At 44.4% G+C, this 288,358-nt stretch overlaps 3 protein-coding genes across 5 annotated transcripts; all 3 read right to left on the bottom strand.

Annotated features, from left to right (window-relative positions):
- Positions 1–8,252: 8,252 nt before the first annotated feature.
- LOC109899175 (fibulin-7-like) lies at positions 8,253–43,823 on the bottom strand. The gene is made up of 8 exons (XM_020494232.2): positions 43,451–43,823; positions 37,317–37,479; positions 24,993–25,169; positions 17,903–18,028; positions 14,137–14,274; positions 12,520–12,657; positions 9,993–10,131; positions 8,253–8,724 (listed from the first exon to the last, which is right to left on the bottom strand). The coding sequence occupies exons 1-8, from the start codon at positions 43,526–43,528 to the stop codon at positions 8,352–8,354; spliced, it is 1,332 nt and encodes a 443-aa protein (XP_020349821.1). The 5' UTR covers positions 43,529–43,823; the 3' UTR covers positions 8,253–8,351.
- Positions 43,824–70,223: 26,400 nt separating this feature from the next.
- LOC109900099 (integrin alpha-9) lies at positions 70,224–227,564 on the bottom strand. Its single transcript, XM_031835194.1, has 28 exons — positions 226,942–227,564; positions 223,487–223,614; positions 212,374–212,480; positions 200,258–200,381; positions 190,937–191,004; positions 185,711–185,840; positions 185,461–185,546; positions 183,535–183,597; positions 181,280–181,417; positions 178,442–178,547; positions 175,291–175,385; positions 173,414–173,504; positions 171,152–171,197; positions 168,716–168,870; positions 160,149–160,309; positions 129,713–129,865; positions 120,941–121,017; positions 119,910–120,057; positions 105,012–105,098; positions 100,663–100,742; positions 95,931–96,014; positions 92,465–92,573; positions 91,967–92,074; positions 85,017–85,142; positions 84,239–84,358; positions 82,540–82,635; positions 76,862–76,981; positions 70,224–71,552 (listed from the first exon to the last, which is right to left on the bottom strand). Exons 1-28 carry the CDS (start codon positions 227,127–227,129, stop codon positions 71,451–71,453), a joined length of 3,096 nt encoding a protein of 1,031 aa, XP_031691054.1. The 5' UTR covers positions 227,130–227,564; the 3' UTR covers positions 70,224–71,450.
- Positions 227,565–231,878: 4,314 nt separating this feature from the next.
- Positions 231,879–282,043, bottom strand: LOC109898975 (golgin subfamily A member 4-like). 3 transcript variants are annotated; one of them, XM_031835193.1, is made up of 23 exons: positions 281,844–282,043; positions 275,298–275,357; positions 274,566–274,934; positions 273,878–273,925; positions 273,686–273,742; positions 272,112–272,210; positions 271,462–271,585; positions 270,941–271,119; positions 267,069–267,131; positions 265,980–266,127; positions 265,707–265,885; positions 264,321–264,419; positions 262,630–262,746; positions 258,475–262,472; positions 258,153–258,274; positions 253,748–253,878; positions 252,010–252,099; positions 249,176–249,265; positions 245,665–245,740; positions 239,952–240,049; positions 235,679–235,765; positions 233,929–234,060; positions 232,508–232,652 (listed from the first exon to the last, which is right to left on the bottom strand). In XM_031835193.1, exons 1-22 carry the CDS (start codon positions 281,922–281,924, stop codon positions 233,938–233,940), a joined length of 6,438 nt encoding a protein of 2,145 aa, XP_031691053.1. In that variant the 5' UTR covers positions 281,925–282,043; the 3' UTR covers positions 232,508–232,652; positions 233,929–233,937. The 3 variants fall into 3 exon arrangements, with proteins under 3 accessions (XP_020349606.2, XP_031691053.1, XP_031691052.1); XM_031835192.1 differs by having other exon boundaries at positions 270,941–271,116; positions 281,844–282,036; XM_020494017.2 differs by lacking the exon at positions 233,929–234,060 and having other exon boundaries at positions 231,879–232,652; positions 281,844–282,036.
- Between the last annotated feature and the right edge of the window lie 6,315 nt (positions 282,044–288,358).

Below are 288,358 nucleotides of genomic sequence, written 5' to 3'. Positions count from 1 at the left end.
GGTGGTGGGTTTTCAAGTCCTGTGGGCGCGCTCCAACTCAATCTTCCTGTGGTCTATCTTCAGTTTCTCCAAGATCATTTCCCTCACTTTGTCCTCAGACTCCGTCCAGGTCTCATGTGGAGATTCTGCAATACAGTCTACAATAAGGTTTTTTGCCTTGATTGTCCCTCGAGACAATCTGATTTCTCTGTAATTGTTATCATGGATTCACATACAGAACTAATGTCCTCTGTCAGTGACTTCCAGATTGTTGTATCTTGCCTGTTTAAACTCATTGAGCTGATCCTGGGAGAACAGCAAACTGTTATTCAGGTACTGGACCACTCTGGTCAGGTTGTCCATTCTTTTATTAGTTGAATCCACCAGTATTTGGACAAAACACTTGACGCTATTTTCTTGATGTTGTAACAACTGCTTGTAGAACTCTTTTCGTTCATTTGAAAGAACCTTCCCCTGTGATAGAGAGACACCCCTGTCCTCAACAGTACTCCCACCAGCTTTGGTCTTTGTCATGGCAATGTAGGCTACACTGTTACTCCCCACAATTCAAGACAGGTCAGGTCACAGAAGATGGAAACAGCAACAAACAGTAGGATTCCAGACAGCTACAAGCCTGGGACAATCCGCGGTTCCAGCCACAAGGGCTAACTGGGACGCGGGATACAAAATCAAAAGATACTAACCAAACTTTTCCAATACATTTTTTCAGACACTTTCAAAACTTTCCAAACCAACAAACCAACAAACCGAGCACGGCGTCATTTCAAAATGTAAACATACAGTTGAAGTCGGAAGTTTAAATACACTTAGGTTGGAGTCATTAAAACTAGATTTTCAACCACTCCACAAATTTCTTGTTAACAAACTATAGTTTTGGCAAGTCGGTTAGGACATCTACTTCGTGCATGACACAAGTAATTTTTCCAACTATTATTTACAGACATTATTCCACTGTATCACAATTCCAGTGGGTCAGAAGTTTACATACACTAACTTGACTGTGCCTTTAAACAGCTTGGAAATTCCATAAAATTATGTCATGGCTTTAGAAGCTTCTGTTAGGCTAATTGACATCATTTGAGTCAATTGGAGGTGTACCTGTAGATGTATTTCAAGGCCTACATTCAAACGCAGTGCCTCTTTGCTTAACATCATGGGAAAATCAAACTAAATCAGCCAAGACCTCAGAAAAAAATTGTAGACCTCCACAAGTCTGGTTCATCCTTGGGAGCAATTTCAAAAGCCTGAAGGTACCACATTCATCTGTACAAACAATAGTATGCAGGTATAAACACCATGGAACCACGCAGCCACCATACTTCTAGAGAGGAAAGAACTTTGGTGTGAATCAATCCCAGAACAACAGCAAAGGACCTTGTGAAGATGTTGGAGCAAACCGGTATAAAAGTATGTTTATCCACAGTAAAACGAGTCCTATATCGACATAACCTGAAAGTCTGCTCAGCAAGGAAGAAGCCACTGCTCCAAAACCGCCATAATAAAGACAGACTACGGTTTGCAACTGCACATGGGGACAAAAATCTTACTTTTTGGAGAAATGTCCTCTGGTCTGATGAAATAGAACTGTTTTGCCATAATGAACATCGTTACGTTTGGAGGAAAAGGGGGAGGCTTGCAAGCCGAAGAACACCATCCCAACCGTGAAGCACGGGGTGGCAGCATCATGTTGTGTGGGTGCTTTGCTGCAGGAGGGACTGGTGCACTTCACAAAATAGATGGCATCATGGGGGGGACAATTATGTGGATATATTGAAGCAACATCTCAAGACATCAGTCAGGAAGTTAAAGCTTTGTGACAAATGGGTCTTCCAAATGGACAATGACCCCAAGCATACTTCCAAAGTTGTGGCAAAATGGCTTAAGGACAACAAAGTCAAGATATTGGAGTGGCCATCACAAAGCCCTGACCTCAATCCTGCATACCATTTGTGGGCAGAATTAAAAAAGGTGTGTGTGAGCAAGGAGGCCTACAAACCTGACTCAGTTACACCAGCTCTGTCAGGAGGAATGGGCCAAAATTCACCCAAATTATTGCGGGAAGCTTGTGGAAGGCTACCCAAAACGTTTCACCCAAGTTAAACAATTTAAAGGCAATGCTACCAAATACTAATTGAGTGTATGTAAACTTCTGACCCACTGAGAATGTGATGAAATAAATAAAAGCTGAAACAAATCATTCTCTCTACTATTATTCTGACATTTCACAATCTTAAAATAAAGTGGTGATCCTAACCGACCTAAGACAGGGAATTTTTACTAGGATTAAATGTCAGGAATTGTGAAAAACTGAATTTAAATGTATCTGGCTAAGGTGTATGCAAACTTCTGAATTCGACTGTAGCATTCAAATTCCCACTAGCAGTTAGTGGTAGAGGGAAAATGGTATTGAACAAGGTAAAAGTACTGCCCATTGCTTTTGTAATAGAAGGGGGTGGCGCTTGGGGGCTGTGTGTGGCTGTGCATTTGAGTGAGAAAGACACAGAGGAGAACCAACCAGTAAAATCAAAGCCCCCTTCATTGTTGACGCATTGTGCCGACAACATCAAAGAGTCATTCCAGACTCTGAAGTCAGGAGGAATTGGAGAGTTCGGTGTTACCCAGACTAGACAGTACTCTGCTCTCTAACTGTCTCCAGCAATATCACCCTCCTCTGAACTTCTACAAAACATGTGTGCATCATCAAATAGGCCAAGCATACAGCTTCAAACGAGGACAGTAAGCTGAGTGCAGGAGGCATGTTACTAATGATAAGTATTGAGTCGGCCATTAAAGAGCATTGTCATTTTGAGGCAGGGGTGTAGTGAGTACACGGTCAGGGCATGTCTTTCTCTTCTCTCTATCTCTCTCTCCTCCACCCCTTCACTGGAGGAGTGGAGTAGCGGAGACAGACGGAGAGTAAGAAAGACAAGAGAGAAAGCACATGTGGTGAACATTACGCCCTTTCTCTCTCTCTAGTCTCTCTCTAGTCTCTCTCTATCGCTCTCTCTCTCTCTAGTCTCTCTCTCTCTCTAGTCTCTCTCTCTCTCGTCTCTCTCTCTATCGCTCTCTCTAGTCTCTCTCTCTCTCTCTCTAGTCTCTCTCTCTCTGTCTGTCTCTCTCACTCTCTCTCTCTAGTCTCTCTCTCTCTAGTCTCTCTCTCTCTCTCTCTCTATCGCTCTCTCTCTCTAGTCTCTCTCTCTCTAGTCTCTCTCTCTCTCTCTATCGCTCTCTCTCTCTAGTCTCTCTCTCTCTCTCTATCGCTCTCCTCTCTCTAGTCTCTCTCTCTCTCTCTATCGCTCTCTCTCTATCGCTCTCTCTCTCTATCGCTCTCTCTCTCTCTAGTCTCTTTCTCTCTATCGCTCTCTCTCTAGTCTCTCTCTCTCTCGCTCTCTCTCTCTCTAGTCTCTCTCTCTCTCTCTAGTCTCTCTCTCTCTGTCTCTCTCTCGCTCTCTCTCTAGTCTCTCGCTCTCTTTCTAGTCTCTCTCTCTCTATCGCTCTCTCTCTAGTCTCTCTCTCTATCGCTCTCTCTCTCTATCGCTCTCTCTCTCTATCGCTCTCTCTCTCTAGTCTCTCTCTCTCTCTCGTCCTCTCTCTCTCTCTCTCTAGTCTCTCTCTCTCTATCGCTCTCTCTCTCTCTAGTCTCTCTCTCTCTATCGCTCTCTCTCTCTCTATCGATCTCTCTCTCTCTAGTTTCTCTCTCTATCGCTCTCTCTCTAGTCTCTCTCTCTCTCTCTCTAGTCTCTCTCTATCGCTCTCTCTCTCTAGTCTCTCTCTCTCTCTCTCTAGTCTCTCTCTCTATCGCTCTCTCTCTAGTCTCTCTCTCTATCGCTCTCTCTCTCTCTAGTCTCTTTCTCTCTATCGCTCTCTCTCTCTAGTCTCTCTCTCTCTATCGCTCTCTCTCTCTAGTCTCTCTCTCTCTGTCTCTCTCTCGCTCTCTCTCTAGTCTCTCGCTCTCTTCTAGTCTCTCTCTCTATCGCTCTCTCTCTATCGCTCTCTCTCTATCGCTCTCTCTCTATCGCTCTCTCTCTATCGCTCTCTCTCTATCGCTCTCTCTCTCTAGTCCTCGCTCTCTCTCTAGTCTCTCTCTCTCTCTCTAGTCTCTCTCTCTATCGCTCTCTCTCTAGTCTCTCTCTCTCTCTCTAGTCTCTCTCTCTCTCTATCGCTCTCTCTCTCTCTAGTCTCTCTCTCTATCGCTCTCTCTCTCTAGTCTCTCTCTCTATCGCTCTCGGACAAACAAATCATTGAAAAACACACTGAAGTATATCTTTAATTTCCATATGGCTTTTACTCCAGTCAAAACTAAGTGAAAGCTCTGACGTGACATTCATTTGGTTCTAACATTGACCAACAGTCCAGTATGTGCAGGCTTTGACCTTCATTCTGGTTTGTGATTTCAAAGGACTTTCCTGATAAACATGCTTTTTTTCTGATCAATTCTTCTTTAGACCTGAACATAGATCACTTGATCGTCCTAACTGATGTGTTTTGGATAGGGACATGGGTGTAAATCAGATCAAACTAACTGATGTGTTTTGGATAGGGGCATGGGTGTAAATCAGGTCAAACTAACTGATGTGTTTTGGATAGGGACACAGGGTGTAAATCAGGTCAAACTAAGTGATGTGCTTTGGATAGTGACACAGGGTGTATATCAGGTCAAACTAACTGATGTGTTTTGGATAGGGACACAGGGTGTAAATCAGGTCAAACTAATTGATGTGTTTTGGATAGGGACATGGGTGTAAATCAGGTCAAACTAACTGATGTGTTTTGGATAGGGACACAGGGTGTAAATCAGGTCATACTAACTGATGTGTTTTGGATAGGGACACAGGGTGTATATCAGGTCAAACTAACTGATGTGTTTTGGATAGGGACACAGGGTGTAAATCGGGTCAAACTAACTGATGTGTTTTGGATAGGGACATGGGTGTAAATCAGGTCAAACTAACTGATGTGTTTTGGATAGGGACATGGGTGTAAATCAGGTCAAACTAACTGATGTGTTTTGATAGGGACACAGGGTTTAAATCAGGTCAAACTAACTAATGTGTTTTGGATAGGGACATGGGTGTAAATCAGGTCAAACTAACTGATGTGTTTTGGATAGGGACACAGGGTGTATATCAGGTCAAACTAACTGATGTGTTTTGGATAGGGACACAGGGTGTAAATCAGGCCAAACTAACTGATGTGTTTTTATAGGGACACAGGGTTTAAATCAGGTCAAACTAACTAATGTGTTTTGGATAGGGGCATGGGTGTAAATCAGGTCAAACTAAATGATGTGTTTTGGATAGGGACACAGGGTGTATATCAGGTCAAACTAACTGATGTGTTTTTATAGGGACACAGGGTTTAAATCAGGTCAAACTAACTAATGTGTTTTGGATAGGGGCATGGGTGTAAATCAGGTCAAACTAAATGATGTGTTTTGGATAGGGACACAGGGTGTATATCAGGTCAAACTAACTGATGTGTTTTGGATAGGGACATGGGTGTAAATCAGGTCAAACTAACTGATGTGTTTTGGATAGGGACACAGTTTGTAAATCAGGTCAAACTAACTGATGTGTTTTGGATAAGGACACAGGGTGTAAATCAGGTCAAACTAACTGATGTGTTTTGGATAGGGGCATGGGTGTAAATCAGGTCAAACTAACTGATGTGTTTTGGATAGGGACACAGGGTGTAAATCAGGTCAAACTAACTGATGTGTTTTGGATAGGGACACAGGGTGTAAATCAGGTCAAACTAACTGATGTGTTTTGGATAGGGACACAGGGTGTAAATCAGGTCAAACTAACTGATGTGTTTTGGATAGGGACACAGGGTGTAAATCAGGTCAAACTAACTGATTTGTTGGGTGTAAATTAGGTCAAAGTAGTAGTGAAGGACAGTCTTTATTTCAGGAGAAATAGTTATGTGCGATAATAAAGACTCCTTAAAACATCAGATATTGTACACTGCATTGGCAAGGCTGCCAAATCACTGTAGTTACCCTGTAATAGCCCAATATGATACTAGAAATACGTCCAAGTACAATGCTATTGTTAAAAACGAAATCCAAACCGCCTTAAGTTGTTCTTAGAGTTTTGGTCCTATAATCACAAAGCGAGCCAGTAAAAACAGGTGTACCTGATATAAGGTAACATCGCACTGCATTGAATCACTGACTGTGTCAAAATAAACAACAACAACAACATATTCTGATAAATCAGGGCCATGTGAGTGCTTCATGGTTTAAAGGGTCTACGTCCCAAATGGCACCCCATTCTCTACATAGTGCACTAAAAAGTAGTTTATTTAATAGTGAATAGGGTGCCACTTTGGACGCATACTGTGATATTTTCAGCCGTTTTGATAAACAGCTTTAAAGGAACAGTGGGCCTTTAAACTGATCTACACAATGTCATTGCATATATACGAGCAAAGCCTTCGGTCACCATTGCAACCTCATTACCATTCCATTACCACTCTGTTAGTTTGCTTTACAAATGTTTACTCACTCACTCATTCAGTAATTAACTCACTCAATACACCATTCATTAATTTCAGTTCCATCCTCACTCATATACTTCATAATCGACGTCAGTCCAAACCATTCTGTCCTCCCGCTCTGTCGTTTCCTTCCAACTTCTCCCTCTCTCGCTCCGTCCTCCTCCCTCTCTCTGTCCTCCTCCCTCTCTCCTCCCTTCTCTCTCCATCCTCCTCCCTCTCTCCGTCCTCCTCCCTCTCTCCGTCCTTCTCCCTCTCTCCTTCTCTCTCTGCCCTCCTCCCTCTCTCCGTCCTTCTCCCTCTCTCCACCCTCCTCCCTCTCTCCGTCCTTCTCCCTCTCTCCACCCTCCTCCCTCTCTCCGTCCTCCTCCCTCTCTCCGTCCTCCTCCCTCCCTCCTCCCTCTCTCCGTCCTCCTCCCTCCCTCCTCCTCCTTTTCTCCATTCTTCTCCCTCTCTCCGTCCTCCTCCCTCTTCTCCTCCCTCTCTCCGTCCTCCTCCTTTTCTCCATTCTTCTCCCTCTCTCCGTCCTCCTCCCTCTCCTCCTCCTCTCTCCGTCCTTCTCCCTCTCTCCACCCTCCTCCCTCTCTCCACCCTCCTCCCTCTCTCCGTCCTCCTCCCTCCCTCCTCCTCCTTTTCTCCATTCTTCTCCCTCTCTCCGTCCTCCTCCCTCTCTCCGTCATCCTCCCTCTCTCCGTCCTTCTCCCTCTCTCCTTCTCTCTCCGCCCTCCTCCCTCTCTCCGTCCTTCTCCCTCTGCCCTCCTCCCTCTCTCCGTCCTTCTCCCTCTCTCCGTCCTCCTCCCTCTCTCCGTCCTCCTCCCTCTCTCTCCGTCCTTCTCCCTCTCTCCTTCTCTCTCCGCCCTCCTCCCTCTCTCCGCCCTCCTCCCTCTCTCCGTCCTTCTCCCTCTCTCCGTCCTCCTCCCTCTCTCCGTCCTCCTCCCTCTCTCCGTCCTCCTCCCTCCCTCCTCCCTCTCTCCTCCCTCCCTCCTCCCTCTCTCCTCCCTCCCTCCTCCCTCTCTCCGTCCCTCCTCCCTCTCTCCGTCCTCCTCCCTCTCTCCGTCCTCCTCCCTCCCTCCTCCTCCTTTTCTCCATTCTTCTCCCTCTCTCCGTCCTCCTCCCTCTCTCCGTCCTCCTCCCTCCCTCCTCCTCCTTTTCTCCATTCTTCTCCCTCTCTCCGTCCTCCTCCCTCTCCTCCTCCCTCTCTCCTTCTCTCTCGTCCTTCTCCCTCTCTCCACCCTCCTCCCTCTCTCCGTCCTCCTCCCTCCCTCCTCCTCCTTTTCTCCATTCTTCTCCCTCTCTCCGTCCTCCTCCCTCCCTCCTCCTCCTTTTCTCCGCCCTCCTCCCTCTCTCCGTCCTCCTCCCTCCCTCCTCCTCCTTTTCTCCATTCTTCTCCCTCTCCGTCCTCCTCCCTCTCCTCCTCCCTCTCTCCGTCCTCCTCCCTCCCTCCTCCTCCTTTTCTCCATTCTTCTCCCTCTCTCCGTCCTCCTCCCTCTCCTCCTCCCTCTCTCCGTCCTCCTCATTTTATCCATTCTTCTCCCTCTCTCCGTCCTCCTCCCTCTCCTCCTCCCTCTCTCCGTCCTTCTCCCTCTCTCCTTCTCTCTCCGCCCTCCTCCCTCTCTCCGTCCTTCTCCCTCTCTCCACCCTCCTCCCTCTCTCTGTCCTCCTCCCTCTCTCCGTCCTCCTCCCTCCCTCCTCCTTTTCTCCACCCTTCTCCCTCTCTCCGTCCTCCTCCCTCTCTCCATCCTCCTCCCTCTCCTCCTCCTTTTCTCCATTCTTCTCCCTCTCCTCCTTCTTCGTTCCTCTTCTCCCTTCCTCCCTCTGTCCCTTTCACTCGTTCCTCTGTCCGTCCATCCTCCTCAGAAGTTATACGCTGATACCAGAATATGCACCTTCGCCACATGCTTAGCCTGGAAGGTGCGATCACTATACTCTGACATGTCCACATCAACACTGATATCCTGTGGTCCTCTTAACCTCTGAACTAGGATCAGTTCACCCGTCTGGCGGTCCGACCTTTGCATCACAAACATCCCGCGGCTGTTGCCCCCGACAATGCCGAATCTCAGGCTATCGGGGCCGGGGCGGCCGGGGGCGGCTGCGGTTGCCATGCGGAACAGGGTTGCCGGGGTCTGGAGGTTGGAGGGGAGGGAGAGGTAGTGGAAGGAGACCGTCTTAGGAGCCAGGTGACAGGAACGACTCTCCACAGGGCAGGGGTTCCTCTCACACTGACTGTGAGGGAGAAGAGAGGAGATGTTGAGACCAAGTTTAACCTCTTGACGCTTACTGTGGAAAGATCCATACACATTATAACATTGTGATTAAAGTATTGTTACACAAGTCAGTCTCCTTGGGAAAATAAACAAGGATTTAATTTTCCCTCCCTCCCTACACTCTTAGATCAAAGACTTCCAAAAGGGTTCTTCAGCTGTTCCCCATAGGAGAACCCTTTTGGTTCCAGGTAGAACACTTTTGGGTTCCAGATATATAGAACCCTACATGGAACCCAAAAGTGTTCTTCAAAGGATGATCCTATGGGGACAGCCAAAGAACCCTTTTATGTTCTAGATAGCACCTTTTGTTTGAAGACTGTAGGCTTGTGAATTAGAGTGAAATGGAGAAACCTTGACAACAGTATTTCTCTGTCTCTGTGTACTTATTCACCCTGCCTCTCCCGCTTGCTCTCTCCCTCTCTTTCTCTCTCTCCTCCACTGGCAGTCCTGCAGTCTTTCAGCACAGTGATGGTTCAGTAGGAGTGGACAGAGCTACATTTCATACCTTTATTGCCTTTAAATGAGGCAATTTGTGAGGAGTTGGCAAACACTATCTAAGACTGAGGCCAAGGCATCTTGGAAAGGATGGTGGTTGTGGTCATATAGCCAGGAGGCCAAGACACAGAACCCTGAACTAGAACAGCTGCTAGTGGGATGCTAGAAGACAACGCTAGAGATTCTACATTTATTCTGGAGAGTTTGAGACTGCTTCAAATAAGGTGGAAACATGAAGATGTCATTTTCACTTATTTTGGACTCTAGTGACATGAACAGACAAATGCGTACAGCAGACAGATCAATCACATGATCACACACACAATCTGGTACCATCGTTTCCAGACAGAGGACAATTCATTCCTTTCCCCCTTAGTACTGAGTCAAGTCTCCAGCGTCCCTGGTCAAAATGTTTGAAATGAAAGATGAGATGTTTCAGTCATGATTCATCCTGATGAAGAAACAATATTGTTTGAGAGAGTTTTTTACTTGCATACTTTGTTTGTCCTGCTGGTTTTATGAGCATTTCTATGAGTTCTTGTATCATTTTAAGGGACTTGCCCGTCAATGACTCCAAGAGTTGGTATGTTTGTTTTCCTAAGACGTATAGCAATAACTCTGTAGGAGAGGCTTGTTTTGTTTTATATATCTGAAGATACACACACACACACACACATACATACGCGCACACACACACACACGCACCAGGCGGTGTCTATCTGAACTACTTACAAGGGAGACGTCTTGACGTAGCTGATGTTGCCGTGTGATCGGGGACACTCTGGGCTCACACACTGGAACCCTCCTCCAGTGTTGATACATGTTGTTCCTCTACTGCAGTTGTGCTGCTGGGTCAGACACTCATCCACATCTGGAGGGCAACATGAGGGGGAGGGAGAGACAGAGAGGGTGGATGGGAGGTAGGGGAGAGAAGAGAGAGAGAGAGAGAATAAATGAAACAGAAAAATAAAGAGTGAAACATTAGTAGTTCAGTTTAGTCTCTCAAACGGCTTGTCTCGCATCCTGGACCAAGACATTCCTTCTGTTCTGCTGCGAAGTGGTGAGGTCATCTGTTCCACTGGCCAGCAGAGAAAATAACGATTCTTAAGCTTACAGGGCAGATGAAACAGGCCTGGGGAGTAAAGCCTATGGCCAGGCCAGAGAGAGGGACATGGGACACCTCCATATAAATACATACAGCCATCTGCCTCGTCTTTCGCTCTTGCTCTCCTTCTTTTTCTCCCCTTCTTTCCAAACACCTTCACCCATCGCTAAGCTGAACCATGATGTTTGTTTATCCCTCTATTCTCTCCACCCTTCATTCCCTCCCTCTCCCCTTCTCTAATTTGTTCCACTGGCCAGAAGTAGAGCAGGGTAAGAAACGACGACGACGACGACGACGGGGGGGGGGGGGGGGGCAGGCAGAAGAAACTGGATTGAGGTCTACGGTCAGGGCAGAGGCTGGAGGACGGACACCTCTACAGAAATATCTTCCTCTACCATGATCGGCCTTCCTTTCCAAAGAACTCCATAGCTAAACCAACCATGATGTTTGTTTATCCCTTCATCCCTCCATTCCCTCATCTCCATTCTCCATTCCCTCATCTCCATTCTCCATTCCCTCATCTCCATTCTCCATTCCCTCATCTCCATTCTCCATTCCCTCATCTCCATTCTCCATTCCCTCATCTCCATTCTCCCTTCTCTCATCTCCATTCTCCATTCCCTCATCTCCATTCTCCATTCCCTCATCTCCATTCTCCCTTCCCTCATCTCCATTCTCCATTCCCTCATCTCCATTCTCCCTTCCCTCATCTCCATTCTCCCTTCCCTCATCTCCATTCTCCCTTCCCTCATCTCCATTCTCCCTTCCCTCATCTCCATTCTCCATTCCCTCATCTCCATTCTCCCTTCCCTCATCTCCATTCTCCATTCCCTCATCTCCATTCTCCCTTCCCTCATCTCCATTCTCCATTCCCTCATCTCCATTCTCCCTTCCCTCATCTCCATTCTCCATTCCCTCATCTCCATTCTCCATTCCCTCATCTCCATTCTCCATTCCCTCATCTCCATTCTCCATTCTCTCATTGCACCTTTATTTATGTTCTGGAAGCTCCATTGGTGTTCTGATGGGTTTAGTCATATAAATCACTGCTATCCCTGTAGCTCCAGAAGGGTAAGCCCCACAACCCTATCAGACCCATTATACAGCACCTTAGCCAGGACCCAGGCTGTGTCTGAAAGCATTACTAGCTGTCAAATCCTTGCTTCCTCCGTCCTCCAGACACACAGATTTGACAGCTAGAAATGTTTTCAGCCAACCCCAGTGTGGCGCTCCCTGCCTGTAGCGTTGTAGTTCTAAGCCCAGCTCTAAAGTCCCTTGCATAGCTCCAAGATCAAGACCATGGAAATGAATGGGCCATTGTCCTCTATCCCTTCCTACCCTCCTTCCATCACCCCTACCCTCCCTACTGCCCTCTATCCCTCCATCCCCTTCTACCCTCCATCCCCCCTCCATGCCCTCCTACCCTCCATCACCCCTACCCTCCCTACCGCCCTCTATCCCCTTCTACCCTCCATCTCTCCAATCGCCCTCCACCCCTCCCTCCTACCCTCCCTTCATCCCTCCTACCCTCCATCACCCCTACCCTCCCTACCGCCCTCTATCCCCTTCTACCCTCCATCGGGGCGGCAGGGTAGCCTAGTGGTTAGAGCGTTGGACTAGTAACCGAAAGGTTGCAAGTTCGAATCCCCGAGCTGACAAGGTACAAATCTGTCGTTCTGCCCCTGAACAGGGCAGTTAACCCACTGTTCCTAGGCCGTCATTGAAAATAAGAATTTGTTCTTAACTGACTTGCCTAGTAAAATAAAGGTAAAATTAAAAAATTAAAAATTAAAATCTCTATCGCCCTCCACCCCTCTCTCCTACCCTCCCTTCATCCCTCCTACCATCCATCCATCTCTCCTACCCTCCATCCATCGCTCCTACCCTCCCAACATCCATCTCTCCCTTCCTCCATCCTTCTTTCCATCCCTCCTACCCCCCCCCCCCCTCCATCCATCCCTCCATTCCTCCCTACATCACTCTTATCCTCCATCTCTCCTACCCTCCATCCCTCCCACCTACCCTCCATCCATCCCTTCTACCATCCCTCCGACCCTTCCTCCTACCATCCCTCCTACCCTACCCCAATCCCTCCTACCCTCCCTCCTACACTCCCTCCTACCCTCCATCTCCTCCTACCCTCCTGTCACTCACCCTCACAGCTCCTACCATCAGGCAGCAGCTTATAGTGGCTGGGGCAGGAGCAGTGGTAGGAGCCTGGTATGTTGACACACTCGTACACACACAGCTTGCCCCCCTGGTCCAGCCGGTACACCTCACACTCATTTACATCTGGGAGGAGAGAGAGAGGGGGGGGACATGCACATCAGTCACATGATCAGACATGTGGGGGTAAAAACAACAGGGTGGAAAGGAGGAGAAAGAGAGAGAAAAGAGAGTCATATAATTAAAATGTTAGAGCACTATAGAGAGATACAGTAGCTAGAAGGATTTGGGGTAAAGGGCATCTGTGCTGTCTGGCTGTCCGGGAGGGGGGTAAGAAGGGATGGTAAGAGTTGTTGAATGCCTAATTGAGAGTCATCTAATCTATCCAATCCCAACTAGTGTTTAGTGGGTAGGTGCTATGGGTTGTTTCTGTATAAGGCCAGTCTTACCCTGGCAGAGTTTTCTGAGGTACCACTCATATGAAACAGACGCTTTGCATCATTATGTAGGATGGTTAGATTTTGGCAAGTTCTATCAAAGACCCTAGATACACAGCTAATCGATATGGACACATTTTGGCAAGTGGACACCAAAGTGGAGCACGAAATGATTGACACCCTTGATAAAGATGAGCAAACATGACTATAAAATAAATAATTCAAATACTGGGCTATATTGTATGCTCAATTTTTTTTTTTACATTCTATTATTTTATACTAATACAATTGCTCCGGGAAGAAAAGTATACATTTATTTCCCTTTTTATCTATTTTTTACCTTTCAATACCTCACCTTTTTCTAATATATTTTGTAAGTTGGAGAACACATTGGGAGGGATCTTAGCCCATTCCTTCATACAGAATCCTTCCAGATCCTTGATATCCTTCGCCTGCCCTCTTCAATTCAAACCACATGTTTTCAATAGGTCTCAATTCCGGAGACTGACATGGCCACTGCAAAATTTAGATTCCGTGGCCAATTAACAATTTCTTTGTCGATTTTGATGTGTGCTTGGGGTTATTGTCTTGCTGAAAAATCTCCAGCTTTTTGAAAGGTATTGAAAAGAGGGGTGTCAAATCATTTTGACCCCTGCTTTTTTAAGGAGAAAAAAAGTATTGTTAAATAAAATATATTTATCTGAGCAATTGTATAAGTGTAAAATAATATAATTTCCCAATTTTTTTGAGCATACAATATAGATCAGTATTTTAATTATTCATTTTATACAGTCAGTTTTGTAATCGGAGCCCCACAGGCCCTTTCCACCTTGGCTTAGCGTGGTTAAACCAGACTGAACACTTAGCTTGGTTAAACCAGACTGAACACCTAGCTTGGTTAAACCAGACTGAACGCTTAGCTTGGTTAAACCAGACTGAACGCTTAGCTTGGCTAAACCAGACTGAACGCTTAGCATAGTTAAACCAGACTGAGCGCTTAGCTTGGATAAACCAGATTGAAAGCTTAGCGTAGTTAAACCAGGCTGAACGCTTAGCTTGGCTAAACCAGACTGAACGCTACACACACTATAACCAACCAGGCTCAACCAAGTATCCTGGGTAAGGTGGGAACTCACTTCATCCAACACTAAAGCATCTCATATCTCACCCTGGCAGATGCTGTTGTCAGATGTCCCACTCATGTGAAAGCCAGCATCACAGCTGCAGTGTTGGGCGCGGTCCACTTTGGCACAGCGGGGACGTCTGCTGAACGCCGGGTCATTCATGACGCTCCACTCGGGTGGAGCTGAACACGAGAGAGGGAGAGGGAAGAGCTTAAACTTCACCCGGTGGCCCAGGGAGGGCCTCGAGGGCCCTTGCACCACTGGACAGCATAAACACGCACATAAAGCACAAACAACACCACCATGCAGACGTACTGTACATGACAATACATGGACAAACAACACAGACGAGGACATAGACGTATAAACACAACACAGACCAACAGCACAACACAGACCAACAACACAACACAGACCCAACAGCACAACACAGACCAACAACACAACACAGACCAACAACAACACACAGGCCAACAGCACAACACAGACCAACAACACAACACAACAACAAAACACAGACCATCAACATAACACAGACTAACACGCAACACAGACTAACACAAAATAGACAACACAGACTAACAACACAACACAGACTATCAACACAACATCAAATCAAATATTATTGGTCACATACACATATTTAGCAGATGTTATTGGTCACATACACATGGTTAGCAGATGTTATTGGTCCCATACACATGGTTAGCAGATGTTATTGGTCCCATACACATGGTTAGCAGATGTTATTGGTCCCATACACATGGTTAGCAGATGTTATTGGTCCCATACACATGGTTAGCAGATGTTATAGGTCCCATACACATGGTTAGCAGATGTTATTGGTCCCATACACATGGTTAGCAGATGTTATTGGTCCCATACACATGGTTAGCAGATGTTATTGGTCACATACACATGGTTAGCAGATGTTATTGGTCACATACACATGGTTAACAGATGTTATTGGTCACATACACATGGTTAGCAGATGTTATTGGTCACATACACATGGTTAGCAGATGTTATTGGTCACATACACATGGTTAGCAGATGTTATTGGTCACATACACATGGTTAGCAGATGTTATTGGTCACATACACATGGTTAGCAGATGCTATTGGTCACATACACATTGTTAGCAGATGTTATTGGTCACATGGTTAGCAGATGTTATTGTGAGTGTAGGGAAATTACAGTGACAGTGGCAGAGTGGCTAGATGTAATAGATAGTGAAGGATACAGTATACAGTATATACATATAAGATGAGTAATGCGAGATATGTAAACATTCTTAAAGTGGCGTTATTAAATTGACTAGTGTTCCATTTATTAAAGAGGCCAGTGATATCAATATAAAATGAGTAATGCGAGATATGTAAACATTCTTAAAGTGACGTTATTAAATTGACTAGTGTTCCATTTATTAAAGTGGCTAAACCAGACTGGGAGTACAGGAGGGGGCTGAGAACGCACCCTTGTGGGGCCCCTGTGTTGAGGGTCAGCGGAATGGAGATGTTGTTTCCTACCTTCACCCCTGGGGGCGGCCCGTCAGGAAGTCCAGGACCCAGTTGCACAGGGCGGGGTCAAGACCCAGGGTCTCGAGCTTAATGATGAGTTTGGAGGGTACTATGGTGTTGAATGCTGAGCTCTAGTCAATGAACAGCATCCTTACATAGGTATTCCTCTTGTTCAGATGGGATAGGGTAGTGTGCAGTGTGATGGCGATTGCATCGTCTGTGGTCCTTTTGGGGCGGTAAGCAAATTGGAGTGGTCTAGGGTGACAGGTAGGGTGGAGGTGATATGATCCTTGACTAGTCTCTCAAAGCACTTCATGATGACAGAAGTGAGTGCTCAGGGCGATAGTCATTTAGTTCAGTGACCTTAGCTTTCTTGGGAACAGGAACAATGGTGGCAATCTTGAAGCATGTGGGGAGAGCAGACTGGGATTGGAATTGATTGAATAAGCTCTGTGGACGCAGCTAGGGATGCCGTCTATGCCGGTAGCCTTACGAGGGTGAACACGTTTAAATGCTTTACTCACGTCGGCCACGAAGAAGGCGAGCCCACAGACTTTGTTAAGCGGGCCACATCGGTGGCACTGTATTGTCATCAAAGAAGTTGTTTAATTTGTCTGGAAGCAAGACGTCGATGTCCGCGACGAGGCTGGTTTTCTTTTTGTAATCCGTGATTGTCTGTAGACCCTGCCACAGACGTCTTGTGTTTGAGTTGTTACATTGCAACTCCACTTTGTCTCTATACTGACACTTTGCTTGTTTGATTGCTTACGGAGGGAATAACTACACTGTTTTGTATTCAGCCATATTTACAGTCACCTTGCCATGATTAAATGCGGTGGTACGTGTTTTCAGTTTTGCACAAATGCTGCCATCAATCCATGGTTTCTGTTTAGGGAAAGTTTTAACAGTCACAGTGGGTACAACATTTCCTATACACTTCCTTATAAACTCGCTTACAGAGTCAGCATAAACGTCAATGTTATTCTCTGAGGCTACCCGGAACATATCCCAGTCCACGTGATCGAAGCAATCTTGAAGTGTGGAATCCGATTGGTCAGACCAGCGTTGGATAACCTAAGCACGGGCGCTTCCTACTTTCTGCCTATAGGAGGGGAGCAACAAGATGGAGTCATAGTCAGATTTGCCAAAGGGAGGGTGGGGGAGGGCATTGTATGCAACGCGTAAGTTAGAGTAGCAATGGTTGACCGTGTTACTCGCTCATGTACTGCAATCGATATGTTGATAGAATTTAGGTAGCCTTGTTCTCAAATTAGCATTGTTAAAATCCCCAGCTACAATAAATACAGCCTCAGGATATATGGTTTGGATAAAGTCCAGTGAAGTTCCTTGATGGCTGTCTAGGTATCCGCTTGCGGGGGGATATACACGGCTGTGACAGTAACAGAGGAGAGTTCTCTTGGGAGATAATACGGTCGGCATTTGATTGTGAGGAATTCTAGGTCAAGGTGAACAAAAGGACTTGAGTTTTTGTATGTTGTTACAATTACACCATGAGTCGTTAATCATGAAACATACAATCCCGCCCTTTTCTTACTGGAGAGATGTTTGTTCCTGTTGGTGCGATGCACTGAAAATTCTGTTGGCTGTACGGACTCTGACAGCATGTCCCCAGCTAGCCATGTCTCGGTGAAACAGAGTATGTTACAATCCCGGATACCTCTTTGGAAAGCAACTCTAGCCCTGATTTTGTTGACTTTGTTAACTAGGGACTGGACATTAGCGAGTAATATATTCGGAAGAGGTAGGTGGTGTGCGCGCATCCGAAGCCTCACTAGAAGACCGTTCCGGCAACCTCTCCTCCGACTCCGTTGTTTTGGGTTGGCGTCTGGAATAAATTAAAATGCCCTGGGAGGTGCAGACAAAGGATCTGCTTTGGGAAAGTCGTATTCCTGGTCGTTGTGCTGGTAAGTTGACATCTCTCTGATATCCAATAGTTCTTCCCAGCTGTATGTAATAGCACTTAAGGTTTTCTGATCTAACAATGTAAGAAATAATACATTAAAAATTAAATACTGCAGTTTTCTAAGGACTAGAAGCGAAGCTGCCATGTCTATTGGCGCCATCTTGCGTAAACACAGACTACCAACGCAACACAGACTACCAACGCAACACAGACTAACAACGCAACACAGACTAACACAAAACAGACTACCAACAGATATCCACTAATACAAATAATAAGTGAGATAGTAACGAATAGCAATGTCATGCAGTTGTCGCTAGTTCCTATGTGTTCTGGTAGGGTATCAGGTGTATGGTACTGCTGACCTGTCTGTGTCTGGTGCTGACAGTTGGATCCATTCCAGCTCTGTGAACAGGTGCACCTGTACTGGTTTACTCCCTCTACACAGGTCCCTCCGTTCTGGCATGGGTTACTGGAGCACACACTCACATCTATGGACAAAAGGGAGAGCTGAAAGAATGAAAGATGTCCCTGAACAAGATGCAGTAGCATTTCCTGGCATGTGGAAACCCAATAACCATTCTAGTGTTCTATTTAACTCTGTGGTTGAAACTGCTGAAAATACATACTTTGTCCCAGTGTCAGTTCTCTGCTTGTCTTAGACCCATCTATGAGCTGTACAGTTGAAGTTGGAAGCTTACATACACTTAGGTTGGAGTCATTAAAACTAGTTCCACAAATTTCTTGTTAACAAACTATAGTTTTGGCAAGTCGGTTAGGACATCTACTTTATGCATGACACAAGTAATTTTTCCAACTATTATTTACAGACATTATTCCACTGTATCACAACTCCAGTGGGTCAGAAGTTTACATACACTAACTTGACTGTGCCTTTAAACAGCTTGGAAATTCCATAAAATTATGTCATGGCTTTAGAAGCTTCTTATAGGCTAATTGACATAATTTGAATCAATTGGAGGTGTACCTGTGGATGTACTTCAAGGCCTACATTCAAACTCAGTGCCTCTTTGCTTGAAATCATGGAAAGATCAAAATAAATCAGCCAAGACCTCAGAAGGAAAATTGTAGACATCCACAAGTCTGGTTCATCCTCAGAAGCAATTTCCAAATGCCTGAAGGTACCACGTTCATCTGTAGAAACATTAGTACTCCAACTATAAACACCATGGGACCACGCAGCCATCATAGAGCTCCGGAAGGAGACGCATTCTGTCTCCTAGAGATTAACGTACTTTGGTGCGAAAAGTGCAAATCAATCCCAGAACAACAGCAAAGGACCTTGTGAAGATGCTGGAGAAAACAGGTACAAAAGTATCTATATCCACAGTAAAACGAGTCCTATATCAACATAACCTGAAAGGCCGCTCAGCAAGGAAGAAGCCACTGCTCCAAAACCGCCATATTAAAGACAGACTACAGTTTGCAACTGCACATGGGGACAAAGATCATACTTTTTGGAGAAATGTCCTCTGGTCTGATGAAACAAAAATAGCTGTTTGGCCATAATGACCATAGTTATGTTTGGAGGAAAAAGGGGGAGGCTTGCAAGCCGAAGAACACCATCCCAACCGTTAAGCATGGGGGTGGCAGCATCATGTTGTGGGGGCGCTTTGCTGCTGGATGTACTGGTGCACTTCACAAAATAGATGGCATGATGAGGAGGAAAATGATGTGGATATATTGAAGCAACATCTCAAGACTTCACTCAAGAAGTTAAAGCTTGGTCCCAAATTAGTCTTCCAAATGAACAATGACCCCAAGCGTACTTCCAAAGTTGTGGCAAAATGGAAGGACAACAAAGTCAAGATATTGGAGTGGCCATCACAAAGCCCTGACCTTGCAAGCAAGGAGGCATACAAACCTGACTCAGTTACACCAGCTCTGTCAGGAGGAATGGGCCAAAATTCACTCAACTTATTGTGAGAAGCTTGTGGAAGGCTACCTGAAATGTTTGACCCAAGTTAAACAATTTAAAGGCAATGCTACCAAATACTAATTGAGTGTATGTAAACTGCTGACCCACTGGGAATGTGATGAAAGAAATAAAAGCTGAAATAAATCATTCTCTCTACTATTATTCTGACATTTCACATTCTTTAATGACCCTAACTGACCTGAAACAGGGAATTTTGACTAGGACTAAATTTCAGGAATTGTGAAAAACGGAGTTTAAATGTATTTGGCTAAGGTGTATGTAAACGTACGACTTCAACTGTATATCTGCTCTCTGTCCAGGGGAGGGGTGATACATTATACAGCAGAATCAGACCAGAATAACCTGGCACCATCATTTACGGACGGAGGACAATTCATTCCTTTCCCGGTCAATACTTCCCTTCAAGTCTCCAGCCTCTCGGTTTAAAGTGCTTTCAATAAGAGATGAAATGCTTCCCTCCTGATTTATACTGTATAAAGAAGTGGTATAGTTTGAGCTAAATTGACTTGCAGGGATGGATGGTGATTATGTGAGCATGGTGAATAAAGTTCTCCAGAGATGGTTGGAGTGGCTTTTTTAACATTATGGTTTTAATGGTTTTAACACTATAATTTTAAGAGACACATGCCTTCCACTGACTCGGTTCATGTCATTGCTTATAACAAGTGAAAAACTATCTAGAAGAGATGTGTACTGTTTTATAAACATGAAGAAAAGGTTACTCCTCTAGTTTGGAAACTTAATCCATTACAACAAGAATGTCTCTTCAAGTGCAAAGTGGACAAAGTTAGAAGAAAGCTGTCTTTCTCTTGAGAGTAGTGGCTCTATCAGGGGATTAAGAATAACACACACACACCCTACTCTACCCCCCACCCTGTATCCAGCGCCACCTCTCTCTGGATTGGTGGAATACCTGGAGCAGGACTACTGAGGTCTGCCAAATTATTCTACTGCTGGAGGAAGAATAACTCAAACACACAGGGTGACCTTGTCTGACCTGGAGCGGCCAGCTAAAAGGGAGAAGGCAGCCGACCGGCCAGCTAAAAGGGAGAAGGCAGCCGACCGGCCAGCTAAAAGGGAGAAGGCAGCCGACCGGACATCTAAAAGGGAGAAGGCAGCCGACCGGACATCTAAAAGGGAGAAGGCAGCCGACCGGCCAGCTAAAAGGGAGAAGGCGGCCGACCGGCCAGCTAAAAGGGAGAAGGCGGCCGAAGGGCCAGCTAAAAGGGAGAAGGCGGCCGACCGGACATCTAAAAGGGAGAAGGCGGCCGACCGGACATCTAAAAGGGAGAAGGCGGCAGACCGGCCATCTAAAAGGGAGAAGGCGGCAGACCGGCCATCTAAAAGGGAGAAGGCGGCCGACCGGACATCTAAAAGGGAGAAGGCGGCCGACCGGACATCTAAAAGGGAGAAGGCGGCCGACCGGACATCTAAAAGGGAGAAGGCGGCCGACCGGACATCTAAAAGGGAGAAGGCGGCCGACCTGACATCTAAAAGAGAGAAGGCGGCCGACCTGATATCTAAAATGTAGAAGGCAGCCGACCGGCCAGCTAAAAGGGAGAAGGCAGCCGACCGGCCAGCTAAAAGGGAGAAGGAGACCGACCTGACATCTAAAAGGGAGAAGGCAGCCGACCGGACATCTAAAAGGGAGAAGGCAGCCGACCGGACATCTAAAAGGGAGAAGGCGGCCGACCGGACATCTAAAAGGGAGAAGGCGGCCGACCGGACATCTAAAAGGGAGAAGGCGGCCGACCGGACATCTAAAAGGGAGAAGGCGGCCGACCTGACATCTAAAAGAGAGAAGGCGGCCGACCTGATATCTAAAATGTAGAAGGCAGCCGACCGGCCAGCTAAAAGGGAGAAGGCAGCCGACCGGCCAGCTAAAAGGGAGAAGGAGACCGACCTGACATCTAAAAGGGAGAAGGCAGCCGACCGGACATCTAAAAGGGAGAAGGCAGCCGACCGGACATCTAAAAGGGAGAAGGCGGCCGACCGGACATCTAAAAGGGAGAAGGCGGCCGACCGGACATCTAAAAGAGAGAAGGCGGCCGACCGGACATCTAAAAGGGAGAAGGCGGCCGACCGGACATCTAAAAGGGAGAAGTCGGCCGACCGGACATCTAAAAGGGAGAAGGCGGCCGACCGGACATCTAAAAGGGAGAAGGCGGCCGACCGGACATCTAAAAGGGAGAAGGCTGCCGACCGGACATCTAAAAGGGAGAAGGCGGCCGACCGGACATCTAAAAGGGAGAAGGCGGCCGACCGGCCAACTAAAAGGGAGAAGGCGGCCGACCGGACATCTAAAAGGGAGAAGGCGGCCGACCGGACATCTAAAAGGGAGAAGGCGGCCGACCGGACATCTAAAAGGGAGAAGGCGGCCGACCGGACATCTAAAAGGGAGAAGGCGGCCGACCGGACATCTAAAAGGGAGAAGGCTGCCGACCGGACATCTAAAAGGGAGAAGGCGGCCGACCGGACATCTAAAAGGGAGAAGGCGGCCGACCGGCCAACTAAAAGGGAGAAGGCGGCCGACCGGACATCTAAAAGGGAGAAGGCTGCCGACCGGACATCTAAAAGGGAGAAGGCGGCCGACCGGACATCTAAAAGGGAGAAGGCGGCCGACCGGCCAACTAAAAGGGAGAAGGCGGCCGACCGGCCATCTAAAAGGGAGAAGGCGGCCGACCGGACAGCTAAGAGGGAGAAGGTGGTCGACTGGCCAGCTACGAGGGAGAAGGCGGCCGACTGGCCAGCTAAGAGGGAGGAGGGGGCCGGCTGGCCAGCTAAGAGGGAGAAGGCGGCCGGCTGGCCAGCTAAGAGGGGTTACTAGTCCTCCCACAAACAGACAAGTGGAGCAGAAGAAAAGTTCCATTCTTCAGTCTGGAGCTCAGATCCCTCCCTGAATGAAACCATTAAATGTCTCAGTGGACTCAGAAAACACCTGTACAGTACTAGACCACATTTCAGAGCAGGGCACATTCTCCTTCCCCTCTACATGCTGCTGCTATTCCAACATAATAACCACTACATCCTAAATAGCACCATATTCCCTAGTGCAATACTTTAAACTAGGGCCCATAATTTGTGCACTACATTGTGACTATGATGTAATTTGGGACACACCCCAGGACTGGCAGCAGGGCTACTGTAAAATAACCCCTTCTTGTGTTTCTGTTTCTCCCTACAGTCTCTTTGTTTTGGGGTTCCAGGAAGCAGAGGCTAAGGCCATGCATGCTGTCATTACAGCACCACGGCCCATGGTCTGATAGCATGCAGCTATGTTAAGCATGCTATTGATGGCTCACATCTCTGTCCGGCCATCGCTACAGGCAGAAGCCCAGACATTCCAAGGCTGTGTAACAAATGGCATCCTTTTCACTGTGCACTCCTTTTGACCAGGGTATAGGGCTCTGGTCAAAAGTAGTGCACTAAATAGGGTGTAATTTGAAACATATCCCAAGTGGTTCAGTCAGTTCAGTCAGAGTGTTCTCAGGTCTCTATGTAAAGTGGTTCAGTCAGTTCAGTCAGAGTGTTCTCAGGGCTCTATGTAAAGTGGTTCAGTCAGTTCAGTCAGAGTGTTCTCAGGTCTCTATGTAGTTGGTCTATACATCACTACCTGTCCTGTGGTCTGGTGGCCCCTGGGGAAGGCAAATTAGCACCATGGAGGAGCCCAAAATACAGTAAGCTCTCAGAAGCAAAGACCTCCCACTCTCCCTCCCTAGTCCAAAATACAGTAAGCCCTCAGAAGCAAATACCTCCCACTCTCCCTCCCTAGTCCAAAATACAGTAAGCTCTCAGAAGCAAAGACCTCCCACTCTCCCTCCCTAGTCCACAATACAGTTAGTCCACAGAGCTAAAGACCTCCCTCTCTCCCTCCCTAGTCCAAAATACAGTTAGTCCACAGAGCTAAAGATCTCCCTCTCTCCCTCTAGTCCAAAATACAGTTAGTCCACAGAGCTAAAGACCTCCCTCTCCCCCCCTAGTCCAAAATACAGTTAGTCCACAGAGCTAAAGACCTCCCTCTCTCCCTCCCTAGTCCAAAATACAGTTAGACCACAGAGCTAAAGACCTCCCTCTCTCCCTCCCTAGTCCAAAATACAGTTAGTCCACAGAGCTAAAGACCTCCCTCTCTCCCTCCCTAGTCCCAAATACAGTTAGTCAACAGAGCTAAAGACCTCCCTCTCTCCCTCTAGTCCAAAATACAGTTAGTCCACAGAGCTAAAGACCTCCCTCTCTCTCCCTCTAGGCCAAAATGCAGTTAGTCCACAGACCTAAAGACCCAGATACTCTGCCCTCCTATACTTCTCTCTCACCCTCTCTTTCTTTCTCTCTCCCTCTCTCTCTCACTCACCCTCTCTCGCTCTCACCCTCTCTTTCACTCCTCCTCTCTCTCTCCTTCCTCTCTCTCTCTTTCTCTCACCCACTCGCTACCCCTCTCTCTCTCTACCCCTCTGCCTCTACCTCTCCCTCAACCTCTGTCTCCCTCTGCCTCTCCCTCTCTTTCTCTCACCCGCTCTCTCCTCTTCTTCATTCTTCCTCTCCTTCCCTCTCTCTTCCGCCGTCATCAATCTTTACATGTCTACAGGACCCTCCGTCTGAAGAGACTACTGTAGATTCTAGAATAACAATGGGTTGGTGTTGCAAATGGCAGCTTTCTGTCCAGTAGTGTTCTTTCTACAGAGTAACAAACTAAACATGCCCTAATGAACACGACCCAGGTTAAGTGTGCATTGTCACATTGCATTTACCCAACAGTGAGTGTTTGTGTAGCCGCTGCAGCCGCTCTGACCACAGTTTTAAAATCTTCACAGGCCAAATTGTGAAGAACAGGATGGGAGTTTACAGTCATAGTGATGTCTGTAGTAAAAGCTAAGAATTTACAGGTGAATGGATGGATCTCTACTGTGCAAACACATACTGTGAAAACACAGCCCCAATACATTAAAGCACTCTGATATAACGTCAGCATGTAGTTAACATTTTTCCCTGTTACTGTACCTTCCCTCCTTACACTTTACGAACACCCTTTCTCCATCTCTCCCTCACCATCTCTCTCTCCCCAGCTCCCTCTCTCCCACTCTGTCCCCCTATCTCTGCTCTCTGTCGCCCTGTAATACCCGTAAATTCCTGTGCATTGTGAGGACAGAGGCCATGGCAGCAGCAGTATTGAAATAACAACCGTGTGAGACCTTTACAGTGACTGGCTGCTCTATAACTAAAGTCCTTTTAAAGAGAAACGTGTGTGTAGGAGACAGCAAAACAACACACTGACAAAAGGTTGTGTTGGTGGAAACTGCAATCTAAAGAGTGAGATGGGCTCTGGTATCAGGTGGACAGACACATTGAAACATTTAGTTACTGGCCAAATAGAGGTATGGTGGAGCAGTGTGTGCCGGTCCATCTCTTCATGATTTCCTCAGCCCAGCATTACCTAAAGTGATGTGTGTTTGTCTATATTATCTGTTTGGACAGACAGACAAACAGTACTGTACCTTTACCTTTACAGATGGTGTTGACACCGCTCCAACTCCCGTTCTCCTGACACACACGTGTCTCGGGGCCCACCAGGTGGTAACCATGGGAACAGGTAAAATGGACCTCATGACCGATGAAATAGTTGGAGCCAAACTTCCTCCCGTGGACAGGGGCTTCCAGGGAGGGGCAAACGGACGGAGCTGGGGGAGAGAGGGGAGGGAGGGAGGGAGGGAAGGAAAGAAAGAAAGAAGAGGAAGGGAGGGGCAGGGAGAGAGAGAAGGAGAGAGAGGATTGTCACATGTATGCATAAGGAGTCGTGCACCCAGCATACTGTGGTATTTAGTGTCTGTGGACATACACAGACACTAAATGCCTCATTTCATCCAACAATACCAGCACTATAACAAATAAAACTTCAAATAGTTATGAAAAAATTTGCATTTTATTGAGACAAACTACTACAAATAATGGCATCAATAATACAAAGGCAGCACACAATTGTCCAGAATTAACAGCCAAGGTGTTAATGTAATAACATCAGTATGTGCTGCTTTTCTAAATCTATTCAAATAAAGATGTTTGCCTTCTAGTACAGTATAGCCTACGAGTTACTCAAATAAAGATGTTTGCCTTCTAGTACAGTATAGCCTACGAGTTACTCAAATAAAGATGTTTGACTTCTAGTACAGTATAGCCTACGAGTTATTCAAATAAAGATGTTTGACTTCTAGTACAGTATAGCCTATGAGTTATTCAAATAAAGATGTTTGACTTCTAGTACAGTATAGCCTACGAGTTATTCAAATAAAGATGTTTGACTTCTAGTACAGTATAGCCTACGAGTTATTCAAATAAAGATGTTTGACTTCTAGTACAGTATAGCCTACGAGTTATTCAAATAAAGATGTTTGACTTCTAGTACAGTATAGCCTACGAGTTATTCAAATAAAGATGTTTGACTTCTAGTACAGTATAGCCTACGAGTTATTCAAATAAAGATGTTTGACTTCTAGTACAGTACAGCCATCACTGGTATGGCAACTAATCGGCCACCAACCTCAAGGCACTACAGAGGGTAGTGCGTACGGCCCGTACGGCCAAGCTTCCTGCCATCCAGGACCTCTATATCAGGCGGTGTCATAGCAAGGCCCTAAAAATGGTCAAAGACTCCAGCCACCCTAGTCATAGACTGTTTTCTCTGCTACCGCATGGCAAGCGGTACTGGAGTGCCAAGTCTAGGTCCAAAAGGCTTCTTAACAGCTTCTACCCCAAAGCCATAAGACTCCTGAACAGTTAATCAACCGGCTACCCAGACCCCTCTTTTACGCTGCTGCTATGCATAGTCACTTTAACTCTGCTTACAGTGCCTTGCAAAAGTATTCATCCCCCTTGGCGTTTCTGCTATTTCGTTGCATTATAACCTGTAATTGAAATACATTTTTGGGGGGATTTCATGTAATGGACATACACCAAATAGTCCAAATTGGTGAAGTGAAATGAAAAAAAGAACTTGTTTCAAGAAATTGTAAAAAATAAAAACAGAAAAGTGGTGCGTGCATACAGTATGTATTCACCCCCTCTGCTAAGATCTGGTGCAACCAATTACCTTCAGAAGTCACAGAATTAGTTCAATAAAGTCCACCTTTGTGCAATCTAAGTGTCACATGATCTCAGTATATATACACCTGTTCCGAAAGGCCCCAGAGTCTGCAACACCACTAAGCAAGGGGCACCACCAAGCAAGTGGTACCGTGATAACCAAGAAGCTCTCCAAACAGGTCAGGGACAAAGTTGTGGAGAAGTACATATAAGGGTTGGGTTATAAAAAGATACTGAAACTTTGAACATCCCATGGAGCACCATTAAATCCATTATTAAAAAATTGAAAGAATATGGCACCACAACAAACCTGTCAAGAGAGGGCCACCCACCAAAACTCACAGACCAGGCAAGGAGGGCATTAATCAGAGGCAACAAAGAGACCAAAGAAAACTCTGAAGGAGCTGCAAAGCTCCACAGCTGAGATTGGAGTATCTGTCCATAGGACCACTTTAACCCGTACACTCCACATAGCTGGGCTTTATGGAAGAGTGGCCAGAAAAAAGCCATTGCTTAAAGGAAAAAATAAGCAAACACGTTTGGTGTTCATCAAAAGGCATGTGGGAGACTCCCCAAACATATGGAAGAAGGTACTCTGGTCAGATGAGACTAAAATTGAGCTTTTTGGCCATCAAAGAAAACGCTATGTCTGGAGCAAACACAACACCTCTCATCACCCCGAGAACACCACAGTGAAGCATGGTGGTGGCAGCATCATGCTGTAGGGATGTTTTTAATCGACAGGGACTGGGGAAACTGGTCAGAATCGAAGGAATGATGAATGGCGCTAAATACACATAAATTCTTGAGGGAAACCTGTTTCAGTCTTCCAGAGATTTGAGACTGGGACGGAGATTCCCCTTCCAGTAGGACAATGACCCTAAGCATACTGCTAAAGCAACACTGGAGTGGTTTAAGGGGAAACATTTAGATATCTTGGAACGGCCTAGTCAAAGCCCAGACCTCAATCCAATTGAGAATCTGTGGTATGACTTAAAGATTGCTGTACACCAGCGTTACCCATCCAACTTGAAGGAGCTGAAGCAGTTTTGTCTTGAAGATTAGAAAACAAATCCCTGTGGCAAGCTTATAGAGACATTCCCCTAGAGACTTGCAGCTGTATTTGCTGCAAAATGTGTCTCTACATAGTACTGACTTTGGGGAGGTGAATAGTTTTCAGTTTTTTTGTGTAGTTCCTTGTTTTGTTTCACAAGAAAAACTATTTTGCATCTTCAAAGTGGTATGTTGTGGCATGTGGCATGTGGCATGTTGTGTAAATCAAATGATACAATCTCCCCCAAAATCTAATCTAATTCCAGGTTATAAGGCAACGAAATTGGAAAAATGCCAAAGGGGGTGAAAACTTTCGCAAGCCACTGCACATGTACATATTACCTCAATTACATCAACTAACCGGTGCCCCCACACTGACTCTGTACCGGTACCCCCTGTATATAGTCTCCACATTGACTCTGTACCGGTACCCCCTGTATATAGCCTCCACATTGACTCTGTACCGGTACCCCCTGTATATAGCCTCCACATTGACTCTGTACCGGTACCCCCTGTATATAGCCTCCACATTGACTCTGTACCGGTACCCCCTGTATATAGCCTCCACATTGACTCTGTACCGGTACCCCCTGTATATAGCCTCCACACTGACTCTGTACCAGTACCCCCTGTATATAGCCTCCACATTGACTCTGTACCAGTACCCCCTGTATATAGCCTCCACATTGACTCTGTACCGGTACCCCCTGTATATAGCCTCCACACTGACTCTGTACCAGTACCCCCTGTATATAGCCTCCACATTGACTCTGTACCAGTACCCCCTGTATATAGCCTCCACACTGACTCTGTACCAGTACCCCCTGTATATAGCCTCCACACGGACTCTGTACCGGTACCCCCTGTATATAGCCTCCACATTGACTCTGTACCGGTACCCCCTGTATATAGCCTCCACACTGACTCTGTACCGGTACCACCTGTATATAGCCTCCACATTGACTCTGTACCGGTACCCCCTGTATATAGCCTCCACACTGACTCTGTACCGGTACCCCCTGTATATAGCCTCCACACTGACTCTGTACCGGTACCCCCGTGTATATAGCCTCCACACTGACTCTGTACCAGTACCCCCTGTATATAGCCTCCACATTGACTCTGTACCGTTACCCCCTGTATATAGCCTCCACATTGACTCTGTACCGTTACCCCCTGTATATAGCCTCCACATTGACTCTGTACCGTTACCCCCTGTATATAGCCTCCACATTGACTCTGTACCGTTACCCCCTGTATATAGCCTCCACATTGACTCTGTACCGTTACCCCCTGTATATAGCCTCCACATTGACTCTGTACCGTTACCCCCTGTATATAGCCTCCACATTGACTCTGTACCGTTACCCCCCCTGTATATAGCCTCCACATTGACTCTGTACCGGTACCCCCTGTATATAGCCTCCACATTGACTCTGTACCGGTACCCCCTGTATATAGCCTCCACATTGACTCTGTACCGGTACCCCCTGTATATAGCCTCCACATTGACTCTGTACCGGTACCCCCTGTATATAGCCTCCACATTGACTCTGTACCGGTACCCCCTGTATATAGCCTCCACATTGACTCTGTACCGTACCCCCTGTATATAGCCTCCACATTGACTCTGTACCGGTACCCCCTGTATATAGCCTCCACATTGACTCTGTACCGGTACCCCCTGTTATAAGCCTCCACATTGACTCTGTACCGGTACCCCCCTGTATATAGCCTCCACATTGACTCTGTACCGGTACCCCCTGTATATAGCCTCCAACATGACTCTGTACCAGTACCCCCTGTATATAGCCTCCACATTGACTCTGTACCAGTACCCCCTGTATATAGCCTCCACCATTGACTCTGTACCGTACCCCCTGTATATAGCCTCCACACTGACTCTGTACCAGTACCCCCCTGTATATAGCCTCCCACATTGACTCTGCTACCAGTACCCCCTTGTATATAGCCTCCACACTGGACTCTGTACCAGTACCCCCTGTATATAGCCTCCACACTGACTCTGTACCGGTACCCCCTGTATATAGCCTCCACATTGACTCTGTACCGGTACCCCCTGTATATAGCCTCCACACTGACTCTGTACCGGTACCACCTGTATATAGCCTCCACATTGACTCTGTACCGGTACCCCCTGTATATAGCCTCCACACTGACTCTGTACCGGTACCCCCTGTATATAGCCTCCACACTGACTCTGTACCGGTACCCCCGTGTATATAGCCTCCACACTGACTCTGTACCAGTACCCCCTGTATATAGCCTCCACATTGACTCTGTACCGTTACCCCCTGTATATAGCCTCCACATTGACTCTGTACCGTTACCCCCTGTATATAGCCTCCACATTGACTCTGTACCGTTACCCCCCTGTATATAGCCTCCACATTGACTCTGTACCGTTACCCCCTGTATATAGCCTCCACATTGACTCTGTACCGTTACCCCCTGTATATAGCCTCCACATTGACTCTGTACCGTTACCCCCTGTATATAGCCTCCACATTGACTCTGTACCGTTACCCCCTGTATATAGCCTCCACATTGACTCTGTACCGTTACCCCTGTATATAGCCTCCACACTGACTCTGTACCGGTACCCCCGTGTATATAGCCTCCACACTGACTCTGTACCAGTACCCCCTGTATATAGCCTCCACATTGACTCTGTACCGTTACCCCCTGTATATAGCCTCCACATTGACTCTGTACCGTTACCCCCTGTATATAGCCTCCACATTGACTCTGTACCGTTACCCCCTGTATATAGCCTCCACATTGACTCTGTACCGTTACCCCCCTGTATATAGCCTCCACATTGACTCTGTACCGTTACCCCCTGTATATAGCCTCCACATTGACTCTGTACCGGTACCCCCTGTATATAGCCTCCACATTGACTCTGTACCGTTACCCCCTGTATATAGCCTCCACATTGACTCTGTACCGTTACCCCCTGTATATAGCCTCCACATTGACTCTGTACCGTTACCCCCTGTATATAGCCTCCACATTGACTCTGTACCGTTACCCCCTGTATATAGCCTCCACATTGACTCTGTACCGGTACCCCCTGTATATAGCCTCCACATTGACTCTGTACCGGTACCCCCTGTATATAGCCTCCACATTGACTCTGTACCGTTACCCCCTGTATATAGCCTCCACACTGACTCTGTACCGTTACCCCCTGTATATAGCCTCCACATTGACTCTGTACCGGTACCCCCTGTATATAGCCTCCACATTGACTCTGTACCGGTACTACCTGTATATAGCCTCCACATTGACTCTGTACCTTTACCCCCTGTATATAGCCTCCACATTGACTCTGTACCGGTACCCCCTGTATATAGCCTCCACATTGACTCTGTACCTGTACCCCCTGTATATAGCCTCCACATTGACTCTGTACCGGTACCCCCTGTATATAGCCTCCACATTGACTCTGTACCTGTACCCCCTGTATATAGCCTCCACATTGACTCTGTACCGGTACCCCCTGTATATAGCCTCCACATTGACTCTGTACCGGTATCCCCTGTATATAGCCTCCACATTGACTCTGTACCGGTACCCCCTGTATATAGCCTCGTTATTTTACTGCTGCTGTTTCATTATTTGTTACTTTTATTTTCTATTTTCTTTTTCTTTTTACCAAATAGTTATTTTTATTTCTTTTTCTTAACTTCTTAAAGCATTGTTGGTTAAGGGTTTGTAAGTAAGCATTTCACTGTAAGGTCTAAACCTGTTGTTATCGGCACATGTGACAAATACAATTTGATAAGTTATTAAAATAAAGATGTTTGACTAGTACAGTACAGCCTATGAGCTTAAAGTAAAGTCATTTCAAGAGAGGAAGAGAGTGAGAGAAAGCGAAATAAACAATAATTTTTTTTACAGTAAACGTTAAAATAATAGTTTTTAACTTTTGTTTATTATCTATTTCACTTGCTTTGACAATGTAAACATATGTTCCCATGACAACAAAACAAAATATTTTATTGAGCGAGAGAAACATACAGTCAGACAGTCTCCTCAGTCTAGCGCTGATGAATAACTAATTTCACCAGTTTTCACAATAGAACAGAACAGAATAGAACAGTATAGTATATACTTAAATAGAACAGAATAGCATAGTATAGTATATACTTAAATATAACAGAATAGAACAGTATAGTATATACTTAAATATAACAGAATAGAACAGTATAGTATATACTTAAATAGAACAGAATAGAACAGTATAGTATATACTTAAATATAACAGAATAGAACAGTATAGTATATACTTAAATAGAACAGAATAGCATAGTATAGTATATACTTAAATATAACAGAATAGAACAGGATAGTATATACTTGAATATAACAGAATAGAACAGGATAGTATATACTTAAATATAACAGAATAGAACAGTATAGTATATACTTAAATAGAACAGAATAGCATAGTATAGTATATACTTAAATATAACAGAATAGAACAGGATAGTATATACTTAAATATAACAGAATAGAACAGTATAGTATATACTTAAATAGAACAGAATAGAACAGTACAGTATATACTTGAATATAACAGCACAGTATATACTTAAGTAGAACAGAACAGCATAGTATATACTTGAATATAACAGCACAGTATATACTTAAGTAGAACAGAAAAGAACAGTATATACTTAAATATAACAGAATAGAACAGGATAGTATAAACTTAAATAGAACAGAATAGAACAGGATAGTATATACTTAAATAGAACAGAATAGAACAGGATAGTATATACTTAAATAGAACAGAATAGAACAGGATAGTATATACTTAAATAGAACAGGATAGTATATACTTAAATAGAACAGAATAGAATAGTATAGTATATACTTAAATAGAACAGAATAGCATAGTATAGTATATACTTAAATATAACAGAATAGAACAGGATAGTATATACTTGAATATAACAGAATAGAACAGGATAGTATATACTTAAATATAACAGAATAGAACAGTATAGTATATACTTAAATAGAACAGAATAGCATAGTATAGTATATACTTAAATATAACAGAATAGAACAGGATAGTATATACTTAAATATAACAGAATAGAACAGTATAGTATATACTTAAATAGAACAGAATAGAACAGTACAGTATATACTTGAATATAACAGCACAGTATATACTTAAGTAGAACAGAACAGCATAGTATATACTTGAATATAACAGCACAGTATATACTTAAGTAGAACAGAAAAGAACAGTATGTACTTAAATATAACAGAATAGAACAGGATAGTATAAACTTAAATAGAACAGAATAGAACAGGATAGTATATACTTAAATAGAACAGAATAGAACAGGATAGTATATACTTAAATAGAACAGAATAGAACAGGATAGTATATACTTAAATAGAACAGGATAGTATATACTTAAATAGAACAGAATAGAATAGTATAGTATATACTTAAATAGAACAGAATAGCATAGTATAGTATATACTTAAATATAACAGAATAGAACAGGATAGTATATACTTGAATATAACAGAATAGAACAGGATAGTATATACTTAAATATAACAGAATAGAACAGTATAGTATATACTTAAATAGAACAGAATAGCATAGTATAGTATATACTTAAATATAACAGAATAGAACAGGATAGTATATACTTGAATATAACAGAATAGAACAGGATAGTATATACTTAAATATAACAGAATAGAACAGTATAGTATATACTTAAATAGAACAGAATAGCATAGTATAGTATATACTTAAATATAACAGAATAGAACAGGAGAGTATATACTTAAATAGAACAGAATAGAACAGGATAGTATATACTTAAATAGAACAGAATAGAACAGGATAGTATATACTTAAATAGAACAGGATAGTATATACTTAAATAGAACAGAATAGAATAGTATAGTATATACTTAAATAGAACAGAATAGAATAGTATAGTATATACTTAAATAGAACAGGATAGTATATACTTAAATAGAACAGAATAGAATAGTATATACTTAAATAGAACAGAATAGAATAGTATAGTATATACTTAAATAGAACAGAATAGAATAGTATAGTATATACTTAAATAGAACAGAATAGAATAGAATAGTATATACTTAAATAGAACAGAATAGAATAGTATATACTTAAATAGAACAGAATAGAATAGTATATACTTAAATAGAACAGAATAGAACAGTATATACTTAAATAGAACAGAATAGTATATACTTAAATAGAACAGAATAGTATATACTTAAATAGAACAGAATAGAACAGTATATACTTAAATAGAACAGAATAGTATATACTTAAATAGAACAGAATAGTATATACTTAAATAGAACAGAATAGAATAGTATAGTATATACTTAAATAGAACAGGATAGTATATACTTAAATAGAACAGAATAGAATAGTATATACTTAAATAGAACAGAATAGAATAGTATAGTATATACTTAAATAGAACAGAATAGAATAGTATAGTATATACATAAATAGAACAGAATAGAATAGTATATACTTAAATAGAACAGAATAGAATAGTATATACTTAAATAGAACAGAATAGAACAGTATATACTTAAATAGAACAGAATAGTATATACTTAAATAGAACAGAATAGTATATACTTAAATAGAACAGAATAGTATATACTTAAATAAAACAGGATAGAACAGGATAGTATATACTTAAATAAAACAGGATAGAACAGGATAGTATATACTTAAATAGAACAGAATAGAACAGCATAGTATATACTTAAATAGAACAGGATAGTATATACTTAAATAGAACAGGATAGAACAGGATAGTATATACTTAAATAGAACAGAATAGAACAGGATAGTATATACTTAAATAGAACAGGATAGTATATACTTAAATAGAACAGAATAGAATAGTATAGTATATACTTAAATAGAACAGAATAGCATAGTATAGTATATACTTAAATATAACAGAATAGAACAGGATAGTATATACTTGAATATAACAGAATAGAACAGGATAGTATATACTTAAATATAACAGAATAGAACAGTATAGTATATACTTAAATAGAACAGAATAGCATAGTATAGTATATACTTAAATATAACAGAATAGAACAGGATAGTATATACTTAAATATAACAGAATAGAACAGTATAGTATATACTTAAATAGAACAGAATAGAACAGTACAGTATATACTTGAATATAACAGCACAGTATATACTTAAGTAGAACAGAACAGCATAGTATATACTTGAATATAACAGCACAGTATATACTTAAGTAGAACAGAAAAGAACAGTATATACTTAAATATAACAGAATAGAACAGGATAGTATAAACTTAAATAGAACAGAATAGAACAGGAGAGTATATACTTAAATAGAACAGAATAGAACAGGATAGTATATACTTAAATAGAACAGAATAGAACAGGATAGTATATACTTAAATAGAACAGGATAGTATATACTTAAATAGAACAGAATAGAATAGTATAGTATATACTTAAATAGAACAGAATAGAATAGTATAGTATATACTTAAATAGAACAGGATAGTATATACTTAAATAGAACAGAATAGAATAGTATATACTTAAATAGAACAGAATAGAATAGTATAGTATATACTTAAATAGAACAGAATAGAATAGAATAGTATATACTTAAATAGAACAGAATAGAATAGTATATACTTAAATAGAACAGAATAGAACAGTATATACTTAAATAGAACAGAATAGTATATACTTAAATAGAACAGAATAGTATATACTTAAATAGAACAGAATAGAACAGTATATACTTAAATAGAACAGAATAGTATATACTTAAATAGAACAGAATAGTATATACTTAAATAGAACAGAATAGAATAGTATAGTATATACTTAAATAGAACAGGATAGTATATACTTAAATAGAACAGAATAGAATAGTATATACTTAAATAGAACAGAATAGAATAGTATAGTATATACTTAAATAGAACAGAATAGAATAGTATAGTATATACATAAATAGAACAGAATAGAATAGTATATACTTAAATAGAACAGAATAGAATAGTATATACTTAAATAGAACAGAATAGAACAGTATATACTTAAATAGAACAGAATAGTATATACTTAAATAGAACAGAATAGTATATACTTAAATAGAACAGAATAGTATATACTTAAATAAAACAGGATAGAACAGGATAGTATATACTTAAATAAAACAGGATAGAACAGGATAGTATATACTTAAATAGAACAGAATAGAACAGCATAGTATATACTTAAATAGAACAGGATAGTATATACTTAAATAGAACAGGATAGAACAGGATAGTATATACTTAAATAGAACAGGATAGTATATACTTAAATAAAACAGGATAGAACAGGATAGTATATACTTAAATAGAACAGGATAGTATATACTTAAATAGAACAGGATAGAACAGCATAGTATATACTTAAATAGAACAGGATAGTATATACTTAAATAAAACAGGATAGAACAGGATAGTATATACTTAAATAGAACAGGATAGAACAGGATAGTATATACTTAAATAGAACAGAATAGAACAGCATAGTATATACTTAAATAGAACAGGATAGTATATACTTAAATAGAACAGGATAGTATATACTTAAATAAAACAGGATAGAACAGGATAGTATATACTTAAATAAAACAGGATAGAACAGCATAGTATATACTTAAATAGAACAGGATAGTATATACTTAAATAAAACAGGATAGAACAGCATAGTATATACTTAAATAGAACAGGATAGTATATACTTAAATAGAACAGGATAGTATATACTTAAATAAAACAGGATAGAACAGCATAGTATATACTTAAATAGAACAGGATAGAACTGGCTCTGAAAGAAGCACCTGATGATAGCCTAACTAGTTGTCTGGAGAAAAAAAGTTAAACCAAAGGGACGAGGTAGTAAACTGGACAAACACAGAACCACCATAAGATCAACGCATCCCAATGCACTTCCTGAGGTTTATGTGCTAAAGGGCCAAAAGCAGGTCAAAGAGAGTTCAGATGCCCTTTAGTGGTATGTAGAAGCTTGGGTTTCATTGGTAAACTTGAACTTTAACATTTGTCTCCTTGTTTTGTTGATTTATTTATCACAACACCAGGAAGGGGGAGATTTGGATTGTATAAATGCACATTACCATGTAGTAAACAATACCATCATTTCCCAAAAACCCAATGATTGTAGACCATACACTACGATCTAGGCTTTAACACTCCTCCCCTTCCCCTCTGGTTAGAATGTTATGTCTCCACAGTAGAGAGGAGAACATTCAGACACTCTTGAAGACAATGGAAGTGGACCAGGCCAGGAGGTCTTTCTCTCTAACCAAGGTGCTTCAATAGAGACGAAAAGTGAAGAAATTGAAGGTCAATCGAAGTAGATTTCAGGTTTCAATATTAAAGAAGCATTTCCAAAATCTCCTTCAATTAACTCCAGTTTTCTCCTCTATTGATTAATCTTGTTTAGAGACAGCGACAAGAACACCTAGACTGGTCCCAGATCTCTACATGGCTATAGAAGACCTTCATGTCAGGTGCGGCAGAGTGGTGGAGAATGGTTATTCTCTCTGTCTACTCACCAGCCGACTGATCGGCCTGCGGTAGCTTGGACACAGAGTTCTGTAGGGTTGCCAGTTTGGACTTCATGATGCGTAGTCCCTCTGTGAATCTCATCTCCTGTCCCTTCAGAAACTTCTCCATCTGACGGAGAACACCAACCAACTGGTGTTTGTCCATGCAGTTCTGGAGACAGAGACGTACAGTACATATGTTAATATAGCAGAACAGAAAAGTTTACAACTGTCCATACAGTTCTGTAAAACAAATAAATATATTACTGGTCAAACATGAAAACAACATACCATTTACAGTTGAAGTCAGAAGTTTACATACACCTTAGCCAAATACATTTAACCTCAGTTTTTCACAATTTTCACAATTACTTCCCACAATAAGTTGAGTGAATTTTGGCCCATTCCTCCTGACAGAGCTGGTGTAACTGAGTCAGGTTTGTAGGCCTCCTTGCTCGCACATACTTTTCAGTTCTGCCCACAATTTTTTACATAGGATTGAGGTCAGGGCTTTGTGATGGCCACTTCAATATCTTGACTTTGTTGTCCTTAAGCTGTTTTGCCACAACTTTGGAAGTATGCTTGGGGTCATTGTCCATTTGGAAGACCCATTTGTGATCAAGCTTTAACTTCCTGACTGATGTCTTGAGATGTTGCTTCAATATATCCACATAATTTTCCTCCTCATGATGCAATCTATTTTGTGAAGTGCACCAGTCCCTCCTGCAGCAAAGCACCCCCGCAACATGATGCTGCCACCCCCGTGCTTCATGGTTGGGATGGTGTTCTTCGGCTTGCAAGCCTCCCCCTTTTCCTCCAAGCATAACAATGGTCATTATGGCAAAACAGTTCTATTTTTGTTTCATCAGACCAGAGGACATTTCTCCAAAAAGTACAATCTTTGCCCCCATGTGCTGTTGCAAACCATAGTCTGGCTTTTTTATGGTGGTTTTGGAGAAGTGGCTTCTTCGTTGCTGAGTGGCCTTTCAGGTTAAGTCGATATAGGACTTGTTTTACTGTGGATATAGATACATTTGTACCTGTTTCCTCCAGGATCTTCACAAGATCCTTTGCTGTTGATCTGGGATTGATTTGCTCTTTTCGCACCAAAGTATGTTCATTTCTAGGAGACAGAACGCGTCTCCTTCCTGAGCAGTATGACGACTGCGTGGTCCGTTGGCGTTTATACCTGCATACTATTGTTTGTACAGATGAACGTGGTACCTTCAGGCATTTCGAAATTGCTCTCAAGGATGAACCAGACTTGTGGAGGCCTACAATTTTTTTCTGAGGTCTTGGCTGATTTCTTTTGATTTTGATGTCAAGCAAAGAGTCTCTGAGTTTGAAGGTAGGCCTTGAAATACCTCCACAGGTACACCTCCAATTGACTCAAATGATGTCAATTAGCCCATCAGAAGCTTCTAAAGCCATGTCATTTTCTGGAACTTTCCAAGCTGTTTAAAGGCACAGTCAACTTAGTGTATGTAAACTTCTGACCCACTGGAATTGTGATACAGTGAATTATAACTGAAATAATCTGTCTGTAAACAATTGTTGGAAAAATAACTTGTGTCATATACAAAGTAGATGTCCTAAACGACATGCAAAAACTATAGTTTGTTAACAAGAAATTTGTGGAGTGGTTGAAAAATGAGTTTCAATGACTCCAACCTAAGTGTATGTAAACTTCCAACTTCAAGTGTATATGTAAATCAAGAAGCACTTACCAGTTGTACATACCGGTAACCAGGAAATGAGAAACTAGGGAATGTTGGCTTTCAGTTTACCAAGCCACAACTTATTTCTAAGTCACACATAACTGGTCAAATAACAGTCAGCCATGTTTAATATCCATTTAATGGGAAGCATATAAATAAACCATGATTTGCAATATGACAGTATAACTACATAATTAAAATGAGAATAACAACTTCCAATAAAATCCACAGTACATGTAATCATCATAAAATGTGAGTAGAGGCAGGTATGATTTAACAAGCAAAGGACAGCTGTGGTACTTAATGACATCACCCGATCAACGCCAAGTCTCCATCCCAAGTGGCACCCTATTCCCTATGTAATGGATTTTGACCAGAGCACTAACTTTGACCAGAGCACTATGGGCCTTGGTCTAAAGTAGCCAACTATATAGGGAATAGGTTGCCATTTGGGACACACACACCATATTGAACTTTAGAATGTCTGGTGGTGGGTGGGTTCTGTGGTGGCTGTAGTTACAAATGTTGACATTCCGCCAGTGTTCCCTAGCATTTTCATCAACCGTTACCAAAACAAATCACAATCCAATTCCACAGCTGCACAGGTGTCTGCGTTTCCAACAAGACCAGTAACATGTTCTGAATATCATTGTATTGTTATTATTATATGATGTGGCCACCTGGTTATGAATTCAGAGTTAAAAACAAATCCACAGCTGCAAGGTTCTGAACTCCCAACAAGACCAATGTAAAAACATGAACGTAATAATGACTGTTTTATTGTTATACTGTGGCATGCCATCAGGTTATGGAAGATGCAGAAGTCATGATATTGTTTATTAATATTCAGAAGTCATGATATTGTTTATTAATATTCAGAAGTCATGATATTGTTCATTAATATTCAGAAGTCATGATATTGTTTATTAATATTCAGAAGTCATGATATTGTTCATTAATATTCAGAAGTCATGTTATGTTTGATTAATATTCAGAATTCACACCCTGGATTCATCCCATACAGTCAGTATCCCATGTTAACCCTTCTAGCCTCCGCTGTCTCCGCTAGCCCTCCAGCCCTGGTACTCACCTGAAGGAACATGTTAGTAGATGCCATGCTTCTCTCTCTCTCTCTCCTCTCTCATCCCTTCTCCCTTCTCCACTTTTTTTCTTCTTCTCCAGTGGCAGACCATACAGCAGCTGGACCAAAGCTGTTTGGCAGATGTCTATCAGTCAGACCTCTGTCCAGAACCTTGGCCCTCTGTATATTTTGTATGGCAAGAGAGACACAGGTTGTTTCCCAAATTACACCCTATCCCTATATAGTGAGCTACTTTTGACCAGAATCCATACAAAGTTATGCACTATATAGGTAATTGGGTGCCATTTGGGACACAGCCACAGACTCCTTGGATAAGAATGACTGAATGGACCAGCTTTGTATTCCGTTTCAGCACATAGCCTGGATGCAATGAGCCTATGAACAGTGAGCTATTTGAGAGCAGGCTACTTACTGACAGATAAGCCCATTCCAAAGGCTCAGAGAACAGTGAAATGGCAGTTTGCTAATCCTTTTCAATAATAATAACAAGTCTGTAGAAAAGCATAATGTCAGGTGAAGGCATACCTTACATACTTGAAATGACACTTACCTAACCTTAACTGATCACATGTGTTTCTGCCCTTGAGGCAGAGCTGCCCTTAGAACAAGATGGAATAAAGAAAACTCCAATCTGCATCCAATTTCTAAGGGTTCTCAGAGGTGGACTGCCCAAGAGTCCTATACTTCAATCCCCTCCTCTTATTTTCTTTGACATCTCTTCCCCCATTGGCTGAAGGGGAATGCCAACAGCTGACACAGTAGTGGACTCATATTCATCCTAGCAACACACACACACAACCCCCACACAGATACACACACACGTACACAACCCACATACATACACACTCCACACACAAATCCACACATAACCACACAGCACACTCACACATACCCACACAACACACACACACAACAATGTGAACAGTGGACTCATATCCAAATGGATTGTTTTAGACTCCTGGCCAAAGATGCCAAAATGAATCCAAGAGTCAGTGCTCATGGCTTCCCTCTTATAAACTTTCAATGGGTAATTTACCACACTCAATGGGACATTTGTGTCATCCTGTAAGCACAGTCCTTCCTCATTTCTGATGAGGACATTGATAATAATAATAGGCGACATGCTCAAATCATGGCTGAACCTGGAAACAGAACATGTGTAACAGTTTAGCTTCCGTCCCTCTCCTCGCCCCTACCTTGGCTCAAACCATCGACAACAGTCACCCTCGAAGCATCCGTTACCCATCACGCCACAAAAGCCGCAGCCCTTGCAGAGCAAGGGGAACAACTACTTCAAGGTCTCAGAGTGAGTAGCAAGGGGAACAACTACTTCAAGGTCTCAGAGTGAGTAGCAAGGGGAACAACTACTTCAAGGTCTCAGAGTGAGTAACAAGGGGAACAACTACTTCAAGGTCTCAGAGTGAGTAACAAGGGGAACAACTACTTCAAGGTCTGAGTGAGTAACAAGGGGAACAACTACTTCAAGGTCTCAGAGTGAGTAGCAAGGGGAACAACTACTTTAAGGTCTCAGAGTGAGTAACAAGGGGAACAACTACTTCAAGGTCTCAGAGTGAGTAGCAAGGGGAACAACTACGTCAAGGTCTCAGAGTGAGTAGCAAGGGGAACAACTACTTCAAGGTCTCAGAGTGAGTAGCAAGGGGAACAACTACGTCAAGGTCTCAGAGTGAGTAGCAAGGGGAACAACTACTTCAAGGTCTCAGAGTGAGTAGCAAGGGGAACAACTACTTCAAGGTCTCAGAGTGAGTAGCAAGGGGAACAACTACTTCAAGGTCTCAGAGTGAGTATCAAGGGGAACAACTACTTCAAGGTCTCAGAGTGAGTAGCAAGGGGAACAACTACTTCAAGGTCTCAGAGTGAGTAACAAGGGGAACAACTACTTCAAGGTCTCAGAGTGAGTAACAAGGGGAACAACTACTTCAAGGTCTCAGAGTGAGTAACAAGGGGAACAACTACTTCAAGGTCTCAGAGTGAGTAACAAGGGGAACAACTACTTCAAGGTCTCAGAGTGAGTAGCAAGGGGAACAACTACTTCAAGGTCTCAGAGAGAGTAACAAGGGGAACAACTACTTCAAGGTCTCAGAGTGAGTAGCAAGGGGAACAACTACTTCAAGGTCTCAGAGTGAGTAGCAAGGGGAACAACTACTTCAAGGTCTCAGAGTGAGTAGCAAGGGGAACAACTACTTCAAGGTCTCAGAGTGAGTGAAGTCACCGATTGAAACACTATAAGTGCACACCACCGCTAACTAGCTAGCCATTTCACATCGGTTACACATGGATAGCAATCCCAAGTTATGGGTTGTTTTGTCTGAGGCAGAACATGAAGAACTAAGTTTACAGTCAACAAAACACTTGCAACACATATTTATACAGGCCTGGGTGTGTTAATGTAGCCTACTTTTCTGACCCTAACATATAGAGTTGTGATGAGTATGGAAGTCCAGAGAGCACATATGAATACAAATAAAAAAGACCCTTGTTGTGTTAAGAACCACAAATTATTTTTCTCTCTTGATCACGACATTATCAAAAGTTGTGTTGTCGAGATAATGCTGTGTCATAGGTAAGGCTCATTGCAGGGAGCCTAATTCACTAGCTAGCTAGTTCGCTCACAAGACTAACCAAGTTAGCTGCGTTGTTGCTTGCATGTGATTGGCTGTGGTCTTGGGAGTTGCACCGCCTGGGAGAGAGGACTGCATGTCAGGCATCGTTCAGTGCTGAGCAGTATTTGTCTGTAATAAAGCATTTTTATCTATGCATAGTCACTGTACCTCCCGCACATTGACTAGGCACCAGTACCCATTGTATATAGCCTCGTTATTGTTATTTTATTGTGTTACTTTGTATTAGATGTTTTACTTTAGTTTATTAAGTCATTGTTACTTAGCTCTATTTCTTGAACTGCATCGCTGGTTAAGGGCTTGTACGTAAGCATTTCACTGTAAGGTCTACACTTGTTGTATTCGGAGCATGTGACAAATAAAATGTGGTTTTCTTTTTTTGTGGGGAAAAATGTATTCTGATTGTCTGGACCTGGCTCCCAAGGGGTCGGACTATGCACCCCCCCCTCCCAAGCACTTAATGTATTCATTTTAATTGACTGATTTCCTTCTATAAACTGTAACTCAGTAAACTCTTTGAAATTGTTGCATTTTGCGTTTTAATTTTGTTCAGTATAATTTGTGCAACACTTTTCCACCTAAATATTCTCCAACATTATTAATCTCTAAACATGTTATAAGCATGTAGCCTAATGTTACCATGCACTTGTCCACAGATGATAATGTGTTAAGTAGGCTACTAACCTGTCCGCCACCATGACAAGTTTGGATAGTTGTCACACATAGCAAAAGCAAACTGCTGCGCAGCACTGATAGTGCCATAACTTTAAATCCAACTGAATTGATGTTGGATGATGTCCGAGTTTTTCTCCAAATAGTGGAATTTAGTCAGGTGTTTAAATAATAGAAAACCAACTAAATCCACTCCGATTTCCGACGCTCCTCTGCAGAGTTTGCTCAACTGAACTGGCAGTTGGTGGACTCAGGATGGAAGACCCTGCTCGTCAGAAGCGCGTTGTGGTGCAGAGCGACCTTTGGGATGCGGTGCCGTGCGCTTTTAGATGGGCTATGATGATAGTGAACCTGCATCTACTACCTAACCCTAATTGACGACTCCTCGACTTTGAAAAGCAATTAAATAGATAATGTAAGAATAACCCCTCCCACCGCTCGACAACACATTTGCGTCACTCTCTCCAATGTTCTGTCCTTCTCATAGGCTGTGACGCGATCCCCAGACTCAGACGGCAGAATAGAGCAGGCAACTATCTTTGAGTTCATGGGGTGGAACAAAACTATTGCTATGGGAGTTCTTATGACTGGGGAGCTATTATTATACAGGGACAGCGATCAATTCAAAACAAGTCATTGCAGAAGTTGATTAGTGAGTTTGTAAACTTTATTTGCGCGTAAAGGGGGTGCTTTGCCATTTAGCCTTAGGATGGAATTATTTTCATTAGGCCAAATCAACTCCCCATTATTAATATATGCTGTAATGCCTTTGTCCCGTTACATTAATTCCTAGGAAAACATCAAGGGAGTGGAGCATGTATACGCCAAACATAAACATATTACTGCGCAATAACGCATTCATAGCCTAATAATGCATTCAGCTAAATTATTGTTTTGTTATACCCCAGAAACCTAGCAAACTGGTTTGGTTGAACAGCATAATATTTAGTCTAGAAGCTGCATGAAACTACTCGAATCTGTTTATGGTCAAATTCACTTTTGAGTTTGGTTGAAGCGACACTCGCTGGTGGTACCTAGAACAACCATTCTAGTGCGCGAATATACCTACATTGACGCACCGCCTTCTCCCACCAGCCCCTCTCACCTCTCTCAATTGAATTGAATTTAATTGAATTTCATTGACCTTTAAGTCTAAATATCGATTTATCTTAGACGTTATATTTTCTTCTTCCTTGGTTATTCTCTACAGACCTGTTTCAGTTGAGATATGCACCTGTTTCAGTTGAGATTATGCACCTGTTTCAGTTGAGATTATGCACTTACAACTCCAATTGTTGTTTACTAATGGGAGTCTCAAAATGTGTGTGAATCGTGCAGTCCCAAGCCAGAATACCATATTAAATATCCTCTCTCTTTCCCAGCACCACTCCCCTTCCAGTAGCTCCAGTTCTGACAGCTATGACTCCTCCCTGAAGAGACCAGAGAGAGACAGGCCCAAGAACAAGAAGAACCAAAATAGGCCACACCGTGGTGACTACAATGGCCAGTCAGCTCAGGTAAATATTTCTCAGGTAAATATTATTTTCTAACATTTATACACATTACAATTCATAAGCATTTAGAACATTTATAATACAAAAAATGTATGAGCATTCAAATCAAATCAAAATCAAATCAAATGTTGTATATAGCCATTCATACATCAGCTGATATCTCAAAGTGCTGTACAGAAACCCAGCCTAAAACCCCAAACAGCAAGCAATGCAGGTGTAGAAGCACGGTGGCTAGGAAAAACTCCCTAGAAAGGCCAAAACCTAGGAAGAACCCTAGAGAGGAACCAGACTATGAGGGGTGGCCAGTCCTCTTCTGGCTGTGCCGGGTGGAGATTATAACAGAACATGGCCAAGATGTTCAAATGTTCATAAATGTCCAGCATGGTCAAATAATAATAATCACAGTAGTTGTCGAGGGTGCAGCAAGTCAGCACCTCAGGAGTAAATGTCAGTTGGCTTTTCATAGCCGATCATTAAGAGTATCTCTACCACTCCTGCTGTCTCTAGAGAGTTGAAAACAGCAGGTCTGGGACAGGTAGCACGTCCGGTGAACATGTCAGGGTTCCACAGCCGCAGGCAGAACAGTTTAAACTGGTGCAGCAGCACGGCCATGTGGACTGGGGACAGCAAGGAGTCATCATGCCAGGTAGTCCTGAGACATGGTCCTAGTGCTCAGGTCCTCCGAGAGAGAGAAAGAGAGAATTAGAGAGAGCATACTTAAATTCACACAGGACACCAGATAAGACAGGAGAAGTACTCCAGATATAACAAACTAACCCCGACACATAAACTACTGCAGCATAAATACTGGAGGCTGAGACAGGAGGGGTTAGGGAACACTGTGGCCCCATCCGATGATACCCCCGGACAGGGCCAAACAGGAAGGATATAACCCCATCCACTTTGCCAAAGCACAGCCCCCACACCACTAGAGGGATATCTTCAACCACCAACTTACCATCCTGAGAGAAGGCCGATTACAGCCCACAAATATCTCCGCCATGGCACAACCCAAGGGGGGGCGCCAACCCAGACAGGAAGATCACATCAGTGACTCAACCCACTCAAGTGACGCACCCCTCCTAGGGACGGCATGAAAGAGCACCAGAGCCAGTGACTCAGACCCTGTAATAGGGTTAGAGGCAGAGAATCCCAGTGGAGAGAGGGGAACCGGCCAGGCAGAGACCGGCCAGGCAGAGATTAAAAGTTCATAATCATTTACATCTATTATATTACAAGTATTTATAGGCATTTGCAGTACCTTCAGAAAGTATTCATACCCCTTGACTTATTCCACATTTTTTGGTGTTACATACTTAATTGAACATAAATTCAAAAGCAGCAGCTACTCTTCCTGGGGTCCATCAAAATGAATGCAGTTTATACAATTTTTAAAACATAACAATACATTGACATATTTCACAACACGCTGTGTGCCCTCAGGCCCCTACTCCACCACATATCTACAGTACTAAATCTATGTGTATGTAGAGTGCGTATGTTATTGTGTGTGTGTGTGTGTGTCTGTGCCAATGTTTGTGCTGCTTCACAGTCCCCGCTGGTGTTTTTTAAATTTGTTTTTAAATCTAATTTTACTGCTTGCATGAGTTACTTGATGTGGAATAGAGTTCCATGTAGTCATGGCTCTATGTAGTACTGTGTGCCTCCCATAGTCTGTTCTGGACTTGGGGACTGTGAAGAGACCTCTTTGTGGCTGACATGTTTAGTGTTGCATCGTCCACATACATAGAAACTCTGGCTTTACTCAAAATGTTAAAAAGCAAGGGGCCTGTCACTCCCTGACCTTAGAGATCCTTTTTTTTTGTTGGTTAGGTCAGGGTGTGACTTTCTTTGTTTTTGGCCGTGTGTGGTTCCCAATCAGAGGCAGCTGTCTATCGTTGTCTCTGATTGGGGATCACATATAAGTTGTCCTTTTCCTTTTGGGTTTTGTGGGATCTTGTTTTCTGTATAGTGTCTGTATCTGACAGAACTGTGCGCTTTTGTTTTCACTTTTGTTATTTTGCTTGAGAGTAAAAAAAATCATAATCATGAACACTTTCCACGCTGCGCTTTGGTCCACTCCTCCGCAGCAGACTTTGATTGATAATGTTAAAGCTGCACTGAAGTCTAACAAGATAGCCCCCACAATCATTTTATCATAAATTTCTCTCAGCCAATCATCAGTTATTTGTGTAAGTGCTGTGCTTGTTGAGTGTCCTTCCCTATAAGCATGCTGAAATTCTGTTGTCAATTTGGTTACTGTGAAATAGCATCTGGTCAAATACAATTTTTTCCAGAAGTTTACTATGGGTTGGTAACAGGCTGATTGGTCGGCTATTTGAGCCAGTGTAACCGAAGTGAAATGGCTAGCTAGTTAGCGGTGGTGCGCGCTAATAGCGTTTCAATCGGTGATGTCACTCACTCTGAGAACTGGAAGTAGTTGTTCCCCTTGCTCTGCAAGGGCTTTTGTGGAGCGAGGGGTAACGATGCTTCGATCGTGCTTGATGTCGATGTGTGCAGAGAGTCCCTGGTTCAAGCACAGGTAGGGGCGAGGAGAGGGACAGAAGCTAAACTGTTACACCAGTAAAGGGGGCTTTACTATTCTTGGGTAGCGGAATGACTAGCTTCCCTCCAGGCCTGAGGGCACACACTCTCTAGTAGGCTTAAATTGAATATGTGGCAAATAGGAGTGGCATTATTGTCTGCTATTATCCTCAGTAATTTTCCATCCAGATTGTCAGACCCCGGTGGCTTGTCATTGTTGATAGACAACAATAATTTTTTCACCTCTTCCACACTGACTTTACAGAATTCAAAAGTACACTTCTTGTCTTTCATTATTTGGTCCGATATACTTGGATGTGTAGTGTCAGCGTTTGTTGCTGGCATGTCATCCCTAAGTTTGCTTATCTTACCAATGAAAAGTCATTAAAGTAGTTTGCAATATCAGTGGGCTTTGTGATGAGCCATCTGATTCAATGAATGAAGCCAAGTTGGCTTTTTGTAATTTGTAATTTTTTTGTAATTTAATGTAATTTAAGGTGCCCCAAAGCTTTTTACTATCATTCTTTATGTCATTTAACTTTGTTTCATAGTGTAGTTTATTTTTATTAAGTTTAGTCACATGATTTCTTAATTTGCAGTACGTTTGCCAATCAGTTGGACTTAATTGCCTACATTTGCCCCATCCCTCTCAACCATACAATTTTTCAATTCCTCGTCAATCCAAGGGGATTTAACAGTTTTTACAGTCATTTTCTTAATGGGTGTATGCTTATTAGTAACTGAAATATGTAGGTTCATAAATGCAAATATTCTTTACATCATCAACATATGAATCACTACAAAACCTATTGTATGACCTCTTATACACTATATTAAACCCAGCCTTTGGAACTTTGGTTTACCTAGATATGCCTTTTATATTGTGATCACTACATCCTATGGATTTGGATACTGCTTTAAAGAAAATATCTGCAGCGTTAGTAAAGATGTGATCAAGATGTGATTAAGTTAGATGGGGAGCGGTGGTGAACAGCAATCTTCAAGTCTTTCCACATATTCTCAATGGGATTCAAGTCCACTCACAGACTTTTACATTCTTGTTCTTAAGCCATTCCAGCGTCGCTTTGGCTGTATGCTTGGGGTCATTGTCCTGTTGGAACGTAAATATTAATGGGTATTGTGTGTAGATAGGTGAGAAAAATGAATCTATTTAATACATTTTGAATTCAGGCTGTAGCACAACAAAATGTGGAATAAGTCCAGGGGTATGCATGGTTAGTTTTAGCAGAATGTACACAAACCATAAGAAAAACCTTTTCAATAATAACATTACTGTCTCTTCTGACTGACCCAGCATGGGTGTGATCCTTCAACCGGTGGCCATGGCAACCCACAGAGGTCAGAGAGGTCAGCAGGCCAACACAGGAGTGGTAGCGGTGACTATGACAAGTACAGCGACTACAGCGAAGACAAGTATAACTATTATGACGAGGAGGAGATGTGGCAGGTGAAAGACTCTACTTCTCCCAGCCAAGGCCTGGGCAGGGTACACAGTTCCAAGGACCAGATGAAGAGAGGTGGCATGAAGGTCATGTAGAAACAACAACAGTGTATGTATGGACTGTATGGATTTCGTGTTGAAGGGTCTTGTCGAATGGTATTCAAGTTTGTCGAGGTTAACAGTCTAGTGGCTATAGTAGTGTAAAGTGTGTGTCCATTTTGGATTTTCATATCACCTCTGACAAATGTGTTTTTTATTTTATTGCAGCTTACATAAATGTTTTACAAAGATCTATGTATTAGATCCTATTGTTCTGACTTTTAATGGTTGTTGTGGTCAGTGGTGGGGGGGGCAAGATGATGAGGAGTGGGAGGAAGGGGGTGGGGCAACATGCTCAACAAGAAGCAGATGCAGCAGATGATAGGCAACAAAAACTGGGGGCGTGGTCATGGGAGAGGAGGGGCCAAGCAGGCCAGGAAGGGGATGAAGCATGTAAGGAACAAAGATGGCTTCCTAAAATGGCTTCGTAAGCTTTTTTCCAATGAATCTTTCCTTGATTTCTTGCATCCTTTCTCCTCACCTCCTAGAATGTACCAGACCAATCAATTTTGTCTGTTTGGTGACCTTTCCAATAGGAAAGAAATTAAGGTTTTTAAGGTTTTTAAGGTTTTCAGAAGAAACGTCAGGGAAAAGATTCCCTTTGGTTGTCTTATCCAATAGGAGGGACAGAGGAAGGGTCCTGGGTGTTTTCAGGAGAAGCATCCCATCATGACCAATGAGTTCATCAACCAATACACACTGGAGCACAACAGGAGATACATCTGTAAATACTTCCTGGAGGGACGATGCATCAAGGTAAGACAAGTCAAGTCAGCACCTCTGCGATGAATGTAACAACAGAAATGTAAAAAAACAGAAATGTAGATTACACTACCTAAGGTCTACAAGTAAAATGCATTATGATGCACTCATAATTCATTAAGCCTTGTCACAAGTATCTATGAACTGCTTATATTGTGTTAGTATCATGACAGTGCAGATTAAATCAATTCACTTTTAATGCTGTTATTTCGATTTGCTTTTAAAAACAGTCTTGTATTCCATCTCCCACACCTCATACTCACCCTCAAACTGTCTTTTCTGTTTCCTCAGGAGGACCCGTGTAAGTTCAAACTCGAGCTGGTTACACTAGACAAGAAGAAGGAGCTGTGTATGTGTAAATTATACCTCCAAGGATACTGCAGTAAAGGGGACAATTGCATTTACATGTACAATAGCCTTCAACATGGATCACCAGCAAATATTCTGGATTTGTCTATGGGTGGAATGAATTCCATTTCATTAAATTCATTCATGAAGTAAACATAAGCAATGGATTGGAATTCTACTTCCAATTTACTTCCTGAAATTACTGGATTGAAATGGACCCAAACCCTGGAATGAACACATCACTCCGCCTCTTGAAGGTTTACACGTATCTGATCATGATGAAAGGAGATTCATTTGTTGACTTCCCTCATGTCTTTAGTCATGATGACTCAAGGGGTCAGTAGATGGCCATCAAATATATGGACTAGGTTAAAGATGGAAATGTCTTTATAAACCACTTTATAAACCACTGTGTAATATGTGTTTAATAGTATGTGAGATAAGTAGGTGATGTCCTTCATAGATATGCAATGTAGCATGTGTAATAATATTAGAATAAGAAAAACTTTGTCTACACAATGTGGAAATTTGTCTTTGGGTTCAGCACATAAAAACAGACAATTGTAATACACGTACTCCTGCATACGTGTCCTTGTCCTTGACTTGTGGGTGTATGTGAATATCCCTGGAAGTTCTTTCAAGTATTATCAGGGAGACAACTGTACATTCTCCTACGATCCTTTGAATGTCATGACCAAAGACCTGTTTGATAAGGTAAGAAAAAGTTGATCAGAAACTTCACAAACTGAAATAATCTCGGTCTAAACGTTCTGCATCTACATGTAGGGGATGTGCCTGGATAGAAACTGTGACATAACAGCAGCATCAGTAGTCAGTAGTCTAAACAGTAGTTAACAAGTCACTAGGTCTCTACCCACAGCCACAAAGTGAAAGTATTTATTTTGCATCAGATTGTCATCAGATTGTATCAGATTGGTTCATTATGGGCTGGTTTCACAGACGGGGCTGAGATTAAGCCAGGAGTAGGCCTTATTAGGACATTTAAGTAGCTTTTATAAACGTGGCTTAAATTTGGCTTAGTCGGAGACTATGGAGTCCTAGAGTAATTTAAGTAAGTCTAAATGAGAACACCTGGGATAAGCCTGATTAGGTTAAGTATGAGCACATGCTGTTGGTCTAATGGTGCTCATAAAAACCCGGAATGGAATAGAAAACACAGTTACTGGTGTGAATCTTGAGACAAAACAATGGCAGAGGCAAAAATAATTTGTTTAAAAAAACTACAGTGAGTATGAAAAAATGCTACTAAAAACATTTTGTCAAACAATCCAGTTATTGAAAGTAAAAACCATACTGCTGCTACTGAGCAGACAAAAAGGAGTGGTTGGGCTGCAATTTGCAGTGAATTCAATGCAAATGAAAATGTAACCACAAGAAGAGCACAACAACTTCAGGTGAGATATCTTCATTTATCAGTATTTCACATTTCTCATATTCATGTGACATCACTTATATTGAATGATATCTGCCCTTATAGACTCTGTGGAAGAACCTTAAACTGTCTTTAAAAGAGAGAATGCAGAGATCAGAAGAGAGGCATTTACTGCTGGCACCAAAAAAAGACAAGACTGATGAATTGAGAGAGAGGGGGGGGGGGGGGGTACTGTCACGTCTGCTCCCGCTCTTCCGTGCTTCTGCACCTGCATTGCTTGCTGTTTGGGGTTTTAGGCTGGGTTTCTGTACAGCACTTTGAGATATCAACTGATGTAAGAAGGGCTATATAAATCCATTTGATTTGATTCCTTCCCCCTGGCGCTTGAGGGCGCCAGGTTGTCCTGCATAACGCACTCCTGCCATCCATCACGCACAGCTGCCTTCCCTCATCACGGACATCAGCGTTATTGGACTCACCTGGACTCACTTATCACCTGTTCATTTCCTCCCCTATATTTGTCTGTTCCCCGCTGCAGCATTGTTTTTGTCTGTGTTATTAGTTTGTTGACGCTGTTCCTGTCTCGTTCTATGTCCGTCTTTATTAAATGTTTTACTCCCCGTACCTGCTTCGTTTCTCCAGCGTCAGTTCATGTGACAGAGAAGATCCTGCCACCACCTTTCAGCAGAGAACAAAAAAGATGACCATGCATGAAAAATTAGCCAGAGAATTTCATGAGCATGAAATAAAATATCTGAAGGAAGAACAGGCTGAATTGGATATGAAGTTGGAAGAGAGGTGTGATCCCAAAAATATACAGTAATGAGACAATTGTGATTACCAGCCATGGTTTACAATATATGTAAAAAAAATTATGATTTGTCATTTGGATATTCATGAGTGAGAATTTTAATCACAAAGTACATTTTAAACCAGCCTTGGTTTAGTCACTCATTACATTTTGAAGCACACTATTTAAATTTTGTACAGAACAAAATTATCAAAGCTAAATATTAGCCATAATGAATACATTTCATATTTAAATTTATCTTATCTAGTTGAAGTGCTGCAATGTGAAAGCATCTCTGTGTGCAAGTCCTTGTTGGTCATTGCCTGCCTCAGCTATGGGCACATCTGCTTGATCCTGATCTTCCATTGGAGGACAGCAATGGTGCTTCAGGTAGTTGTGCAGCACAGCTGTAGCAATGCTCACCATGTAGCATCTTCTTGGCTTGAAACGAAGTGTATTGCATGAACACTGGAATCGATTTGTCCTTACTCCAAACATATGCTTGACCATCGCTCTCGTGCAGCTATGAGCTCTGTCGTATCTTTGCTGCTCAGCTGTCGTGGGATTTATGTATGGCGTGAATAAAAAGTTACTCTGAACATATCCACTGTCACCAAGTTGTAGTCCACTATGTTGTCCTCTCTGAAACTGAGCACACAATGAAGAGTTGAGAAAAATCCTTGAATCATGAGTTGCAAGTTTCCAAAGGGCAACAACGTTTAAAAACTCTAAATTAGGAGTGCATACACCCTGAACATTGGAGAACCAGTTCTTACGGTTCCTGTACTCCTCAGCATCAGGAGTTGGTGGACACTTGATGGGAACATGACATCCATCTATACAGGCAATCACTCCTGGAAAGTGCTCATATTCATAGATTTGCGAGACTCCTCAGTTCACCAATGGCCCTGCAGACCTTGAACTATTCTACACACAGTTGCTTCACTGGCACCACACAAATCACCAGTTTCACGATGAAAGATTCCAAATGCCAAAAACCTCAAAGTGACCAGAACTTGGAGAGAATTGGGTAAAGGCCTTCCTCTTTGAGACAGAGAGGAAAGTCTAGGCTCAAGCAAAGATATTATCTCCAATGCATTTCCTTTGTACTGTACATACGAAAGCGGTCTCAAAGCTATTTCATCAAAGTAATTTAATGGATTACTCCTATCCACAAGTACTCGTCTGGCTGGCCTCTTGTCTTCATTTAGATATTCCAAATAGTCCATGCTCCCTCACAAACAGCATTAAGCAGAAATTAAACCTGCTCTTTGAAGGATTCATTTCAGCTACAATTTAGTCTGATCCTCCCTCTTGCAATCGGCTTTGTTTAGAACAGGCTAAGTCTACAACTATTTTAAGATAACTCAATGCGACTTATACAGACTTAAGACAGTTCAAACAGGAACTTTAGTCTGGGACTAGGCTTAAGCCTTGTCTGTGAAACCGGCCCTTTGTGTCCTACGAATCGTCTTCAGATCATTAACACGGAGGAAGAGATTGCCTATGAAGATGAGATGGCATTGGAGGACTTGAGGAAACAGGGGATCGCCCCCTGCCTAAACCCCCTCCTGGGGTGGGGCCGCTGCCCACACCGGGCCCTGGTGGTCCTGGGTCTGGAGGTCCTAACCCTGGTCCTTGCCCTGGACCCTCCAGCCCACAGGAGGGATGAAGCGGTGGGAAGAATTCTGGGGGTAAGAAGATCCCTCTCTGTTTGAGATTGTGGTTATGCCTACGGTGGACTCACAAGATGGCTCAAAGGTAACTACTTTTACCTGACGGGCTCATGTATTCTTCAATATAATGGAAAGGTTTCTGTTAGCTATAAATAACATAACGATTTATGATTCTCTATAATATATAACGTTATATTGTATCTCATATATATATTATATATACAGTGAGGGGGAAAAGTATTTGATCCCCTGCTGATTTTGTACGTTTGCCCACTGACAAAGAAATGATCCGTCTATAATTTTAATGGTAGGTTTATTTTAACAGTGAGAGACAGAATAACAGCAAAAAAATCCTGAAAAACGCATGTCAAAAATGTTATAAATTGATTTGCATTTTAATGAGGGAAATAAGTATTTGACCTCTCTGCAGAACATGACTTAGTACTTGGTGGCAAAACCCTTGTTGGCAATCACAGAGGTCAGATGTTTCTTGTAGTTGGCCACCAGGTTTGCACACCTCTCAGGAGGGATTTTGTCCCACTCCTCTTTGCAGATCTTCTACAAGTCATTAAGGTTTTGAGGCTGACGTTTGGCAACTCGAACCTTCAGCTCCCTCCACAGATTTTCTATGGGATTAAGGTCTGCAGACTGGCTAGGCCACTCCAGGACCTTAATGCGCTTCTTCTTGAGCCACTCCTTTGTTGCCTTGGCTGTGTGTTTTGGGTTATTGTCATGCTGGAATACCCACCCACGACCCATTTTCAATGCCCTGGCTGAGGGAAGGAGGTTCTCACCCAAGGTTTGACGGTACATGGCTCCGTCCATTGTCCCTTTGATGCGGTGAAGTTGTCCTGTCCCCTTAGCAGAAAAACACCCTCAAAGCATAATGTTTCCACCTCCATGTTTGACGGTGGGGATGGTGTTCTTGGGGTCATAGGCAGCATTCCTCCTCCTCCAAACACGGTGAGTTGAGTTGATGGCAAAGAGCTCCATTTTGGTCTCATCTGACCACAACACATTCACACAGTTGTCAGCCACCAATTGTGCAAGTTCTCCCACTTAAAAAGATGAGAGAGGCCTGTAATTTTCATCATAGGTACACTTCAACTATGACAGACAAAATGAGAAAAAAAATCCAGAAAATCCCATTGTATGATTTTTTTATGAATTTATTTGCAAATTATGGTGGAAAATAAGTATTTGTTCACCTACAAACAAGCAAGAGTTCTGGCTCTCACAGACCTGTAACTTCTTCTTTAAGAGGCTCCTCTGTCCTCCACTTGTTACCTGTATTAATGGCACCTGTTTGAACTTATCAGTATAAAAGACACCTGTCCACAACCTCAAACAGTCACACTCCAAACTCCACTATTGCCAAGACCCAAAGAGCTGTCAAAGGACACCAGGAACAAAATTGTAGGCCTGCACCAGGCTGGGAAGACTGAATCTGCAATAGGTAAGCAGCTTGGTTTGAAGAAATCAACTGTGGGAGCAATTATTAGGAAATGGAAGACATACATGATCACTGATAATCTCCCTCGATCTGGGGCTCCACGCAAGATCTCACCCAGTGGGGTCAAAATGATCACAAGAACAGTGAGCAAAAATCCCAGAACCACATGGGGGGACCTAGTGAATGACCTGCAGAGAGCTGGGACCAAAGTAACAAAGCCTACCATCAGTAACACACTACGCCGCCAGGGACTCAAATCCTGCAGTGCCAGACGTGTCCCCCTGCTTAAGCCAGTACATGTCCAGGCCCATCTGAAGTTTGCAAGAGAGCATTTGGATGATCCAGAAGAAGATTGGGAGAATGTCAGATGAAACCAAAATATAACTTTTTGGGAAAAACTCAACTCGTCGTGTTTGGAGGACAAAGAATGCTGAGTTGCATCCAAAGAACACCATACCTACTGTGAAGCATGAGGGTGGATAAATCATGCTTTGGGGCTGTTTTTCTGCAAAGGGACCAGGACGACTGATCCGTGTAAAGGAAAGAATGAATGGGGCCATGTTTCGTGAGATTTTGAGTGAAAACCTTTGGAGGGAGTTGAAAGTCCGTGTTGCCCAGCAACAGCCCCAAAACATCACTGCTCTAGAGGAGATCTGCATGGAGGAATGGGCCAAAATACCAGCAACAGTGTGTGAAAACCTTGTGAAGACTTACATAAAATATTTGACCTCTGTCATTGCCAACAAAGGGTATATAACAAAGTATTGAGATACACTTTTTTTATTGACCAAATACTTATTCTCCACCATAACCATAATAAATTCATTAAAAAACCTACAGTGTGATTTTCTGGATTTTTTTCTTCTAATTTTGTCTGTCATAGTTGAAGTGTACTTATGATGAAAATTACAGGCCTTGCACAATTGGTGGCTGACTAAATACCTTTTTGCCCCACTATATATGTGCTTTCTTGAGCAGGGAGACCTCGCGGGCACTGCAGGATTTCAGGCCTTCATGGCATAGTGTGTTACCAATTGTTTTCTTGGTGACGATGGTCCCAGCTGCCTTGAGATCATTGACAAGATCCTCCCGTGTAGTTCTGGGCTGATTCCTCAACGTTCTCATGATCATTGCAACTCCACGAGGTGAGATCTTGCATGGAGCCCCAGGCCGAGGGAGATAAACAGTTCTTTTGTGTTTCTTCCATTTGCGAATAATCGCACCAATTGTTGTCACTTTCTCACCAAGCTGCTTGGCGATGGTCTTGTAGCCCATTCCAGCCTTGTGTAGGTCTACAATCTTGTCCCTGACATCCTTGGAGAGCTCTTTGGTCTTGGCCATGGTGGAGAGTTTGGAATCTGATTGATTGATTGCTTCTGTGGACAGGTGTCTTTTATACAGGTAACAACCTGAGATTAGGAGCACTCCCTTTAAGAGTATGCTCCTAATCTCAGCTCGTTACCTGTATAAAAGACACCTGGGAGCCAGAAATCTTTCTGATTGAGAGGGGGTCAAATACTTATTTTCCTCATTAAAATGCAAATCAATTTCTAACATTTTTGACATATGTTTTTCTGGATTGTTTTGTTGTTATTCTGTTATTCTGACTGATCATTTCTTTGTCAGTGGGCAAACGTACAAAATCAGCAGGGCATCAAATACCTTTTTCCCTCACTGTATACTGTATATTTGGATACATTATACTATTTAAATGTCTTTTTTTTTATCCCTGGAATTAATAATGCACATTTTTTGCATTGCAGTGGGTCCAACTTCAATTCTCAGTCCAGGGGACAGTTTCAAGGTGAGGAGTTCGGTGGAGGGGGTCCCAATGACAACATGCAGCAGAGTGGACCCAACGGCACACCCCCTGTCCTCCCTATGGGGTCTCCCCCTGGCTCCATGGGGGGGGTCTCTCTCCTCCCTATCCATTCTACACTGAGCCACCAATGCAGGAACAGCAGAGCCCCCCTGGACAGTAACACCAACCACCCCATGGGTTCCCATGCCACCACCTCCAGGTATCAACTAGCTTGTTCCCAATGCAATCACCTCTAGGTATCAACTAGCTTGTTCAAATCAAATCAAATCAAATTTTATTTGTCACATACACATGGTTAGCAGATGTTAATGCGAGTGTAGCGAAATGCTTGTGCTTCTAGTTCCGACAATGCAGTAATAACCAACAAGTAATCTAACTAACAATTCCAAAACTACTGTCTTATACACACAAGTGTAAGGGGATAAAGAATATGTACATAAAGATATATGAATGAGTGATGGTACAGAGCGGCATAGGCAAGATACAGTAGATGGTATCGAGTACAGTATATACATATGAGATGAGTATGTAAACAAAGTGGCATAGTTAAAGTGGCTAGTGATACATGTATTACATAAAGATGCAGTAGATGATATAGAGTACAGTATATACGTATACATATGAGATGAATAATGTAGGGTATGTAAACATTATATTAGGTAGCATTGTTTAAAGTGGCTAGTGATATATTTTACATTTCCCATCAATTCCCATTATTAAAGTGGCTGGAGTTGAGTCAGTGTATTGGCAGCAGCCACTCAATGTTAATGGTGGCTGTTTTAACAGTCTGATGGCCTTGAGATAGAAGCTGTTTTTCAGTCTCTCGGTCCCAGCTTTGATGCACCTGTACTGACCTCGCCTTCTGGATGATAGCGGAGTGAACAGGCAGTGGCTCGGGTGGTTGTTGTCCTTGATGATCTTTATGGCCTTCCTGTAACATCGGGTGGTGTAGGTGTCCTGGAGGGCAGGTAGTTTGCCCCCAGTGATGCATTGTGCAGACCTCACTACCCTCTGGAGAGCCTTACGGTTGTGGGCGGAGCAGTTGCCGTACCAGGCGGTGATACAGCCCGCCAGGATGCTCTCGATTGTGCATCTGTAGAAGTTTGTGAGTGCTTTTGGTGACAAGCCGAATTTCTTCAGCCTCCTGAGGTTGAAGAGGTGCTGCTGCGCCTTCTTCACGATGCTGTCTGTGTGGGTGGACCAATTCAGTTTGTCTGTGATGTGTATGCCGAGGAACTTAAAACTTGCTACCCTCTCCACTACTGTTCCATCGATGTGGATAGGGGGGTGTTCCATCTGCTGTTTCCTGAAGTCCACAATCATCTCCTTAGTTTTGTTGACGTTGAGTGTGAGGTTATTTTCCTGACACCACACTCCGAGGGCCCTCACCTCCTCCCTGTAGGCCGTCTCGTCGTTGTTGGTAATCAAGCCTACCACTGTTGTGTCGTCCGCAAACTTGATGATTGAGTTGGAGGCGTGCGTGGCCATGCAGTCGTGGGTGAACAGGGAGTACAGGAGAGGGCTCAGAACGCACCCTTGTGGGGCCCCAGTGTTGAGGATCAGCGGGGTGGAGATGTTGTTGCCTACCCTCACCACCTGGGGGCGGCCCGTCAGGAAGTCCAGTACCCAGTTGCACAGGGCGGGGTCGAGACCCAGGGTCTCGAGCTTGATGACGAGCTTGGAGGGTACTATGGTGTTAAATGCCGAGCTGTAGTCGATGAACAGCATTCTCACATAGGTATTCCTCTTGTCCAGGTGGGTTAGATTGCATCGTCTGTGGACCTATTTGGGTGGTAAGCAAATTGGAGTGGGTCTAGGGTGTCAGGTAGGGTGGAGGTGATATGGTCCTTGACTAGTCTCTCAAAGCACTTCATGATGACGGAAGTGAGTGCTACGGGGCGGTAGTCGTTTAGCTCAGTTACCTTAGCTTTCTTGGGAACAGGAACAATGGTGGCCCTCTTGAAGCATGTGGGAACAGCAGACTGGGATAGGGATTGATTGAATATGTCCGTAAACACACCAGCCAGCTGGTCTGCGCATGCTCTGAGGGCGCGGCTGGGGATGCCGTCTGGGCCTGCCGCCTTGCGAGGGTTAACACGTTTAAATGTTTTACTCACCTCGGCTGCAGTGAAGGAGAGGCGGCATGATTTGGTTGCAGGCCGTGTCAGCCCATGCCACCACCTCCAGGTATCAACTAGCTTGTTCCCCATGCCTCCACCTCCAGGTATCAACTAGCTTGTTCCCCATGCCACCATCTCCAGGTATCAACTAGCTTGTTCCCCATGCCACCACCTCCAGGCAAGTACTAGCTTGTTCCTCATGCCTCCACCTCCAGGTAAGTACTAGCTGGTTCCCAATGCTACCAACCCAAGTAGAACTAGCTTGTTCCCCATGCCACCACCTCCAGGTATCAACTAGCTTGTTCCCAATGCCACCACCTCCAGGTAAGTACTAGCTTGTTCCCCATGCCACCACCTCCAGGTAAGTACTACCTTGTTCCCCATGCCACCACCTCCAGGTAAATACTAGCTTGTTCCCCATGCCTCCACTTCCAGGTATCAACTAGCTTGTTCCCCATGCCTCCACCTCCAGGTATCAACTAGCTTGTCCCCCATGCCGCCACCTCCAGGTATCAACTAGCTTGTTCCCCATGCCTCCACCTCCAGGTATCAACTAGCTTGTTCCCCATGCCACCATCTCCAGGTAAGTACTAGCTTGTTCCCCATGCCACCACCTCCAGGTATCAACTAGCTTGTTCCCCATGCTACCACCTCCAGGTAAGTACTAGCTTGTTCCCCATGCCACCACCTCCAGGTAAGTACTAGTTTGTTCCCCATGCCACCATCTCCAGGCATCAACTAGCTTGTTCCCCATGTCACCACCTCCAGGTAAGTACTAGCTTGTTCCCCATGCTACCACCTCCAGGTATTTACTAGCTTGTTCCCCATGCCTCCACCTCCAGGTATTTACTAGCTTGTTCCCAATGCCACCACCTCCAGGTAAGTACTAGCTTGTTCCCAATGCCACCACCTCCAGGTATCAACTAGCTTGTTCCCCATGCCACCACCTCCAGGTATCAATTAGCTTGTTCCCCATGCCTCCACCTCCAGGTATCTACTACCTTGTTCCCCATGCCACCATCTCCAGGTATCTACTACCTTGTTCCCCATGCCTCCACCTCCAGGTATCAACTAGCTTGTTCCCCATGCCTCCACCTCCAGGTATCAACTAGCTTGTTCCCCATGCCTCCACCTCCAGGTATCAACTAGCTTGTTCCCCATGCCTCCACCTCCAGGTATCAACTAGCTTGTTCCACATGCCTCCACCTCCAGGTATCAACTAGCTTGTTGCCCATGCCACCATCTCCAGGTAAGTACTAGCTACTAGCTTTCTTCTCTTCATATTAGGTTCTCTCAATGCATCTGTAGAGGATGATTAATTAAAACCTCTTATATGCTGTTTATTCCTGCCTCCAGGTCCACCACCAACCTTCCTGAGTCACCGATCCAATATAAACCGTTCCCTCAGTTCCCAGACCCGATGCAGATGCTACTGAACATGAACACGCCTTTACAAGCCGAGGGAACCAATCCATGGGAACCTTCTTCAGGAAGTAGGCTCAGGCCATGGGCCACAGAGGTTGGTATTAAAATGATACATGGATACATTTATTTTATAACAGCCAACAGGGATTTAACAATGCACAGTATGTGGGTTTTCAGTCTAAATGCTCCTAGCAATCACCATATTATACTCTGTTGTATTCTGTGTTCGCTTTCCAGTTTTCTATTCAGTTCTTTCAATGTGTTAGCAGATGTTGATTCATTAAAACCTCTCATTCTCTGTTTATTCCTCCCTCTTATCTCCCCAACTCCTCTCTCTAGTAGGGGCTAAGCCCTTCAGTCAGAACACCTCCCAACAGCAGGGGTGCGCAGACTCCCAGATGCTGTCTCCGATACAGGGCAAATTATCTTTGAAGTCTGTGTGCCATCACAGGTTCTCAAATGTATTTTTCTGAGGGCTCATGTTCAAATTCAACTGGATGTTGCAGTCCTTCCAGCTCTTCTCTTAACACTTTAAAGTGCTGGATCACCACAGAGGAGTGATTTGAAAAGCCAGAGTATGCATTCACATCTAGACTGGAGGTGAACTGCTCTGGTCCCTCCGGCCCCCTCTAGCTGAGTGATCTGCTCTGGTCCCTCCGGCCCGCTCTAGCTGAGTGAACTGTTCTGGTCCCACGGCCCCCTTTAGTTGAGTGAAATGTTCTGGTCCCTCCGGCCCCCTCTAGCTGAGTGAACTGTTCTGGACCCCCTACCCCCCTAGCTGGGTGAACTGTTCTGGTCCCTCTGGCCCCCTCTAGCTGAGTGAACTGTTCTGGTCTCTCTGGCCCCCTCTAGCTGAGTGAACTGCTCTGGTCCCTCCGGCCCCCTCTAGCTGAGTGATCTGCTCTGGTCCCTCCAGCCCGCTCTAGCTGAGTGAACTGCTCTGGTCCCTCCGGCCCCCTTTAGTTGAGTGAACTGTTCTGGTCACTCTGGCCCCCTCTAGCTGAGTGAACTGTTCTGGTCCCTCCAGCCCGTTCTAGCTGAGTGAACTGCTCTGGTCCCTCCGGCCCCCTTTAGTTGAGTGAACTGTTCTGGTCACTCTGGCCCCCTCTAGCTGAGTGAACTGTTCTGGTCCCTCTGGCCCCCTCTAGCTGAGTGAACTGTTCTGGTCTCTCTGGCCCCCTCTAGCTGAGTGAACTTTTCTGGGGTCTCTGGCCCCCTCTAGCTGAGTGAACTGTTCTGGTCCCTCTGGCCCCCTCTAGCTGAGTGAACTGTTCTGGTCTCTCTGGCCCCCTCTAGCTGAGTGAACTGTTCTGGGGTCTCCGGCCCCCTCTAGCTAGGTGAACTGTTCTGGGGCCTCCGGACCCCTCTAGCTGAGTGAACTTTTCTGGGGACTCTGGCCCCCTCTAGCTGAGTGAACTGTTCTGGTCCCCCCTACCCCCTCTAGCTGAGTGAACTGTTCTGGTCCCTCTGGCCCCCTCTTGCTGAGTGAACTGTTCTGGTCCCTCTGGCCCCCTCTAGCTGAGTGAACTGTTCTGGTCCCCCCTACCCCCTCTAGCTGAGTGAACTGTTCTGGGGTCTCTGGCCCCCTCTAGCTGAGTGAACTGTTCTGGTCCCCCCTACCCCCTCTAGCTGAGTGAACTGTTCTGGGCACTCCGGCCCCCTCTAGCTGAGTGAACTGTTCTGGTCTCTCTGGCCCCCTCTAGCTGAGTGAACTGTTCTGGTCCCTCTGGCCCCCTCTAGCTGGGTGAATTTCTCTGGCACCGCCTACCCCCTCTAGCTGAGTGTACTGTTCTGGTCCCTCTGGCCCCCTCTAGCTGAGTGAACTGTTCTGGTCCCTCTGGCCCCCTCTAGCTGAGTGAACTGTTCTGGTCCCCCCTACCCCCTCTAGCTGAGTGAACTGTTCTGGGGTCTCTGGCCCCCTCTAGCTGAGTGAACTGTTCTGGTCCCCCCTACCCCCTCTAGCTGAGTGAACTGTTCTGGGCACTCCGGCCCCCTCTAGCTGAGTGAACTGTTCTGGTCTCTCTGGCCCCCTCTAGCTGAGTGAACTGTTCTGGTCCCTCTGGCCCCCTCTAGCTGGGTGAATTGCTCTGGCACCGCCTACCCCCTCTAGCTGGGTGAATTGCTCTGGTCCCTCCGGGCCCCCTGTAGCTGAGTGAACTGCTCTGGTCCCCCCTACCCCCTCTAGCTGAGTGAACTGCTCTGGGGTCTCCGGCCCCCTCTAGCTGCGTGAACTGTTCTTGTTATTCTGGCCCCCTCTAGCTGAGTGAACTGTTCTGGTCTCCCCTACCCCCTTTAGCTGGGTGAACTGTTCTGGTCCCTTTTGCCCCCTCTAGCTGAGTGAACTGTTCAGGTCCCTCCGGCCCCCTCTAGCTGAGTGAACTGTTCTGATCCCCCCTACCCCCTCTAGCTGGGTGAACTGTTCTGGTCCCCCCTACCCCCTCTAGCTGAGTGAACTGTTCTGGTCTCTCTGGCCCCCTCTAGCTGAGTGAACTGTTCTGGTCCCTCTGGCCCCCTCTAGCTGACTGAACTGTTCTGATCCCCCCTACCCCCCCTACCTGGGTGAACTGTTCTGGTCACTCTGGCCCCCTCTAGCTGAGTGAACTGTTCTGGTCTCCCCTACCCCCTCTAGCTGGGTGAACTGTTCTGGTCCCTCTGGCCCCCTCTAGCTGAGTGAACTGTTCAGGTCTCTCCGGCCCCCTCTAGCTGAGTGAACTGTTCTGATCCCCCCTACCCCCTCTAGCTGGGTGAACTGTTCTGGTCCCCCCTACCCCCTCTAGCTGAGTGAACTGTTCTGGGGTCTCCGGCCCCCTCTAGCTGAGTGAACTCTTCTGGGGTCTCCGGCCCCCTCTAGCTGAGTGAACTGTTCTGGTCCCTCTGGCCCGCTCTAGCTGACTGAACTGTTCTGGTCCTTCCGGCCCCCTCTAGCTGAGTGAACTGTTCAGGTCCTTCCGGCCCCCTCTAGCTGAGTGAACTGTTCTGATCCCCCCTACTCCCTCTAGCTGGGTGAACTGTTCTGGTCCCCCCTACCCCCTCTAGCTGAGTGAACTGTTCTGGGGTCTCCGGCCCCTCTAGCTGAGTGAGCTGTTCTGGTCCCTCTAGACCCCTCTAGCTGAGTGAACTGTTCTGGTCCCCCCTGCCCCCTCTAGCTGAGTGAACTGCTCTGGTCCCCTCTACCCCCTCTAGCTGAGTGAACTGCTCTGGTCCCCCCTACCCCCTCTAGCTGAGTGAACTGCTCTGGTCCCTGCGGTCCCTCTGCCACATCACACAGCAGGACCAGGTGGGCTGCGATGGGGGCTACCACCTTCTCTACAGCAACTGTCTTTATCAGACCAGTCTGGTCCAGGAGAGATGCCATACCTGGACACTGGTCTTGGACCCTGTCAAGGTACTGCAGGAGTGATGGTCAGGAGGTTAGTAATGTTATATGAAGCTAGATTTACAAATGAGACAGATTGCCCATCATGTTGATTTGTTTCTATTTGCAGCAGTTTAAACAAAATAATAACTAGGTCTCCTTACAAACATCTTCAAAGTAAGCATTTCATTTTCTTAACAAGAGAACAATGAAAGCATTCTGGTTCAGCTCTGCTAACTTGCATCATGTAGCAATACTACTTTATTAAAATCCTGGCATTTTAAAAATAAATTAAATATTGAATTTACCTGTGAGGATAACAGCTCTATCTGCAACTGTGTTGCAGCATGTTGCTGTAGTCTGGTTGTCTCAACTCACATTAATTATTTACAGGTAACTGAGTGAAGAGCCATGTGCTTGATGTGCTGATGTATCAGCTGACGTTTCCCACTTCTCATTTTGACTGTGTGAGAAAAGACTGCTAGCAGTCTGCCAGCAGATCTTACCAAACAGCACAAAAAAGCAATTCGCTGCAGCAATGTCAAAGTGGGAGAACATTTCTTGATTAAAGAAAAAGAGAAAACCACAGTTTTAATTTCAACTTTATCAAACAGATAAATATAAAGCTTAAACATCAAACATATAGACAGTAGTTTATCTAATACAACATCCTAATGTGTGATTATAGGTGAAACAACATAGAAATACAAAACTAAACCATCACAGTTAAAATACAACCCAACATGTAAAGTGTTTACCTCTCTGCTAATATGATTAGATAACTAAATCAGGTGCAGAGGAGACGGTGAATGTGTACAGTATTTGCCATGCCAGTGAAAGGAAGGAGTGACATTAAAATATAGGGTGTATTTCTAACAAATCAACCAATCAAAGATCAATGCAGCATGATTGAGATAGACCTAAGCCATCATAGTGAGCACAGTAAAGTGTTTTAGCCTTTTAGTCGGGTAACAGAGCACTGCACAAACTGGCTTTCAAAAGCTATACTTAATTTCGGGCTCTATTCAATCTGCGGAAGTTCGGCCTTCCCGCATTACGGCCCGTTTATACTAGCAAGTAGCATCGCGCAGTGGAAAACCGGAAGCCATTAACTTTCAATGGAATGAAGTGGAATGGGCGGGAGGACCGCTGAGTGATGGGAGCATGGGCGAGGGAGCTTGGGAAAGACAAACTTTATTCAAATCCTCTGCGAAATCGCAACGCGAGTGACCAATCAAAGCTCACCATAGCTTCCACTCCTACTGGATTGGCTGACAATGGCTGTTGATACGTACCACTACATAGACGCTTGCAAGCTTGTTAGAACGCACACGAGTGCGATGGTAGCGTGGCTAGGCAAGTGACCCTTGTGTAGTATAAAGCCTCTGTTAGTTGAAACTGCATTCATGGTAAACACTGCATATATTGACTTAATCAGAAATGACCTTTACATTTCTATGGCGCAAACTGTAACGCTTCAGCGACACAGACTGAATGAGCCCTAGTTAGAGCCATGCTGAGACACTTTTATCTAATTTCATCACCATCACACAAAGGCCCCTCTGAACATCCGAAAACCGTTTATATATATATATATGTGCCAATTATCTTTTAATACCCATCACATGCTTAATTTGGGATTGCACATTCATAAACTCTTCAACTCTTTCATAAGCGCACAATCTGTCAGTCTAAAAAGACAAACTGCCTTCAAAAAGTATTCACACACCCTGACTTTCTGTTGTGTTACAAAGTGAGATTAAAAATGGATTTGTCTTTTTTTGGTCAACAACACACAACAATCTGTAATTCCAAAGTGGAAAAATTATATAATTTATTTTTATGGAAATAAAACTAATATATCTTGATTCGATAACTATTCAACCATATGAGTCAATAAATGTTAGAATCACCTTTGGCAGCGATTACAGCTGTGAGTCTTTTGGGGTAAATCTCAGAGTTTTGCACACCTGGATTGTACAATATTTTCCCATTATTCTTTTAAAAATTCTTCAAGCTCAGTCAAGTTCGTTGTTGATCATTGCTAGACAGCCAAGTATTGCCATAGATGTTCAAGCTGATTTAAGTCATAACTAGGCCACTCAGGAACATTGAATGTTGTCTTGGTAAGCAACTCCAGTGTATATTTGGCCTTGTGTTTTCGGTTATTGTCTTGCGGTCTGTTGGAACGCAGACTGAACCCGGTTTTCCTCTAGTGTTTTGACTGTGCTTAGTTCTATTACGTTTATTTTTATCAAAAAAAAAACCTCCCTGGTCCTTGTCGATGACAAGCATACCCATAACACGATGCAACCACCACTATGCTTGAAAATATGAAGAGTGGTACTCAGTGATATGCTGTGTTGGATTTGCCCCAAACATAACGCTTTGTAATCAGGACCAAAAAAACATTTTTTTTGCAGTATTACTTGAATGCATTATTGCAAACAGGATAGATGTTTTTCTTCTGTACGAGCGTCCTTCTTTTCTCTATCATGCAGGTTAGTATTGTGGTGTGACTACAATGTTGTTGATCCATCCTCAGTTTCCTCCTATCACAGCCATTAAACTCTGTAACTGTTTTAAAGTCACCATTGTCCTCATAGTGAAATCTTTAAGTGGTTTCCTTCCTCTCCTGCAACTGAGTTAGGAAGGACGCCTGCATCTTTGTAGTGACTGGGTGTATTGATACACCATCCAAAGTGTAATTAATAACTTCTCCATGCTCAAAGGGATATTACATGTCTGCTTTTATTTTTACCCATCTACCAATTGGTGCCCTTCTTTGCAAGGCATTGGAAAACCTCCCTGGTCTTTGTGGTTGAATCGGAGTTTGAAATTCACTGCTCGACTGAGGGACCTTACAGGTAATTGTATGTGTGGGATACAGAGATGAGGTTGACATTCAAAAATCATGTTAAACACTTATTACACACAGAGTGAGTCCATGCAACTTATTATGTGACTTGTTAAGCACATTTGTACTCCTGAACTTATTTAGGCCATAACAAAAGGGTATAATACTTATTGATGCAAGACATTTCAGCTTTTCATTTTTAATTCATTTGTAAAAATGTATTAAGACTAAATTCCACTGTGACATTATGGGGTATTGTGTATCGATAAGTGACACAAAATCTACATTTGATCTATTTTAAATTCAGGCAACAAAATTTGGGAAAAGATCAAGGGGTGTGAATACTTTCTGAAGGCACTGTATCTCACAGCCAAACACATCTCACTTGTTCGTCAATTACATAATTCCATGTAAGGAACGTTTTGGATTAAATTGGGTTTACTCCTATTATCAGATAACACAGATTCACTGTCTGAGAAAGAGACACTGGGGTTTACAGGGCTATGGGTCTCTTACAACTGATTAATGGACCATTTCTCAAGGATACAATCCCAGATTGTAGCTCTCGTTATATACCAGTACCACTCATCCCTCAGCTGTATATCCCAGACAAATGAATCCCAGATTGTAACTTTAAATGGTAGTATTCTAGACTGTTCAGTCAGATCGGTTCTTATTCTTTACAGTACATGTTGACTTCAAAACAAGTTGTACCCATAAGTCTTATAGAGCTAGTAGTCTGTGCATGATGGAGTAGAGTGACGCACAGTCCCTACCTTAACAATAGTGAAATGGAACAATTTAGATCCAGGCTATGTTCACCTGGCCACAAAGAGTAAACCATCTTATAAGGTTCAGTACTAGCCTGGTCCCAGATCTGTTTATATTGCTCTAGCCTGGTCACAGATCTGTTTATATTGCTCTAGCATGGTCCCAGATCTGTTTGTGCTGTATAGCCAACTCCTATTTGGTCACTGTCATGTTTGGCTTTATAATCACTACATTGAGAATCATAAAAAATTGTTTACTGAAATTGAAAACCTTTTTGAAAGAGGCTAAGCTTGTGATTGATCATCTGCATACCTGAGCAATAGTTACTTGCCAAAACAGCTTTTGACACTTGATTCTCATAGAATATAGCCTATATTGCACTTTTTCTTTATACATTTCTAGTAGTTTCCACAGATTGTGTATTTTTACACACACCCCACCATTGTAAAATGTCAACCAAACTGTTCTAACTAGCATCTAATGCTTGGCCCTATACCATTACATTACAATGTAACTACAATTTTGTTACTACCGTTATTGCTGTTTAGTTACATAGGTATAACCGCAATTTAAAGGTACAATGTTAGCTTTTCTACTCATCTCTGCCCCTAGTTCATATGATAGGATACATTTAAAACATTTTGTTGGAAAAGACCATGATTTGTGAAATGTTCCAGACTATCACCGTATTCATGGTTCTTCTCAGCTTAATTGCGACAACTAGAATGCGTTATTGAGCTAAAAATGATTGTTAGTGGATAGATAGCTTAAACAGATATACTATCTCCACGGCCTAACTCTGAGTACATTCATTACTGTCAGTCTGAAAACACCACAAATGAAGTGTAAATGATAATCTCTAGCTACAGTTGATGATGTCATGGTGTTGATGATGTCATGGTGTGGATGATGTGTGTTTCCTCTCTACTGCATAAAGCACTTTGAGGGCCTGGAAAAGCGTTAACTTATACAGTGCATTCCGAAAGAATTCAGACGCCTACTTTTGTTTGTTCCTCATCCATCTACACACAATACCCTATAATGACAAAGCATTTTTGCAAATGTATTTACAATAAAACTGAAATATCACATTTACATAAGTATTCAGACCTTTTACACAGAACTTTTTTGAAGAACCTTCGGCAGTGATTACAGTCTCAAGTCTTCTTGGGTATGATGTTACAAGCAAGGCACAACTGTATTTGGAAAGTTTCTCCCGTTCTTCTCTGCAGATCCTCTCAAGCTCTGTCATGTTGAATGGGAAGTGTCGCTGCACAGCTTTTTCTGATCTCTCCAGAGATTTTTGATCAGGTTCAAGTTCGGGCTGGGCCACTCAGGGACATTCAGAAGGTTTTCATCAAGAATCTCTCTGTACTTTGCTCTGTTCATCTTTCCCCTCGATCCTAACTAATCTCCCAGTCCCTGCCGCTGATAAACATCTGTACAGCATGATGCTGCCACCCCCATGCTTCACTGTAGGGATGGTGCCAGGTTTCGTCCAGACGTGACGCTTGGCATTCAGGCCAGAGTGTTCAATCTTGATTTCATCAGACCAGAGAATCTTGTTTCTCATGGTCAGAGTCTTTAGGTGCCTTTTGGCAAACTGTCATGCCCCTTTTACTGAAGAGTGGCTTCCGTCTGGCCACTCTACCGTAAATTCCTGATTGGAGTGCTGCAGAGATGTTTGTCCTTCTGGAAGGTTGTCCCATCTCCACAAAGGAACTCTAGAGCTCTGTCAGAGTGACTATCGGGTACTTGGTCACCTCCCTGACCAAGGCCCTTCTCTCCCGATTGCTCAGTTTGGCCAGGTGGCCGGCTCTAGGAAGGGTCTTGGTGGTTCCAAACTTCTTCCATTTAAGAATGATGGAAGCCACTGTGTTCCTGGGGGCCTTCAATGCTGCAGAAATGTTTTGGTACCTTTCCCCAGATCTGTGCCTCGACACAATCCTGTCTCGGAGCTCTACGGACAATTCCTTCGACCTCATGGCTTGGTTTTTGCTCTGATATGTTCTGTCAACTGTGGGACCTTATATAGACAGGTGTGGGCCTTCCCAAATCATGTCCAATCAATTTAATTTACCACAGCTGGACGCCAATAAAGTTGTAGAAACATCTCAAGGATGATCAATGGAAACAGGATGCACCTGAGCTCAATTTTGAGTCTCATAGCAAAGGGTCTGAATAATTATGTAAATAAGGTATTTCTGTTTTTTATTTTTAATACATTTGAAAACATTTCTAAAAACTTGTTTTTGCTTTGTCATTATGGGATATTATGTGTAGATTGCTGAAGATTTTATTTAATCAATTTTGGAATAAGGCTGTAATGCAACAAAATGTGGAAAAAGTCAAGAGGTCTGACTACTTTCCGAATGCACTGTATAATCAATTAAACATTTCATAGGGCTCTTTTGCTTGGTTATCAGCATTTCTTCATGACAGTGACAACTTCGATGTGTGACAAAAAATATATCTCTGTTTATGGTGAATGGAAGGTCTACACACAGAAATATAATTTTGACTTGAATGGGAATGTCTGCTCCTGTAATTGTATTTCTGTGGACCTTCATAGGACTTGCTTGGCTGGTTGCCCATATAGCTATCTATCTATCGAAAGGACAGGGAGATGTGTGAGATATTAAAGAGATATTTGTGAGCAGGAAACAGTACAGAATTAAAAAGACACAATCTTTCACACTCCAGAAAATCTACGTCTCACGATACTGGATAATATACAAATGATCATAACATAACATGCTGTATCTTTGCCCTGGAAACTAAAGGAAAGACGCTGAAATATAGCATCAACTCGGACATCAGTGCTTTAAAAAAAAACATAGATATTCTTACATTAGACTTCAAAAACTCCAACCAACCATTTCACAAAGCCCCAATTTAATACAATATGGCTATAATATGTATAAAAATAAATGTTCACTACTATTAAAACAGAGCCCTGAGGGGTTTTGCTGTCCCGTCCGATAATATCCGCGTCATTGCCACATCCTGTCCAAGGACGTCTATCTCCTTGGGTGTATTCAGTGACGTGAAACACTTAAAACATTGCAGATAGAAATAGAATGTTTAGAGCTAACGCATCATGTCTGTTCTGCACAATATATTTATATCTGAATGTTCTGGAACATTACAGCATCCTGAACAGGCCAGTTGTTTCTTTAACAGTTCAATTTTGTTTATTTCCGTTGGCAGGAAGTTTCCTCCATAGGGTCTAATTGAATTCTATTGCGAGTGTTGTATTAATTTGACACCAAACGAAATAAAACAGACAAACATGAATGTAATCCTTGGGTTTGTTCAATAAGAAACACTCATTTCCAATTTCCGTTGCACTGAATTAGCGTCTTAATGAATCTGACCCGAGCGAGCGACACCAACCTCCACCTCAGATTTCTGCCTGTTAGTTCCCTCGATCCCCAGTCTCCCACGCACAAAAAAAAGTCTCCCTCCAAAAAATCCAGAGACCATTTATTTATCTTCCAGATATGGAAAATTGAAGGGCTCTTATTCCTGATTGGCTGGCTGTGGTGAAAGCCCTCAGCTCATTGGATCCTCCATTGACCCAATCCCCACACCCTGTGCTCTCATTGTCTTCTCTTTCCCTCAGTGGTTCTTTTCCACCCAATCCCAGCTCTCGTCAGCTCTGTCCTTCCTGTTTTTCTCGGCCTCGATGATCTCCCGGTAGCGCCGGCGGAAGAAACCCATCTGGGAGAGGGGAATGAGAAAAGGAGGAGAGAAGCGGATGAGAAGGAGAGGGGGAGAGAAGAAAAACACTTGCTGTTAGCTCCAGTTCAGTGGTTAATGAGGTGAACCTATGACCAGATGTTAGACCTGTTAAGATTGATAGTCTATAACCTCTGCTCATATGGGCCTCAATGGTCAACAGTTGCTTAAATCTCAGGTGCAATGGTTAGTGAGTGAGATGGACCTTTGACCCCTGTCAGCTGTTCTTAGGGTCAGTGGCTTCATATATATTTTTTAAATGTACTATATAGGACAGTGAGACTGAGGGTTTGCTAGCAGTGGGTCAGATTCGAACCCTCGCTTGGACTGGTGCATGTATTCCTAAGGCTGTAACTTAGACCACTAGACCATCCATAGCAACGCAGTCAGGTGTTCTAAGGGCCAATGGGAAGGAGCAGTGGTCAGTGAGATGGACCTACGGCTAGATGTTTGACCTGTTAAGATTTACTAGCCTCTATTATACTGGCCATCAGGCAGAAACCACCAGGTTAGAGCCATGTGGAATTAAGGTTTCCCTGGCTGGAGAAGCTGCTCTGGGCTCTGCTTATGTGGAATGAAGGTTTCCCTGGCTGGAGAAGCTGTTGAGGCCCTTTGTTCCATTAGGAGCTCAAAGTGAGCTTCCAGGCTCTGCTCTTGTGGTGACACTAGTTGTGATGTCTTTGTTGTGCGCCAAGTTTAAAATGTTGTTTTATGTCGTTTCCACTATTCTAAATGTTTTATTTGATGATGAAGTGATGGTTGTGTGGTATTGTGATGGTATTGTGGTATTGTCACGGTTGCATAGTATTGTCACGGTTGGGTGGTATTGTGATGGTATTGTGGTATTGTCACGGTTGCATGGTATTGTCACGGTTGCGTGGTATTGTCACGGTTGGGTGGTATTGTCACGGTTGGGTGGTATTGTAACGGTTGGGTGGTATTGTCACGGTTGTGTGGTATTGTCACGGTTGGGTGGTATTGTCACGGTTGGGTGGTATTGTAACGGTTGGGTGGTATTGTCACGGTTGGGTGGTATTGTCACGGTTGGGTGGTATTGTCACGGTTGGGTGGTATTGTCACGGTTGGGTGGTATTGTAACGGTTGGGTGGTATTGTCACGGTTGCATGGCATTGTAGTGGTTGGGTGGTATTGTCATGGTTGGGTGGTATTGTAACGGTTGGGTGGTATTGTAACGGTTGGGTGGTATTGTCACGGTTGCATGGCATTGTAGTGGTTGGGTGGTATTGTCATGGTTGGGTGGGATTGTAACGGTTGGGTGGTATTGTAACAGTTGCGTGGTATTGTAACGGTTGCGTGGTATTGTCACGGTTGGGTGGTATTGTCACGGTTGGGTGGTATTGTCACGGTTGGGTGGTATTGTCACGGTTGGGTGGCATTGTAACGGTTGCGTGGTATTGTCACGGTTGCGTGGTATTGTCACGGTTGGGTGGGATTGTCACGGTTGCGTGGGATTGTCACGGTTGGGTGGTATTGTAACGGTTGCATGGTATTGTGGTATTGTCACGGTTGGGTGGTATTGTCACGGTTGGGTGGTATTGTCACGGTTGTGTGGTATTGTGATGGTATTGTGGTATTGTCACGGTTGGGTGGTATTGTCACGGTTGCGTGGTATTGTAACGGTTGGGTGGTATTGTGATGGTATTGTGGTATTGTCATGGTTGGGTGGTATTGTCACGGTTGGGTGGTATTGTAATGGTTGGGTGGTATTGTCACGGTTGGGTGGTATTGTCACGGTTGGGTGGTATTGTCACGGTTGGGTGGTATTGTCACGGTTGGGTGGTATTGTAACAGTTGGGTGGTATTGTCACGGTTGCGTGGTATTGTAACGGTTGCGTGGTATTGTAACGGTTGCGTGGTATTGTCACGGTTGGGTGGTATTGTCACGGTTGGGTGGTATTGTAACGGTTGGGTGGTATTGTCACGGTTGGGTGGTATTGTAACGGTTGTGTGGTATTGTCACGGTTGCGTGGTATTGTAACGGTTGTGTGGTATTGTAACGGTTGTGTGGTATTGTAACGGTTGCGTGGTATTGTAACGGTTGGGTGGTATTGTGATGGTTGGGTGGTATTGTCACGGTTGGGTGGTATTGTCACGGTTGGGTGGTATTGTAACGGTTGTGTGGTATTGTCACGGTTGCGTGGTATTGTCACGGTTGCGTGGTATTGTCACGGTTGTGAGTAGGCGCCTTTGAACCGGGTACGGTAGTAGGGGCCTTTGAACCGGGTACGGTAGTAGGGGCCTTTGAACCGGGTACGGTAGTAGGGGCCTTTGAACCGGGTACGGTAGTAGGGGCCTTTGAACCGGGTACGGTAGTAGGGGCCTTTGAACCGGGTACGGATGTAGGCGCCTTTGAACCGGGTACGGTAGTAGGCGCCAGGCGCAACAGTGTGTCAAGAACTGCAATGCAGCTGGGCTTTTCATGCTCAACAGTTTCCTGTGTGTATCAAGAATGGTCCACTACCCAAAGAACATCCAGTCAACTTGACACAACTGTGGGAAGCATTGTGCAAACATCCCTTTGGAATGCTTTCGACACCTTGTAGAGTCCTGGCCCCGACGAATTTTGGTTGTTCCGAACTCAATAGTAGGAAGGTGTTCCTACGGTTCTGTACACTCAGTGGATAGTTTGTATAAGGAAAATATAGAAATTCAGTAAACATCAGCTAGATAGACAGATGAATAGATACACACCATGGATCTGTTGATGTCTATCTAAACATAGAGATAACGCTACTGTGAGAAAACACTAAGGGTCAGCTCAGCGAAAAGACAACAAAAGAGATATCTCTCTCTTTCTGATTCAGACAGGTTGTGTCCCAAATGGCACCCTATTCCCAACATTGTGCACTACTTCTGATTAGAGCCCTCAGAGTCCTGGTAAAAAGTAACACACTATATATGGAATAGGGTGCCATTTGAGACACAGCCTATTTTTTTCCCCATAGGAATTTCCTCAAAGAGGAAATAGTGGACATGTGCATCTCTTGTACGTGGGGTTTACTTTGGCAGAGTGCAAGGACTTGGAGAAAGGGAGGGCTGGTGTTACAAACACACACAGTATATTCCAGGAGCAACATTTCAGGGTTTAGTCGTGCTATTCCCAGTGGGAGGAGCAAACGAGGGAAAGAAAAATTGTTGTGGGAAGAGAAGGAAAGGGGTCTGGTCTGTATAGAGAAGGAAAGGGGTCTGGTCTGTATAGAGAAGGAAAGGGGTCTGGTCTGTATAGAGAAGGAAAGGGGTCTGGTCTGTATAGAGAAGGAAAGGGGTCTAGACATCAATTGGGGGCCATATCCCCTCCAAGATCTTTCTTTCATGTGTGTGGTATGGTGTGTGTGGTATGCATGGTCGGTGTACATTTTTGTGACAGACAGACACACAGACACAGACAGACAGAGACACACAGACACACACACACACACACACAGACACTCTAATCCAAGAGAAGCAGAATTTCACAACTGGACCGTGTGAACCAATCCCTGGGACCTGGAAAATGTAGCACTGATAAATGCGTGATGGCTGAAGTGTGTCCATTGTGACTGCTGATGATAAATCAGTCATACTTTATTTGCGAGTGCTGTGTTTCTTTAGAACTGTAGCACTGTCACAGACTAAACAATAGGTTCAGAGATGCTCAATATAAATTGCCCAATGTGACTAGTTGTTTACAAGTTAATGCGTTAGCTTGGGGCAAACACGTTCCTCTGACAATACGCCAAACGTCATTGGACGATCGTGGTGTCATTACACATTACCACAAAACTGTTGGGTTCTGAGAATATGAAATATAGTTATTCATGTCACTGAGGGAGAGAGGGTAATGTATAACGTTTACATTATGTCAAGATATGTTATTGTTAGCCATCAGGGATCCTCTGGGATGAGAAGAGACACAGTCTGGTACCAGTCACCATGACAGCTTTGAGTTGGGGAGGAATGAGCACTTTAGGGTGAGAGGTCAGGTCATCTGAAGTGAGGAAGAACAGATATCACTAAGGTTCTGTCTAGCAACAGAGACCCATTGGTTGTTCAGATGTGTAGGAGGAGACTTAGCAGAGGAGAAGGGTTAAATATCAGCTGGTGTAAATATGTTTTTTTGTCAGTTCAGCTGTTCAGCCCTCTGGTCTAACGAACAGTTAGAGGAGAGGTGTTCTAGGTTATAGTCCAATGACCAGTTACAGTAGAGTGGAGTTGTTCTAGGCTATAGTCTAATGACCAGTTACAGTAGAGGGGAGGTGTTCTAGGTTATAGTCTAATGACCAGTTAGAGTGGAGGTGTTCTAGGTTATAGTCTAATGACCAGTTACAGTAGAGGGGAGGTGTTCTAGGTTATAGTCTAATGACCAGTTAGAGGGGAGGTGTTCTAGGTTATAGTCTAATGACCAGTTACAGTAGAGGGGAGGTGTTCTAGGTTATAGTCTAATGACCAGTTAGAGGGGAGGTGTTCTAGGTTATAGTCTAATGACCAGTTACAGTAGAGGGGAGGTGTTCTAGGTTATAGTCTAATGACCAGTTACAGTAGAGGGGAGTTGTTCTAGGTTATAGTCTAATGACCAGTTACAGTAGAGGGGAGGTGTTCTAGGTTATAGACTAATGACCAGTTACAGTAGAGGGGAGGTGTTCTAGGCTATAGTCTAATGACCAGTTACAGTAGAGGGGAGATGTTCTAGGTTATAGTCTAATGACCAGTTAGAGGGGAGGTGTTCTAGGTTATAGTCTAATGACAAGTTACAGTAGAGGGGAGGTGTTCTAGGTTATAGTCTAATGACCAGTTAGAGGGGAGGTGTTCTAGGTTATAGTCTAATGACCAGTTACAGTAGAGGGGAGGTGTTCTAGGTTATAGTCTAATGACCAGTTACAGTAGAGGGGAGGTGTTCTAGGCTATAGTCTAATGACCAGTTACAGTAGAGGGGAGATGTTCTAGGTTATAGTCTAATGACCAGTTAGAGGGGAGGTGTTCTAGGTTATAGTCTAATGACAAGTTACAGTAGAGGGGAGGTGTTCTAGGTTATAGTCTAATGACCAGTTACAGTAGAGGGGAGATGTTCTAGGTTATAGTCTAATGACCAGTAGAGGGGAGGTGTTCTAGGTTATAGTCTAATGACCGGTTAGAGGGGAGGTGTTCTAGGCTATAGTCTACCAACAATATGAGGAACAAAAACATGGACCTCCCAATAACAAGGAAATTACATGGTATAGTCCACACTTTTGGCTGTGTGTGTATGTGTGTGTGTGTGTGTGACAGAGAGAGAGTGTGTGTGTGTGTGTTACCTTCCAGAGCAGCACAGCCAGCAGTAGGAAGATGAGTATTCCCACCAGCAGGCTGATGGCAATGATCCAACCAACAACATATCCTCTAGGCTCCTGGCTGTGGAGCGCCTCGAACACCAGCTGAAACACAATGGCACTACAGTCAAACGTAGCCTCAAACACAGAAACACTTAGAGACACACAGCCGTGAAACGGCCCCTTGCCTCGTGGCTGTGGTGCACCTGGAACACCAGCTAAAAGAACAAGATTACAGTCATCAAACACAAATATTTATACCAACACATTTAAAAGTCTATATTTCTGAGATATCAATCAAACGTTTTTCTAAAGCCCCTTTTACATCAGCCGATGTCACAAAGTGCTATACAGAAACTCAGGGTTCTGTATAGCTGCAGGCAGAACAGTTGAAACTGGAGCAGCAGCACGACCAGGTGGACTGGGGACAGCAAGGAGTCATCAGGCCAGGTAGTTCTGAGGCATGGTCCTAGAGTATTACGCATACTTACTACTATCCTAAATTACCAGAGCAATGCAGTTGTGAAAGACTGGAAATTCAAGGTAACAGCTGGAACACACGATTCCATTGGATACAGAGACATTCACACAGATTCCCATCTAGGATTACATTCAAACAGTTTGATACAGACTCAGAAAAAAAAGTCTCACATTTGATACAGACACACTCAAACCATGTCAGTGAGGGAAACAGAACAGAGCACAGGATTTATATGACCTCAACGTCCTGAACACTCACACACACGAAGATCAGCAAGGACCTCAGCCCCCCGAGCCACGGACTGTTCACCCCATTACCATCTAGAAGGTAGAGAAAGTACAGGTGCATCAAAACTAGGACCGAGAGATTGAGAAACGGCTACCATCTCCAGCCCGAGAAACGGCTACCATCTCCAGACCGAGGAACGGCTACCATCTCCAGACCGAGGAACGGCTACCATCTCCAGACCGAGGAACGGCTACCATCTCCAGACCGAGGAACGGCTACCATCTCCAGACCGAGGAACGGCTACCATCTGAAGACCGAGGAACGGCTACCATCTCCAGACCGAGGGACGGCTACCATCTCCAGACCGAGGAACGGCTACCATCTCCAGACCGAGGAACGGCTACCATCTCCAGACCGAGGAACGGCTACCATCTCCAGACCGAGGAACGGCTACCATCTCCAGACCGAGGAACGGCTACCATCTCCAGACCGAGGAACGGCTACCATCTCCAGACCGAGGAACGGCTACCATCTCCAGACCGAGGAACGGCTACCATCTCCAGACCGAGGAACGGCTACCATCTCCAGACTGAGAAACGGCAACTATTTCCAGACTGGTAATCAGGTTCTATCTCCAGGCTGGAAAAACAGCTTTGATCTATGTCTGTTAACCATACACATTTGAAATGTATAGTTCTTTCATTGTACATGTGAACACATTTCAAAACACAAATTAAATCAATCCAACCATTGCAACATCATTCTAATCATATATGGTCACAGATAATATTGACAGTGTAAATGAAATGGCCTACCTCCCTACTCTTCTACATTTGCACACACTGTACATAGATTTTTATTTTCTATTGTGTTATTGACTGTACGTTTGTTTATGTGTAATTCTGTGTTGTTGTTTTTGTCGCACTGCTTTGCTTTATCTTGGCCAGGTCGCAGTTGTAAATGAGAACTTGATCTCAACTGGCCTACCTGGTTAAATAAAGGATAAGCTAAGTGCTGTAAGATAAGCTAAGTACTATAAGTACTGTAAGATAAGCAAAGTACTGTAAGATAAGCAAAGTATTGTAAGATAAGAAAAGTACTGTAAGCTAAACACTAAGATGAGCTAAGTAATGTAAGTACTATAAGTACTGTGAGATAAGATAAGTACTGTAAGCTAAGCACTGTAAGTACTGTACAATAAGCTAAGTATCGTAAGCTAAGCTAAGCTAATTACTGTAAATAGGTACTGTAAGTAATTAAGATAAGATAAGCTAAGTACTGTAAGCTAAGCTAAGTAAGGGGTGGCAGGTAGCCTAGTGGTTAGAGCGTTGGACTAGTAACCCAAAGGTTGGTGGATCGAATCCCGAGCTGACCGGGATTCTGCCCCTGAACAAGGCAGTTAACCCACTGCTCCTAGGACATCATTGTAAATAAGAATTTGTTCTTAACTGACTTGCCTAGTTAAATAAAGGTAAAATATATCTTTTTTAAGTACTGTAAGTACTTTCAATTCTGATGCAGGTCTGTCTGGGTTTGTGACAGATCTGGGTTCAAATACTATTTGAAATATAAGAAAATAAAAAATAAATACTTGATCTGTGCTTGATTGAGCTTGCCTGGCTCAATAGAAGTGTAACGGCGTTCTTCGTTTGTCGAAAGAGAGGACCGAAATGCAGCGTGGTGGTTACTCATGTCTTTAATGAAAATAAGTGCGATACATGAAAATAACTATATAATACAAAACAACAAACGGAACGTGAAACTATATACAGCCTATCTGGTGAACACTACACAGAGACAGGAACAATCACCCACGAAATACAAAGCGAAACCCAGGCTACCTAAATACGGTTCCCAATCAGAGACAACGAGAATCACCTGACTCTGATTGAGAACCGCCTCAGGCAGCCAAACCTATGCAACACCCCTACTCAGCCGTAATCCCAATAATACAAAAAAATACAATACGCACCACAACATATAAACCCATGTCACACCCTGGCCTGACCAAACATATAACGAAAACACAAAATACAATGACCAAGGCGTGACAAGAAGAGTCCCAAAACTGCAAAGCCTGCCCATCTGACAGTTTAGGCAGGCTAGAGCAAACTCTCAAAGTATTGAAGCATCTCAAATATTCTTATTTGTACTCAGGTCTGTAGGTCAGGGCTGTAGGTCAAGGTCAGGGCTGTAGGTCAAGGTCTGGGTTGTAGGTCAGGGTCTGGGTTGTAGGTCAGGGTCTGAGCTGTAGGTCAGGGTCTGGGTTGTAGGTCAGGGTCTGGGTTGTAGGTCAGGGTCTGGGTTGTAGGTCAGGGTCTGAGCTGTAGGTCAGGGTCTGGGTTGTAGGTCAGGGTCTGGGTTGTAGGTCAGGGTCTGGGCTGTAGGTCAGGGTCTGGGCTGTAGGTCAGGGTCTGGGCTGTAGGTCAGGGTCTGGGCTGTAGGTCAGGGTCTGGGTTGTAGGTCAGGGTCTGGGTTGTAGGTCAGGGTCTGGGTTGTAGGTCAGGGTCTGGGCTGTGGGTCTGGGTTGTAGGTCAGGGTCTGGGTTGTAGGTCAGGGTCTGGGTTGTAGGTCAGGGTCTGGGCTGTAGGTCAGGGTCTGGGCTGTAGGTCAGGGTCTGGGCTGTGGGTAAGGGTCTGGGTTGTAGGTCAGGGTCTGAGCTGTAGGTCAGGGTCTGGGTTGTAGGTCAGGGTCTGGGCTGTAGGTCAGGGTCTGGGCTGTAGGTCAGGGTCTGGGCTGTGGGTCTGGGCTGTAGGTCAGGGTCTGGGCTGTGGGTCTGGGTCTGGGCTGTAGGTCAGGGTCTGGGCTGTAGGTCAGGGTCTGGGCTGTGGGTCTGGGTTGTAGGTCAGGGTCTGGGCTGTGGGTCTGGGTTGTAGGTCAGGGTCTGGGCTGTGGGTCTGGGTTGTAGTTCAGGGTCTGGGCTGTGGGTCTGGGTTGTAGGTCAGGGTCTGGGTTGTAGGTCAGGGTCTGGGCTGTGGGTCTGCGTTGTAGGTCAGGGCCTGGGCTGTGGGTCTGGGTTGTAGGTCAGGGTCTGGGCTGTGGGTCTGGGTTGTAGGTCTGGGTCTGGGCTGTGGGTCTGGATTGTAGGTCAGGGTCTGGGCTGTGGGTCTGGGTTGTAGGTCAGGGTCTGGGCTGTAGGTCAGGGTCTGGGCTGTGGGTCTGGGTTGTAGGTCAGGGTCTGGGCTGTGGGTCTGGGTTGTAGGTCAGGGTCTGGGCTGTGGGTCTGGGTTGTAGGTCAGGGTCTGGGTTGTAGGTCAGGGTCTGGGCTGTGGGTCTGCGTTGTAGGTCAGGGCCTGGGCTGTGGGTCTGGGTTGTAGGTCAGGGTCTGGGCTGTGGGTCTGGGTTGTAGGTCTGGGTCTGGGCTGTGGGTCTGGATTGTAGGTCAGGGTCTGGGCTGTGGGTCTGGGTTGTAGGTCAGGGTCTGGGTTGTAGGTCAGGGTCTGGGTTGTAGGTCTGGGTTGTAGGTCAGGGTCTGGGCTGTGGGTCTGTGTTGTAGGTCAGGGTCTGGGCTGTGGGTCTGGGTTGTAGGTCAGGGTCTGGGCTGTGGGTCTGGGTTGTAGGTCAGGGTCTGGGTTGTAGGTCAGGGTCTGGGCTGTGGGTCTAGGTTGTAGATCAGGGTCTGGGCTGTGGGTCTGGGTTGTAGGTCTGGGTCTGGGCTGTGGGTCTGGGTTGTAGGTCAGGGTCTGGGCTGTGGGTCTGGGTCTGGGTTGTAGGTCAGGGTCTGGGCTGGAAATCCTTCCTCCTAAGACATCAGGCACCCACAATAACACAGCATTCCAATATGGTGCATAGCAAAAAGGAATATGGAAGAATTACACCTCTTCAAACTGTAACATGTGAAGTTAAGAGTATGTGCGTGTGTGCATTGGAAGCATACAATATGTTACATTCTGATCCGTTGTCTGACTGACTGACTCCAGCTCAGTTTGTGCTGAGCTGTCAATATTGAACAAATGTTTACGGGTACTAAAACGTAAGGAACCATTTCAATCGAGTCAATGAGCTCATAACTCATAGAGTAGATTATTTTTATTCTCCTATCCTTTACCACATTTACCGGGGCCTGTTTGCATGACATGGAGGATAAACTATATCTCATCAGCTGTTGATAAGTAGCAGGCTGGGAATTGAAAGAGAGCCTCGTCACAAACCAAGGCACCAATGGACCACAAAGCTTTCTCTAGGGACTTCAGAGCTGCTGAGGGACCAGGGCTACTGAATTCACTAAAATCTCTAATGGTTTGTGGTAGTGAACTGACCAGACGGGGGGGTGGGGAGGTGTTGCTATGGAAAATTAAAGTGGTCACTAAGTGCTGGGAGAGCAGTTGTGAATGGACACATTCACAGTATCGTCTGATTTAGCGGCTGAAGCTAGCCAAGCTCTTCTTGTGGCCTGGGGGTCGAGCAGCGAGCTGGGGGCCTAGAGGTCAGGATACGCAGCAGCGCGGTGGGGCCTAAGTCAGGAGATGGAGCTGCGAGCTAGGGTCTTGGAGGTCATCACCGTAATCAGCTAAAAGCATTGAGGATAAGGGGAAGCAGAGTGCTCATCAATTCATTCCACTGCTCCACAGGCACATCTAATCACTCCACACAGAGGCTTGCCCTGTGTGTGTGTGTATGTGTGTGTGTGTGATACCCTGCTGTCTCTGAGGAGAACTTGTCCTTGAGGACCACAGCTGAGGACCCCCAAATACAACCCTGCCTCACCCCCAATGACATCCAGGTTGATCTGGCGTCCTCCCTCCAGCTGCTCCCCGGGCTTCAATTTCCACTAGATTCAGCTTCTAGATTCACCCCTCAGGGCTGGCCGAGGAACATCACAGCAATAAACTGGCTGTTAGAATGTCTCACAGACATGATGTGTCTACTGCATGCCGAACCTGACCCAACACACTGATTGACTCATATATTCAGCGCTTTGCAAGAGTAAATCTATCAAGAGTGATATACTTACTGAAGTGTCTTCTGATAGCCCCTGCGGTACCTCTATGGCCCTCCCGTCCACTCTCACATTACCCCTAGTCACGAACTGGATCAGCGATGAGCTGTCCTGTAGGTAGGTGTGTGTGTGTGAGAGAGAGAGGGGGGGGGGGGGGGATTCACACTTCCTTCAGATCCATATTATAATAAACATTATTAGCCTAAGTAAAACATAAAAATACTAAACATGTAACAACCAGGTAACAACCAGGTAACAACCATGTAACAACCATGTAACAATGCAACCGTTCAAAAGTTTGGGGTCACTTAGAGATTTCCTTGTTTTCCATGAGAACATGCACGCAATTAGTTGCGAAATGAATAGGAAATATAGTCAAGACGTTGACAAGGTTATAAATTATGTTTTTTAATCTAAATAATAATTGTGTCCTTCAAACTTTACTTTCGTCAAAGAATCCTCAATTTGCAGCAATTACAGGCATGCAGACCTTTGGCATTCTAGTTGTCAATTTGTTGAGGTAATCGAAGAGATTTCACTCCAAGCTTCCTGAAGCACCTCCCACAAGTTGGATTGGCTTGATGGGCACTTCTTACGTACCATACGGTCAAGCTGCTCCCACAACAGCTCAATAGGGTTGAGATCCGGTGATTGTCCTGGCCACTCCATTATAGACAGAATACCAGCTGACTGCTTTTTCCCTGAATAGTTCTTGCATAGTTTGGAGCTGTGCTTTGGGTCATTGTCCTGTTGTAGGAGGAAATTGGCTTCAATTTCCGTCCACAGGGTATGGTGTTGCAAAATGGAGTGATAGCCTTCCTTCTTCAAGATCCCTTTTACCCTGTACAAATCTTCCACATTACCATCAACAAAGCACCCCCAGACCATCACATTGCCTCCACCATGCTTGACAGATGGCGTCAAGCACTCCTCCAGCATCTTCATTTCTTCTGGGTCTCACAAATGTTCATCTTTGTGATCCGAACAACTCAAACTTAGATTTGTCTGTCCATAATATTTTTTTTTCCAATCTTCCTCTGTCCAGTCTCTGTGTCCTTTTGCCCATCTTAATCTTTTCTTTTTATTGGCCAGTCTGAATATGGCTTTTTCTTTACAACTCTGCCTAGAAGGCCAGCATCCTGGAGTCGCCTCTTCACTGTTGACAATGAGACTGGTGTTTTGTGGGTACTATTTAATGAAGCTGCCAGTTGAGGACTTGTGAGGTGTCGGTTTCTCAAACTAGACACTACTGTACTTGTCCTCTTGTTCAGTTGTGCACTGGGGCATCCCACTCCTCTTTCTATTCTGGTTACAGTTTGCGCTGTTTTGTGAAGGGAGTAGTACACAGCATTGTACAAGCTATTCAGTTTATTGCCAATTTCTCGCATGGAATAGCCTTCATTTCTCAGAACAAGAATAGACTGACGAGTTTCAGAAGAAAGTTTTGTTTCTGGCCATTTTGAGCCTGTAATCGAACCCACAAATGCTCCAGATACTGAACTAGTTTGATTGCTTATTTAATCAGGACAACAGTTTTGAGCTGTGCTAACATAATTGCAAAAGGGTTTTCTAATGATCAATTGGCCTTTTAAAATAATCAACTTGGATTAGCTAACACAACGTGCCATTTGAACACAGAAGTGCTGATTATGGGCAAACTTTTGAACGGTAGTGTATCTAACAACTATGTAATAACTAATATCCATGTACTTACCCTCTTCAGTATCTCTGTGTTTAGTAGAAGTTTCACATGTATACTGACAACTTCCTCTTTGGACTGGGAGCCCAGAGTACATGAGATGGTTAAACATGCTCTCCCTGGCCGGTCACAGTCCTGTTAGAGAGAAGGAGGAGAGAGAGGAGGAATAGAGAGAGAGAAGGAAGAGAGAGAGAGAGAGAAGGAAGAGAAAGAAGAGAGAGAGAGAAGGAAGAGAAAGAAAGAGAGAGAGAGAATGAAGAGAAAGAAGAGAGAGAGAGAAGGAAGAGAAAGGAGAGAGAGAGAGAAGGAAGAGAAAGGAAAGAGAGAGAGAAGGAAGAGAAAGGAAAGAGAGAGAGAGAGAGAGAGAGAGAGAAGGAAGAGAGAGAGAGAGAGAAGGAAGAGAAAGAAGAGAGAGAGAGAGTAAAAGAGAAAGAAAGAGAGAAAAAGAGAGAAAAAGAGAAAGAGAGAGAAAAAGAGAAAAAGAGAAAGAGAGAGAGAGAGAAGGAAGAGAGAGAGAGAGAAGGAAGACAGAGAGAGATGAACAGATGCTACACAACACACACATGATACATCACCAAGGGAAACACTTTCAGTGAACCTTAAAGTCCACTGACTGGGACAGTCCAGGTGTGTGTGTGTTCATGGGTGCATGTACACGCCTCTCTCTCTCTGTGCCTGTGCTGTGTGTGTGTTCATGGGTGTGTGTGTATAGACCCTCTCTCTCTCTGTGCCTGTGCTGTGTGTGTTCATGGGTGTATGAGTGTATAGACCCTCTCGCTCTATGTTTATTCACCAGGACCCTGCGTCCAGACTTGGTGAAGAAGGCAAAGATGGTGTGGAAGATACTCTCTCTGTCCTGGGAGATGGAACAGGGCTGGGGGTTCCTATGAGGGGTGCAGTTCCCTTGCCCCCCCGCCACCTGGGGAGACAGAGGAAGATGAGAAAGGGCAGGGAGGATGGGAAGAGGTGGATGGGAGGAGGAAAAATACATCTCAGGAATGTTCAACAACACATTCTACAGGTGAGTAGAGGACTCTCCTGAGAGAGACCAGTCATGTTACTTTTAAGACCCACTCAGAATTTTTTACGTTTCACAATGATTTTTTAATTTTTTTTACTTGTTTTAAGCAGGGGCACAACTTTCACTCGGGACAACACGTCGCCCCTATATTCTGAAATTGCATTTTTGTCCCTCACAGTTTTATCATTGGAATGTGATACAAAACAAGGCAATAATGTTTTTTAGGACCATGCTGACGCCTCCGAGCCATCGGGTAGGATGTTTAGAGTGTTTATATATACACAATACCAGTCAAAAGTTTGGACACATCTACTCATTCAAGGGTTTTTCTTTATTTACTATTTTCTACATTGTAGAATAATAGTGAAGACACCAAAACTATGACATGACACATTTGAAATCATGTAGTAACCAAACATGTGTTAAACAATTCATCTTTTATATTTGACAACAACAAATATTTTAAATTTGATTGCTTTGTGGCTTCAATCCACACCCTGAGAAAGTTAGGGCTGCGTTCCAAATTGTACACTATTCCCTATATTGGGCACTACTTTTGCCTGTGTGTGTTTGTGTGTGTGTGTGTGAGAGAGAGAGACCAAGAGAAAGAGAGCGAGAGAGAGTGTGTGAGAGAGAATGATAGTTGACCCTCATAACAACTGCACCCTGCTATTAGCAGAAAATGAAAATGGTCATTTCTGACATCATTGTGTAGCCCACCACTTGGTACCAGGTTGTTACCAATTACTGTTTAACTCCTTTATATCCATTGTTAACAGATTCCAAGTGAATACCATACAAATAGGGAATAGGCTGCCATTTGGGATACAGACTTGTTCTGTGTTAACACAGACTGTAGTCTCCCTGTCCAATAGGGTAAGGAGAGGTCATTTCACACGGAGGTTCTCTTCTTCTTCTGTAGTAGGTCAGAGTAACAGACAAGATGAACACAGAGACTGGTAAGTATAATCTGAAAGGAGCTAGTTGTTTTACACTGACATTAACACATGATAGGATGACATTAACACATGTTAGGATGACATTAACACATGTTAGGATGACATTAACACATGTTAGGATGACATTAACACATGTTAGGATGACATTAATACATGTTAGGATGAAATTAACACATGTTAGTGACATTAACACGTGTTAGTGACATTAACACATGTTAGGATGACATTAACACATGTTAGTGACATTAACACGTTAGTGACATTAACACGTTAGTGACATTAACACGTTAGTGACATTAACACATGTTAGGATGACATTAACACATGTTAGGATGACATTAACACACGTTAGTGACATTAACACATGTTAGGATGACATTAACACATGTTAGGATTACATTAACACATGTTAGGATTACATTAACACATGTTAGTGACATTAACACATGTTAGGATGACATTAACACATGTTAGTGACATTAACACGTTAGTGACATTAACACGTTAGTGACATTAACACGTTAGTGACATTAACACGTGTTAGGATGACATTAACACGTTAGTGACATTAACACGTTAGTGACATTAACACATGTTAGGATGACATTAACACACGTTAGGATGACATTAACACGTTAGTGACATTAACACGTTAGGAGGACATTAACACATGTTAGGATGACATTAACACGTGTTAGTGACATTAACACATGTTAGGATGACATTAACACATGTTAGTGACATTAACACGTTAGTGACATTAACACGTTAGTGACATTAACACGTTAGTGACATTAACACGTTAGTGACATTAACACATGTTAGGATGACATTAACACACGTTAGGATGACATTAACACGTTAGTGACATTAACACGTTAGGAGGACATTAACACATGTTAGGATGACATTAACACGTGTTAGTGACATTAACACATGTTAGGATGACATTAACACATGTTAGTGACATTAACACATGTTAGTGACATTAACACGTTAGTGACATTAACACGTTAGTGACATTAACACATGTTAGGATGACATTAACACATGTTAGGATGACATTAACACGTTAGTGACATTAACACGTTAGTGACATTAACACATGTTAGGATGACATTAACACATGTTAGGATGACATTAACACATGTTAGGATGACATTAACACATGTTAGGATGACATTAACACATGTTAGGATGACATTAACACATGTTAGGATGACATTAATACATGTTAGGATGACATTAACACATGTTAGGATGACATTAACACATGTTAGTGACATTAATACATGTTAGGATGACATTAACACGTTAGTGACATTAACACATGTTAGGATGACATTAACACATGTTAGTGACATTAACACGTTAGTGACATTAACACATGTTAGGATGGCATTAACACATGTTAGGATCATGTTAGGATGACATTAACACATGTTAGGATCATGTTAGGATGACATTAACACATGTTAGGATGACATTTACACATGTTAGGATTACATTAACACATGTTAGTGACATTAACACGTTAGTGACATTAACACATTAGGATGACATTAACACATTAGTGACATTAACACATTAGGATGACATTAACACGTTAGTGACATTAACACATGTTAGGATGACATTAACACATGTTAGGATGACATTAACACGTTAGTGACATTAACACATGTTAGGATGACATTAACACATGTTAGGATGACATTAACACGTTAGTGACATTAACACATGTTAGGATGACATTAACACGTTAGTGACATTAACACATGTTAGGATGACATTAACACACATTAGTGACATTAACACATGTTAGGATGACATTAACACATGTTAGGATGACATTAACACGTTAGTGACATTAACACATGTTAGGATGACATTAACACATGTTAGGGTGACATTAACACATGTTAGGATGACATTAACACATGTTAGGATGACATTAACACATGTTACGATGACATTAACACATGTTACGATGACATGAATACATGTTAGGATGACATTAACACGTTAGTGACATTAATACATGTTAGGATGACATTAACACGTTAGTGACATTAACACATGTTAGGATGACATTAACACATGTTAGGATCATGGTAGGATGACATTAACACATGTTAGGATGACATTAACACGTTAGGATGACATTAACACGTTAGTGACATTAACACATTTTAGGATGACATTAACACATGTTAGGATGACATTAACACGTTAGTGACATTAACACATGTTAGGATGACATTAACACATGTTAGGATGACATTAACACGTTAGTGACATTAACACATGTTAGGATGACATTAACACATGTTAGTGACATTAACACGTTAGTGACATTAACACGTTAGTGACATTAACACGTTAGGGACATTAACACATTTTAGGGACATTAACACGTTAGGGTGACATTAACACGTTAGGGTGACATTAACACGTTAGGGTGACATTAACACGTTAGTGACATTAACACATGTTAGGATGACATTAACACACGTTAGTGACATTAACACACGTTAGGATGACATTAACACACGTTAGTGACATTAACACACGTTAGTGACATTAACACATGTTAGTGACATTAACACGTTAGTGACATTAACACATGTTAAGATGACATTAACACATGTTAGGATGACATTAACACATGTTAGGATGACATTAACACATGTTACGATGACATTAATACATGTTAGGATGACATTAACACATGTTAGGATGACATTAACACATGTTAGTGACATTAATACATGTTAGGATGACATTAACACGTTAGTGACATTAACACGTTAGTGACATTAACACATGTTAGGATGACATTAACACATGTTAGGATGACATTAACACGTTAGTGACATTAACACATGTTAGGATGACATTAACACATGTTAGGATTACATTAACACATGTTAGTGACATTAACACATGTTAGGATGACATTAACACATGTTAGTGACATTAACACGTTAGTGACATTAACACGTTAGTGACATTAACACGTTAGTGACATTAACACGTTAGTGACATTAACACGTTAGTGACATTAACACATGTTAGGATGACATTAACACGTTAGTGACATTAACACATGTTAGGATGACATTAACACACGTTAGGATGACATTAACACATGTTAGGATGACATTAACACATGTTAGGATGACATTAACACGTTAGTGACATTAACACGTTAGGAGGACATTAACACATGTTAGGATGACATTAACACATGTTAGGATGACATTAACACATGTTAGGATGACATTAACACATGTTAGGATGACATTAATACATGTTAGGATGACATTAACACATGTTAGGATGACATTAACACATGTTAGTGACATTAATACATGTTAGGATGACATTAACACGTTAGTGACATTAACACATGTTAGGATGACATTAACACATGTTAGTGACATTAACACGTTAGTGACATTAACACATGTTAGGATGGCATTAACACATGTTAGGATCATGTTAGGATGACATTAACACATGTTAGGATCATGTTAGGATGACATTAACACATGTTAGGATCATGTTAGGATGACATTAACACATGTTAGGATCATGTTAGGATGACATTAACACATGTTAGGATGACATTAACACATGTTAGGATGACATTAACACATGTTAGTGACATTAATACATGTTAGGATGACATTAACACGTTAGTGACATTAACACATGTTAGGATGACATTAACACATGTTAGGATCATGTTAGGATGACATTAACACATGTTAGGATGACATTAACACATGTTAGGATGACGTTAGGATCATGTTAGGATGACATTAACACGTTAGTGACATTAACACGTTAGTGACATTAACACATTTTAGGATGACATTAACACATGTTAGGATGACATTAACACATTAGTGACATTAACACATGTTAGGATGACATTAACACGTGACATTAACACACGTTAGTGACATTAACACATGTTAGGATGACATTAACACATTAGTGACATTAACATGTTAGTGACATTAACACATGTTAGGATGACATTAACACGTTAGTGACATTAACACACGTTAGTGACATTAACACATGTTAGGATGACATTAACACATGTTAGTGACATTAACACATGTTAGGATGACATTAACACATGTTAGGATGACATTAACACATGTTAGGATGACATTAACACGTTAGTGACATTAACACATGTTAGGGACATTAACACATGTTAGGGACATTAACACATGTTAGGGACATTAACACATGTTAGGGACATTAACACATGTTAGGGTGACATTAACACATGTTAGGGTGACATTAACACGTTAGTGACATTAACACATGTTAGGATGACATTAACATGTTAGGATGACATTAACACATGTTAGGATGACATTAACACATGTTAGGATGACATTAACACATGTTAGTGACATTAACACACGTTAGGATGACATTAACACACGTTAGGATGACATTAACACACGTTAGGATGACATTAATACACGTTAGGATGACATTAATACATGTTAGGATGACATTAATACATGTTAGGATGACATTAATACATGTTAGGATGACATTAATACATGTCAGGATGACATTAATACATGTTAGGATGACATTAATACATGTTAGGATGACATTAATACATGTTAGGATGAATGTAAGGTCATGACTGGAATTCAAGGAAATTGCAATATGGAAATATTTCCCCCACATTTATTTAATGCCGGCTCATGTTTATCATGTGTGTTCATCTTGTCTGTTACTCTGACCTACTACAGAAGAAGAAGAGAACCTCAGTGTGAAATGACCTCTCCTTACCCTATAGGACAGGGAGACTACAGTCAGACAGTGTTAACACAGAACAAGTCTGTATCCCAAATGGCACCCTATTCCCTGTTTAGTGCACTCCTTTTGACCAGGGCCCCAGTTTCATATCTCAGTGACTCCAGATCTACGTTGGGGATGTAAAAGAATAGTAGCATGCTCTGCAGGTGCCCCAGTCCCCCAGTCGTTCCGTGTAAACCTCTCTGATCCCTCCAAGTAATTCCAGATGTGGAGATGCAGGGTGGGATACGGTCCGATGTCCCTACAGTCTCTGCTCTCTGCTCCAATCCTCCCATTCAAACAGTCAACACAATTATAAGGTTGGAGCTCCCCCTTATCTACCTATATGAAAGGAGCGGTGCAGGGGTTATGAAAACAAAGCACCCACTGGGGGTACCTAAATGAGAAACTGTTGTTGTGAAACTAAATGGTCGCCCAGCCAGTAGTAGCTGTATCAACACTTCTTTCCCATTTATCAAAAAAAAATCATCAAATAGTGCCTCGCACTGTTCTAACGTGTCCTGTGTTCCATGAGCAGAGACATAGATAAACAAGAAGGCCATTTTAACAGTATTAAAGTGTTTGCCAACATGGATCCACAGCACTCAGCTATGAAGGAAAACTTCAGTTGGATAAAGGCAACAAAGAATGTGGATGTGTGTAGGTGGATAAACCCCTAAACAACGCCAGAGGTACTGACGTTTGGGCGAATGGGTGGATAGACTGCTGTGCTATCTTTGGTCTCCCCTCAGAGCCTGGTTCCTGTCTAGATATCTTCCTTCTAGGATGTTTTTCCTGTCTCTTTGAGGTCTAGGCCTGGTTAATGTAAAAGCACCTGCTGATAACTGCTGATGTAAAAAGGACCTTATAAATGAATCGGATTGTTTGAATTTGATGTATAAACTGCTGTTGGAAGGTTCCCACCTGTGTGTCCATGATGTGGAACATGTCGGCCCCATTGCCAGCCAGTCGGTTTGGGATCCTGATGTCCACTATGGAGCCAGGTAACCTGCTGGGGCCGTTGTTGATCACCTGGAAGACGATGAAAGAAATATTAGGGAGAGAAAGATGGTGAAGGGTAGAGAGAAATAGAAGGTCAGGGGTAAGAGAGGTAGAGGATTGAGGTAAGAGAGAATGTGGGGGGGTAGAAAGAAAGAAAGGTGGATGAGAGACAGGGATAGAGAGAGAGTAGTGTGAGAGAGCGAAAGAGAGGGCAAAAGAGAGAGAGTAGTGAGAGAGAGTAGTGTGAGAGAGCGAAAGAGAGAGAGTAGTGAGAGAGAGCGATAGAGAGATATGTTTACAAGGAGCCAAAATAATATGCTGCATGTTTTGACGAGGTAGATGAGGTAGAGCTACTGGTACAGCCATATCAATATAATTGACTTGAATGGGGATTCCCGGATGTACAGGTGTCACCAGTACCTGAAAGGTGAAGTTTAGAGGCTGGAAGTTACACTCCATGTCCTCCAGCTGGATGAAGCGAGAGGCATCGATGGAGTTCCCATACAGAAAGGATGTTGGAGTCACTAAACTGTAGACAGATAGAAAGTGATATGGTATTGCGCAGCCCCAACAGATTCATGCCAAGATCATTATTTACGGATATCAAATCAAATGTATAACATGTTTTTGTAGGTCTGTATGTTTTATAGATCAATGTACTGTTAGAGAGAGACTGGTTAAAGATGGTGTGTCCCCAGATGTTTTCTTCAAGTCCTGTGGTAGAGGAAAGCTGTCATGTTCTGTGAGAATAGTAGTCTGACGACTCACACTCATTTCTTCCACTGCTCTATCAATCGCTACATACTTTAGTCTAAGCCATCAATGAAGTCGTTTTTGGTGAGTAGGGGCACGAGGGGCGTTGTACAAAACAAAGTCATCAGCGAATGGATTGTCTCTAACTAATCAATTAGAGTATCAAAGCCAATGACGAAGGAAAGATCTAGGATCTGATAACACACCTCAGCTACAGCTCTACTCTGCTGTCTGATAATGTAGCCCAGCTCTGTCTGGTGTCTTTCATCTTTCAAGAGGATTAGAACAGAGGTGGAGAGACCAGGCGGGGGAGAGACCAGGCAGGGCGAGTCCAAGCAGGGAGAGACCAGGCAGGGTGAGTCCAACCAGGGAGAGACCAGACAGGGAGAGACCAAGCAATGAGAGACCAAGCAATGAGAGACCAAGCAAGGAGAGACCAAGCAAGGAGAGACCAAGCAAGGAGAGACCAAGCAAGGAGAGACCAAGCAAGGAGAGACCAAGCAGGGAGAGACCAGGCGGGGGAGAGACCAGGCAGGGCGAGTCCAAGCAGGGAGAGACCAGGCGGGGGAGAGACCAGGCAGGGCGAGTCCAAGCAGGGAGAGACCAGGCAGGGCGAGTCCAAGTAGGGAGAGACCAGGCAGGGCGAGTCCAAGCAGGGAGAGACCAGGCAGGGCGAGTCCAAGTAGGGAGAGACCAGGCAGGGCGAGTCCAAGCAGGGAGAGACCAGGCAGGGAGAGACCAAGCAGGGAGAGACCAGGTGGGGGAGAGACCAGGCAGGGCGAGTCCAAGCAGGGAGAGACCAGGCGGGGGAGAGACCAGGCAGGGCGAGTCCAAGCAGGGAGAGACCAGGCAGGGCGAGTCCAAGTAGGGAGAGACCAGGCAGGGCGAGGCCAAGCAGGGAGAGACCAGGCAGGGAGAGACCAAGCAATGAGAGACCAAGCAGGGAGAGTCCAAGCAGGGAGAGACCAGGCAGGGCGAGTCCAAGTAGGGAGAGACCAGGCAGGGCGAGTCCAAGCAGGGAGAGACCAGGCAGGGAGAGACCAAGCAGGGAGAGACCAGGCGGGGGAGAGACCAGGCAGGGCGAGTCCAAGCAGGGAGAGACCAGGCAGGGCGAGTCCAAGTAGGGAGAGACCAGGCAGGGCGAGTCCAAGCAGGGAGAGACCAGGCAGGGAGAGACCAAGCAGGGAGAGACCAGGCGGGGGAGAGACCAGGCAGGGCGAGTCCAAGCAGGGAGAGACCAGGCGGGGGAGAGACCAGGCAGGGCGAGTCCAAGCAGGGAGAGACCAGGCAGGGCGAGTCCAAGTAGGGAGAGACCAGGCAGGGCGAGGCCAAGCAGGGAGAGACCAGGCAGGGCGAGGCCAAGCAGGGAGAGACCAGGCAGGGAGAGACCAAGCAATGAGAGACCAAGCAGGGAGAGTCCAAGCAGGGAGAGACCAGGCAGGGAGAGACCAGGCAGGGAGAGACCAGGCAGGGAGAGACCAGGCAGGGAGAGACCAGACAGGGCGAGTCCAAGCAGGGAGAGATCAGGCAAGGAGAGACCAAGCAGGGAAAGACCAAGCAGAGAGAGACCAAGCAGAGAGAGACCAAGCAGGGAGAGACCAAGCAGGGAGAGACCAAGCAGGGCGAGACCAGGCAGGGAGAGACCAAGCAGGGAGAGACCAGGCAGGGAGAGACCAGGCAGGGAGAGACCAAGCATGGAGAGACCAAGCAGGGAGAGACCAAGCAAGGAGAGACCAAGCAAGGAGAGACCAAGCAAGAAGAGACAAAGCAAGGAGAGACAAAGCAAGGAGAGACAAAGCAAGGAGAGACAAAGCAGGGAGAGTCCAAGCAGGGAGAGACCAAGCAGGGAGAGACCAAGCAGGGAGAGACCAAGCAGGGAGAGACCAGGCAGGGAAAGACCAGGCAGGGAAAGACCAGGCAGGACGAGTCCAAGCAGGGAGAGACCAGGCAGGGCGAGTCCAAGCAGGGAGAGACCAAGCAAGGAGAGTCCAAGCAGGGAGAGTCCAAGCAAGGAGAGACCAGGCAGGGAGAGACCAAGCAAGGAGAGTCCAAGCAAGGAGAGTCCAAGCAGGGAGAGTCAAAAGCAGGGAGAGTCCAAAGCAGGGAGAGTCCAAGCAGGGAGAGACCAAGCAAGGAGAGTCCAAGCAGGGAGAGTCCAAGCAAGGAGAGACCAAGCAGGGAGAGACCAAGCAAGGAGAGACCAGGCAGGGAGAGACCAAGCAAGGAGAGACCAAGCAGGGAGAGTCCAAGCAGGGAGAGTCCAAGCAGGGAGAGTCCAAGCAGGGAGAGTCCAAGCAAGGAGAGACCAAGCAGGGAGAGTCCAAGCAGGGAGAGTCCAAGCAGGGAGAGTCCAAGCAGGGAGAGTCCAAAGCAGGGAGAGTCCAAAGCAGGGAGAGACCAAAGCAGGGAGATACCAAGCAAGGAGAGACCAAGCAAGGAGAGACCAAGCAAGAAGAGACAAAGCAAGGAGAGACAAAGCAAGGAGAGACAAAGCAAGGAGAGACAAAGCAGGGAGAGTCCAAGCAGGGAGAGACCAAGCAAGGAGAGACAAAGCAGGGAGAGTCCAAGCAGGGAGAGTCCAGGCAGACTCATAAACTACCAGAGACACTGAGCGTTAGTTTTGAGTTTCATCTTAATGCGACAGTTTGTATTAATCATGATACAGCTCAAATAAAAAGAGACTGTCTATCAGTTTGATTCTAGCCAACCATCTTAGCATCCTGTCCATGCTGATGGATAATGTATATTTGAATAATACATGGTGTTGTCTAGTGACTTCATCTGATAGCATACGTTCAGAGACTTTACCAATACATTATGGGGATTGGGTGTGTTTGGCCTAACTCTAGGAAATGGTTTACAGCATGTCTACAGTACGTGTGTATTACAGCATGTCTACAGTACGTGTGTATTACAGCATGTCTACAGTACGTGTGTATTACAGCACGTCTACAGTACGTGTGTATTACAGCATGTCTACAGTACGTGTGTATTGCAGCATGTCTACAGTACGTGTGTATTGCAGCATGTCTACAGTACGTGTGTATTACAGCATGTCTACAGTACGTGTGTATTACAGCATGTCTACAGTACGTGTGTATTGCAGACAAAGTAAAGATGTTTATCCTCTTACCCAGTGATAGCTGTGTCCACCTCATGGACCAGTGGGATAGACAGATCCAACTTGTTGTCCAACAGCCTATGCTCAGGGTTGGCACTACAATGAGAAAACAATTGGAGACAATTAACAAATAGTCCATATAGTAGATAATAACACATTAACTATGCCAATTTACAGAATAGTGATTTAAGTACGAAACTTTGTCTTCTCTACAGCAAACTGAAAGAGAAAGTTCAATCTTAAATTCTTCTGTCTAAAGAAAAATGTCATCATTTTTCCACTGCTAACTTCCATACAAATCTGGCTGCTTGGAATTCCCAATTATGTGACAGGAGACCCCTCCCAGCAGTCTAATGTGACGGCAGACCCCTCCCAGCAGTCTAATGTGACGGCAGACCCCTCCCAGCAGTCTAATGTGACGGCAGACCCCTCCCAGCAGTCTAATGTGACGGCAGACCCCTCCCAGCAGTCTAATGTGACGGCAGACCCCTCCCAGCAGTCTGTGACGGCAGACCCCTCCAAGCAGTCTAATGTGACGGCAGACCCCTCCCAGCAGTCTAATGTGACGGCAGACCCCTCCCAGCAGTCTGTGACGGCAGACCCCTGCCAGCAGTCTAATGTGACGGCAGACCCCTCCCAGCAGTCTGTGACGGCAGACCCCTCCAAGCAGTCTAATGTGACGGCAGACCCCTCCCAGCAGTCTAATGTGACGGCAGACCCCTCCCAGCAGTCTGTGACGGCAGACCCCTGCCAGCAGTCTAATGTGACGGCAGACCCCTCCCAGCAGTCTGTGACGGCAGACCTCTCCCAGCAGTCTAATGTGAAGGCAGACCCCTCCAAGCAGTCTAATGTGACGGCAGACCCCTCCCAGCAGTCTAATGTGACGGCAGACCTCTCCCAGCAGTCTAATGTGACGGCAGACCCCTCCCAGCAGTCTAATGTGACGGCAGACCCCTCCCAGCAGTCTAATGTGACGCAGACCCCTCCCAGCAGTCTATGACGGCAGACACCTCCCAGCAGTCTATTGTGACGGCAGACCCCTCCCAGCAGTCTGTGACGGCAGACCCCTCCCAGCAGTCTAATGTGACGGCAGACCCCTCCCAGCAGTCTAATGTGACGGCAGACCCCTCCCAGCAGTCTAATGTGACGGCAGACCCCTCCCAGCAGTCTAATGTGACGGCAGACCCCTCCCAGCAGTCTAATGTGACGGCAGACCCCTCCCAGCAGTCTAATGTGACGGCAGACCCCTCCCAGCAGTCTAATGTGACGGCAGACCCCTCCCAGCAGTCTAATGTGACGGCAGACCCCTCCCAGCAGTCTAATGTGACGGCAGACCCCTCCCAGCAGTCTAATGTGACGGCAGACCCCTCCCAGCAGTCTAATGTGACGGCAGACCCCTCCCAGCAGTCTAATGTGACGGCAGACCCCTCCCAGCAGTCTAATGTGACGGCAGACCCCTCTCAGCAGTCTAATGTGATGGCAGACCCCTCCCAGCAGTCTGTGACGGCAGACCCCTCCCAGCAGTCTAATGTGATGGCAGACCCCTCCAAGCAGTCTGTGACGGCAGACCCCTGCCAGCAGTCTAATGTGACGGCAGACCCCTCCCAGCAGTCTGTGACGGCAGACCCCTCCAAGCAGTCTAATGTGACGGCAGACCCCTACCAGCAGTCTGTGACGGCAGACCCCTCCCAGCAGTCTGTGACGGCAGACCTGTCCCAGCAGTCTAATGTGATGGCAGACCCCTCCAAGCAGTCTAATGTGACGGCAGACCCCTCCAAGCAGTCTAATGTGACGGCAGACCCCTACCAGCAGTCTGTGACGGCAGACCCCTGCCAGCAGTCTGTGACGGCAGACCTGTCCCAGCAGTCTAATGTGATGGCAGACCCCTCCAAGCAGTCTAATGTGATGGCAGACCCCTCCAAGCAGTCTGTGACGGCAGACCCCTGCCAGCAGTCTAATGTGACGGCAGACCCCTCCCAGCAGTCTGTGACGGCAGACCCCTCCAAGCAGTCTAATGTGACGGCAGACCCCTACCAGCAGTCTGTGACGGCAGACCCCTCCCAGCAGTCTGTGACGGCATACCTGTCCCAGCAGTCTAATGTGATGGCAGACCCCTCCAAGCAGTCTAAAGTGACGGCAGACCCCTCCCAGCAGTCTAATGTGATGGCAGACCCCTCCCAGCAGTCTAATGTGACGGCAGACCCCTCCCAGCAGTCTAATGTGACGGCAGACCCCTCTCAGCAGTCTAATGTGATGGCAGACCCCTCCCAGCAGTCTGTGACGGCAGACCCCTCCCAGCAGTCTAATGTGATGGCAGACCCCTCCAAGCAGTCTGTGACGGCAGACCCCTGCCAGCAGTCTAATGTGACGGCAGACCCCTCCCAGCAGTCTGTGACGGCAGACCCCTCCAAGCAGTCTAATGTGACGGCAGACCCCTACCAGCAGTCTGTGACGGCAGACCCCTCCCAGCAGTCTGTGACGGCAGACCTGTCCCAGCAGTCTAATGTGATGGCAGACCCCTCCAAGCAGTCTAATGTGACGGCAGACCCCTCCAAGCAGTCTAATGTGACGGCAGACCCCTACCAGCAGTCTGTGACGGCAGACCCCTGCCAGCAGTCTGTGACGGCAGACCTGTCCCAGCAGTCTAATGTGATGGCAGACCCCTCCAAGCAGTCTAATGTGATGGCAGACCCCTCCAAGCAGTCTGTGACGGCAGACCCCTGCCAGCAGTCTAATGTGACGGCAGACCCCTCCCAGCAGTCTGTGACGGCAGACCCCTCCAAGCAGTCTAATGTGACGGCAGACCCCTACCAGCAGTCTGTGACGGCAGACCCCTCCCAGCAGTCTGTGACGGCATACCTGTCCCAGCAGTCTAATGTGATGGCAGACCCCTCCAAGCAGTCTAAAGTGACGGCAGACCCCTCCCAGCAGTCTAATGTGATGGCAGACCCCTCCCAGCAGTCTAATGTGATGGCAGACCCCTCCCAGCAGTCTAATGTGATGGCAGACCCCTCCCAGCAGTCTAATGTGACGCAGACCCCTCCCAGCAGTCTGTGACGGCAGACCTCTCCCAGCAGTCTAATGTGATGGCAGACCCCTCCCAGCAGTCTAATGTGACGGCAGACCCCTCCCAGCAGTCTGTGACGGAAGACCCCTCCCAGCAGTCTAATGTGACGGCAGACCCCTCCCAGCAGTCTAATGTGACGGCAGACCCCTCCCAGCAGTCTAATGTGACAGCAGACCCCTCCAAGCAGTCTAATGTGACAGCAGACCCCTCCAAGCAGTCTGTTATGGCAGACCCCTCCCAGCAGTCTAATACCCCGACTACACCGCTCGTGTCGCGTACGCGACATTTAGAAATCTATATTATTAAATTATTGCACCCACACTGCTCGTGCGCACCAACGAGCGTCTGATTTGCCCAGGGCTAAAATAGAAGTCAGTTCTATTTGTGACACAGATCGCGCTGCAAGTCCTGCCTCTCCCATATCCTCATTGGTTTATAGAAGCAGGTACCCATGTGTCATCTCCTCATTGGTTATACCCACGTGGGTGATTGAAAGACGAACTGTGTTGTCGGTCGTCGTGGTAATGATATAAAGTTTAGACTCCAATCACCATATAAGTTCAAAGAAGAAAAAGCCTGGAAGGAGGAGAGATGACTAGAAACAATTCGGTTGACCATTTTATGTGTGGATTAATTGTCAGAGTAGAGGACCTTGTGCAGAACAAACTAGCTAGCCACAGCAAGCTAACTAAATAGGGCAAATTAGGTAGCAAGTGCAAGCTGGCTAGCTAAATTGCCATAAATGTTTAATGCTTTTCGACCTGTCCCCAAATTAAGGTCATTGGTTCAGAGTTTGTTTTGATATTTTAACCTGCATGTCGTGATCGCGTTTGGTGTGAGGGGAAAAAATATATTTATGCACGATGGCACACGCGCAGCCGGTTTGGGTTCCGTGTAATGTGACGGCAGATACCTCCCAGCAGTCTAATGTGACGGAGGGCCCCCTCCCAGTCGTGTGTGACGGAGGCCCCCTCCCAGTCGTGTGTGACGGAGGGCCCCCTCCCAGTCGTGTGTGACGGCGGGCCCCTCCCAGTCTTGTGTGACGGCGGCCCCCTCCCAGTCGTGTGTGACGGAGGCCCCCTCCCAGTCTTGTGTGACGGAGGGCCCCCTCCCAGTCTTGTGTGACGGAGGGCCCCCTCCCAGTCTTGTGTGACGGAGGGCCTCCTCCCAGTCTTGTGTGACAACACCCCCCTCGCAGTCGTGTGTGAAAACAGCCCCCTCCTAGTCTTGTGTGACAACAGCCCCCTCCCAGTCTTGTGTGACAGAAGTTGTAGCCTACTGCCTGACTGCCAAACTAACTGCTCTCTGCTCAGTGGCAAACATACAAGACATGCACTTCCAGTGGTTAGACAATGATGTCAGTTGTGTACATACAGTGTGTAGGTCCAAGGCAAATGCAATTTAACACGATAATGTGAGCAAACAGAATCGACTTCCACTCGACTGAGTACCTGACATGATTAGAAAGGGTACCAATCAAACCTGTAATTGTGTCTGTGTGGAGGACTTTTAATCAAAGTACCTAACACGATTAGCAAAGCGTACAAATTAAAGGTAGATATTTTACCAGTCTATGTAGTGTGTATACATCTTCTCATTACCAACAAATGGTCTGGGTTTAGGCTTACCTTGCACTAAAACATTCCCTTGTATTACATTTATAACATCACAACGTACCTTTTTGCATGAACTAAAAACTGCAATGTCTCATTTTCCCCTGAAAGCCGACTCGTGTCGAAGATCACTGCAAGATGATACTGAGGAAAGACAAGGAAAGAGGAGGAGTGTTGGGGAAAGACGAGTGTTGGGGAAAGCTTTTAGTTAAATAACATGATGTACATCAAGTAGCCGACAAAATCATTTGTTTGCTTTTCAGGCTCTCCAGGGTATATTGGCAGTCAGTCAGGCAAGCAGGCAGTCAGTGGGTACCGTACTGTAGGCTACTCCATCCTGTTTTCCTCTATACAGACTATTCACATCATGGCCCATTAACTGCAGTCAATACCAGAAGGGTATAGTACGCCATCCTGTTGCATTTGAGGTTATAAATAGATTCTACATGGTTGGTATGGAAAGACATTTATGTCTGAACTACACACTGACTGTAAAACATTTATAAATAAATATTCTGTGATCATGTTTAAGACAGTTGCCTTAATCTGTGCTCTTGATAAAGTAAATGTTATGCATGGGTAACAATGAAAACTAGACATTGAATGGTATGGTTGGTATTAGAAGACTTGAGTGTAAAAAACATAGGAACACAATATATTTCCATGACAGACTGACCAGGTGAATCCAGGTGAAACTATGACCCCTTATTAATGTCACCTGTTAAATCCACTTCAATCAGTGTAGATGGAGGGGAGGAGACAGGTTAAAGAAGGATTTTTAAGCCAATTGAAACATGGATTGTGTATAGCAGATCCTTTGTTCAGACCACCACCCAGGACAGTGGATCTAATTCCAGAAGCCGACAACATCGCCGCAGAAGGGGCAGACGGTGTGGCCTCCTGGTCAGGCTCCGTTGACGTGCACACCGCCCACCGCTTCTGAGTATACTACTCACCAATGTCCAGTCCCTTGACAACAAGGTAGACGAATTATAGCAAGGGTTGCTTTCCAGAGAGACATCAGAGACTGTAGAATTCTCTGTTTCACGTAAACATGGCTCTCTCGGGATACATTGTAGGATTCGGGTCAGCAACCGGGCTTCTTCATGCGTCGCGCCAACAGAGATAAACACCTCTCTGGGAAGAAGGGTGGGGGTGTATGCTTCATGAGTACCAACTCATGGTGTACTCACAACAACATACAGGAACTCAAGTCCTTCTGCCCTCCCGACCTAGAATTATTTACAATCAAATGCCGGCCATATTACCTCCAAGATAATTTATGTCAGTTATTTTCACAGCTGTGTGTATACCCCCTCAAGCAGACACCACGACGGCCCTCAAAGAACTTCACTGGACACTGGACTATGTAAACTGGAAATATTGTACTGTAGCTGGGGACAAAGCTACCTAAATTTTATCAGCATATTGAGTGCAGCATTAACACGGGCAATATTTATTTATTTAATTTGTATTTATTCTTTCTTTAACTAGGCACTTCAGTTAAGAACAAATTCTTATTTAAAATGATGGCCTAGGAACAGCAGGTTAACTGCCTTGTACACTCAATCACTGCTACTCTAACTTCCGCGATGCATACAAGGCCCTCCCTCGCCCTCCCTTTGGCAAATCCGACCATGACTCCATCTTGCTCCTACCGTCTTCTTGGCAGAAACTCAAACAGGACGTACCCGTGACTAGAACCATTCAACGCTGGTTTGACCAATCGGAATCTACACTTCAAGATTGTTTTGATCACATGGACTCGGAAACATTCCGAGCATCAATCTATACGCTGACTCCGTGAGTAAGTTTAAAAGGAAGTGCATTGGAGATGTGACTATTAAAACCTACCCTAACCAGAAACTGTGGATGGATTGCGGAATTCGCGCAAAACTGAAAGTGCGAACCACCGCATTTAACCATGGAAAGAGGACTGGGAATATGGCCGAATATAAACAGTGTAGTTATTCCCTCTGCAAGGCAATCAAACAAGCGAAACGTCAGTATAGGGACAAAGTGGAGTCGCATTCCAACGGCTCAGACACGAGACATTTGTGGCAGGGTCTACAGGAAATCAAGGACTATAAAAAGAAAACCAGCCACGTTAAGGACACCGACATCTACTTCCAGATAAACTAAACACCTTCGTTGCCCGCTTTGAGGATAATACAGTGCCACCACGGCGGGCTGCAAACAAGGACTGCACCCCCCCCCCCCCCTCTCCTTCTCCATGGCCGATGTGAGTAAGACATTTAAACTTGTTAACCCTTGCCAGGCTGCTATCCCAGACGGCATCCCTAGCCGCGTCCTCAGAGCATACGCATACCAGCTGGCTGGTGTGTTTACGGACATATTCAATCGCTCCCTATCCCAGTCCGCTGTCCCCAAAGGCTTCAAGATGGGCACCATTGTTCCTGTACCCAAGAAGGTAAAGATAATTTAACTAAATGACTACCGCCCTGTAGCACTCACTTCTGTCATCATGAAGTGCTTTGAGAGACTAGTCAAGGATCATATCACCTCCACCGCCCCCAGGTGGTAAAGGTAGGAAACAACATCTCCACTTCGCTGACCCTCAACGCTGGGGCCCCACAAGGGTGAGTGCTCAACCCCCTCCTGTACTCCCTGTTCACCCATGACTGCGTGGCCATGCACGCCTCCAACTCAATCATCAAGTTTGCAGAAGACACAACAGTAGTGGGCTTGATTACCATCAATGACGAGAGAGCCTACAGGGAGGAGGTGAGGGCACTCGTAGTGTGGTGTCTGGAAAACAACCACTCAACGTCAACAAAACAAAAGGAGATGATCGTGGGCTTCAGGAAACAGCAGAGCGAGCACCCCCCTATCCACATCGAAGGGACAGTAGTGGAGAAGATTGAACGTTTTAAGTACCTCGGTGTACACATTACGGACAAACTGAACCTCAGGAGGCTGAAGAAATTTGGCTTGTCGCCTAAAACCCTGCAAACATTTACAGATGCACAATCGAGAGCATCCTGTCGGGCTGGTACGGCAACTGCACCACCCTCAACCGTAAGGCTGTCCAGAGGGTGGTGTGGTCTGCACAACGCATCACCAGGGGCAAACTACCTGCCCTCCAAGACACCTACAGCACTACACACCTACATGTCACAGGAAGGCCAAAAAGATCATTAAGGACAACAACCATCTGAGTCACTGCCTGTTCACCCCGCCACCATCCAGAAGGCGAGTTCAGTACAGGTGCATCAAAGATGGGACCGAGAGACTGAAAAACAGCTTCTATCTCAAGGCCATCAGACTGCTAAACAGCAATCACTAACTCAGAGAGGCTGCTGCCTACATAGAGACTCATATCACTGAACACTGTAATAAATGGATCACTAGTCACTTTAAACAATGCCACTTTAATAATGTTAACATTACTCATCTCATATGTATATACTGTACCTTATACCATCAACTGCACCATGCCTATGCTGCACATCCATATATGTACATATTCTCATTCACCCCTTTAGATCTGTGTGTATAAGGCAGTTGTTGGGGAATTGTTAGATTACTTCTTAGATATTACTGCACTGTCGGAACTAGAAGCACAAGCATTTCAATAAACTCGCATTAACATCTGCTATGCATGTGCATGTGACCAATAAAATGTGAATTGATGTGTGCCATTCAGAGGGTGAATAAGCAAGACAAAATATTTAAGTGCCTTTGAACGGGATATGGTAGTAGGTGGCACGAGCACTGGTTTGAGAGTGCCAAGAACTGCAACGCTGCTGGGTTTTTCACACTCAAAAGTTTCCTGTGTGTATCAAGAATGCGCCACCACCCAAAGGACATCCAGCCAACTTAACACAACTGTTGGAAATATTGGAGTCAACATGGGCCAGCTGTGGAGCGCTTTCGACACCTTGTAGAGTCCATGTCCCGAAGAGTTGAGGCTGTTCTGAGGGGAAAAGGGGGTGTGACTCAATATAAGGAAGGTGTTCCTTATCTTTTGTCAACTCCGTGTTAATGTAGAAACAACAAAACATGTAATATATTTATAAGGATTCTGCCATGACCGTTAGGAGCCATACCTTAGTCAGATACTTATAAACATTCTGCCATGACCGTTAGGAGCCATACCTTAGTCAGATACTTATAAACATTCTGCCATGACCGTTAGGAGCCATACCATAGTCAGATACTTATAAACATTCTGCCATGACCGTTAGGAGCCATTCCTTAGTCAGATATTTATAAACATTCTGCCATGACCGTTAGGAGCCATACTTTAGTCAGATATTTATAAACATTCTGCCATGACCGGTAGGAGCCATACCTTAGTCAGATATTTAGAAACATTCTGCCATGACCGTTAGGATCCATACCGTAGTCAGATATTTAGAAACATTCTGCCATAACCGGTAGGAGCCATACCTTAGTCTTTGCTCTCATGAAGGGAAATCCCACGCTGCATTGGAGGAAGTCTAAAGCAACAAGACCACAGGAAATGCCCTTCTCTTCCTTGAATAGAGAAACAAACATGGAGGAAGGGATGGGGGAGAGAGAGAGAGAGACAGAGGGATGGGGGAGAGCGAGCGTGAGAGAGAGAGAGAGAGAGAGAAGGGAGGGAGGGACGGGGAAACAGTGAGAACCAAGGTGGAGGCAGCACAGAGAAAATATGATCACAGTGAAATACTCACTTCACAATATATAACTGTGCCTGTGAGGAATTAACTTGTTGGAGGGGAAACACAAACACACACAGAGACAGAGAGACAGAGAGAGAGAGAGAGAGAGAGAGAACAATGGTGGAAGCAGTGAGAGGGGATCCAAGAGAAATGTAATAATGAACATTGCTGATAGAGTATGTTATCACAATACAGTGTATACAGTTTACTGACTAGAGAAGGAAAATGTCATATTTACATCATGATGACCCAGTTTAAATCTTGTTCACAACGCAGGTACTACTACTACTACTAATAATAATAATAGTAATAACACTACATGTATTCTATATAGCGCTTTTCATTACAAGTAGAATCTCAAAGACACAAAAAAACAAAAAAACAATTGAACAAAACCAATGTACAGTAGGGAGGGATGTGGCAGTTCTTGGGCGATGGTCTTTAGATGATGGAATAATATACAATGACTTCCATGAATCAGAAAGGAAAACACTACAGCACAAAAATAAAGATCTCTGTAGGACAGGATAGTAATAGGGAGGACAACCTCTATGTCCAGTGAACACTGTGTGCCAAATGGTGCGTGTGTCTGTAGGACAGGATAGTAATAGGGAGGACAACCTCTATGTCCAGTGAACACTGTGTGCCAAATGGTGTGTGTGTCTGTAGGACAGGATAGTAATAGGGAGGACAACCTCTATGTCCAGTGAACACTGTGTGCCAAATGGTGTGTGTGTCTGTAGGACAGGATAGTAATAGGGAGGACAACCTCTATGTCCAGTGAACACACTGTCCCAAATGGTGTGTGTGTAAACACTAACCCTGAGAGGAGGAAGAAACCAAACAGTTTGTGTTCACTAAGGGGCTGCTGTTTCTGTGTGTGTGTGTACAGGGCGGGACAATGTGTGTGTGTGTGTGTGTGTGTGTGTGGGGGGGGTGATGTGTGTGTGTGTGTGGAGACATCACATATACAGTTGAAGTTGGAAACTTTCATACACTTAGGTTGGAGTCATTAAAACCCATTTTTCAACCACTCCACAAATGTCTTGTTAACAAACTATAGTTTTGGCAAGTCGGTTAGGACATCGACTTTGTGCATGACACAAGTAATTTTTCCAACAATTGTTTACAGACAGATTATTTCACTTATAATTCACTGTATCACAATTCCAGTGGGTCAGAAGTTTACATACACTAAGTTGACAGTGCCTTTAAACAGCTTTAGAAGCTTCTGATTGACATCATTTGATTCAATTGGAGATTCAAGGCCTACGTTCAAACTCAGTGTCTCTTCGCTTGGCATCATGGGCAAATCAGAATAAATCAGCCAAGACCTCAGAAAAAAAATTGTCGAACCTCCACAAGTCTGGTTCATCCTTGGGAGCAATTCTGAAACGCATGAAGGTACCACGTTCATCTGTACAAACAATAGTATTGTCATGACGTTGCCCTCTTTGGGTACAGTGAGCACCATCCCCCGCTCTCTGCTCCTACAACCAGACTGCTGTGGTCAGAGAGAGGTCGTAAATTCCTGAGGAGAGAATCTCCTCATGGCCACACAGAGTGAATTTTCATAGAGGACAAAGGAATGTCTTCCACCTCACAGAACTTGAGGTCCGAACAACATTTATGTTCTGGAGAAAAAAAAAGTAAAAAAGTAAAAAGTTAAGAAAGTATAAAAGATCAGTTAAGTATCCAGCTACGAACTGGTCCGTTTGTTACAATTTGGTGAGGCTCATGGGAGACGGTGCGGCCACATTACCATAACGCTGTTTATATAATAGCCTCAGATATGAGGTTTACATCGAATTGTTGTACAAGATGAATGAGTGAGGATGATACTGTTTGTAAAATTGTGTAATGTGATTTTGGACTGTTTAATCAAGGAAACTCCAATTCCCTTTTGACTTTAACTAAATCAGAGGACCGCCCATGAGCCCAGTTAGGGTCGGACATCCTGGGACAGGCCCTTACTTTGTTTGTTTGTGTGTGTGTGGACTTCTGTGATTGTTTAGTTAGTTAATAAATACATGTTTTAAGACAATTGATGTATGGATGACTGATAGTGAAGACTGTGTTTGTGCAGATAACCAACAATTTTCAACGTTTGGAATGAGACTAACGTGAGGTGAAATAAATCATTCATTAATCAGAAGACGATTGATCAGATATGGAAATATCTGAAAGGTTATATTAGGAAATTATAACTTTGCAATCTGAATATTTTCCTTGGTGCCCCGACTTCCTAGTTAATTACAGTTACATGATTAATCAGTTTGATCATGTAATACTAATTACAGAGGATCTTTGATAAAAACTAAGTCTTCAATTTAATGATAGTAAAGACACAACAGTATGCAAGTATAAACACCATGGGACCACGCAGCCGTCATACCGCTCAGGAAGGAGACACGTTCTGTTTCCTAGAGATGAACGTACTTTGGTGCGTAAAGTGCAAATCAATCCCAGAACAACAGCAAAGGACCTTGTGCTGATGCTGAAGGAAACAGGTTCAAAAGTATCTATATCCACAGTAAAACGAGTCCTATAATCGACATAACCTATAAGGCCACTAAGCAAGGAAGAAGCCACTGCTCCAAAAGCGCCATTAAAAAGCCAGACTACGGTTTGCAATTGTACATGGGGACAAAGATCATACTTTTTGGAGAAATGTCTTCTGGTCTGATGAAACAAAATGTAACTGTTTGGCCATGATGACCATCGTTATGATTGGAGGAAAACGGGAGGAGGCTTGCTAGCCAAAGAACACCATCCCAACCGTGAAGCACGGGGGGGCAGCATCCTGTTGTGGGGGTGCTTTGCTGCAGGAGGGACTGGTGCACTTCACAAAATAGATGCCGTCATGAGGGAGGAAAATTATGTGGATATATTGAAGAAACATCTCAAGACATCAGTCAAGTTAAAAGCTTGGTCGCAAATGGGTCTTCCAAATAGACAAAGACCCCAAGCATACTTCCAAAGTTGTGGCAAAATGGATTAAGGATAACAAAGTCAAGGTATTGGAGTGGCCATCACAAAACCCTGACCTCAATCCTATAGAAAATTTGTGGGCAGAATTGAAAAGGCGTGTGCGAGCAAGGAGGCCTACAAACCTGACACAGTTACACCAGCTCTGTCAGGAGGAATGGGACAAAATTCACCCAACTTATTGTGGGAAGCTTGTGGAAGGCTACCCGAAACGTTTGACCCAAGTTAAACAATTTAAAGGCAATGCTTCCAAATACTAATTGAATGTATGTAAACTTCTGACCCACTGGGAATATGATGAAAGAAATCATTCTCTACTATTATCCTGACATTTTCCATTCTTAAAATAACGTGGTGATCCTAACTGACCTAAGACAGGGAATTTTTACTAGGATTAAATGTCAGGAATTGTATTTGGTTAAGGTGTATGTAAACTTCCGACTTCAACTGTATATATTGTGACATTTCACTGGTCATCCCCAAAGCCAACTCTTCCATTGGCCGCCTTTCCTTCCAGTTCTCTGCTGCCAATGACTGGAACGAATTGCAAAAATCACTGAAGCTGGAGACTCATATCTCACTCTCTAACTTTAAGCATCAGCTGTCAGAGCAGCTTACCGATCACTGTACCTGTACACAGCCAATTTGTAAATAGCACACCCAACTACCTCATCCACATATTGTTATTTATCCTCTTGCACCCCAGTATCTCTACTTGCACATCATCATCTGCACATCTATCACTCCAGTGTTAATGATAATTATAACTTATTTTGCCTCTACGGCCAATTTATTGCCTTACCTCCCTACTCTTCTACATTTGCACACACTGTACATAGATTTTGCTATTGTGTTATTGACTGTACGTTTGTTTATGTGTAACTCTGCGTTGCTGTTGTTGTTGCACTGCTTTGCTACATCTTGTCCAGGTCGCAGTTGTAAATGAGAACCTTTTCTCAACTGGACTTCCTGGTTAAATAAAGGTAAAATAAATAATTAAATACACATTGTTTGTGTGTGTGTGTGTGTGGTGGGTGGGGGGAAGACATGGTGTGTGCGCGGGGGGTGAGACGTGATGTGTGTGCGGGGGGTGAGACGTGATGTGTGTGCGGGGGGGTGGAGACATGTGTGTGTGTGTGGGGGGGGGGGGGTGAAACATGATGTGTGTGTGGGGGGTGAGACATGATGTGTGTGGGTGGGGGGTGAGACATGATGTGTGTGCGGGGGGGTGGAGACAATGTGTGTGTGCGGGGGGGTGGAGACGTGGTGTGTGTGCGGGGGGTGGAGACGTGTGTGTGTGTGTGTGGGGGGGGTGAGACGTGGTGTGTGTGCGGGGGGTGGAGACGTGTGTGTGTGTGTGGGGGGGTGAGACATGATGTGTGTATGGGGGGGTGGAGACAATGTGTGTGTGCGGGGGGGGGGGACGTGGTGTGTGTGCGGGGGGGAGACGTGTGTGTGGGGGGGGTGGAGACGTGTGTGTGTGTGGGGGGGTGAGACATGATGTGTGTGCGGGGGGGTGAGACGATGTGTGTGCGGGGGGGTGGAGACAATGTGTGTGCGGGGGGGTGAGACGATGTGTGTGCGGGGGGGTGGAGACAATGTGTGTGTGGGGGGGAGACGTGGTGTGTGTGCGGGGGGTGGAGACGTGTGTGTGTGCGGGGGGATGAGACATGATGTGTGTATGGGGGGGCGAGACATGATGTGTGTGCGGGGGGGTGAGACATGATGTGTGTGCGGGGGGGTGAGACATGATGTGTGTGCGGGGGGGCGAGACATGATGTGTGTGCGGGGGGGCGAGACATGATGTGTGTGCGGGGGGGAGAGACATGATGTGTGTGCGGGGGGGCGAGACATGATGTGTGTGCGGGGGGGCGAGACATGATGTGTGTGCGGGGGGGAGAGACATGATGTGTGTGCGGGGGGGAGAGACATGATGTGTGTGCGGGGGGGGCGAGACATGATGTGTGCGGGGGGGCGAGACATGATGTGTGTGGGGGGGGGGGGGGGGGGGGGTGAGACATGATGTGTGTGCGGGGGGGTGAGACATGATGTGTGTGCGGGGGGTGGAGACATGATGTGTGTGTGTGGGGGGGTGGAGACATGATGTGTGTGTGTGGGGGGGTGAGACATGATGTGTGTGCGGGGGGGGTGAGACATGATGTGTGTGCGGGGGGGGTGAGACATGATGTGTGTGCGGGGGGGTGAGACATGATGTGTGTGCGGGGGGGTGAGACATGATGTGTGTATGGGGGGGTGAGGCATGATGTCTGCATCATCCCTGATGTCCTTACACAGCTCTCTGGTCTTGGCCATTGTGGAGAGGTTGGAGTCTGTTTGACTGAGTGTGTAGACAGGTGTCTTTTATACAGGTAACGAGTTCAAACAGGTGCAGTGAATACAGGTAATGAGTGGAGAACAGGAGGGCTTTTTAAAGAAAAACAAACAGGTCTGTGAGAGCTGGAATACTTACTGGTTGGTTGGTGATTAAATACTTATGTCATGCAATAAAATGCTAATTAATTGCTTAAAAATCATACAATGTGATTTTCTGGATTTTTAGATTCCATCTCTCACAGTTGAAGTGTACCTATGATAAAAAATTACAGACCTCTACATGCTTTGTAAGTAGGAAAACCTGCAAAATCGGCAGTGTATCAAATACTTGTTCTCCCCACTGTATATATCCATACACACATGCATACATATACACATACACATACCTATATAGACATAAACTTTTTTAAAGAATATACCTTTATTATTATTCCCCGCAAACCTTTCTGCCGATCCGCCAATTGAAGTAAACTAATAAACACTTCGGCTTTTACCTTCAATTTATACATCTTAATACACACTATACATTCACAGTCTATTCCACAATAGCTATTTTCTGTTTGTTTTGAGTCCTTACCCTATTTCTGTCCATTCAGTTTGATTTCTATTTGTAACTGTGCTATTTCACAAAAGTTCTGAACATATATATGACAAATGCCTTAATTTATGCCTGCAGTGAACCCTAACGCAGGTTTTAATCTTTTAAAATACGATTGTTATTGTCCGTTTGGAAAAGTCCTAAATTAACTGATTACAGTAAAACATTTTTTAAATTTAACTTGGCAAGTCAGTTAAGAACAAATTCTTATTTACAATGACGGCCTAACGAGGACCAGTGGGTTAACTGCCTTGTTCAGGGCAGAATTTTACCTAGTCAGCTCTGGGATTCAATCCAGCAACCTTTTGGTTACTGGCCCAACGCTCTAACCACTAGGCTACCTGCCACCACAGCATTCAATCGGGAGTGACCTGGTTACAGTATTCAATAGTGAGTGACCTGGTTACAGTATTCAATAGGGAGTGACCTGGTTACAGTATTCAATAGTGAGTGACCTGGTTACAGTATTCAATAGGGAGTGACCTGGTTACAGTATTCAATAGGGAGTGACCTGGTTACAGTATTCAATAGGGAGTGACCTGGTTACAGTATTCCTTTCTAAAATTATCAGCTGAAATTGTTGCCACCCCTATTACTAGCCTGTTCAACCTCTCTTTTGTGTCGTCTGAGATTCCCAAAGATTGGAAAACAGCTGCGGTCATCCCCCTCTTCAAAGGGGAGGGGGCACTCTTGACCCAAACTGCTACAGACATATATCTATCCTACCCTGCCTTTCTAAGGTCTTCGAAAGCCAAGACGACAAACAGATTACCGACCATTTCGAATCTCACCACACACTCTCTGCTATGCAATCTGGTTTCAGAGCTGGTCATGGGTGCACCTCAGCCACGCTCAAGGTCCTAAACGATATCTTAACCGCCATCGATAAGAAACATTACTGTGCAGCCATATTCATAGATCTCATTTCGACTCTGTCAATCACCACATTGCCTCGCCTGGTTCACCAACTACTTTTCTGATAGAGTTCAGTGTGTCAAATCGGAGGGTCTGTTGTCCGGACCTCTGGCAGTCTCTATAGGGGTGCCACAGGGTTAAATTCTTGGACCGACTCTCTTCTCTGTATACATCAATGATGTCGCTCTTGCTGCTGTTGAGTCTCTGATCCACCTCTACGCAGACGACACCATTCTGTATACTTCCGGCCCTTCTTTGGACACTGTGTTAACAACCCTCCAGGCAAGCTTCAATGCCATACAACTCTCCTTCCGTGGTCTCCAATTGCTCTTAAATACAAGTAAAACTAAATGCATGCTCTTCAACCGATCGCTGCCTGAACCTGCCCGCCTGTCCAACATCACTACTCTGGAAGGCTCTGACTTCCTGTTTGGACAGGAACACAATGAATACTGTAACCAGGTCACTCCCTATTGCATACTGTAACCAGGTCACTCCCTAGTGAATACTGTAACCAGGTCACTCCCTATTGAATACTGTAACCAGGTCACTCCCTATTGAATACTGTAACCAGGTCACTCCCTAGTGAATACTGTAACCAGTTCACTACCTAATGAATACTGTAACCAGTTCACTACCTATTGAATACTGTAACCAGTTCAATAGGGAGTGACCTGGTTACAGTATTCAATAGGGAGTGACCTGGTTACAGTATTCAATAGGGAGTGACCTGGTTACAGTATTCATTGTGTTCCTGCTCACATAATTATGAGGGAAAACAAATACATAGAACTATCACTATTATAAATTCTCGTCCTCCTCGTCTTGCCATAGCACCTACCAACCATTAGCAGTCATTAGGATTTCCCTGCTCTGCTGACACATTGACGAGGAAACAGAAAATCACTCCACACACCTATCGTCCTGCCTCCCCTCCTCCTTCGACACCCTGCTCTCCTTACTCAGCAGTTCCCCAGCTCCAGGTCCGGGTGGGGTGGGGGTTAGTGTGGGGCTGTGCCCTTAGTCTTCAATAAATCAGCTAACATAGCAAAAATCCTTGACTATGTACATATTCAGTGAGCATAGCCTTGCTATTGAGAGAGGCCACCATAGGCAGACCTGGCTCTCAAGAGAAGACAGGTAACTGAGCTGCACTTCCTACCAAATGTTTGACCACATTAGAGACATATTTTCTACAGATCACACAGAACCACAAAGAATTTGAAAACAAATCCAACATTGATAAATTCCTATATATGTTAGGCGAAATACCACAATCAGAGCAGCAAGATGTGTGGCCCGTTGCTATGACAAAAGGGCACCCACAGGAGCACAAACAACACCGTTAATACAACCTATATTTATCTGTTTATTTCACTTGCTTTGGCAATGTAAACATATGTTTCCCATGCCAATAAGGCACTTTGAATTGATTTCAGGGGGGGGGGGGGGGGTCAGCCTGATTCCCCATCACCCACCTGGCAGGGCCTTGAGAGATAACAGAGCAGAGCTTTCCTTTCTCTGTGGGGAGACTAGGGAATAGAGGACTACTGTCTGTTTGTTCATCGCTCTCTCTCAATCTTTCACTGGTGTTTTCCCCCATGTATTTCTCATTATTGTATCCCCAAACCACACATATCCCTGAGTCGCTTCTATTTTCAGTTTGCTGCAGCTAGCGACTGGAACGAGTTGCAACAAAACACTCAAACTGGACAGTTTTATCTCTTCATTCAAAGACACAATCATGGACACACTTACTGACAGTTGTGGCTGCTTTGTGTGATATATTGTTGTCTCTACCTTCTGCCCTTTGTGCTGTTGTCTGTGCCATGTTTTGTGCTGCTACCATGTTGTGTTGCTACCATGTTGTCATGTTGTGTTGCCGCCATGCTATGTTGTTGTCTTAGGTCTCTGTTAATGTAATGTTGTGGTGTCTCTTGTCGCGATGGGTCTTTTGTCCTATATTTTTATTTTATTTTAAATGTTTAATCCCAGCCCCTGCAGGAGGCCTGTTCCTAGGCCGTCATTGTAAATAAGAATTTGTTCTCAACTGACTTGCCTAGTTAAATAAAGGTTAAATAAATAAATGTTTAAAATTCATGCCAAAGACTCTAATTGGCTAAGGCTTGAGTGTTTTTCTTCTGTGTCTTTAGTTCAGTTAAAAAACGTTCCGTATTTAGACTTTGATATGAGCTTGCCACAGCAGGACTTGGCAGAAATGGTTCTCTAAATCATAACAATGCTCTGGTTACATGTCCTCAAACTAGTACCACACCAGCCTGGTCCCACACAATGTTTATAGCAGAGGTAGCCAGAACCTCTGCTATAGGCGTTTGTTTACTTCTTACTTTACCACAACAGCCTGTAGCAGAGGTTCTGACTATCACAAACACCGGACCTGTCATGGTGAACATAAGATTCCAAAACACAAAACCTGTGCTCCCACAAAAAAGTACAAATAAGCCCACCACCCACCTCCACCTCATAACCCAGGCTCCTGTGCGTCTGTGTGTGGCAGTGTGATGACAGACCTACATTCAAATACTATTTGAAAAAATGTATAATACTTCCGCTGGGCTTAATTGTGCTTGCCTGGTGCAATGGAACCAAGAGTATAGTCATAAAAGTGCCAACCCCACTCTGAGGAGTGAGATGAGCTTCTGAAACTAATTCACCTCCCTGGTTTTCAGACGGCTCTGGTTGCAAGAACAACAGAGAGATAACCAGACCACCACTCTTAAAATCGGGGGGAACGGGAGTTCACACTCAGCTCCACACACACCGCACACACAGGCACACACAGAGTGAGAAAGAGCCTCAGAGGAGGAGCGGGAGCTGACCCTAACAGAACCTTAGCAGAGCAGAGAGAGGTCACATAAACACCTCTGAATTCTACCAGCAGGCAGAAGCAATTACAAAAGTGAATATCTGTGTTTGAATACTCATACTAACCCTACTATTTGAGATGTGAATTGAGTATATAGTATAATTATTGGTCATAGTATGTATGTCGTTAGTAACCCATAAGTTCCCGGTTGTCGTACTAAATTTGCAAAAATATGAAGTATACACGCAGAGGACACTATTTCCGTTATTTAGGGCAATTCTTCAGGAAATGGGCGTGGCTTCACATCATTTTCAGATTTGAAGAAAATGGCGGAAAATATGCAGCCGAAGTACGAGAGCAGATACAAATTCATTGCTTTAACTAATTATGACAAACTTGAAGAAAATGTTGAGCAATGTAATAAAATTATGTTGGCTGACAATTTATTAGCTACGGTGTCCTTACGAACCACATCACATATCATTACAGCAGTATGTACCGGTATGTTGTTAGCTAGCTACCTAACGTTAGTTGGCTACGTATACACCAAACTTGCCAGTATTTTAACTATAGGCTATCTAACTACCCAATGTTAATTGACTTGATCATTTCCACCATTATTATCTTAGCTAAATGGTATCGTTGGTGGGTGTTCTCAATGGACATTTGGGTGCTTTCGTAAATTCTATTCCGATTTCAGAGGACTCTATTCTGCGCTCTGGTACACTCCGATGAATGAATTCACGAGCGCTCAACACCTGTTGAATATGGCCGGTGTCAGTAAACGTCGGCAAAAAAACGTAATTAAATTGTTGCCAGCAGCACAGTTACAGTCACCAACTCTCTGGATAACATGAAAAGTGCTAACACCTCTAGGGTGAGTAAAATTGTAAGAGTTGTCTCATTTGTGTCTGGAAGTAGCTAGCAAGCTAGCCAACGTTAGCCTGGGTGCTTGACTGCCGTTGTAAGGTCAGAACGCTCAAATCAACCCTACTCCTCGGCCCGAGCGTCCAGTGTGCGCTCCGATAGCGAAACGCTCTGAATTTACAAACGGACAATCTGAAAATGCTCTGAATTCACGAGTGCACTCTGGCACTTCAGAATGAATTTAACAACACACACAAAGTCGTAAAATGTCTACCTAGTAATTTGTTATGCTAACTAGCCATCAAGAATTTGCATAGCAACCGTATCAACTTCCAGTAGACAGACGAGGAGCTAGTATGCTTAACTGAAAGGATATTGTTCATTTACAGTATTCTAAAATTAACTAAAAGTATATAGTATGTAGTAAATACTCATTCATCTCTGCCCCTTTTTTCAATTTTCTTCTAAAAATGACATACCCAAATCGAACTGCCTGTAGCTCAGGCCCTGAAGCAAGGATATGCATATTCTTGGCACCATTTGAAAGGAAACACTTTGAAGTTTGTGGAAATGTGAAATTAATGTAGGAGAATATAACACAATAGATCTGGTAAAAGATAATACAAAGAAGAAAAAAACCTTTCTTTTGTATCTTTTTTGTACCATCATCTTTGCTGAGAGAAAGGCCATAATGCATTATTTGAGCAATTTAGGTTTTGGCCACTAGATGGCAGCAGTGTACGTGCAAAGTTTTAGACTGATCCAATGAATCTGTTCAAATTTTGGATCAATATTGCACAGATTTGCCTAATTTGTTTATTAACAACTTTTCATGTTCAACATTTTGCACTCTCCTCAAACAATAGCATGGTATTCTTTCACTGTAATAGCTACTGTGAATTGGACAGTGCAGTTAGATTAACAATAATTTAAGCTTTCCGTCAATATCAGATATGTCCGTGGAAATTTTCTTCCTACTTACAACTTCATGCTGATCGCATTAGCCTACGTTAGCTCAACCGTCCCATGGATGGAACACCGATCCCGAAGAAGTTTAAGAAGCTGCTAGGTTGAGAGACTTTTGTTTAAGATGTTGATAGTTAGAGAGATCAGCGGGACCAGGAAGTCACAGACAGGAAGGGAACATTATTAAAAGAGGACACAGGATTCTCTCACAGCCAGACCTGCGTTCAAATATTATTTTAAATATTTAAAATACTTTGCCTTGAGTGCCAGGTGTTGTGGGGTTTGCACTTTATGGACTGTTCCATTGGCTCCATTGCAACAGGCAAGCTCAATCAAGTAAAGCTAATATACATTATATATTATAAAGTATTTGAGATCAGTTCAAAGGTTTTTAAACCCAGGTCTGGAGGAGTCTAACACACAGCAACAGCCTTAGTCTGACGACTGTAGGAAACATAAGCTGTGCTCGAATACCCATACTAGCATAATGTATTATACACACTTAAACAGACTACCTCAATCTATTAGCTTCCCAGACAAAGAAAGAGTCTGTTACAGGAGGTAAACCAATACTAAACCTGAAGTTAATAGTTCATTCAATTAGCCAGGTGAAACGAAAACTCTTAAAATATTATTTTTGCAATATTTTAGGTCAAATATTATTGTGCATATTAGATTGAATTTATATTCAATGTCCATTCATCTCCCTCCCTCCTGCCCTCCCTCTTTCCTAAGCTTTGACTGACATGGCATCTCTCCCCGGTATGATTAGGTCTGTTCTGCTGGCCTTACAAAAACTGAGGCTGTGTCCCCATTCTCCACTCACCTTCCATTCACATGCACACTTCCCTTCCATACATGTGCACACTACCCTTTCATACAGTTTCACACTCCCCATCATGGAATTAAAAGTAATTGGATTGGTGTAGAGAAAGCATTGGCTAGAGAAACATGGCATCTTACTCAGGTCTGACTAGGTCTGTCTGCTCTCTGACTATTGTTGTTACATAGGATAACAGCAGACAGACCTAGTCAGACCTGAGTAAGATGCCATGTTTCTCTAGCCAATGCTTTGACAGACAGACAGCACACTAACCTAACCTCTAGCCTAGAGCCAACACCCTCCCCCTCTTCTGGGAAACACATTTACAGTTACAGTTTCGGGGAAAAAGTCTGGGCTTAAATGTGGAGGTTCACAATCAGATATACTTTGAATGCTGGAAAATACTGTCTCAAATACGTTTCACGTCATAACGTATAAGCTGTGTTCGAATACTCACTAACCATACTATTACCGCACTAACCATACTATTTGTGATATAAATTGAGTATATAGTATGCTTATTGGTCATAGTATGGATATACAGTGGGGCAAAAAAGTATTTAGTCAGCCACCAATTGTGCAAGTTCTCCCACTTAAAAAGATGAGGCCTGTAAGTTTCATCATAGGTACACTTCAACTATGACAGACAAAATGAGAAAATACTTATTTTCTACCATAATTTTCAAATTAATTAATTAAAAATCCTACAATGTGATTTTCTGGAGAAATTTTTTTTCTCATGTTGTCTGTCATAGTTGAAGTGTAGCTATGATGACAATTACAGGCCTCTCATCTTTTTAAGTGAGAGAACTTGCACAATTGGTGGCTGACTAAATACGTTTTTTTGCCCCACTGTAGTTAGCATGCCAAAAGTTTCTGGATGTTGAACTACATTTGCCAAAATGAGAAGTACACAAGCAGTGGACATTAGTTCCGTGCTTTTAGGGCCCATAATGCAATTCTTCCAAAAATGGACATGGCTTCACATCGTTTTCAGATTTGGAGAAAATGGCGGAAGTCCAACGAGAGCGAACACAAATTTATTGCTTTAACTAATTATGACAAATGTGAAGAAAATGTTGAGCAATGTAATAAAGTAGTGACTTTTCAAATAAGTTACCTTACACGTTATATTGGCTGACAATTTGTTAGCCACACAATCCGTACGAACCACATAGCATATCATTACAGCAGTATGTACCGGTATGTTAGCTAGCTACCTAACATTAGTTGGCTACGAATATATCAAGCTTGCCAGTATAGTACCTATATGCTTATTGACGCTTATTGACTTGATCATTCCTGTCATTCTTAGTCATTCTTAGCATTGTCAGTAAACATTGGCAAAAAAAAAAAATTCTATTGTTGCCAGCAGCACAGTTACAGTCAACAACGCTCTGGATAACTAGCTCTGCTAGGGTGGGTAAAATGGTCAGAGTGAGGTGTTCTCTCATTTGTGTCTGGAAGAAGCTAGCAAGTTAGACAACGTCAGCCAGTTATCTTGGGTGCTTGACTGTCGTTGTAAGGTCAGAATGCTTGAATGAACCCTAATCTCCTGCCACAGTGTCCAGTTTGCGCTCTCAACGCTCCGAGAGCGAAACGCTGCGCCCAGAGCGCAGTCTAAGAGCACTCCGGAACTCCAAATTGAATTTAAGAACACATCCAAAGTCGTATAATGTCTAGCTAGTAATTTGTTATGCTAACAAGCAGGCAAGAGGTTGCATAACAGCATCAACTTCCGGAAGACAGGCAAAGCACTAGGACGCTCAGCTGATAGGATACCGTTTTTTACAATATACTAATATCAACTAATAGTATGTAGTATATACTCATTAAGTATGTAGTATATGTTATATTTTTATGGGTGTTGTTGAAACATAGCCTCAGCGAATGGTGTTGTTGAATGAGGAGTATTTTAGTTAGGTCTTGTGCTCTTGTTAGAGTTGTATAATCCTAGAAACTTAGCCAAAATTCTGAGATTTTAAAGAATTTTCAGTTGTGGGATACCCAGTTGTAGGTTATCCCTTTCTGGTTATTCCCTCCTGATTGCTGGAATCTTCCATTTCCTACAGTAACCATTGATCAACTGTTAATTCAACTTTCCCAAAATGTATTAATTTCAAAACATCACCGTAACAACCCCTAACCAAAGAAACACTAGACATGAGTCCTAAAATGTAAACAACCGACATTTCAACATGTAAACAAACATACATAACAATAGTCATGAAGAGACAGCAGAATGAAATGACAGAACAACCAATCAATGTGTGAAACCTTTCACACAACAGCCCCCACTTACAACAACAATAGAACAACAACCAACCTTCTGCCAGTAGTTGATATAGAAGACATCTCTGGAGAAGTTGAAGTAGATGTTGGTGTCGTAGGCATCGTCCCCTGCGTTGGAGATGGTCACGTTCAGAGAGACATTCCTCACTCCTCCTAGGGCCAGATGGGACGGCACGTGGAGCCTAGACGCAGGAATGGAATAATTACTTCTATTTGATAGGGACAGAATCAGTTAAAAGATTGTGAGACGTTCCGTACGTTCCTCACTCTTGCCAAGGCTAGAGGGAGGTGGATATGGAGCCTGGTAGAGAATATTATGGTCATTCAGAAGAAGCTTTCTTTCTTTTCTAAAGGTATTACTCTCAGTTATAAGTCATTATGAGAACTACAATGGAGATATGAGAGATTTTCACTCCACACACAAGCAAAGGACACTAGTAATATATAACTAAGCTGTTATACTAGTAGTAATACCAGTGAACCACTGAATTACAACAGCTATTGGTTTCCAAAAGTCCACACTGCCAATGATTCATACAAGAGGAAAAGGACCTCCCTCACTAAATATGGAGAAAGCATGGATGGCTTCCAATGACAACAAGAGCCAATGAGCACACATCATAGTTCCACTGACCACACCCACACCTCAGTGTGTACAGCATGACATCAGTCTCCTTTCATAGCGGAGTGGTGAGCAGAGGCCAGAAGAGAACGCGTAGCACACACACACACACAATCTTGTACAACTAAACTTGTGGGGACACACAATTCAGTCCCATTCAAAATCCTATTTTTCCTAACCCGAAAACCTAACCTTAACCCTAAATCTAACCCTAGCTCCTAACCCTAATTCTAACCATAACCCTAAACCCCGTGGAAATAGCATTTGACTTTGTGGGGACCAACAAAATATCCCCAGTTGATCACATTTTTGTTCATTTACTTCTTTTGGCTGACTTCTGGTCCTGACAAGTATAGTTAAACACGTCCAAAACATACACTCAAATAGATATAAACCAAGTGAGTGGTCAAACAGAAGAACAGAGTGTGAGTGTGTTTTTTTACCCAGAAAGCAGTAGTTTCCCATGGAGTCTCAGGTCAGCAGCACAGTCATCAGACAGGCAGTTCCTCTCGAACCATGTCTAGAAGAGGAAACATGACAGAGAGTAATCGAAAAATAACTAAATTGATCAATCTTCCAAATTCCGCTCAAGGAAAGAAAACACGGTGGCAACACCAGGTGGTAACCGAAACCACCTCATAACGATAATCTGAGGTTCTCTCTTTGAGGTCATTTCTAGACATTCCTCTGCTAACACAGAGGAAGAAGATACTTTGCTTTCAGGTACCAGTGTCAGAGGGACGATTCCTAAAACATAAAGGAAATTGATCGGAACTAAATATACTGTATGTTTCAGTCCCTGTTTGAAAATAATTTACTTTCAACTCTGATTTTATTTTATTTTATTTTATTAGGATCTCTTTTAGTCCCCATTTGGACTAATCTTCCAAGAGTCCTTAACATTAAAATACAATTTATAATACAAACACACTTTCACATATAACACACTATTACAAACATACATAATACACTAGCATAATGACCCAATAAACACTCAATCTAAAAAATATATATATATATATATATAAAAAACATTTTTAAAAATGATTCTTCATCTACTATAGTCCCACAACATTTCTATATACTATATTTAAATGTTTTATAAATAATGTTTAAACGTATATATTGAAAGGTTTCTAGTATGCTCAGTTAATTTATTCAATTTCTTTATTGCTCTAAATCAAAATGTTATTTTGCCCATTTCTTTTTTCTGTCTGGATAACGCATAGATGGTGGACAATCTATTCCTAGTATTTACTGAATGTCTGTCTCTTACCAACTGAATACTGTTCTGTCTGGATAACGCATAGATGGTGGACAATCTATTCCTAGTATTTACTGAATGTCTGTCTCTTACCAACTGAATACTGTTCTGTCTGGATAACGCATAGATGGTGACAATCTATTCCTAGTATTTACGGAATGTCTGTCTCTTACCAACTGAATACCGTTGTGAACAGAACTTGGCCGTTTTAAATGATGTATATTATAAAATAAGATGAGCATGTTTTTTTCAAATATCTTGTCGATTGATGACCAACCAAGAACACTGCGCATGACTGCAACAGAAGAACCATATCTCCGCCTTAAAACAATCCTTGCTGCTTTATTCTGTGCATTCTGCAGTCTCCTAACTTCACTAGATGATGCATTTCCCCAGAACACCGAACAATAGTTCACTTGACTCTCAACCAATGCCTGTGTTATTTGCTGAAGGATTTTCCCTGGTAAATATTTAGCTATCCTTCTGATTATGCTGTTTTAATATTTTTTTTACATAGATTAGTTATGAGACGACCATGATAAGCAGTTGTTTAGCTGCACTCCCAGTAGTTTGGTTTCTGCCACTTCTTCAATTTGTACTCCTCCCATACTTAATTGTATCCCATGCTGTTTTGGCCTTTTCCTAGTTGAACAGACCAACATAACTTTGGTTTTCTTGGTGTTTAAAGCAAGTTTGTTTTGGCAAACCCATTTCCTGATAATCTCCAAATCTCCTTGCAAAGCTTGCTGTACCTGTTGAACCGATTGTCTTGCTGCATAAATTGTAGTATCATCTGCAAATATAGTAGCTTGAGTTTCAACCAAGGCATAGGGAAGGTCGTTGGTGTATATTAAGTAGAGAAGTGGCAAAAGGCAGCTGCCCTGCGGTATTCCACAGTTTAACACATTAGGGGATGAAAATTAACCATTGATATAGGTGGACTGTTTCCTGTCAGTTAGATATGACTGTACCCAATTCAATGCTACCTCCTTAAAATCATAATGCATTCATTTTGTCAAAATAATTTCATGATCCACCAAATCAAATGCTGCATTGAAATCTAAAAATAGTACACCTACAAACCTGCCATTATCCACAGCATTGAGCCACTGGTCAGTCATGTCAACCAATGCAGCGAACCTGCCATTATCCACAGCATTGAGCCACTGGTCAGCCATGTCAACCAATGCAGTGGTAGTGGAATGGTTTTTGCGATAACCATGCTGCTTGGCTGTAATCAGATCATTCTTTTCCATATACTCCCACATTTGTCTACTCACAATACCCTCCAATATCTTACTGAGTGTAGGGAGTAGACTAATTGGTCGACTATTGGCAGGAGTAATGGGTTCTTTGCAGTCTTTCGGAATAGGACACAGTTTCGCATGCTTCCATACATTTGCAAACAACCCCTTTTCCAGTGACCAATTAAATATGTATCTCAGTGGAGCTGCAATCTGGGGAGCAGCACAGCGAAGCAAAAAATTGTCCATAAGACCATAACCTGTATATTTACCATCAGGTAATGACTTCAATAGGTTTAACACCTCCTCCACTGACACCATTTGTAGACTAAAAGAGCAGATCTTATTGCTCATAATATGATCATCAATCCATTGGACAATAGCTTGTTTGGAAGAATTTATGTTTATATTGTTGCTTAGTAATTTAATTTTCTGTGTAAAAAAATCTGCAAAATGATTGGCAATATCAACTGGTTTTGTTATTATTCTCCCGTCAACCTCCACACTAGATGGGCATGATGAGATAGATGTACCAAGTAAGCCCTTAACTGTGTTCCATACCTTTTTACAATCATTTTTACAATCAGTAAAATCATTGTTGTAAAATAACTTTTTTACGTAATGTTCTATAATTCTGTTCATCAATTTCAAATTTTGACTTAGCTGCGAAGACTTTTGCCATATTTCTTTGAGAAAAAGCCTCATCCAGTTCATCATCAATCCATGGAGATGGACGGGCACCAACTGTCCTCTTTCTTATAGGGGCATGATGGTCCATTACCCCAGTGAGCAAATCAATAAAACATTCTGTAGGGTGATTTAAATCATCCTCTAGATAAATCAGCTCCCAGGGTACAGCAGCTAAATCATTTAGAAATAACTCATGATTAAATGTTTAAAAATTTCTTTTGACCACAATCCTAGGGGGTTTCTTTGGAACCTTGGTGTTCATGGTTATGGTCACAATATTATGGTTGACTCTCAGTTGAGAGTACTGCCGAAATTCGGGGGGTAAATCAAACCAGGACTCAAACCTGGATCCAGCGACTGTCAACCACACACCTTAGCCGTTACACCAAAACTCTTAGCATGATTGCAAGGTGTTGTCACTATAGTATGTTGTGTGAGAACATTTCAACACAACAGCTGTAGCCTGTGACCTCATTCAACCTAAATATAGGCAAAACAGCTGTAGCCTGTTACCTCATTCAACCTATATATACAGTTGAAGTCGGAAGTTTACATACATTTAAGTTGGAGTCATTGAAACTCGTTTTTCAACCACTCCACATATTTCTTGTTAACAAACAAAAGTATTGCCAAGTAGGTTAGGATATCTACTTTGTGCATGACACAAGTCATTTTTCCAACAATTGTTTACAGACATAACATATCACAATTCCAGTTGGTCAGAAGTTTACATACACTAAGTTGACTGTGCCTTTAAACAGCTTGGAAAATTCCAGAAAATTATGTCATGGCTTTAGAAGCTTCTGATAGGCTAATGGACATCATTTGAGTCATTTGGAGATGTACCTGTGGATATATGTCAAGGCCTACCTTCAAACTCAGTGCCTCTTTGCTTGACATCGTGGGAAAATCAAAAGAAATCAGCCAAGACCTCAGGGAAAAAAATTATAGACATCCACAAGTCTGGTTCACCCTTGGGAGAAATTTCCAAACGCCTGAAGGTACCACATTCATCTGTACAAACAATAGTACGCAAGTATAAACACCATGGGATCATGCAGCCATTATACTGCTCAGGAAGGAGACGCGTTCTGTCTCCTAGAGATGAATGTACTTGTGTGAAATGTGCAAATCAATCCCAGAACAACAGCAACATCTCAAGACATCAGTCAGGAAGTTGAAGCTTGGTCGCAAATGGGTCTTCCAAATAGACAATGACCCCAAGCATACTTCCAAAGTTGTGGCAAAATGGCTTAAGGACAACAAAGTCAAGGTATTGGAGTCGCCCTCGCCTCAATCCCATAGAACATTTGTGGGCAGAACTGAAAAAGCGTGTGTGAGCAAGGAGGCATACAAACCTGACTCGGTTACACCAGCTCTGTCAAGAGGAACTGGCCACAATTCACCCAATTTATTGTGGGAAGCTTGTGGATTGCTACCCGAAACGTTTGACCCAGTTTAACAATTTAAAGGCAATCCTAATTGAGTGTATGTAAACTTCTGATCCACTGGGAATGTGATGTTAGAAATACAAGTTGAAATAAATCACTGTCTACTAATTTCCTGACATTTCACATTCTTTAAATAAAGTGGTGATCCTAACTGACCTAAAACAGGGATTTTTTTTACTAGGATTAAATGTCAGGAATTGTGAAAACTGAGTTGAAATGTAGTTGGCTAAGGTGTATGTAAACTTCTGACTTCAACTGTAGGTAGAACAGCTGTAGCCTGTTACTTCATTCAACCTAGATATATGCAGCACAACAGCTGTAGCCTGTTACCTCATTCAACCTAGATATATGCAACACAACAGCTGTAGCCTGTTACCTCATTCAACCTAGATATATGCAACACAACAGCTGTAGCCTGTTACCTCATTCAACCAAGATATATGCAACACAACAGCTGTAGCCTGTTACCTCATTCAATCCAGGCTGAATCACAACTGACCGTGATTGGGAGTCCCCCGCACATTTGGCCCAACATCGTCGGGGTTTGGCTGGTGTAGGCCATCATTGTAAATAAGAATTTGTTCTTAACTTACTTTCCTAGTTAAATGAAGGTTAAATCAAAAATACAATAAAACTTAGCTATAGGCACCACAATAGCTCCTGAACAGCTAATCAAAGAACTACCCAGGCCATTCTTTACGCTGCTGCTACTCTTGGTTTATTATCTATGCATAGTCCCTTTAACTCTACCTACATGTACATATTACTTCAATTACCTCAACTACCCGGTGCCCCCACACACTGACTCTGTACCGGTCCCCGCTGTATACAGCAGGGTAGCCTAGTGGTTAGAGCATTGGACTAGTAACCGAAAGGTTGCAAGTTCGAATCCCCGAGCTGACAAGGTACAAATCTGTCGTTCTGCCCCTGAACAGGCAGTTAACCCATTGTTCCTAGGCCGTCATTGAAAATAAGAATTTGTTCTTAACTGACTTGCCTAGTAAAATTAATTAATTATGTTACTTTTATTTTCTATTTTTTACTGATCTATTTTTTTTACTTAACACGTTAAAAAAAATTAACTTCTTATAGCATTGTTGGTTAAGGGCTTGTAAAGTAAGCATTTCACTGTAAGGTAACACCTGTTGTATTCGGCGCATGTGACAAATAAAATTTGATTTCAACCTAGAAATAGGCAACAACAGCTGTAGCCTGTTACCTCATTCAACCTAGATAATAGGCAACAACAGCTGTAGCCTGTTACCTCATTCAACCTAGATATATGCAGCACAACAGCTGTAGCCTGTTACCTCATTCAACCAAGATATATGCAAATCAAATCAAATGTATTTATATGTTCAAAAAATGCAGAACTAAGAACAGATACAGCCCTTGGTTCACCCCAGACCTGACGGCCCTCGACCAGCACAAAAACATCCTGTGGCGGACTGCAATAGCATCGAATAGTCCCCGTGATATGCAACTGTTCAGGGAAGTCCGGAACCAATACACGCAGTCAGTCAGGAAAGCTAAGGCCAGCTTCTTCAGGCAGAAGTTTGCATCCTGTAGCTCCAACTCCAAAAAGTTCTGGGACACTGTGAAGTCCATGGAGAACAAGAGCACCTCCTCCCAGCTGCCCACTGCACTGAGGCTAGGTAACACGGTCACCACTGATAAATCCATGATTATCGAAAACTTCAATAAGCATTTCTCAACGGCTGGCCATGCCTTCCGCCTGGCTACTTCAACCTCGGCCAACAGCTCCGCCCCCCCCGCAGCTCCTCGCCCAAGCCTCTCCAGGTTCTCCTTTACCCAAATCCAGATAGCAGATGTTCTGAAAGAGCTGCAAAACCTGGACCCGTACAAATCAGCTGGGCTTGACAATCTGGACCCTCTATTTCTGAAACTATCTGCCACCATTGTCGCAACCCCTATTACCAGCCTGTTCAACCTCTCTTTCATCTCGTCTGAGATCCCCAAGGATTGGAAAGCTGCCGCAGTCATCCCCCTCTTCAAAGGGGGAGACACCCTGGACCCAAACTGTTACAGACCTATATCCATCCTGCCCTGCCTATCTAAGGTCTTCGAAAGCCAAGTCAACAAACAGGTCACTGACCATCTCGAATCCCACCGTACCTTCTCCGCTGTGCAATCTGGTTTCCGAGCCGGTCATGGGTGCACCTCAGCCACACTCAAGGTACTAAACGACATCATAACCGCCATCGATAAAAGACAGTACTGTGCAGCCGTCTTCATCGACCTCGCCAAGGCTTTCGACTCTGTCAATCACCATATTCTTATCGGCAGACTCAGTAGCCTCGGTTTTTCGGATGACTGCCTTGCCTGGTTCACCAATTACTTTGCAGACAGAGTTCAGTGTGTCAAATCGGAGGGCATGCTGTCCGGTCCTCTGGCAGTCTCTATGGGGGTGCCACAGGGTTCAATTCTCGGGCCGACTCTTTTCTCTGTGTATATCAATGATGTTGCTCTTGCTGCGGGCGATTCCCTGATCCACCTCTACGCAGACGACACCATTCTATATACTTTCGGCCCGTCTTTGGACACTGTGCTATCTAACCTCCAAACAAGCTTCAATGCCATACAACACTCCTTCCGTGGCCTCCAACTGCTCTTAAACGCTAGTAAAACCAAATGCATGCTTTTCAACCGGTCGCTGCCTGCACCTGCATGCCCGACTAGCATCACCACCCTGGATGGTTCCGACCTAGAATATGTGGACGTCTATAAGTACCTAGGTGTCTGGCTAGACTGCAAACTCTCCTTCCAGACTCATATCAAACATCTCCAATCGAAAATCAAATCAAGAGTCGGCTTTCTATTCCGCAACAAAGCCTCCTTCACTCAAGCCGCCAAGCTTACCCTAGTAAAACTGACTATCCTACCGATCCTCGACTTCGGCGATGTCATCTACAAAATGGCTTCCAACACTCTACTCAGCAAACTGGATGCAGTCTATCACAGTGCCATCCGTTTTGTCACTAAAGCACCTTATACTACCCACCACTGCGACTTGTATGCTCTAGTCGGCTGGCCCTCGCTACATATTCGTCGCCAGACCCACTGGCTCCAGGTCATCTACAAGTCTATGCTAGGTAAAGCTCCGCCTTATCTCAGCTCACTGGTCACGATGGCAACACCCATCCGTAGCACGCGCTCCAGCAGGTGTATCTCACTGATCATCCCTAAAGCCAACACCTCATTTGGCCGCCTTTCGTTCCAGTACTCTGCTGCCTGTGACTGGAACGAATTGCAAAAATCGCTGAAGTTGGAGACTTTCATCTCCCTCACCAACTTCAAACATCAGCTATCTGAGCAGCTAACCGATCGCTGCAGCTGTACATAGTCTATTGGTAAATAGCCCACCCTTTTCACCTACCTCATCCCCGTACTGTTTTTATTTATTTACTTCTCTGCTCTTCTGCACACCAATATCTCTACCTGTACATGACCATCTGATCTTTTATCACTCCAGTGTTAATCTGCAAAATTGTAATTATTTGCCTACCTCCTCATGCCTTTTGCACACATTGTATATAGACCCCCCCTTCGTTTTCTACTGTGTTATTGACTTGTTAATTGTTTACTCCATGTGTAACTCTTTGTTGTATGCTCACACTGCTATGCTTTATCTTGGCCAGGTCGCAGTTGCAAATGAGAACTTGTTCTCAACTAGCCTACCTGGTTAAATAAAGGTGAAATAAAAATAAAAAAATAAATATAGCCCTTCGTACATCAGCTGATATCTCAAAGTGCTGTACAGAAACCCAGCCTAAAACACCAAACAGCAAGCAATGCAGGTGTAGAAGCACGGTGGCTAGGAAAAACTCCCTAGAAAGGCCAATACCTAGGAAGAAACCTAGAGAGGAACCAGGCTATGTGGGGTGGCCAGTCCTCTTCTGGCTGTGCCGGGTGGAGATTATAACAGAACATGCAACACAACAGCTGTAGCCTGTTACCTCATTCAACCTAGATATATGCAACACAACAGCTGTAGCCTGTTACCTCATTCAACCTAGATATATGCAACACAACAGCTGTAGCCTGTTACCTCATTCAACCAAGATATATGCAACACAACAGCTGTAGCCGGTTACCTCATTCAACCTAGATATATGCAGCACAACAGCTGTAGCCTGTTACCTCATTCAACCTAGATAATAGGCAACAACAGCTGTAGCCTGTTACCTCATTCAACCTAGATAATAGGCAACAACAGCTGTAGCCTGTTACCTCATTCAACCTAGATAATAGGCAACAACAGCTGTAGCCTGTTACCTCATTCAAGCTAGATAATAGGCAACAACAGCTGTAGCCTGTTACCTCATTCAACCTAGATAATAGGCAACAACAGCTGTAGCCTGTTACCTCATTCAACCTAGATAATAGGCAACAACAGCTGTAGCCTGTTACCTCATTCAACCTAGATAATAGGCAACAACAGCTGTAGCCTGCTACCTCATTCAACCTAGATAATAGGCAACAACAGCTGTAGCCTGTTACCTCATTCAACCTAGATATTAGGCAACAACAGCTGTAGCCTGTTACCTCATTCTTTGCTGCCATCTTGTCTCCTTTCCTCCAGCGCAGTACAGGTGTAAGAGCAGGCAGGTCTTTGTCCAGGTGACCGTTCACCACATGCTTCCCCAGGGTGTAGGCCACCTCAAAGGTGATGGCTGTGAATACGTCTTTCACGTCCTTCTGTAGAGACACAAAGAGAAACCAAATGGCAGTTCAAGCACAATGTAATTTCGGAACCCAGAACCAAATCTTGAATTGCTCAGATTGTTATGAGAAAGAGCCAGTGTTTAAGACCACCTAAAGCGAGACCGATTCAATACCAAGTATACACCTCACTATATAACAAAATATATGTGTACAATACCATTCAAAAGTTTGTGGTCACTTAAATGTTCTTGTTTTTGTAAGAAAAGCACATTTTCTGTCCATTAAAATAACATCAAATTGATCAGAAATACATTGTTAATGTTGTAAATGACTATTGTAGCTGGAAACGGCAGATTTTTTATGGAATATCTACATAGGCATACAGAGGCCCATTAACAGCAACCATCACTCCTGTGTTCCAACGGCACGTTGTGTTAGCTAATCCAAGTTTATCATTTAAAAAAAGGCTAACTGATCATTAGAAAACCCTTTTGCAATTATGTTAGCACAGTTGAAAACTGCTGTTCTGAATAAAGAAGCAATAAAACTGGCCCTTCTTTAGTACTGGTTCGATTACAGGCTCAAAATGGCTAGAAACAAAGAACGTTCTTCTGAAACTCGTCAGTCTATTCTTGTTCTGAGAAATGAAGGCTATTCCATGCGAGAAATTGCCAAGAAACTGAAGATCTCGTACAACGCTGTGTAATACTCCCTTCTTAGAACAGGGCAAACTGGCTCTAACCAGAATAGAAAGAGGAGTGGGAGGCCCCGGTGCACAACTGAGCAAGAGGACAAGTCCATTAGAGTGTCTAGTTTAAGAAACAGACGCTTCACAAGTCCTCAACTGGCAGCTTCAAGAAAAGGTTAAGACAGGCAAAAGAACACAGACACTGGACAGAGGAAGGCCAGTATCCCAGAGTTGCGTCTTCACTGTTGACGTTGAGACTGGTATTTTGCAGGTACTATTTAATGAAGCTGCCAGTTGAGGACTTGTATTCACAATTTATTTTATTTTGAATTTAATACATATGGTGTGAAATTGACACCATAGATTTGGGATGAATTGGACCGCAGAGTGAAGGAAAAGCAGCCAACAAGTGCTCAGCATATGTGGGAACTCCTTCAAGACTGTTGGAAAAGCATTCCAGATTAAGCTGGTTAAGAGAATGCCAAGAGTGTGCAAACCTGTCATCAAGGCAAAGGGTGGCTACTATGAAGAATCTCAAATATAGAATATATATGCATATATATATTTGTTTAACACTTTTTTGGTTACTACAGGATTCTATGTGTTATTTAATAGTTTTGATGTCTTCACTATTATTATACAATGTAGAAAATAGTACAAATAATTAAAAACCCTGGAATGATCAGGTGTGTCCAAACTTTTGACTGGCACTGAATATATCTGAAGAATGAAATAAAACAAAGCTGTTTGACATAGAAACACCAGATTTATCTGTAAAAAAAAACGTTATTAAATATGAATAACATTCCACCCATGAGGCCAAAGAGGGCAATTTTGTTCCCTGACTGCAGGAAAGGGTTGTTTTAAATGATCATTATCTGGTGAGTGGAACTGTGTTTTTGTGATAATAATGCATTCTTTTTTTGTTTTTGCTCAATCTGATTGGGTGGGCAGGACCTGGCTCCCCAGTGGGTGGGCCTGTGTCCACCAGGCAAACTCATCCCTACACCCCAAACGCAAACAGCACATGACTGAATTGCACATCACAAATAGCCTACTAACCAAGACTTCAAACAAAGTTTTTTCAATACCTGGTTTGCACACCCATTGTTGCCTAGTTAGCATTTACTGGTAGATATCATAAATTGAAACATCTTTCCTACCTAACGGCTACCGATGTCATTCTGTGAGCTGATCCATGCCAAAACCAGTTGAGAGATGCATACTCTTCCTGCCTGCAGACGATATTCTGCCGAAATTAGGCTGTGTGTGCTGCACGCATATTCATATATTGCACATGTTTTGCGATTGTGTAGTCCACTTTGTCCATAATTTCACTATTGTACTACATAAATGGTATATCTCTACTACACTACTTTGCATCAGTGGGGATTAAGAAGTGACAGTTGCTGTCCTTTGAGCAGCACAAACCTGTCACACACTAAAGTCCCCGGTCCAAATGGTTCGCCACTGCGCACACATTTCTACAATAGACATAAATATTGTTAAGATATTAATGTTTTGAGAAAAGAGTATATATTTGGCCTGGCTAAGCAGTTTTATGTGCTCGTTGAATGAAAGCTGATAATTATGAGTTTTTTACTCCGCTGTTCTCAGGAAGAAATTACAAGTCCTTCCTGTCTGAGTCAAGACCGAGTACAAATGTATCCGACACGAGACCGAGACACTCAAAATGCTGAGTACTACAACCCTGGAAAGAACCCTATTATGTTGACATCAGATAAAGTCCTCTCTAGGTGCTATCAATCTAAACTTGACTGGTAATAAAATACCCTTCAGAAGTGGATATGGGCTTCAGAAGACCATGCCAACCCCATCTTTATTTTCTCCACTCATTGTCCTTTCAGCTCAACGCAGCTCGGTTTGGATTGGCTCAGTAGGGTGAAGAGGGTAAATGTAATACATGTACTAAACAACTGGCATTGCATTGGCATGTACTGTACTCTATCCTTTCCACTGTGAGACCATACGACCTGAGAGAACCATAGAGAAAGTGTTTCTTTTGGCACGGGACTTGGAAACAACGAAAAGCAAAAAAACACAAGCTCTGAATATGATCAAACCCCACGTCCTCATTACAGAATACTGTTGGAAAAAGGACATGGGAAAATCACATCTTTATGTCTTTCTCTCTTTTCGTTTATTCTTTCCTGTCCATTAAACTTCACTCACTCAACCTTTAAAGAGCTAGAGACTCTGATGGTCAGGGGTTTGGCTCCATGTTACTGTCTGGTACCACTGACCGACCGGAGTGTCTCTCTTTGCCCATACTAGTGTCTGCCAGCTTGGAACCAAACCCCTCATGAGGGCTTCACGGTCTTTCGAACCAAACCCCTCATGAGGGCTTCATGGTCTTTTCTTCTCCGGTGGTCTCTTTCTCTCCCTCTCTCTTTCCCAGTGGTTGTGCTCTCTCTCCCTCTATTTTTTTAATGGTTTTGTTTTCCACCATCCATCAATCCACCCATCTCCTTCCTCTTTCAGGCCATATAGGAGACCTGAAGTTCTGTCTGGTTGGATTAACACATCAGCCCACACACACTTAAACACTCACACATTTAAACACTCACACACTGACATCCTCTGTGAAGGGGCAGCTGTCTGCTACCTAGCAAAGTGAGAGAGTTATGGCAGGAAAGAGGAAAAGTGTGGATGTGGGCAGGACATGAATCATCAGAAACAGGCCCGGTTACAGGGCTGATTCCCCCATTGGGAGGGAGAAAATACTGCAGGCCGCCCCTATGATCATCAAGACCCAAATTATAAACTTGACTAAAAGTTTTATTGAATTATCCTCTTAGTACTGTAGCTTACTTTGTCAAGTTTTTGGTAACACACAGGTAAAAATACCAATATATGAATCTTCTAAATGCTTTATCTACTTTACTGTTGGTCATTGAATAAGTTATGAAGTCATTGTACTATATGATTGAAGTAGTTTTTTGTGAAATGTCACATTAAGCACAACACAAATATAACTGAATATAATTTAATGGGTTTGGTTCCCAACCTTCCCATTTACATAACAGTGACAAGGCTCAGTAACATGGACGGACTATAGAAATATAATCTCATGTTAGCCGTGTTCAGCATGCCCAATGAGTGCACTGTCCAGGGGCTTTTCCTGCTCTAGTCATTCTATTTCCATGGTATGAGCACTGCTGACTGTTGGCCACTGACCTACCATCCATCATTAAACTGTCTCAGAGACAGAGGCTGTGATATTGTGGGAGATGGAGACAGAGGCTGTGATATTGTGGGAGATGGAGACAGAGGCTGTGATATTGTGGGAGATGGAGACAGAGGCTGTGATATTGTGGGAGATGGAGACAGAGGCTGTGATATTGTGGGAGATGGAGACAGAGGCTGTGATATTGTGGGAGATGGAGACAGAGGCTGTGATATTGTGGGAGATGGAGACAGTGGCTGTGATATTGTGGGAGATGGAGACAGAGGCTGTGATATTGTGGGAGATGGAGACAGAGGCTGTGATATTGTGGGAGATGGAGACAGAGGCTGTGATATTGTGGGAGATGGAGACAGAGGCTGTGATATTGTGGGAGATGGAGACAGAGGCTGTGATATTGTGGGAGACAGAGGTTGTGTCTCAAATGACACCCTATTCCTTATAGTGTACTACTTTTTTACCAGAGCCCTATTGAACCCTATTGAGCCCTAGCCAACAGTAGTGCACTATAAAGGGAATAGGGTGACATTTGGGAAACAGGCACTGCCCGGTCCCAGGGAAGGAACAGAACAATGCGTGGCTGGACTCTGAGAATGAGTGAAACTTTCATTATATCGTGCTTCTACACCTGCATTGCTTGCTGTTTGGGGTTTTAGGCTGGGTTTCTGTACAGCACTTTGAGATATCAGCTGATGTACGAAGGGCTATATAAATACATTTGATTTGATCCCCCTTTATGTTAGGAAACAGTGGAGGTCATTGGTAAGCCCTGCTTGGCCCGAGTTTTTATTAGGCAGTTATTAATGTTCCCTATACCACCTGCCACCAAAGCCCCAGGCTCACCCCCAGCCCTAGTTCTAGGCTCCTACCTCACCCCGACCACCCCAGCCTCCTACCACCACACTTCATCCCAGGCTCCTCCTCCTAGGGTAGTCCACTTCTTCAGTCCCAGCCCACCCCCACATCTCTCCCAAGCTCCTACCCCAGCTCCTGCCCACCACCACACCCCTCCCAGGCTCCTACCGCAGTCCCAGCCCACCCCACACACCCCTCTCAGGCTCCTACCGCAGTCCCAGCCCACCCCACACACCTCTCCCAGGCTCCTACCGCAGTCCCAGCCCACCCCACACACCCCTCCCAGGCTCCTACCGCAGCCCCAGCCCACCCCACACACCCCTCTCAGGCTCCTACCGCAGTCCCAGCCCACCCCACACACCCCTCCCAGGCTCCTACTGCAGTCCCAGCCCACCCCACACACCCCTCCCAGGCTCCTACCGCAGCCCCAGCCCACCCCACCCCACACACCTCTCCCAGGCTCCTACCGCAGTCCCAGCCCACCCCACACACCCCTCCCAGGCTCCTACCGCAGTCCCAGCCCACCCCACACACCCCTCTCAGGCTCCTACCGCAGTCCCAGCCCACCCCACACACCCCTCCCAGGCTCCTACCCCATCACAGCGCTGCTGTTAACTACTGTATTTATAGAACACAGGAGTTCCTGAGCTCCAACTGAGACAGAGGCTGACTGGGTGTTAATGGCCTGGTGCTTTTAATTATCTGAATGGAATGGACCCACACAACAACTGGTCCTTACTTACAGTTACCTGGCACGCACGCATGCATGCACGAGCAAACGCAACACCTGCACAACACACACACACAAGTAACAAACACCGGTCACAGCATCACACTCACAAATGAGAGACAACATGGCAGCAGATGACTCTCTACAGTCAAAGGCTGTCATTCTATGAACCAACGCTCGCCTCAGGGATGCTTTGTTTCATTCAAATGTACCTTTTCAAATAGGATGGAACACAAGCACGCCTAAGATGGGGTGGGAGAGGATGACTGCCGTTTCATGGACTCTTAATCAACCATGCCATTTGGATTGTTTTTTCACATTTTTTGTAACTTATTTTGTACATAATGTTGCTGCTACTGTCTCCTATGACTGAATAGAGCTTCTGGAAATCAGAACAGCGATTATTCACCTTGAACGAGACAAATAATTTCTCTTTAATGAGTCGGACGAGAGAGATGTACTCCAGACACCCGAACAGGCTCTCATCCCCGTCATTCAAAGGAGAAAGAGACGGAAACGATATTGTGTAAAAAGAGATTGGGGTGCCTTGGATCTGCCGACGAGTGGCTAATCTGCCCTTGGCATCCGTACAACTGGCCAACATACAATCACTGGAAAATAAATTGGACAAGCTAAAAGCACGTATATCCTATCAACGGGACATGAAAACTGTAATGTTTCACAGAGTAGTGGCTGAACGACGACATGAATAACATACAGCTGGTAGGTTATACAGCTGGTAGGTTATACATTGCATTGGCAGGATAGAACAGCAGCCTCTGGGAAGACATGGGGCGGCGGTCTATGCATATTTGTAAACAATAGCTGGTGCACGATATCTAAGGAAGCCTCAAGGTTTTGCCCGCCTAAGGTAGAGTATCTCATGATAAGCTGTAGACCAGACTATCTACCTAGAGTTTTCATCTGTATTTTTCGTAGCTGTCCACAGACCGATGCTGGCACTAAGACCTCACTCAGTGAGCTGTATACCTCCATAAGCAAACAGGAAAACACTAATCCATAGGTGGTGTTCTTTGTGGCCGGGGACTTTAATGTAGGCAAATTTAAATCCGTTTTCCCTCATTTCTACCAGCATGTTAAATGTGCAACCAGAGGAGAAAAAAAACTCTCGACCACCTTTACTCCAAACACAGAGACGCATACAAAGCTGTCCCTCGCCCTCCATTTGGCAAGTATGACCATAATTCTATCCTCCTGATTCCTGCTTATCAGCAAAAATGAAAGTAGGAGGCACCAATGACTCGGTCAATAAACAAGTGGTCCGATGAAGCAGATGCTAAGCTACAGGGCTGTTTAACTAGCACAGACTGGAATATGTTCCGGTATTCATCTGATGCCATTGAGGAGTACACCACATCAGTCACTGGCTTCATCAATAAGTGCATCGATGACGTCGTCCCTACAGTAACTGTACGTACATACCCCAACCAGAAGCCATGGATTACAGGCAACATCCACACTGAGCTAAAGGGTAGAGCTGCCGCTTTCAAGGAGCGGACTATAACCCGGAAGCTTATAAGAAATACCGCTATGCCCTCCGACAAACCATCAAACAGGCAAAGCGTCAACAGGACGAAGATAGGATCATACTGCTCCGACGCTCGTTAGATGTGGCAGGGCTTGCAAACTATTACAGAATACAAAGGGAAGCACAGCCGCGAGCTGCCCAGTGACACAAGCCTACCAGATGAGCTAAATTACTTCTATGCTCACTTCGAGGCAAGTAACAATGAAACATGCATGCGAGCACCAGCTGTTCCCGGACAAATGTGTGATCACCTTCTCCGCAGCCGATGTGAGTAAGACCTTTAAACAGGTCAACATTCACAAGGCCGCAGGGCCAGACAGATTACCAGGACGTGTACTCTAAGCATGCGCTGACCAACTGGCAAGTGTCTAAACTGACATTTTCAACCTCGCCCTGTCTGAGTCTGTAATACCTCATGTTTCAAGCAGACCACTGTAGTCACTGTGCCCAAGAACACTAAGGTAACTTTCCTAAAAAAAACTACCGACCAGGAGTACTCACATTTGTAGGTATAAAGTGCTTTGAAAGGCTGGTCATGGCTCACATCAACACCATTATCCCAGAAACCATAGACCCAATCTATACTGCCCCAACAGATACACAGATGACACAATCTCTATTGCACTCCACACTGCCCTTTCCCACCTGAACAAAAGGAACACCTATGTGAGAATCATATTCATTGACTACAACTCAGTGTTCAACACCATTGTGCCCTCAAAGCTCATCACTAAGCTAAAGACCTTGGAACTAAGCACCTCCCTCTGCAACTGGATCTTGGACTTCCTGACGGGCTGCCCCAAGGTGAGAAGTGTAGGTAACAACATATCCTCCACGCTGATCCTTAACACGGGGCCCCTCAGGGGTGCGTGCTCAGTCCCCTCCTGTACTCCCTTTTCACTCATGAATGCACGGCCAGGCACGACTCCAACACCATCATTAAGTTTGCCGATGACACAACAGTGGTGGGCCTGATCACCGACAACAATGAGACAGCCTATAGGGAGATCAGAGACCTGGCCATGTGGTGCCAGGACAACAACCTCTCCCTCAACGTGATCACGACTAAGGAGATGATTGTGGACTACAGGAAAAGGAGGACCGAGCACGCCCCCATTCTCATCGACGGGGCTGTAGTGGAGCAGGTTGAGAGCTTCAAGTTCCTTGGTGTCCACATCACCAATAAACTAAACATGGGCCAAGCACACCAATACAGTCGTGAAGAGGGCACAACAAAACCTATTCCACCTCAGGAGACTGAAAAGGCAACTGCCCGGCCTCCGACCACAAGGCACTACAGAGGGTGGTGCATATGGCCTAGTACATAACTGGGGCCAAGGGAGAGTGACAGCCCGAGAGAGTGTGAGAGAGCGGGAGAGAGAGAGCGATATTGAGCATAAGAGAGAGAACTGGGAGAGAGAGAGGGAGAGAAAGAAAGAGCAGTGGTTAGAGAGACCACCGGAAAATAAGGGATAATAGTGTGGCAGTGGTGGAGGATGAGGAGATGTTACTCTTCTCACAATCCCTCTACTTCTAACCTACAAGTGAAGCAGGTTTTTATCATGACATCTCAATACTTTTACATTCATTGTTACCATTCAACATCAGCCACAGAACATTTCTTTGTTGGAATGTGAGTATTTTTATCTTGAGCTCCAGCCTTGGCATAGATCCTCAGTCTACACTTCTACTTCAGTAGACTGAGGAGAGGATAGTCTACTCTGGTGTTGGGAGAAGAAACGCACTCCAGGTTTACGCACCAACTTGAACCCCATAATAAATCAAGGACGGGTTCTCATTCCTGATGCATGGCTCTTGTTTTCACCAAACACATCACACTGACTGATGGACAGAGGATTTTACACTGGATAGATGCCATACCAAAAACACACACACACACGCGTTGAAATGTTATGCCAATCCATTTTATGTTAGAATCAGATACAATGAGCCTCTGAAAAATGTATCTGTCTACTAAAAGACCAGTACGGTATATCCAGCGCTGATCTTCATATACGTTAGGATTTAATGTACCACATGACATGTATCTTTATAACTGTTAGGATTTAATGTACCACATGACATGTATCTTTATAGCCGTTAGGATTTAATGTACCACATGACATTTATCTTTATAACTGTTAGGATTTAATGTACCACATGACATGTATCTTTATAACTGTTAGGATTTAATGTACCACATGACATGTATCTTTATAACTGTTAGGATTTAATGTACCACATGACATTTATCTTTATAACTGTTAGGATTTAATGTACCACATGACATGTATCTTTATAGCCGTTAGGATTTAATGTACCACATGACATTTATCTTTATAACTGTTAGGATTTAATGTACCACATGACATGTATCTTTATAGCCGTTAGGATTTAATGTACCACATGACATGTATCTTTATAGCCGTTAGGATTTAATGTACCACATGACATTTATCTTTATAACTGTTAGGATTTAATGTACCACATGACATGTATCTTTATAACTGTTAGGATTTAATGTACCACATGACATGTATCTTTATAGCCGTTAGGATTTAATGTACCACATGACATGTATCTTTATAACTGTTAGGATTTAATGTACCACATGACATGTATCTTTATAACTGTTAGGATTTAATGTACCACATGACATGTATCTTTATAACTGTTAGGATTTAATGTACCACATGACATGTATCTTTATAACTGTTAGGATTTAATGTACCACATGACATGTATCTTTATAACTGTTAGGATTTAATGTACCACATGACATGTATCTTTATAACTGTTAGGATTTAATGTACCACATGACATGTATCTTTATAACTGTTAGGATTTAATGTACCACATGACATGTATCTTTATAACTGTTAGGATTTAATGTACCACATGACATGTATCTTTATAACTGTTAGGATTTAATGTACCACATGACATGTATCTTTATAACTGTTAGGATTTAATGTACCACATGACATGTATCTTTATAACTGTTAGGATTTAATGTACCACATGACATGTATCTTTATAACTGTTAGGATTTAATGTACCACATGACATTTATCTTTATAACTGTTAGGATTTAATGTACCACATGACATGTATCTTTATAGCCGTTAGGATTTAATGTACCACATGACATGTATCTTTATAACTGTTAGGATTTAATGTACCACATGACATTTATCTTTATGGCCGTTAGGATTTAATGTACCACATGACATGTATCTTTATAACTGTTAGGATTTAATGTACCACATGACATTTATCTTTATAGCCGTTAGGATTTAATGTACCACATGACATGTATCTTTATAGCCGTTAGGATTTAATGTACCACATGACATGTATCTTTATAGCCGTTAGGATTTAATGTACCACATGACATGTATCTTTATAGCTGTTGGGTTTTAATGATACACTATTGCCTACAAATGTCACAAACACATTTGAACTCTTGATCTATGAGTATGGAGTATATTCGCTTTCATGTCATCATTATCATCTAAAAGATAACCTGTCATGTACAGTAACATGTACAGTAATATTAGCCATGATGTACGTAGAGTTTTTAGCCATTACTGTCATGTAGGTACATTAAAACCTAACAGCTATAAAGATAAATGTCAAACAATACTCCCAGATGGGAACAACTGCTCCAATCAGCCCCGGGGTGTATTTGTCAAGCGTTTTAGAGTAGGAGTGCTGATCTTGGATCAGGTCCCTGCTGTCCATGTAAAAATATTCATTGTTATCTAAAAATGTAAATACATGTTTAGATGCAGGTCCTGAAGTTCACATGCTTACATACATCACCTTTATGCTTATGGGCATAAGAGAATAGGATCGGGAATGGTTTAATTGCTTTCTGAAACAATGGCCGTGTGTGTGTTACAGTAAACCTTAATGTGCTCGGTCACATCATGTAGAAGGTATTCAGGACCCGAGACAGTTAAAACCCAGCTGGGATTCATAAAGGCACACATACACACACACACACACACACATAGGTTTTCTGCTTCAAACACACTAAAACCATCACTACTACTTCTACATTCTGTCAACAAATGAAGAGCTTGTGGATTTCCATGCCAATGTAGATGTCTAACTACAAGGTTGTAATGGGAGTGAAAACATTCAACAAACAATTCACTTTCAGAACAAACCAACTATAAAGAAATGCCTGAACACAGCTGTACATCTTCACCCATACACACACGGGCACACAAACACACTACACACACACACACACACACACACACACACACCACACAGTCACACCACACAGTCACATCACACAGTCACATCACACAGTCACATCACACAGTCACATCACACAGTCACATCACGCACACACACCACGCATGTTTTAAGTCACTACATAAAACGTCTGATTGCACTTTGGGAAGTGAAGTCAGACTATTTCCTCTAATGTACCTATGGTGCTGGAAGGGACGGCTGCAGTTTTACAGGCTCGTAACCAACTGGGCTATTTTGTGTGTTTTTTCACATTGTTTGTAACGTATTTGTACATAATGTTGCTGCTACTGTCTCTTATGACTGAAAAGAGCTTCTGGATATCAGAACAGTGACTACTCACCTCCAACGGGACAAAGAGGTTTTCTTTAAAGAGTCCGACCAGGTCCAAATCCCTGTCATTCGCGAGATCGGGGTGCCTTGTGAGAATTCGTTGGCGAGTGGGTAACCATACCATCCATTCTATTGGCCAACATGCCTTCACTGGAGAAAAAACTGGATGATCTCCGTTCATGATTAACCTACAAACTGGACATTATAAACTGGATGATCTCCGTTCATGATTAACCTACAAACTGGACATTATAAACTGGATGATCTCCGTTCATGATTAACCTACAAACTGGACATTAAAAACTGGATGATCTCCGTTCATGATTAACCTACAAAAACTGGATGATCTCCGTTCATGATTAACCTACAAAAACTGGATGATCTCCGTTCATGATTAACCTACAAACTGGACATTATAAACTGGATGATCTCCGTTCATGATTAACCTACAAACTGGACATTAAAAACTGGATGATCTCCGTTCATGATTAACCTACAAACTGGACATTAAAAACTGGATGATCTCCGTTCATGATTAACCTACAAACTGGACATTAAAAACTGGATGATCTCCGTTCATGATTAACCTACAAACTGGACATTAAAAACTGGATGATCTCCGTTCATGATTAACCTACAAAAACTGGATGATCTCCGTTCATGATTAACCTACAAAAACTGGATGATCTCCGTTCATGATTAACCTACAAAAACTGGATGATCTCCGTTCATGATTAACCTACAAACTGGACATTAAAAACTGGATGATCTTATTTTCCGCTGAACGACGATACGGATAATATACAGTTGGCTGGGTTTTCCGTGCATCGGCAGAACAGAACAGCTACATCTGGTAAGACGAGTGGCGGGGTTGTGTGTCTATTTGTCAATAACAGCTGGTCAGCAATGTATGTCTAATATTACTCGCCTGAGGTAGAGTGCCTCATGATAAGCTGTAGACCACACTATCTACCAAGAGAGTTCTCATCTATATTTTTATAGCCATCTATTTACCATGACAAACCGATGCTGGCACTAAGACCGCACTCAAAGAGCTGTATAAGGCCATAAGCAAACAATAACATTCTCATACAGAAGTGGCACTCCTAGTGGCCGGGGACTTTAATGCAGGCAAACTTAAAATCGGTTTTACCTCATTTATACCAGCATGTCACATGTGCAACCACAGGAAGAACAACTCTAGACCAACTTTACTCCACACACAGAGACAGATACAAAGCTCTCCCTCCATTTGGCAAATCTGACCATAATTCTATGCTCCTGATTCCTGCTTACAAGCAAAAACTAAAGCAGGAAGTACCAGTAACTCACTCAATACGGAAGTGCTCAGAAGACGAGGATGCTACACTACAGGACTGTTTAACTAGCACAGACTGGAATATGTTCCAGGATTCATCCAATGGAATTGAAAGGGTATACCACCTCAGTCACCGGCTTCATCAATAAGTCACATTTTGTTTGTCACATGCCGAATACAACAGGTGTAGACCTTACAGTGAAATGCTTCCAAGACAAGCCCTTAACCAACAATGCTTTAAGAAGTTTAGAAAAAAAGTGATAAGTAGAAAATAAAAGTAACAAATAATTAAACAGCAGCAGTAAAATAACAATAGTGAGGCAATATACAAGGGGTACCGGTACAGAGTCAGTGTGGAGGCTATATACAGGGGGTACCGGTACAGAGTCAGTGTGGAGGCTATATACAGGGGGTACCGGTACAGAGTCAGTGTGGAGGCTATATACAGGGGGTACCGGTACAGAGTCAGTGTGGAGGCTATATACAGGGGGTACCGGTACAGAGTCAGTGTGGAGGCTATATACAGGGGGTACCGGTACAGAGTCAGTGTGGAGGCTATATACAGGGGGTACCGGTACAGAGTCAGTGTGGAGGCTATATACAGGGGGTACCGGTACAGAGTCAGTGTGGAGGCTATATACAGGGGGTACCGGTACAGAGTCAGTGTGGAGGCTATATACAGGGGGGACCGGTACAGAGTCAGTGTGGGGGCACCAGTTAGTTGAGGTAATTGAGGTAATATGTACATGTAGGTAGAGTGACTATGCATAGATTATAAACAGAGAGCAGCAGCAGCGCAAATGAAGGTCTGGGTAGAACCTCAATTAGGGGTAGAAGCTGTTAAGAAGCCTTTTGGACCTAGACTTGGCACTCTGGCACCGCTTGCCGTGCGGTAGCAGAGAGAACAGTCTATGACTAGGGTGACTGGAGTCTTTGACAATTATTAGGGCCTTCCTCTGACACCGCCTGGTATAGAGGTCCTGGATGGCAGAGAGCTTGGCCCAAGTGATGTACCGTCGATGAGAATGGGGGTGTGCTCGGTCCTCCTTTTCCTGTAGTACACAATCATCTCCTTTGTCTTGATCACGTTGAGGGAGAGGTTGTCTTGGGACCACATGGCCAGGTCTCTGATCTCCCTATAGGCGGTCTCATCATTGTCGGTGATCAGGCCTACCACTGTTGTGTCATTAGCAAACTTGATGATGGTGTTGGAGTCGTGCCTGGCCATGCAGTCATGAGTGAAAAGGGAGTATAGGAGGGGACTGAGCATGCACCCCTGAGCACACACCTCCCTGTGTTAATAATCAACGTGGCGGGTGTCTTGTTCCCTACCCTTACCACCTAGGGGGCAGCCCGTCAGGAAGTCCAGGATCCAGTTGCAGAGGGAGGTGTTTAGTCCCAGGGTCCTTAGCTTAGTGATGAGCTTTGAGGGCACTATGGTGTTGAACGCTGAGCTGAAGTCCATTAACAGCATTCTCACATAGGTGTTCCTTCTGTCCAGGTGGGAAAGGGCAGTATGGAGTGCGATTGAGATTCCATCATCTGTGGATCTGTTGGAGCGGTATGCAAATTGGAGTGGGTCTAAGTCTTCTGGGATAATGGTGTTGATGTGAGCAAATACCAGCCTTTCAAAGCACTTCATGGCTACGGATGTAGTCATTTAGGCAGGTTACCTTCTGCTTGAAACATGTAGGTATTACAGACTCAGTCAGGAAGAGGTTGAAAATGTCAGTTTAGACACTTGCCAGTTGGTCAGTGTATGCTCGCAGTACACGTCCTGGTAATCCCTCTGGCCCCGCGGCCTTGTGAATGTTGACCTGTTTAAAGGTCTTGCTCACATCAGCTACAGAGAGCGTATTCACACAGTCGTAACAGCTTAACTTAAAGGAAGACTCCCTGCTATCTGTTTCTCTCCATCACTGACCATAGCTGTAGCGGTCTGAGGCTGGAACTAGGAAGGACACCCTACGCCTCTGCAATTATTTTCTGAGTATACTGCTCAGTATGTGAAGTTAATACATGTATATAACCCAGTTACTAGGGTTTAGGTCAAACTTGTCTAGGAGGTGTTGGTGTTTATGTTGACCAACACATTTTAACATTATAAAGCATTATACATGTAGGCTTTAAAAAATAACTGTAACCGAATTCTATATCAAATTTTAGCTATTGACGTTCTTTGTTGCAGTTTTGAATGTACAACTAGAGAGTTTGAAGACTTCCTGAAGGTTGAAGACTTCCTGTCTTTGAGAGATCAACTTCCTGTGTGATCTTGACAATGACTATTCAAAACTTAAAAAGGAAGCTTTTGATTTCCACTTCTCTGCATCTGATTGGACAAATACATTCGTTTTACAGACCAAAGCTCTTTGTGAAAAACCAAAATATGATTTCAAATTACAGCATATACTGTAACAAATGTGTAATTATCTCCTGCACGTTTTCTACACCTGGTTGGGTGGCTGCAGATCACCACATTATCCATACATATGGCAAACAAAGAACTTCTGATACCATATCAAAGGGAGTACCAGATAGCAGTGGATAGGGAAAAGCAGATATGTTGGGTATTGTTTTAACATATATCCAGCCTGGCTCAGCCCTGTCTGACTGAGCTCTCGCCCATTCTGGTGACTGACTGAAGAGCGCTCCAGATGCTTCCTGTAGCCTGCAGTTGATTTGGTCAAAAGCCTGTTAAGGACACTTTTACTGGGACATTCATTGTTATTCTTGAATCCATTATTTTGGAACATTTGAACGACAGTCACTTAGCACTGTGTTTTGTTCGCAGATAGATATAAATCTTTCAAAATTGCTGTATAATGGGGCCAGCGCACTGGCTGTAGTGCATTCCAGACCGGAGTTATTTGTGGGTTTGCTTTAGCTTGCCTAGAGTGCCAGGTGGGAATATTTTGCAATTTTGGGACATTTCTTCCATTCCATTGAAACAGGCAGGGACAATCAAACACAATTAAATATTTAAAATCTCTTAAAATACTATTTGAACCCAGGTCTGCCGTACATTAAATAAATCTCTGATGTGTGCATGTTTTCTATTTCCCATAGGCCAGACTCCATCTACATACAGGAAACACAGTACAGTATGCAGGAGTATGCGCTTCTGGCAACAACCAGGGTGAGTTGCCAGGATCGGAGCCAGGGTGAGAAGCCATGGTGAGGAGCCAAGGTGAGGAGCCATGGTGAGGAGCCAAGGTGAGGAGCCAGGGTGAGGAGCCAAGGTGAGGAGCCAAGGTGAGGAGCCAGGGTGAGGAGCCAGGGTGAGAAGCCATTGTGAGGAGCCAGGGTAAGTAGTCAAGGTAGATAAGAAGTAGAGCTGGGGTCTGAGCCAGGGTGAGTAGCCAGGGTAGATAAGAAGTAGAGCTGGGGTCAGAGCCAGGGTGAGTAGCCAGGGTAGATAGGAAGTAGAGCTGTGGCCTGAACCAGGGTAGATAAGAAGTAGAGCTGTGGTCTAAACCAGAGTAAGTAGTCAGGGTAGATAAGAAGTAGAGCTGGGGTCTGAACCAGGGTAAGTAGCCAGGGTAGATAAGAAGTAGAGCTGGGGTCTGAACCAGGGTGAGTAGCCAGGGTAGATAAGAAGTAGAGCTGGGCCCTGAACCAGGGTAGATAAGAAGTAGAGCTGGGGTCTGAACCAGGGTGAGTAGCCAGGGTAGATAAGAAGTAGAGCTGGGGTCTGAACCAGGGTGAGTAGTCAGGTTAGATAAGAAGTAGAGCTGGGGTCTGAACCAGGGTAAGTAGTCAGGGTAGATAAGAAGTAGAGCTGGGGTCAGAGCCAAGGTGATAGCTAGGGGAGATAAGAAGTAGAGCCAGGGTGTGGAGACAGGGTAGATAAAAGTAGAGCTGGGGTGTGGAGCCAAGGTAAGTAGCCAGGGTAGATAAGTAGAGCCAAGGTCAGAGCCAGGGTGATAGCCAGGGTAGATAAGAAGTAGAGCCAGGGTCGGAGCCAGGGAAGATAAGCAGAGCCAAGCTCAGAGCCAGGATGATAGCCAGGGTAGATAATTAGAGCCAAGGTCAGAGGCAGGGTGATAGCCAGGGTAGATAAGAAGTAGAGCCAGGGTCGGAGCCAGGGTTCTATATCTACAGCCATTGATGGATAAAACTTCATCATCTGCTTTTAATTGTGTGTGTGTGTGTGTGTGCTGCGTGGTGTGTGTGTGCTGCGTTGTGTGTGTGCTGCGTTGTGTGTGTGTGTGCGTGCTGCGTGGTGTGTGTGCGTGCTGCGTGGTGTGTGTGTGTGTGCTGCGTGGTGTGTGTGTGTGCTGCGTGGTGTGTGTGTGTGCTGCGTGGTGTGTGTGTGTGTGCTGCGTGGTGTGTGTGTGTGTGCTGCGTGGTGTGTGTGTGTGTGCTGCGTGGTGTGTGTGTGTGTGCTGCGTGGTGTGTGTGTGTGTGCTGCGTGGTGTGTGTGTGTGCTGCGTGGTGTGTGTGTGTGTGCTGCGTGGTGTGTGTGTGTGTGCTGCGTGGTGTGTGTGTGTGCTGCGTGGTGTGTGTGTGTGCTGCGTGGTGTGTGTGTGTGTGCTGCGTGGTGTGTGTGTGTGCTGCGTGGTGTGTGTGTGTGCTGCGTGGTGTGTGTGTGTGTGCTGCGTGGTGTGTGTGTGTGTGTGCTGCGTGGTGTGTGTGTGTGTGCTGCGTGGTGTGTGTGTGTGCTGCGTGGTGTGTGTGTGTGTGTGCTGCGTGGTGTGTGTGTGTGTGTGCTGCGTGGTGTGTGTGTGTGTGTGCTGCGTGGTGTGTGTGTGCTGCGTGGTGTGTGTGTGCTGCGTGGTGTGTGTGTGCTGCGTGGTGTGTGTGTGCTGCGTGGTGTGTGTGTGTGTGTGTGCTGCATGGTGTGTGTGTGCTGCGTGGTGTGTGTGTGTGTGTGTGCTGCGTGGTGTGTGTGTGTGTGTGTGTGTGTGTGTGCTGCGTGGTGTGTGTGTGTGTGTGTGTGTGCTGCGTGGTGTGTGTGTGTGTGTGTGTGCTGCGTGGTGTGTGTGTGTGTGTGTGTGTGTGTGTGTGCTGCGTGGTATGTGTGTGTGCTGCGTGGTGTGTGTGTGTGCTGCGTGGTGTGTGTGTGTGCTGCGTGGTGTGTGTGTATGTGCTGCGTGGTGTGTGTGTGTGTGCTGCGTGGTGTGTGTGTGTGCTGCGTGGTGTGTGTGTGTGCTGCGTGGTGTGTGTGTGTGTGCTGCGTGGTGTGTGTGTGTGCTGCGTGGTGTGTGTGTGTGTGCTGCGTGGTGTGTGTGTGTGTGCTGCGTGGTGTGTGTGTGTGCTGCGTGGTGTGTGTGTGTGTGCTGCGTGGTGTGTGTGTGTGCTGCGTGGTGTGTGTGTGTGTGCTGCGTGGTGTGTGTGTGTGTGCTGCGTGGTGTGTGTGTGTGTGCTGCGTGGTGTGTGTGTGTGCTGCGTGGTGTGTGTGTGTGTGTGTGCTGCGTGGTGTGTGTGTGTGTGTGTGTGTGCTGCGTGGTGTGTGTGTGCTGCGTGGTGTGTGTGTGCTGCGTGGTGTGTGTGTGTGTGTGTGCTGCATGGTGTGTGTGTGCTGCGTGGTGTGTGTGTGTGTGTGTGCTGCGTGGTGTGTGTGTGTGTGTGTGCTGCGTGGTGTGTGTGTGTGTGTGTGTGTGTGTGTGTGTGCTGCGTGGTGTGTGTGTGTGTGTGTGTGTGTGTGTGTGTGTGTGTGTGTGTGTGTGTGTGTGTGCTGCGTGGTATGTGTGTGTGCTGCGTGGTGTGTGTGTGCTGCGTGGTGTGTGTGTGTGTGTGCTGCGTGGTGTGTGTGTGTGCTGCGTGGTGAGTGTGTGTGCATGTGTGCTGTATGGTGGCATCAAGTGGCAGCTAACTAGCCAGTACAAGAGCCATCCAGGAAACATTCTATCTTTAGTGTTCTATTGTCCCAAAAGACTACAAACCCAAATATGTTAAATAATTAGTTTGTGCATACAATTTCTATGATCTAGATTAGAACACAACACGGTTCTGTACATGATCCCTGTTCAGTTTAAGATTTCATCTACTTCCCCAGATCAGATTTAAAAAATGTATGTCTCTGCGTGCAGCTTGAAGGAAGTTACTAACTAGAGATAGCGCAATTGCTAACTAGTGTAGGCGCAACAACTGAAAGTGTATGGTACATGCTAGCATGCTAGAAGATATACTATATATAGAGAACTATGTGGACACCCCTTCAAATTAGTGGATTCGGCAATTTTAGCCACACCCGTTGCTGACAGGTGTATCAATTCCAGCACACAGCCATGCAATCTCCATAAAAACATTGGTAGTAGAATGGCCTTACTGAAAAGCTTAGTGACTTTCAAAGTGGCACTGTCATAGGATAACACCTTTCCAACAAGTCAGTCAAATTTCTGCCCTACTAGAGGCTGTTATAGTAACAAAGGGGGGACCAACTCTGTATTAATGCCCATGGTTTTGGAATAAGATGTTCGACGAGCAGGCGTCCACATACTTTTGTTCATGTACTGTACCACAGACTTAGGCTTGCGAAACTACCTCTAACTTCATTCCTACTGGACACACAGACATGAAAATGGTATCCACAAGTTACTCTGACTCTGGGGAAGTAGACAAAGGGTCTCATTGCCAAATTCCCAAAGTATCCCTTTAATGTAGTATTTGATGTGTCACCTTACAAAATAAATTAGACTGTGACTGAGATTAGAATGTCCCAGTCAATGCTGTCAAACCCACATGAGAAATCCTTAACATTAGTATGCTAAAATCTAGTGCTGTAATATTGCCTAATCAGCTCAATACTTGCAGACAGTGCATTTTTATCAAAGGCTTTATTCCAAGAACAGGATTCATTCCATGTTTCCAGTGTGTTTATTACTGTATCCTACGCTCCTCTGCTCTGACTATGTCCCACAGGGCACCCGGTTTCCTATGCAAACCCTGGTCAAACCTAATGCACTATATAGGGAATAGGGTGCCCTATGAGAGACAGCCTCTATGGGTTTTAATAGTTTTCCATCCTATGTTTTATAAATAGTGGTGCTGCCTTGTTTTAACAGAAACCAGCTGGACGCTATTTTCTTCCTCCTGCCCTGTCCATTCACTGTATCAGCTTTCTCTCCGTGTGTGTGTCTGTGTGTGTGTGTGTGTGTATTATATTCCCTTTCTTGGCCAGCGGTAAATGAAATCAGTGGAATGGCATCGAGGGAATTGAAAATGTCTTACTGCTGCAGAACTGAATAAGGAGGCCAACAAAGCATGCAGTGTGGTAGTGGTGGTACCGTTTGGATCTGGCTCTGTCTAGGAACGTGCCAGTGGTAGGCAGGGGTGTCTCTGGGAGTAGGTCTCTCAGAGTTTTAATATTGCTCAGGTACAGAAGTGGAGGGAGCACTTCATTTGTCCATGGATACAGTATAGTGGAGTCGTGTAATGTGATGCGATGACGTAGCAGCTAAACTAAATTGTGTTCCACTCATTAAGACTTTACATGACGTCCCATTTAGCATTCTGGAATCTACCAGGCTCTTTAGTGAACATCAGGCTTCTCCTCCATGGAAAGCTTTATTAGGCAGACCACACTACTTCTCAACCCGTCTCTGTGATCACAACATGTGGTGGCTTTACAGCATCGGCAATCAATCCTCATATGCATATTTATGCTTCAACAAGCCCATCTCACAGCCCTGTGGTGGTATGAATACAGTATGTGTCGTGAACCTGTGACAAGGGCCACTGCCATTTGCGGTCATTAAAGAGTGGTATAGCTAGCTAGCGTAGTAGGCTATTAGGTCCATTACAGTCTTTATTTTTTTGATTTGATTTGATTTGATTTATTTTATTTTTTTCACCTTTATTTAACCAGGTAGGCCAATTGAGAACAAGTTCTCATTTACAACTGTAACCTGGCCAAGATAAAGCAAAGCAGTGCGACAAAGACACTTATTAAGACAAAGCTCAAGCCCCCTAACAGTTGTCTAGAAACTCCTCTTGGTGCCCCACATTCCTAATGTTCACTCTCTCTGCGCTATATGTCCCCAGTATATCCCATAATAACTTTGCCTTGGCTGGCCATATTAAATATCTTCTAGCAGATATCTCTATCTGTCCTGGCTCTAGTTTATTTATAAGCCCATCAGTCTATTATGATGGTTGGACCTTGGCGCTTCTTCTGGTGGAAACTTGGGCATCTGTCTGTCAACACTAAAATAAAGAGAAGACGCCATAGTGACGCAGAAAGGCGACCTCCAGCCTGACAACTGGTGGAGATGGGGGTAGAAATAGTTTAAGAATGTATTCCAATCACGCTGCGCCTTGGTCTCCTTGTTATGACGAATGTGACAATAACAACCAGGTTCAGTATAATATCCAGGTTCAGTATAATATCCAGGTTCAGTATAATATCCAGGTTCAGTATAATATCCAGGTTTAGTATAATATCCAGGTTCAGTATAATATCCAGATGCAAAAAGTAGATGAACACTGATCTAAACCTGCAAGCTATTTCATGATACATTTTCAAGGTTAACTGATATAAAGTAAGCTGAGAGACAACCAAAGAGATGATGTGCCAATTGCACAAAAATTAATGTGAGAATGTGACACTTGAAAATTAAGGGTGGAGAAAATTCAGCTCTTGAAATCAGTCACTTACTCACACGCAAACACCACTCCTGCTCCTTTCAACCACCCAAATCATTCACTCACACTCACACACACACACACACACACACACACACACACACACCTGGTCCTTTCAAACATCCATATCATTCACCATTAGAATATCCCCGTTGTCCGTCTCTAGAATGTGAGGTATGACTGTAGTGAGAAGTGTGTCATTTATTTTAGCTCAAATAACCAAACAAAGTTCCTCTGGAACTCTGGCACGCCTTTGCACAGCCGTTCCCCCGCCAGCCAAAACATCAATATGAAACACATTATATGATTTCACTATCAATGAACTGGCGTTCCATAATGTCTTGTGATTTACTGAGTGAGTGATCATTCCTGGTGTTTTTCTCTGATAGACGTAGGGTTGTGTAATCTTTGTTAGTCCATGTGTTCACTGTGTGTAAGGATTTCAAGTTTAAGTCCATTACATGTTAGATGAAAATGTTGACTAAAGATGAATTGATCAAGTGTTTAATCAAAATCAGATCCATCTGTGTAAACTAATCTGTTTCTCTCTCTGATAAGCAGTTTTTCCACATACAGATCTGCTATCTTCATTTGATCACTGTTGTCGCATATCATTTTCTGTGAAAAATGGATCAACTCCTCCAAAAATGTCCATTATAATCCACATATTAATTTACACACCTAACGTATAGAACTATACACACCTAACATATAGAACTATACACACCTAACATATAGAACTATACACACCTAACGTATAGAACTATACACACCTAACGTATAGAACTATACACACCTAACGTATAGAACTATACACACCTAACGTATAGAACTGTACACACCTAGCGTATAGAACTATACACACCTAACATATAGAACTGTATACACCTAACGTATAGAACTATATACACCTAACGTATAGAACTATACACACCTAACGTATAGAACTATACACACCTAACGTATAGAACTATACACACCTAACGTATAGAACTATACACACCTAACGTATAGAACTATACACACCTAACGTATAGAACTATACACACCTAACGTATAGAACTATACACACCTAACGTATAGAACTGTATACACCTAGCGTATAGAACTGTATACACCTAACATATAGAACTGTATACACCTAACATATAGAACTGTATACACCTAACGTATAGAACTGTATACACCTAACGTATAGAACTATACACACCTAACGTATAGAACTATACACACCTAACGTATAGAACTATACACACCTAACGTATAGAACTGTATACACCTAGCGTATAGAACTGTATACACCTAACATATAGAACTGTATACACCTAACGTATAGAACTGTATACACCTAACATATAGAACTATACACACCTAACGTATAGAACTATACACACCTAACATATAGAACTATACACACCTAACGTATAGAACTATACACACCTAACGTATAGAACTATACACACCTAACATATAGAACTATACACACCTAACATATAGAACTGTATACAACTAACGTATAGAACTATACACACCTAACGTATAGAACTATATACACCTAACATATAGAACTATACACACCTAACGTATAGAACTATACACACCTAACGTATAGAACTGTATACAACTAATGTATATAACTAATGTAGAGAACTGTATACAACTAATGTAGAGAACTGTATACAACTAATGTAGACAACTGTATACAACTAATGTAGAGAACTGTATAGAACTAATGTAGAGAACTGTATAGAACTAATGTAGAGAACTGTACAGAACTAATGTAGAGAACTGTATACAACTAATGTAGAGAACTGTATACAACTAATGTAGAGAACTGTATACAACTAATGTAGACAACTGTATACAACTAATGTAGAGAACTGTACAGAAGTAATGTAGAGAACTGTATACAACTAATGTAGAGAACTGTATACAACTAATGTAGAGAACTGTATACAACTAATGTAGAGAACTGTATACAACTAATGTAGAGAACTGTATACAACTAATGTAGAGAACTGTATACAACTAATGTAGAGAACTGTATACAACTAATGTAGAGAACTGTGTGTGAAAAAGGTGTTTAGAAAATCTAATAAATGTAATGCACACCTTTGATTACCTAAAAAAGAAAGATAAACACCAGAGGTTATATTATTATAATATTGGAAGTTATTAAAAATGTCACACCTTTGAATACTAGTTCATTGACTAGAAAGAATGTGTCACGATCGTCTGAATGAATGGACCAAGGCGCAGCATACTTAGAGTTCCACATGTTTCATAAATATGAAACTCACCAAAAACAATACAGTGGAAAACAAAACGTGACGTTCTGGGCTGCTCACAGGCAGGTACACGAAAACAAGATCCCACAAACAACAGGTGGGAAAAAAGGCTGCCTAAATATGATCCCCAATCAGAGACAACGATAGACAGCTGCCTCTGATTGGGAACCATACCAGGCCAACAAAGAAATAGAAAACATAGATTGTCCACCCTAGTCACACCCTGACTTAACCAAATAGAGAATTAAAAGGATCTCTAAGATCAGGGGGTGACAGAATGCTATTACCAACAGGTTATTTTGAAAGTGTCATTTTGGCACCACACTTTGAACCCTGTTTAACTCCACAAAGCAGACCAAGTGTTCCTCTGATCTCTGGTTAATCAAACTACTTTACATTGCCAATGCTTTTTAACAAATTCCCTCATAAGGGCAAATTCAATGATATTCTATGCTCTTCTATTCTATTCTACTACACAGATCAATTCTATGGTGACGTGGTTCTGGCCTGATCCCACCTAGTACATTACAGTACACCGAGACAAGAGAGATGCCAGTTAGTTACGTATGTGGCACGTACCAGATCGCTAATCTACAGTACACTACTGCACACCCAGAAATAGAGACTGAGTCCCAAATGGCACCCTATTCCCTTTATAGTGCATTTACGCCCCATAGGACTCTGGTCAAAAGTAGTGCACTATAAAGGGAATAGGGTGCCATTTGGGATGCCAAAAATAGAGATATTGCTGTATAGAAGATGTTGAACACGTTTACATTGGGAATTAACATTACAATACTTCACATTGCTGATCTATTGTGTGTATACCTACAATTGTCACAGTTGAAGCTAACAGTTTATGCCGCTGTCTGGTCACAGTGTTCAATTAGGAGAAACAACCATAAATGTCCAATTATCAATGAATACTGTATATAGACATCTAGGAGTTCCACAAACTCCACTGGACAGACTGGATGTTTAAGGCTCCATAATGGTGTTATGATGTGTTGTTCAAAGTCTCTCATATTATGTAGTGAGGTATACTCAGCCCTGACCTGGGTTCTAACACTATGGGCTGTATGACAGGGTAGCAGACCTGGGTTCTAACACTATGGGCTGTATGACAGGGTAGCAGACCTGGGTTCTAACACTATGGACTGTATGACAGGGTAGCAGACCTGGGTTCTAACACTATGGACTGTATGGCAGGGTAGCAGACCTGGGTTCTAACACTATGGGCTGTATGGCAGGGTAGCAGACCTGGGTTCTAACACTATGGACTGTATGGCAGGGTAGCAGACCTGGGTTCTAACACTATGGGCTGTATGACAGGGTAGCAGACCTGGGTTCTAACACTATGGACTGTATGGCAGGGTAGCAGACCTGGGTTCTAACACTATGGGCTGTATGGCAGGGTAGCAGACCTGGGTTCTAACACTATGGGCTGTATGGCAGGGTAGCAGACCTGGGTTCTAACACTATGGACTGTATGGCAGGGTAGCAGACCTGGGTTCTAACACTATGGGCTGTATGGCAGGGTAGCAGACCTGGGTTCTAACACTATGGGCTGTATGACAGGGTAGCAGACCTGGGTTCTAACACTATGGGCTGTATGGCAGGGTAGCAGACCTGGGTTCTAACACTATGGGCTGTATGACAGGGTAGCAGACCTGGGTTCTAACACTATGGGCTGTATGGCAGGGTAGCAGACCTGGGTTCTAACACTATGGACTGTATGGCAGGGTAGCAGACCTGGGTTCTAACACTATGGGCTGTATGGCAGGGTAGCAGACCTGGGTTCTAACACTATGGGCTGTATGACAGGGTAGCAGACCTGGGTTCTAACACTATGGGCTGTATGACAGGGTAGCAGACCTGGGTTCTAACACTATGGGCTGTATGACAGGGTAGCAGACCTGGGTTCTAACACTATGGGCTGTATGACAGGGTAGCAGACCTGGGTTCTAACACTATGGACTGTATGGCAGGGTAGCAGACCTGGGTTCTAACACTATGGGCTGTATGACAGGGTAGCATACCTGGGTTCTAACACTATGGACTGTATGGCAGGGTAGCAGACCTGGGTTCTAACACTATGGGCTGTATGGCAGGGTAGCAGACCTGGGTTCTAACACTATGGGCTGTATGACAGGGTAGCAGTCCTGGGTTCTAACACTATGGGCTGTATGGCAGGGTAGCAGACCTGGGTTCTAACACTATGGGCTGTATGACAGGGTAGCAGACCTGGGTTCTAACACTATGGGCTGTATGGCAGGGTAGCAGACCTGGGTTCTAACACTATGGACTGTATGGCAGGGTAGCAGACCTGGGTTCTAACACTATGGACTGTATGGCAGGGTAGCAGACCTGGGTTCTAACACAGTCAAGCACATATAAAGTACTTGAGAGAGAGTGCGAGAAGGATAGAATGGTATTGAGTTCAGTCAGGCTCAGCCTCCCAGGGAGAAATTAGCCTGGGGTCCACTGTAGAGAATGGCAGTGAAATGCACAGGCTCTGTGTGGGGTGGGACCTCTGGTCCCCATTAGCAGGAGGTGAGACATACATGGACGCCCTCAGGCCTCAGGACATACTGTAGGTCCACTCTAAGGCTGCCTCTGAATCAGCAGGTTACGATACAGTAACTTACTATTTATGTGACTGTCTACAGTTCCTACTCCGGACAAGAAGCTTGTCTGCACATTAAGATGCATGCAAATTGCAGTAATTAAAACCTAGTTTCCGTCAGAGCTCTAGGCTATCTGACGATAGTGACAACGGTCTACTACGGTGACCGAAGGCTTGGAAATTAAATAACAGAAATTTGCATGGCTCAACCAGTGAGTGTGCAGAGGGTTCAGTTTCCAGTTTAAGACACATATCTTCCTGCACCTTAGCTACTTATCTATGTGGTCTGTGAAGATACTCTACCACCTACTGTTTCTATCCATTTGGAGATGATAGCAGAAAGTAAACAGTGTTGTTTTAACTGTTATGATTGCCTGTATGTCACATTTGCCCTGACCCAGCAAGCTGCAGAATAAAACCACTCAACCAGACAACTGTTGAACTTTCACACGCATGCACACACACCTATAGCCAATATACACTACTCAAAAAAAATGGGAACACTAAAATAACACATCCTAGATCTGAATGAATGAAATATTCTTGTTAAATACTTTTTTCTTTACATAGTTGAATGTGCTGACAACAAAATCACACTGGAATGGAAATCAAATTAATCAACCCATGGAGGTCTGGATTTGGAGTCACACTCAAAATTAAAGTGGAAAACCACACTACAGGCTGATCCAACTTTGATGTAATGTCCTTAAAACAAGTCAAAATGAGGCTCAGTAGTGTGTGTAGCCTCCACGTGCCTGTATGACCTCCCTACAACGCCTGGGCATGCTCCTGATGAGGTGGCGGATGGTCTCCTGAGGGATCTCATCCCAGACCTGGACTAAAGCATCCGCCAACTCCTGGACAGTCTGTGGTGCAACGTGGCGTTGGTGGATGGAGCAAGACATGATGTCCCAGATGTGCTCAATTGGATTCAGGTCTGGGGAATGGGCCGGCCAGTCCATAGCCTCAATGCCTTCCTCTTGCAGGAACTGCTGACACACTCCAGCCACATGAGGTCTAGCATTGTCTTGCATTAGGAGAAACCCAGGGCCAACCGCACCAACATATGGTCTCACAAGGGGTCTGAGGATCTCATCTCGGTACCTAATGGCAGTCAGGCTACCTCTGGCGAGCTGTGCGGCCCCCCAAAGAAATGCCACCCCACACCATGACTGACCTACCGCCAAACCGGTCATGCTGGAGGATGTTGCAGGCAGCAGAACGTTCTCTACGGCGTCTCCAGTGTGAACCTGCTTTCATATGTAAAGAGCACAGGGCTCCAGTGGCGAATTTGCCAATCTTGGTGTTCTCTGGCAAATGCCAAACGTCCTGCACGGTGTTGGGCTGTAAGCACAACCCCCACCTGTGGACGTCGGGCCCTCATTACCACCCTCATGGAGTCTGTTTCTGACCGTTTGAGCAGACACATGCACATTTGTGGCCTGCTGGAGGTCATTTTGCAGGGCTCTGGCAGTGCTCCTCCTTCTCCTCCTTGCACAAAGGCGGAGGTAGCGGTCCTGCTGCTGGGTTGTTGCCCTCCTACGGCCTCCTCCACGTCTCCTGATGTACTGGCCTGTCTCCTGGTAGCGCCTCCATGCTCTGGACACTACGCTGACAGACACAGCAAACCTTCTTGCCACAGCTCGCATTAATGTGCCATCCTGGATGAGCTGCACTACCTGAGCCACTTGTGTGGGTTGTAGACTCCGTCTCATGCTACCACTAGAGTGAAAGCACCGCCAGCATTCAAAAGTGACCAAAACATCAGCCAGGAAGCATAGGAACTGAGAAGTGGTCTGTGGTCCCCACCTGCAGAACCACTCCTTTATTGGGGGTGTCTTGCTTATTGCCTATAATTTCCACCTGTTGTCTATTCCATTTGCACAACAGCATGTGACATTTATTGTCAATCAGTGTTGCTTCCTAAGTGGACAGTTTGATTTCACAGAAGTGTGATTGACTTGGAGTTACATTGTGTTGTTTAAGTGTTCCCTTTATTTTTTTGAGCAGTGTATATTATAGACAATGTTCCCTCTAAGTTGCGCACTGCTCCCTTCGGACTGCCATGCAGAAGAAATATCAGCCCTCGCAGAGAAGCACGAGACTGAACTTCACTCAACTTTCTAGAGTTTTCCCTTTGAGTTAACACTATCAACGTTTCCCTCCACTGTGGAAATTGTGCTCGAATCAACACAATATTAGCCACCTTCAACGTAACATACTGAAAAAAAAACTATGCAAGACTTAGTATGCAAAACTAACTGTGCAAGAGATTTTCTTGTGAAGCGCATCGGAGTAGGATTTTATTGCATTGACAGCAATGACTCAAGCCCATACTCTTAACCAATCAGAGCTGCAGTAGGCCAATGTGCAAATAGACCATTGCCATATATGGATCTGTGCCATTCACTTTGAACTGGACTGTTTACAGTATGAGGGGTCCCGAATAGATATGCTTGAGATCAAAGCGAGAGCTGCATGTAGCCACCTGTGCAAATGTGTTAATGTTCTTTGCTAATTAGTTATTAGCACAGTTATAGCTCATTTCTAGACAACAATGGGGGAGTGGTTGCTTCCTACAAGAGCACTTCTAGCCATCTTTGAGTCAGGTAAAGAGCTTTTTTATGTTTTACAGGGGCAGTGTTGTATTTTGAAACAGTCTTCAATAAGCTAAGTAGCCAACAGGCAGAGGGTAGCATAATTTGACAGATTAATTGTATTTTGTGGTTTCTTGCGTCAAACAACACATTTTCAGTCACCTCCTTGTCTGAAGGTGAAGTGGATAAACAGGTTATTAATGTCAAGCCCTGCATGTTTTTTCTAAAGTCTCATGGAATGTAGATTTTTCTACATTGAACACCACACATTGCTGCTACTGTAGGCTGAATGATAGAATGTTATGGGATGCATTCTTCTCCATTGTTATTGATTGTAGGCCACTGGTAGGACTACATTATGATCAAACATCCACAGTAGAATACCTGGCCCCTGTTATAACTGGAATTTAAAGGGGGTTCAGCCTCAGTGTTCACTGTAAACGTGTGTTGAAAGTTGCACAGCAGACCTGAAATTTGCTCAGTGCTGAAAAAAAAATGAGAGGGAACAATGATTATAGCCAACATGATTCACCTTTGTTTTGTTTGCCTTGCCTACAATTTCAACATTGTTTTGAGCCTGTCAAAACTATTAGGACTGAACGGAAGTTGCCACCGGAGATGCTATGGAGATTGAACTTCGCTTCAGAACATCAAAACAAACAGAAAGAAAACAGCTTGACAAACACTGCTTGAATAACCCAGTTGCCATGAGAAAGAGTTCAGTGGAGGACATGGACACAATAGCTCCAACTGAACCAACTAACTGGGACAAATAGGGCAACATCCGGGCAACTGACATCTTAACGACATCATATCTAGTTGTAAACATGTTTTCTGGATGAGAAGTCATCATACAGTATACTGTCACCTTAACCTGGTGGCACACAACACAGTCTGGTGTGTGAGACTTACAACCCAGTGGTCTCTGTTGGTCAACCAGAAGATGTCTTCTTGACATTAAACAAACTTCCTTATACAACCAGTATACAACCTGACCGCGACTTTACGACAAAAAAACTGATAATCATTGCAACCAGCTTTGAACGCTGGGGAAAATCTGCTCGGAGGAAAAGGGACCTATCGTATGTGATCTCTACAGGAATTGAAGCCACAACCTTGGCATTGCCAGCCACAGGCCCACATTTGATTTATTTATTTTATTTCACCTTTATTTAACCAGGTAGGCCAGTTGAGAACAAGTTCTCATTTACAACTGCGACCTGGCCAAGATAAAGCAAAGCACTGCGACAAACTAAATGACTTCTAGGGACTCACCTTAACATATGCAGTGTACTGTTGGCAATCCTCTCTGTTGATGTCCAGACTGAGCTCGTTGCTCATGAAGCTGATCTGGGCTCCGTTCTGAATGAAGTACACTCTGGAAGACTGGCTCCTCTGCCTCTTATCCACATCAGCTGTCAGGTTATACAACAACTCTGGGGAGAGAGGAGAGAGACCAGCTGTCAGGTTATACAACAACTCTGGGGAGAGAGGAGAGAGACCAGCTGTCAGGCTATACAACAACTCTGGGGAGAGAGGAGAGAGACCAGCTGTCAGGTTATACAACAACTCTGGGGAGAGAGGAGAGAGACCAGCTGTCAGGCTATACAACAACTCTGGGGAGAGAGGAGAGAGACCAGCTGTCAGGTTATACAACAACTCTGGGGAGAGAGGAGAGAGACCAGCTGTCAGGTTATACAACAACTCTTGGGAGAGAGGAGAGAGACCAGCTGTCAGGTTATACAACAACTCTGGGGAGAGAGGAGAGAGACCAGCTGTCAGGCTATACAACAACTCTGGGGAGAGAGGAGAGAGACCAGCTGGCAGGCTATACAACAACTCTGTGGAGAGAGGAGAAAGACCAGCTGTCAGGCTATACAACAACTCTGGGGAGAGAGGAGAGAGACCAGCTGTCAGGTTATACAACAACTCTGGGGAGAGAGGAGAGAGACCAGCTGTCAGGTTATACAACAACTCTGGGGAGAGAGGAGAGAGAACAGCTGTCAGGCTATACAACAACTCTGGGGAGAGAGACCAGCTGTCAGGCTATACAACAACTCTGGGGAGAGAGGAGAGAGACCAGCTGTCAGGTTATACAACAACTCTGGGGAGAGAGGAGAGAGACCAGCTGTCAGGCTATACAACAACTCTGGGGAGAGAGGAGAGAGACCAGCTGTCAGGTTATACAACAACTCTCGGGAGAGAGGAGAGAGACCAGCTGTCAGGCTATACAACAACTCTGGGGAGAGAGGAGAGAGACCAGCTGTCAGGTTACACAACAACTCTGGGGAGAGAGGAGAGAGACCAGCTGTCAGGCTATACAACAACTCTGGGGAGAGAGGAGAGAGACCAGCTGTCAGGCTATACAACAACTCTGGGGAGAGAGACCAGCTGTCAGGTTATACAACAACTCTGGGGAAAGAGGAGAGAGACCAGCTGTCAGGTTATACAACAACTCTGGGGAGAGAGACCAGCTGTCAGGTTATACAACAACTCTGGGGAGAGAGACCAGCTGTCAGGTTATACAACAACTCTGGGGAGAGAGGAGAGAGACCAGCTGTCAGGCTATACAACAACTCTGGGGAGAGAGGAGAGAGACCAGCTGTCAGGCTATACAACAACTCTGGGGAGAGAGGAGAGAGACCAGCTGTCAGGTTATACAACAACTCTGGGGAGAGAGGAGAGAGACCAGCTGTCAGGTTATACAACAACTCTGGGGAGAGAGACCAGCTGTCAGGTTATACAACAACTCTGGGGAGAGAGGAGAGAGACCAGCTGTCAGGCTATACAACAACTCTGGGGAGAGAGGAAAGAGACCAGCTGTCAGGCTATACAACAACTCTGGGGAGAGAGGAGAGAGACCAGCTGTCAGGTTATACAACAACTCTGGGGAGAGAGGAGAGAGACCAGCTGTCAGGCTATACAACAACTCTGGGGAGAGAGGAGAGAGACCAGCTGTCAGGTTATACAACAACTCTGGGGAGAGAGACCAGCTGTCAGGTTATACAACAACTCTGGGGAGAGAGGAGAGAGACCAGCTGTCAGGCTATACAACAACTCTGGGGAGAGAGGAAAGAGACCAGCTGTCAGGCTATACAACAACTCTGGGGAGAGAGGAGAGAGACCAGCTGTCAGGCTATACAACAACTCTGGGGAGAGAGGAGAGAGACCAGCTGTCAGGCTATACAACAACTCTGGGGAGAGAGACCAGCTGTCAGGTTATACAACAACTCTGGGGAGAGAGACCAGCTGTCAGGTTATACAACAACTCTGGGGAGAGAGACCAGCTGTCAGGTTATACAACAACTCTGGGGAGAGAGGAGAGAGACCAGCTGTCAGGCTATACAACAACTCTGGGGAGAGAGGAGAGAGACCAGCTGTCAGGCTATACAACAACTCTGGGGAGAGAGGAGAGAGACCAGCTGTCAGGTTATACAACAACTCTGGGGAGAGAGGAGAGAGACCAGCTGTCAGGTTATACAACAACTCTGGGGAGAGAGGAGAGAGACCAGCTGTCAGGCTATACAACAACTCTGGGGAGAGAGGAGAGAGACCAGCTGTCAGGCTATACAACAACTCTGGGGAGAGAGACCAGCTGTCAGGTTATACAACAACTCTGGGGAGAGAGGAGAGAGACCAGCTGTCAGGTTATACAACAACTCTGGGGAGAGAGACCAGCTGTCAGGTTATACAACAACTCTGGGGAGAGAGGAGAGAGACCAGCTGTCAGGTTATACAACAACTCTGGGGAGAGAGACCAGCTGTCAGGTTATACAACAACTCTGGGGAGAGAGGAGAGAGACCAGCTGTCAGGCTATACAACAACTCTGGGGAGAGAGGAGAGAGACCAGCTGTCAGGCTATACAACAACTCTGGGGAGAGAGGAGAGAGACCAGCTGTCAGGCTATACAACAACTCTGGGGAGAGAGGAGAGAGACCAGCTGTCAGGTTATTGTTGGGGAATAATCAGAATTGGTTGGTAACATAGGTAAGATGTTTTATATTCATCATATGTTTGTAAGTTACTTCTCATCAGAATGTTAGTTTTGTATAATACTGTGGCGGGGTTGCAGTATCTGTTCTATGTCAAGACTAAGTTGTTTGGGCCAGAGAAAGGGGAGAGGTCAAGCGTGTATCTCTTGGCTCCACAATGTCTGTGTGCCAGTCAATGTGTCTCTGTGATCTTGTCAAGATAGGATGGATTTGATATATGGCTGTTGATATGGAGGATTTGTTTATGGTTCTGAGTTTGAGAAGAGAACATAGTTTAGGAGACAAAGCTGAATGATAAATTATGTCTATGCTGTCTAGCTATGTGTGTTTTTTGCTATTAAAGGATCTCAGTTGCAATGTGGAAGGGACTCTCAGAGAATTCATTGATAGACACTGAATTGATCTGAGAGTCACAGGGTTGTGATAGAGCTCATATAATTAAAGATGGACTTTGATAACTAACTCTGACTTGTGTGTGGTTTGCTCTCATGATTTGGTAAACAGAGGAAATTTCCACGACATTATACAACAACTCTGGGGAGAGAGGAGAGAGACCAGCAGTCAGGTTATACAACAACTCTGGGGAGAGATCAGAGAGACCAGCTGTCAGGCTATACAACAACTCTGGGGAGAGAGGAGAGAGACCAGCTGTCAGGCTATACAACAACTCTGGGGAGAGAGGAGAGAGACCAGCTGTCAGGCTATACAACAACTCTGGGGAGAGAGGAGAGAGACCAGCTGTCAGGCTATACAACAACTCTGGGGAGAGACAGAGAGAGACCAGCTGTCAGGTTATACAACAACTCTGGGGAGAGAGGAGAGAGACCATCTGTTTTGACTGCCTTTGAGCCAGTGGATTACTGAACAAAATGCGCCAACAAAACTGAGTTTTTGGGATATAAAAGAGGGACTTTATCGAACAAAACGACAATTTATTGTGTAACTGGGACCCTTCTGATTGCAACCAGATGAAGATCTTCAAAGGTAAGTGATTCATTTTAGCGCTATTTCTGACTTTCGTGACTCCTCTACTTGGTTGGAAAATGTTTGTATGCTTTTGTAAGCGGGGCGCTGTCCTCAGATAATCGCATGGTATGCTTTCGCCGTAAAGCCTTTTTGAAATCTGATAAAGCAGCTGGATTAACAAGAAGTTTTTATTTTAACCAATGTATAACACTTGTATTTTCATGAATGCTTATTATTACTATTTCTGTATTTTGGATTTGCTGCACTGCAATTTCACCGGATGTTGTCGAGGTGGGTCGCTAGCGGCACGCCTGCGCCAAAGAGGTTTTAAGGAGTTTGCTAGAGGATTTTTTTTTTTTTACAATTCATTTTTTAAAATTGTTTATCTACTTCAAACAACACAAATACCAAACATTATTCAAGATGATCAACAAACACGGAGTATACAAAGCATTATCCAAGATGATCACCATACACGGAGTACACAAAACATTATCCAAGATGATCAACATACACGGAGTACACAAAACATTATCCAAGATGATCAACATACACGGAGTACACAAAACATTATCCAAGATGATCAACATACACGGAGTACACAAAACATTATCCAAGATGATCAACATACACGGAGTACACAAAATATTATCCAAGAGGATCAACATACACAGAGTACACAAAACAATATCCAAGATGATCACCATACACGGAGTACACAAAACAATATCCAAGATGATCACCATACACGAAGTACACAAAACAATATCCAAGAGGATCAACATACACAGAGTACACAAAACAATATCCAAGATGATCACCATACACGAAGTACACAAAACAATATCCAAGAGGATCAACATACACGGAGTACACAAAACAATATCCAAGATGATCACCATACAAGGAGTACACAAAACATTATCCAAGTTGATAAACAAACACTCAGTATACAAAACATTATCCAAGATGATCAACATACACGGAGTACACAAAACATTATCCAAGATGATCAACATACACTCAGTATACAAAACATTATCCAAGAGGATCAACATACACAGAGTACACAAAACATTATCCAAGAGGATCAACATACACGGAGTACACAAAACATTATCCAAGTTGATCAACATACACAGAGTACACAAAACATTATCCAAGAGGATCAACATACACGGAGTACACAAAACATTATCCAAGATGATCAACATACACGGAGTACACAAAACATTATCCAAGATGATCAACATACACGGAGTACACAAAACATTATCCAAGATGATCAACATACACTCAGTATACAAAACATTGTGAACATTATGCTTCAGACACCTTGTAGAGTCCATGCTCCGACTAATTAAGGCTGTTCTGAGAGCAAAGGGGGGTGCAACTCAATATTAGGAAGGTGTTCCTAATGTCTGGTATACTCAGTACATGTCCTCCAAATGCTTTCAAACATCTCTGTTTATAATATACCATATCTAAAGGGACATAGTTCTGTTTCTTCTCCAGTTTGGTATCGAAGGTGAATACAGGCTTTTTAATTGATAGCTATACATTTTTTTGCAGCAATTAGACTTAGATTACAAAACTTTCTCTGATATTGATCAACAATATATTCATTTCCCGAACAGACATACTTTTTTTGAAATCCGTGGAATGAATCATCGTCACGCACGAGCAAACACACACACACACACACACACGTGCGCGCACACATACACAGTCTGCAGTAAGTGCCTCAGAGTGGTGAAATGCTGTAAAACAGTTAGAGGGACAGCAGCATTCACCCCAGTCACAACCAAAAGGGTACTGTGTGTGTGTGTGTGTGTGTGTGTGTGTGTGTGTGTGTGTGTGTGTGTGTGTGACATTGATTCATTCCACGTGTGCACGCTAATGTGTGTACGGGAGCGCCTTCCATGAGCTCACCCTGCCAGGCGGAAAGGAGGGGGCGTTGAGTGTTCATTACCGGCCCAGGCGTCGTTACCAAACTATACCAGCAGGCTACTTCCCTGTCCTGGGGGGGATCAAGCATGACCAAACCCACAGACACAACCATGACCACAACCACAACCACAACACACCTAAACAGTCAACCAGGGCCACACCTAAACCAAATATTGTTTATAACTACCTCAAGATAAACCACAGCCTGTAATTTCCAATGGAAGCAAATGATTCATAATGGGCAGAAAAAAGCAAAGGTGGGCAGAGCAAAGCAGGAGCTAGCGAGATCCTATAGGCTCATTTTAGCATGTATTTGCATATTTCCGCTACGTAACGCCTACTCTGAAGTGTGCGTGTGCAATAACTCAATTTGCTATTGCACTCTTTCTAAACAACGCATTTTTTTTTACTTTGCAAATGGGAAAGTCTACAAAACTTAGACTACTCTGTTGTAAGAGATTGTAGTTTTGGGAACAAAAACTGTACGGAGATCGAATGTTTCATCGATGACAAAATTTGCCGAATGCCGGACAAAATCCATCTCGCTCCATTTTCTCCCACCGGGCTTCCTCTCATCACCATATTTGGTAGTGAGTGGAAATGCCAAACGGATGCCTCAGATTTATATATTGAAAAAAATGTAAACACAACATGCTACAAATTTCTAAGATTTTACTGAGTTACAGTTCATATTAGGAAATCAGTCAAATGGAATGAATGAATTAGGCCCTAATCTATGGCTGGGAATACAAATATGCATCTGTTGGTCACAAATACACTATATATACAAAAGTATGTGGACACCCCTTCAAATGGTCTATTTCAGCCACATTGTATAAAATCGAGCACACAGATATAAAATCTCCATAGACACACATTGACAGTAGAATGGCCTTACTGAAAAGCTCAGTGACTTTCAACATGGCATCATAATAGGATGCCACCAATCCAACTAGTCAGAGCTGCCCCGGTCAACTGTAAGTGCTGTTGTATTGTATTGGTTGTAGGTCCATTGACACCATATTGCTTGTGAAGTGGAAACATCTAGGAGAAACAACGGCTCAGCCACGAAAGTGGTAGGCCACAAAAACTCACAGAACAAGACTGCAGAGTGCTGAAACATGTCAAAATTGTCTGTCCTCAGTTGCAACACTCACTACCAAATTCCAAACTGACCCTGGAAGCCACGTCAGCACAATAACTGTTTGTTGGTGTAAAGCTCCCACCATTGGACTCTGGAGCAGTGGAAACGCCTTCTCTGGAGTGATGAATCATGCTTGACCATCTGGCAGTCTGACGGACTAATCTGGGTTTGGCGGATGCCAGGAGAACGCTACCTGCCCCAATGCATAGTGCCAGATGTAAAGTTTGGTGGAGGAGAAATAGTGGACTGGGGCTGTTTTTCATGGTTCGGACTAGGCCCCTTAGTTCCAGTGAAAAGAAATCTTAACGCTACATCATACAATGGCGTTGAATTTGAACGCTGACTGCGAGCCAGGCCTAATCGCCGAACCTCACTAATGCCCTTGTGACTGAAGGGAAGCAAGTCCCTGCAGCAATATTCCAACATCTAGTGGAAAGCCTTCCCAGAAGAGTGGAGGCTGTTACAGCAGCAAAAGGGGGACCAACTCCATTTTAATGCCCATGATTTTGGATTGAGATGTTCGACGAGCAGGTGTCCACATACTTTGGGTCATGTCGTGCACCTTAAAAACAAAAAGGTAGGGGCGTGGATCAGAAAACTAGTCAGTATCTGGTATGACCAACATTTGCCTCATCCAGCGCGACACAACTCCTTCGCACCGAGTTGATCGGGCTGTTGATTGTGGCCTGTGGAATGTTGTCCCACTCCTCTTCAATGTGAAGTTGCTGGATATTGGTGGGAACTGGAACACGGTGTAGCACACATTGATCCAGAGCATCCCAAACACGTTCAATGGGTGACTGGTGAGAATGCAGGCCCTGGAACAACTGGGACATTTTCAGCTTCCAATAATTGTGTACAGATCCTTGTAATATGGGGCCGTGCATTATCATGCTGAAACATGAGGTGATGGCGGCGGATGCATGGCACGACAATGGGCTTCAGGATCTCATCTCAATAGATCTGTGAATTAAAATTGCCATCGATAAAATGTGATTGTGTTCGTTGTCCGTAGCTTATGCCTGCCCATACCATAACCCCACCACCATATGGCACTTTGTTCACAATGTTGACATCAGCAAACTTCTCGCCCACATACACGTGGTCTGAGTAAATTTTCTAGCAACAGCTCTGGTGGACATTCCTGCAGTCAGCATGCCAATTGCACACTCCTTCAAAACTTCAGACATTTGTGGCATTGTGTTGTGTGACGAAACTGCACATTTTAGAGTGGCCTTTTATTGTCCCCAGCACAAGGTTCACCTGTGTAATGATCATACTGTTTAAATCAGCTTTTTGATAAGTCAAACCTTCAGGTTGAGAGAAATAAGCTTTTTTGTGTGTATGGAACATTTCTGAGATGTTTTATTTCAGCTCATGAAACATGGGACCAACACTTTACATGTTGTGTTGATATTTTTGCTCAATGTACATCCGGTAAAACTGGCTCATTGTTCTATCTGTGCCTGAACAGTCAACCAGGACCACACCATAACATTCAACGAGGACCACACCATAACAGTCAACCAGAACCGCGCCATAACAGTCAACCAGGACCACGCCATAACAGTCAACCAGGACCACGCCATAACAGTCAACCAGGACCACACCAAAACAGTCAACGAGGACCACACCATAACAGTCAACCAGAACCGCGCCATAACAGTCAACCAGGACCACACCGAACAGTCAACCAGGACCACTCCATAACAGTCAACAAGGAACATGCTAGAACAGTCAACCAGGACCACGCCAGAACACAGATGTGTGTAGTTGTATTAGTGCTCACCTATCTGTCCTGGCAGGTGTTTTCCTCTGAAGAGCAGGCAGACTCTTGCGATGAAACAGTTGAGGTGTTGTGGTCCCTCGTGACACTGAGGCACAGAGATGTTGATGGAGACAGGCAGGTAGATAGACACGTCCACAGTGATCACCGGCCGGGACCTAAACACCAAATATAACATGGTGTCAATGGACCTATAACCAGTACAATATAACATGGTGTCAATGGACCTATAACCAGTACAATAGAACATGGTGTCAATGGACCTACAACCAATACAATATGGTGTCAATGGACCTACAACCAATACAACATAGTGTCAATGGACCTACAACCAATACAATATGGTGTCAATGGACCTACAACCAATACAATATGGTGTCAATGGACCTACAACCAATACAATATGGTGTCAATGGACCTACAACCAATACAATATGGTGTCAATGGACCTACAACCAATACAATATGGTGTCAATGGACCTACCACCAATACAATACAACATAGTGTCAAAGGACCTACAACCAATACAATACAACATAGTGTCAAAGGACCTACAACCAATACAACATAGTGTCAAAGGACCTACAACCAATACAACATAGTGTCAAAGGACCTACAACCAATACAACATAGTGTCAAAGGACCTACAACCAATACAATACAACATAGTGTCAAAGGACCTACAACCAATACAACATAGTGTCAAAGGACCTACAACCAATACAACATAGTGTCAAAGGACCTACAACCAATACAATATGGTGTCAATGGACCTACAACCAATACAATATGGTGTCAATGGACCTACAACCAATACAACATAGTGTCAAAGGACCTACAACCAATACAACATAGTGTCAAAGGACCTACAACCAATACAGTATGGTGTCAATGGACCTACAACCAATACAATATGGTGTCAATGGACCTACAACCAATACAATACAACATAGTGTCAATGGACCTACAACCAATACAATATGGTGTCAATGGACCTACAACCAATACAACATAGTGTCAATGGACCTACAACCAATACAATATAACATAGTGTCAAAGGACCTACAACCAATACAATATGGTGTCAATGGACCTACAACCAATACAATACAACATAGTGTCAATGGACCTACAACCAATACAACATGGTGTCAATGGACCTACAACCAATACAACATGGTGTCAATGGACCTACAACCAATACAACATAGTGTCAATGGACCTACAACCAATACAACATAGTGTCAATGGACCTACAACCAATACAATACAACATAGTGGCAATGGACCTACAACGAATACAATACAACATAGTGTCAATGGACCTACAACCAATACAACATGGTGTCAATGGACCTACAACCAATACAACATAGTGTCAATGGACCTACAACCAATACAACATAGTGTCAATGGACCTACAACCAATACAATACAACATAGTGGCAATGGACCTACAACCAATACAATACAATATGGTGTCAATGGACCTACAACCAATACAATATGGTGTCAATGGACCTACAACCAATACAATACAACATGGTGTCAATGGACCTACAATCAATACAACATAGTGTCAATGGACCTACAACCAATACAACATAGTGGCAATGGACCTACAACCAATACAACATAGTGTCAATGGACCTACAACCAATACAATATGGTGTCAATGGACCTACAACCAATACAATACAACATAGTGTCAATGGACCTACAACCAATACAACATGGTGTCAATGGACCTACAACCAATACAACATGGTGTCAATGGACCTACAACCAATACAATACAACATGGTGTCAATGGACCTACAACCAATACAATATGGTGTCAATGGACCTACAACCAATACAATATGGTGTCAATGGACCTACAACCAATACAATATGGTGTCAATGGACCTACAACCAATACAATACAACATAGTGTCAATGGACCTACAACCAATACAATACAACATAGTGTCAATGGACCTACAACCAATACAATACAACATAGTGTCAATGGACCTACAACCAATACAATACAACATAGTGTCAATGGACCTACAACCAATACAACATAGTGTCAATGGACCTACAACCAATACAACATAGTGTCAATGGACCTACAACCAATACAATATGGTGTCAATGGACCTACAACCAATACAATACAACATAGTGTCAATGGACCTACAACCAATACAACATAGTGTCAATGGACCTACAACCAATACAATACAACATGGTACTGCAATAGACACAGCCTGGAATTCATGTATTTCTGCGATAAAACATTTTACTATGTTCCACTGTATGTGTTTATATTACTATGTTCCAATATCTACACTAGCATAGTCCCAATTACAATTGAGCAACGTATTGGGCCTGCATTCAAAGTGGTATGCTGGTATGGACATTGGAACAAAGCCTGACTTACAACCACTTACCTCAATAACACCACGCTATCAGCCATAAAAGCACCAATGGTAATATCTGCAATGAAAGAACAACCAATGAGCGCAGCAGATCTCTCTCGTTCTTTGAAGATATGGCACGATGCACAAAGGTCATCATTAACAAGTGATGACCTTTGTGGGTCCTCATACGTGTTGTTTTCTGTTCTAGTTCTAAATGTCCACGATTGATGTGGAGCCCAGTAACCATTCAGAGTCAGACAGACAGGAGTGTTACTGGCTGACCAGTAACCATTCAGAGTCAGACAGACAGGAGTGTTACTGGCTGACCAGTAACCATTCAGAGTCAGACAGACAGGAGTGTTACTGGCTGACCAGTAACCATTCAGAGTCAGACAGACAGGAGTGTTACTGGTTGACCAGTAACCATTCAGTGTCAGACAGACAGGAGTGTTACTGGCTGACCAGTAACCATTCAGAGTCAGACAATTCTTGACATTTAATCCCAGTACAAATTCCCTTTCTTAGGTCAGTTAGCATCACCACTTTATTTTAAGAATGGGAAATGTCAGAATAAAAGTAGAGAATTATTTATTTCAGATTGTATTTCTTTCATCACATTCCCAGTGGGTCTGAAGTTTACAAACACTCAATTAGTATTTGGTAGCATTGCCTTTAAATTGTTTAATTTGGGTCCAACATTTTGGGGAGCCTTCCAGAAGCTTCCCACAATAAATTGAGTGAATTTTGGCCCATTCCTCCTCACAGAGCTGGTGTAACTGAGTCAGGTTTGTAGGCCTCCTTGCTTGCACAAGCTTTTTCAGTTCTGCCCAAAATGTTTCTATAGGATTGAGGTCAGGGCTTTGTGATGGCCACTCCAATTCCTTGACTTTGTTGTCCTTTAGCCATTTTGCCACAACTTTGGAAGTATGCTTGGGGTCATTGTCCATTTGAAAGACCCATTTGCGACCAAGCATTAACTTCCTGACTGATGTCTTGAGATGTTGCTTCAATATATCCACATAATTTTCCTCCCTCATGTAGCCATCTATTTTGTGAAGTGCAACAGTCCCTCCTGCAGTAAAGCACCCCCACAACATGATGCTGCCACCCCCTTGCTTCACGGTTGGGATGTTGTTCTTCAGCTTGCAAGCCTCCCCCTTTTTCCTCCAAACATAACGATGGTCATTATGGCCAAACGGTTCTATTTTTGTTTCATCAGACCAGAGGACATTTCTCCAAAAAGTATGATCTTTGTTCCCATGTGCAGTTGCAAATCGTAGTCTGGCTTTTTTATGACGGTTTTGGAGCAGTGAATATCGGACTTGTTTTACTGTGGATATAGATAATTTAGCACGTGTTTCCTCCAAGATCTTCACAAGGTCCTTTGCTGTTGTTCTGGGATTGATTTGCACTTTTCACACCAAAGTACGTTCATCTCTAGGAGACAGAACGCATCTCCTTCCTGAGTGGTATGACGGCTGCGTGGTCCCATGGTGTTTATACTTGCGTACTATTGTTTGTACAGATGAGCGTGGTACCTTCAGGCGTTTGTAAATTTCTCCCAAGGATGAATCAGACTGTGGATGTCTACAATTGTTTTCTGAGGTCTTGGCTGATTTCTTTTGATTTTCCCATGATGTCAAGCAAAGAGGCACTGAGTTTGAAGGTAGGCCTTGAAATACATCCACAGGTACACCTCCAATTGACTCAAATTATGTCAATTAGCCTATCAGAAGCTTCTAAAGCCATGACATCATTTTCAGGAATTTTACAAGCTGTTTAAAGGCACAGTCAACTTAGTGTATGTACACTTCTGACCCACTGGAACTATGATACAGTGAATTATAAGTGAAATAATCTGTCTATAAAAAATTGTTGGAAAAATTACTTGTGTCATGCACAAAGTAGATGTCCTAACCAACTTGCCAAGCTATAGTTTGTTAACAAGAAATTTGTGGTGGTTGAAAAATGAGTTTTAATGATTACAACTTAAATGTATGTAAACTTCCGACTTCAACTGTATATAATAACGACATGAAGTTGAGACGTACGTCCTAGGTGTTTCATTAGCCCTACACCTAGTGTTGGCTATGTTGAGATGTAGGTCCTAGGTGTTTCATTAGCCCTACACCTAGTGTTGGCTATGTTGAGATGTAGGTCCTAGGTGTTTCATTAGCCCTACACCTAGTGTTGGCTATGTTGAGATGTAGGTCCTAGGTGTTTCATTAGCCCTACACCTAGTGTTGGCTATGTTGCATCATGTCTGTATTGTACTGTATAATATGACCCTACCTGGATATCCATTGCTGTCCATGTCCACATTGCCAGAGATTGATTGGCCGAACATCTGGAGGGCGGGGTTAATGCTCTGTCCAGACACTCTCTGCAATGAATGATATAAAACGTGAGATAGAACATATACATACATGCAAGCACACACACTGACCTGAAGACCAAACACTGCGAACACATTACTGTAGCAGTAGGGATCAGAGTCATACCGTCTAACCGTTTGAAGCACCTCTCTGCTACCACTACTATAACAGACCACTGTCTGCTACCACTACTAAAACAGACCACTGTCTGCTACCACTACTATAACAGACCACTGTCTGCTACCACTACTATAACAGACCACTGTCTGCTACCACTACTATAACAGACCACTGTCTGCTACCACTACTATAACAGACCACTGTCTGCTACCACTACTATAACAGACCACTGTCTGCTACCACTACTATAACAGACCACTGTCTGCTACCACTACTATAACAGACTTCTGTCTGCTACCACTACTATAACAGACCACTGTCTGCTACCACTACTATAACAGACCACTGTCTGCTACCACTACTATAACAGACCACTGTCTGCTACCACTACTATAGCGACCACTGTCTGCTACCACTACTATAGCGACCACTGTCTGCTACCACTACTATAACAGACCACTGTCTGCTACCACTACTATAACAGACCACTGTCTGCTACCACTACTATAACAGACAACTGTCTGCTACCACTACTATAACAGACCACTGTCTGCTACCACTACTATAACAGACCACTGTCTGCTACCACTACTATAACAGACCTCTGTCTGCTACCACTACTATAACAGACCACTGTCTGCTACCACTACTATAACAGACCACTGTCTGCTACCACTACTATAACAGACCACTGTCTGCTACCACTACTATAACAAACCACTGTCTACTACCACTACTATAACAGACTACTGTCTACTACCACTATTATAACAGACCACTGTCTGCTACCACTACTATAACAGACTACGGTCTACTACCACTACTATAACAGACCACTGTCTACTACCACTACTATAACAGACCACTGTCTGCTACCACTACTATAACAGACCACTGTCTGCTACCACTACTAGAACAGACCACTGTCTGCTACCACTACTAGAACAGACCACTGTCTACTACCACTACTATAACAGACCACTGTCTGCTACCACTACTAGAACAGACTGAATAAGGCTAGGGTTGGAGAAGACTAGACTATTACATTTCACCTGATACTGTATCTCTGTATCTTTCAGTAGATAAAGCTGATGGACTGCTGATGGAAGCTACTCCCTATGTAGTGCACTACTTTGACCTGGGACATATTGGCGAAGTAATGCCATTTGGGACTCACACTGTATAATGTTTCATGGGGCTAATATCCATTGTGGGGATCCTTTGTTCTGCATTTCCTTTGTTCTGCACTCCTGTGTTTGTGTGAGTGTGTCTTGACATTAGATGAGTACTTTATACCGGACTACAGGTTAATGAAAACACACTCCTGTGTGTGTGCGTGGGTGCGTGCGTGCGTGTGTGTGTAAAATCTCCTCCCAGGATAACATTACCACCTGGGTCATAATAACACATTGGTAAGAGGGTGCTTCCCAAATGGAACCCTATTCCCTATTCAGTGCACATAGGGCTCTGTTGAAGAGTAGTGCACTATAGGGAATAGGGTGTAATTTTGGATACTGCTGCTGTGTCAACATAGATGTAGCTGTGATCTTATCTTTATTGCTAACACAATACGGTGTGTTTGTGCGCACTCACTAAACTAGAAATGAAAAACAGATGATGACGCACCCAAGGTGTTGATTACTTGTTGTGTCTAACCATTGAAAGTGTCTTTACCATAGAATATTTGGTGACGATTCCTGTGGCATCACCATGGTAAATGTAAACCGCTCCACCGTAGTCATCTTCTTTGGGTGCTCCTATGGCCACATCTAGAGAGTAGGAGAGAGAGAGAGGCAGAGAGAGAGAAAGGCAGAGAGAGAGAGGCAGAGAGAGAGAGAGAGGCAGAGAGAGAGAGAGAGGCAGAGAGAGAGAGATGCAGCGAGAGAGAGAGATGCAGCGCGCGAGAGAGAGAAAGGCAGAGAGAGAGAGGCAGAGAGAGAGAGAGAGAGAGGCAGAGAGAGAGAGAGATTCAGCGAGAGAGAGAGATGCAGCGAGAGAGAGAGATGCAGCGAGAGAGAGATGCAGCGAGAGAGAGAGAGAGGCAGAGAGAGAGAGAGAGGCAGAGAGAGAGAGCGAGGCAGAGAGAGAGAGAGAGGCAGAGGCAGGGAGAGAGAGAGGCAGAGGCAGGGAGAGAGAGAGAGGCAGGGAGAGAGAGAGGCAGAGGCAGGGAGAGAGAGAGAGGCAGAGAGAGAGAGAGGCAGAGGCAGGGAGAGAGAGAGAGGCAGGGAGAGAGAGAGGCAGAGGCAGGGAGAGAGAGAGAGGCAGAGAGAGAGAGAGAGGCAGAGGCAGGGAGAGAGAGAGAGGCAGAGAGGGAGAGGCAGAGAGAGAGAGAGAGGCAGAGAGAGAGAGAGAGGCAGAGAGAGAGAGAGAGGCAGAGAGAGAGAGAGAGGCAGAGGCAGGGAGAGAGAGAGAGGCAGAGAGGGAGAGGCAGAGAGAGAGAGAGAGGCAGAGAGAGAGAGAGAGGCAGAGAGAGAGAGAGAGAGAGGCAGAGAGAGAGAGCACATTAAATGTTTTGTCCTAGCACTACACAGCTGATTCAAATAATCAAAGCTTGATGATGAGTTGGTTATTTGAATCAGCTGTGTAGTGCTAGGGTAAAAAGCAAAACATGCACCCAGGGGGGGCCCCAGGACTGAGTTTGGGAAGCCCTGACTTAAAAGACAAGTGTTGTCAGTGCCCATAAACCCCAATATGATACCTCTGTGAGAGTGGAAACAGAACCATAAAGCTGAAGGCAAAATTATCATACTTCGACTAGATCCCACATGTCACCCATAGGTAGGGCTCTGGTCAAAAGTTGTGTACTATGCAAGGAATAGGGTGCCATTTGGGACGAAGACTACGTCCCCTTATCCTCCCTGGCAACAAAACCTGGAAATTGCCTTTTAAAAACAAAAACAGTTTTTCAGTGATATTGTTATAGCATGCCTCAGTGAAAAGTGAATGTTTTAAAACTGAATCATATCATGGATAAGGAAGTCTTCAAGGTTTATAATGTGATTTAGCAACATACATGTAGTCTACTAAGTACCTCATCATATTTATTTTACATGGTCAAATATGGGGCGTTGAAAGCTGAAAGAAATTCTGAAAGAAATGTAAACATACTGAATGTAATTGTTGGGTATAAAGTTATTGTATGGATTATCTTTAACTTTTCTAGTGAATTCGTCTTATCTAAAAAGCTGGAATCATTTAGAGTGGAAATTGGCTACAGATTTTGATGCGGACATTCAAAAATCTGCATAAAAACAATATGCACATTTTCCCACCAGAGTTGTTTCCATCAAATTGACATAGTGCACTTAAAATAACTTTTGCAGTTAAATTCCCATGTTCCAAATAAAAAGTCACAAGTTAAACGGGTTTCCATCGCATTTCAAACTCTACTGATGGTTTTGTCTCAAAAAAGGATGTGTTATATAGCGAATGTGCCCACTCTGGTATTGGCACGGGTGCTCTAGCCAACAGCTCGGGTATAGTCTACCTGATGAGATTATTATGGACAGAAAAAGCAAGATTATGTCAAACGGCAGCTAAGCATCGATCATCATGTCACCAGAATAAGACCCTCAATATTTATTGGAAAAGAGCATCAAGATCGTCACCTTGCACTTTCACCACCCTGTGAAGTTCATCAGAACATATTTCATCTGTAGCCTAATAAACTGTATGCTTTCCTGAGTTGAAGTGGGAGGAACACACAACATGTGTGTTGCGACTCCAAGTTTATATATCTGCTATATCTGTGTGTGTATGCTATATCTGTGTGTGCTATATCTGTGTGTGCTATTTCTGGGGGTGGGTGTGCTATAGCTGGGTGTGTATGCTATATCTGTGTGTGCTATTTCTGGGGGTGGGTGTGCTATAGCTGGGTGTGTATGCTATATCTGTGTGTGCTATTTCTGGGGGTGGGTGTGCTATAGCTGGGTGTGTATGCTATATCTGTGTGTGTGCTATATCTGGGGGTGTGTGTGCTATATCTGGGTGTGTGTGGGTGTGCCATATCTATGTGTGTGTGTGTGTGTGCCATATCTGTGTGTGTGTGCTATATCTGTGTGTGCTATATCCGTGTGTGTGTATGCTATTTCTGTGGGTGTGTGTGCTATATCTGTGTGTGTGTGTGCTATTTCTCTGTGTGTGTGCTATATCTGTGTGTGTGTGTGTGTGTGTGTGTGTGTGTGTGTGTGTGTGTGTGTGTGTGTGTGTGTGTGCTATATCTGGGTGTGTGCTATATCTGGGTGTGTGTGCTATATCTTGGTCTGTGTGTGTGCTATATCTGGGTCTGTGTGTGTGCTATATCTGGGTGTGTGTGTGCTATATCTGGGTGTATGTGTGCTATATCTGGGTGTGTGTGTGCTATATCTGGGTGTGTGTGTGTGCTATATCTGGGTGTGTGTGTGTGCTATATCTGGGTGTGTGTGTGTATGTATGTGTGTGTGTGTGTGTGTGTGTGTGTGTGTGTATGTGTATGTGCGTGCGTGTGTGCTATATCTGGGTGTGTGTGTGTGCTATATCTGTGTGTTTGTGTGTGTGCTATATCTGGGTGTGTGTGCTATATCTGTGTGTGTGTGCTATATCTGGGTGCTATATCTGTGTGTGTGTGCTATATCTGTGTGTGTGTGTGCTATATCTGGGTGTGTATGCTATATCTGGGTGTGTGTGTGTGCTAACATTGTCGACTAGACCACTTCTCATGTAATATTCATGAGTGTGTCATCGAGAAGTTTGGTATTTGTATGGTTGAGGTTGGAGGAGTGGACACATTTTCATAAGCATACATTCTATACTTGACAACACAGTGAGTTAGTTGAGAGACACTTACCTTGGTACCCATCGTCATCAATGTCTCCGATTGCAGTGATGCACTCTCCAAAGTGTGCACTGTAGGCATTATCACCATTTAAGAGTCCTGCTTCCTCCATCACACCCTGCAATTAGAGTCCGACAGGGGTACGGGTATGACGTTACACTGGGGAACGGTTATTACGTGAATCAACCCATAACTAAAGGGGAATGGTTATGACATGACACAACCCTTTACTTTAAAAGGGCAATTGTTATTATAATATTTGTATTTTATTTAACTAGGCAAGTCAGTTAACAACAAATTCTTATTTACAGTGCCTTGCGAAAGTATTCGGCCCCCTTGAACTTTGCGACCTTTTGCCACATTTCAGGCTTCAAACAAAGATATAAAACTGTATTTTTTTGTAAAGAATCAACAAGTGGGACACAATCATGAAGTGGAACGACATTTATTGGATATTTCAAACTTTTTTGAATGATCCAATGTTGACCTAAATGACTACTGATAAATACAATCCACCTGTGTGTAATCAAGTCTCCGTATAAATGCACCTGCACTGTGATCGTCTCAGAGGTCCGTTAAAAGCGCAGAGAGCATCATGAAGAACAAGGAACACACCAGGCAGGTCCGAGATACTGTTGTGAAGAAGTTTAAAGCCGGATTTGGATACAAAAAGATTTCCCAAGCTTTAAACATCCCAAGGAGCACTGTGCAAGCGATAATATTGAAATGGAAGGAGTATCAGACCACTGCAAATCTACCAAGACCTGGCCGTCCCTCTAAACTTTCAGCTCATACAACGAGAAGACTGATCAGAGATGCAGCCAAGAGGCCCATGATCACTCTGGATGAACTGCAGAGATCTACAGCTGAGGTGGGAGACTCTGTCCATAGGACAACAATCAGTCGTATATTGCACAAATCTGGCCTTTATGGAAGAGTGGCAAGAAGAAAGCCATTTCTTAAAGATATCCATAAAAAGTGTTGTTTAAAGTTTGCCACAAGCCACCTGGGAGACACACCAAACATGTGGAAGAAGGTGCTCTGGTCAGATGAAACCAAAATTGAACTTTTTGGCAACAATGCAAAACGTTATGTTTGGCGTAAAAGCAACACAGCTCATCACCCTGAACACACCATCCCCACTGTAAAACATGGTGGTGGCAGCATCATGGTTTGGGCCTGCTTTTCTTCAGCAGGGACAGGGAAGATGGATGGAGCCAAATACAGGACCATTCTGGAAGAAAACCTGATGGAGTCTGCAAAAGACCTGAGACTGGGACGGAGATTTGTCTTCCAACAAGACAATGATCCAAAACATAAAGCAAAATCTACAATGGAATGGTTCAAAAATAAACATATCCAGGTCTTAGAATGGCCAAGTCAAAGTCCAGACCTGAATCCAATCGAGAATCTGTGGAAAGAACTGAAAACTGCTGTTCACAAATGCTCTCCATCCAACCTCACTGAGCTCGAGCTGTTTTGCAAGGAGGAATGGGAAAAAATATCAGTCTCTCGATGTACAAAACTGATAGAGACATACCCCAAGCGACTTACAGCTGTAATCGCAGCAAAAGGTGGCACTACAAAGTATTAACTTAAGGGGGCTGAATAATTTTGCATGCCCAATTTTTCAATTTTTGATTTGTTAAAAAAGTTTGAAATATCCAATAAATGTCGTTCCACTTCATGATTGTGTTACAGTTTTATATCTTTATGTTTGAAGCCTGAAATGTGGCAAAAGGTCGCAAAGTTCAAGGGGGCCGAATACTTTCGCAAGGCACTGTACAATGATGGCCTACACCGGTGAAACCCGGACGATGCTGGGCCCTATGGGACTCCCAATCATGGACGGTTGTGATACAGCCTGGATTCGAACCAGGGTATCAGTAGTGATGCCTCTAGCGCTGAGATGCAGTGCCTTAGTCTACTGCACCACTGCTGCACTACTGCCTAACTGAAATACATCCATATTTTTCACTAAAAACTCAAATGACCAAACTCACCGTAAGAACCTCAAAGACTAGCTAGTTACAACATCCTAATGATAACTCACCGTAAGAACCTCCAAGACTAGCTAGTTACAACATCCTAATGATAACTCACCGTAAGAACCTCAAAGACTAGCTAGTTACAACATCCTAATGATAACTCACCGTAAGAACCTCCAAGACTAGGTAGTTACAACATCCTAATGATAACTCACCGTAAGAACCTCAAAGACTAGCTAGTTACAACATCATAATGATAACTCACCGTAAGAACCTCAAAGACTAGCTAGTTACAACATCCTAATGATAACTCACCGTAAGAACCTCAAAGACTAGCTAGTTACAACATCCTAATGATAACTCACCGTAAGAACCTCCAAGACTAGGTAGTTACAACATCCTAATGATAACTCACCGTAAGAACCTCCAAGACTAGCTAGTTACAACATCCTAATGATAACTCACAAATAGAACAGGACCAAACACAGACAAAGTTAAGCAATCCCCACTTTTAAAGCAAATACTTTTCTTTAAGTTCGTAGCATTTGGTTAACCAGCTGGTCTGACATGGACAGATGAACAAACTATGGAGGTCATATAAACTCTTGCTGCTATAGGCAGCCATGTTTACACACGGAGGGCTCGACACAGGTTGACTGGAGGACTAGAATATACTGTTCATTGCACATTTCTCATATTTTTCAGAAATCACATTTACAGAATTCCTAGCTGTAAGATTCCCTCCCTGGTCATTCCCTTCTGAATATCCTACAACTTCTGAACAACATGGGCCATTTCAGAAAGTTTATAACATTTTCGAACCCTATTCCCGTTCAAGCCAGATCTCAATCTTCCCACTCACGTTGCCTTTGCTGAGGTAGACAGAGACCTGTCCCTCGTCCCGTAGCGTGCTGTGCATGGGCGCTCCAACCAGCAGGTCCGACAGGCCGTCCCTGTTCAGGTCAACTCCACATAATGAGGAGCCAAAGTAAGAGCCCATCTGGAAAATAAACAAGCACAGCCACACAGACAGACAGCATTGGGTCAGACATCACATCAGTGAAAGTGCATGACTTTGTATTAATCTTTTATATAATGTATAAAGCTATAGACGGATGTAGCACTGGTTAGTGGTTTCTTAGACAAACCCAGCACTCGTCAGATCACATAGTCTAGGACCGCTTTTCAACTAAAAAATAGAAATGGTGTTAATCTAGCATAATGTTGTATCTGTCATGTGAATTACGTGTGTATTTATTAGCCACAACTGAAGTTCCCACTGGGAAAAATATTCTCCTCTCCTCTCCTATATTCATTGCCTAGGAGGTCTGCTTTTCTGCATGCCATCAAGATAGACATGCACTTTAGTTTCATCATCCTCTCCCTCCACAATCTGACTAGATTTATTTTCCCTTTCATATCTCGACCAACATTAACAGAATGTTTACAAAACGTATCTTTATCTACCAAGATATACTTGTTATTTACGCTTAAAACCATGTGAATTGCCCTACCTAGCTGTGTGGTTCCTGGCCAGACGAGGGATGTGTCCCAAATGGCATGTCTTTCCCTATATAGTGTACTACTTTTGACCAAAGCCCATGGGCTGTTGTTTGGAATGCAGCCCACAACCTCCTTCCCTCCCATTAGCTAACCACTGCTGCTTTCTAAACGTTACATAGACAGCCTAAACAGTGTGGTTCTCCTGAGAAAACAAAGAACTAGCAGCCTGCCATGCTTCATCTACACCTGCTATGAACTAGCAGCCTGCCATGCTTCATCTACACCTGCTATGAACTAGCAGCCTGCCATGCTTCTTCTACAACAGCTTTGAACTAGCAGCCTGCCATGCTATGAACTAGCAGCCTGCCATGCTTCATCTACACCTGCTATGAACTAGCATCCTGCCATACTTCATCTACACCTGCTATGAACTAGCAGCCTGCCATGCTTCATCTACACCAGCTATGAACTAGCAGCCTGCCATGCTTCAGCTACACCTGCTGTGAACTAGCAGCCTGCCATGCTTCATCTACACCAGCTATGAACTAGCAGCCTGCCATGCTTCATTTACACCAGCTATGTACTAGCAACCTGCCATGCTTCATTTACACCAGCTATGAACTAGCAACCTGCCATGCTTCATCTACACCAGCTATGAACTAGCAGCCTGCCATGCTTCATCTACACCATCTATGAACTAGCAGCCTGCCATGCTTCAGCTACAACTGCTATGAACTAGCAGCCTGCCACGCTTCATCTACACCAGCTATGAAAAAGCAGCCTGCCATGCTTCATTTACACCAGCTATGAACTAGCAACCTGCCATGCTTCATCTACACCAGCTATGAACTAGCAACCTGCCATGCTTCATCTACACCAGCTATGAACTAGCAACCTGCCATGCTTCATCTACACCAGCTATGAACTAGTAACCTGCCATGCTTCATCTACACCAGCTATGAACTAGCAGCCTGCCATGCTTCATCTACACCAGCTATGAACTAGCAGCCTGCCATGCTTCAGCTACACCTGCTGTGAACTAGCAGCCTGCCATGCTTCATCTACACCAGCTATGAACTAGCAGCCTGCCATGCTTCAGCTACACCTGCTGTGAACTAGCAGCCTGCCATGCTTCATCTACACCAGCTATGAACTAGCAGCCTGCCATGCTTCTTCTACAACAGCTATGAACTAGCAGCCTGCCATGCTTCATCTACACCAGCTATGTGTACTCTACAACACATGGGGCCTGGTTTCCCAGACCCAGATTAACATTAGAGACTCTCCATTGAGCATGCTTTTTAGAACAAGACAAGGCATGTGTCCATTATAACTCAAGTGTAGCACTATGTTATTTCTGATAACAAAGAATGCTAACAGATGTTTGAAGTGAATGGTAGTTCTTTGTTGCTCAGTTGGTAAAGCATGGTGCTTGTAATGCCAAGGTAGTGGGTTAGATTCCCGGGACCACCCATCTGTAAAATTCACTTTGGGTAAAAGTGTCTGCTAAATGGCATATATTAAGAGTGATTACTACAAATAAACAAAAATATGTCACTTATGTAGTAATGCTTAAAAAGCATAGTAGCTAACTGTGAACCTTCAGACACATACCATTGTCCCCGAGGCTTGAAAGATCTTCACCAAAGACACACCATTGATTCTGAAAATGTAAACCTGGAGGGAAAGGAGTCAACAGCGTTAAAATACTGGTACGTTTCAGGTACTCAGTACAGGTATGTACGTTACAGGTACTCAGTACAGGTATGTACGTTAGAGGTACACAGTACAGGTATGTACATTACAGGTACACAGTACAGGTATGTACATTACAGGTACACAGTACAGGTATGTACATTACAGGTACACAGTACAGGTATGTACATTACAGGTACACAGTACAGGTATGTACGTTAGAGGTACACAGTACAGGTATGTACGTTAGAGGTACACAGTACAGGTATGTACGTTAGAGGTACACAGTACAGGTATGTACGTTAGAGGTACACAATACAGGTATGTACATTACAGGTACACAGGACAAGTATGTACGTTAGAGGTACACAGTACAGGTATGTACATTACGGGTACACAGTACAGGTATGTACATTACAGGTACACAGTACAGGTACACAGTACAGGTATGGACATTACAGGTACACAGGACAAGTATGTACGTTAGAGGTACACAGTACAGGTATGTACATTACAGGTCCACAGGACAAGTATGTACGTTAGAGGTACACAGTACAGGTATGTACATTACAGGTACTCAGTACAGGTATGTACATTACAGGTACTCATTACAGGTATTTATGTTACAGGTACACAGGACAGGTATGTACGTTAGAGGTACACAGTACAGGTATGTACGTTTCAGGTACACAGGACAAGTATGTACGTTAGAGGTACACAGTACAGGTATGTATGTTACAGGTACACAGGACAGGTATGTACGTTAGAGGTACATAGTACAGGTATGTACGTTAGAGGAACACAGTACAGGTATGTACATTACAGGTACTCAGTACAGGTATGTACGTTAGAGGTACACAGTACAGGTATTTACATTACAGGTACACAGGACAGGTATGTATGTTACAGGTACACAGTACAGGTATGTATGTTAAGGGGACACAGGACAGGTGTGTACATTACAGGTACACAGGACAGGTATGTATGTTACAGGTACACAGGACAGGGATGCACATTACAGGTACTCAGTACAGGTATGTATGTTACAGGTACACAGTACAGGTATGTATGTTAAGGGGACACAGGACAGGTGTGTACATTACAGGTACACAGGACAGGTATGTATGTTACAGGTACACAGGACAGGGATGCACATTACAGGTACTCAGTACAGGTATGTATGTTACAGGTACACAGTACAGGTATGTATGTTAAGGGGACACAGGACAGGTGTGTACATTACAGGTACACAGGACAGGTATGTATGTTACAGGTACACAGGACAGGGATGCACATTACAGGTACTCAGTACAGGTATGTATGTTACAGGTACACAGGACAGGTATGTATATTACAGGTACTCAGTACAGGTATGTATGTTACAGGTACACAGGACAGGTATGTACATTATAGGTACTCAGTACAGGTATGTATGTTACAGGTACACATGACAGGGATGTACATTACAGGTACACAGGACAGGTATGTATGTTACAGGTACACAGGACAGGTATGTACATTACAGGTACACAGGACAGGTATGTATGTTACAGGTACACAGGACAGGTATGTAAGTTACAGGTACACAGTACAGGTATGTATGTTACAGGTACACAGGACAGGTATGTACATTACAGGTACTCAGTACAGGTATGTATGTTACAGGTACACAGGGCAGGTATGTACATTATAGGTACTCAGTACAGGTATGTATGTTACAGGTACACAGGACAGGTATGTACATTACAGGTACTCAGTACAGGTATGTATGTCACAGGTACACAGGACAGGTATGTACCACACCAATGCAATAACACAACAAATGTATAACATTCCAGTACATACTTTCCCCTCTCCACTGTGTTGTGGAGCTCCTGCAGCCACATCTATGATGTTAGGAGAGGAGAAGTGTCCAGTAGTCACGGCGTAGCCTGTAAAGTGTTGGTCAACCCGACAGTTAAAGTTGGTCAAACAGACAGACAGAGATGGTCAAATGTGATAATTCACTGTTGCTCTTTGGTAGAATATACCGTGTTACTGTAAAGCCTTACTTGTCAAACGGTTGATGTAAACTAATCAAAGACAGGATACATACCTAGATAACTGTATCTGTGTGAGTCAATGTCTTCTTTGTTGGGGTTGTAGAAGGTGTTGGAGGTCAGGTTGTAGACCTTAACTGTTCCTGTCCAGTAGTATGATCCTGGAGCTCCCATCACCACCAGCTCCTGATATGACCACAAACACACCATATTGACTCCCTGTCTCTCACAAAGTCGACCCAACAAAGTCACAATACATCAGAAAGAGAGACAGAGAGACAGAGAGTAGACTGTTCAGCAATTAACTGAAGTGAAAATACTGGATCACACTTTAATGGATTGGCAAGACTTCACATTTGTATTTGTATTTATTATGGATCTCCATTAGCTGCACTCTTCCTGAGGTCCATCAAAATTATGGCAGTTTATACAATTTTAAAACATTACAATAAATTCACAGATTTCACAACAAACCTCAGGCCCCTACTCCACCACTACCACATATCTACAGTACTAAATCCATGTGTATGTATAGCATGTGTGTGTGTGTGCCAATGTTTGTGTTGCTTCACAGTCCCCGCTGGTCTTTAACGTGTTTTTTTAATCTGTTTTTTAAATCCAATTTTACTGCTTGCGTCAGTTACTTGATGTGGAATAGAGTTCCATGTAATCATGGCTCTATGTAGTACCGTGTGCCTTCCATAGTCTGTTCTGAACATGGGGACTGTGAAGGGACCTCGGAGCTGTGTTCCAGTAGTTTAGACAGACAGCTCGGTGCATTCAACATTTCAATACCTATTACAAATAAAAGTAGTAACGTAGTCAATCTCTCCTCCACTTTCAGCCAGGAGAGATTGACATGCATATTATTAATATTAGCTCTCTGTGTACATCCAAGGGCCAGCTGTGCTTCCCTGTTCTGAACCAATTGCAATTGACTAATTTCAGTCACTGTAGTGTTGAGTCATTCACATACATAGAAACTCTGGCTTTACTCAAATATCATTAGCCTAAACAGCTACCCTGGGGAATTCCTGATTCTAACTGGATTATATTTGATAGACTTCCATTAAAGAACACCCTCTGTGTTCTGTTAGACAAGTAACTCTTTATCCACATTACAGGCGTAAAGACATAACACATCCATTTTTCCAGCAGCAGACTATGATCGATAATGTCAAAAGCTGCAGCGAAGTCTAACAAGACAGCCCCCAAAATCATTTTATCATCATTTTGTGTAAGTGCTGTGCTTGTTGAGTGTCCTTCTCTATAAGCATGCTGAAATTCTGTTGTCAATTTGTTTACTGTAAAAAAGCACTGGTCAAATACACTTTTTTCCAGACGTTAACTAAGGGTTGGTAACAGGCTGATTGGTCAGCTATTTGAGCCAATAAAGGGGGCTTTACTATTCTTGGGTAGCGGAATGATTTTTAGCTTCCCTCCAGGCCTGAGGGAACACACTCTCTTGTAGGCTTAAATTGAAGATGTGGCAAATAGGAGTGTTTAGTTTTAGTTTAGTTTATTAATTCAACCATTTTAAAAAACAAGCACACATAAAACTTGAAAAAACCATACATACACATGAATAAAATCATTGAGGATAACACACAATAAAGTCTGGGACTTATTTCCACTGTGGCAATATTGTCTGCTATTATCCTGAGTAATTTTCCATCTAGATTGTCAGACCCTGGTGGCTTGTCATTGTTGATAGATAACAATTATGTTTTTCACCTCTTCCACACTGACTTTACAGAATTCAAAAGTAATTATTGTCTTTCATGATTTGGTCCGATATACTTGGATGTGTAGTGTCAGTGTTTGTTGCTGGCATGTCATCCCTAAGTTTGCTTATCTTGCCAATGAAAAAGTCATTAAAGTAGTTTGCAATATCAGTGGGCTTTGTGATGAATAAACTATCTGATTCAATAAATGGAGCCGAGTTGGCTTTTTTCCCCCAAAATGTATATTTAAGGCCCCAAAGCTTTTTACTATCATTCTTTACATCATTTATCTTTGTTTCATAGTGTAGTTTAATTTTATTTTCATTTAGTTTAGTCACATGATTTATACATTTGCAGTATGTTTGCCAATCAGTTGGGCTGCCAGACCTTATTGCCATACCTTTTGGCTCATCCCTCTCAACCATACAATTTTTTAATTCCTCATCACACCAAGGGGATTGAACAATTTTTACAGTCATTTTCTTAATGGGTGCGTGCTTATTGGTAACAGGAATAAGTCGTTTCATAAATGCATCAAGTGCAGCGTCTGGTTGCTCCTCATTACACACCACAGACCCGGGCGCACTACTGTTAGACACGTCTTTAAATCACTCCAACAAAGTACAGACTCAGTACAAAGAGCATGGATGTATCACAAATGGCCCCCTATTCCCTATATAGTGCACCAATTTTGACCAGAGAGCTATGGGCCCTGGTCAGTAGCGACTATATATGGAATATGGAGTCATTTGGGATGCAGCCCATGTGGTCAAGTGCTAAACCATGTGAGCCTAACCACACTCCAGGTTAGGAGATGTTAACAAGCTAGTGTAACTTAGTATCTCACTGTGAGCATGTGAGCCTAACCACACTCCAGTATTTAATTATCTGAAGAAAACACGTCTTGTGCAAATAGTCTGGAAAAATCAGACTGAGGAAAAGGAAGTGTGAATGGAAGAACGTAGGGTTTGACTGATTGCCACGTTTCTGCAGTTAAGGCAAAATACATTTTGATTTCCTTCTGACCCTATCCCTTTATAGGGGAGGAAAAGGCAAAGGCCTAGAGCGTAACAGAGAGGTCAAGTCTAGTAAAGTCTGGTGAATTTCACCCAATATTTTGGAGAAATACCAGGCAGACCGTGTGATTACCTTTATCCAGAGCTGATGTTGAAGACTGCTGAGAGCCCAGCCTTGAAAACAGAGCCCAAACAGATGAAAAGCAGCTTCATAACAGTTTGACTGCCGTCTGTAGGTGAGTCTGGATGTGTTAGTGTGTCTGGTGTGTCCGGTGTGCGTCTGGTGTGTCCGGTGTGCGTCTGGTGTGTCCGGTGTGCGTCTGGTGTGTCCGGTGTATGTCTGGTGCATCCGGTGTGCGTCTGGTGCATCCGGTGTGCGTCTGGTGTGTCCGGTGTGTGTCTGGTGTGCGTCTGGTGTGTGTCTGGTGTGCGTCTGGTGTGCGTCCGGTGTGTGTCCGGTGTGCGTCTGGTGCATCCGGTGTGCATCTGGTGTGTCCAGTGTGTGTCTGGTGTGTGTCTGGTGTGTCCGGTGTGTGGTGTGCATGTAAGGTGTGTGTCCAGTGTGTGTCCAGTGTGTGTCTAGTGTGTGGTGTGCGTCTGGTGCATCCGGTGTGCATCTGGTGTGTCCAGTGTGCGTCCGGTGTGTGTCCGGTGTGCGTCTGGTGCATCCGGTGTGCATCTGGTGTGTCCAGTGTGTGTCTGGTGTGTGTCTGGTGTGTCCGGTGTGTGGTGTGCATGTAAGGTGTGTGTCCAGTGTGTGTCTAGTGTGTGGTGTGCGTCTGGTGTGCGTGTGGTGTGTGTCTGGTGTGTGGTGTGCGTGTAAGGTGTGTGTCCGGTGTGTCCCCGGTGTGTGTCTAGTGCGTGGTGTGCATCTGGTGTGCGTGTGGTGTGTGTCTGGCATGAGGTGTGCGTCTGGTGTGAGTGTGGTGTGTGTCTGGCATGTGGTGTGCATCTGGTGTGTGTGTGTGGTGTGTGTCTGGTGTGTCCGGCGTGCGTCTGGTGTGTGTCTGGTGTGTCCGGTGTGCGTCTGGTGTGTCCCTGGTGTGTCCGGTGTGTGGTGTGCATGTAAGGTGTGTGTCCAGTGTGTGTCCAGTGTGTGTCTAGTGTGTGGTGTGCGTCTGGTGTGCGTGTGGTGTGCGTGTGGTGTGTGTCTGGTGTGTGGTGTGCGTGTAAGGTGTGTGTCCGGTGTGTGTCCGGTGTGTGTCTAGTGTGTGGTGTGCATCTGGTGTGCGTATGGTGTGTGTCTGGCATGCGGTGTGCGTCTGGTGTGTGTGTGGTGTGTGTCTGGTGTGTCTGGTGTGCATGTCCGGTGTGTGCTCGTCCCGTGTGCATCTGGTGTGTGTCTGGTGTGTGTGGTATGCGTCTGGTGTGCGTCTGGTGTGCATCTGGTCAGTCTGTGTGTGTGGTGTGCATCTGGTGTGTGTGTGGTGTGCGTCTGGTGTGCGTGTGTATGTGTGTGTGTGTGTGTGTGTGTGTGTGTGTGCATCTGGTGTGTGTGGTGTGTGTCTGTTGTGTGTCTGGTGTATGGTTGTGTCTGGTGTGTGTTTGTGTCTGGTGTGTGTGCGTCTGGTGTGTGTGGTGTGTCCGGTGCGTGTCTGTTGTGTGGTGTGCGTCTGGCGTGGCGTGTGTCTGGTGTGTGTGTGTGCGCACGTCTGTCTGGTGTGTGCGTGTGTTTGGTATGCATCTGGTGTGTGTCTGATGTGTGTCTGTGTCTGGTGTGTGTTTGTGTCTGGTGTGTGTTTGTGTCTGGTGTGTGTGTGTGTGTGTGTGTGTGTGTGTGTGTGTGTGTGTGTGTGTGTGTGTGTGTGTGTGTGTGCGTGCATCTGGTGTGTGTGGTGTGTGTCTGTTGTGTATCTGGTGTATGGTTGTGTCTGGTGTGTGTTTGTGTCTGGTGTGTGTGCGTCTGGTGTGTGTGGTGTGTCCGGTGCGTGTCTGTTGTGTGGTGTGCGTCTGGCGTGGCGTGTGTCTGGTGTGTGTGTGTGCGCACGTCTATCTGGTGTGTGCGTGTGTTTGGTATGCATCTGGTGTGTGTCTGATGTGTGTCTGGTGTGCGTCTGGTGTACGTCTGGTGTGTGTGGTGTGTGTCTGTGTGTGTGGTGTGCGTCTGGTGTGTGTGTGTGTGTGTGTGTGTGTGTCTGGTGTGTGTGTGTGTCTGGTGTGTGTGTGTGTGTGATGTTTGTCTGGTGTGTGATGTTTGTCTGGTGTGTGTGCGTCTGGTGTGTGTGCGTCTGGTGTGTGTGTGTGTGGTGTGTCCGATGTGCGTCTGGTGTGTGTGTGTGTCTGGTGTGTGTGTCTGGTGTGGTGTGTGTGTGTGTCTGGTATGTGTGTGTGTGTGTCTGGTGTGTGTGTGTCTGGTATGTGTGTGTGTGTGTCTGGTGTGTGTGTCTGGTGTGGTGTGTGTGTGTGCTCATGTGTTTTCTCTACCATTAAAAGGTATCCCAGACTGAAAGAGCAGCCTGAGATAACAGCAACACAAACAAAGCAGTACCACATGTATTAGAGGAAGAGAAGAGATGAACATGGAGAATGCACTGCCACTGACCTCAGTAAAAACGCCTGCTATCCCCGCTTGGCACGAGCCGTGCTCTTCCCCATACTTCTGCTTATAGTCTGCAAAGAAAAAACAAACCACAAATGACTTTGCTGTGTACCTGAGCCAGCATTTATACTCCACTTCTCCCTGCATTCCATATGGAGCTAGACAACGTCTTCAGCGCAGGCCAAGTAAAAATCTGGAAACTGGGGGAAGAAAGTTTGGTTACGTCCCACATGGAACCTTTTTCCCTGTATAGTGCACTACTTTTGACCAGGGCCGTATGGGATCCCCATGGGCCCTGATCAAAAGTAGTGCACTATATAGGGGATAGGGTTCCAATTGGAATGCATTAAAACTGCAGAGTCTGCAGAGTCTGCCTCTATGGGGTGGGGGACACTCTGCCTCTACGGGGGAGGGGAGCACTCTGCTTCTACGGGGGAGGGGAGCACTCTGCTTCTACGGGGGGGTGGGAGAACTCTGCCTCTTGGGGGGGTGGGAGAACTCTGCCTCTTGGGGGGGTGGGAGAACTCTGCCTCTTGGGGGGGTGGGAGAACTCTGCCTCTTGGGGAGAGGAGAATTCGCCTCTCAGGTGGGGGGGTATATGTGAGTTTATGTGTGTGTTTCTGTGTTTCTGTGTGTGTGTTTCTGTGTGTGTGTTTCTGTATATGTGTGTGTGTGTTTCTGTGTGTGTGTTTCTGTATATGTGTGTGTGTGTTTCTGTGTGTGTGTTTCTGTGTATGTGTTTGTGTGTGAGTTTCTGTATCTGTGTCTGTGTTTCTGTTTGTTTCTGTGTGTGTTTCTGTGTCAGTGTGTGTGTGTGTGTGTGTTTCTGTGTCGGTGTGTGTGTGTGTGTGTGTGTATGTCAGTGTGTGTGTGTCAGTGTGTGTGTGTGTGCGTGTGTGTTTCTGTGTGTGTGCGTGTGTGTTTCTGTGTGTGTGCGTGTGTGTTTCTGTGTGTGTGCGTGTGTATGTCAGTGTGTGTGTGTCAGTGTGTGTGTGTGTGTGTGTGTGTGTGTGTGTGTGTGTGTGTGTGTGTGTGTGTGTGTGTGTGTGTGTGTGTGTGTGTGTGCCTAGTTGCTTGGCAGGAGTTGCTCCGTGTGATTGGCGGCAAGTGCAGAAAGGAAGACACTAAAAAAGCTCCCTTGAAAGAGGAACTCATTTGGCTGAATCAAAACAAATCATTTCATTAAATCATGTGTCTGAGTCCCAAATGGCACATCATTCCCTATATATATAGTGCACTACTTTTGATCTCGGCCCATAGTCAAAAGTGGTGCACCATGGGTGCCATTTTGGACGTAGGTCATGATACTTGTATAGGAAATGCTTTTCTATAGATCCTTTTTCAAACCACCTTCATTGTGTTAGAATGTACAAGGCCTATAAACTACTTGGAGGGCAGAGAAACCTGACAGTGGACCAATTTAATAAACAGATTTTTATTTAATTTAATTAGGCAAATCAGTTAAGAACTCATTCTTACGGCCTAGAAACAGTGGGTTAACTGCCTTGTTCAGGGGCAGAACAACAGATTTGTACCTTGTCAGCTCGGGGATTCGATATAGCAGCCTTTTGGTTACTGGCCCAACGCTCTAACCACTAGGCTACCTGCTGCCCCAGTAGGAAGGTATTGATCAGAATCTGTATCTCTCCTAACATGGTAAGACAGGGTGGTCCCAGGCTGTAGCCCTCCTAACATGGTAAGACAGGGTGGTCCCAGGCTGTAGCCCTCCTAACATGGTCCCAGGCTGTAGCCCTCCTAACATGGTAAGACAGGGTGGTCCCAGGCTGTAGCCCTCCTAACATGGTAAGACAGGGTGGTCCCAGGCTGTAGCCCTCCTAACATGGTAAAACAGGGTGGTCCCAGGCTGTAGCCCTCCTAACATGGTAAGACAGGGTGGTCCCAGGCTGTAGCCCTCCTAACATGGTCCCAGGCTGTAGCCCTCCTAACATGGTAAGACAGGGTGGTCCCAGGCTGTAGCCCTCCTAACATGGTCCCAGGCTGTAGCCCTCCTAACATGGTAAGACAGGGTGGTCCCAGGCTGTAGCCCTCCTAACATGGTAAAACAGGGTGGTCCCAGGCTGTAGCCCTCCTAACATGGTCCCAGGCTGTAGCCCTCCTAACATGGTAAGACAGGGTGGTCCCAGGCTGTATCTCTCCTAACATGGTAAAACAGGGTGGTCCCAGGCTGTAGCCCTCCTAACATGGTAAAACAGGGTGGTCCCAGGCTGTAGCCCTCCTAACATGGTAAGACAGGGTGGTCCCAGGCTGTAGCCCTCCTAACATGGTAAGACAGGGTGGTCCCAGGCTGTAGCCCTCGTAACATGGTCCCAGGCTGTAGCCCTCCTAACATGGTAAGACAGGGTGGTCCCAGGCTGTAGCCCTTCTAACATGGTCCCAGGCTGTAGCCCTCCTAACATGGTAAGACAGGGTGGTCCCAGGCTGTAGCCCTCCTAACATGGTAAGACAGGGTGGTCCCAGGCTGTAGCCCTTGTAACATGGTCCCGGGCTGTAGCCCTCCTAACATGGTACGACAGGGAGGTCCCAGGCTGTAGCCCTCGTAACATGGTCCCAGGCTGTAGCCCTCCTAACATGGTAAGACAGGGTGGTCCCAGGCTGTAGCCCTCGTAACATGGTCCCAGGCTGTAGCCCTCCTAACATGGTAAGACAGGGTGGTCCCAGGCTGTAGCCCTCGTAACATGGTCCCAGGCTATAGCCCTCCTAACATGGTAAGACAGGGTGGTCCCAGGCTGTAGCCCTCGTAACATGGTCCCAGGCTGTAGCCCTCGTAACATGGTCCCAGGCTGTAGCCCTCCTACAGGTGAGTAGGTAATGCATACTCTACAGCCTATAGTATTGTATCTGGGGCCATATTCACAAAGAGTCTCAGAGTAGGAGTGCTGATCTAGGATCAGTTCTGCCTTTTAGATAATAATGAATATCCAAGATTACCACTCCTACTCTGAGACGCTATTTGAAAATGGGCCCCAGTTGAAAATGGGCCTCTCACTACCAGGACGTCATTGTAAATATGAATATTGTTCCTGATTCGACTGGTTAAAAAAAGTTTCATAAATTAATAAATTCAGTCTGCAAATATTCTTAAACGCCTTGAAAAACACCAGGCCAATAGTGTTTTCAACACAGCTTCCTAAAGAAAACAATTGCGAGGGAATCAAGGGCGAAATTAGGGGGTAGATATTGGAGGGGACAAATAATTGCATTTCCTGCAAATCTACATAGTTTGACATGACTTATGCCTCTCTTGAGGGGTATATGGATGGATGGGTATTTTCAAACGTGGAAAACAGTTAACTTCCTGAATTTCAACACATTTGAAAAATGGACCGTTTTATAATGCTATTCTACACACTGTCATGAGTCAGACATATTTTTGCAGTTTTAAAGCACATTTTCTGCAATTTTACACATTTTCCCATGGGACAGAGATAAACATTTGCTTGTTTAAAATCTCATCTAATGCTATTCTTAACATTTTGCCATGAGGATGAGAGAATGGTGTAGTTTTAAAGTAAACAGTTAGGGGAATATCTCACTTTTAAAAGTTCATATTCTGTTAACTCATACGCCCAAATAATGCTATTGACACCTATACTCGTATGTAGCCAAAGCATAAATTGGGGGGAAAAACTATTCAAAAACCCCATCTCAAACAGAACATTTAAAAAATGCTTGCTATTTTCTCATAGACAATGATGTCATCCTCCTGAGGTATACGCCCACACCATTCCAACACAGAAAAGCAATTCCAGTTCTCGAGGGCCTGATTGGTCTCACAGTTTGCCCCAGCCCCAGCTAACACACCTGACTCCAATAATCATCTAATCATGATCTTCAGTTTAGAATGCAATCTGATTAAATCAGCTGTGTTTGCTAGGGATGGAGTAAAAGTGTGAGACCAATCAGGCCCTGGAGGAGTGGAGCTGCCCACCCCTGGCATAACTGATCAATGCACCATCATACCAGCCTATTTATTGCTTAAAACCCCCAAATGCATGAATAAGATATTTGGATACAGAAGTGCCATTTCTTACCGATCTCTACAGCTTCCATTCAATCCTGTGAAATGACATCAACACATACTGGAGGAGTTACTGGCTAGCTTCAAATGGCTATGTTCCCCCATCCCGTGGCAATTTAGTCTATGGAGGGAATACACATTCCTACATCTCTACCTCAATTAGCTGGACCTAAACACTAGCTAGGTTTCAATCCAAATTGGCTACAGATTGTCATGTGAATACTCTAAAAACTGCATAAAACAATATATTCTTACCAGAGATGTTTCCATCTAATTGACTTGTTGCAGATAAAAGGCTGTGTGTGATGACGTAGTGCACATACAAATACCTTTGCGGTTAAATTCCAGCATAACTTATAAAAAGTCACAAGTTAAACGGGTTTCCATCGCATTTCAAACTCTACTGATGGTTTTGTCTCAAAAAAGGATGTGTTATATAGCGAATGTGCCCACTCTGGTATTGGCACGGGTGCTCTAGCCAACAGCTCGGGTATAGTCTACCTGATGAGATTATTATGGACAGAAAAAGCAAGATTATGTCAAACGGCAGCTAAGCATCGATCATCATGTCACCAGAATAAGACCCTCAATATTTATTGGAAAAGAGCATCAAGATCGTCACCTTGCACTTTCACCACCCTGTGAAGTTCATCAGAACATATTTCATCTGTAGCCTAATAAACTGTATGCTTTCCTGAGTTGTAGTGGCATGACCTTACAACTTCATTCACTTGACTTCAAGTTTACTTCAATATGATGTTTAATTATATCAATATTTGCACACAAAAGCGTCCAACGTTTCTTGCATAATTAATTTTACAGATACAAAAAGATCCCACCTTCACAGAAAAATGTTCTGTTTCCATTAGTCCTGTTGTCATGACAATTTTTATCCGACATGTACTTTACTCGTATAAAATGTTTGGATGGAAACCTGGTTAGTGTGTGGAATATTTTATCCTTTAGCAGCATAGCGAAGTGTGTGTGTGTGTCCTTGGAATCTCCAGGTGTTGGGTCCTGCAAGACTGAGCTCATATTTCTCTCTTGAGTTGGTTTGAGAGAGAACATTTCAAGGCTCTTACGGTGCCTCATAGCCTTGTGTGTGTGTGTGCGCGCAAGTCTATAACTCATTGTGAGACCAGGAGAGAACGTGTGCCATGATAAAATCCCTGCACTGTCTAACCCGGGGCCGAGGGTATACACAGCATGTACACACACAGATTAGGATGTACACACACAGCTTAAACACACAAGCCCTCTCCCCCTTATCCTCCTTATAAACTCAGTAAACTTCAGTCTATCTCTGTCTATATGTTGTGTACATTGTGAGCTGAAGGAAGAATTCCATTGAAAGTTACTGTGCAGTAACCATGACATTAATGTCTGTTTGTATGAAGCCATTCATGCACAGTGCCTTCACAAAGTATTCACACCCCTTGACTTTTTTGTGTTACAAAGTGGGATTGAAATGGATTTAATTATCATTTTTTGTCAATGACACAAAATAATCTGTAATGTCAAGCGGAAGAAAATATTCTAACATTTGTAAAAATGTTTTTTTTTTTAAATGTAAAAAGAAATACAAAAAATAAAACACGAATATATATTGATCACATAAGTATTCAACCAACTGAGCCAATACATGTTAGACCTTTGGCAGCAATTCCAGCTGTGAGTCTTTCTGCGTAAGTCTCTAAGAGCTTTACACACCTGGACAATAGTTGCACTTTATTCTTTTAAAAATTCTTCAAGCTCTGTCAAGGTGGTTGTTGATCATTACTAGACAGCCATTTTTAAGTCTTGACATAGATTTTCATGTATATTTAAGTAAAAGCTGTAACTAGGCCCCTCATGAACATTCAATGTCATCTTGGTTAGCAACTCCAGTGCATATTTGGCCTTGTGATTTAGGTTATCGTCCTGCTGAAAGGTAAACTTGTCTCCAGTGTCTGTTGGAAAGCAGACTGAATCAGATTTTCATCTAGGATTTTGCATGTGCTGAGCTCTATTCTGTTTATTTTTATCATAAACTCTAGTCCTTGCAAATGACAAGCATACCAATAACATGATGCAGCACCACCATGCTTGAAAATATGTAGAGTGGTACTCAGTAGCGTGTTGTATTGGGTTTGCAACAAACATAGGTAGATTTCTTTACCACATTTTTTTTGCAGTTTTAGATTCATGCCTTATTGTAAACCGGATGCATATTTTGGAATATTTTTGTTCTGTACAAGCATATTCAATGTCTGCATTTTTCATTTATCCCCGTCCACCAATAGGTGGCCTAATTTATTTTTTATTGAATATTAAAAATATAATCTAACTGCAATGAAGACACTCAACATTACATTCAGCAATCTATCAGACTCCCATCGAGAATGACCCACAGGAGCAACCAGGGTCAAGCGCCCGGCCAAGGACACATTGACAGATCTCACACCAAGTCAAATCAGAGCCCGAACCAGCGACGTATCAGCCAAAGCTCCCAACCGCCAGGCCACCAACCATCCAAGATACCCCCCAACAGTTCCCAGAGAGCTGCCCCTCCACCATCCGAGACGAATGTAATGATCTAAGTTTGATGTAAGTTTGTCATTCAAAGTAACTTTAAAAAAAAATGTTGTTGTTATTTTTGACTTTCATCTTTGACCGTCATTCTATTCCCACCCAGCAACTCCACTCCCACTTGTCTCAAGTTCCACACCCCAACACTCCGTTTCCCTCAGCCCATCCCACCTATCTCTGCTGGGCACACTCTTCGGATTTCTACAGTTGAAGTCGGAAGTTTACATACACTTAGGTTGGAGTCATTAAAACTAGTTTTTCAACCACTCCACACATTTCTTGTTAACAAACTATAGTATTGGCAAGTCAGTTAGGACATCTACTTTGTGCCTGAGACAAGTAATTTTTCCAACAATTGTTTACAGACAAATTATTTCACTTATAATTCACTGTATCACAATTCTGGTGGGTCAGAAGTTTACATACACTAAGTTGACTGTACCTTTAAACAGCTATAGAAGCTTCTGATAGGCTAATTGACATCATTTGAATCAATTGGAGGTGTACCTGTGGATGTATTTCAAGGCCTACCTTCAAACTCAGTGCCTCGTTGCTTGACATCATGGGAAAATCAAAAGAAATCGGCCAAAAACAATTATAGACCTCCACAACTCTGGTTCATCCTCGGGAGCAATTTACAAACGCCTGAAGGTACCACGTTCATCTGTACAAACAATAATACGCAAGTATAAACACCATGGGACCACGCAGCCTTCATACCGCTCAGGAAGGAGACGCGTTCTGTCTCCTAGAGATGAACGTACTTTGGTGCAAAAAGTGCAAATCAATCCCAGAACAACAGCAAACGACCTTGTGAAGATGCTGGAGGAAACAGGTACAAAAGTATCTATATCCACAGTAAAACAAGTCCTATATCCACTGCTCCAAAACCGTCATAAAAAAGCCAGACTACGATTTGCAACTGCACATGGGAACAAAGATCATACTTTTTGGAGAAATGTCCTCTGGTCTGATGAAACAAAAATAGAACTGTTTAGCCATAATGACCATCGTTATGTTTGGAGGAAAAAGGGAGGGTTTGCAAGCCGAAGAACACCATCCCAACCGTGAAGCACGGGGGTGGCAGCATCATGTTGTTGTGGGGGTGCTTTGCTTCTTCACAAAATAGATGGCATCATGAGGGGAGTAATTATGTGGATATATTAAAGTAACATCTCAAGACATCAGTCAGGAAGTTAAAGCTTGATTGCAAATAGGTCTTCCAAATGGACAATGACCCCAAATATACTTCCAAAGTTGTGGCAAAATGGCTTAAGAACAACAAAGTCAAGGAATTGGAGTGGCCATCACAAAGCCCTGACCTCAATCCTATAGACAATGTGTGGGCAGAACTTAAAAAATGTGTGCGAGCAAGGAGGCCTACAAACCTGACTCAGTTACACCAGCTCTGTCAGGAGGAATGGGCTAAAATTCACCCAACTTATTGTGGGAAGCTTGTGGAAGGCTACGTTTGACCCAAGTTAAACAATTTAAAGGCAATGCTACCAAATACTAATTGAGTGTGTAAACTGCTGACCCACTGGGAATGTGATGAAAGAAATAAAAGCTGGAATAAATCATTCTCTCTCCTATTATTCTGACATTAACATTCTAAAAATAAAGTGATGATCCTAACTGACCTAAGACAGGGAATTTTTACTAGGATTAAATGTCAGCGATTGTGAAGAGTATAAAAGTATTTGGCTAAGGTGTATGTAAACCTCCGACTTCAACCGTTCTTCTTTCAACTATGTTGTGATGTGTAACATAGATTCAAACTATATCTAATGAATAGAATCCACAGATTTCAAGTTTAAGATAAATAATTTTACTAAGAGTATTAGTTAGTATATTAGTAATTGACTGACCAGGTCTCTCCAGATCTCCCAACAATGTTATTTCTAAGGTAAATTTTAGATCAATGTTATGCATTTTCAGCCATTCCTGAACCTGAGACCAGAAGCAGGCTACCTGAGGGCAATACCAAAACAAATGGTCTATTGATTCTTTATCCTCACAACAAAATCTGCAGAGCTGTGATGATTGTATGCCCCAAATATTCAACATTTTGTTGGTGGAAAGAATTCTGTAAAATAAATTTAGCTGAAAAGCACGAAGTCTTGAATCTTGCGTCAACTCATACACCCTGTGCCATGGAATCGGAACATCCCTGGTTTTCCCAGCCCTTCTTTGCGAGGCGTTGGAAAACCTCCCTAGTCTTTATGGTTGAATTGATTTTGAAATTCACTCCTCGACTGAGGGACCTTACAGATAATTGTATCTAATTGTGGGGTACAATTGAACTCATTTTAAATTCAAGCTGTAACACAACAAACTGTAGAAAAAGGCAAAGGGTGTAAATACTTCCTGAAGACACTGTGTATAGTTCACTACATGTTTCTACACTATTAGATCTAATCCTGAAGTACAATGTTTCTCAACCTTGGGTACTAGTTCCCGCCAGAGTAAGTGGCTTATAAAGGGGGTACTCATGAGAAAATAGACCTATTGATCAGTCGTTCATGAGGGGGTACTTCAGGTAGAGCAAAATGTAATTAGGGGTACAGTAACCAAAAAAGATTGAGAACATTACCGTACCTTCATACCAGGGGATGAGGGCTGGGGTCCTGCCCTGTGGTGTGTGTGTGTGTGTGTGTGTGTGTGTGTGTGTGTGTGTGTGTGTGTGTGTGTGTGTGTGTGTGTGTGTACGACTGTACCTTCGTAGCAGGGGATGAGGGCTTGGGTCCGGCCCTGTAGCGTAGGAGGGATGATGGAACAGTAACCATGGGGAAGGATGAGCTCAGAGTCATAGAAGACATTCTTCCAACGGTGGGCACAGGCCTGCATCAGACACAAGAGAGGCATAGGCCTGCATCAGACACAAGAGAGGCACAGGCCTGCATCAGACACTAGAGAGGCACAGGCCTGCATCAGACACAAGAGAGGCACAGGCCTGCATCAGACACAAGAGAGGCACAGGCCTGCATCAGACACAAGAGAGGCATAGGCCTGCATCAGACACAAGAGAGGCACAGGCCTGCATCAGACACAAGAGAGGCACAGGCCTGCATCAGACACAAGAGAGGCACAGGCCTGCATCAGACACAAGAGAGGCACAGGCCTGTATCAGACACAAGAGAGGCACAGGCCTGCATCAGACACAAGAGAGGCATAGGCCTGCATCAGACACAAGAGAGGCACAGGCCTGCATCAGACACTAGAGAGGCACAGGCCTGCATCAGACACAAGAGAGGCACAGGCCTGCATCAGACACAAGAGAGGCACAGGCCTGCATCAGACACAAGAGAGGCATAGGCCTGCATCAGACACAAGAGAGGCACAGGCCTGCATCAGACACAAGAGAGGCACAGGCCTGCATCAGACACAAGAGAGGCACAGGCCTGCATCAGACACAAGAGAGGCATAGGCCTGCATCAGACACAAGAGAGGCACAGGCCTGCATCAGACACTAGAGAGGCACAGGCCTGTATCAGACACAAGAGAGGCACAGGCCTGTATCAGACACAAGAGAGGCACAGGCCTGCATCAGACACAAGAGAGGCACAGTCAGAACACAAAGACAGAGACGTGACGTCTCACTCAGGTGTGACTGGATCTGCTGGCCTACTCTGAGATAACAGAGAGCAGAAAGGTGGACAGGCGGCAGGACAGACAGACAAGATGACAGATGTACGCAGCACGCACGCACACACACACACACTCATACACACACGTACACCCACTCCATCATACCCCCACACACTTTAACCAAGCTGCTAAATGAACTGTTCTGAGAGAAGAGAAGGGATGAAGTCACAGCCAACTGTGACCATAACGGCCCTGGTCTCATTAGTCTGTCGTGTGACTATCCGGACATCAGATTAAGAACAACCCCTGCTTCATAATAACATCCTGAGTTCCTAACAGTTCTCATAACATGTTCATCATAACATCCTGGGTTCCTTCCTAGTATTCGTGTGCATCCACAAGCAGGGTTATTTCTTTACACATGTCCATTTCAGCACAGTTCCAGCAACTGCAGTGGATGCACAACCAGGCCAGCTCAGTTCAGCTTGGTTCGGCTCAGTTCAGTAGTGTGAAATGCTCCTGAACTGACAGTCCTCTAGTGTAATAACGGAGCTATAACAGTCCTCTAGTGTAATAACGGAGCTATAACAGTCCTCTAATGTAATAACGGAGCTATAACAGTCCTCTAGTGTAATAACGGAGCTATAACAGTCCTCTAGTGTAATAACGGAGCTATAACAGTCCTCTAGTGTAATAACGGAGCTCTAACAGTCCTCTAGTGTAATAACGGAGCTCTAACAGTCCTCTAGTGTACTAACGGAGCTCTAACAGTCCTCTAGTGTACTAACGGAGCTCTAACAGTCCTCTAGTGTAATAACGGAGCTATAACAGTCCTCTAGTGTAATAACGGAGCTATAACAGTCCTCTAGTGTAATAACGGAGCTATAACAGTCCTCTAGTGTAATAACGGAGCTATAACAGTCCTCTAATGTAATAACGGAGCTATAACAGTCCTCTAGTGTAATAACGGAGCTATAACAGTCCTCTAGTGTAATAACGGAGCTATAACAGTCCTCTAGTTTAATAACGGAGCTATAACAGTCCTCTAGTGTAATAACGGAGCTCTAACAGTCCTCTAGTGTAATAACGGAGCTCTAACAGTCCTCTAGTGTACTAACGGAGCTCTAACAGTCCTCTAGTGTAATAACGGAGCTATAACAGTCCTCTAGTGTAATAACGGAGCTATAACAGTCCTCTAGTGTAATAACGGAGCTATAACAGTCCTCTAGTGTAATAACGGAGCTATAACAGTCCTCTAGTGTAATAACGGAGCTATAACAGTCCTCTAGTGTAATAACGGAGCTATAACAGTCCTCTAGTGTAATAACGGAGCTATAACAGTCCTCTAGTGTACTAACGGAGCTATAACAGTCCTCTAGTGTACTAACGGAGCCATAACAGTCCTCTAGTGTACTAACGGAGCCCTAACAGTCCTCTACTGTAATAACGGAGTCCTAACAGTCCTCTACTGTAATAACTGAGTCCTAACAGTCCTCTAGTGTAATAACGGAGTCCTAACAGTCCTCTACTGTAATAACTGAGTCCTAACAGTCCTCTACTGTAATAACTGAGTCCTAACAGTCCTCTACTGTAATAACTGAGTCCTAACAGTCCTCTACTGTAATAACTGAGTCCTAACAGTCCTCTACTGTAATAACTGAGTCCTAACAGTCCTCTACTGTAATAACTGAGTCCTAACAGTCCTCTACTGTAATAACTGAGTCCTAACAGTCCTCTACTGTAATAACTGAGTCCTAACAGTCCTCTACTGTAATAACTGAGTCCTAACAGTCCTCTACTGTAATAACTGAGTCCTAACAGTCCTCTACTGTAATAACTGAGTCCTAACAGTCCTCTAGTGTAATAACGGAGCTCTAACAGTCCTCTACTGTAATAACTGAGCTCTAACAGTCCTCTACTGTAATAACTGAGCTCTAACAGTCCTCTACTGTAATAACTGAGTCCTAACAGTCCTCTACTGTAATAACTGAGTCCTAACAGTCCTCTACTGCAATGCTTCTCTGGGCTATGAACACAAAGAGGTCATGACTCTCTAGAGTGCAGCAGCCCATTGTGGAACCAACTCACAGAGGTAAATAGATCAGCACTGTAAATCACAATCAAGAGAATCTCCAAAAGAAGATAACTGACATTCAAAACTTTAGTGCATTTTTTAAACAACTCCATTTTTGGGATACAAAGGTAAACAGCACACAGTAAAATCACTCCGGTCCCAGAAAGTTGTTTTCTTCATTCATATTTTAGGCTCCCGAGTGGCGCAGCAGTCTAAGGCACTCCATCTCACTACAGACACCCTGGTTTGATTCCAGGCTGTATTTAACCGGACATGATTGGGAGTCCCATAGGGCGGGTCACAATGGGCCCAGCGTCGTCTGGGTTTGGCCGGGGTAGGCCGTCATAGTAAATAAGAATTTCCGACTTGCCTAGTTAAATAAAGGTTAAATAAATAAATAGTCCATTGACAATATTCCTCAAAGAATCATTTAGCCTCCTGTGTTTTGGATAAACATTCCAAAACTTAGTGTGTGTTGTAAGGAAATAGGAAACTACGGCAGTGGTCTCCAAGCTTCTTTGCACAAATAATGGCACAGAAATGTGGTCAGACTTCAGACTCTGTGCCAAATGGCACCCTATTCCCAGACAGTTACGTTCTTGACGCTTTTCCCCACCCTCCCACCTCATGTTTCTTTCTTGCTCATATAAAGTTGAAAAATCCAGTCCAGTCTGTTACACAGCCATTTGAAGCAGGTTGTGGACACAGTGAAGGACTTCAGATGACTGTCTGGCAGAAGGATGGCTGTGTTGAGAAAGATTGATGCGTTTTAGAGCTGAGTAGTCGGACCTACAGTACAGCGCTAGCAGAGCAGCCTGGCCTACAGCGCTAGCAGAGCAGCCTGGCCTACAACGCTAGCAGAGCAGCCTGGCCTACAGCGCTAGCAGAGCAGCCTGGCCTACAGTGCTAGCTGAGCAGCCTGGCCTACAGCGCTAACAGAGCAGCCTGGCCTACAGCGCTAGCAGAGCAGCCTGGCCTACAGCGCTAGCAGAGCAGCCTGGCCTACAACGCTAGCAGAGCAGCCTGGCCTACAACGCTAGCAGAGCAGCCTGGCCTACAACGCTAGCAGAGCAGCCTGGCCTACAACGCTAGCAGAGCAGCCTGGCCTACAACGCTAACAGAACAGCCTGGCCTACAGAGCTAGCAGAGCAGCCTGGCCTACAACGCTAGCAGAGCAGCCTGGCCTACAGCGCTAGCAGAGCAGCCTGGCCTACAGAGCAGTCTGGCCTACAGAGCAGCCTGGCCTACAGCGCTAGCAGAGCAGCCTGGCCTACAGCGCTAGCAGAGCAGCCTGGCCTACAGAGCAGCCTGGCCTACAGAGCAGCCTGGCCTACAGAGCTAGCAGAGCAGCCTGGCCTACAACGCTAGCAGAGCAGCCTGGCCAACAGAACAGCCTGGCCTACAGAGCTAGCAGAGCAGCCTGGCCTACAACGCTAGCAGAGCAGCCTGGCCTACAACGCTAGCAGAGCAGCCTGGCCTACAACGCTAACAGAACAGCCTGGCCTACAGAGCTAGCAGAGCAGCCTGGCCTACAACGCTAGCAGAGCAGCCTGGCCTACAGCGCTAGCAGAGCAGCCTGGCCTACAGAGCAGTCTGGCCTACAGAGCAGCCTGGCCTACAGCGCTAGCAGAGCAGCCTGGCCTACAGAGCAGCCTGGCCTAATGCTCTAGCAGAGCAGCCTGGCCTAGAACGCTAGCAGAGCAGCCTGGCCTACAGCTCTAGCAGAGCAGCCTGGCCTAGAACGCTAGCAGAGCAGCCTGGCCTAGAACGCTAGCAGAGCAGCCTGGCCTAAAACGCTAGCAGAGCAGCCTGGCCTACAACGCTAGCAGAGCAGCCTGGCCTACAACGCTAGCAGAGCAGCCTGGCCTACAACGCTAGCAGAGCAGCCTGGCCTACAACGCTAGCAGAGCAGCCTGGCCTACAACGCTAGCAGAGCAGCCTGGCCTACAACGCTAACAGAACAGCCTGGCCTACAGAGCTAGCAGAGCAGCCTGGCCTACAACACTAGCAGAGCAGCCTGGCCTTCAACGCTAACAGAGCAGCCTGGCCTACAGAGCTAGCAGAGCAGCCTGGCCTACAACGCTAGCAGAGCAGCCTGGCCTACAACGCTAGCAGAGCAGCCTGGCCTACAACGCTAGCAGAGCAGCCTGGCCTACAACGCTAGCAGAGCAGCCTGGCCTACAGCGCTAACAGAGCAGCCTGGCCTACAGCGCTAGCAGAGCAGCCTGGCCTACAGCGCTAGCAGAGCAGCCTGGCCTACAAAGCAGCCTGGCCTACAGAGCAGCCTGGCCTACAGAGCAGCCTGGCCTACAGCGCTAGCAAGCGCTAGCAGAGCAGCCTGGCCTACAGAGCAGCCTGGCCTACAGCGCTAACAGAGCAGCCTGGCCTACAGCGCTAGCAGAGCAGCCTGGCCTACAGCGCTAGCAGAGCAGCCTGGCCTACAGAGCAGCCTGGCCTACAGCGCTAGCAGAGCAGCCTGGCCTACAGCGCTAACAGAGCAGCCTGGCCTACAGCGCAAACAGAGCAGCCTGGCCAACCATATTCAGTACTAGAACACAAGCAGTATGCCTACTCACTACAAAGTACCAGTATATTATACAAGTACTAAACTTTAGTTAGCCCATAACGTTAAGGTTTTATTTTTTACCAGGATCAGAGACCAAATTATGGAGCTGTTCCATTGTCATACATGCTGCTGTCCTGTCTGAGAGCTGATTGGTTTAGGTATTCCGTTAAAGACAGCTTATTGGTTAAAATTTAGGCCTCTTTCAGCAACACACAGATGAAATAACTGTAGTTCAGGGGCTGTAAGCATCTCAGAGTAGGAGTGCTGATCTAAGATCAGATTCCCCCTGCCAATGTAATCTTATTCATTGTGATCTAAAATACAAAACAGATCCTAGACCAGCACTTGATTGTTTGATACATACAGTACAGAGCAACATCTGCCAAGCAGCCGGTCCTTGCAGAGAAACTTGAGTAACTGAATCCATTCAGATGAGATAAAAACAAACGTCAGCAGGGATCTACAGGGGCCCCATGCATGGACACATGGCTCCGGAACATCACTACCTTTCTGTTATCACCAAACCTGATGGACAGTTTAAAACAACTACTGGGACAAACTGCCACTTGATTTGCTATAAAATCTAAATGTTTTTTGTATCACTTTATTTGATGAGTCCTTTTACAGATGGTCTACTACTATCAACAACATATAAAGTGCAACTCTGTTGATAAGCAACAACTTGATCGTGGTAGGGTCAAGGTAAGAGTTAGGGCCAGGTTAATTGTTGAACATCTATAAACCACCTGTAAGGGAAAACAGCATGTTAAATACTTAGAGATTCTTTCAAGGTGATTGATGCATAATAACCATTGGAAGTGGTATGAACATTATGCCAATATACTCCCTCAGATAATAGAAGTAATAAAATGGAGAATGACCATGGCAAAAACAGGCTTCAGGGCCATGCAATGTCCCCCAGGGCCAGAGAGACTTCATGGCCATGGAATGTCCACCCGGGCCAGAGACAGGCTTGAAGGCACTGTAACGTACCCCAGGGCCAGGCTTCATGGCCATGGAATGTCCACCCGGGCCAGAGACAGGCTTAAAGGCACTGTAACGTACCCCAGGGCCAGGCTTCATGGCCATGGAATGTCCACCCGGGCCAGAGACAGGCTTGAAGGCACTGTAACGTACCCCAGGGCCAGGCTTCAGGGACATGGAATGTCCCCCAGGGCCAGAAGCAGGCTTCAAGGCCATGGAATGTCCCACAGAGGCAGGCTTCAGGGCCATGGGATGTCCCCCAGAGGCAGGCTTCAGGGCCATGGGATGTCCCCCAGAGGCAGGCTTCAGGGCCATGGGATGTCCCCCAGAGGCAGGCTTCAGGAACATGGAATGTCCCCCAGGGCCGGAGGCAGGCATCAGGGCCATGGAATGTCCCCCAGGCAGGCATCGGTTAACCCCATTAAGCAGCGAGTCGGAGTCAGAGGCCGAGTCTTCTCTGGTCTCTACTCCTCTCGTTACGGGGTCTGAGACGCCGAAGCTTCCCACCATTAGCTCTGACAAATTGAAAACTCTAGTCATTGGCGACTCCATTACCCGCAGTATTAGACTTAAAACGAATCATCCAGCGATCATACACTGTTTACCGGGGGGCAGGGCTACCAACGTTAAGGCTAATCTGAAGATGGTGCTGGCTAAAGCTAAAACTGGCGAGTGTAGAGAGTATAGAGATATTGTTATCCACGTCGGCACCAACGATGTTAGGATGAAACAGTCAGAGATCACCAAGCGCAACATAGCTTCTGCGTGTAAATCAGCTAGAAAGATGTGTCGGCATCGAGTAATTGTCTCTGGCCCCCTCCCAGTTAGAGGGAGTGATGAGCTCTACAGCAGAGTCTCACAACTCAATCGCTGGTTGAAAACTGTTTTCTGCCCCTCCCAAAAGATAGAATTTGTAGATAATTGGCCCTCTATCTGGGACTCACCCACAAACAGGACCAAGCCTGACCTGCTGAGGAGTGACGGACTCCATCCTAGCTGGAGGGGTGCTCTCATCTTATCTACCAACATAGACAGGGCTCTAACTCCTCTAGCTCCACAATGAAATAGGGTGCAGGCCAGGCAGCAGGCTGTTAGCCAGCCTGCCAGCATAGCGGAGTCTGCCACTAGCATAGTCAGTGTAGTCAGCTCAGCTATCACCATTGAGACCGTGTCTGTGCCTCGACCTGGGTTGGGCAAAACTAAACATGGCGGTGTTCGCCTTAGCAATCTCACTAGGATAAGGATAAGGATAAGACCACCTCCATTCCTGTCAGTATTGAAAGAGATCATGATACCTCACATCTCAAAATAGGGCTACTTAATGTTAGATCCCTTACTTCAAAGGCAATTATAGTCAATGAACTAATCACTGATCATAATCTTGATGTGATTGGCCTGACTGAAACATGGCTTAAGCCTGATGAATTTACTGTGTTAAATGAGGCCTCACCTCCTGGCTACACTAGTGACCATATCCCCCGTGCATCCTGCAAAGGTCGGAGGTGTTGCTAACATTTACGATAGCAAATTTAAATTTACAAATAAAAAATGAAGTTTTCGTCTTTTGAGCTTCTAGTCATGAAATCTATGCAGCCTACTCAATCACTTTTTATAGCTACTGTTTACAGGCCTCCTGGGCCATATACAGCGTTCCTCACTGAGTTCCCTGAATTCCTATCGGACCTTGTAGTCATAGCAGATAATATTCTAATCTTTGGTGACTTTAATATTCACGTGGAAAAGTCCACAGACCCACTCCAAAAGGCTTTCGGAGCCATCATCGACTCAGTGGGTTTTGTCCAACATGTCTCTGGACCCACTCACTGTCACAGTCATACGCTGGACCTAGTTTTGTCCCATGGAATAAATGTTGTGGATCTTAATGTTTTTCCTCATAATCCTGGACTATCGGACCACCATTTTATTACATTTGCAATTGCAACAAATAATCTGCTCAGACCCCAACCAAGGAACATCAAAAGTCGTGCTATAAATTCAGACAACAAAGATTCCTTGATGTCCTTCCAGATTCCCTCTGTCTACCCAAGGACGCCAGAGGACAAAAATCAGTTAACCACCTAACTGAGGAACTCAATTTAACCTTGCGCAATACCCTAGATGCAGTTGCACCCCTAAAAACTAAATGAACATTTGAACATCTTGGCCATGTTCTGTTATAATCTCCACCCGGCACAGCCAGAAGAGGACTGGCCACCCCACATAGCCTGGTTCCTCTGTAGGTTTCTTCCTAGGTTTTGGCCTTTCTAGGGAGTTTTTCCTAGCCACCGTGCTTCTACACCTGGATTGCTTGCTGTTTGGGGTTTTAGGCTGGGTTTCTGTACAGCACTTTGAGATATCAGCTGATGTACGAAGGGCTATATAAATAAATTTGATTTGATTTGATCAGGGCCATGGAATGTCCCCCAGGCAGGCTTCAGGGCCATGGAATGTCCCCCAGGCAGGCATCAGGGCAATGGAATGTCCCCCAGGGCCAGAGGCAGCCTTCAGGGCCATGGAATGTCCCCCAGGGCCAGAGGCAGCCTTCAGGGCCATGGAATGTCCCCCAGGGCCAGAGGCAGCCTTCAGGGCCATGGAATGTCCCACAGGGCCAGAGGCAGGCATTAGGGCCAAAGAGATAGGCTTGGATCCTTCATCACCCGCTGCAGGAGTTCAAAAAACACTTCTAAAAAGGTTAGAAGACCACCACCGTGGAGGGGCCAGGGACTGAAGCCTAAACATACCCAGCCAGCTGCCCTCTGATTTTTTACAATTGCTTTATTATTGCACCTTTATTTAAAAGTCTATATACAGTGTGTGCAAATGAGGTAAGATTATGGAGGTAAGGCAATAAATAGGCAGTAGTGGTGAAGTAATTACAATTTAGCAATTAAACACTAGTGATAGATGTGCAGAAGATGAATGTGCACATTCAATGAAGTAGAGATACTGAGGTCCAAAGGAGCAAAAAAAATAATAACAATATGGGGATGAGGTAGTTGGATGGGCTATTTACAGGTGCAGTGATATGGGAGTAGGTCTGACAGCTGGTGCTTAAAGCTAGTGAGGGAGATATGAGTCTCCAGCTTCAGTGATTTTTGCAATTCATTCCTGACATTGGTAGCAGAGAACTGGAAGGTGGCCAAAGGAGGAGTTGGCTTTGGGGGTGACCAGTGAAATATACCTGCTGGAGCGCATGCTACGGGTGGGTGCTGCTATGGTGACCAGTGAGCTGAGATAAGGCGGGGCTTCACCTAGTAAAGACTTATAGATGACCTGGAGCCAGTGGGTTTGGCGACGAATATGAAACGAGGACCAGCCAACGAGAGCATATAGGTCGCAGTGGTGGGTGGTATATGGGGCTTTGATGACAAAACGGATTGCACTGTGATGCACTGCATCCAATTTGCTGAGTAGAGTGTTGGAGGCTATTTTGTAAATGACATCGCCGATGTCAAGGATCGGTAGGATAGTCAGATTTACGAGGGTATGTTTGGCAGCATGAGTGAAGGATGCTTTTTGCGAAATAGGAAGCCGATTCTCGATTTAATTTTGGATTGGAGATGCTAATTGTGAGTCTGGAAGGAGAGTTTACAGTCTAACCAGACACCTAGGCATTTGTAGTTGTCCACATATTCTAAGTCAGAACCGTCCAGAGTAGTGATGCTGGACTGGCGGGCAGGTGCAGCAGTGATCGGTTGAAGAGCATGCATTTAGTTTTACTAGCATTTAAGAGCAGTTGGAGGCCACGGAAGGAGAGTTGTATGGCATTGAAGCTCGTCTGGAGGTTAGTTAACACAGTGTCCAAAGAAGGGCCAGAGGTATACAGAATGGTGTTGTCTGCGTAGAGGTGGATCAGAGAATCACCAGCAGCAAGAGCGACATCACTGATGTATACAGAGAAAAGAGTCAGCCCGAGAATTGAACCCTGTGGCACCCCCATAGAGACTGCCAGAGGTCCGGACAACAGGCCCTCCGATTTGACACACTGAACTCTGTCTGAGAAGTAGTTGATATACCAGGCGAGGCAGTCATTTGAGAAACCAAGACTGTTGAGTGTACCGATAAGAATGTGGTGATTGACAGAGTAGAAAGCCTTGGCCAGGTCGATGAATATGGCTACACAGTATTGTCTTTTATCGATGGCGGTTATGATATCGTTTAGAACCTTGAGCGTGGCCGAGGTGCACCCATGACCAGCTCGGAAACCAGATTGCACAGCGGAGAAGGTACGGTGGGATTCAAAATGGTCGGTGATCTGTTTGTTAACTTGGCTTTCGAAGACCTTAGAAAGGCAGAGTAGGATAGATACAGTGGGGCAAAAAAGTATTTAGTCAACCACCAATTGTGCAAGTTCTCCCACTTAAAAAGATGAGAGAGGCCTGTAATTTTCATCATAGGTACACTTCAACTATGACAGACAAAATGAGAAACAAAAATCCAGAGTCTCGTGCCCTCCTCATGACTGTGTTGGTGTGTTTGGACCATGATAGTTTGTTGGTGATGTGGACACCAAGGAACTTGAAGCTCTCAACCTGCTCCACTACAGCCCCGTCGATAAGAATGGGGGCGTGATCGGTCCTCCTTTTTCTGTAGTCCACAATCATCTCCTTAGTCTTGATCATGTTGAGGGAGAGGTTGTTGGCCTGGCACCACACGGCCAGGTCTCTGATCTTCTCCCGGTGAAACACCTACCTACTTTTGTGTCATCAGCAAACTTAATGATGGTGTTGGAGTCGTGCCTGGCCATGCAGTCATGAGTGAACAGGGAGTACAGGAGGGGACTGGGCACTCACCCTTGAGGGGCCCCTGTGTTCAAATCAAATCAAATGTATTTATATAGCCCTTCGTACATCAGCTGATATCTCAAAGTGCTATACAGAAACCCAGCCTAAAATCCCAAACAGCAAGCAATGCAGGTGGTGAAGCACGGTGGCTAGGAAAAACTCCCTAGAAAGGCCAGAACCTAGGAAGAAACCTAGAGAGGAACCAGGCTATGAGGGGTGGCCAGTCATCTTCTGGCTGTGCCGGGTGGACATTATAACAGAACATGGCCAAGATGTTCAAATGTTCATAAATGGCCAGCATGGTCAAATAATGGGTCTGGGACGGGTAGCATGTCCGGTGAACAGGTCAGGATTCCATAGCAGCAGGCTGTGTTGAGGATCAGCATGGCATATGTGTTGTTACCTACCCGTATCACCTGAGAGCGGCCCTTCAGGAAGTCCAGGATCCAGTTGCAGAGGGGCATGTTTAGTTCCAGGGTCCTTAGCTTAGTGATTAGCTTTGAGGGCACTATGGTGTTGAGCTGAGCTGCAGTCAATGAATAGCATTTTCACAAAGGTGCTCCTTTTGTCCAGGTGTGTAAGGGCAGTGTGGAGTGAAATAGAGATTGCATCATCTGTGGATCTGTTGGTGCGGTATGCAAATTGGAGTGGGTCTCGGGTTTCTTGGATAATGGTGTTGATGTGGGCCATGACCAGCCTTTCAAAGCAATTCATGGCTACAGACTGAGTGCTACGGGTCCAATGTAAGGGAATGTGCAAGTATAGACTTCTGGACACACAGATGAAACAGATGATTCAAACAGATGTACAGGGCTGTACTGTGACCTTTGAACTCACCAGTATTTTGCCATTGGGTATGTCCTGCCGGGCGAGGCTGACCCCCATCCACTCATCATCCCTGTCTCCCTGGCATGTCTTCCCACAAGACTCCCGGGGCTTATTCCCTGCAGGAGCGGGACAGAAGTGTTAACAATGAATGTTATATGGCGTTACAAAGAGGATGACTTTCCCATTCTCCAGGAGCCAACAGATGGAAGGGTTACCTAGAGACACTCTCTAATACAGTTCTAAATACTAGTTGAAGTTGATCTTTGATCATTTGTAGATGTAGCGGAAGTGGTTTGGTGAACTTTGTTCCCATGATCAGTGATCTTGCTTGAGATCTGAGGACTTGTTTTAGCTGCCCTTAGATAATGCCTTGGCTTTAGCTCATCCATTGAACAAAGTCTTAAGGCATAGGGACAACCTAGGTTCAACCCTGGTTTAAGTGAGGTTTACTGTTGAACAGTCTGACAATTTCAGGCCATGGACTGAATACCTGACAGCCTGTTATCAGTGTTTACAAGCCCATGTAGTGTGTGTGTGTGTCAAATGTTTTAAAAAAAGTTATTATGCGACGAATACAACAGGTGTAGGTAGACCTTAGTGAAATGCTTACTTTACAAGCCCTTAACCAACAATGCAGTTTTAAGAAAATAGAGTTAAGAAAATATTAACTAAACAAACTAAAGTTAAAAAAAATAGAACAAAAAAGTAACACAATAAAATAACAATACTGAGGCCATATACGACAAAACCTTTTCCCCCTCAGGAGAATGAAATTTAGCATGGGTCATCAGATCCTCAACAGGTTCTACAGGTGCATCACTGACTGGTATGGCAACTGCTCGGCCCCCGACCGCAAGGCACTACAGAGGGTAGTGTGAACGGCCCAGTACACCACTGGGGCCAAGCTTCCTGCCATCCAAGACCTCTATACCAGGTGGTGTCAGAGGAAGGCCCTAAAGATTGTCAGACTCCAGCCACCCTAGTCATCGACTGTTCTCCCTGCTACCGCACGGCAAGCGATGCCGGAGGGCCAAGTCTAGATCCAAGAGGCTTTTAAACAGCTTCTACTCCCAAGCCATGACATCTGAACATCTAATCAAATGTCTACCCAGACTATTTGCATTGCCCCCCCAGCTCCCCTCTTTTACACCACTGCTACTCTCTGTTGTTATCATCTATGCATAGTCACTTTAATAACTCTACCTTCATGTACATACTACCTCAACTAACCGGTGCCCCTGCACATTGACTCTGTACCGGTACCCCCCTGCATATAGTCTCGCTATTGTTATTTTACTGCTGCTCTTTAATTACTTGTTACTTTTATTTCTTATTCGTATTAGTTTTTTTTAACTGCATTGTTGGTTAGGGCTTGTAAGTCAGCATTTCACTGTAAGGTCTACACCTGTATTCAGGGGCATGTGACTAATACAATTAGATTTAGATTTGAAATAGCACCCATAGTGCATTACTTTTAACCAGAGATCTATGTAGGGAATAGGGAGCCATTCGAGACAGAGTTGCAGTTAGATCATCCCATCCTGTTTAATCATTACAGAGTGTGTAGCAGGCCTCTAGGCCAAAGGAGCTCCCCAATTATTTCACTTTTGCTAACAGATAAAAGTGGCTTAGAAAATGAAACATCCCTTTAAAGGTGCGGAGCTATATTTTGACTGGTTTCGAGGCCTCTAATTGCATTGGATGTCAACTTTAAGCAATTCTTAAATCTTCTCCAATGAAGATCAAAAAGACCCAAGGAATGTCTGAGAAAGGAGTAAGACTGTCTCCATCCCAAATGGCAAAGTGAACTACATTTGACCAGGGCCCATAAGGACATAAGGGGCCATTTGCAACGCAGCCTCAGACATAAAACATGAGTTGCCAAGAATGCACTAACCTGGCAAATAAAGTGGATTAGGATCTGTTGGGTGAATTCAAAGGCATCACAAAAGGAATTGTGCAATCAAGGCGCTGCTTTACAGAGTCTGAATCTAACAAATAAATGTAGAAAAAAGCAGTGGGGATCTCTCTCTCTCATCATGGGTACCAACAACCCTTAAACAGTTCAGTTCCTCTGCCTCCCGTCTCAGATGACAGGCTGTGTCTGTAATGGCACCCTTCGCCCTATAGTGCACTACTTTTGACCAGGCACCATAAGGCTCTGTTGAAAATTAGTGCACTGGGCTATATAGGAAAGAGGGTGCCATTAGAGACACGCACACATTTACTAGAGCAATTAGTGTAAATAGGTATAGTTATAACTGAGGCTACTTCCAGAGTTCATCGCTAATATTTTCTCTGAGACAACCTGGGGCTGAACTCCCTCTGTCTGGCGTGATTCATAGTAGCCCTCTCTCCCTCTTGGTGTGTGTGTGCATTTGTATGAGAGAGAGGGAGAGAGACGGGAAGACAGAGACAGTGAAACAGAGAGACCAGCGATACAGAGAGACAGAGAGACAGAGGGGCAGAGACAGGGAGATGAGAGAGACTAGAGAGACAGAGATACCAGAGAGACAGAGAGACCAGAGAGACCAGAGAGACCAGAGAGACCGAGAGGCAGAGACAGGGAGATCAGAGAGACAGAGGGGCAGAGACAGGGAGCTGAGAGAGACAGAGATACCAGAGAGACATAGATACCAGAGAGACAGAGAGACTAGAGAGACAGAGAGACCAGAGAGACAGAGACAGAGAGACAGAGAAATGAGAGAGACAGAGAGACTAGAGAGACAGAGAGACCAGAGAGACCGAGGGGCAGAGACAGGGAGATGAGAGAGACAGAGAGACCAGAGAGACAGAGGGGCAGCGACAGGGAGATGAGAGAGACAGAGAGACAGAGAGACCAGAGAGACAGAGAGACCAGAGAGACCAGAGAGACCAGAGAGACAGAGGGGCAGAGACAGGGAGATGAGAGAGACAGAGAGACTAGAGAGACAGAGAGACGGAGAGATCAGAGAGACAGAGAGACCAGAGAGACAGAGACAGAGAGACAGAGAGATCAGAGAGACCGAGGGGCAGAGACAGGGAGATGAGAGAGACAGAGAGACAGAGAGACCAGAAAGACAGAGAGACCAGAGAGACAGAGAGACCAGAGAGACAGAGGGGCAGAGACAGGGAGATGAGAGAGACAGAGAGACTAGAGAGACAGAGAGACGGAGAGATCAGAGAGACAGAGAGACCAGAGAGACAGAGAGACAGAGAGATCAGAGAGACCGAGGGGCAGAGACAGGGAGATGAGAGAGACAGAGTGGACAGAGAGACAGAGAGACCAGAGAGACAGAGACAGAGATCAGAGAGACAGAGAGACCAGCGAGACCAGAGAGACCGAGGGGCAGAGACAGGGAGATGAGAGACCAGAGAGACAGAGGGGCAGAGACACGGAGATGAGAGAGACTAGAGAGACAGGTAGACTAGAGAGACAGAGAGACAGAGAGACCAGAGAGACCGAGGGGCAGAGACAGGGAGATGAGAGACCCGAGAGACAGAGGGGCAGAGACACGGAGATGAGAGAGACTAGAGAGACAGGTAGACTAGAGAGACAGAGAGACCAGAGAGACCGAGGGGCAGAGACAGGGAGATGAGAGAGACAGAGAGACTAGAGAGACCAGAGAGACCATAGAGACAGAGAGACAGAGAGACTAGAGAGACAGAGAGTCTAGAGAGACCAGAGATACAGAGAAACCAGAGAGACCAGAGAGACCGAGAGACCAGAGAGACCAGAGAGACCAGAGAGACCAGAGAGACTGAGGGGCAGAGACAGGGAGATGAGAGAGACAGAGAGACTAGAGAGACAGAGATACCAGAGAGACATAGATACCTTAGAGACAGAGAGACAAAGAGACCGAGAGACTAGAGAGACCGAGAGACTAGAGAGACAGAGAGATCAGAGAGACAGAGAGACCAGAGAGACCAGAGAGACAGAGAAACCAGAGAGACCGAGGGGCAGAGACAGGGAGATGAGAGAGACAGAGAGACCAGAGAGACAGAGGGGCAGAGACAGGGAGATGAGAGAGACAGAGAGACAGAGAGACAGAGAGACCAGAGAGACAGAGAGACCAGAGAGACAGATGGGCAGAGACGGGGGGATGAGAGAGACTAGAGAGACAGAGAGACGGAGAGACCAGAGAGACAGAGACAGAGAGACAGAAAGACTAGAGAGACAGAGAGACCAGAGAGGCCGAGGGGCAGAGACAGGGAGATGAGAGAGACAGAGAGACCAGAGAGACAGAGGGGCAGAGACACGGAGATGAGAGAGACAGAGAGACTAGAGAGACTAGAGAGACAGAGAGACCAGAGAGACCAGAGAGACTGAGGGGCAGAGACAGGGATATGAGAGAGACAGAGAGACAGAGGGGCAGAGACAGGGAGATGAGAGAGACAGAGAGACCAGAGAGACCGAGAGACTAGAGAGACTAGAGAGACAGAGAGACTAGAGAGGCCAGAGAGACAGAGAGACCGAGAGACCAGAGACTAGAGAGACAAGAGACCAGAGAGACTAGAAAGACCAGAGAGACCGAGAGAGAGACAGAGAGACCAGAGAGACCGAGAGGCAGAGACAGGGAGATGAGAGAGACAGAGAGACCAGAGAGACAGAGGGGCAGAGACACGGAGATGAGAGAGACTAGAGAGACAGATAGACCAGAGAGACTAGAGAGACAGAGAGACTGAGGGGCAGAGACAGGGATATGAGAGAGACAGAGAGACAGAGGGGCAGAGACACGGAGATGAGAGAGACTAGAGAGACAGGTAGACTAGAGAGACAGAGAGACAGAGAGACCAGAGAGACCGAGGGGCAGAGACAGGGAGATGAGAGAGACAGAGAGACCAGAGAGACAGAGGGGCAGCGACAGGGAGATGAGAGAGACAGAGAGACAGAGAGACCAGAGAGACAGAGAGACCAGAGAGACAGAGAGACCAGAGAGACAGAGGGGCAGAGACAGGGAGATGAGAGAGACAGAGAGACTAGAGAGACAGAGAGACGGAGAGATCAGAGAGACAGAGAGACCAGAGAGACAGAGACAGAGAGACAGAGAGATCAGAGAGACCGAGGGGCAGAGACAGGGAGATGAGAGAGACAGAGAGACAGAGAGACCAGAAAGACAGAGAGACCAGAGAGACAGAGAGACCAGAGAGACAGAGGGGCAGAGACAGGGAGATGAGAGAGACAGAGAGACTAGAGAGACAGAGAGACGGAGAGATCAGAGAGACAGAGAGACCAGAGAGACAGAGAGACAGAGAGATCAGAGAGACCGAGGGGCAGAGACAGGGAGATGAGAGAGACAGAGTGGACAGAGAGACAGAGAGACCAGAGAGACAGAGACAGAGATCAGAGAGACAGAGAGACCAGCGAGACCAGAGAGACCGAGGGGCAGAGACAGGGAGATGAGAGACCAGAGAGACAGAGGGGCAGAGACACGGAGATGAGAGAGACTAGAGAGACAGGTAGACTAGAGAGACAGAGAGACAGAGAGACCAGAGAGACCGAGGGGCAGAGACAGGGAGATGAGAGACCCGAGAGACAGAGGGGCAGAGACACGGAGATGAGAGAGACTAGAGAGACAGGTAGACTAGAGAGACAGAGAGACCAGAGAGACCGAGGGGCAGAGACAGGGAGATGAGAGAGACAGAGAGACTAGAGAGACCAGAGAGACCATAGAGACAGAGAGACAGAGAGACTAGAGAGACAGAGAGTCTAGAGAGACCAGAGATACAGAGAAACCAGAGAGACCAGAGAGACCGAGAGACCAGAGAGACCAGAGAGACCAGAGAGACCAGAGAGACTGAGGGGCAGAGACAGGGAGATGAGAGAGACAGAGAGACTAGAGAGACAGAGATACCAGAGAGACATAGATACCTTAGAGACAGAGAGACAAAGAGACCGAGAGACTAGAGAGACCGAGAGACTAGAGAGACAGAGAGATCAGAGAGACAGAGAGACCAGAGAGACCAGAGAGACAGAGAAACCAGAGAGACCGAGGGGCAGAGACAGGGAGATGAGAGAGACAGAGAGACCAGAGAGACAGAGGGGCAGAGACAGGGAGATGAGAGAGACAGAGAGACAGAGAGACCAGAGAGACAGAGAGACCAGAGAGACAGATGGGCAGAGACGGGGGGATGAGAGAGACTAGAGAGACAGAGAGACGGAGAGACCAGAGAGACAGAGACAGAGAGACAGAAAGACTAGAGAGACAGAGAGACCAGAGAGGCCGAGGGGCAGAGACAGGGAGATGAGAGAGACAGAGAGACCAGAGAGACTAGAGAGACAGAGAGACCAGAGAGACCAGAGAGACTGAGGGGCAGAGACAGGGATATGAGAGAGACAGAGAGACTAGAGAGACTAGAGAGACAGAGAGACCAGAGAGACCAGAGAGACTGAGGGGCAGAGACAGGGATATGAGAGAGACAGAGAGACAGAGGGGCAGAGACAGGGAGATGAGAGAGACAGAGAGACCAGAGAGACCGAGAGACTAGAGAGACTAGAGAGACAGAGAGACTAGAGAGGCCAGAGAGACAGAGAGACCGAGAGACCAGAGACTAGAGAGACAAGAGACCAGAGAGACTAGAAAGACCAGAGAGACCGAGAGAGAGACAGAGAGACCAGAGAGACCGAGAGGCAGAGACAGGGAGATGAGAGAGACAGAGAGACCAGAGAGACAGAGGGGCAGAGACACGGAGATGAGAGAGACTAGAGAGACAGATAGACCAGAGAGACTAGAGAGACAGAGAGACTGAGGGGCAGAGACAGGGATATGAGAGAGACAGAGAGACAGAGGGGCAGAGACAGGGAGATGAGAGAGACAGAGAGACCAGAGAGACCGAGAGACTAGAGAGACAGAGAGACCAGAGAGAGAGAGACTAGAGAGACTAGAGAGACCAGAGAGACAGAGAGAGCGAGAGACCAGAGACTAGAGAGACAATAGAGACTAGAGAGACCAGAGAGACTAGAGAGACCAGAGAGACCGAGAGACTAGAGAGACAGAGAGACCAGAGAGACCGAGAGGCAAAGACAGGGAGATGAGAGAGACAGAGAGACCAGAGAGACAGAGGGGCAGAGACACGGAGATGAGAGAGACAGAGAGACTAGAGAGACAGAGAGACCAGAGAGACCAGAGAGACAGAGATACCAGAGAGACCAAGGGGCAGAGACAGGGAGATGAGAGAGACAGAGAGACAGAGGGGCAGAAACAGGGAGATGAGAGAGACAGAGAGACAGAGATACCAGAGAGACAGAGAGACCAGAGAGACCGAGAGACAGAGAGACAGAGAGACCGAGGGGCAGAGACAGGGAGATGAGAGAGACAGAGAGACAGAGGGGCAGAGACAGGGAGATGAGAGAGACAGAGAGACTAGCGAGACAGAGATACCAGAGAGACAGAGATACCAGAGAGACAGAGAGACAGAGAGACTAGAGAGACTAGAGAGACAGACACAGAGAGACCAGAGAGACCAGAGAGACCGAGGGGCAGAGACAGGGAGATGAGAGAGACAGAGAGACTAGAGAGACAGAGAGACCGAGAGACTAGAGAGACAGAGGGGCAGAGGGGCAGAGGGGCAGAGACAGGGAGATGAGAGAGACAGAGAGACCAGAGAGACAGAGACAGAGAGACAGAGACAGAGAGACCGAGAGACTAGAGAGACAGAGGGGCAGAGACAGGGAGATGAGAGAGACAGAGAGACCAGAGAGACAGAGAGATCAGAGAGATCAGAGAGACAGAGAGACTAGAGAGACAGAGAGACAGAGAGACAGAGAGACCGAGGGGCAGAGAGACCGAGAGACAGAGAGACCAGAGAGACCGAGGGGCAGAGACAGGGAGATGAGAGAGACAGAGAGACAGAGGGGCAGAGACAGGGAGATGAGAGAGACTAGAGAGAGAGAGATACCAGAGAGACATAGATACCAGAGAGACAGAGAGACAGAGAGACCGAGAGACTAGAGAGACAGAGAGACCGAGAGACCAGAGAGACCGAGAGACAGAGAGACAGAGGGACAGAGACAGGGAGATGAGAGAGACAGAGAGACTAGAGAGACACAGAGAGACAGAGGGAGAGACACAGAGAGACCAGAGTGACAGAGGGGGAGACACAGAGAGACCAGAGAGACAGAGGGGGAGACACAGAGAGACAGAGGGGGAGACACAGAGAGACCAGAGAGACAGAGGGGGAGACACAGAGAGACCAGAGAGACAGAGGGGGAGACACAGAGAGACCAGAGAGACCGAGGGGCAGAGACAGGGAGATGAGAGAGACAGAGAGACTAGCGAGACAGAGATACCAGAGAGACAGAGATACCAGAGAGACAGAGAGACCAGAGAGACCAGAGAGACCAGAGAGATAGAGAGACTAGCGAGACAGAGATACCAGAGAGACAGAGATACCAGAGAGACAGAGAGACCAGAGAGATAGAGACTAGAGAGACAGAGAACTAGAGAGACCAGAGAGACCAGAGAGACAGAGAGACTAGAGAGACAGAGAACTAGAGAGACCAGAGAGACCAGAGAGATAGAGAGACTAGAGAGACAGAGAACTAGAGAGACCAGAGAGAACAGAGACACAGAGAGACCAGAGAGACCGAGGGGCAGAGACAGGGAGATGAGAGAGACAGAGAGACTAGAGAGACAGAGATACCAGAGAGACAGAGAGACCAGAGAGACCAGAGAGACCAGAGAGACCGAGAGACCGAGAGACCGAGAGACAGAGAGACAGAGAGACAGACACCTGAGAGACCAGAGAGACCGAGGGGCAGAGACATGGAGATGAGAGAGACAGAGAGACTCGCGAGACAGAGATACCAGAGAGACAGAGATACCAGAGAGACAGAGAGACCAGAGAGACCAGAGAGACAGAGAGATAGAGAGACTAGAGAGACTAGAGAGACCAGAGAGACCGAGGGGCAGAGACAGGGAGATGAGAGAGACAGAGAGACCGAGAGACTAGAGAGACAGAGGGGCAGAGACAGGGAGATGAGAGAGACAGAGAGATCAGAGAGACCGAGGGGCAGAGAGACCAGAGAGACCGAGAGACAGAGAGACCGAGGGGCAGAGACAGGGAGATGAGAGAGACAGAGAGACAGAGGGGCAGAGACAGGGAGATGAGAGAGACTAGAGAGACAGAGATACCAGAGAGACATAGATACCAGAGAGACAGAGAGACAGAGAGACCGAGAGACTAGAGAGACCGAGAGACTAGAGAGACCAGAGAGACCGAGAGACAGAGAGACAGAGAGACAGAGAGATGAGAGAGACAGAGAGACTAGAGAGACACAGAGAGACAGATGGGGAGACATAGAGAGACAGAGGGGGAGACACAGAGAGACCAGAGTGACAGAGGGGGAGACACAGAGAGACCAGAGAGACAGAGGGGGAGACACAGAGAGACAGAGGGGGAGACACAGAGAGACCAGAGAGACAGAGGGGGAGACACAGAGAGACAGAGGGGGAGACACAGAGAGACCAGAGAGACAGAGGGGGAGACACAGAGAGACAGAGGGGGAGACACAGAGAGACCAGAGAGACAGAGGGGTAGACACAGAGAGACCAGAGTGACAGAGGGGGAGACACAGAGAGACAGAGGGGGAGACACAGAGAGACCAGAGAGACAGAGGGGGAGACACAGAGAGACCAGAGTGACAGAGGGGGAGACACAGAGAGACAGAGGGGGAGACACAGAGAGACCAGAGAGACAGAGGGGGAGACACAGAGAGACCAGAGTGACAGAGGGGGAGAGAGGGCGAAAGGGCACTGCAACAAGGCCCCAAGTTTGTCCTGACACTTTGTTTAATAACGTATGTCATGTTGGTGACAGTGAGGAGTAAGTAAGGGTTTCTATTAAACCCACATAAACCTTCTCTCTCGACCACAAGAAAAGGAACTGCAGGAAATGTCTTCGGCTCAAACTTTCTGGCATAACCACTTGGAAAATATTAGTTAAAACAATCAGATCTATCAAAATATTTTGGAACTTCTGGCACCTCGACATTATTATGTTAAATGGGGCATGAAGTACGTGAAACAGCTTTTTCCTGCAATCTATAGCAAAAATCACTATGCATAATTCTATGTCAAAAAACATTGTTAATTGTTAATTGCTAACTGGCTTGGTAGCTAGTTATAAGGTTGGGAGATAGATTCCCTATCTAGCTGGCAAGCTTAAAACTACTTCATACAATTGCTGGTCCAGTCAGTGTTCCCCCTTCACAAAATACAGCTGACAGATGTTTTTATAAATAATTATGATCAAATTTGGGTTTAAAAATTAAGTTTAGTAATTAATTAAAAATCAGAAAAATTCTAAAACAAGACAAATCTGAGGGGGCACATGCCTTTGTATCCCCTACCGGCATGATGCCTGGTCCTAGCGTGAGTATAATGTGTGGTTGTTCAGTGGTTCTCCGTAAGGCTCTGGTCCTAGGGTGAGTATAATGTGTGGTTGTTCAGTGGTTCTCCGTAAGGCTCTGGTCCTAGCGTGAGTATAATGTGTGGTTGTTCAGTGGTTCTCCGTAAGGCTCTGGTCCTAGCGTGAGTATAATGTTTGGTTGTTCAGTGGTTCTCCGTAAGGCTCTGGTCCTAGCGTGAGTATAATGTGTGGTTGTTCAGTGGTTCTCCGTAAGGCTCTGGTCCTAGCGTGAGTATAATGTGTGGTTGTTCAGTGGTTCTCCGTAAGGCTCTGGTCCTAGGGTGAGTATAATGTGTGGTTGTTCAGTGGTTCTCCGTAAGGCTCTGGTCCTAGGGTGAGTATAATGTGTGGTTGTTCAGTGGTTCTCCGTAAGGCTCTGGTCCTAGGGTGAGTATAATGTGTGGTTGTTCAGTGGTTCTCCGTAAGGCTCTGGTCCTAGGGTGAGTATAATGTGTGGTTGTTCAGTGGTTCTCCGTAAGGCTCTGGTCCTAGGGTTAGTATAATGTGTGGTTGTTCAGTGGTTCTCCGTGAGGCTCTGGTCCTAGGGTGAGTATAGTGTGTGGTTGTTCAGTGGTTCTCCGTAAGGCTCTGGTCCTAGGGTGAGTATAATGTGTAGTTGTTCAGTGGTTCTCGTAAGGCTCTGGTCCTAGGGTGAGTATAATGTGTGGTTGTTCAGTGGTTCTCCGTAAGGCTCTGTCCCTGGTGACTGTGTGGTTCATGGTTCAGTACGGACCTCGGCCCAGGTTCATCTCCGTGCAGCGTCTCTCTGGGTTGCTGTGGACACGGCACTTGAACACGGCTCCCGGGGTGTGAAGTGAGCTGCTGTAGGAAGAGTTGGCCTTGGGGGCCCCTACCAGAACCCTGTAGACAGAAAGAAACATAGTGTAAACTTTACACATTCGCTCACAGCAGTCAGTCACATAACTAAGAAGAAGAAGAGTTGGCCTTGGGCCCCTACCAACACCCTGTAGACAGAGACAACGGGCCCCTACCAGCACCCCGTAGACAGAGACAACGGGCCCCTACCAGCACCCCGTAGACAGAGACAACGGGCCCCTACCAGCACCCCGTAGACAGAGACAACGGGCCCCTACCAGCACCCCGTAGACAGAGACAACGGGCCCCTACCAGCACCCCGTAGACAGAGACAATGGAAGGGACACAGTTATTATTAAAGAACACCACAGTGTCAAACAGTCATGATGTCACACCGTGAAGAAGGAAAAGCATTTCGCTACACCTGCAATACCATCTGTTAAATATGTGTATGTGACCAATACCATCTGCTAAATATGTGTATGTGACCAATACCATCTGCTAAATATGTGTATGTGACCAATACCATCTGCTAAATATGTGTATGTGACCAATACCATCTGCTAAATATGTGTATGTGACCAATACCATCTGTTAAATATGTGTATGTGACCAATACCATCTGCTAAATATGTGTATGTGACCAATACCATCTGCTAAATATGTGTATGTGACCAATACCATCTGCTAAATATGTGTATGTGACCAATACCATCTGTTAAATATGTGTATGTGACCAATACCATCTGCTAAATATGTGTATGTGACCAATACCATCTGCTAAATATGTGTATGTGACCAATACCATCTGCTAAATATGTGTATGTGACCAATACCATCTGCTAAATATGTGTATGTGACCAATACCATCTGCTAAATATGTGTATGTGACCAATACCATCTGCTAAATATGTGTATGTGACCAATACCATCTGCTAAATATGTGTATGTGACCAATACCATCTGCTAAATATGTGTATGTGACCAATACCATCTGCTAAATATGTGTATGTGACCAATACCATCTGCTAAATATGTGTATGTGACCAATACCATCTGCTAAATATGTGTATGTGACCAATACCATCTGCTAAATATGTGTATGTGACCAATACCATCTGCTAAATATGTGTATGTGACCAATACCATCTGCTAAATATGTGTATGTGACCAATACCATCTGCTAAATATGTGTATGTGACCAATACCATCTGCTAAATATGTGTATGTGACCAATACCATCTGCTAAATATGTGTATGTGACCAATACCATCTGCTAAATATGTGTGTGACCAATACCATCTGCTAAATATGTGTATGTGACCAATACCATCTGCTAAATATGTGTATGTGACCAATACCATCTGCTAAATATGTGTATGTGACCAATACCATCTGCTAAATATGTGTATGTGACCAATACCATCTGCTAAATATGTGTATGTGACCAATACCATCTGCTAAATATGTGTATGTGACCAATACCATCTGCTAAATATGTGTATGTGACCAATACCATCTGCTAAATATGTGTATGTGACCAATACCATCTGCTAAATATGTGTATGTGACCAATACCATCTGCTAAATATGTGTATGTGACCAATACCATCTGCTAAATATGTGTATGTGACCAATAACATCTGTTAAATATGTGTATGTGACCAATGACATCTGTTAAATATGTGTATGTGACCAATAACATCAGCATCAAGGATAAGTGTCAACAACACACATCCTGTCTCAATGAAGTGGCATAATGGCATCTCATAATCGTCTTCATCAGGCCCACTGTAGCACAGAGTAATTCCCCCATGTTGAATACAAGTATGGTACCCTATATTCAGGCTGGAACCGGGGTAGAACACAATTCACAATTCCACCCCTGGATGGACACTGAGTGTACAAAACATTAGGAACACCTCTTTCCATGACATAGACGGACCAGGTGAATCCAGGTGAAAACTATGATCCCTTATTGATGTCACCTGTTAAATCCACTTCAACTCAATATTAGGAAGGTGTTCCTAATGTTTGGTACACTCAGTGCATAAGGCATCAGCAGACTGACTCATGACAATGGTGGGTGTTGTGACATCTATGGGACATGATCACTTAACCTTAGGCTGCTGCATGCTGGAATCTGGGACAGGTCAACTAGGCTGCTGCATGCTGGAATCTGGGACAGGTCAGCTAGGCTGCTACATGCTGGAATCTGGGACAGGTCAACTAGGCTGCTGCATGCTGGAATCTGGGACAGGTCAGCTAGGCTGCTGCATGCTGGAATCTGGGACAGGTCAACTAGGCTGCTGCATGCTGGAATCTGGGACAGGTCAACTAGGCTGCTGCATGCTGGAATCTGGGACAGGTCAACTAGGCTGCTACATGCTGGAATCTGGGACAGGTCAACTAGGCTGCTGCATGCTGGAATCTGGGACAGGTCAGCTAGGCTGCTGCATGCTGGAATCTGGGACAGGTCAACTAGGCTGCTGCATGCTGGAATCTGGGACAGGTCAACTAGGCTGCTGCATGCTGGAATCTGGGACAGGTCAACTAGGCTGCTACATGCTGGAATCTGGGACAGGTCAACTAGGCTGCTGCATGCTGGAAGCTGGGACAGGTCAGCTAGGCTGCTACATGTTGGAATCTGGAACAGGTCAGCTAGGCTGCTACATGTTGGAATCTGGAACAGGTCAACTAGGCTGCTACATGCTGGAATCTGGGACAGGTCAGCTAGGCTGCTACATGTTGGAATCTGGGACAGGTCAGCTAGGCTACTACATGCTGGAATCTGGGACAGGTCAGCTAGGCTGCTACATGCTGGAATCAGGGACAGGTCAGCTAGGCTGCTACATGCTGGTATCTGGGACAGGTCAGCTAGGCTGCTACATGCTGGAATCTGGGACAGGTCTGCTAGGCTGCTACATGCTGGAATCTGGGACAGATCAGCTAGGCTGCTACAGAACAACGGTCCAAAAGAAACCAAACAACACTGCACATCAATCGAACTGTTGACTTAATTAAGACAATATGTCACCGTCATATAAATCAACTGTTTTTCTAAAGAAGAGAAAGGCGTTTACGCACAGTCAAATGAGACAGTCTATTGATTTCGAATATTTTACTTATTTACTTTGTGATTTGTAGGCGATAGCTCACATCATTTGACTATTCTTCAACATATGCAAGCAGGTTACACAGCGTGCCCAAAAGTGAATAGCCGAAATACAATCCATAAGAATTGCGCAACAACCAAACCCTGCCATTAATGGTCAAGCAAGGGATGATACATAAATGCATAAACAGTCGGGACTGTAATTGCTATAAGATAGTTAATAGTCTTGATAGGCCTCTTGATAGCTTGAGACTCACCAGCGCGTATTGTCATGATAGTGCTCCAGAACAGAGTATCCAAAGAAACTCGAGTCAGGTCCACGGAACACAACAGCATGTTCTAAGTCAATGTTGTAGGAGTGAACTACAGAAACAGACAAATACACGCAGAGAACATCCAAAAGGCTCCTCTTCTGATTCAGAACATGACCCATCCTTTGGCGCATCCTTGAGAGGAACAACACTATGGGAGAAGTATATAAAACAAAACAAAGCCCTTCAAGGTTTAAGTGCTACAGAAAAAGTTACAAAAACCAACAGTTCTGAGTACTTTCTGAAATCTAGCACTATGAACACGGAAAAACGACAGGGGTAGTGGATCGAGAATAAAAAATAACGGGCCGTTGAAAAGTGACGATCTCGTCAGCTGCTCTGCAGACTGTGAATCTGAAGAACTGGTGTCTGTCTCCAGCACCGAGTTGCTTGCGGTGGTGGTAAGTGCGGTCATGGCAGAAGGCGAATTTATCAATGGGTTCCCGGCTCAAGCGTCACATTTCACCAAATAATCCGCCTCGCGCTTCCAACTTTTACGAACGACGATGCCCTCTGCCGTTTGGTATGGGGAGCGAGTCAAGGGCCAAAGACGAATGGCCTGTTGATGGCCAATCCAATTTGTTATTGGCTGCTGATGTTTGATATGTGTCTTCATTACTTATGCAAATGTTTTGGAAACGCTTCCTTGTAAATTGAAATCTGCAATAAAATACTAATGCTTGGTTCAGTTTCCCTGGCCATTCCCTGCTAAAACGTTAGCATTTGGGAAACCATGGTTTGCTGTCAAACCTTGTCCATAAAATGCTTATCGGGTAAGGAAACCAATATGTATTTTAACGACCCTGGGTTTATACGCGCGGATATCGACTCTGCCGCTCGAGCATGCTCGACAGCACAGGCTGCCAAAGTAATTACTGAGTAAATAAAAAGGCTCTTATTAAATCTTGCCCATTTCTAATACAGATGTTATTCATTTCCAAACCTGAAAATGTGTTATGAAACAGATTTCCCTCATTTCCTCTGTCAGTTTGCAAAACAGTTCTATTAATACTTATATGCTTCCTGAAGTGAAATGTCCTGTTTTGATTAGAGCTGGTGTTATTCTGTTCCCTCCGTACAGTTAGAAAACAACCAGGTGATCACTTCATCATCCTCAGAAGCTTTCATCGTGTCATACAGATCAAAAAGGTGGAAACACCTCTTTCTGAAACACCCCAATAGGTGACCATTCAGGACAAATTTACAAAATGTCCTACCGAAATACAGCATCTCTTACTGAAATATACAGTGCCTTGCGAAAGTATTCGGCCCCCTTGAACTTTGCGACCTTTTGCCACATTTCAGGCTTCAAACATAAAGATATAAAACTGTATTTTTTTGTGAAGAATCAACAACAAGTGGGACACAATCATGAAGTGGAACGACATTTATTGGATATTTCAACCGTTTTTAACAAATCAAAAACTGAAAAATTGGGCGTGCAAAATTATTCAGCCCCCTTAAGTTAATACTTTGTAGCGCCACCTTTTGCTGCGATTACAGCTGTAAGTCGCTTGGGGTATGTCTCTATCAGTTTTGCACATCGAGAGACTGAAATGTTTTCCCATTCCTCCTTGCAAAACAGCTCGAACTCAGTGAGGTTGGATGGAGAGCATTTGTGAACAGCGGTTTTCAGTTCTTTCCACAGATTCTCGATTGGATTCAGGTCTGGACTTTGATTTGGCCATTCTAGCACCTGGCTATGTTTATTTTTGAACCATTCCATTTTGCTTTATGTTTTGGATCATTGTCTTGTTGGAAGACAAATCTCCGTCCCAGTCTCAGGTCTTTTGCAGACTCCATCAGGTTTTCTTCCAGAATGGTCCTGTATTTGGCTCCATCCATCTTCCCATCAATTTTAACCATCTTCCCTGTCCCTGCTGAAGAAAAGCAAGCCCAAACCATGATGCTGCCACCACCATGTTTGATAGTGGGGATGGTGTGTTCAGGGTGATGAGCTGTGTTGCTTTTACGCCAAACATAACGTTTTGCTTTGTTGCCAAAAAGTTCCATTTTGGTTTCATCTGACCAGAGCACCTTCTTCCACATGTTTGGTGTGTCTCCCAGGTGGCTTGTGGCAAACTTTAAACAACACTTTTTATGGATATCTTTAAGAAATGGCTTTCTTCTTGCCACTCTTCCATAAAGGCCAGATTTGTGCAATATACGACTGATTGTTGTCCTATGGACAGAGTCTCCCACCTCAGCTGTAGATCTCTGCAGTTCATCCAGAGTGATCATGGGCCTCTTGGCTGCATCTCTGATCAGTCTTCTCCTTGTATGAGCTGAAAGTTTAGAGGGACGGCCAGGTCTTGGTAGATTTGCAGTGGTCTGATACTCCTTCCATTTCAATATTATCGCTTGCACAGTGCTCCTTGGGATGTTTAAAGCTTGGGAAATCTTTTTGTATCCAAATCCGTCTTTAAACTTCTTCACAACAGTATCTCGGACCTGCCTGGTGTGTTCCTTGTTCTTCATGATGCTCTCTGCGCTTTTAACGGACCTCTGAGACTATCACAGTGCAGGTGCATTTATACGGAGACTTGATTACACACAGGTGGATTGTATTTATCATCATTAGTAATTTAGGTCAACATTGGATCATTCAGAGATCCTCACTGAACTTCTGGAGAGAGTTTGCTGCACTGAAAGTAAAGGTGCTGAATAATTTTGCACGCCCAATTTTTCAGTTTTTGATTTGTTAAAAAAGTTTGAAATATCCAATAAATGTCATTCACACTTCATTGTGTCCCACTTGTTGATTCTTCACAAAAAAATACAGTTTAATATCTTTATGTTTGAAGCCTGAAATGTGGCAAAAGGTCGCAAAGTTCAAGGGGGCCGAATACTTTTGCAAGGCACTGTATCTGGTCATACAAAATTATGAAAGTCATACTTGAATATAGCACATGTACATACTGTAAACAACATACATATGGTATATTCACTGAGTGGAAAAAAACATTAAGAACACCTTCCTAATCATATGGAGTCCACCCCCTTTTGCCCTCAGAAAAGCCTCAATTCGTCGGGGCATGGACTCAACAAGGTGTCGAAATCGTTCCACATGCTAGTCCGTGTTGACTCCAATGCCTCCCAGTTGTGTCAAGTTGGCTGGATGTCCTTTGGGAGGATCATTCTTGATACACATAGGAACATGTTGAGCGTTAAAAACCCAGCAGCATTGCAGTTCTTGACACAAAGCGGTGAGCCTGGCTCCTACTACCATAACCCATTCAAAAGGCAGTTAAGTATTTTATCCTGCCCATTCACCCTCTAAATGTGAACACATACATAATCCATGTCTCAATTGTCTCAATGTGTAAAAAAAAAAAATTCACCGGTCTCCTCCCCTTCATCATCTCTATGGAGATCTGAGGGGGTGCCACAGGGTTAAATTCTTGGGCCGACTCTCTTCTCTGTATACATCAATGATGTCGCTCTTGCTGCTGGTGAGTCTCTGATCCACATCTACACAGACAACACCATTCTGTATACTTCTGGCCCTTCTTTGGACACTGTGTTAACAACCCTCCAGACAAGTTTCAATGCCATACAACTCTCCTTCCGTGTCCTCCAACTGCTCTTAAATACAAGTAAAACTAAATGCATGTAACAGTCAACCGATCACTGCCTGCACCTGCCCGCCCATCCAGCATCACTACTCTGGATGGTTCTGACTTAGAATATGTGGACAACTACAAATACATGGTGTCTGCAAAGACTGTAAACTCTCCTTCCAGACTCACATCAAACATCTCCAATCCAAAGTTAAATCTAGAATTGGCTTCCTATTTCGCAACAAAGCATCCTTCACTCATGCTGCCAAACATACCCTCGTAAAACTGACCATCCTACCGATCCTTGACTTTGGCGATGTCATCTACAAAATAGCCTCCAATATCCTACTCAATAAATTGGATGCAGTCTATCACAGTGCCATCCGTTTTGTCACCAAAGCCCCATATACTACCCACCACTGCGACCTGTACGCTCTCGTTGGCTGGCCCTCGCTTCATACTCGTCGCCAAACCCACTGGCTCCAGGTCATCTACAAGACCCTGCTAGGTAAAGCCCCCCCTTATCTCAGCTCGCTGGTCACCATAGAAGCACGCGCTCCAGCAGGTATATATCTCTGGTCACCCCCAAAACCAATTCCTCCTTTGGCCACCTCTCCTTCCAGTTCTCTGCTGCCAATGACTGGAACGAACTACAAAAAAATCTCTGAAACTGGAAACACTTATCTCCCTCACTAGCTTTAAGCACCAGCTGTCAGAGCAGCTCACAGATTACTGCACCTGTAAATAGCCCATCTATAATTTAGCCCAAACAACTACCTCTTCCCCTACTGTATTTATTTTGCTCCTTTGCACCCCATTATTTCTACTTTGCACATTCTTCCACTGCAAATCTACCATTCCAGTGTTTTACTTGCTATATTGTATTTACTTCGGCACCATGGCCTTTTTGCCTTTACCTCCCTTATCTCACCTCATTTGCTCACATTGTATATAGACTTATCTTTCTACTGTATTATTGACTGTATGTTTGTTTATTCCATGTGTAACTCTGTGTTGTTGTATGTGTCGAACTGCTTTGCTTTATCTTGGCCAGGTCGCAATAGTAAATGAGAACTTGTTCTCAACTTGCCTACCTGGTTAAATAAAGGGGCAATAAAAAATGTCAAAAAATAAATCTACGCTGATTGAAGTGGATTTAACAAGAGACATCAATAAGGGATCATAGCTTTCACCTGGATTCACCTGGTCAGTCTGTCATGGAAAGAGCAGGTGATCCTAATGTTATATACATTCATTTTATACACACCATTTACAATATTCACATTTCAACAAAGTGAATAATGAGCAGAGGAAGACAGAAAATCAGAGTAAATAAAATTGTATTAGCTCGTCTCAAAATGTATTAGCATTGTGCCCTATAGTACAGATTCACTTTGTGTATTTACACTTTACATTATGCTGAGTTTTTATTTTATTGTCTTCACAAAATATAAAGTAGAAAAGCTGTGGGAAACTAACAAGTCAGGGTGTCTAAGTGGTACAGTTCAGGGACAGGAAGAGACAGTTCAGGGACAGGAAGGTACAGTCAAAGGGTCATCTCATCCACATAAATAGAAAGTAGATTCATATTTAGAATCCCTAGAAATAGTCTACATATTCTATTTCTACGATTCCATCACACAGTCATAAGGAGGAAGTGACACACAGTAGAATACAATCAAAACTACTGATACAAACAACCTAAAACCATAGATCAAATGAAAAAAAAACACACAACCAAAGAATCAACTTGAAATCACAATCAACCCAATGATCAACAAAAACTTATTGCACAAGCCATCCATAAAATAGATATATAATTAACCCTGGAAAAAAAAAAATGGTATAATTCATGATTTAAAATCCGTAATTTCATTGTGTGAAATTAGATTGGAAGAAATAGCAACTAGGATGATCCTTCATTGTCTATTTTCTACTTCCCTCGTACCGTATCTCCACACACACACACGAGAAGCAAAAGAAAGGACAGAAAAGTAGAAGGGCTAGATCTGGTCCACAGTGGTGCAGCAGTCTGCAGTCCTTCAGCAGCAGCAGTACCAGCATCATCCTGATACCTGACCCTCATCGTAGCCAGGGCTGAAACAGCAGGGAGAAGAAAGATACAGGATTACATTAACTGCACAAACAGTAATATAAACTCAGTAAAAAAAGAAAACTGTCCTCTTTCAGGACCCTGTCTTTAAAAGATATGTAAAAATCCAAATAACTTCACAGATCTTCATTGCAAAGGGTTTAAAACAGTGTTTCCCATGCTTGTTCAACGAACCATAAACAATTAATGAACATATACCTGTGGAACTGTCGTTAAGACACTAACAGCTTACAGACGGTAGGCAATTAAGGTCACAGTTATGAAAACTTAGGACACTAAAGAGGCCTTTCTACTGACTCTGAAAAACACCAAAAGAAAGCTGCCCAGGGTCCCTGCTCATCTGTGTGAACGTGCCTTAGGCATGCTGCAAGGAGGCATGAGGACTGCAGATGTGGTTGTGTCTCACCAGGGGTGATGGTCGGATTTGCGTTTATCGTCGAAGGAATGAGCGTTACAGAGGCCTGTACTCTGGAGTGGGATCGATTTGGAGGTGGAGGGTGTGTCATGGTCTGGGGCGGTGTGTCACAGCATCATCGTACTGAGCTTGTTGTTATTGCAGGCAATCTCAACGCTGTGCGTTACAGGGAAGACATCCTCCTCCCTCAAGTGGTACCCTTCCTGCAGGCTCATCCTGAGATGACCCTCCAGCATGACAATGCCACCAGCCATACTGCTCGTTCTGTGTGTGACTTCCTGCAAGACAGGAACGTCAGTGTTCTGCCTTGGCCAGCGAAGAGCCTGGATCTCAATCCCATTGAGCACATCTGGGACCTGTTGGATTGGAGGGTGAGGGCTAGGGCCATTCTCCCCCATAAATGTCCAGGAACTTGCAGGTGCCTTGGTGGAAGAGTGGGGTAACATCTCACAGCAATAACTGGAAAATCTGGTGCAGTCCATGAGGAGGAGATGCACTGCAGTACTTAATGCAGCTAGTGGCCACACCAGATACTGACTGTTACTTTTGATTTTGACCCCCCTTTGTTCAGGGACACATTATTCCATTTCTGTTAGTCACATGTCTGTGGAACTTCTTCAGTTTATGTATCTTATGTTCATAAAAATATTTACACGTTAAGGTTGCTGAAAATAAACTCAGTTGACAGTGAGAGGACGTTTCATTTTTTGCTGAGTTTACTACTTTGACTGGTAAGTTGCTTAAAGAACAGAAGCACAAATATCCACCCCCATCTGACCTAAAACACTGTTTTGACTCCACTAAAGCCAGATCTAATATATTGTATGCTTGTACACAGTGCTTACCAATATATCTCAATACTGTAACAGACAAGAGATAAGACATGTCTTCCCCCTCCACGTTCCCATTGCTGTAACTGATACTGTAGTCAGAACAAAGTGCTCTCGATGGTTATTGTTGTTTAAGATGCTGATGATCTGGAAGAGATGATCAATATACAGTGCATTCGGAAAGTATTCAGACCCCTTCCCTTTTCCTCATTTTGTTACATTACAGCGTTATTCTAAAAGTGATGACATACATTTTTTCCTCATCAATCTACAAACAATACCCCATAATGACAAAAGCGAAAACAGGTTTAGATTTTTTTTGCAAATGTAATAAAAACAAAAAAACAGATACCGTATGTAAGTATTCAGACCCTTTTCTATGAGACTCGAAATTGAGCTCAGGTGCATCCTGTTTCCATTGATCATCCTTGAGATGTTTCTACAACTTGATTAGAGTCCACCTGTGATAAATTCAATTGATTGGACATGATTTGGAAAGACACACACCTGTCTATATAAGGTCCCACAGTTGACAGTGCATGTCAGGGCAAAAACCAAGCCATGAGGCCGAAGGAATTGTCCGTAGAGCTCAACGACAGGACTGTGTCGAGTAACAGATCTGGGGAAAGGTACCAAAACATTTCTGCAGCATTGAAGGTCCTCAAGAACACAGCAGAATTCATCCTTCTTAAATGGAAGAAGTTAGTAACCAACAAGTCTCTTCCTAGAGCTGGATGCCCGACCAAACTGAGCAATCGGGGGAGAAGGGCCTTGGTCAGGGAGGTGACCAAGAACCCAATGGACACTCTGACAGAGCTCCAAAGTTCCTCTGTGGAGATGGGAGAACATTCCAGAAGGACAACCATCTCTGCAGCACTCCACCAATCAGGACATTCTGGTAGTGGCCAGACAGAAGCCACTCCTTAGTAAAAGGCACATGACAGCCTGTTGGAGTTTGCCAAAAGGCACCTAAAGACTCTCAGACCATAAGAAACAAGATTCTCTGGTCTGATGAAAGCAAGATTGAACTCTATGGCCTGAATGCCAAGCGTCACGCCTGGAGGAAACCTGGCACCATCCCTACGGTGAAGCATGGTGATGGCAGCATCATGCTGTGGGGATAATTGAAAGGTTCACCTTCTAACAGGACAACAACCTTAAGCACACAGCCAAGACAATGCAGGAGTGGTTTTGGGACAAGTCTCTGAGTTGCCCAGCTAGAGCCCAGACTTGAACCCAATCTAACATTTCTGGAGAGACCTGAAAATAGCTGTGCAGCAACCCTCCCCATCCAACCTGACAGAGCTTGAGAGGATCTGCAGAGGAGAATGTGAGAAAATCCTCACATACAGGTATGCTCAGCTTGTAGCGTCATACCAAATTAGACTCGACGCTGTAATCGCTGCCAAAGCGTGCTTCAACAAAGTACTGAGTACAGGGTCTGAAAACTTATGCAAATTTGATAGTTTATTTTTATAAAATGTAAAACATTCTACAAACCTGTTTTTGCTTTGTCATTATGTGGTATTGTGTGTAGATTGATGAGGAATGAAAACAATTTAAATACATTTTATAATAAGGCTGTAACATAACAAAATGTGGAATACGTTAAGGGGTCTGAATACTTTCCGAATGCACTATAAGCCAAGGTAATGTCTGTAAGCAATTGCTGACAAAGCACGGACTGTGTGTGAGACTGTGTCTGTGTGTGGTTGCATATGGCTCATCGTTAGTAGCTTTACAACAAGGATGAACAGATGCTTACAATTGCTTTTGTATCCTCTTTCTCCAGAACCTGCTGAGCTTGGTCTGGTGGGAACTTGAGCATGGAGGTTATGACTTTAGCCATTGTCTGTGGGAGGGAAGAGAAAACACAGAAATTACTTAGCCATATGACAAAGAAAAGTAGGATACATTCAAATAGGCTGCTTTTTAAAACTTTATCATTTGAAAAAACCTTAAACTTCAACTTTAAGGTGGGGCTGTGGATGTTAATGATATATGTTGGGAAACTGATGACAGTTTCACAACTGAATTTTTGGAGGCAGTTATCTCAATGGCATGGTGTTACGTTCACCAGTTTGTGTTGTTGTGGGTTTGTACGCATATTTCAAGAAGTGGCTTCCTGCATTCCTAAAGCACCCGATTGATCGGCCCCATCACTGATTAGAGCTATGACCCCTCCCTCTCGTCAGGGGATACAGCTGTCTCTTCAATTACAAACTCCTTCTCCAGCTTGATAAAAGCCAGTGTTCCTTCATCAGAAGAGAGCTTCTTTTTATGTCCTGTGTTGGTCAGTGAGTTTTGTTGATATTATTATTTTGTAGCCGCTCCTTCAGAGGTATGTGTATGACAATAGGACGTTACTTTTTCACTTATTCTGTTTCATTGGTTCCCATGGTGGAAGGGGAACACACCTTGGGAGTGTTTAAGCAAGAGGCCTGCGGGCATACAGACAGTATTTAATCTGTCTATGCACACTAGGTAAGACCTGGGCGGACCACCCCCTGTATTTTGGTTAGCGCGCCAGGCGGTGCTAAAGGATAGGTAATTAGTGGGAAGACAGGTAAGGTAGGAGAGGGGATTCCTTAACTAACTTTCTTTGATTTGGTTCCGCCCAGCCCCTTTTCCCCACATTACCGTGTTAAGGAATAATAAATTGTAAACTGTATTTCTCTGCCTCTGTCGTCCATCCCCGCACCTACGATCACACAACTTTTTCACTCCATGGGGAGTTGGGGGGTTGCGTTCCCTCCTCCGAGAGGCGTATGTAACACATGGGTATCCCGCCACATGGTTCCAATGTTTTTCAGTGTCAATTCTTGGCATCCGGGTTTGGATCATGGCAGTGAACCTAGTACTAAATATCCTGGTTTGTCCAGCCATTCTCCCAGCCCAGATCCAACATTGATGCTCAGTGAACCACTGTCTAGCCATTCACGAACGTCAGATCCCCGACTGCAACCCACGACAATCCAACATTGACACTCAGTTAACCCTTAACCAGCCATTCACCCAGCACAGATTGTCCACAACACCCCATACTGAACCAACTTGGGAGTCTAACTCTGTGTCCCTCATCATGATCATATCCAAAATGGAAGTTCAGTGAACCCAAGTCCAGCCATTCACCACTTCAGATCCCTCACTGCAGCCCATAAGACTCTGGGAACCCCTGCCCTCAACACCACCATCAGCTACCCAATCAAATAAGCCTGCTCACAGAACAATTAACCCATTATCTTCATCCTAATCAACTCCAGGTCTATATGCCAGAGTTAGCAGCATGCGTTAGCTATCCCATAAATACTGGGCCTAATCATAAACAGTGCTGCTGTTTGAGGAAAGCAGGGCAACAACCACCGAAAGATCTCTTTGTGTGCTAGAGGAGCTAAACAAGGCCAGCAAGTCTTTGAAATGGCAGCGTGCATCACGTGAATAGTATATGTCTCGGGCCAGGCCTCCTTCAGGACATCCTTCCATTCACAGGGAGGCCATAATGATATGGCTATGACATACAGCTTACTGAGGACCTAGAGGGTAACCCTACTAGCTTTATGTGAGTATCTGATACCCCGCTGACTTTAGGACCGGGTCAACTAGCACTGTTAATTCCCATGCAGAATCATTCATTAGGCCCTGTGCTAAACGAAAACAGAAACACACAATTACTTTTGTATAGGTCTAACTGGGTGATTGCTCTATGTGGGAACGGTGACATTTATTGGCCTCTCTCCATCCAGCCTCCTTTCCCTCCATTTTCTATCGCCTCCTTCTCATCCCTCCTTTCCCTCCATTTTCTATCGCCTCCTTCTCATCCCACCTTTCCCTCCATTTTCTACCGCCTCCTTCTCCTCTCACCATTTCATTGAGGGTAAGCAACTAAATACATGGCAACGTATCCTGAGCTGAAAAAAAGGGAAGTGTGATATCAGTTGTTATATTTCAAGAAACTGGGATTATGAGCTCATATGACCCATTTCAGGAAACTAGGCATGTGTTGCCTACTTAGTGATCCTACTTCACACAAGAGCTATTTGAATGTAATCTTTTTTTGAATGATCAAAATGCATTTTGGAACATGTGAACTTTCATGTGCCTTAATAACAAACTTGTATGCCATCTAAATACGAATAAAATTGTTAAAATTACGAGCCTAGTTGGTTTAGCCACAGAAAAAGCCAACAACCTTCCTGCTAGCCATGATTGGCCGAGGTAATGAGTGGGCTGGACATGCCGAGAGAGGAGTTGGTTTTGGTCTGCCATGTAGAACGCTTCTGGCTATTTGAGCTGGTCAGTATGAGTAGGTAATCCTGTCTAACGTGGCTATTTATTTTTATATATGTTGCTTAGTAGAACTGCATAACTGTTGCTCTCCACTTTCTGGAGAACCAAGTTTTGAATTCAGTGGAATTAGAGTACGATAGCTAAGGAGGTGGAGAAAACACCTGTCTCCGGATTACATCTTCAAACTAAGATCAACCATGGCATCCGTGACAGGGAGAAACGTCCAACAATGATGTATATGGGTAAGACAGCTAGCTACATTTTCAGATATTACACGTTTCTAGATTTGACAGTCGTTTTCATTTCAAGTTAAAGTGTAATGTTAGCTAGCTAAATGTTAGCTGGGTGGCTCGCTAGCTTAGGTTACATGTATGATCTTATTTGTATCTCAGAGCCATTTGCTTGGCTAGTTATAGCTGAATGTTAGCTAGCTAACATTGAACCTTGTTGGTTAGCTACCTGCAGAAACATGCACGGTAGTAACATCATGAGTTGGGATTATGGTTAATTATTTACCTAGCTAGCTAGCTACATGTTTCAACAAAAGACTCCACTAAGCAAATAACCATTTCAGGTGCATTCGTAAATTAAACTCTATTTCAGAGCGCAGAATAACTGATGAATTTATGAATGCTCAACACCTGTTGAATATGGCCGGTGTCAATAAACATCTGCAAAAAAAAACGTAATCAAATTGCTGTCAACAGCACAGTGCTCTGGATAACACGAAAGGCTGAGTAAAATGGTCAGAGTGGGGTGTGTAACAAGCTAGCCAATTACTTCCTTGTTGTTCATCAACTGTAGTGTATGATATCCTTTTGTAGCTCTGTCTCTGCTTTTATCCAATGTAAAGAACATAATAAAATGTTGCTACATAAGACTGAATCAAGGCTGTGGGTCACATACGTGCACTGTCAATGTTCCCTTATCAGAAAAGGTTACTTTAATCCCCTAAAGTCAATTGACACGCCGGTGAATAAAATCTAATTGGCATAATAATAAAACATCTGTCAGTTTCAGCAGATGTTTTTTTTGCATTTGGATGCATCTCAATCCACCCCATCTGCTGATGTAACACTTCTGCATCTGTGGTGAAAGGTGACGGAGCGGTGTTTGTCAGACCATGAGACATCCCAAAATCAATATTCTCAAACGACTGTAGCGCCCGAACAGTTTGACCTACTAACTAGTATGACCACTTTATGGAAAGTGGAGACTCCATCCTGGATGGTGCAACAGTCAAAAGCACTGCACCACAGTGCTGAGGCGCCACTACAATGTGACCGTCTGTTTGTAGCGTCCGAACTATTTGGGCTACAAATGTGACCCCACTGTGGAAAGGGGAGATTAAGACCCCCACAAATGTCACAGGACTCATCTGAAAGAAACCAGGACCAGTTTTAAACAATTAATGGAAGTAGTTTTGTGCATATCCAAAAAAGGGCTTTCTTATATCTCATAGATATAGGACAAACACTTCAAAACCTTGTTTCTTAGCAGTTATTTTTTGACCGTCTTTTTTCCCATTTATGAATGTGTTTCTCTGAGCTAATGTGTTTCTCTAATCTATATTTTAACAAATCATTGTTATAAATGTTTTTGAAACCCTAAGGGGGTTCTAAAACTCAAAATGAAATTGCAAAATGATCCATAGAATAATCTTAAAACAATTCCATATGTCAGCTTAGGACCCCCCCCCACTCTTTAGACTTTTAAGAATGAATGCTAAAGGTGCATATTGATTAAATGACCTTGGTTTCCCGCCCCATCATGTACTCAAACAGGACCTTCCTCAGGTACTCAAACTCTGTGAGTTCTGAGAAGGACTCAGCACTGTAATGGCCAGGATCTGGAACACACAAAACAAAGGTCAGGTTAATGTAGGATAACACATCAGCTCATAGACACTTGACATTTGACAATGTGACTAATTCACATCTATGATGGAGAAGTATTGAATGCTCATTTCTCAACTTCAAGAGCTCATTAATAACCTTTTCTATTCATACACACACACACACACACACACACACACACACACACACACACACACACACACACACACACACACACACACACACACACACCATTATAAATATATACACACACAATATTATGTGTTTATATATAAATAAATAGCGTGTGTATCTATGTAATGATGTGTGTGTCTATATAATGGTGTGTGTGTGTGTGTGTGTGTGTGTGTCTCATGGTGTGTCTGTTGAAGTTGGTTTACATACACCTTAGCCAAATACATTTAAACTCAGTTTTTCACAATTCCTGACATTTAATCAGAGTAAAAATCTTAGGTCAGTTAGGATCACCACTTTATTTTAAGAATGGAAAAATGTAGAATAATAGTAGAGAATGATTTATTTCAGATTCTGTTTCTTTCATCACATTCCCAGTGGGTCAGAAGTTTACATACACTCAATTAGTATTTGGTAGCGTTGCCTTTAAATTGGGTCAAACGTAGCCTTCTACAGGCTGCCCACAATAAGTTGGTTGAATTTTGGCCCATTCCGCCTAACAGAGCTGGTGTAACTAGGTCAGGTTTGTAGGCCTCCTTGCTCGCACACGCTTTTTCAGTTCTGCCCACCAATTTTCTATGGGATTGAGGTCAGGGCTTTCAAATCAAATAAAAACAAATGTATTCATATTGCCCTTCTTACATCAGCTGATACCTCAAAGTTCTGTACAGAAACCCAGCCTAAAACCCCAAACAGCAAACAATGCAGGTGTAGAAGCACGGTGGCTAGGAAAAACTCCCTAGAAAGGCCAAAACCTAGAAAGAAACATAGAGAGGAACCAGGCTATGAGGGGCGGCCAGTCCTCTTCTGGCTGTGCCGGGTGGAGATTATAATGTGATGGCCACTCCAATACCTTGACTTTGTTGTCCTTAAGCTATTTTGCCACAACTTTGGAAGTATGCTTGGGGTCACTGTCCATTTTGAAAGACCCATTTGCGACCAAGCATTAACTTCCTGACTGATGTCTTGAGATGTTGCTTTCATATATCCACAAAATGTTCCTTCCTCATGAGGCCATCTATTTTGTGAAGTGCACCCGTCCCTCCTGCAGCAAAGCACCTCCACAACATGATGCTGCCACCTCAGTGCTTCACGGTTGGGATGTTGTTCTTCAGCTTGCAAGCCTCCCCCTTTTCCTCCAAACATAATAATGGTCATTATGGCCAAACAGTTCTATTTTTGTTTCATCAGACCAGAGGACATTTCTCCAAAAAGTACGATCTTTGTCCCCATGTGCAGTTGCAAACCGTAGTCTGGATCTTTTATGGTGGTTTTGGAGCAGTGGCTTCTTCCTTGCTGAGCGGCCTTTCAGGTTATGTGGATATAGGACTTGTTTTACTGTGGACTTTTGTACCGGTTTCCTCCAGCATCTTCACAAGGTCCTTTGCTGTTGTTCTGGGATTGATTTGTACTTTTCGCACAAAAGTCTGTTCATCTCTAGGAGACAGAACGCATCTCCTTCCTGAGTGGTATAATGGCTGCGTGGTCCCATGGTGTTTATACTTGCATACTATTGTTTGTACAGATGACCGTGGTACCTTCAGGAGTTTGTAAATTGCTCCCAAGGATGAACCAGACTTGTGGTCTACAATTTTTTTCCCCCCGAGGTCTTGGCTGATTTCTTTTGATTTTCCCATGATGTCAAGCAAAAAGAGTCTCTGAGTTTGAAGGTAGGCCTTGAAATACATCCACAGGTACACCTCCAATTGACTCAAATTATGTCAATTAGCCTATCAGAAGCTTTTAAAGTCATGACATCATTTTCTGGAATTTTCCAAGCTGTTGTATGGCAGTCAATTTAGTGTATGTAAACTTCTGACCCACTGGAATTGTGATACAGTGAAATATAAGTTAAGTAATCTGTCTGTAAACAATTGTTAGAAAAATTACTTGTGTCATGCAAAGTGGATGTCCTAACCGACTTGCCAATACTATAGTTTGTTACCAAGAAATTTGTGGAGTGGTTGAAAAATAAGTTTTAATGACTCCAACCTAAGTGTATGTAAACTTCCGACTTCAACTGTAGATACACGCACACACACCAATTTACATTGCGATGTACAGGTAACTGTCAAAATAAAGGAAACACCGACATAAAGTGTCTTAATAGGGCCACTAAGAGCCAGAACAGCTTCAATGCACCGTGGCAAAGATTCTACAAGTGTCTGGAACTCTATTGGATGGATGCGACACCATTCTTCCAAGAGAAATTCAAAAAATTTGGTGTTTTGTTGATGGTGGTGAACGCTGTCCTCGCCGCCTCTCCAGAATCTCATAAGTGTTCAATTGGGTTGAGATTTGGTGACAGATGGCCATGTTATATGGTTTACATAATTTTCATGCTCAATAAACCACTCAGTGACCACTCGTGCCCTGTGGATGGGGGCATTGGCCTGCCCAGCATTTTTATACATGAACCTAAGCATGATGGGATGTTAACTGCATAAATAACACAGGAACCACACCTGTGTGTAGGTACCTGCTTTCAATATTAACTCAGCAAAAAAAGAAACGCCCCTCTTTCAGGACCCTGTCTTTCAAAGATAATTTGTAAAAATCCAAATAATTTCACAGATCTTCATTGTAAAGGGTTTAAACACTGTTTCCCCATGCTTGTTCAATGAACCATAAACAATTCATGAACATGCACCTGTGGAACGGATGTTAAGACACTAACAGCTTACAGATGGTAGACAATTAAGGTCACAGTTATGAAAACTTAGGACACAAAAAAAAGAGGCCTTTCTACTGACTCTGAAAAACATAAAACGAAAGATGCCCAGGGTCCCTGCTCATCTGTGTGAATGTGCATTAGGAATGCTGCAAGGAGACATGAGGACTGCAGGTTTGGCCAGGGTAATAAATTGCAATGTCCATACTGTGAGACGCCAAAGACAGCACTACAGGGAGACAGGACGGACAGCTGATCGTCCTCGCAGTGGCAGACCACGTGTAACGACACCTGCACAGGATCCGAACATCACACCTGTGTGACAGGTACAAGATGGCAACAACAACTGCCAGAGTTACACCAGGAACACACAATCCCTCCATCAGTGCTCCAACTGTCCTCAATATGCTGAGAGAGGCTGGACTGAGGGCTTGAAGGCCGGTTGTAAAGGCAGGTCCTCACCAGTAACAACGTCGCTGGACCAGACAGGACTGGCAAATCCCATTGAGCACGTCTGGGACCAGTTGGATCGGAGGGTGAGGGCTAGAGCCATTCCACCCAGAAATGTCCGGGAACTTGCAGGTGCCTTGGTGGAAGAGTGGGTTAACATCTCACAGCAAGAACTGGCAAATCTGGTGCAGTCCATTAGTAGGAGATGCACTGCAGTGCTTAATGCAGCTGGTGGCCACACCAGATACTGACTGTTGCTTTTGATTATTATTCCATTTCTGTTAGTCACATGTCTGTGGAACTTGTTCACTTTATGTCGGTTGTTGAATCTTGTTACATTCATACAAATATTTACACATGTTAAGTTTGCTGAAAATAAATGCAGTTGACAGTGAGAGGATGTTTCTTGTTTTTGTATCCCTCATTTACTCAAGTGTTTCCCTTATGTTGGCAGTTACGTGTAGTTCTCAGTTCTAAACGTGTATTCCATTATTCATCGGCTCTATGTAAACGCCACTTCTAAATTTAGCACGGAGTCATCTAATGTTCCACCCTGATTCTGTCGGCCATACTGTTTAGCTGACATGACATTATGTTTCAATTAGCAACAGTTCTGAACATAGAAACCCTGACAGCAGTGAACAGGGGTCGGTTCAAACCACCAAAACTAGAAAGAATGGCACATGGCCCTACATGAGCACTTGTACACTGCAAGAAAATTCCAACCAGGCCTGTTCAGATGCATTGCTCCATCCTCCCCTGTACCTAGGGAGACAGAGTTATGTCTCAATTACCACGGTGTGAAATCCCAACCGGTCACACTTCAAAATAGCAATCATGTTAGTTCTTCTCCATCCTCTTCAAGGGAAACAAAGTCCATTCCATGGAGATGTTTAGGCCAGTGAAGTGGTTGCAACTTAAAAACACCCTCCCATTTCTCTGGAATAGCCATTTACATTTTAGTCATTTAACAGATGCTCTTATCCAGAGCGACTGACATTAGTGCATTCATCAGATACACGATGACACTGTAGGCCCCTGGCTGTGCCAGCGGAGAAGGGCAGCTTGATGTTGAAAGGAAAAGGGTTAGGAAAGCTGGGAAAATGAAGGGGTGAAGAAGAGAAAGAGAAGAGGTAGAGGACAAACTAGTCTTTGATCATCAGGCGTGGAGAAATGGCCTGGCTAATAAATCCTTTCAGCTTTGTGTCCTCCTGACCTCCAGGCCCCGGACCCCAGGAAGAGTAGCCCAGATGAACCCACAGTAGAGTAACACTCACACTGGGCCATGAGGCACCAGTTACTTTTTATTGTGCTGCTGCTGCTAATGTTGTAGCTATCAATTGTCCCATTAGCAATAGTCCATATTAGCAGACTTACATTTTAAACTTCACATTCCTCTAGTAAAGGCAATTTATTGTTATTATCAGTAAAATGTCCTCGATATATGGTCAGTTTGGTCGGTATCGATTATTTTCAGTTTATCGTTCCAGCTCTAATATGAAGTAATGGGTTATGCATAAGGGGGAAAGGTTAGGATGTGACCTGGCTGAGAGGGTTGTTCAGACACCCAGAGGGTTGTTCAGACACCCAGAGGGTTGTTCAGACACCCAGAGGGTTGTTCAGACACCCAGAGGGTTGTTCAGACACCCAGAGGGTTGTTCAGACACCAAGAGGGTTGTTCAGACACCAAGAGGGTTGTTCAGACACCAAGAGGGTTGTTCAGACACCTAGGCAAAAAAACTGTGGACTACTAAAGTCTTGGGTTGGAGAGAGTGTTAGAAATTGAGTGGTGTAACTTCAGGCCAGGGGGGAAGTGCACTGTGCTGCATTAGAGGTTTTCACATGGGAAACAAGACTGCAGCCTGCAAAAGTCATTATGTCCTGGGATGAATTTTCACCCCTACCTCCTCACCCCCCTTTCCCATCCGACAGACGATTCTCTTTATTACGCCAGCAGGGAAAGTCCATAAGAGGTTAGAATTTAGTTTGATAGTCCTCCCCCTCTACCCTGTCCTCCATGCAGAGAAGATATAATTTATAATAGGGTTGAGATTGATATGATTGAGACACTACTGTGGGGGCTTCATCTTAGTGATGTTGAACTAACAGCCGCAATGTCCTATTACACTAAATGGCTGACTGAATATCCTTACTCATTTTCCATGTGGTCCTTTTGAGCTAAGAAGATGATTGAAAAGTTTATATTTTTCAGAAAACATCTTACAGGGGAAGTTAACATTACTTTTTGAATGTATGTATATATTTAAAGTAGTATAGACGTTTAATATAGATGAATATAGATGTTTACATTACCTTTGAACATGGTCCCCAGATGAGTCACCACTGAGTTTTTGTGGAATAATTTCATCTTGTCCTCCAGTGAGTGGATCTAGGAGAGAGTGCAGTAGAAACACATATGACTGACTCCCAATGAATGGATCAAGGAAAGCGAGAGAGAGCGAGAGAGAGAGAGAGAGCGAGAACACCACCACTACTGAACCAAGCTGATAACACCACCACTACTGAACCAAGCTGATAACACCACCACTACTGAACCAAGCGGATAACACCACCACTACTGAACCAAGCTGATAACACCACCACTACTGAACCAAGCTGTACTGGACTAACCTGATAACACCACCACTACTGAACCAAACTGATAACACCGCCACTACTGAACCAAGCTGTACTGGACTAACCTGATAACACCACCATTACTGAACCAAGCTGTACTGGACTAACCTGATAACACCACCACTACTGAACCAAGCTGTACTGGACTAACCTGATAACACCACCACTACTGAACCAAGCTGATAACACCACCACTACTGAACCAAGCTGATAACACCACCACTACTGAACCAAGCTGATAACACCACCACTACTGAACCAAGCTGATAACACCACCACTACTGAACCAAGCTGTACTGGACGTACCTGATAACACCACCACTACTGAACCAAGCTGTACTGGACTAACCTGATAACACCACCACTATTGAACCAACCTGATAACACCACCACTACTGAACCAAGCTGTACTGGACTAACCTGATAACAATACCACCACTACTGAACCAAGCTGTACTGGACTAACCTGATAACACCATCACTACTGAACCAAGCTGTACTGGACTAAGCTGATAACACCACCATTACTGAACCAAGCTGTACTGGACGTACCTGATAACACCACCACTACTGAACCAAGCTGTACTGGACTAACCTGATAACACCACCACTACTGAACCAACCTGATAACACCACCACTACTACTGTACCAAGCTGTACTGGACTAACCTGATAACAATACCACCACTACTGAACCAAGCTGTACTGGACTAACCTGATAACACCACCATTACTGAACCAAGCTGTACTGGACTAACCTGATAACACCACCATTACTGAACCAAGCAGTACTGGACTAACCTGATAACACCACCACTACTGAACCAAGCTGTACTGGACGTACCTGATAACACCACCACTACTGAACCAAGCTGTACTGGACTAACCTGATAACACCACCACTACTGAACCAAGCTGATAACACCACCACTACTGAACCAAGCTGTACTGGACGTACCTGATAACACCACCATTACTGAACCAAGCTGTACTGGACTAACCTGATAACACCACCATTACTGAACCAAGCTGTACTGGACTAACCTGATAACACCACCACTACTGAACCAAGCTGTACTGGACTAACCTGATAACACCACCACTACTGAACCAAGCTGTACTGGACTAACCTGATAACACCACCACTACTGAACCAAGCTGATAACACCACCACTACTGAACCAAGCTGTACTGGACGTACCTGATAACACCACCACTACTGAACCAAGCTGTACTGGACTAACCTGATAACACCACCACTACTGAACCAACCTGATAACACCACCACTACTGAACCAAGCTGTACTGGACTAACCTGATAACACCACCACTACTGAACCAACCTGATAACACCACCACTACTGAACCAAGCTGTACTGGACTAACCTGATAACACCACCACTACTGAACCAACCTGATAACACCACCACTACTACTGTACCAAGCTGTACTGGACTAACCTGATAACACCACCAATACTGAACCAACCTGATAACACCACCACTACTGAACCAAGCTGTACTGGACTAAGCTGATAACACCACCATTACTGAACCAAGCTGTACTGGACGTACCTGATAACACCACCACTACTGAACCAAGCTGTACTGGACTAACCTGATAACACCACCACTACTGAACCAACCTGATAACACCACCACTACTACTGTACCAAGCTGTACTGGACTAACCTGATAACAATACCACCACTACTGAACCAAGCTGTACTGGACTAACCTGATAACACCACCATTACTGAACCAAGCTGTACTGGACTAACCTGATAACACCACCATTACTGAACCAAGCAGTACTGGACTAACCTGATAACACCACCACTACTGAACCAAGCTGTACTGGACGTACCTGATAACACCACCACTACTGAACCAAGCTGTACTGGACTAACCTGATAACACCACCACTACTGAACCAAGCTGATAACACCACCACTACTGAACCAAGCTGTACTGGACGTACCTGATAACACCACCATTACTGAACCAAGCTGTACTGGACTAACCTGATAACACCACCATTACTGAACCAAGCTGTACTGGACTAACCTGATAACACCACCACTACTGAACCAAGCTGATAACACCACCACTACTGAACCAAGCTGTACTGGACGTACCTGATAACACCACCACTACTGAACCAAGCTGTACTGGACTAACCTGATAACACCACCACTACTGAACCAACCTGATAACACCACCACTACTGAACCAAGCTGTACTGGACTAACCTGATAACACCACCACTACTGAACCAACCTGATAACACCACCACTACTGAACCAAGCTGTACTGGACTAACCTGATAACACCACCACTACTGAACCAACCTGATAACACCACCACTACTACTGTACCAAGCTGTACTGGACTAACCTGATAACACCACCAATACTGAACCAACCTGATAACACCACCACTACTGAACCAAGCTGTACTGGACTAACCTGATAACACCACCACTACTGAACCGACCTGATAACACCACCACTACTACTGTACCAAGCGGTACTGGACTAACGTGATAACAATACCACCACTACTGAACCAAGCTGTACTGGACTAACCTGATAACACCACCACTACTGAACCAACCTGATAACACCACCACTACTGAACCAAGCTGTACTGAACCAACCTGATAACACCACCACTACTGAACCAAGCTGTACTGGACTAACCTGATAACACCACCACTACTGAACCAACCTGATAACACCACCACTACTACTGTACCAAGCTGTACTGGACTAACGTGATAACAATACCACCACTACTGAACCAAGCTGTACTGGACTAACCTGATAACACCACCACTACTGAACCAAGCTGTACTGGACTAACCTGATAACACCACCACTATTGAACCAAGCTGTACTGGACTAACCTGATAACACCACCACTATTGAACCAAGCTGTACTGGACTAACCTGATAACACCACCACTACTGAACCAAGCTGTACTGGACTAACCTGATAACACCACCACTATTGAACCAAGCTGTACTGGACTAACCTGATAACACCACCACTACTGAACCAAGCTGTACTGGACTAACCTGATAACACCACCACTATTGCTGGAACCACAATGGAAAGGTCAATGTGAAAAGAACACTTCCAAGCCAGCAGAGTATGGTTCGGCTTGATCACCCCTTAACACTCACCCTGTCGACAAAGTGCTGTTCCTTCAGCCTGGCTTCACTCAGCAGGGTGGTCTTCTCAGCTAGCTGGGCCTGCAGCTCCTCCACACCCATCTGAAACAACACAATCATCAATAACAGACATGAGTAACAAATCATTACGGACATTTAGGTCTGGTTTTAGACCTTCCTCCTAAACGAATGGTGAAATGGTTTTTGAATCGTTTCAGAGCTCCCCTGAAAAGATATTCCAATCTCAAATGGGATTCACCCGGACAATGAATCAATAAAGTACATGTGACTTGACTAGGAGAATTGTGTGAGTAAATCATGGATATATAGTGCAATACTTATTGGAAACAGGCGCACACACACAGGCGCACACACACACACACACACAGACAGGCGCACACACACACACACACACAGACAGACAGGCGCACACACACACACAGACAGACGCACACACAGACAGACAGGCGCACACACAGACAGACAGGCGCACACACACACACACAGACAGGCGTGCACACACACACACACACAGACAGGCGCGCGCACACACACAGACAGGCGCGCACACACACACAGACAGGCGCGCACAGACAGGCGCGCACAGACACGCGCGCACACAGACAGGCGCGCACACAGACAGGCGCGCACACACACACAGACAGGCGCGCACACACACACAGACAGGCGCGCACACACACACAGACAGGCGCGCACAGACACAGACAGGCGCGCACACAGACAGGCGCGCACACAGACAGACGCGCACACAGACAGGCGCGCACACACACACAGACAGGTGCGCACACACACACAGACAGGTGCGCACACACACACACAGACAGGTGCGCACACACACACACAGACAGGTGCGCACACACACACAGACAGGTGCGCACACACACACACACACACACACAGGCGCGCACACACACACAGACAGGCGCGCACACACACACAGACAGGCGCGCACACACAGACAGGCGCGCACACACACACACACACACACACAGGCGCACACACACACACAGGCGCGCACACACACACAGGCGCGCACACAGACAGACAGGCGCGCACACACACACACACAGACAGGCGCGCACACACAGACAGGCGCGCACACACACAGACAGGCGCGCACACACACAGACAGGCGCGCACACACACAGACAGGCGCGCACACACACAGACAGGTGCACACAGACAGGCGCACACAGACACAGACAGGCGCGCACACAGACAGGCGCGCACACACACACACAGACAGGCGCGCACACACACACACAGACAGGCGCGCACACACACACACAGACAGGCGCACACACACACAGACAGGCGCACACACACACAGACAGGCGCACACACACAGACGCGCACACACACACAGACGCGCACACACACACACCGACAGGCGCGCGCACACACACCGACAGGCGCGCGCACACACACACACACAGACAGGCGCGCGCACACACACACACAGACAGGCGCGCGCACACACACACACAGACATGCGCGCACACACACACAGACAGGCGCGCACACACACACAGACAGGCGCGCACACACACACAGACAGGCACGCACACACAGACAGGCAGGCGCACGCACACACACACACAGGCACACACACACACAGACAGGCACACACACGCACACACACAGACAGGCGCACACACACACACAGACAGGCGCGCACACACACACAGACAGGCGTGCACACACACACACAGACAGGCGCGCACACACACACAGACAGGCGCACACACACACACACACACAGACGCACACACACACAGACGCACACACACACAGACAGGCGCGCACACACACACGCACAGACAGGCGCGCGCACACACACACACACACACAGACAGGCGCACACACACACACACAGACAGGCGCACACAGACACAGACAGGCGCACACACCGACACAGGCGCAAAGACAGACGTACACCCACACCCACAGACAGCCACACACAGACACCCCCACACAGACACAGACGTTTTACTCCACAACTAAGTAGAAGATTGGTGAAACAAACTGTTCATCTCTGTTAGAACTGGAACTTATAAAGGACCTGAGAGTAGGCCTATGTCGACTGGCTTAACTTTCCACACAACCAGTAATCTTTCTTCCGTCAGACACATGGGTGTTTCAAATAGAGATCCACAGAGAGGTTGGGTCAATACAGTTGCAGTTGGTGTGGAGGTGTGTCTGTCTGTCAGTGTGTGTGTCCTTTGTGAGGGGGGCGAGCAGGAAACGGTATTACTGTATTGCTTCAACAGAAACCCATTGTAAATGTCAGCTATCCAATCCAAGCTGACTAAAAAACACTGTATTGAAACACAGGCTCCAGTCTATATAGAGAAAATGGTGCCATGTGGGACTCGTACCATTAGTTTCTAGCATCTGCGCAGTCGGTGGCCGTGTCCCAAATACCATCCTATTCCCTTTATAGTGCACTACTTTTGGCCAGAGATCTATGGGTTCTGGTCCAAAGTAGTGCACTAAATAGGGGATAGGGAGTCATTTGGGACACACAGTCGGTGGGAAAATACCACAGATATGGCATCCTCTTGACATCCTGTCTGCGGGGGTAAATTAAATACAGTCTGTGTAAACCGGTTAACATGTAGTGATGGGGGTGGCGATATCCTCAAAGTTAAAATAGGCAGGCCAATAACCAGAGGGTTGCCGGTTTGAATCTGGCAGGAGTGAGCCAAGCAACCAGTGGGCGGTGGTAGTTAACCCTCAAACTGCTCTGCGGCTAATGCTACTGTATTTCGCTAGCTGTACTGCTAGCTTCACCCTGTAAACATGGATGAACTGAGATACTGTACCTCTCCACTGGCGCTGTGGGTCCTTGCCTGCAGATCCTCCAGCTTTTTCTGTACCTGACACACTCTGTCCCCCATCTCCTCCTCTCGACTCTTGACGGGAAGAAAAAGGAAAATCACAGCTAGTCATTTCCTACAGTGTTTCATCTCTTACAAAATACTCAAAAACGGCATTAGTTTCCCAAAAACGGCCCCTTTTTCTTATTTTTGTCAATATTTTTTGATAAAGTTCTTTGTCTGCACATTTAATTTGTTGTTTATTTTGTCACAAATAATTCAGCTAAAAGCCCTTCAGTGTGGATCAGTATAGTCTGATATCACAGTATTGTCAGTCCGTGTTACTCTACTTCAGGCCTCCCTACTTTAATTATGTCTGGTGATGAGTGGGAGAAGACAGCTTTTAGCTGTCAACTTAGCTGAGCCAATCCTCAACAACCAATTTTTCCCGATGAAATCTATGTGGAAAAAAACTACTATTACAAATGACTTTTAGTTGAGGGAAATGTGAAGAGCTGAGAATTCCACGTGACTAATGGACATTTGATTTGACATGGAGCTCCTTTTCATCTGTTTTGTCCAATCAGAAGCATGCAGAATATTTCAAGCAATCCTCTCACTGGCAGAATGGACATCTTTCAGTGGCGCGGTCTGACTGAGCTGATCTGCCCGGCTCTCCCACACAGCTCCCAGGCGGTCTCTTCAGTCACTCGTCAATCTTTTCAACTGATGTGAAGCCAGGACATTGGACTTGTAGCTAACCTCAACTAGAAACAATGTTTCTGCTCTCTTAATTTCATTTAGGGTATTTTTGCCTTGATTACATCAGAAGCTCTACTTTCCCATGTGTGTAGTTATTCATTCATCTGTGTTGCCACTACCATGCCGTGGTCTGCAAATGAAAAACAAATGCTATTTGTTGAATATTAGGACTAAAGTAAAAGATTTTTGTAAAGCTCAAACTCTCTGCTTTTAAGGAAACCACTTATTTACCCCCCTTGACAGTTAAGATGGGGAGAAAATCAGGGCTGTAAATTGTTTAACCTGTAGCCAAGTCTTTATAACCTTTATGGTTAATTATGGCTGGCATTGGTAACAATATCAATGTTGCCAGCTTTACTGGGCTTTACGAGGGCATAGCTGGACAAGGCCATGTGAATGACTTAAAACTAGGCTAAAATTGTCCAGAGTTTTAGTCGACTGATAATAACTAAAACTAACAAAGGATGACATTACTAAAATGTGACGAAGACTAAAAAGTATTTAAGACTAAATCTAAAATAGCTGCCAAAATGAAGACTGCTAGAGACTGACAGGAGGGAGGTGGTTCCATGTCAGTAATAGTTTCATGAGGATGGGTGGAGTACATGTACTTTTCCTTTAAAGTTCAAAGCTGAAAAATATGTCAGGAACTGATAGGAGTTTCCATATGATAGTGCAGACTAGTGTTTTCACGATACTTGTATCACAATACTCTGAGAATCATGGCATGGAAACAAAACAGGAAGCGGACAGATTATTCTGAGGAAAACCATCCTAATGTTGGGCCAGTAACTCCTACTTGTAATCTACTTCCTAAAAGCAAACCAGTTAGTCTGTGTATAATGATTGTCAATAGTCTAATCTAACTATATACGTTAAATTGCACGGTCTACGTAGCTACACAGTAATAGCTGTAGTAGTAAAGTTCAAGTTACATAGGAACTACAATATAATTACATTGTGTTATTGATTCGTACTGTACCTGGAGGACCTGCTCATATCGTTGGACCGTTCTGTTTAAGTCATCATCTTTCTGGGCGATCACCTTCTGGAGCTGATTGGTCTCCTCCCGATGGCTGTCCATAAGCTCCACCTCCACGCTCTGGGCCTTCCCTGGTTGGTGGAGAAGACAGGAGGAGTGAGGAAAGAGGAGGAGTATGAGGAGGAGTGCTAATATAGGATCAGTTTGGCCTTTTCGATCAGATGAAATTGTATTAGTTACTTACAAGCCCCTAAACGTCAGTGCAGTTAAAATAAATACAGATAAGAATGAGAAAAGTAATTATAGAGAAGCAGTAAAAGAAATATTATATACACTGCTCAAAAAAATTAAGGGAACACTGAAATAACACATCCTAGATCTTGAATGAATTAAATATTCTTATTAAATAATTTTTTCTTTACATAGTTGAATGTGCTGACAACAAAATCACACAAAAATTATCAATGGAAATCAAATTTATCAACCCATGAAGGTCTGGATTTGGAGTCACCCTCAAAATTAAAGTGGAAAACCACACTACAGGCTGATCCAACTTTGATGTAATGTCCTTAAAACAAGTCAAAATGAGGCTCAGTAGTGTGTGTGGCCTCCACGTGCCTGTATGACCTCCCTACAACTCCTGGACAGTCTGTGGTGCAACGTGGCGTTGGTGGATGGAGCGAGACATGATGTCCCAGATGTGCTCAATTGGATTCTGGTCTGGGGAACGGGCGGGCCAGTCCATAGCATCAAGGCCTTCCTCTTGCAGGAACTACTGACACACTCCAGCCACATGAGGTCTAGCATTGTTTTGCATTAGGAGGAACCCAGGGCCAACCGCACCAGCATATGGTCTCACAAGGGGTCTGAGGATCTCATCTCGGTACCTAATGGCAGTCAGGCTACCTCTGGCGAACACATGGAGGGCTGTGCGGCCCCCCAAAGAAATGCCACCCCACACCATGACTGACCCACCGCCAAACCGGTCATGCTGGAGGATGTTGCAGGCAGCAGAACATTCTCCACTGCGTCTCCAGACTCTGTCACATGTGCTCAGTGTGAACCTGCTTTCATCTGTGAAGAGCACAGGGCGCCAGCGGCGAATTTGCCAATCTTAGTGTTCTCTGGCAAATGCCAAACGTCCTGCACGGTGTTGGGCTGTAAACACAACCCCCACCTGTGGACGTCGGGCCCTCATACCACCCTCATGGAGTCTGTTTCTGACCGTTTGAGCAGACACATGCACATTTGTGGCCTGCTGGAGGTCATTTTGCAGGGCTCTGGCAGTGCTCCCCCTGCTCCTCCTTGCACAAAGGCGGATGTAACGGTCCTGCTGCTGGGTTGTTGCCCTCCTCCGACCTCCTCCACGTCTCCTGATGTACTGGCCTGTCTCCTGGTAGCGCCTCCATGCTCTGGACACTACGCTGACAGACACAGCAAACCTTCTTGCCACACCTCGCATTGATGTTCCATCCTGGATGAGCTGCACTACCTGAGCCACGTGTGTGGGTTGTAGACTCCGTCTCATGCTACCACTAGAGTGAAAGCACCGCCAGCATTCAAAAGTGACCAAAACATCAGCCAGGAAGCATGGGAACTGAGAAGTGGTCTGTGGTCTCCACCTGCAGAACCACTCCTTTATTGGGGGTGTCTTGCTAATTGCCTATAATTTACACCTGTTGTCTATTCCATTTGCACAACAGCATGTGAAATGTATTGTCAATCAGTGTTGCTTCCTAAGTGGACAGTTTGATTTCACAGAAGTGTGATTGACTTGGAGTTACATTGTGTGTACATGTAGGTAGAGTTAATTAAAGTGACTATGCATAGATCACACCACTGACACTCCCTGTTGTCGAGGGGGGGGCAATGCAAAGTCTGGGTAGCCATTTGATTAGATGTTCAGGAGTCTTATGGCTTGGGGGATAGAATAAGCTGTTTAGAAGCCTCTTGGACCTAGACTTGGTGCTCCAGTACCGCTTGCCGTGTGGTAGTAGGGAGAACAGTCGATGACTAGGGTGGCTGGAGTCTGACAATCTTTAGGGCCTTCCTCTGACACCGCCTGGTATAGAAGTCCTGGATGACAGGAAGCTTGGCCCCAGTGAAGTACTGGGCCGTACGCACTACCCTCTGTTGTGCCTTGCGGTCTGAGGCCGAGCAGTTGCCATACCAGGCAGTGATGCATCCATGCTCTCAATGGTGCAGCTGTAAAACCTTTTGAGGATCTGAGGACCCGTGCCAATTCCTTTCAGTCTCCTGAGGGGGAATAGGTTTTGTTGTGCCCTCTTCACGACTGTCTTGGTGTGCTTGGACCAAGACAGTCGTGTAGACCATGTTAGTTTGTTGGTGATGTGGACACCAAGGAACTTGAAGCTCTCAACCTGCTCCACTGCAGCCCCGTCAATGAGAAGGTGCTCGGTCCTCTGTTTCCTGTAGTCCACAATCATCTCCTTTGTCTTGATCACGTTGAGGGAGAGGTTGTTGTCCTGGAACCACACGGCCAGGTCTCTGACCTCATCCCTGTCTCGTTGTTGTCGATGATCAGGCCTACCGCTGTTGTGTCAACAGGACATTTAATGATGGTGTTGTAGTCGTGCCTGGCCGTGCAGTCGTGGGTGAACAGGGAGTACAGGAGGGGGCTGAGCATGCACCCCTGAGTGGCCCCTGTGTTGAGGATCAGCGTGGCGGATGTGTTGTTACCTACCCATACCACCTACCCATACCACCTGGGGGCACCTGGGGGCGGCCCGTCAGGAGGTCCAGTTGCAGACGGAGGATCCTTAGCTTATTGATGAGCTTTGAGGGCACTATGATGTTGAACGCTGAGCTGTAGTAAATGAGTAGCATTCTCACGTAGGTGTTCCTTTTATCCAGGTGGGAAAGGGCAGTGTGGAGTGCAATAGAGACTGCATCATCTGTTGATCTGTTGGGGCAGAATGCAAATTGGCATGGGTTTCGGGCTTCTGGGAGTCATTTAGGCAGGTTACCTTAGTGTTCTTGGGCACAGGCACTATGGTGGTCTGCTTAAAACATGTTGGTATTACAGACACGGACAGGGAGAAGTTGAAAATGTCAGTGAAGACACTTGCTAGTTGGTCAGCGCATGCTCGCAGTACACGTCCTGGTAATCCTTGAATTGTGAATTACTCACATCGGCTGTGGAGAGCGTGATCACGCAGTCTTCCGGTACAGCTGGTGTTCTCATGCCTGCTTAAGTGTTATTTGCCTCGAAGTGAGCACAGAAGTAGTTTAGCTCGTCCGGTAGGCTCATGTCACTGGGCAGCTCTCGGGCGTGCTTCCCTTTGTCGTCTGTAATGGTTTGCAGGCCATGCCATATCCGATGACCGTCAGAGCCGGTGTCGTACGATTCGATCTTAGTCCTGTATTGATGCTTGCCTGTTTGATGGTTTGTCGGAGGGCATAGCAGATTTTTTATAAGCTTCAGGGTTAGAGTCCTGCACCTTGAAAGCGGCAGCTCTAGCCTTTAGATTAGTGCAGATACTGCCTGTAATCCATGGCTCCTGGTTTGGGTATGTACGTACTGTCTGAGTGGGGACGATGTCATCGATGCAGTTTTTGATGAAGCCAATGACAGATGAGGTGTACTCCTCAATGCCATTGGAGGAATCCCGGAACATATTCCAGTCTGTGCTGGCAAAATAGTCCTGTAGCTTAGCATCTGCTTCATCTGACCACATTTTTTGATCATACTGAAATGGACAAGAGGGACCTGATGCGCAATCAGATTTAACACTCCTACTCTGATGCGGCTTTTGAATACAGGGCCAGAATCTAAGCACGAAGTAGACCCTGAAATTCACATATTCCAAACCAGTCACTCACTTCCGCTATTGGAATGCAGTGTTAATGACTGCACTACAGTGAAAACATATGGTGATTCATTCAGAAAGAGACTGTTTCTTAACCTCTATTTCACCTCTACTGTTCTGTCTGAAAAGTCACTCATCTTTCAAATTAATTTAATTTAATCTAGAAAAAAATATTCAAATGAGTCCTACAAGGACACCAACACCAATTACACTTTCATGCATATGTGGATTTTACTCAATTCCACACATTCATGACAAATGATAAAACAATTAAGAATTTGTATTGGTGAAGTTTGAGAGTACTGTTAGACTATAAACTAACAACTTAAACCATGTTACACAAAACAAATTTACTTTTGAAACAATTATTTAATATTGTATATTCATTTCTAAGTGTTTTGGGCAGTGACAGTCAATGGTAATAGTAACATAAGTAGCTAGAAGCATAAACCCCAAAAATCTTGCTGAGGCGCTGACTAATAGAAAGTGAACTGTAGAAAAAGAAAACTGACTTTATTAATCTGAAGTTTCAATGGGAATACAGTGTCTCATCATTCAACGGCACTCCCTCTCACCAATGGTCTCCTTCACTGCAGCAGTCAGCTCCTGTTCTTTCAAAGCCATCTGTGTGTTGAACTCCCTCATCAGCTGCTTCAGGGACGAGTTGTGCTTCATCTCCAGATCTTCAATCTCAAGCCTGTTCAATGGGGAGAATAACATAAAATACAGTATGGATGGAGAGAAAACACAGAGGAAGACAGAATTTGAAAGTAAAAACAGGAATAATGGAAAGGGAAATAAACACAATTATTTTCTGAACTCAAATGACAAAGGGCTTTCTCAACAATTGTATTTGTTTGATTGTTTGACTAAGGCAGAACATTAGGTCAAACTTACATGAGTTTCTTCTCGTTCTCTTGGGTCAACTCTTTCTTCACATACTCCAGGTCTTGCTGGTGTTCCTTCCTCAGGGTTCGCAGGTATTTCTGTAGATTCTGCTTCTCCTGCACCGCCTCCATAAGCTTATTCTGCATGGACAACAGAGATTCAGCATCCCCATCTTCCTGCGTCAGAGAGTGGTTCTCCCTCTCTTTGTCTGCTGTAAGACTCTTGGTTTGCTCTGCAGTGCAATGCGCCACAACCTCCACTGCATTCTGACCCTGTGTTTCTAAGCGGACTAATTCTGTATTTTGCTGTTCAATCAGTGCAGTCTTCTCAAGCAGATCTTCCTTGAGGTGGCTGATTTCAGCCAGAAGGTTGACCTTCTCCTCCTCCACTTCCTTGAGCTTCATCTCAAACTCCAGCCTTGAGACGGTCTCGTCTGCTTTGGTCTCCTCCTGGTTCGAAACATCTCTCCGATACGACAATAACTTTCCCTCGTACATGTTCTTTGAGCTCTCTTTCACAAGGCTCTCATCATTCCGAAGCTGCTCGAGGTGCTTTTCTTGTTCTTCCTTACACTTGGCTAGGGCTTTCTCCTGGTTCAAAATGTCTCTCTGGAGCAACGATAGCTTTTCCTCGTACATGTCCTTCAAACTCTGTAAAGAGCTCTCTTTTTCCAGTCTCTCATCACTATGAATTTGCTCAATGTGTTTCTCCTGTTCTTCCTTCATCTTGGCCATGGCTTCCTCAAGGGATTTTCCTTTCTCCTCCAGGGTTTCCACCCCCTGCTTTTTTGTCGCTTTGTCTACCTTGGCCTCCTCCAACTGTGTCCGAAGGGCTTCGACAGTCTTTTCCTTCTCCTCGAGTTGTGAGGTCAACTGTTTCTGAATCTGGTTTATTTTCTGCTCAGCTTTCTTCTTCAGCTCAGCCACTTTCCCAGCATTGTCTTTTGACAACTTCTCTTCAGCCACCTTCAGACTCTCATCTTTGGTCTCGAGAATCTCAGCCTTCATCTTGTCAAAGACTTCCCTCTGCCGTTCCAGATCTTTTTTCAAAGTTTGGTTCTCTCTCTCCATGGACTGCAATTTCTCCTCTGTTGCCTGGACTAGATTTCCATTCTGGATTCTGAACTGCTCCTGAGTCTGTTGTAGATGCTCTGTGAGCTCTCGTTTCTCATGCTCCCTGATACTGTGCTGCTGCTTCAGGTCAGCAGTTAGCTGCTCGCTCTCCTTTGTCTTGAGGACCAACTGCTCCTCCAGCTCACTGAGCCGGCTGTTACAGCTCTCCACTTCCAAAGAAAGTGCACTGACTTTCTGCTCCTTTTCACTCAAGACTTGGTCCATCTCTGACTTGCTAATGGACTGATTGTCAATGCTGGCTATCAGCCTCTGTAAGGCCTCTTCCTTCTCAGAGATCTGTTTCTCCATATCATCAAGTCTGGTCTGCAGAGACTTGACAGTATTGTGGTTCTGAGAGAACTTGGACTCTGCTTTCCTCTTGAACTCTGTGAGGTTGTTCTTGAAGGCGTCGGCTTGCTCCACTGCAAATGTCTTCTCTTTCTCTAGTCTGTCAATGGTCTCCGCCATTTGGCAAACAAGCCTCTCTCTCTCCTCCTTGTGCTGCTGATCAAGCAGTGATATCGCTTCATCCTTCCCCGTAAGACTACCTGCGAACTGGGTCTTCAAGTCATTTATGATACTCTCCAAGTTGCTGATATACACCAAATTTGTTTTGACATTCTCTGAGATTGTTTGGTTTTCCTCACTGAGCTGTTCGATGCAAATGACTTTTTCTGAGAGAGCTTGAGAGTGATTTTCAGCCTCCCTCTGTAGAGACTCCCTCTCAGCAGTTAAGGCTTTGATATCATCTTTGTGTAGATTTAGTTGAACAGTCATCTGCTCTAGTGAACTGCATAGGTTCTTCTTCCCCTCTGTACTCTGCTGGAGTTGTTTCTCCAAAGTGTGTATCCTGTCAACCTTTGTAAGGATAACATTTTTAAGATGTGCTATCTTCTTCTGATTACCCAGAACTCGGTCTTTCAGCTCGCTCACTCTGCTCTCGACCCGTTCAGAGAGCTCCTTTGTACCATCTTCGATGCTGGCCTCAATGTCACGGCAGTAACGCATTAATTCCTTGCTGATCCCAGCGAACTGCTTCTGCATTTCGTTTTCCTTGACTTCTAGTTGAAGAGAATGTTGTTCAAGTCTCCTTTGAACTGCCTCCCCTTCCTTACCCTTAGAAGCCTCAAGAGCTTGAAGCTGCTTCTCAGTGTCTACAAACCTCTCAGACAGAGACTTGAGCTTCTCTCTTGCCTTATTCTCAGTCTTGTTCAGCTGATCCTGGAAGGAGTTCCTCTCATTAAGAGCAGTGTTCAGATTCCTCTCGACTGCCTCCATTTGCTTTTTGAACATTGCCTCAGCTTGAGATAAACTCTCCATTTTGACTGCGGCTTCCTTCAGTTCGGCCTGCAGTTTCTGCACAGTGGTCTGTCTCATCACCAACTCTTCCTTCAAGTCCTTCACTTCCTGCACAACTTGCTCTTTTTCTTCCATGGTGGTTCCAAGCTGCTGGTTGACCTCCTCCACTTCCTGTATCTTCTCCTGTAGTATGTGTGTGTGTTTCTCCTGCATTTCTTCTTCCTGTTGTCCCATCTTTTCCTGCCAATGATTCTCAAGCTTTTCCTTCTCTTGCTTATGGACTTCACACATCTTCTCTAGTTCTTCCTTGTGATTGGACTCAAGCTGGTATATAGCACTGCTCATGCCTTCTGAACTTGTCTGAGACTCCAGGATGTTTTCTTTAAGTTTTTGTTCTTTCTGCTGTAGCTCTGACTCCTTCTTTGACAGTTGCTTTTTCAAAGATTCGTCTTGCTCCTGAAGCTTCTTCTTAAATTTATCCTGCATCTCTTTGGTCTTAGTTTTACAATTCTCCATCTTTGTCTCCTGTGATTTCCACTTGGCCGCCATGTCTTTCTTAATGTTGTCCACCTTCTTCTCATGAGCAGCCTTCTGGTCTTCCAGGTGTTTCTTTAATCGTTTTTCTTCCTCTTGCTTAGAGTTCAGTTCGTCAGTGTAAGATGTATCCTGTTCAGAGAGCTCCTTCTTAGCCTGCTGCAACTGCTTCTCTAGCACTTCAAGCTCCTGTACCTTTTGTTGAAGAGCGTCCTCTTTCTGCTGGCAGTCACTTTGAGTTGTTTCCAGTTTATGCACAAAATATTTTAATTGACTCCTGCACTCTGAGAGTTCATCTCTAATCTTACTGAGTTGGGCATTAGATTTCTCAAGGCCCTTCTTTTCTGATTGGGCCTGCTTTAAACTCTTTCTAAGCTCCTCCAATTCCTTAACCTTCGCATTCCTGTCTTGAAGAACCATCTTGGACTCTTCTTTCAGGCTTTTCTCATAGACAAGTTGAGCCTCAAGCTCTTTCTCTTTCTCCTTCAGCACTATCGTCAACTTGTTGAGTTCGTCTTTTAGCGTCTTTTCCATCCCTCCCAGGGACTGCACATGCTGCAGTTTGATCTCCTCAATATCTGTACTGTGCTTGGTCAGCACCTCCTGTAGCCTCTGCTCCAACTCCTGCCTGGCTGACCCACCAGCGTTTTCAACTGCATCCAGTCTCTCCTCGAGAACCTGTTTGATCCTCAACAACTCCTGAAGCTCAAAGGAAAGGGCTTCCAGCTGAGTCTGTTTCACATCCAGCTTCTCCATTGTCTTCTGGTTCATGTCCTCGTCATGGGCTTGTAACTGGACCGTTTTCTCCTTCAAGATGGTCTCCACTTCAGCTCTGTGTTTTGCCCTGAGCTCCTCCATAGCAGCATTGTGTTGGGCTAAGACCTCCTGATGCAGCTCTAGCTTGTGCTTCTCCATCTCCTCGCAGTGCTTCTCCTCTAGTGCAGTCACCTCGTCCTTGCGTTTCATCCTTAGCTCCTCCATCGGAGTAGAGAGATCATCTGTTGATGGAACTGATCCAGGTTGGGAGTACTTTTCCAGAGAGCTCTCGAGTTCCAGTATTCTCTGTAATGAGATGTGCAGTATTTATTGTATTTTTGCCATAGAATCAACCAACAATGTAAAGCTTGTAGATACAGTAGAGTATATAATTAGCTGTAGAATCAACAATGTGTAGCATTTTTGGAGATAGAGAAGCTAAACGTTCAAGAGGAGAACTCACAGTTCTGGCGGTCTCCAGCTCTATCTCATTAGCCTTGGTCTCCGACTCGGTCTCTATGGCAGCCTTCTGCTGCTCCTTATCCTTGGCAGCCTGGGCCAGTTCCTCTTTGCACTGCTCCTACACAAAACACACACAATTGAAGTTTAAAGTTTAATTTGCCATATGTAATAAATACATTGGAAATCTTACTCAGAACTCTCACAATAAAACAGAACTAGAAACAACAAAATATAGAATAACTGTTTCAACTGGTGCTAGTAACTTTTTCAGTTGATGGCACCAGCACATGATTTGGTCAGACCAATTTTTCGCGGTTGCGCACCGTTGGTGACAATCAGTTTGAATGAGCTTTTTACCAATCTAACTACATAACAACACAATGGTACTCATTTATTTGAATGGTAAATCTCTATTAATAAACTGGGTAAATCAAGATGTAGCCTATTCACAATACAGGTGAAAAACAATACATTTCCCTTCCAATTGGGACATATTTTATTGTACTGATCAACAACATTTGCATAAAAGAAGAAATCTCTTGTTTCATAAAAGTGCATGCTGTCTCTAAGACCTAATGACTTCATTCACACACAGTGAGAAAGACAGAAGAGACGTGAGACCAGGGAGACGAAGTGAAAGAATCAAGTTCTCTTTTGGAATAACTATGGTTTTTGGTTGCAATCAGCATATTTTGCATTATGGGTAGTGCATTGCTGTAAGCTAGCAAGGAAAGTTACCCTACAAAGCTGGAAGCTACCGGTATTTTCTTGTGTTCTAGCCTGTAATGGACATCGTTTTGCAAACAGTAAAAACAAGACCAGGACAATACCAGTATCGCAATGTTTTTTCCAAGGCAGAAATGAAAACACAATGCAGATCAAACTCTTTGGTGCTTTAAAAACCTGCATTATGTCAAATAGTGTGTGATATAGCTTGGAAAATAAATAAATGTGACTGATGACAGCATAATGATATTTGTTTCCAACATTAGGGCTGCTTTCCTAAACAAGTTAAAAATCCACTTTGTGTTTTGTTCGCTTTCAACTATGCTAATGAATAATGAGAACTTGTTCTCAACTAGCCTACCTGGTTAAATAAAGGTGAAATAAAAAAATATTGCGATATTGGTATTGTTCGTACCCTAGTACTTAACAGTTGCAACATTTCTACCTGTCGTGCTGCATTATTCAAGTGTGTTAACTTATACGCAGCATGAGTGGGGCTCTAACATGATGCAGCCTAGACTCCCAGTGAGTGCAGTGGTTCCTCAGGACAGGCCAGAGCCAGCAGTGAGTGAGTGGAGCAGGCACGGAACTCTCGTGCTATAAGGATTGCGGCTGCACTGATAGACATTATCCTCTCTCAATGACAGAAGTACCGAAAGTACCTCAAATTTGAGTACCGAACCATTTTTCATGTTCTGGTATCAAAAAAGTACAGAAGTTTCAGAATACCATGCAAAACTAAACTATACGTGACCAGCTAAATCATTTTCACTGGCACCCTAGCGACCAATAAAAAAATTGGTGTGGCTCTGTCAAGTCAAAGGGTCACAAATAAGGATGTTCTGGACGCAGTCTCGAACCCTGATTTAAATGTACAGCTCAAACACTTTGTGCAATAGTAGAACTGAGTTTGTTTTGCAGTATATATGTTACAACTTGAAAGTGGAGAGGGCGATATGAACTTACCACAGCCTGGTTGATTCGAGCGCTGAGCTCCTGTTCTTTACTTGCCAGTGCTTCACTATGTAGCTTGTCCATCTCTGCCATCTTCTCCTCTGAGGATTTCTACAACACACAATGTAGCACAACAGTAGTCCTTCATATGACTGCAATGTAGGAGTCATAGAGGTAGGTAGTCGGTAAGAGCGTCGCTCTAGCAACATCATGGGTCCACAAAAACACTCCCAAAGGGATCCTCTGAATATCATGCTGATATGTAGTAGTAAATCAGATCAGTATTTATCATTTGTTTGAAAAAATGTTGCTAAAGTGTTTGTGCTGAAGAGATTATATGCCTTCATGCCTTAGGAACCCCTTCGTTGACACGGCATTATACTGATCTGCTTTGAATTGCTAGCCTGGGTGCTACTTGGCCCATGCTAACTCTACAGGGAAACACTAGTCTTTGTTTGAGTAGGGGCTAGGGAATCCCATGGCATGAGCAGAAACAGTTCTTTGTGTGCAGAAAATGTAACTTTACCTGGAGAATATCCAGAATGCATGAGAACATTAATGTCCTTGTCAAATGTGTGTTCGGTTATTCTTGATTTATGGTTACCGCAATGTGTATGAATCATATTGTTACCCACAGAGGTGAATCTATTCAATCTAAATGTGCGGTGATGCATGATGATACATACAGTGGGACAACCAAGAACATGGCAATCTGTATCCTGATACCTGACAAAAAGCCAGAGGAATGAGAAAATCTGGGGAAATAATTGTTCTTCCACATTGAAGTTTAGGAGCAGAGTTGATTCAGGAAAAGTTGTCAGAGAGGGAGTTACAAAAACCTGTCAGAATGGAAACTAAAACGCTTTGTGCAGACTATGGTAATTAAAATGATTTTCAAGTCCAAATACCCAAGTAAAAAGAAGCTGGATGTGGTTTCCGTAGTGTAAGTCTTGAAGGTGAAATGGAGTGTAACAGGACAACATAACAAACCGGAGCAGTAAATGGTTCTAAAAGAGGCAAACCTGAAATAAATCATCAACATTTAAATAAACTAGCTAATAGGCAATATGAAACAAACTGGCGCGATACAATTTATGCAGAAGTGGTTTTTATTGTTTGATTACAATATAACTCATTGAATAATGGTTTTCTTCTGTTCTAAAGAGCTCTCGGTCAGGGTTGTGGTCAATTCCAGTTAATTCAGGAAGTACACTGAAATTCCAAATCTATTCTATGCTTTTAATAAGGACATTGGGAATTAGTTAACTTTGTGAATTGACTACTGAAATGGAATTGACACAACCCTACTCTTGGTACTGGGTGAGTAGTGATCGTTTACTCCATAGGTTCTGAAGGAGTATTCCATTAGTATTTAGATGTACAGTAGATGTACCTCACCTTCAAAATGGTGACCACCTCCTGCTTGACCCTGGTGAGCTCCTGCTGCAGACCCCTCCTCTCCTCCTCCCCAGCCCTCTCCACCTCCTTCACCCGCTCCTGTAGCTGGAGCTGCAGCAGCCTCCGCGCCTCCTCAGCCCTCCGGCCCATGGCCAGAGCCTTCTCCAGCTCCTCAAATGCTGGGGGAAGGAGGTGCAAACACACATCCTCAGTTAGATACTGTAAATGCACACTGATATAGAGGAAGAGGAGACGAGGAGGAGATCCACTGACCAGCTTTCTCAGACTTCTCCTTCTGCTCCTGCAGTTCTGCTGTCTGGGCGGTGGCCATCTTGCTTCTGGAGCGGAGCTGGGCGATCTCCTCCTCCTTCATCTCCAGAGTCTCATGCATCTGACGCTTTGTCTCTGCAATCACCATGCCCTGAAGGTAGAGCCAGGATTAGATTGAATTTGACTTTGGGTGTTATAATAATAGGTGCTGTATATCAACCAGATGTGATCTCAGAGGATAACACATTCATGAAAACACTTATTTCCAAAGTGGAAGCATTTTGATCTGTGTGCTTCCAATCAGACAGGTATCATTTCTAACCAAGACAAGGAAGCAGACAGGACACATGAAGGACTTTTTGGGATGTGCGTCAAACACTCTCCTTACATTGTTGGCATGAATGTATCTAAATAACTTAAGATGTCTGCCAGTAATCCACTGATTGATGTTGTCTCCTACGTACTGTGTCTTAATCAAACCCCAGGCCCCTAAATTGTTCTGACTGTTACGCTGTGCTTCTAACTCTAACCCACATTCCTCAGTGACCTCACAAACGACCGTCTCTACTCCAGCAGAGCTGGGGGTCAAACACACACACACATCTCTCCTGCAGAGGTAGAGGTTAAGGGTCATGAGCAATAAATGTGAATGGAGTGTCTCTGACGTCTCTGCGCTCAGTGGCAGAGCACAAGCATGTCTACATTTCACGGATTCACACTAAGCATCACTGCAGGAGTGAGAAGGACATTTCAGGGGCAGACAAAGTTAGGAGCAGAACAGCCGAGGCTGGTAGAGGGAGGATGGGGTGATTGTAATGGTTTCCATGTGTTATAACATTCCATTACAATGTGTCTGTCCTCCAATTTAAAGTGCCACTAGCCTCCAACTGACTCAGACGCTTAAAAAAAAAAAAAAAATTCTATCGAGATATATGACCAACCTTATAAAATGAACAGTTCACTTTTATTCAAATATTTTTTAAAGTTTGATAGCTGGCTTAGCTATATCCAAAATCTCCTGACTGGCATTTTCAACACCCTGGGACAAGGTAGGTCGATCGATCCCTTTAAGAACCCCTCTTCTTCACTCACCTTGTCCTGCTCCAGCTGTTCTATGAGGTTCTCAGCACCACGCAGCCGAGTGGTGTGCAGCTCCTGTAGGGTAGACAAACAAAAAGAGATCCATCAAAAATAGTTTCATGTGCAAGGTATCAAAGCAACCATAAGGACTGAGATAGAAGGAGAGAGCTGTTAATAAATGTTAACGGGAGAAAACGATGGGAGGCTCTACAGCATAGATTGTAGGTGCTCTTTGGGTAAGGATTAATGGACATCTTTGACAGGAGAACCACTGTAGTTAAGGAACAGGAGAACCACTGTAGTTAAGGAACAGGAGAACCACTGTAGTTAAGGAACAGGAGAACCACTGTAGTTAAGGAACAGGAGAACCACTGTAGTTAAGGAACAGGAGAACCACTGTAGTTAAGGTCAGGGCACTGTACTGAATAACACTGCCCTGAATTTAGACAACCAACTACCCCTCATAACCATTAAGCAGGGGTACAAGCATCAGATATCAGACAAATGGATGAACCCTTCGTACAACATTTTGTTAAAAGCATCAGGACCGTGCGCAGGTTATTGCACAGGTTACCCTTGCAAGAGGTTATGAACCTCAAGGCTCTTTCCTGGTAGCCTGGTCCAATATGATTTTGTGTTGTATAGCCAACTTCTATGGTCATTGGCCCTACTGCATGAACAGCTCTGGAACCAGGCTACTTTCCTGGTTAGATAAAATCAAGGAAGGAACAAGATAGGTTCCAAAGTGTTTGCGCATGGCAGGCAGGCAGGCAGAGAGCTCATCAGACACCAATGCAGCACCACACCGCTCCCTAGTCTCCCTTCACTACCCATGAGGCCCGGCCACCACAGCCACAAGGCGGTCGCTAACAGGGGCTGCATACGAGGCCAACTACCACACAGACCTAAATTACAGACAAGGTTAGGTTGGTTTAGCAGCAGTGGCGTGTAGCTCTCTGACACTACCGTGTGAGAACATACAATAAGTCAAATTGAAACAGACATCAGCACCATAGAAATACCAGATCCCGAAGGTCAAAGGGTGGCCTGGGAGACAGCTTCTGTCTGTCTGTCTGTGTGTGTGTCCTCTCTGTACCCCTCACATACAATTATCTTTAAGGTCCCTCAGTCAAGCAGCACATTTCCAACACACAATCATCCACAAAGACCAGGTAGGTTTTCCAATGCCTCACAAAAGGCACCTATTGGTAGATGGGTAAAATTAAAGTAAAAAGTAGACATTGAATATCCCTTTGAGTATAGTGAAGTTATTAATTACACTTCAGATGGTGTATCAATACACCCAGCCACTACAAAGATACAGGCAACCTTCATAACCCAGTTACCAGGGAGAAAAGAAACTGCTCAGGGATTTTACTACAAGGCCAATGGTGAGTTTAAAACAGAGTTGAATGGCTATGATAGGAGAACACTGAGGATGGATCAACAATATTGTAGTTACTCCACAATACTAACCTAAATGACAGAATAACAACCAGGCACTAAACTAATACTGCAAAACATGCATCCGGAATACAAAGTGTTATGTTTGAGCCAAATCCAATACATTACATCACAGGACTCTGGTCGAAAAGTAGTGCACTATATAGGGAAAACGGTGCCATTTGGGACACACGCTGTTCTAGAGATAGTTTGTGTGTGTGTACAGCATGTGTGCATGTGTCAGAGATATCTAGTGATCCCACAGACCAGGCACATCATCACTAAACCATGAAGACTCTATGTATGATGTGTCAGAGATATGTAGTGATCCCACAGACCAGGCACATCATCACTAAACCATGAAGACTCTATGTATGATGTGTCAGAGATATGTAGTGATCCCACAGACCAGGCACATCATCACTAAACCATGAAGACTCTATGTATGATGTGTCAGAGATATGTAGTGATCCCACAGACCAGGTACATCATCACTAAACCATGAAGACTCCTATGGATGATGTGTCAGAGATATGTAGTGATCCCACAGACCAGGTACATCATCACTAAACCATGAAGACTATGTATGATGTGTCAGAGATATGTAGTGATCCCACAGACCAGGCACATCATCACTAAACCATGAAGACTCCTATGGATGATGTGTCAGAGATATGTAGTGATCCCACAGACCAGGCACATAATCAATAAACCATGAAGACTCTATGGATGATGTGTCAGAGATATGTAGAGATCCCACAGACCAGGTACATCATCACTAAACCATGAAGACTCTATGGATGATGTGTCAGAGATATGTAGAGATCCCACAGACCAGGTACATCATCACTAAACCATGAAGACTCCTATGGATGATGTGTCAGAGATATGTAGTGATCCCACAGACCAGGCACATAATCAATAAACCATGAAGACTCTATGGATGATGTGTCAGAGATATGTAGAGATCCCACAGACCAGGTACATCATCACTAAACCATGAAGACTCTATGGATGATGTGTCAGAGATATGTAGAGATCCCACAGACCAGGTACATCATCACTAAACCATGAAGACTCCTATGGATGATGTGTCAGAGATATGTAGAGATCCCACAGACCAGGTACATCATCACTAAACCATGAAGACTCCTATGGATGATGTGTCAGAGATATGTAGAGATCCCACAGACCAGGCACATAATCAATAAACCATGAAGACTCCTATGGATGATGTGTCAGAGATATGTAGTGATCCCACAGACCAGGTACATCATCACTAAACCATGAAGACTCCTATGGATGATGTGTCAGAGATATGTAGTGATCCCACAGACCAGGTACATCATCACTAAACCATGAAGACTATGTATGATGTGGAACAGTGCACATGGTGTTACCCTTCCGACAATACAACAGTGTTCTGTTGGATTCTGGGTATCAGACACTCAGTAGACCATCTCATCTTCAGACCCATGTATTAAAGTACCTTCATAACTACAGCGCACTAAAGTACAGACGGGTCAATTCTGTGGTGGCTATATGTGGAATGGGCTTCTAAAATTGGGGGAAGCATAGACTATCTTTTCAGAAAAATTTTATCAGACGATGGATGTGATGGTTAAAACTAGTAGCTCACTGTAATGGCTGGAACGCAGGTTAAACCTAGTGCCTCACTGTAATGGCTGGAACGCAGGTTAAACCTAGTGGCTCACTGTAATGGCTGGAACGCAGGTTAAACCTAGTGGCTCACTGTAATGGCTGGAACGCAGGTTAAACCTAGTGGCTCACTGTAATGGCTGGAACGCAGGTTAAACCTAGTGGCTCACTGTAATGGCTGGAACGCAGGTTAAACCTAGTGGCTCACTGTAATGGCTGGAACGCAGGTTAAACCTAGTGGCTCACTGTAATGGCTGGAACGCAGGTTAAACCTAGTGGCTCACTGTAATGGCTGGAACGCAGGTTAAACCTAGTGGCTCACTGTAATGGCTGGAACGCAGGTTAAACCTAGTGGCTCACTGTAATGACTGGAACGCAGGTTAAACCTAGTGGCTCACTGTAATGGCTGGAACGCAAGTTAAACCTAGTGGCTCACTGTAATGGCTGGAACGCAGGTTAAACCTAGTGGCTCACTGTAATGGCTGGAACGCAGGTTAAACCTAGTGGCTCACTGTAATGGCTGGAACGCAGGTTAAACCTAGTGGCTCACTGTAATGGCTGGAACGCAGGTTAAACCTAGTGGCTCACTGTAGTGGCTGGGACGCAGGTTAAACCTAGTGGCTCACTAATGGCTGGAACGTAGGTTAAACCTAGTGGCTCACTGTAATGGCTGGAACGCAATAATGCTAATTTATGATCTCACAACTTTCATTTTCATTTCATGAAGTAATATCACAGTACATCCTCTCCATTTCTCCCTCCACTGACATTGGTTAACACACCTTGTTTTTCTCCAGCTCCTGTAGTCTCTCTTGCAAAGTGTCGTTCTCGCTGGTCAACTGGGTGTTGCGCTCCTTGTATGTCCTCAGCAGCTCCTTACACTTCTGGAGCAGATTCTCCTGGTGTGTCACCCTCTTCTGCAGTACCTCAATGCTTTTAGATGGGTCAGTGCTGCCCCCTGCTGTTTAGAGCAGGTAAAGAGGATCAGTCAGAAAAGGGAGGACTAACTATGACAGAGGCACTAACGCTTGGTGTTGTTGTGGTTTTATGAACTCGATAAATGACAAATGGCTCTGTGACAAACATTTCAACAATAGATTACTCGGACCTGGGTCCAAATAGTATTTGAAATCCAAAAACATTGAGTGTTTGGTTGAGCCTGCCAATAGTACCAGATGGGCAGGGTTGGCTCCTTGGGAACTAATCGATTGGTTCCATTGCAGCAGACATTATTAGAACCCAGGTCTGCTACTGTCCATCATTATAATCATCATTAGGACTATGGTTCTGTACTGTATAGCACCTGTGTCTGTGGAGGGGCTCTGTGGGGCAGAACCGGAGTCATCTTCAGTCTGGAGAGGGTGTTCAACCTCAGGGGCCACAGCTCCACCAGGGACCCCCTTCAGATGCTTCTTCATCAGGGCCACCTGGCAGTTGAAACACAGAGCAACCCAGGCTAGTGACCACACATTATTCAACAGTCAACATTATACAGACAGTGTTTAACATAACATTTGTGTTTCAATGTGTGTATTTTATTTCATAACAACTGTAGAAATTAAATGAGCTCCGAAAGTATTGGGACAGTGACATGTTTTGTTTGTTTTGGCTCTGTACTCCAGCACTTTGAAATAATACAATGAGGTTATTTAAGGGTATTTTCATCCATATCGTGTGAACCCTTTAGAAATTACAGCACTTTTTGTACATGCTTTTTTCCCCTAAAATGGAGAGAGTATTGGGATAAATTCACATGTGTATTAAAGTATTCAAAAGTTTAGTATGTCTCAGTTGTCTCGATCCTTCAAAACCCTCCTCCCCTTCATCTACACTGACACATGGATTTAACAAATTACATCAATAAGGGTTTCACCTGGATTCACCTGGTCAGTCTGTCATGGAAGGAGCAGCTGTTCTTCATGTTTGGTAGAGTTTGTGTACATAAACACCCACCTGTGTCTGAAGCACAGTAATCATCTGGTCCTTCTCCTCCAGGGCAGCATCAAACTCCTCCTGAAGGTGCTTTTTAGTCTGCTGGTCCACCTGCAGCTCCTGGGGAGGAACAAGTCATACTCTAGGTTCACAGCACTCAGAGAATCGTGTTTCTATACTTTCTACATACTGTATAGGGAACACTGCTTCTAGTGAGATATTTTGTGATTGACTGCATGGCCGTCGTACTGCTCACTGAATCACTGATCTACAATAACACTTTACATCCCAAATAACTACTCATTATGTGATCAAGATAAGTAGTTATGTGCATTGCCTTGCTCACACTGATGGCCTTGTCAAATAATATCATGGTTCAGAGAAGACTAGTGTTGCCTATCAAACACTATCATGGTTCAGAGAAGATTACTGTTGCTTATCAAACAGTATCATGGTTCAGAGCCAGCGAAGACTAGTGTTGCTTATCAAACACCATCATGGTTCAGAACCAGAGAAGACTGGTGTTGCTTATCAAACACCATCATGGTTCAGAGGCAGAGTAGACTAGTGTTGCTAAACTTCCTACATGTAGGACACACCACCATTTCAACCAGGGCAGGGTTTATTTGCAGGTTTGAGTCTCAGTAAATTACATCCTGAACACATCACACAAGTCACCTACAATGCCTTATCTTGTTCTGATAATGAAAGTATGCCATTAGCCGACCTCCTGCTCCATCCTCTTTCCTTGACTTAGCTGACCTCCTGCTCCATCCTCTTTCCATGTCTTAGCTGATCTCCTCCATATTCTCTTTCCTTGTCTTAGCTGACCTCCTCCATGTTCTCTTTCCTTGTCTTAGCTGACCTCCTTCTCCATCTTCTCTTTCCTTGACTAAGCTGACCTCCTTCTCCATCTTCTTTCATTGACTTAGCTGACCTCCTGCTCCATATTCTCTTTCATTGTCTTAGCTGACCTTCTCCATATTCTCTTTCCTTGACTTAGCTGACCTCCTGCTCCATATTCTCTTTCATTGTCTTAGCTGACCTTCTCCATGTTCTCTCTCCTTGACTTAGCTGACCTCCTTCTCCATGTTCTCTCTCCTTGACTTAGCTGACCTCCTTCTCCATCTTCTCTTTCCTTGTCTTAGCTGACCTCCTTCTCCATGTTCTCTTTCCTTGACTTAGCTGACCTCCTGCTCCATATTCTCTTTCCTTGTCTTAGCTGACCTCCTTCTCCATGTTCTCTCTCCTTGACTTAGCTGACCTCCTTCTCCATGTTCTCTCTCCTTGTCTTAGCTGACCTCCTTCTCCATGTTCTCTCTCCTTGACTTAGCTGACCTCCTGCTCCGGTCTTCCTTCCTTTAGCTCAGCCTGCTTTTTTTTGTCATGACCGATAAAGAATTCAGGAGTTCCAACTCTACTGCTGTGACTCAGGGGTGGTCTGCGTCTTAAAAGCTTTTGAGTTCAATCAGAGAGAGTAACAGGTAATAACAGAGTGCTTTTGGACTAAAATAAGACCCCATAAACAGTACTTTGATAGAGTTCAACATTTTACAGGTTTTTATCAGAGAGAGAGATGCTGGTCCTACTCGTACCTCTCTCAACTCCCCTATCCTACGGAGGGCTTTGTCTTGACTCTGGCTTAGAATGGTCTGAGGAGAAAAGCAGAACATCAGTGTAGTTAATGAGAAGCATTCAGTGAGTGTGGATAGAAGTGTTTTCCATCCTCCAATAGTACACAGAATATCTATATGTAATCTGGTATTGAGGCAGTTTAGGAAAATTACCTGGCTTTTCTCTTTCTCTCTCTGTACCGTTCTGTAGGTAGTGACCAACTGGGCGGGGGAGTGAACACAGAGAGAGACAGAGAGACAGACAGAAAAAGAGAAGTTGATGGAATGATAAAGACAATGGTTAGAAAGGTAAATCAAACATGGACATATGCATAGCAGGCCAAGTCCCTACTCATCTGTATTAGAGACCGACTGGATGAGAGAGAGAGGACTGATCATAGTGACTGGTACATCAGAGGTGTATTATAGACATACAGCATCCTAACTTCCTGCTCTAGATCATAGTGACTCATTACTTGCTGAAACAGTAATCACCTATTGATTGCATAGTTATTACACTTTGATTTCTTTTGAGACTAATTTCTACAAGCCACCTCAGCGCATTTGAACCCCCACCTCAGAGCATTTGAACCCCCACCTCAGAGCATTTGAACCCCCACCTCAGAGCATTTGAACCCCCACCTCAGAGCATTTGAACCCCCACCTCAGAGCATTTGAACCCCCACCTCAGAGCATTTGAACCCCCACCTCAGAGCATTTGAACCCCCACCTCAGAGCATTTGAACCCCCACCTCAGAGCATTTGAACCCCCACCTCAGAGCATTTGAACCCCCACCTCAGAGCATTTGAACCCCCACCTCAGAGCATTTGAACCCCCACCTCAGAGCATTTGAACCCCCACCTCAGAGTATTTCCCTCTGTAGTTCCCCAGGCTCTTCTCCACCCTGTGTAGCCGATGGATCAGCTGTTCTCTAGACAGGGCAGACAGGACCTCAGGGCTACCATATGACTCCTCTGCCTCGCTTTCAATGTCTGATGGAGGGTCGTAGGCTGGGGATGGAGGGTCGTAGGCTGGGGTGGGAGGGGTGGCAGAGGGGGAGGCCAGGGCCTCATTCTCCCCCAGGGGGGTGAGGGAGTTGAGAGAGGGGCTGCGGTTCAAGCCCTCTTTGGGCGGGGAACGGAAGAGGCCCTCGGCCCGGCTGGCACCGCGGAGGAGAGACTCCACAGAGGGGACACGGAGCTTCTGGGTAAACGACTGGGACTCCTCTCTCTGTGTGGAGAAGGACAGGACAGTGGAGTGTATTACTTCATTCATTTCCATGATAGCCAACTACACTGAACTGAAATGCATGTACATGTACATAGCCTTTGCTAGAGACTAGAGGTCGACATGGGATAAGAATGAGGGTTAAAGAACAAAGCCACTCCTTCTGTTAAACATCTGGATGTAGATAGTTTATCAGAACGCATCTTCTATTACCCCTGCAGATGATTCACTGTCATAGCAACTTAACCTTCATTCTTAGTTGCTTTACCTGTTCTGAAATTAGGACATAACAGTCACATTTAAAGGAGAAGGTAAAAAGGATGAACAAGCTAGAGGAAGATGTTAGGAGGATGGGTATGAACTTGCCTGAGGAGAAGCCCTCCCATCTCCGTTGAGGCTTCCTCTGGGGGATCCTGCGGTGCCTCTCTATGGGAGGAGAGAAAGAGGTTAGAACAAACATAGCCAGGGGTTAGTCAGGGGTGTCTCTGAAATGGCACTCTATAACATAGATAGTGAACTACTTGGACCAGGCCTAAAACAGCCTATTCCCTATAAAGTCCACTACTTTTGAATATGGACCCTGTTGAAAGAGTAGTGCACTATATAGGGGCCACGTAGAACAGGGAATAAAAATGGGTGCCATGTTAGACACAGCCCTGGTACCTGGACCTGTTAGTCTTCCATATGTCCCACACCCAGCCAGCCCTGGTACCTGGACCTGTTAGTCTTCCATATGTCCCACACCCAGCCAGCCCTGGTACCTGGACCTGTTAGTCTTCCATATGTCCCACACCCAGCCAGCCCTGGTACCTGGACCTGTTAGTCTTCCATATGTCCCACACCCAGCCAGCCCTGGTACCTGGACCTGTTAGTCTTCCATATGTCCCACACCCAGCCAGCCCTGGTACCTGGACCTGTTAGTCTTCCATATGTCCCACACCCAGCCAGCCCTGGTACCTGGACCTGTTAGTCTTCCATATGTCCCACACCCAGCCAGCACTGTACTGCTACGCCCTGATGACTCTGTACAGGGTCAAGCAATATTAGCCCTGATGACTCTGTACAGGGTCAAGCAATATTAGCCCTGATGACTCTGTACAGGGTCAAGCAATATTAGCCATGATGACTCTGTACAGGGTCAAGCAATATTAGCCATGATGACTCTGTACAGGGTCAAGCAATATTAGCCATGATGACTCTGTACAGGGTCAAGCAATATTAGCCCCGATGACTCTGTACAGGGTCAAGCAATATTAGCCCCGATGACTCTGTACAGGGTCAAGCAATATTAGCCCCGATGACTCTGTACAGGGTCAAGCAATATTAGCCCCGATGACTCTGTACAGGGTCAAGCAATATTAGCCCCGATGACTCTGTACAGGGTCAAGCAATATTAGCCCCGATGACTCTGTACAGGGTCAAGCAATATTAGCCCCGATGACTCTGTACAGGGTCAAGCAATATTAGCCCCGATGACTCTGTACAGGGTCAAGCAATATTAGCCCCGATGACTCTGTACAGGGTCAAGCAATATTAGCCCCGATGACTCTGTACAGGGTCAAGCAATATTAGCCCCGATGACTCTGTACAGGGTCAAGCAATATTAGCCCCGATGACTCTGTACAGGGTCAAGCAATATTAGCCCCGATGACTCTGTACAGGGTCAAGCAATATTAGCCCCGATGACTCTGTACAGGGTCAAGCAATATTAGCCCCGATGACTCTGTACAGGATCAAGCAATATTAGCCCCGATGACTCTGTACAGGGTCAAGCAATATTAGCCCCGATGACTCTGTACAGGGTCAAGCAATATTAGCCCAGATGACTCTGTATAGGGTCAAGCAATATTAGCCCTGATAACTCTGTACAGGGTCAAGCAATATTAGCAGGGCCATCTAATATACATGGCTCTGAACATCAGTATTGCTAGGACAGGAGCAATGCAAGGCACTGTAGTTGGGTACCCTCATGGAAACTTGGGAGAAAACAGCAGGGTTAAACTACAACATAGAAGGCATCTCTCTACTGTAGTTTACAGGTATAGTAACAGAACAGAGAGGGGTTCAAATAGAACTACAAGTGATAGCCATTAGAAACTACAATGGGTAGCCATTTTTCTGCTCAGCAGCCATAACAAACAAACAGTCAAACTCAATTAGGAGCCAGCAGCTGAAGATGAAGGACAAAGGCTTGGCATTGCTGTACATGTGTGTCACTGCAGCAGGATGCTATTGTAGGCTAGGTGGAGTGTAGTATTGTGACCGTTAGCTGGGTGGGCTGGATGGTTCAGACCATTTGTTAACACTTTCCTCCTCCTGTTCACTCTCCTCCTTCCCATTGGTCTTTTGGAAACAGACATATTGCACAGTCAGAAGTAATCTCACACACCTATCTAAGCATGTCTGATATTGATCATACTAGATCATATTTTTTTATTTTAAAGGTCAAATGACAGTATCTATGAAACCAAGATAATTAAATAGTCTACTTTAGATAACGCTTCATAGAATGACCTGAAAATATTGAATCACTACACAGCAGCAACCCCAGTTCACAAAGTGGTAACCTATATATGGGAGGCAGCTTTTTGTGACACAGATGAGAAAGGACACACTTCACAATGTGTTTGGTCTGCTGTAAGGCTACAAATCTGGGTCTGCTTTGACTACAATAAACAGGCAATTGCCTTTGGGCCAGAGTTCAGGCCTAGTGTGTTTTGTAGGTCATACCACTGACCCTGCCTCACAGGCACACAAAGAAAAGACAGAGTGGTGGAACACAGGCTAGCCTTGAATCAGTTATGTATTGCCTAACGTCCTGCTGTACTGGTGTCATTCTACAACACATCCCCATTGCCACACCATCTACAACCACAGCCAGTCATTCCACGATCCTGTCTAGGATCCTGGCTAGGATAGGTCATGTGTGCTAGACAAGGCACAGTCCGATGCAGGAAGTGAGCTGTGGATCATTCTGGGAAGATGTTCCCTTCACTCAGTCCTCTTTTCCAGGTCTGACAGGACATGTGAAGGCAGTAATGGAGGAAACTAGGTGGAGCTGTTGCTTAGCCTACAACTAACCGATTGACTCAGATCTAAGAAGGGATGTAAACAAGGGCAAGATACATCTTCCTGGAATGAAACAGATATAATCACTATGGTAAATAGTACTGGACCTCTGGTTGTGAAGACTGAAGGATGCAGTCTCGTACAGTCTGTCATGGTGTGTAAGCGACAGCAATCAGCCATTTGTCCAGTTCGCTCCCTACTCCTTCCCCATCAATAATGGAAGATCTGAGAGGGCTGGATAAAAAGCATGGTAGTGGTGGAGTAGGAAGTGGTGTCTGTAGTGGTATAAGCAGGGTAGAGGTGGAGCTCTGTAGTGGTATAAGCAGGGTAGAGGTGGAGCAGGATGTGGTGTCTGTAGTGGTATAAGCAGGGTAGAGGTGGAGCAGGATGTGGTGTCTGTAGTGGTATAAGCAGGGTAGAGGTGGAGCAGGATGTGGTGTCTGTAGTAGTACACAGTCTCTCAGGCCAGAGCGGATAAGTAAGGGCTATCTCTAGCAGATTACTACGAGTACTGGTCTAGTGGTACTGTGTCAACAGCTAACTATCCAGCATAACTTGGCTTCCAAACCCCAGGTGATGGAATGTCAAGGACGTATGCAGTCAAACACAATAAGAAACTTGGTTAATAGGATGGCTGCTAGCCTAGAGGGCTCCAAGAGGGCTAACATGGATGGACAGGTTAGTATGCCACTATTGTGTTACACTGAACAGCTCTTTGCAGTGTGAGAAACAAATACATTTATAAAAAGGTACATTTACTTCCAACTAAGGGTTTTATCAACACACAGTCACAAACAGGTTATATTTATGGGCTAATATTAGGAAATAATTCCTACTTAACATTGCTCAAAGCAGCAACACATCTGAGTCAGTACCTTAATTTAAACAATTCGCCTATCATTTGCAATATCTGTTGATTGTACTCTACACTTATAGTCAGGTAATGTTTGATGAAAGATTACATGGTTCAATGGTGACAGTAGTGTAGGCCACATGTTAATTCTAAAGCAGTGTGATGACAACCTAGAGAAGGATTAGGCCCATCTCTAAACGCAGATAAATCCTCCAGATAGACGAGGCTTGCCAGCACAACCTGCTCTGTTTCTCAAAAGCAATCTAGCCTACAGCCTAGTCAAGTTATCATGGTGGGGTCAAACTAGCTTGTAGCCTAGTCTAGTTGCCTGTAGCCTAGTCAAGTTACCAGGGTGGGCTCAAACTAGCCTGTAGCCTAGTCTAGTTACCAGGGTGGGCTCAAACTAGCCTGTAGCCTAGTCTAGTTACCAGGGTGGGCTCAAACTAGCCTGTAGCCTAGTCTAGTTACCAGGGTGGGCTCAAACTAGCCTGTAGCCTAGTCTAGTAACCAGGGTGGGCTCAAACCAGCCTGTAGCCTAGTCTAGTTACCAGGGTAGGGTCAAACTAGCCTGTAGCCTAGTCTAGTTACCAGGGTGGGCTCAAACTAGCCTGTAGCCTAGTCTAGTTACCAGGGTGGGGTCAAACTAGCCTGTAGCATAGTCTAGTTACCAGGGTGGGGTCAAACAAGCTTGTAGCCTAGTCTAGTTACCAGGGTGGGGTCAAACAATCTTGTAGCCTAGTCTAGTTACCAGGGTAGGGTCAAACAAGCTTGTAGCCTAGTCTAGTTACCAGGGTGGGGTCAAACTAGCCTACAGCCTAGTCTAGTTACCAGGGTGGGGTCAATTTTGCCTCTCTGGAGAGACCTAAAAATAGCTGTGCAGTGAAGCTCCCCATCCAAACTGACAGAGCTTGAGAGGATCTTCAGAGAATGTGAGAAACTCCCCAAATACAAGTGTGCCAAGCTTGTAGTCATACTCAAGAAGACTCGAGGCTCTAACCGCTGCAAAAGGTGCTTCAACAAAGTACTGGAAAAAGGGTCTGAATACTTATGTAAACATGATGAGGTAAAAAAAATATATATTATAATACATTTGCAATAATTTCTAAAAACCTGTTTTAATTTGTCATTATGGGGTATTGTGCGTAGTTTGATGAGGGGAAAAAATGATTAAATACATTTTATAATAAGGCTGTAACATAACAAAACGTGGAAAAAGTCAAGGGGTCTGAATTAGAGGTCGACCAATTATGATTTTTCAACGCCGATACCGATTATTGGAGGGCCAAAATAGCCGATACCGATTAAATCGGCCGATAAAAAAAAAAAGGATTTGTAATAATGACAATTACAACAATACTGAATGAACACTTATTTTAACTTAATATAATACATCAATCAAATCTATTTAGCTTCAAGTAAATAATGAAACATGTTCAATTTGGTTTAAATAATGCAAAAACAAAGTGTTGGAGAAGAATTTAAAAGTGCAATATGTGCTATGTAAGAAAGCTAACGTTTCAGTTCCTTGCTCAGAACATGAGAACATATAAAAGCTGGTGGTTCCTTTTAACATGAGTCTTCAATATTCCCAGGTAAGAAGTTTTAGGTTGTAAAACTAAATGTAAAACTAAAAGCATGATCTTCAACCGATCACTGCCTGCACCTGCCCGCCCGTCCAGCATCACTACTCTGGACGGTTCTGACTTAGAATATGTGGACTACAAATACCTAGGTGTCTGGCTAGACTGTAAACTCTCCTTCCAGACTCACATTAAGCATATCCAATCCAAAATTAAATCTAGAATTGGCTTCCTATTTCGCAACAAAGCATCCTTCACTCATGCTGCCAAACATACCCTCGTAAAACTGACTATCCTGCCGATCCTTGACTTCGGCGATGTCATTTACAAAATAGCCTCCAACACTCTACTCTGCAAATTGGATGCAGTCAATCACAGTGCCATCCGTCTTGTCACCAAAGCCCCATAAACTACCCACCACTGCAACCTGTATGCTCTCATTGGCTGGCCCTTCATATTCGTCGCCAAACCCCTTGGCTCTAGGTCATCTATAAGTCTTTGCTAAGGTAAAGCCCAGCCTTATCTCAACTCACTGGTCACCATAGCAGCACCCACCCATAGCACGCGCTCCAGCAGGTATATTTCACTGGTCACCCCCAAAGCCAATTCCTCTTTGGCCGCCTTTCCTTCCAGTTCTCTGTTGCCAACGACTGGAACGAATTGCAAAAATCACTGAAGCTGGAGACTCATATCTCCCTCACTAGCTTTAAGCACCAGCTGTCAGAGCAGCTTACAGATCACTGCACCTGTACATAGCCCATCTGTAATTAGCCCATCCAACTTCCACCCCAGTATCTCTACTTGGACATTCATCTTCTGCACATCTATCACTCCAGTGTTAAATTGCTAAATTGTAAATAATTCGCCACTATGGCCCATTTACTGCCTTACCTCCCTTATCTTACCTCACTTGCACACACTGTATTTAGACTTTTTCTATAGTATTATTGACTGTATGTTTGTTTATTCCATGTGTAACTCTGTGTTGTATGTGTCGAACTGCTTTGCTTTATCTTAGCCAGGTCGCAGTTGTAAATGAGAACAAGTTCTCATTCACAACTAGCCTACCAGGTTAAATAAAGGTTAAACAAATAAATAAAACTAACGTGAGACTTTAGTTCTGAGCTGCTCAGACTATCGATTATAAGCAGTAACTAGCTAGACATTAGTTTCGTTTTACAGAATAGTACTAGTAGCAGGGAGATACTAGCTAGACACGAGTGCGGTTATACATGTTGTGTTTAACCGAAAACAATAAGGTAGCAAGCAAGCCTAGACGTAGGTTCTAGTTATCTAGCTAGCTTCGCAAATCAAAATAATGTATTCTGTGCTAACTAACGTTAGCTAGCATGCTAACGCTGTAGCTCGACCAGCTGAGCCTGACAACTAGCTAACGTTAGCTGAACCAACCTGCTGGGCCTGTTGCGGTGACTGCGCATTCCTTTGCGCCGATTGCTCCTCGTTCATCTTTTGCTTTAGTTTCATAAACATATTTTCACCCAGATTCTGTACTTCCAAGTGAAATATATTGTTTTAAAATGTAATTCCTGCATCCAGCATTCTTACTGGTCGCTAGTCTTTCATCTCTTGCAGGTGACTAGTGCGCATGTGCAGCCGGCGTGGAGCAAAATTAGCAACCGAGTGGCCATCACAGATAAATTCATCATTATTTTAATTGTTAATATTGTAAATGTATCACTTAATAATTTCCAAAGTACGCTTTTGGCAATATGTACATTGTTACATCATGCCATTAAAGCACATTTTATTGAATTGATAGAACAACATGCCAGATATTTCCCCGGATGTATAAATGTGAAGCATCCGGTTTGCGTTCCACCCACTACTCACTACCAAAAATGGTGATGAAAGGAAACCCAGGGTTTCTCCCAGCTTCAGTGGGAGAAGCTGGAGCTAGATTGAGTTTGGCCAACATTCTGCACATTTTCTCATCGCTAAGACATTTGATCTCCGTACAGTTTTGTTTTTGGTTTGCAAAACTAGAATCTACAAAAAATAGAATGGACTGTGTTTTGTACACTTTACCCTTTGCCAAAGTATAAATAAATTGCGTTGTTTAGGACTTTACAGAGTAGGCGTTACCTAACATATGCAAATAAATGCTAGAATACGCCAATAGAATCTCAGTATCTTTGCTTGGTTCTGCCCCCTCCTTGCTTATTCTGCCCGCTATGATTAATTTGCTCACATTGGAAACGAAAGGCTCTGGTCTATCTTGAGTTAGTTACAGTTGTTGCTGCTTTTGTTAGAGTATTGACTTGCCTAGTTAAATGAAGGTCACATTTTTAAAACAAAGGGCAAGAAGGTAGAGACAAAACACCAGTCTCAACGTCAACAGTGAAGAGGCTACTCTGGGATGCTGGCCTTTTGAAGCAGAGTTCCTCTGTCCAGTGTCTGTGTTCTTTTGCCCATCTTAATATTTAATTTTTATTGGCCAGACTAAGATATGTCTTTTTCTTTGCAACTCTGCCTAGAAGGCCAGCATCCCAGAGTCACCTCTTCACTGTTGACGTTGAGACTGGTGTTTTGCGGGTACTATTTAATGAAGCTACTAGTTGAGGACTTGTAGGGCATCTGTTTCTCAAACTAGACACGCTAATGTACTTGTCCTCTTGCTCAGTTGTGCACCAGAGCCTCCTAGGGAGTAGTACACAGCATGAGTATGAGATCTTCAGTTTTTTGGCAATTTCTCACATGGCATGGCCATCATTTCTCAGAACAAGAATAGACTGACGAGTTGCAGAAGAAAGTGCTTTGTTTCTGGCAAGTGTTGATGCTCCAGATACTCAACTAGTCTAAAGAAGGCCAGTTCTATTGCTTTAATCAGAACAACAGTTTTTAGCTGTGTTAAAATAATTGCAAAATTATTTTCTAATGATCAATCAGCTTTTTAAAATTATAAACTTGGATTAGCTAACATAACGTGCCATTGGAACACAGGAGTGATGGTTGCTGATAATGGGCCTCTGTACGCTTATGTAGGTTTTAAAAAATGCTGTTTCCAGCAGCAATAATCATTTACAACATTGTATTTTGGATCAATTTGATGTTGTTTTAATGGACAAAACATTTGCTTTTCTTTATTAAAAAACAAGGACCCCACACTTTTGAATGGTAGTGCATTTCCAGTTTGTGACTGTGTGTTATGGGGGATCTCCATCCATTTACATTTCGAAATTGTTTGTAAAAAACTATATTTGTAACACTGCCATGTTGCACTGAGCCTTGCTGTTGGAAAACCACATCAGTGTCCAACTTTCGAGTGTCACAGATGCACCACCCTGACTTCACTCCTCAACTTTCGTCTGTACGTTTTTATTTGATATTTTTTTTTTGTCAGAGCTTCCCGGGTGGCGCAGTGGTTAAGGGCGCTGTACTGTAGCGCCAGCTGCGCCACCAGAGGTTCTGGGTTCGCGCCCATGCTCTGTCGTAACCGGCCGCGACCTGGGAAGCCCTGACAATTTTTTTGTCAGTTGCTTTGATTACCATTCAAACGAGCCCAATATTAAGCTATGGCAAGCACAGTGGGATAAATTATGCACATTGTGGGTTTGAGGGTGTTCGGCACTTCTTAGTTCGAACAAACGACGAGCAACGTTTAAAATGTCCAAACTATTATTTTGTGAGCTAACAAATTTGACTCTAGCAATTCTGTTTTCAGTTTAATAGATACTGTTAACATGTAAGGAACTAACTTTTAAATCAACTTCCAGTGTGTATCTTTGGTGTGAAGATGCAGTGTAGGTTAAGAACAGAAGGCACTGTAAACCACTAGATCCACTATGGGTTGACAACTACAGTAACATGTCCATGTACCCTCACAGAATTTTTAAATCCTACAATTTAGCCCCATTACAAATCTATATCCCAATCAAAATATTTCTTCTTACTGATAAAAGTAGGGTGAAGATGATTAGATACATGGGGAATGTTCCACAGGTCAATAATATCAAAATAAGAAAGGCGGCAAGTATATTTCAAATACAGGCTGAACATTTTTTTTTGAGACGCTAACCAAGTGTTAGTACATTGAATAACACCTTTCTAAGTAGTTTCTAATTTGAGTTATTTTGTTGTTACAGCTTGCCTTGTGTTACTTTGTTTACTGTCCTGTATTGTAGTCTACCATTACCTGTTTACTGTCCTGTATTGTAGTCTACCGTTACCTGTTTACTGTCCTGTATTGTAGTCTACCGTTACCTGTTTACTGTCCTGTATTGTAGTCTACCGTTACCTGTTTGCTGTCCTGTGTTGTAGTCTACCGTTACCTGTATACTGTCCTGTATTGTAGTCTACCGTTACCTGTATACTGTCCTGTATTGTAGTCTACCGTTACCTGTTTGCTGTCCTGTGTTGTAGTCTACCGTTACCTGTATACTGTCCTGTATTGTAGTCTACCGTTACCTGTATACTGTCCTGTATTGTAGTCTACCATTACCTGTTTACTGTCCTGTATTGTAGTCTACCATTACCTGTTTACTGTCCTGTGTTGTAGTCTACCGTTACCTGTATACTGTCCTGTATCGTAGTCTACCATTACCTGTTTACTGTCCTGTATTGTAGTCTACCGTTACCTGTATACTGTCCTGTATTGTAGTCTACCATTACCTGTTTACTGTCCTGTATTGTAGTCTACCATTACCTGTTTACTGTCCTGTATTGTAGTCTACCGTTACCTGTATACTGTCCTGTATTGTAGTCTACCATTACCTGTTTACTGTCCTGTATTGTAGTCTACCATTACCTGTTTACTGTCCTGTATTGTAGTCTACCGTTACCTGTATACTGTCCTGTATTGTAGTCTACCATTACCTGTTTACTGTCCTGTATTGTAGTCTATCATTAACTGTCTGTTTTTGAATGCTATCAATACAACCGAATATCTCATTAAAATGCTACAGTAGTACTGTACTGTTAAGGGGAGCTTGCTGGAAGCATTTTTCTGTACCGTTTACACCTGCCGTTTACACCTGCTTGAGCATGTGTAGCTATAAGGGCTGCTGTGCAACAAAGAAAATGAACACCCTGCAGTTCAACTCACCTTTCTTGTACTAAACATACTTACTATGACTGTGAGATGTGGTTGTCATACCTAGGTAGTTAAAGATTAATGTACTAACTGTAAAATGCTTTGCTGTAACTGCAAGGAGTTGGTTAGAGGAGGGTCCTGATATTGGACATTACAGTCTTGTTGAAACACATGTAGACTAACTATAATGTTGTCTCTCCACAGTTGGATTTTGAGACATGTTCATCCTCGGTCGGTAGGACCCATCAAATTATATGTCATTTCACTACAGAGTAGTAAGAATGGCTGCCCAGGTGACATCTTTGGCCAGACTCCCAGAACCTGTTCCAATGAGATGGTCTCCTGGGGTAATATTCTTCTGTCCTACTACTACAACACATGCATGAGCACACACACACCATACACACTCCCCTGACATCCATTAGTGTTTGTTCAGCATGGCAGTGCTGTTTCTGTTTTGTGTTGTTGTGACAGGTTCCATCTCTCCTTTGTGCTGCTGTTATTTTATTGGGACAGGTTCCATCTCTCCTTTGTGCTGCTGTTATTTTATTGGGACAGGTTCCATCTCTCCTTTGTGCTGCTGTTATTTTATTGGGACAGGTTCCATCTCTCCTTTGTGCTGCTGTTATTTTATTGGGACAGGTTCCATCTCTCCTTTGTGCTGCTGTTATTTTATTGGGACAGGTTCCATCTCTCCTTTGTGCTGCTGTTATTTTATTGTGACAGGTTCCATCTCTCCTTTGTGCTGCTGTTATTTTATTGTGACAGATTCCATCTCTCCTTTGTGCTGCTGTTATTTTATTGGGACAGGTTCCATCTCTCCTTTGTGCTGCTGTTATTTTATTGTAACAGGTTCCATCTCTCCTTTGTGCTGCTGTTATTTTATTGTGACAGGTTCCATCTCTCCTTTGTGCTGCTGTTATTTTATTGTGACAGGTTCCATCTCTCCTTTGTGCTGCTGTTATTTTATTGGGACAGGTTCCATCTCTCCTTTGTGCTGCTGTTATTTTATTGGGACAGGTTCCATCTCTCCTTTGTGCTGCTGTTATTTTATTGTGACAGGTTCCATCTCTCCTTTGTGCTGCTGTTATTTTATTGTGACAGATTCCATCTCTCCTTTGTGCTGTTGTTATTTTATTGGGACAGGTTCCATCTCTCCTTTGTGCTGCTGTTATTTTATTGTGACAGATTCCATCTCTCCTTTGTGCTGCTGTTATTTTATTGGGACAGATTCCATCTCTCCTTTGTGCTGCTGCTGTTTTATTTCCTCACCTACATCAGTCAGCAGCAAGCTACTCAGGTACTGGCTGAAAGTATTTCTTAGCATGGCAGCATACCAAAACAACTAAAAGTTGGGTTACCATGAAAAAATAACTTGAGTGACAGTCATGGAGTTAGTGGATTCCCTGTTAGCTGATGCCTAGTTTTCCTGGGGTCAAACTGTAAAGCTCTCCTCAAAGTTGGCTATAAAAGGCCTTTGTTACTGGTGTCCTCCTCCCCGTTAACAGGGAACGTTGTTAGTCAGTTGGTCATGCTTATGACACACACACACAGACAGAGGAGGTAAAACTCCTATAGTCCCAACCCATCGACTTTCACTCTGCTGATTGAATCAGGGCATGCAGGCTCTTCCACAGCCGCTGTGTGTAGTGGGTGGACCTGGCAAAGTGCCGACGGGCAAATGGGGGTCTCCATCATACTGGCATTACCCACCCATCGCTCTTCTCATCCTCAACCCCAGGCTCTCTCTCTTTCACACACTCCTGTAGCATTACCCAGCCATCTCTCTTCCCATTCTCCTCTCCTTCACCCGCGGCCCACGCACACCTAGCCCAGGCGCGAAGCCCTAGACGAGTTGTGAGAGGCATTAGAGGGTGAAATGGGGGAAAATGTAAATTATAGTTGTGATATTTTCTTTCCACTGGGGATTGAGCTACAGGGTGTCTCTCGCTCCCTCTCTGCCACCCCATCACTCAATTCAATTAAATTCAAGGGCTTTATTGGCATGGGAAACATGTGTTAACATTGCCAAAGCAAGTGAGGTAGATAATATATAAAGTGAAATAACCAATAAAAATTAACAGCAAACATTACACATACAGAAGTTTCAAAACAATAAAGACATTACAAATGTCATATTATATATATATACACCGTGTTTTAACAATGTACAAATGGTTAAAGGACACACGATAAAATAAATAAGCATTCCCTCTCTGTTTCTCCCTGTATCTTTCCATCTTTGCCCCACACCTCTCTACATCTCCCTCCCTCTCTCAGCCTCTCTCTCTCTCTCTCTGTCACAACAGTGCTGAGCCTGTCAATAATTCTTCCCAGAATCCTATTTGTGTGTCTGCAGCATTTTGGTCTATTTCCACTGGGACAGAGATTCAGGAGACATAGCCATCTTTCTCACCCCACCCTTCTTTCCCCCTCCATATAAAAAGTGAGTTTTCACAACACTTCTATAGATCAGCAACTAACAGTGAGTCTATTTTCAGACAGTGGAAACACTGCGTCAGCCTTTAATCACGTTGAAGGAAGATAAAACGGTGAAGAGAAAATAAAGCAAAGAGTTTAGTGCTGAGAGATGAGGCTGTATGTTATTCCTCCTCTTCAAGACCATAGAGGGGTTGCAGTTGCATCACCTACCAATCACTCTAGGTGCCATTTTGGAAGACCAGAGTCAGTCTGGTGGAAGAAATACAATCGTCAACATGGCTGGCTGCATTTTACTAACACCGGAAATATCATTATTTTCCAACAAAAACATCATTTCATTTTTTAAGGACCCAGAAAACGTAGGCAGTAAATTCAACTCAGTAAATATATTTTGAAAGTGATGATAACTATACACCGTGAGCTCCAAAAGTAT

Source organism: Oncorhynchus kisutch, linkage group LG11 (assembly GCF_002021735.2).
Source record: "Oncorhynchus kisutch isolate 150728-3 linkage group LG11, Okis_V2, whole genome shotgun sequence".
Taxonomy (NCBI): domain Eukaryota; kingdom Metazoa; phylum Chordata; class Actinopteri; order Salmoniformes; family Salmonidae; genus Oncorhynchus; species Oncorhynchus kisutch.
The sequence above is the reverse complement of the archived record's forward strand: the minus strand, read 5'-3'. Positions and strand labels throughout refer to the sequence as shown.

What these genes read in the sequence shown, in the direction of transcription:
- LOC109898975 (XM_031835193.1), bottom strand. Translation starts at nt 281,924, where the DNA reads ATGTTTATGAAACTAAAGCAAAAGATGAACGAGGAGCAATCGGCGCAA. An exon ending in CCCACAGCGCCAGTGGAGAG is followed by an intron (nt 249,266 to 252,009) that starts GTACAGTATCTC and finishes GTGTTGTTTCAG; the next exon opens with ATGGGTGTGGAGGAGCTGCA. An exon ending in TGATGGGGCGGGAAACCAAG is followed by an intron (nt 235,766 to 239,951) that starts GTCATTTAATCA and finishes TCCCTCCCACAG; the next exon opens with ACAATGGCTAAAGTCATAAC.
- LOC109900099 (XM_031835194.1), bottom strand. Translation starts at nt 227,129, where the DNA reads ATGCGCCAAAGGATGGGTCATGTTCTGAATCAGAAGAGGAGCCTTTTG. An exon ending in GGAGATGAACCTGGGCCGAG is followed by an intron (nt 212,481 to 223,486) that starts GTCCGTACTGAA and finishes CCGCTCCTGCAG; the next exon opens with GGAATAAGCCCCGGGAGTCT. An exon ending in AGTACACTGCATATGTTAAG is followed by an intron (nt 129,866 to 160,148) that starts GTGAGTCCCTAG and finishes GTGTCTCTACAG; the next exon opens with AAGGACGTGAAAGACGTATT.
- LOC109899175 (XM_020494232.2), bottom strand. Translation starts at nt 43,528, where the DNA reads ATGGCACTATCAGTGCTGCGCAGCAGTTTGCTTTTGCTATGTGTGACA. An exon ending in TCAGCACCAGACACAGACAG is followed by an intron (nt 14,275 to 17,902) that starts GTCAGCAGTACC and finishes TCTCGTGTTCAG; the next exon opens with CTCCACCCGAGTGGAGCGTC. An exon ending in TGACAACAGCATCTGCCAGG is followed by an intron (nt 12,658 to 14,136) that starts GTGAGATATGAG and finishes CTCTCCTCCCAG; the next exon opens with ATGTAAATGAGTGTGAGGTG.